At 41.2% G+C, this 284,297-nt stretch overlaps 9 protein-coding genes and 1 non-coding gene across 24 annotated transcripts; 5 read left to right on the top strand and 5 right to left on the bottom strand.

The window, feature by feature from the left end:
• Nucleotides 1–5,789: 5,789 nt before the first annotated feature.
• PHOSPHO1 (phosphoethanolamine/phosphocholine phosphatase 1) lies at nucleotides 5,790–27,240 on the top strand. 10 transcript variants are annotated; one of them, XM_063300822.1, is made up of 4 exons: nucleotides 6,213–6,590; nucleotides 18,785–18,915; nucleotides 23,273–23,372; nucleotides 25,042–27,240. In XM_063300822.1, the coding sequence occupies exons 2-4, from the start codon at nucleotides 18,872–18,874 to the stop codon at nucleotides 25,801–25,803; spliced, it is 906 nt and encodes a 301-aa protein (XP_063156892.1). In that variant the 5' UTR covers nucleotides 6,213–6,590; nucleotides 18,785–18,871; the 3' UTR covers nucleotides 25,804–27,240. The 10 variants fall into 10 exon arrangements, with proteins under 10 accessions (XP_063156895.1, XP_063156892.1, XP_063156894.1 ...); XM_063300825.1 differs by lacking the exons at nucleotides 6,213–6,590; nucleotides 18,785–18,915 and adding an exon at nucleotides 5,790–5,982; XM_063300824.1 differs by lacking the exon at nucleotides 18,785–18,915 and having other exon boundaries at nucleotides 6,217–6,590; nucleotides 23,270–23,372.
• Nucleotides 27,241–29,720: 2,480 nt separating this feature from the next.
• ABI3 (ABI family member 3) lies at nucleotides 29,721–49,583 on the bottom strand. 2 transcript variants are annotated; one of them, XM_063300821.1, is made up of 9 exons: nucleotides 49,196–49,581; nucleotides 47,096–47,263; nucleotides 42,701–42,877; nucleotides 34,688–34,773; nucleotides 32,423–32,509; nucleotides 31,886–31,950; nucleotides 31,742–31,849; nucleotides 30,867–31,001; nucleotides 29,721–30,313 (listed from the first exon to the last, which is right to left on the bottom strand). In XM_063300821.1, the coding sequence occupies exons 1-9, from the start codon at nucleotides 49,310–49,312 to the stop codon at nucleotides 30,150–30,152; spliced, it is 1,107 nt and encodes a 368-aa protein (XP_063156891.1). In that variant the 5' UTR covers nucleotides 49,313–49,581; the 3' UTR covers nucleotides 29,721–30,149. The 2 variants fall into 2 exon arrangements, with proteins under 2 accessions (XP_063156891.1, XP_063156890.1); XM_063300820.1 differs by having other exon boundaries at nucleotides 31,742–31,950; nucleotides 49,196–49,583.
• Nucleotides 49,584–54,473: 4,890 nt separating this feature from the next.
• GNGT2 (G protein subunit gamma transducin 2) lies at nucleotides 54,474–75,805 on the top strand. The gene is made up of 3 exons (XM_063302010.1): nucleotides 54,474–54,615; nucleotides 73,636–73,725; nucleotides 75,372–75,805. The coding sequence occupies exons 2-3, from the start codon at nucleotides 73,642–73,644 to the stop codon at nucleotides 75,495–75,497; spliced, it is 210 nt and encodes a 69-aa protein (XP_063158080.1). The 5' UTR covers nucleotides 54,474–54,615; nucleotides 73,636–73,641; the 3' UTR covers nucleotides 75,498–75,805.
• A 15,467-nt stretch (nucleotides 75,806–91,272) lies between these two features.
• Nucleotides 91,273–91,344, bottom strand: TRNAQ-UUG (transfer RNA glutamine (anticodon UUG)). The gene has a single exon. It is a non-coding gene; the product is annotated as a tRNA-Gln (tRNA).
• Nucleotides 91,345–98,777: 7,433 nt separating this feature from the next.
• On the top strand, nucleotides 98,778–127,667 carry B4GALNT2 (beta-1,4-N-acetyl-galactosaminyltransferase 2 (SID blood group)). Its single transcript, XM_063302009.1, has 12 exons — nucleotides 98,778–98,858; nucleotides 100,940–101,113; nucleotides 109,932–110,069; nucleotides 110,450–110,556; nucleotides 111,195–111,232; nucleotides 115,192–115,372; nucleotides 116,643–116,729; nucleotides 117,593–117,780; nucleotides 118,197–118,337; nucleotides 118,650–118,869; nucleotides 120,320–121,279; nucleotides 127,610–127,667. Exons 1-11 carry the CDS (start codon nucleotides 98,836–98,838, stop codon nucleotides 120,529–120,531), a joined length of 1,509 nt encoding a protein of 502 aa, XP_063158079.1. The 5' UTR covers nucleotides 98,778–98,835; the 3' UTR covers nucleotides 120,532–121,279; nucleotides 127,610–127,667.
• Nucleotides 127,668–144,135: 16,468 nt separating this feature from the next.
• IGF2BP1 (insulin like growth factor 2 mRNA binding protein 1) lies at nucleotides 144,136–206,260 on the bottom strand. 2 transcript variants are annotated; one of them, XM_063302007.1, is made up of 15 exons: nucleotides 206,086–206,260; nucleotides 204,492–204,552; nucleotides 165,460–165,508; nucleotides 162,181–162,232; nucleotides 161,468–161,531; nucleotides 157,665–157,946; nucleotides 156,027–156,161; nucleotides 154,551–154,673; nucleotides 153,785–153,920; nucleotides 152,566–152,688; nucleotides 151,684–151,800; nucleotides 150,507–150,581; nucleotides 149,359–149,490; nucleotides 148,235–148,348; nucleotides 144,136–144,228 (listed from the first exon to the last, which is right to left on the bottom strand). In XM_063302007.1, exons 1-15 carry the CDS (start codon nucleotides 206,258–206,260, stop codon nucleotides 144,136–144,138), a joined length of 1,731 nt encoding a protein of 576 aa, XP_063158077.1. The 2 variants fall into 2 exon arrangements, with proteins under 2 accessions (XP_063158077.1, XP_063158078.1); XM_063302008.1 differs by lacking the exons at nucleotides 156,027–156,161; nucleotides 157,665–157,946.
• Nucleotides 206,261–221,689: 15,429 nt separating this feature from the next.
• LOC134496270 (pro-glucagon-like) lies at nucleotides 221,690–230,460 on the top strand. Of its 2 annotated transcripts, none has more exons than XM_063302004.1 (6): nucleotides 221,690–221,735; nucleotides 223,549–223,638; nucleotides 224,911–225,051; nucleotides 227,210–227,341; nucleotides 229,821–229,913; nucleotides 230,334–230,460. In XM_063302004.1, exons 1-6 carry the CDS (start codon nucleotides 221,716–221,718, stop codon nucleotides 230,341–230,343), a joined length of 486 nt encoding a protein of 161 aa, XP_063158074.1. In that variant the 5' UTR covers nucleotides 221,690–221,715; the 3' UTR covers nucleotides 230,344–230,460. The 2 variants fall into 2 exon arrangements, with proteins under 2 accessions (XP_063158074.1, XP_063158075.1); XM_063302005.1 differs by lacking the exon at nucleotides 221,690–221,735 and adding an exon at nucleotides 222,573–222,625.
• A 1,931-nt stretch (nucleotides 230,461–232,391) lies between these two features.
• SNF8 (SNF8 subunit of ESCRT-II) lies at nucleotides 232,392–242,582 on the top strand. Its single transcript, XM_063300819.1, has 8 exons — nucleotides 232,392–232,544; nucleotides 234,220–234,270; nucleotides 234,680–234,818; nucleotides 235,734–235,838; nucleotides 237,334–237,406; nucleotides 238,875–239,016; nucleotides 240,324–240,398; nucleotides 241,000–242,582. The coding sequence occupies exons 1-8, from the start codon at nucleotides 232,491–232,493 to the stop codon at nucleotides 241,135–241,137; spliced, it is 777 nt and encodes a 258-aa protein (XP_063156889.1). The 5' UTR covers nucleotides 232,392–232,490; the 3' UTR covers nucleotides 241,138–242,582.
• Nucleotides 242,583–244,232: 1,650 nt separating this feature from the next.
• On the bottom strand, nucleotides 244,233–262,802 carry UBE2Z (ubiquitin conjugating enzyme E2 Z). Of its 2 annotated transcripts, none has more exons than XM_063300816.1 (7): nucleotides 262,305–262,797; nucleotides 260,231–260,303; nucleotides 257,723–257,910; nucleotides 254,066–254,177; nucleotides 251,311–251,423; nucleotides 249,515–249,605; nucleotides 244,233–246,739 (listed from the first exon to the last, which is right to left on the bottom strand). In XM_063300816.1, exons 1-7 carry the CDS (start codon nucleotides 262,646–262,648, stop codon nucleotides 246,569–246,571), a joined length of 1,092 nt encoding a protein of 363 aa, XP_063156886.1. In that variant the 5' UTR covers nucleotides 262,649–262,797; the 3' UTR covers nucleotides 244,233–246,568. The 2 variants fall into 2 exon arrangements, with proteins under 2 accessions (XP_063156886.1, XP_063156887.1); XM_063300817.1 differs by lacking the exon at nucleotides 244,233–246,739 and adding an exon at nucleotides 246,746–247,319 and having other exon boundaries at nucleotides 262,305–262,802.
• Nucleotides 262,803–265,382: 2,580 nt separating this feature from the next.
• On the bottom strand, nucleotides 265,383–275,436 carry ATP5MC1 (ATP synthase membrane subunit c locus 1). Of its 2 annotated transcripts, none has more exons than XM_063300815.1 (5): nucleotides 275,367–275,436; nucleotides 273,660–273,708; nucleotides 269,315–269,392; nucleotides 267,065–267,240; nucleotides 265,383–265,605 (listed from the first exon to the last, which is right to left on the bottom strand). In XM_063300815.1, exons 2-5 carry the CDS (start codon nucleotides 273,696–273,698, stop codon nucleotides 265,491–265,493), a joined length of 408 nt encoding a protein of 135 aa, XP_063156885.1. In that variant the 5' UTR covers nucleotides 273,699–273,708; nucleotides 275,367–275,436; the 3' UTR covers nucleotides 265,383–265,490. The 2 variants fall into 2 exon arrangements, with proteins under 2 accessions (XP_063156885.1, XP_063156884.1); XM_063300814.1 differs by having other exon boundaries at nucleotides 275,280–275,406.
• Nucleotides 275,437–284,297: the final 8,861 nt, after the last annotated feature.

Raw genomic sequence — 284,297 nt, 5'->3', positions numbered from 1 at the left:
ATATTCCAATGCCATTTCTTGATTATTTTTGAACTTCAGCTGACAAAACAGTTGCAAGTAGATGTATCATTTTTTGCTCTATGCTGGGAACAGCTGACTTTCTATACAAAAGGCTCTTTTTCTCTTTTGTTTTCTTGTAAAATGTGTAACTGAAAGCTTGCTGGGACAGAAGTAAGGTAATCTACCATTTGAATATTCTGCTGCAGGAAAATGCAAGAGTAGGGAATGGCAAATAGTCAGAAGAGATAAGATCTCTGCTTTGTTTTAGTACAGTGCCAACTCTCTTTCATCAGTTTTATGTAAATTTAAATTCTAAATTCCATGGCAGCATGTCTTCCTTTCTTGCTATCCAGAACAATATATGCTCATAAAATATAATTGCATCCTTTTCAGAAAAGCTAATTGTTATTTTTCCTCCTGAAAATTAAATTAGTATTTCTTTGCATACTTTGCTTTGTTTTTTTCAGAAGTGTATATGCACGCATGTCTGTGAGGGTTGACAGTATATTTTTATATTTTATGACTTAGTTTGTTTAATCTTGTACACAAATAATGTATCTCTTTAGAATGAAGTATAATCATGGATCATTGTGGCTCTTGATTTTGCTGTGCTTTGGCACATTGAAATCTAATTTATCAAAGGGTTTGCTTTTATCCTTCAATTGTACCATCAACCACAACTGGGCATCTTAGCATTTAAGCTGCATTTGACTTTGTCTTGAACAGATAAAAATAAGAGGAGCTGCCTGTAATTCACACCAGAAAGCCATTTAGTTTAGCATTCTGTTTCCACAGTGGCTAACCACTTGCCTGCAGGAAAGCCATATGCAAATCACTAAGGCATTAGCTCATTCGTCTTCTGCTGTACTCAAAAGCCTATTGCTTCCACAGATTAAATGTACCTCAGGACAAGTTAAAAGAACCAGTGAAGGAAAAAGTAACTACTGTAGTTCCTATTCAGAATCCCACTTTTTAGCAAAAACATCAGCAAGGAACCCTATCTAATTTGTAGACATACATGAAGATCTTTAGAGTTTTCAGACAGCAGGAGAGGCTAGAATGCAGAAGATATATTTTTTTGTATAGTGAAGCTCTTCATGCATCCATTTGTGATGCAGATGTTATCTCTCCCATTGCTATTGCAGCCCCAGGATAGTATCCATTGTCATGTGCTGTGTTAGTTTGGTGTATCACTTAGTTGTGGATCCTAAGTGACCAGTTGATGCTGAGAGATTCTGTGCTGTCTTTGGATTTGAGCTGAGATATATATTTGAAAGTCCCACCAGTTGCATGTCAATGAGCCAGCTGCTGTTAAAATCAGTACCTTAGACCCTTCTCATACTGAAGCTATAGGTAAAACACAGTTTGTGCATAATTCAAGATAAATGATTCCAACACCTATTCAAAAGCTATTGTGTAGTAGAAGGGGAGAATGAAACCAGGTAGTGGGATGCCAGTTAGAGGAATTTCAGCATTTATGAAAATAGAACAAAGGTATAATTCCAAGGCAATTACACTCTGTATTTTAGGTAGAAATCTATACTCTGGTTTACAAAATTGCATGTGTTTGCTTTCACTTTTTAATGCAAATCTGTTGATCAAAACTGGGCAGCAGTCGTTATGCATAATGCTGTTGACCTGTTCCTCACATTTTTGAATAATTGACACTGCTATAATAGCAATTTAAAAATAGGGCTGTAAAACCAAGAGCATACTTTTTGCATTCAATATCAATTTCTGTTCATGCATAATCAAGGCATAAAATTATTCTTTTCCATAGCATTGTTAAATTTGCACAGTCAATGCATTTTTTGTTTTGTGTCATTTCATACCTAATAAGCAATTATGTCATCCTTTAATATCCTTTTAATGTTTATCTTCTGAGGGGAAAAAAATGAGATGCTGCTGCTTAACACCCAAGCTATCTAGTCTGTACCTAATATTCACCTTGTGGAAATTTTATTCATGATTTTGTTGTTTAAATGTGTTCTGAAATCTTTAACTTGACACATGTCTAAAACTGAAATCTATTAAATAGTTGGATTATTTTTATTTAAAATGCCAAAATACTTATTTTAAATTTGTAGTTCAGTTTAGAATATTGACCTTTTGAAGTGCAGCTATCCAAAGCCAAAATTACATGGAGAATCTGAGAACAGTTCTTTCCAGGTTGTCCAGTGCTTCATCTACCTAATTAATAGCAATGTTAGTGTTGTGTACCAGCAAAAAGGTAACAAAAAACTCCCTGATAACTCACTGAAGTTTTAAAAATCCAATTTGTGGATTTGTTCCTTGAGCTTTTCATGTTGAATGAGATCTCAAATCCTCTGCTCAGTGCACAAATCCAAATTAAAACTTCCCTGCAGGTGGCTTGTACCCTCTGCTTGAACACATCCAGTAAAGGGAGCCCACCACCCTTCCAGATAATTGAATTCATCAGTGAGCAGTTCTGAAGGCTTTTTTCCCCCCAGTACTCATTGAAATCAGCCTTACAATCAACACAAAACCATTATTTCATATTTTCCATTCTGTGGTAGCAGAGAATATCCTGTAGAGTTGAACAGTGCTATCTCATCCTCCCTTATGTTTGCACAAGGCTAAACATTCCAAGGTCTTTTAACACCTCTTCTTAGGATTCAACCTCACTACCCATTCCTGAACCATTTCCAATTTCTCTGACTCTTTCTTAAAATGTGGTACCTCACACCAAAGTATAATTGGCCTGATTTACACATAAGGCTAAGCAATAAAGTGGTTTGCTTGTTTTTATGGTACCATATATACTTGCAGATAAGCTGAGAATTTTAGGTGCCAAAATATACCCCAGAATTGGGTTTGGCTATCCACAAGTATATATGGTAATACTTTTTTAAAGTACCCATATATCCTGTATATACTCACAGATAAGCTGACCCTCGAATTTTTAACCAAAATACCATGAAAAATGCAAGTCAGCTTATCTGCAGGTAGTCCATTTTTCATGGTACATTGGTTAAAAATTTGAGAGTCAGCTCATCCATGGATGGGCTTATATGTGAGAATATGCAGTATGCTAATTTGTGATATGGGAACAGGGTTAATTAGCTATAGTTGGTGTAATTAAAACCAGAGTTGGTATAATCATTGCAATATTGACTTAGCATGGTTTGTGAATACACATGTTTAAAATACTTGTGGTTTCCTTGCTTATTCCTGGTTAGATTTTGTCACTAATCATGTGCCTGCAAAGCAAGTGTAGGTTTTTAAAAAAAGGAATTGGCAAGCAAACTATACTTACTTTGCTGGTATTTTAGACTGATTCTGGCTAATTCAGCAAATCATGGTAAAAACTTGGTTTTTATATGTGTCCCAAAGCTTGTTCCTTTTGGGAGGCTCTCACAAATGGTTCAGTATGTGGTATCCCAGTACTTTTATTTGGTACAGCAAACTTTCCTAACCAAAGATCCATTTGAAGCATTTGTACAAAATGACATTATTGGATTCTTAACTTGTGTTGTTTTCATGTCAGGATAGTTTGATGGACATTTGGCAAATATAGGCCCAAAATGTCATTTTTCTATCCCTCTTCCAGAGAAATTATTCTAAGAACTAGAATAAAGCATCATACATAACTTGTAAGAATATGGAATGAACTCTTTAAGTTTGAAAATTTGTAGCAAGCAAGTTCGTTATAGGAATGCATAGCCACCTAAAGAAAAAGTAGAATTTCTCTTAAAGGGCAGACCTTAGGCATTCTTCAGCAGTTCAAATAATTTGTTTAAAAAAGATCTGTAACTTTTCCTCCAGGCAAAAATAGCCTTTAAGTCCACACCCTGGGCTTTAATGACCTGTTTCCCTTATCTCTCTGAAGCATGTGGCACTGAATTAGAAGGTTGTGCAAAACCAAAGCTGCTAAGCTGTCCACAGAATGCTAAGGTGGGGGCAGACTTGTTTAGCATGCCAGTTTTTACACAGAAGCCTGTAATCTAATGTTCCATATGGCAGACTTTGAAATCTATAGGTAGCCATTAGTACTGCAATGTTTCCAGCTATGGTAACCTTTTGAAGAAAAAGTCTATTTTTGTTTCCTTGATTTTCACATTTTTCTTATGGAATGGTAAACTGAAAGCTAGCTATCTAGCTTGGAACACAACGTTTTTGGGAGGTCACAGGCCTGGGTCGATATCTCAGAAGCAGACAAGGCTATGACAAAAGCTGAAGTTGATTCCATTTAATTTAAACTAATTAAGTACAGTTAATATGATGGATCCTTAGTAATTGATTTTGTCATATTAAAAATATAATTTGTGGCAACTTTTGAAAGGGCTTGGGGGCCACACCCACAACTTTAGGTTGGGTACGTATTATATATACCTACTAGCTGCTTAATTTGAAACTTAACAGTTTGAAAAGTATCAGATACTAGGAAATATATAGTAATTTCTACTGTTAAATGTTGTGATACACACACACACCCCTTCTGTAAATTACTTTTCCATTGCTTTTGAACTGTGAGGTGGAGTTGGGAGAACTAGAGTTGTTAAAACTATTCAAAGTATCTGAGGTCTTACTGAATATTGTAACCTGTAAAGTTGGAAGGAATCTGATGTGGTCTGGTGAGCTGGCATATTTCATTTGCTTGAGCTGTTCATATTGACTTGGAATTCTATAAATCAACTTGTTTGTCTCCAACCAAATCTTCGGCAAGGTGTTCATCACATATACAATTTGCTTCTGGGACGTTTGGAGTTGGATGGCAATAAAGACTTGAAGGATGAGATGGGAAAAGAAAATGGAAAATTAAGAGGGGGCAGTACAGATCCTTAATGTGAGCACAGATCCTTAAAATGACAGCTCTTGGATTAATTTTATTTATTTATTTTGTCAAATTTGTATGCCACCTGGCTCCCAACAACTCTTGGGAATTGGAGAAGAGATTGTGTCTACTTAAAGAAGTTTTAGTCCCTGATGAATTTCTAAATCATGAAATTAGCACAGCATATGATTATGGCATTTAGATTACTGAGTTGCTCAGTAGCATTTACTTTCTGTGCAGCATTGCAGGAGTCAGTCTATAGTGAGTGAATTCTCCTGCTTTGCATCATGTTCATTTCACAATTTTGTTTTTCCAGCAAAATATGCACACAGTTGAATACTTGCAGAGTGAAGGAGAAAAAGATACTTGCAGTACATCATTGCGTTTATTTTGGTGCTCCTAGGCATTCCTCTGTTTAGGACACTGAGCCTGACCATTGCTACAAATTCTCTTGCGGGGGTCTTTTTCTGCCTCACTTTCTTTGATTCTTGGCTTAAAGTGCTGAAAATTGAACCTGTGGCCTTCTGTATGCCTTAGTCTGTGATCCAACTCTGAGCTATTATTCCTTTCTCTTGTTCAGAAACTGGAAATAGTCTGATGCTTTCCAAAAATGGCTTGGTTTCTGTTCCATCAAAAGCTGGGCTCCAGCTTCAGGGTATAATTCTGCTTTCCATAGTCTGGATGAGATTTGCAAAATATTGAAACTTTCTGGACCAGTGTGAGTTTCTTGGCACCTCTTTTGGGTCCTAAGAATTCAGCCTTGTTAATGTATTTCCAAACATAACACTGTAGAGCAAGGATTAAAAACTTTATGGCCATTCCTGCGTTCTGGGCTTTTTCTTTACTTCTTCTGATTTTCTGTATTTACTACCTCTGCTATTTGGAGAAGGACGTTTAAACAGTTTCGAGTATAGAAGGAATGTAAAAGTGTAAGGGGGTGTGTGTTTTTACCTAAGGAGATAAGTAAGGCGTTGTAGGACGACTGGAAGTTTTATCAGAAGAATCTATCTACTTGTTCTCTGCTCGCGATTGGAAATAGCGGAGGTGGCTCAAGAAGTTCTTGCTTGTCCGGGTTGCTCCAAAGAGAAAAGGATGGGTCTGGGCGGGCAGGCGACCTAGTTAGAACTTACTTGGAGTCTGGCATTTTCCAGTGCGCGGCTTTTACCGTCGGAATGGCGCAAGCACAGGTTGGTTTTTGCTCTTTCTCCTTCACATGTTCGCCAGCATCCCCCTTTTTTTCCAGGCGTTAGACGTGCGCGTTATAATCGGTTTAGCTTCTTAATCGTTCTCGTGCTTAAATAAAAAGGGCGAGGAACAGCTCATCGTCCACGGGACAAACTTCGGGGCAATTTCTGTCTCCGCGGTGGTCTCGAGATGCGCGGGGGAGGGAGGGGAGCTCTAATGGATGCTCTTTCTCCGTCGCGATCTCCTCTTTTGATCTGTGACCACGAGCCGTTCCTATTGGCCGTTTCCCTTGTGACGTCGGGGGACTGCGGTTGTCCTATGTATCAAGCGCCGGGCTTAGTTTCCGTATCTTACGAGAGGCCGGAGATCGCGGGGTTTCTTCCATGCTGCAAGGAGAGGTTGAAGCCGGGAAGAGCCGGGCCTGCCTTCTCCCCGCCCGCCGGGGATGGGAACAGCTCTCCGCTAGCTTCGCTGTCAAACTGGACGGGGAAAGGGAAAAGCTGCTCCCATCGGCCGAAGTCAGAGCCATGCTGTGAGCAAAGTTGAAGTCTGAACCGAAACTCGACCCCCTCCCTCCCTTTTACAAGCGGGATCCGATCCAAAAGAACACGTGAGTCTGCCGCACATTGGAGGCGTGGGAGACTTCAAACTGGCCCAAGGGCAACGGGGACACCGTGGTCTGGATGGTCCCGAGCGCAGGTGGCTCGTGGGAAGGTGGCTTTGAGTGGCAGGAGATTGCTAGCAGTTGACAGAAGCGGAAGGGGAGAGCGAGCGTTTCTAATGCAGTTTTTTTTGGCGGCGGGGGTGGGGGTGGTCTAATCAGTAACTTAGTTCTTGAATTTTTCCCAAGATTTTTCCATCTCTTTTTCATTATGTACTGGGGGCTAAAGAATTGGCAACGAGTAGGGGAGTCAGGAGTGCGGGATTTAATGCTGAGATGAGAGGTGTCATAATGGTTTAGCCTAAACTGGTCCAGTCATGTGTTGCAACTTCATCTTTAAGTCAGGAAGGAGTTTCCCCCTTAGAGGGACCTAAAGCAATAGTGGCAATGCCCCAAGGGCTGTCTCTGGTCAATAGAGGATGCAGATGTGTGCATGTGGCATCAGTCTTGTAACAATTAATGTAGAAATGTGTGTATGCCCAGAAGACCAGCCTAGTGGTTTTCCTTCCCTTATCCCATTCCCACAGACTACTAGTCAGCTCCAATCACAATGCCCTCCCTTGATCCCCCCACCCCCCCCAAACAGTGTTTGTTCAGATGGCAGTTTTGTTTTTTCAGGAGCAGGTACACGCAGGTGAATTTTTGATAGGTAATCTCCATTTCCCCCTGGACCCTTTTTTCCCCTCCCCTTTCTTTGGTCCACCCAGGGGGGGAATTGAAAAATGTAACCTGGACTCACAATACAGTGGGAATAGTGGCTATGAGACTCCCTCTGTTTTGGCCACTCTGAAATTGGGGAAGGTAGAGCATGGTAGAAACGCAGTAATTCTGCCCTTCTAGAACTAGGCAGAGATGCATTTTTCAGTGCCTGGGTGGATGGAAGATTGCTGGAAATCCTCCATGTATTTTCCTGAGCTGCATGGAAAAAGATGCAAATGAAATTAATATGTCAAGATAAAATAGCTGCTGTTGGAGAAGGGCCAGGGCTAGCATATGACCCACTCTGAAAAAAAAAAGGCAAAAAATCTTGAAAGGCTCTAACATAGGATTTGGGACTGATCCCTCCAAGAGAGGAGTACTAGCCCATTATGGACCAATTGCTGATAACAGCAGAAGCTCAGGGTCTCTGGAGGGAGACTCCAGGGAAACTAGCTTAGAGGCTGACTGAACTGGGCAATTTCCTAGTCAACTGTTCAGGCTGGAAGAAACTTATGAAATGTTGGGATTTGGCAGGTGCTCCAAGAAACACTGAGCTGCAAGATACAGAGTATTCAAAAGAACGAAGCCTGGGCCTCCTGGGTGGAAAGGTAAGAGGCAGGTAGCCAGGATTAACAAGCACCTGTACTCACTCTTGCTACCATTCAGCACTAAGTCTGCACTGAGTTGCCAGAGGGCTTTTTTAGTTAAAAATATGTTTGCCAATCCCTACTATTTTAAGGTATGGCATGCAGCACTATTCGTTACATTTTGCAGTATACAAAGAGAAGGGTTTAGTCAAGGCTACTAGCGGTGCAAAGCTTTGAACCAAAGTGTCATGATTATCTTGTAAAATCCTATGAGTTCCATTTATTAATCTGCTCAGGGGAAAAAATGGCAATAGTGTCCCTAGAATTGGTGATTAGAGGTCCTGAGGTCATTCATAAGAATTCTAGGGGAAGAAGAAGTTTTTCAGAGGTGCATTGGAAAAGCAGATTATCTAATTTGATTATTTCATAGGCACTATTGTACATGCACTGCTGTCATTTTTTTTACAAATCAATAGGTTGTGCCTCCTGCCCCCAGTGCAAGATTCACACCATGCAAGTTAAGCCAATGTGCATATTGGTTTATTTTGTACAGTATATTCTGTTCCAGGGACAGAGCATAGAACTTTACAAGTTTTCTTAACAGCTAGAAACTAAATAGACTATTAAAATGGTCTTTTATTGGGTTAATACCAAATATACATAATGTATTTGTTTCATGCTTATATCAGATGCCATAATCATGGCTGCTATTGACAAAGACCATGTACTGCCCCAGTCCTCTACTCCCAATGTTCAGGATGACAGCTCCCATTACCCCCCGCCTGTAAACCAAGTAGCATAGTGTATGGTGTTGTTTTTTTAATCCGTTCAGTCGTGTCTGATTCTTGGAGACTTCCTGGACAAGTCCCTGCAGTTTTCTTGGCAAGGTTTTTCAGAAGTGGTTTGCCATTGCCTCCTTCCTTGGGCTGAGAGAGAGTGACTGGCCCAAGGTCACCCAGCTGGCTTTGTGCCTAAGGTGGGACAAGAACAGACAGTCTTCTGGTTTCTAACCTGGTGCCTTAACCATTACACCAAACTGGGTCTCAAGTATACAGGAGTGACTCGAAATTTCAATGTATCCAGATGGCATCAAATTGGTGGAAATTACCCTAGAGTGAGAGCTGAATCTGATGCCAGTATTGGTAAAAATGTTAACAAACAAATGATACCAGAGTAGGAAAATAAGCTTATGGAGTGCTACATTACAGCTGTCTTAAACATATAGATTTATGTGGGAGTATGTCTCTCTGATCTCAGTAGGGTTGGTTTGGTTCTGAGTAGGTACATGTGAAATTGCATTGCAGAATTATATCTTGCACTAAGCCCTTGCTTTTTCTTGGTAGAACCAAGCACACACACAGACACAGACACAGACACACACACACGCTTGCTTCACTGGGTTTCCCAATCATAAATGCACATGGACAAGATTTGTTTTCTTTGCACTTCTGCCAGATACCCACTCAGATACATACCAATATCAATCTAATACCAGTTCTTACCACCCACCTTTGCTTCTATTAATCTTTCTGGTATTTCAGCTTCTTTGTCGTAACGCTGTACACATCGGGCCTATGTTGTCAAACTCTGATACGGAAGAAGAGAAGAGCAACATTGAATTTAAAGTATCTTTGGAAATAGTGACGTGGATACCTTTAGAATATAGAGATTCGTCTTAGGCAAGTAAGCTGTTTTTCCACATGAAGGACTTGGCAATGTAAATTAAATTCAAACAAATCTTTTCATTTCTTTATGTTTTCCTTCCTTCCTTTTGGTTCTTCTGTAGGCTTCTCTCTCCCCCTTTTAATTTTTTTTCTTTGGGCCAGGTTCTCTTCCCTCTCACTCTTTTCTCTTTTTAGGGGGGCTCCCACAGATCAGTTGCTACCAGGGAAGAAATATGTTTGTTTATTAGCTAAGAAGGGATTTCAGAGTACATCAGCTCTTTCAGTGAAAAATCAACAGCGAAAACTAAATTTAGAAGCTACCAAAACACTTCCTCAAATCCCTCCGTAATGAAAATCAGTCCATTAAAAAGGAGTAAAAATCAATCCTCCTCCTATTCTCCTTATTGTACGGAAAGTAACTGGCATCCATTTGCATGTTAAAAGTAATCCTTAGGAGTTCAAACTTTATATTGCAACCTGGAGATGACATTGGTGGCACAAACGTTTGCCTGCGAATTTGGCTCTTGTTTTGTCTCACAAGGTTTTCAGAAAGATTGTGAAGGTAAGGTTTGCCAGTCACTTTATGTGCTGGGAAGCACCACAGTAGAAATGACGTTAGGTGTTAAATACGTTTTCAGTGTTTCGTTCTATAGTGACCAAAGCCAGCTTCCCATGGAGATGGTAAACCTGCATTTGGATTGTATTTCTGGCTGCAGACGAGAAACTTGCTTGCATGAATGACATCCTGTTCCATGTAAAACTAGTAGGTTTGGCTCAAGGTGAGGCTTTTCCTTGATGTGCTAGCTTTCTGTATGGAATTAGAATTTTGGCATGGGGGAAAAATAATTCATGCAGACCCTCCGTTGTTTACTTATGCACACACAGGGACACACACACACAAAGAGAAACATTTCTAATAGAGGATGCTGTTTGTTTGTTTGTTTATTTATTTTTCAGATTTTATCACCACCCATCTCCCCAGAAAAGAGGGACCCTGGGCGGTTTACAATAAAATTAACATTAAAACTGTAAGCATACAAAATACAAATACAAATTACCAAATATAAATAGAAGTTAAAAATAAGTATAAAATCCAAGTGGCACTAATATCTAATTCAGTGAGGAGGGCTCACGGCGCCAGCCACCCCCAGGAAGAACTATTCCCCTTCCCACCCTAGGCGAGGCTGCAGAGCCAGGTCTTTATGTTCTTCCAGAAGGCCAGGAGCAAAGGGGCCTGCCTCACGTCTGGGGGCAGAGTGTTCCAGAGGGTGGGCACCATTGCAGAGAAGGCCCACTTCCTGGACCCCGCCAAAGAAATTCTCTTACTGATGGGGTCCGTAGCATGCCCTCTCTGCATGATCGGGTGGGACGGGTCGATGTCATGGGGATGAGATAGTCCTTCAGGTAGCCTGGACCCATGCCATGTAGGGCTTTAAAGGTCATAACCAACACCTTGAATTGGACCCGAAAGCAAACTGGCACCCAGTGCAGTTCACGCAGCAGTGGTGTCACATGCGCCAATCTTGGGGCACCAATAATTGCCCACACAGCCACAATCTGGACCAGCTGAAGCTTCCGGATACTCTTCAAGGGTAGTCCCATGTAGAGCGCATTGCAATAGTCTATATGGGAGATGACCAGGGCATGAGTGACTGACTGGAGGGCTTCTCGATCCAAGAAAGGGCGTAGCTGGCGCACAACACGAAGTTGTGCAAAGGCCCTCCTGGTCATGGCTGCCACCTGCTCTTTGAGCAGGAGTCATGAGTCCAGGAAGACCCCCCAGATTCCTCACCAGGTCTGTCTGGGGCAATGCAACCCCATCAAGAACTAAAGATGACAATTTCATGGATACAGAGGAGCTATCAACCCACAGCCACTCCATCTTACCAGGATTCAGCTGAAGCCTGTTGTTCCCCGTCCAGACCCCCACAGCCCCTAGGCACCGAGAGAGGGCAGTCACCATATCACCTCACCCAGGATGGAGATGTATAACTGGGTATCATCAGCATATTGATGATACCTCATCCCGTGGTGACGGATGATCTCACCCAGCAGTTTCATGTAGATGTTAAAAAGGAGAGGGGAGTGTACCGATCCCTGCGGCACCCCACAAAGGAGGGGCCGTGGGGCCAATCTCTCCTCCCCTATTAACACCGACTGGGACTGGCCCTGGAGGAAGGAGGTGAACCAGCGCAACACTACGCCGCCCACCCCCAACTCCCTGAGCCGCCCCAAAAGGATACCATGGTCAATGGTATCGAAAGCCGCTGAGAGATCAAGAAGAGCCAGGATGGATGCACTGCCCCATCCCGCTCCCACCAGAGATCATCCATAAGCACGGCCAATGCCATTTCTGTCCCATATCCGGACCTGAAACCTGACTGAAAGGGGACTAGGTAATCTGTTTCATCTAGAATCCTCTGGAGTTGCAACGCCACCACCACCTCAACCACCTTCCCCAAAAAGGGAGGTGGAGACGGGACGAAAATTGTCCAACACATAGGGTCCAGTGATCATTTCTTGAGGAGGGAGTGCACCAGTGCTTCCTTAAAGGCAGCCGGGAACACCCACTATCCCAAATACTTTCCCGAAGTATTTGCTCCCATCAGATGTTTTAAAATCCTTGTTGGAGAGGTCTTTTCTTCATGGTTACAGATTTGGAATATAAGATGTGCAAGGGAAGGATAGTGGAGTGAAATCCCTTGATGATTCCAGGACAAAGGGTTAAATTCTAAGTAAGCATTTAAATCTTTAGGGACTGGATTGCTTTTTCTTGCTGGGTCTTGCCTGGAGAATAAATCAGCTGACCCAGCAGCTCTTGTTCATCTGTCTGGGGCAAAAGCTATGTATCACACTCCTGGGACAACAGCTAGTTGGAGCTCAGCGTTTGGGGGAGAGGGGATGGTGAATATGTTCTCCCTTTGTTCTGCTATTCATCTCAGCTCTAACAAGAATGGTTGGTTCATCTGATGTCTTCTGAAAGACTTCCTTAACACATTAGGTTCTTCCCCTCCCTCCCTTTGCTTTCTGGATAAGCCCAATACTGGCATGACTCAGCAGAGCTACAGAGGAGAACTCTGCTGACGTTTGTCTGTGTTTGGGCTGCAAGCTCAGTAGCTGTTTGTGGAAGGTTAAGCAGGGACACAGATGGCAGCCTGCCATTGTTTTCCTCCTCAACTCCATGTTGCCTCTTCCACAATCTCTTGGTGGGGAGGAGTTCTGCAAGTGTGTTTGGTGGTGCTCCCCACCCTTTCATGCTGTCGATAAGCGCACAGATCAGCATCTGTTCTTTTTTTTTTTTTTTTGCTTCTCTTCTTAAAATAGACAACAATGTGATGTGTGTATAGGAATTCCAAGATAGAATCAATTGGGGTAAGGGGCAGTCCTGCTATTCTGAGCTGCTTTCACCCTGCCTAAAAATTAGGATTTCCTCCCTTGCAGCTTCTTAGAACAAGCACATGGGTGCCACTTTGTATTTCCGACAAAGGTCAGGGTGGCCTGTGCCCCCATGCCGCTACACCTCTTCTCTTTACCCCAAAAGTTGAAGTTGGTCTTCAGTGTGATTTAATTACTACCCTGTGTATGATAAGGAATATAGAATTATTCTATATACTGTAGAACCATCCCATATAAAAACACAGTGAGATTCACTGTCCGATAAGTAGCATTCATTCATTCATTAGATCTATATCCTACCTTTCCTCAGGAGCTCCCCACACCCTCCTTCAACTGTGTCTCTATAACAGTAACCTGTGAAATGTTGGGCCAATCACTGTCTTCAGCCCAAAGGAACGTTGTCATCTCCCATGGATGTGTGTGGATCTTGAAGATGGGTTTTCTTGATCCTAAGACTACACAACACTATATTTGTCTGTCTGTCTGTCTGTCTGTCTGTCTATCACATTTCTGTACCGCCCATCTCACAAGCGACTCACAAATGCTTACTTTCCTGGAAAGTGCTACACAAGCAGTATCTGCTATAGGGAGCCTGTACCTTAGAGAAGCGGTTGGACTTCAACTCCTACAAGCGTCACCTTACCTGGGCAATGTTTGTGGTGATGGGAATTCATAAAAAATATTAAGGCTTCAGATCCCTGTCCTTGAAACCTAGTGATACATTGCATTGGATATTTTCCACCTCAGCATTGTAAGTTCCCTCCACTGTATTTTATAACTGCAGTGCCCATGTTTCTTTTAGCATTTTTGGTGCTTTTGTTATCACATGACATTTTAAAAGCTAATTAGGAAAGCTACCACTGAACTACTTGTGATTATCTTCCTTCTTGTTCTTTCAGAATATCCCTCAACATCTAGTGATTAGACATTAGTTTTCCATTCAAACCATTTTCTGGACTTGAGGTAGGATAACCATGACATTGTTTGTCTCTGTACTTGAGAAGCTAGGCAAGGCAGCAGGACATTGAAGTGATCACCTAGGCTAGACCTCCTCTATTGTACTGAATTATGTGAAAGCCTCAATTGCCAAAGCCATGATGGGTGGCATGAAGCCATTAGTGAATAGCTGGGACCACTGAATGAAGCAGAGCATAATACAGCGAAAAGACATGCACAGAAAAGAATATTATCTAAAATAGCATTAATAAGCACGTTAGAGAAATATAGGTTATTGATCTTACACACTTAGCCCACCCAAGCATAAAGAATTACACACTTAGACAAAGTAGGTTCAAAAGTAAGCCAAAAAAAAAGGTCTTACTCATTTGTTTGGTGCAGTTACATCCATTCAGGAAAATGATTCTTGTTCTTCTTTCTTTCCCTAAACTGAATTAGCCCTTAGCCCTTATTGCTGCTAAAGGCTGCATGCAGAAAGGGGGAACCTCCTGACTCTAGGACCCATGCATGGCGCCCAGATGGAAGGAGTAACAGCAGCATGCTTCCTTCGTAGATGGTGAAAGGAGGTAGGACCTAAGGAATGTGGGAGGGACAACAAACAGCTTCCTCTAGAAGCATATAGAGAATTGCATCCTGGAACGAACTCATCCACATGCTAATGAGGCATGCTGATTTGCTAGGACCTCCAACACCCCCTCTCAAATCAAGTCATGCATCATGCCTACACAAGATTTAACTCACTTCGTAGGCCTTGATAGACACCCTTTGTGAGTGGCTTTGTCAGGATGCTGCGATCATGCTCTCTGAGGGACAATACTCCAGATGTATTAGTCCTGTCTCCTGTCCCTCTCTAAAATCACGTAATGAATATCCATGTGCTTGGCTCGCCCTCCCATCTTCTTTGATAGAGTCTTACACAACTTTGGTTGCCCTCAAAGGCTCTTATTGGAGCAGGATCACTAACCCCCAGATCCTCAAGTAAACACTTGAGCCATTGCACCTCTGCGCATGTCTCAGCTGCTGAGACATACTTCGCTTCAGTGATTGACCATGCCAGTATAGTCTGCTTGTGGCTAGCCCAGCTCACATCCCCTCCCCCAAATAAAAACACATTCCCACTAGTGGATTTGTGATCAGTTGCATTCTCTGCCCAATTTGCATCGGTGTACCCCACTAGTTCAGGAGAATCAGTTGCTGGCAGCTTAAGCTTCAGGTCTGCAGTCCCCTTCAGGTATCTTGCCACCCACTTAATGCCTGTCCAGTCCCTTTGGGTAGGTGCACTGGTCTTTCTGCAGAGGATCCCCACTGCAGTTGAAATATCTGGCCTTGTTGTGGTTGACAGATATAACAGCTTCCCAATGGCCTCTCTGTAGCCATTGTTCTGAGGCAACAGTTCACTAGTGTCCTTTACTTTGTGAAAGTCTGTTTCCATTGGAGTTGGTACTGTGTTTGCACCTTCCAGCCTCAGGCTCTCCAATAACTCTAGAATCTTTTGCCTCTGACTGAGGAGAAAACTTCCATCGTCTTCTCTGTCAATTTGTATCCCCAAGTAGTAGCTTGCCTTCCCAAGACATTTCACCTCTATTTCCATGTTCAAATTGGATACAGTTTCATTAATGTCCCTTTGATCCTCAGAGAATTAAGCCGTCCACAAATGTCAGAATGAACATGTCTCTGCCATTCTTGTGTCATGTGTAAAGGCAGGGATCAGCTTTGCCTTGAGTGAAACCTTGCTTTATTAGCATCTGGTTTAATTTCACATTCCAGGACCTTGCTGCTTGTTTCAGCCCATAGATCCCCTTCTGAAGTCTACACACTAAATGCCTGTTCTTTGGATCAATGAACCCTTCAGGTTGTTGCATATCCAACTCCTCCTGAATTTCCCCATGCAAGAATGCTGTTTTAATATCTATATGTTCCACTTGCATGTTTCTACTTGCAGCTAGACTTAAAAGAAGTCGAATTGTTGTGTGGGTCACAACAGGTGCAAAAGTTTGGTCGTAATCTTCCCCATACTATTGTGAATAGCCCTTGGCTACCAGTCTAGCTTTGTACCTTTGGACTTCTCCCTTCTCATTCTGCTTGGCCTTAAAGACCCATTTGCAACCAATTGCCTTTTTGCCAACAGGTAACTTTGTGAGTGTCCAAGTGTTCTTGTGCTGCTTTCCTCCAACTACTTGCTTCAGCTGGTGGCAGCTCTTGCACTCCCTTCCATGATGCAGGCTCTTTCGGCAATGGCACCACACGAGGTAGGACAGTTGCTTGGCCAGAACTCTCTTGTTGGGTCACGATGAGCATCTCAGGTCTTTAACAGGACTCAGGGTTGGATTGTACTGCATCTCTTCTGTTCCTCCTGGTTCCTTATCATCTGACTCAGGCGGAGTCTCCATCTCGATCTCCTCTCTCTAGGTTTGCCTGCTTGCTGCATCTGGAAACACTGGGTAAGGTACCTTGAACAAGTCTTCATCACCTCCCCCTTCTGCAGTGCTATTGGTTAGAGGATTTTGATTTGGCTCTGTTTCATCTAAATGCACCACTCTGCAAGTATGAATTGACCCAGTCTTAGGATTTCCTCATGTGTAAAACTTATGCCTTAAATTTCTTCCAGCTATTTCTGACTCTCTTTCTGCACTTTGTATAACATTGCTTAATCTGAAAAGGAAATAATGTGATGGATACTTATGAATATATGTAGTAAACTACGTTTTTAATTCCAAGAGCTAGGTGGTGAATCAAGGACCATGTAAAACACCGATAAGTTTGGCCTCATTGAGACTGTTGTTGCCTTGTTGTTAATGGCTTTATTTTTTCCTCCCTAGTAATTTTAGATACAGTATGAGAAACAGGTTATGTTTCCCCTTCCCCTTTCCCAGCAGTGCTGATGAGGATTTTCTCAGAAAGGGATTGTTCAGTGATGATTCTCCTTGTGTTCCTGCACATTAAAGTTCCCAACCCACATGCTAGTCAGATGTTTGATGGGCTGCTAGAACCTTGCTTATCCCAGAGCCTCATCCTGCTGTGGGAGGAGTACATGAGGGGAGAGTCATTGTCACACACACCCTTCCCCAGCCCCATTGGGGCATTGGTTGGGGCATTGGCAGACATGGTAGTAGGGGAGGTGCAGGGAACAATCCATAACAAGCTACAGGAAGAAGCCTTTGAGGGATAGCTACAACTCAGTTTGCCATTTGCAGGAAATGCATTGCTGTAGGCACCCAGGCCAGCTAGGGAAAGCCCAAGAAGGAATTGGAAGGTGCCTTTTGTGCTGGATCAGCATTTTTCTTCAAGTTGTGGTGCATGGGTGGATTCAAAGAAAAGGGTAGGGTTTAAATCGCAAAGGCAAAAACTGTAACATTCAGCTATAGCAGAGGTCAGCAGTCCAGAGATCATGAGCCTGTGGATACTTCCCATGCCCACCAAGCTCTTTGTTCTACCTGTTGTCATTAAAAATAAAAGGATTTTGTTAAAATGGAAAACCAGCATAATGCCAAGCAACCATAAACGTCTGACACCATCTTTTTTTTTTCAAGAATGCCACTGAACTTTATACAAACCCTATAAACGTTCTTGGAAAACTAAAAACAGCAAGTGGCTGTGGCCCTGTGCTTGATTTGAAAGCGTGCCCAGGAGAAAGGAACAATTGCTAAGCAGTGGGAATCTGTAAGGAGCTTCTTGAGGCCTTAGAGAAGATGATGACAGGAAGAAAAATTTCTTTGGGAAAATGAGCATGGTAACTATTTTGTGGATGTGGAAGCCTCCCTGTTCTTGGCTATTTTGAGAAGACACACACAACGTGCTCTTGAGAATCCAAATGTGTCCATCCTATTGGAATTTAAATTATGTGTAGAATATAACTGAACTTAAGGATCATGTTGCCTTCTCCCAAAACCTTGGTGGACTAGATAATATAAGAGGACAGGACTTTGAGGAGGGAGGGGTCACCCACTAACGTTCTTGCTGTCATCTGGTGCTCCTTTTCTGGATATTTTTCAGCAAGAAGACAGCCACATTTTCCATAAGGAAGAGGCTGTGATGACTGCCATGCCTTTTCCGTCACAGAAAACCTGTTCCCTCCATCATTTAAGGGCATTGGTAGTTGCAGATCTCCAATAGGGAATTCTCACAAGCTCAGATAGTACTTCAGATGGGTGACATTTTTGTGCTCCAGACAGAGTGATGGCTTTGGGTGTGAGTGGTGGTAGGAAGGGAGAGATGACTTGAGTGTAGACAACAGCTGGAGGATAGAGCTGACAGGCCACAGGTTCCCCATACTTGACTTGGATGTATACAAACTAAGCAGGCATTGGTGGTACAGTGTTTCTGAGTAGAGTGTTGCTTTCTGATGGATTGAGTTCACACAGCTAATTTATGGTGCATTATATTGTATGAACCCGGTCAAGGTGATTAGTTTGTGGTTTAGCATGTGTGAATGAAGTCATTATTTGAGGGTTGCCTAAGCAATGGCAAACCACTTCGGAAAAACCTTGCCAAGAAAACTTCAGGGACTTGTCCAGGTGGTCTCTGAAAATCAGACACAATTGATCGGATAAAAAAAAAAATGACATAAACCATGGAAGGAGACCAGTACTTTATTCTGTAACAAAAAGTTGTTGTCCAGGAGTGTCTACTGGGGGAGGTGCAAAAAAGTCAAGATGGCAGCTGCAAACATGCAATGAAACCCCACCCTTTTTGTACGTGCATTGCACATGCAAAAAAGGGGCAGGGCTTCCATTGTGCAGTCATGGCCACCATCTTGACTTTTTGCTCCCTCCCCTCCCTGCAGATGCCCCTGTTGTGATGTTGTATGTTCTTGTTCCAGCTAGTAGCCAACCTTTTTCAGGATATTCCATTGCCATCACCACCACTGATCTCTAGTTATTCCTTCACCATAAGAGCCAGCCAGCATTCTGTTGCCACAACTCAGAGTATGTTCTCGCTGAACTGTTTCAGGACATACTTTCTATGTAGAGAGTGAGTTTTCTTTAAATTTTTCTTTTGTGCTTCTGCAAACCTAAGTCTGCTTATACCCTCCATTTGCTCATGAATGGTTTGCCTTAGTTACCAACACTCTGAGATATTTTTCTTTGCTCTTATGTAAGATGAGAGGCTTTGGTTCTGCTCTTTTCTGGTTTGCATAAAGCAGGAAGCTGTGAAGAAAACTGCATGTCAGAGGAAGAGGGAAGTTCTGCTATGTCAACAGCACTTGTTTCATTACTGCAGGTACCACTGGGATACCATTTAGGCGTTGAGTAGCTGGTCCTGCAGCATTCTGGCCCAGAATTCCATCATGTCCCAGCGTGACTAAGAAATAAAACCCAGAACAGTGTCTGTGCCTTGGAAGTGACAGGATTAGGCAGGTTGGAGCAAGCATGATTCCTAACAAGGAGGGAAGGGCATCCACCAGGAAACCGTGTTCATCTGTGTTACAGTAGGCCTCAAGTTGCATCCCTTTTAGACTTCTCCAGCAGAAGTGGAGAGTGGCCGTACAAAAGCACAGTTCTTGTGACAAAGGGAACATTAACAAGGGTGGTGGTGGTGAGGAGGAGGAGGTGGCCTTCATCTCCTTAACTGGGATCCAACAGGAGCTGTTCAATATTGGCCCAGTCTTGTGCTGCATCCTGCCCTGCCCCCCCCACCCCCAAATTCTCTCTCGCTTGGTAGAGTGCATTTTGCTGGGATCATAGTCATGGGTCCTGTGGCATTGTCCCCACATTGTGGTTGGCATCTGCCCAGATTCCTGCAGCCCAGATGAAATCATAGCAACTTGCTTTTTCAACATGTTGCCAAAAATCACAAAACAGTGTTGCTAACTTTAGGTGGGCCCGAAGTGCTTGTAGCTCCACATTTTTAAGGTAGAGAATGTGGCCAAGACTCTGCAATAAATCTGTTGCTGAATTCCTTGGAAAAGGAAGGGATCCAGCCCTGAACTCAGGAAGGCTGGTCCCAGTGGTCTCCACAGAGCCACATCTTTTGGCTCATTTGTGCCATTATGGGTGGGATATGGAGAAAAATTCATTGCCTTTGAGGTTTGTCTTCTCTGGGCTGGACAGCAAACGCTGAATGCAAGTGGCTGTGTGTGGTAGGTTATCCCCAGCACTAAAAATAAAACAGTTTGCAGTGCCACGTATACTGTGCTTAATTGCTGTCTCGGCATTACACACACATTCTATGTAGTGCTTGCCAACCTGGGGGCACTCTAGGACAGAGAATATCCTGTGAGAGAGAGAGGTGGGGGAAATCCCCACTGGCCTTCCTGGTGTGAGAACTTCGCCATCTGCTGGTGTTGGAATTGTGTCAGTGTGCCCCAAGAACAGATTTTAAGCCAGCAGGTATTAGAAAACTAGGCGGACTGGATACCCAGCCACTCCTGTGATCCCTTCTTACTTCACTGCAAAAAGATTTGCTACCTTAGCGCAGGCTTAGAATTTCTCTCTGCAGCGGGATTAGTTCAAGCTTTCTACCCAATCTCCTGATCAGAGGCTGCCATTTCAAATTTAATTCCTCCCTCAGATAGCCTTTTTTTCCCAAACTGAGCTAATGATCAGCACTGATGGCAGACCAACTCATGCATTTCATCGCTACCCTGTTGATTCTCCACAAGCTCAAAGTAGCGCATGGGGAGGAGGGAGTCTCTTTTTGTCTTTACTCGAACAACTAGGTGAGGTAGGCTAGGCTTAGTAAGAGTAAATGGCTCAGAGTCACTTAGGAAGGCCCAAGTGGAAAGAACACTGAACTTGGGTCTCCCCCACCTCCAGTTCACCACCATGATCACCACATTGTCCGCCCTTTAATCCAAAACGTGTGGAACGGTGTTTCTCAACCTTGGCCACTTTCAGATGTGTGAACTTCAACTCCCAGAATTCCCCAGCCAGCAAGGGAGTTGAAGTTCACACATCTGAAAGTGGCCATGGTTGAGGAACACTGTTCACATAGAATTCTGGGAGTTGAAGTCCACACACCTTAAAGTTGCTAAGGTTGAGAAACACTGGTGTGGAGAGTCTTGGGTTGCAGAAGACTATATTAGCCTTAAGCAGTGTTGAGAGGCCTCATGGTTGCAAAAGGAGGCCTCTGAAAGTGACTTACAGATTAAAAAGCTTAATGTGGCACAAAGAAGAAAAGAATAAGTACATAGGAAATAGAGTTGCTCATTGTATTTATATAAATTCATTTCCATTACATTGAAACGTACCTCATATTAAACTGTTTTTGTCCTGGCCCTGTCTACTTTTTGATATGTGCTATCAAGCATGACATTCAAGAACCAAGTATAGCCCTCAATCCCTCAAAAGTTGCACATCCCTATTCTATGCTAACCAATGTGATCTAACAATGTGAATAATACCCATTTTCTTGGTGGCCCATTGATAGAAATTTGGGCAGATTGCCCTACATATGGGGCTCTTTTCAAGTCAGCATTGCTTTGTTTTGCATATGTGCTGGAAGAGTTTGCCAAGGCTTAGAATTTCCCCAGTTTGCAATATAAACAGACAAGCTGTATGCTGGCTGGCAGTCTGAGCATTACAAAGGACAGCTAGTGGATATACAAACGTTATGAGAGTGAACAGATTATTGTGGAGGCACATTCCTTGTATTGTCCAAATGCTTCTATTCCTCATGAAGATCACAGGAACTTAGTCAGTTGAGAGCAGAATCTGACTAGGTACAGCACTGACTGGGGAATCTGCGAGACATTACCGTTTTACCATATCTAATCTTAATTTTCAAGCAACAAATAGATGCTTAAATGAATATATATGGGGCTTTAAAAAAAACCCACCAAAGTATGGGAGAACAACTTGTATCATTATTAGTACATGACTGCCTTTAATGCTTCAGGTCTTGTCCTGTTCAGATGAATCCTATAATCTCTGCAATATTCAAATGCATTCTTCAGGGACAGATTATAGGTAACTCAGCACTTATGTTCAGGTATCATTTCCCCTTTATTATAATCTTGCTCTTGTACTTTTTCTGCACATAAGAGGTCAGTAAAACACAGCAAGAAGAAATAGATCCTCCTCTTCAAATGGTATAAAGTTAGCACCTGAACAAGTCAGTAATGAATGCTGGTTTATATAATCCTAGCTGCCAAATGTTGATGTCAGTCTATGTAATTTGCAGTTCTACAGCATTTCTGGCTCTTGGAAGCATCTGAGCTTTTTTGGTGTGCAACCTGCTCTGATCCTGGACCATATGCGTTGGTGACTTTTGAATTGCAATTATGGATAAGCTTGGATGACTTGAGGCTTGTTTCAAGTTTCTGGCTGCTGTCTGTCCTCTCCTGTAAGCAAAAAGAGCCTGTGCTCCTTTCTTCCATGATGGAGAATACTTCAGAAACAAAGGGGAGGCTGGAGATTGATTGATGGATGGATGGATTGATTGGATTTGTATAGCACCAAATCCTGGAAAGTAAATGTTTGCATGGGCAGGGAACAATCCAGCCCAGGAGCCAAAAGAGAGAAGCACTTGAAGCAGGGTTTCTCAACCTTGACAAGTTTAAGTGTGTGGACTTCAACTCCCAGAATGCTGGCTGGGGAATTCTGGGAGTTGAAGTCCGCACATCTTAAAGTTGCCAAGGTTGAGAAACACTGACTTTAGGTTTACAAGCGAAGATGACAAGCAATGATGCTCTCTTCAGTGACTGTTTTAGTGACTGGCCAGCTGGCTGGAGATTGTTGCAGTTGTAGTGCATCACATCTGAAAGGGGCTAAGTTGGAGGAGGCTGCTCTAGCATCTGATGACTACCCAGGGATTGAGAGTTCATCTCTCTGTTTAAAATGTCAAAATATTTCACCAACATTTTGCTGCGATAGGGAAACCAAACTCCTGACTGCATCTGTTATAAATCTGCATTTATAAGACACAACTCAAAAGGAAAAAGAGATTTGGAGGGAGGAGAAGAAAAGGAAAACAAAAAAGGGCCAGTTCTCAGTTACAAAGGCTTTACAAATGTTTTTTTATTAGGGCTTGGCAAGGCAGTTCTTCTCCGCTCAATGAATGGGGCCAGGTTAGTCCTTGTTTTTGCTGTGTGATGATTTTCTGAGAAGGCACAGGAAGCTGCCTCCCCACAGTAACCAGGCTGATTGTGGAAGTTAAAATATTTATCTCTTCAGCTCTGTAGCTAATTGAACTGTACTAAAGAGATGTGTTTAAACAAAGGTGTACTTGGCAAGGAAGTTCTGTTGTGGAACAAATGCAATAATTATCAAAGTCGTTTGGGAAAACATTGAGGAGTTCATTTTCAATATGAGGCAGAATCTAAAGTGATCAGGACAGGCTAAACAAAGTTGGCATTCATAAAAACAGTGACCTCTGGTTTCTTCAGCAGCAAAGGGAGTGTGTACATTGGGGGATGCCTCACGTTGGAAACTAAAGTACTGAAGATGAAAAGGTGTTTCGAAGGTATCGGGCTGCGATGCTTTCTTAAGGTGAGCACTATTCTCAGGAAACTTGGGGTAGAAAAGGAGAGTCTCAGAATCATCAAATATTGACGTGCTGTGAGATCCACCCCAGTCCCAAACCCGTGCCTCTGTTAGCCTAAAGGCAGAGCTAGCCCTGCCATTTGCTTCTGGGCAGCCCTGTAAGATGCTGGAATCAGTAACTGATGCTGAAAAGCTTCTTCAAGTGGTGATGAGAGAAGGGGTGGTGATGGCCACAGTCTCTGTTGTTCAGCTTAACTACTTGCCTCTACCACTCAAAGCTCTAGGCCATACCTCTTCATTGGTTAGCCTTCATCAACCAATGTGATGGCAAGAGAAGCAGCATAGGTAAGAAAACCAAGGTAAGAGGAACATGTTTTGGAGTGGTGTGGGAGAGGCAGCCCATCTAGTGAGTCATCAGGGTTCCACCTAAGTCCCACAGAAGGTTTGTGCACTGTTGCAAATGCAAAAGCTTCTTTTAAAATCAAACTGAAACCTCAAAATCTCAGAGAACCCACATTCAATATCAGTGCAAACAACTGCCTAAAGCTGTCTGTATTCTAGCTACCTTTCCTCCAATCCTTCATGTATTCCAAAATTCCCTAGTATCATATCACTGTCCCTTCGTTAAAAGTGGCACAGGAATTTTAAGGATAGTAAATTGCCCTGCTCAGGAAAGAATGTGACCAGGATTAAAAGAAACTTAAACACTGATTCCCTGTACTGAGTAGTTAAGCCTCTTAAGGTCAAGAATTGAAGACGCATGAGGTGAAAATATTAGTCCCACTGGGTCTTAGAAGGGTCACAAAGCAGTAATAGGGCAATGATGATTAGCTGAAGTAGTTCACTTGGAGTTGCTGCAGTCTCGATTTTTAGGCTTTTATCACAATAGAGCTGGGTGACTTCATCGTAAATGTGAAAATCATTAATATTAACAGACCATAATGGCATTGGGTAGGGAGAATAAAATCTTTACATCTCCAAGGAGTTTTAAGAAGCCAAAGTCACTAGTCCTTGTAGATGCAAATACTTTAAAGTATTCTAATCCCTCAGAGACTAAAGGTTATTAAAAAGAATGCATAAGTAGCAAATTCCAGAAGTTGTCACCATTCCTTCCTTTCCCCATGAACCAAGAGCAGAAGAAAAAAAAAAAAAGGCATGTCAAAGATAGAGTTTCAGTTATTTCTAAGCTTAGTCATACACTCTTTGCTTTGGTTAGGGCCAAATAGCGGTACCATCTATTTGTGCATGAAAAGGAACTTCTGCTATGGAGGCACCTGCCTATGTACTCAGCATCTTCATCCTTTGCCTGCTGTTTCTGGCACCTCAGAACATCTGCAATTAGTTCCTGGTTCAGGTAGGAAGGGGAAGGTGCACCAAAGTTGGAACCAAAAATAAGCAGAAATCATTTTGAATACTGTTCTGCCATTAACGGAAAGACATTTAGTTCTTGTATTTGCTGGAAGTGGCATGTTAACAGCCATCTGCAGCTAGGAAGCCCTCCAGATATGTGGATGTCAATTCCTAGAATTCTCAGGAATGGCTCTGTTGGCTGGGGAATTCTGGGAGTTGGTCCACATAAGGATAGCCCTCATGGGCATGGGTTGCATTAGGAGAAGGGCAAGGAATGTATACAGTAAAGTTGGCTTTCCATTAACCAAACCTCTTTTTGTTGCAGGATGGGCCAATGGCGGCCACACAAAGCCAAAAGTACCTCCTGGTCTTTGACTTTGATGAGACCATTGTAAATGAGAATAGTGATGATTCTGTCATCCAGGCTGCTCCTGAGAAAAAACTTCCGGAGTCCATACGCCAAACCTTCCAGGAAGGTTTCTACAATGAGTACATGCAACGGGTTTTGAAATACCTGGGGGATCAAGGGGTAAAGATGACTGACTTCAAAGCAGTCTATGAAAAGATTCCCTTTTCTCCTGGCATGCAGGAGCTCCTCCAGTTTCTCTCTAAGCAACAGAACCACTTTGAGATCATCCTCATCTCTGATGCCAACATGTTCGGCATTGAATGTGCCTTGAAGGCTGCTGGGGCTTATTTCCTCTTCCGTAAAATCTTCAGTAATCCTTCTAGTTTTGACAAGAGGGGCTACTTCACCTTGGGCCCTTACCATTCACACAATTGTCCACGGTGCCCTTCCAATATGTGCAAACAGAAGATCCTGACTGAATACCTGGAAGAAAGGGCTCAGGAGGGAACCAAGTTTGAGAGAGTCTTCTATGTGGGTGATGGAGCCAATGACTTCTGCCCTTCCATGGCAATGAAGTCCAGCGATGTTGCCTTCCCAAGGAAAGGCTATCCCATGCATCAGCTCATTCAGGAGATAGAGAAAAACCAACCTGGGGCCTACCAGGCTACTGTAGTCCCTTGGAATTCCGCCATAGAGGTTTGTTCTCACCTTCAAGAAGTTCTCAAGAAAAAATGCTGAGGGAAAGAACTTGGCAGAAGCAGCAGCTCTTCTTGATTTACCTGGCCTACAGTGTAGAAAGATCTCAGTGAATTCCCTTGCACTGTCTCATGCTTGGCTTCTGCTCTGGGTTTTTTCTCCCTCTCTCATTGTGCATGTTCTGTCTCTGGATTTCCCTTCTTTTGATCTTGAGATAAGGGCTCTCTATGCAGTTTGGCAGTCCATCCCAGGAAGGGTGGATGGGTGCCTGCCATCTCGTATGTTTTGCTTGCCTGTGAAGAAAATGCTCTTGCATTTCTCAAAATTGCTTATCCACTTTGGGGATACAGAAAAGGCTTCGCTCTGCTACCAAAGCACTTAAAAGCAGTCATGGGTCCTGTCTCATTGAAGATGACAATAGATTAATCTACTGTAGATCTAAATGAGGCAGAATTATGTGTCTGCTAGGTCAGGTTTCATTTATGCTGTGATTTACTGACTCAGCCAGGTTCAGCTGAGTTCCTATACTGTTAAGCCATAAACCATGGTTCACAAACCACAATGGCTGGATTCACACACATTAAGTCAAAAACAAAGCAAGCACATTATGATTGAATGTATTGTGTAAACTAAGCCATTATCTATGTCTTTGAAAAGTATGTCCAACAGTAAAAAGAAAAAAACGCTAAAAGATAATTTAGATGTAGCATAGTTGCTGGGCAAGATGCAATCATCTAGTTTACCTCAACGTACTGTTTTCCTTAAGGGCCCACTTTATTGCTGAGATGAATGCCCTAGGCTATGCTTCCCCAACCTGGTGCTCTCCAGATGTTTGACTTCCAGAATTCTCAGCCAACATAGGCAATAACTAGGAATTTCAAGAGCTGAAGCTGGGCTGGACATTGCAGTGCCAAGTCCTTTACAGGGTGCCAGATTGGGCAGGGTGGCTTTTAGCCAAGCACTTTGTAAGGGAAAACACTCCGACTGTAGCAGCATGTTTATCTCTCCCCTAGCAGACCCTCTCGGGAAGCATTTCAGCTCCTCCAAAAGCTGCTGCTATCTAAATGAGGCAGGTTGGGGTGGCCTGTTTGGTGTATAGAATGGCCATGGACACGAGAGAACAAGCAAAGTACTCTGGGTATTTGGGATGTGTTGGAAACATGTTAGAAACAGCTGTTGCTGATGATAATCCATGTAGAGCATGGCCCTCCAGATGTTCCTCAGCTACAACTCCCCCCCCCCATCCCTTACCACTGGTCTTGTCGGCTGAGAAGGTTGCTTGGAGTTATAATTCAGCAATAACTGGATAGCCACAACTTCCCACCCCTGACTTTAGAAGTGTAGAAAGTAGGAGATTACAAGAATGAAAATATCTGCTATTAACGTATGTACGTTCCCTATTCATCCATAGTCATGCTTCCTGTAATTTCAGATCTAACTTTGGAGTTTTTTTCTCTCCATTCTATTCAAATAATGCTGCATATAGTAAAGGTAAAGGTTTCCCTTGACATTAAGTCCAGTCGTGTCCGACTCTAGGGGGCGGTGCTCATCTCCGTTTCAAAGCCGAAGAGCCGGCGTTTGTCCGTAGACACTTCTGTGGTCATGTGGCCGGCATGACTACATGGAACGCCGTTACCTGCCCGCCGAAGCGGTACCTATTAATCTACTCACATTTGCATGTTTTCGAACTGCTAGGTTGGCAGGAGCTGGGACTAGCAACGGGAGCTCACCCCGTCACGCGGGTTTGAATCGCCGACCTTCCAATTGGCAAGCTCAGCAGCTCAGCGGTTCCAATAAATTGGAGGCAGGGGGACAGAGAGAAGGGGTCTTATGGAAAAAGTAACTTGCAGACTTCCCAGCTTGTTAACAAGATGTCCAGGCTGAGTGAACCCCATGGTGCATCACAGACAACATTTTTAAAACATAAAAGATCTCACCTCTTTTATCAGCTTATCCATGCATGGCTTCCTCAAAATGATTTGGAGAGTTTGATAATATAGTCACTGCTAAATATTTCTAAATTGCACACATTTCATGTTTTGCTCAGGAAAAGGAACTGAATTGATCAATATGAGATTAGTGGCATTAAGGAGCTATGGGGACCAAGGTTAGAAAGTTAGTGCAACATTTTCATCCAGACAAACTATAGTTTACCCCACCGACACACAACAGTTATGTGCTAAACTGCAACAGTGGATGCTGAATCATAAGATACACAGATTATGCCATTTCTCTGTGCAACACTGGAGCAGGTTGCACCTGAATTTATTACTGTAGATACACCTGTATTCCTGCCAGAATAATTTCCATTTATTATAATTGAGCATTTGACTCTTCTCTCCCAAGGTGTTGTCCCCCAAATAACCAGCATGTACTTCTCCTTGGCTTGAAATGTGCTTGCCACCTCAGATTCCATAACCAAACCAGCAATCTATGTCTGTCTGCCCATCTTTTCTTTTAAAAGGTTTCTTTAAAAAAAAAAAGCCTTTGTAATCCTCCCTTGATCTGTATTCTCCGCAATGTTCCAATATTCTTTTGTGTTGTACTCCCCCTTTCTGCTTGTTCTTTTTGGAACTTAAAGCCATGGCAACTCTTTTATAAGCACACACACAAGAAAGATACCTAGCAAATATTTCAATGTTAAGTTGTCTTTTGTATACTCAGCTGACATAATTGCTTATAAAGTATATTCAGGTGTCTTGTTCATGGTTCCTGTGTTTCTAAAGTCTTGGATGTGTGAAGACTCTAGCAATGGGACGGCTTTCTCCTCTTTCTCCTACCACTGCCTCCTGTGTGAACTGCTATTTTTCTCATAAATTAGCTTCACTCTCTCCTTTGATAGAAGAATGATGGGTGGTTGTTCATCTCCGTTATCCCTCAGCTCTTTTTCCCTTGACGGGGTTTCCTCTTAAGGGAATCAAAAGGGAATTAAAAGGTGGAGAAAAGTTGGGAGTTTTGAGGGTGCACATAACCACCTATCATGGCAAGCAAGGATAGATGCTGGAGTGTCATTAAAATGGGGTGCAACATTCAGACTGAGACCACTCAGAGCTTAGTTTAGGGGGAGAGAGAAAAAATGTCTCTGTTGGCTGTCAGGTGCAGCTCTGGTTGAACTCCGCAGAGTTTGTTGAGACAGACATTCCCGAGAGCTGAATGGGAGACAGATGTATCTACGCCATGAAGCACCATCCTTGGAGAAATTAAGTTACATAATTCCAATTAGAACAAATGTGTGTTTGAAGCTCCCTCCAATAAGTCATACAGTGGGGAATCATTTTGTTACTCCTCAGTCACAAGTCAGGAAGTGCTTTATAGTAAGACAAGATCACATCCTCCTAATGTTCTACACATTTCCCAGCCTATAAAGCAACATTTCTTTAAAAAGTAGCCAATGGCAGGATGATAACATGCTGATGGTGTGACTTGGCGTGGTTGGGAGGTTTGGGGAACTATCTGAACCTTAAGAAATGTACTCAACTTCTGTCTGTCTGAACAGCAGATGACAGTGCTTGTCTGGCCTTGCCTGGGCTAAGCCAGGTTGGGCCTGCTTAATCCTTGGTTGGGAAACCACCAGCTCTAGGCTATATTGGGAAGTCAAAAGACATCCTAGAAGGCAGCAGTGGCCATCCCCTTCCATATTGCTACCAAGAAATCTGCATAGCTATATCCACAAAGTTATCAGGAGTTGTGCTCAACCCAGAGAATTTAATTTTACTTTTTATATTCTGACTGCCCCCCTCCCACTCACCGCCTTCTGAAAAACTGCAGGAAATCATGCTGTCATTTCTCAATTGTTTGCTGCTGAAATAGGTGGTATGATTTTTGGGGTGCAAATGGGGTTTCGGGGTGGGCACAGATGGGCCATCCAGTGCTGCTGCTATGGGATTAAACTGCAGAATAGCACCACCTGCTGGCATATTGAAAAAGGACAGTATACTTCAGTATACTTTACGGTATGTTTATTTTCTATACATGTAGTAGAAAGTTTGTTGCTGGATTCATTTATTTATTTGTCATACTCATCAGACATGGGCTTCTGGCGTACCAGACCCCAGCAGCCTAGGTAATCACTATTTTTGTAAGGATAGAAATTGCCACTGATGGGCTCCTTATTAGCTGCTGGGCAAGCTTTTCAGCTCTGTGGAGCACTGAGGAGGAAGAGGAACCATAAATCCTATATTTACGTTGCAGTGGATTTAGGGAAGCTTCCCTTGTACTCTTGACACCTCCCCTTCACTAGCTTGACTTTAGCCTAACTTAGTAAGTCAGGGAAGTACTGATGTCTTGGCAACTTAAATGAGGACATGCAAAGAGGAGCTCTCCATACCCTCCTCAAAGCTTTGGCTGTGTTAAAATTCTGTCTTCTTTCCTCTTCCATTCTGCCTCCTTCAGTGCAAAGGTTCAGCATAGTTCCCTGGGAACAACCCCTCTGCATCACTTGTCACTCCCTCATACCAGCCATTTGAGTACTTCCGTGTCACGTAAATAACAGCCCCTTCTGTAAATGAGAGTTCGTTCTCCTTCTGCTGAACATAAGGGTAGAGAGTCACAACTGAAAACAAAAGAAGGGAAAAATAGAGCCAGATAATGGAACTAATAAAAAGTCAATTATCTACAGCCTTAAGGTGACCCGAGGGGCGGTAGAGAGGATGTGTGGGGGGTGGGGGGTGCAATCAAGTATACACAGCTTATGCCACTGGCTGCCACAGTCAAGTTCATTGAGGCAAACAGGATAGGAGAGCATAGACTGGCTGCTATTAAAAGTGGCAGGATGGAAAAGATTGCTTATGCTAATTAATATGGAAGATAGTCCTACTCCGAAGATCTCTACCCCAAGCTTCATTGCCCTTAATAGGAGTTTTGAGGAAGCATCACTTCATTCTCAGCTGATGAGCTGAGAAGTATCTTTTAATGTCTAGATTGGGCTTTGTCCTGTGTGCTGCATAACAAACCATTACCAGCAGGGAGTAATGTGAGCATGGCAACAGAAATGCCTTCTGGGTGTTTTTGGTGTCTTGGCATTTCAATGGCAACCTCTAGGGTATGTTCAGCTCCATGCAGAGCTGAAACAGCTTTCAGCAGTTCTCACATTTTTACTAAGGTACCTTTCTCCAGAAAAGTGTCTGGGGCCCATGGCAATTTCTCTGGAGGTGGTGGAGGAGGCAGAAGGGGAGGCTTCAGCTGACCACAATTAGAGATGTCCAGGGTTGGTGGTAGAGGACAAGTTGGAAAATCAAGATCTGCGAACAAATATGGTGGCTGCTTCACAAACAAGCAAGTCAGCTGTCTCATCTGCTTGGTGTTCTGCAGTTGGGCACTTATGCCAAGCCATGGTTTGCTAAATAAACCATGAGTGATTGGGTTCACATAAGTCAATCAAACAAATCACTTTATAGCTTCGTGTAATTTATGAACCCAGTCACTATCTGCTAGCCATACAGCTAGTCCTCACTTAACAACCATTCGTTTAGTGACAGTTCAGACTTAAGACGGTGCTGAAAAAAAAAACTTATGGCCAATCTCCACACTTGCGACCATTGCAGTGTCCCTGCAGTCACGTGATCACAATTTGGGCACTTGGCAACCAGTTCACATTTATGACTGTCGCAGAGTCCTGTGGTCACGTGATCACCATTATTGACCTTCCTAGCTGGCTTCTGGCAAGCAAAATCACTGGGGAACTGTGTGACTCACTTAAAAACCATGTGTTTTGCTTAATGCCTGTGGTGATTCACTTAACAACCGCTGCAAAAAAGGTCGTAAATTTGGATCAGATTCATTTAAGACTGCTTCGCTTAGCAACCGAAATTCCAGTTCCAATTGTAGTCATTAAGTGAGGACTACCTGTACCTTTCCCAAGAACACTGGATACTGCTCACTTGCTTCCTAGCTGATGTTTTACCGATGGGTGGCATATGCCAACTTATTAATGGATTGAGATACTTTGATTTATTTTCCTAGTGGTTTGAAAAGCTCTCACCTGGCTCAGGGTAAGGCAGAGGAAGAACATCATCTGCTTGAACAGGAGGAGGTGGCAAAATATCTGTTTGAGGAGGGAGAAGAAAATCTGCTGCTGCTTGTGGTGGTGGTGGAGGAGGAGGAGGAGGAGGAGGAGGAGGAGGAGGAGGAGGAGGGTCTGGTTCAGAAGGTCCTTTCATACTTGTGCTGTTCAAAGCTTCTGGGAGGCTGCTGTGACATTTAAATAAGGAAAAGTTTCAGATGAACATTTGGGAAGCATTTAAGGACTATATTCTTGTCTACAGATCAAAGATAGATTTGTATTCATTTAATAAAGATAGAGATAATAGTTTCTGTACAGCACCTCTAAATTGTAATAAAGGTACAAGGTAGAGGTGCTATACAGAGACTATTATCTCTATCATCTACCTATCACCATAATGGGGAATTTGGGAAGTGCTCCAAAATAATGAAATGACAATTGTCATGTGTGCTGCAAAATGTTCCACATGCTTTAGAACAATTCTTTGCTTTTTTCAGTGTGGAATAACAAAAGATCTTTGACTCTACAAGTTTTCTTAAATTTCCTGTAGCACAAAATCTTATTTTTCAATTATGTGTAATCACTTGTAATAGTAATCACTTTCCCCCTGAGGTTGTTCTTTACATCTCTTTTGTGCTTGGGGGTTCTTACAAAAGGTACCTCATGGATGACAAAGATGAAGCTGATGAGAGTTGGCCTTCTGGGATGAATGGTGGCTGTATCGCTTCCAGGACCCAGTGGCTTCTTCTAAAATAAAAGAAAAAAGTCATATTTGGATTTTCCACACCTGCATCAATGCAACTCTCTTTTAAGAGTTGTATTTTAAAAGTAAGCTTTAAAGGTTATTAAAATGATAGTTTCATATATTAATACCCTAATTGTACAAATTCCAGCCCACAAAAACATTCATTTCTGACATCATCATCACATTCCATTTGACTCTTGGAGGCTGCTTTTTAAAGCATCTCTTCCCCACAAAATCCTCATTTGCAAAAAAAAAAAAATGTCTACCAGAGCTCAAAGACCTGAGAATTCTTGCATTTTGACTGAGTGGTTTGTATAACAGAAATAGATGAGTCATTTAATAACCACAGTCAATCACATCAGTGTCAGAATGAACAGCAGAGACTCTGGTGATGCCCTCTAGATCATTTTATTATCACATAAGCTTTCACGGATCAGAGCCCGCCGTTTCACATACAACCAGTCTTTCCATGGAATGCTGGATGAGAGATCCAAGGCAGTGAGGAAAACTTTAATAGATCCTGCACTGAGCATTTGACTAGATGACCTCTGAGGTCCTTTCCAACTCTATGATACTATGACATTATAGACTCTTGACTGCGTATGTGTGAATGCTCGAATGATCAGGTGCTGACAAATTCACTGTTTCTAATCTCCCCGTTATACATCTTTCCTTCCCCACCTTTAGTAATGGCTCGCTCAAATCCATGCATATGATGAAGCGGACCACGATCCTTAAAAACTTATGCAATAGCATATTGTTTAATCTTTGTGATGCAGAAACAACATCCTTCCTTTCTACTGTGCACGATGTCTGTCATCAGGATGTCATCATGGTTTCTACTGGATGCCTGTGGGTGCAGCACACCATAACTCACCAATCAGGGCTCGGGTCAAGTATATTATTTGCACAATTACATGACAATATGTATGATGTCACTTGCCCCACTCTGGTGGATGCCAGGGGTATGCATAGCAGCAAACTACAAGCTGCAGAAGGCTGTGTCTTAGAAGAAGGATTTCTTCCTGTTCCAGGCACTGAGAAGGAAAAGAAGAATGCCTCTTCTATGAAGCCACAGCCAACTGCACTTTTTATTAGGATTGTGCAAATCTTTAGGTTCATAGCCTTGTACTGAAACAATAAAGTTACATACACTATTAAAGTAAATAAAAGCTTAACTGGGCACAACGTGAGAGTTCTGTACTTAAAACCCCAAACCACTTACAACTAGTATCTGCTTAGACATCACTATTCTTAAATAAAGAATCTTCATCAACATTCTTAAATAAAGTTTTAATTGTATATAAACAACTGGTCCTCTGAGTAAATGACAGAAGAATATCATACCCACCCATCCTCATGCCTACAATCCTAGCTACCAGAAAAGGGGCTGATAAGAGAGAATATAACATCAATACTTCTAATCTTATCATTTTGAGGAGGGGCAGCAAGATCTTAAAACTGTTATTCTACTTCTGACTAATGCAACCCATTTTTTTTAATCCAAAGCATCACTTGGCCTGGTGATGCCTGTTAAACATAATTTAAATTATCTTTAAAGTAGTGCCTAATTAATTTTCAAACTACAAATTATATAGTTCTAATTGAAATAATTTATATACCCTTTGAATTGGTGGGGATACCAATGCAGCCCAGTCTTTTAAGACATAGTCTTGACTGTCCCACAGTGCAGGTGTTCACCAATAAAGAAGATAAGGCACACATTTACATTGTATTTGCACATGTTCTCATTTATGTACAAATTTTGAAGAAATCATAATTTAGACAGCAGTGCAGCTACTCATCATAGAGACTGCCCAGATGCTTATCTGCTAGAGGCATCTGCAGGCAAGGGTTGAAAATTGGTAAGATGGCGGACGGAGCAGTGGGATACAAGTTCTGCCTCTTGTCACCCACATGTTCAAAAGGGGCAGGGCTTGCATCATCTTGCTGATGTTAACATCTTGCAGATGTTGCTGGGATCTGCTGCCGGGTTGCTCACTACAAAGTTCCCTGACTGCTCTCCTTATACTGCTTTGTCTTTAAATTGGATCTGATAATTTATAGAACACATTGTCCAATAGATAATTGTCCTCTGTGGGTAGGATAGGTGGCCATAGTAGCCTTAACACAGGGGTGGTTTCTTTGCTTGGTCCTGCTGTTAATTGATACACTCTCACCCAAGATTTCCAGATGACTGCCCAGCCGAGGACTTGATTGACCGCCGGGACAGAGTCCCTGTTTTGGCCAGCTGTGTGCTTTGATCCTAAAGAGAGAGATTAGAAGTACAAGATGAAAAGTCTGCAAGAACAAGTCAATGCAGCACACAGTCATCTTCCAAAGCAACGGCTGTTTCATCACATATTTTGTGCTGTCCCTCTTTTTGCCAAGAGCTTGCCAAGGTATCCTGCATTTCAGAAACACACATAAAGAAGAATCAGAGTGTTTCGCATAGTAATGTGCCCCTGCTACTCCAAGAAGGGAGAAATTCTACAGCCAGCACTACTCAGGTGATGGGTTTCTTTGTGGCCAGTGCAAAGTTTTCAGAATTTCTAGGCCGAAAGACTGATATTGCTGAACTGCCAGGAAGCCGCTAGAAAGCTGTGGTGCCTCTGTAAGGATCTGTTAAAAGCCAGGAGGCATTTGGGATGATTAAGATGGGGCTCTTATGTTCATGGAATGTCCCCACCCCACCCCCACCAATTATCACAGAATTTCAGTGCAAGTGGGAAAGCAGCTTTCAAAACATCATTGGTAGAAGAAGGTGCAGGAGGGAGACCTTCCTCACCAATAAACCCATGAGATTTCTGAAGGAATGTTTTTGAGGGTCCAGTACTTTGCTTTGTTTATAAATATACAAGTGCAGGCTTTTCTCCAAGATACCGGATCCTCAATCTCTCCTCAAATTCTGCTTCCAAATGGTGTCACTGCTCTTCAACGCAGAAGTCTGCTCCATACATTATTTTTCTTCCAATACCTTCCATCTCATGTGCATCCACATTCATCAGCCTGTCCCCACGGGGAAATGTTCCGTTAATATGCACAAGGCAAAGAAGACCAGCCACAGGATCTCTCTGAACAGAAGCTCCCACTGAGAGTATTGCTGTTGTCAATGAATGAATGTGCCATGGTTAAGTGCCAAGTGCAGGCATGGCCTCATTCATGGGCACTACCATCACCCCTCTGTTCTGCTGCGTCCATATTGGTTTATTTACAGTGGAGCACGAATGGCCTTTTGACATTCTCTACCCAGTTCATAGGCAGAGAAATTGGATGGATGATTTCTCTGAACTTCTCTGGGGAGGGAGAAATCCTCTAATCGTTTCTTGAATTCCCCCATAGTGCTGAGATGAGGGTATGGGAAGCGTTCCTTCATGATGTCTCCCTCTAGGACAGCAAGCCAGTAGACCCAAAACCACTGGAGAGCTGATTGCACAGTAAAACAGAATGCGCATGCCCATTAAATACACCCAAGACTAACATGCTGCACTCATAAGAATTTCTCTGAATTCTCCCCCACCCCTTTGGAAAAAAAAAAACTAAAAGAAATTCCCTTTCACTGATTCAAATGAGAAATGGTAGGACAAAAACAAAAAAATTAGAACAATTTCCCTGCCCAGCAGGGCCGCAACCAGGGAGGGGCAACCTGGGCATGTGCCCCGGGTGCTGCGCTGGGGGGGGCACCAAAATGAGCGCTGGGGGGCACCAAAATGAGTGCGGGGGGGGGCGCCAAAATGGGTGTGGAATCCATGTTTGCCCCAGGTGACACAGACCCTAGTTGCAGCCCTGCTGCCCGGCACTATTTTTTTAAGGAGAAGTTTTAATATTTATTATCATTCACTGTCCCCTACTCCCTGCATCCCTGTGCCTAATAAATAGGGATGCACAAAGCTTTGAGATAATTGGATCAAATCACCCCACTGAAGTAAATTTGCAATTCTAAGCAGCTTTGAAGTGACAAATCAAATCAATTGGCTTCAGAGCACTTTGCAGACTTTTGACACACATCACAGACCCAATGGCTTTTGTACTGCTTCTGGGGTTATTACAGTCAATATGCAATTTTGCAAGTTTACTTCCATATATGGAGAATGCTGGGAGGGACAGCTGAACAGTGTGAAGCCGTCTCAGATACAGATAGCTGGCAGCAAATAAGATTTGTCACCTCATTAGACTCAATGCCACGCTTTTTTGCGGTGGTAAGCTAACATTGCTTTTGGCTTCATTTGTTTTCTCAGCTCTGAGATCCTAAGCCTGCTTTCTCTTGTATGCAATGTCCTGATCTTGACAGCACAAGTCAAAATTCAATTTGGCTCTCAGCACTTACAATATTGTCTCAAGACTGATTGTCCAGTACACACATTTAAGTCACATCTTAGGTTTAAATTTTGAATGACTAAGTATATAAAGTACATCTCAACAATGAGACAACAGGTGCCAAGCTAGCACTTAAAGGTGCTGCCCTAAATGTTTGTTGTTTTTAAGACCAAGGAGTGGCAAGCCTACAGTTCCCAGTTTTTGTGTGGCAGCCTCTTTCTCCCTGGCTGCCTATTTCTGTGGCATTTTCTCTCACTGTGCCAGCCTGCTTCAGCTGCCTCTGCTAACTTAGATCGTGGCCAGCAAGCCACGCAACCAAGTCAAGCCTATGATAAGGGCTCCTTCCTATGAGAGGCCAAGCTGTCCACCCTACGATGCCAATTCTCTTGGCATTCCACAAAACCCAGTGGCCAGAGGTAGCAAAGCTATACCAACCCACAAGGGCAAGTTGGTGATCATACTTCAGTGTTAACCAAACCTGGCACTCCAGAAAAACAATTGGAAATGTAAGAGTTTACTTTTTAAACAATCTTGAAATACTTTTATTTAGTGGAACAGTTTCTGCATTAGATCAGCACAGCTTAGGGCTTATCCAGACTGCTACTTTAGTGTTCCTTCCTCCTTTAGAGTCAGCAGAAAATTGCACTGACATCAGTTGTGTTGTCCTCATGGACAAGCTTTACTACACTTCAGTAAGGAGACTGGCCAATTTTGCTGTCTGCACCCTTTGTAAAGTGGAACAGCTTCAGGGCCATGACTGGTGAATTCCCTGTAGTCTTTTTTACTCCCAGCCAGCATCACTTACTGGTGGGAAAAAACCCACCATCCATCACTCTCCAGAACAAGTGGCAGGAAGGGTAGAGTTTGTGGGATTTCAGGTGCTTCTTCCAGAGCAGCCAGGCAATTCCCCCCTCCCTCCCCCATGTTCTCTTTTAAACTAACTTTGAAGTATTGTAGCTCCAAATGCCTTGTTGTTTCCTCTGCTTGCATTCAAGACCATTATTTACTTTTACTTCTGAAATATTCTAACCAAGCCTGCATGAGACCACAGTGAGCATGACCCTGCTCAAAAAAGTTAGCTTTGACTGGCATTGATTTCCTTAGCAAGGATCATTTTTGTTTCTCTGCATCAATTCCCTCCTGCTTCCCCTTTCACTTCTTTCCTGAGAAAATTCTTGTCATCTGACCACAGTGGATAAAACTCTGGTTCCCCCCTCTTTCTCAGGTGCATCTTCCTTCACGCTAAGTTAGAGCCCTTGCCCTTTCTTTAAGGTTTCATTAGCCTACCAAATGAACATGAACATTAATTACATTGCAAGTGAGTCTTCTATTAAACCATTCAAAGGAACAAGGGAAGTTAGTATGTGAGAAACACTGTGAGAGAAAATATGTCCAAGCTAAGTAAAGTATTGCAAATAATAAGCAAGTCCAACCCAAGGAAAAATTGCTGTCCCACTAAGTAATATCCCACCTACACCAGCTGGGGGAAAACAATCCAAGATTTTTTGTTCTGTTCAGATTAAAAATAACCCCACTGCTGGGAGGATGTTACTGAAAGGAGCCCCATTGACCTCTTTTTCACAGCAATCTCTCTTTTGGGAATGCACGTTTCATGAGTATATCAATAATTGTTTTGTGGCACAGATTCACTCCGGTGGCTGAAACCACCATCAAGCGGGCGGGGGGCACAGGAAAAGCATCTGTGGAAGTGAGTATGTGGTTCTTTCTCAGGCCAAGTCCAATGGCCATAGAGATGCAGGGTCCAGTGACTGAATGAGGGGAAGGGGCAGAAGATTGATTTCATTCATTCATTCATTCTTCATTCATTCATTCATTCGAGTTATATTACCGCCCCTCTCCCCCAATGGGATTTACCCAGCCAAGAGGAGTTGAACTGACTGTGTTATTCCCAGACTCAACAGTGAGGTACTCTAGAGTCTCCATGTGGCAAGTTTTGCTTTGGGAGAAGAAGGAATATGCCACTTCTACCCTGGAAGATCCCACGGTAACTGTAGCTTGCCTGAGGCAACATCATGTGAACATGTCCCTTAAAAACTAGTTAGCAAGAGGTCCTCAAGTTGTAGTAAGTGGGGTGAGAGGATGAGCATTTAGTCGCTTTGTGGGCAATTTGGGTGATGATGTGCTGCTCGTCTCTGCTATCTCTCAAAGCAGCCCAAGTCAAACTGTTTTTTTAAAGATTTTTTTTTATCCTGCTTTTATTTTTATACATAAGGCAGGGAACATACCTAACCTTCCTCCTCCTATTTTCCCCACAACAACCACCCTGTGAGGTGAGTTGGGCTGAGAGAGAATGACTGGCCCAAGGTCACCCAGCTGGCCTTTATGCCTAAGGTGGGACTAGAACTTATGGTTTCTAGCCTGGTACCTTCACCACTAGACCAAACTGGCCTTCAGACCTTGAGCTACAAATTCAAATCGCATCATGACCTATTTGAATCTCAGGTCTCCAGTTCAAATTGAATCAGGGCTGCTTTGCACAGGCCTGCTGGTAAATGGCATGATTTATACATGTCATAAATAAAATATCTCTTCCCTGTTTGAAAGTATACAGTGGTTTGCTAAAATGTGACTCTGCCTTTCTGAAATTGGCTCCAGTTAATGCAACTGTACAAGCACTGCTTAGCTGTGTAAATATGGCAACAGGGGTTGTCACCTGTTTGGCTTGTCATAGGTTGGCATTATCTCCTGAGCCACTGACACGCTTGCACCTGCTTTGATGGCCCTTTCCATCTTAGTGGCATGTAACTATAGTGACACAGAGATGCCTTTTTGTCAGACTGAATCGTGTCTTTCCCCAACTGCTCTGCTTGCAGCATTGAAGCTGCTTCTCAGCAAAGGCTAGCTAAAATGCCACAAGGCCCTTTCAGTGGAAGCAGACTTTCAAGTGATGACAACACTACTGGGAAATGAGAGAGCAGCGTGGGAAGAAAAAGATTGTGCCGTGCTTCCTCTCTGTTTGAAACGTCTGTCTCATCAGTTTCAGGCACGCGTGGTTTCAAGATCAGTCTCACTGCCTGGCCCCAGTTCTGAGCACAACCCCACCTTTTTCTTTAAGGTAGTTTGCAAAATGGGGAGGAAGAAAGGACAGCTTATATTTTAACTTGGGTGCCTATTTGGGCCACAACATTTGTGAGCGCTGTGTGCCTGATTTAGAATTGTACTCTTACTTGTGGGAGAAGGAAAGAGAAGAAACGTTTGAGATAGATAGAAATGTGTAGGGAGGATTAATAGCTTTTGAAGGTCAATCATACCTCACAGGGTTATTGTTGTGGGGAAAATAGGAGGAGGAAGGAATATTGGTATGTTCACCACCTTGAGTTATTTATAAAAATAATAAAGGGATAGAAAACAAACAAACAAAACAAACAAATAAATAAATATATAGTCTTCAAAATTTCATGGCTGAAATTTGCCCCCTGCTCCTTATTTCAAGAAATCATTAATTATTGATAACCCTGTATAGAAATCTTAAACAATATCAGGCTGATGCAAACTCCTATGACAATAAAACATTTAGAACCTCTTCCATACCAAGATCATCCAACAAACTTCCACCAGCACCATTAAATACCATCTATTGTATTTTGCATCCACCTTAACTCATTTCATTAATGACATCTCTACCAGGAGCGTAGAGTGCTCAGTTTCAACAGTTGGTGGGGATCCTCAAAACCCGTTTTAACCCATGGAAATTCCTGCCGGTGTAGGCAGGCCCGTAGAAAGGAATGGCCTCCTGAGAGTACAACCACTTTCCACAAAGGGGAATGTATCTAGCATTAGCAGTGCTTTGTAGTTTTCTTTATATTTGATGGAAGAGGCAGCCTGCTGCCCATGGATACCAATGCAGCTGCAGGCATATTCCTGGGTGCCTAGCAGGCTTCCTCTCTCATGACTTCATTTTATAGGAAACTAACGTTTTATTTTCCAAAACTGCTTCTGAGCTTCACAGGAGCCCCAAAGACCTTCTTCAGAAATAAAAATGGTGGGTGGCTGCAGTCAGGTGATATGTTTGGAAGTGTGTCCACCTGCCAAGATGAAAGCAAAAGATAAACTAGGGTGGTAGGGAATCTTTGGTAGGGGGAATTGGTGAGGGATCACTTCAGCAAGTTCTTCTTCTTGTAAATGGGTGTTTTTAAATTGGCCATGCCCATCAGAGCAGCCATTTTGTAAGTGGGATGTCTACCAATAGCAGCCATTTTGTGCCAGCATCCATGCCAGGATTCAAATTCTCCATGTCCCAAAAAGTTGCCTAGTGCTGTTCTAAATACTTATACTTTTCGTTATTATGCCTGGTTTTTTTTTCCTCTTGTGTTGCTTCATTGAAGGAGGAAGAGAATAATGGCTTAGTAGTTCATACATTTTTCCACAGAGGAAGTGCTTGGAGACACATTGTCTGTTGTTGACTTTCTGTATCTATGTAAGTCATCAAATCCTTGGGTGGGGAGAGAATCTCCTTCTTCTTTTCAAGAGCAAAGCCATCCATGCTGCACCACGTGGGTCAGCACACCCAAATTTATTAATAAAAAGGGCTATTTACATGATGCCTTATTTCTGCTAATGCTCAGCAGTTCTGATGCTAAATCAGGCATAGACCTGATATTCCAAGTCCTCTTCTATGTAGAACTGCCAGATGTCAACTTATTTTCTTCAATATGCTGAAAGGATTGATGGCCACATAAATGTTCTCTCCACATTTTCTGAGAGGAAACACTAAATTGGAGAATGCAATTGCGGTCTCTGTTGTGCAGGTTGGAGGGTGAGGGAAGCAGTTTGCCTCTTCAAGGTCTAGGGTTATTATTCTTCCCATTTAAAGGATTCAGAAAGTAAGGTTGACAGAAACCAATATTTTGCTAGAATATAATCCATAAAAGATTTGCATAGCAAATCAAGCTTAGCACTGGCAAATGCAGGCTTAAGGGAAAGACGGAATGACCCTCAAGTGTATATGTAAAAAAGACTGTAGAAAAATGTGTCAGGATGGGAATACGCCCAATGAGGTGCCAGAACGGAAATGGGGTCACAATCCATCCAAGACATTGTTTTTCAAACTTGGCAGCTTTAAGATGTGTGGACTTTAACTCCCAGAATTCCCCAGAATTCTGGAAGTTGAAGTCCACATTTCTAAAATTGCCAAGTTTGAAAAACACTGCTTTAAGACATAATGTGGTTTGATTACTTTGGCTTAGCATCATGTGTGAATGCAGCTGTGGACTGTAAACCATTTTATCAACAGCCCTAGTTAAATTAAATATAGCTTAGTACAGTGTATGAACTCAGCCACAGTGTCATTTTACAGTACATTCAGATTTGCCTTGGGTATAACCAGGGCAGCAACTAGGGGGGGGGCAACCGGGGCATGTGCCCCAGGCGCCGCACTGGTGGGGAGCCAAAACGAGTGCTAGGGGGGCACCAAAATGGGCACGGAATCCATGTTTGCCCTGGGTGACACAGACCCTAGTTGCGGCCCTGGGTATAACTGAATAAACCAATAATGACAATTCACAGGAAAAGCAATATCATGGTTGAAAAGAGGTGAATGACTGACACATAGAGAATTCAGTGACTTCCTCAGTAGAGATCTCCAGGTGTTCTTGTTGCTATTACTTTACAGATGCAACAGTTCTGTTCCTTTCTCATTTAAGACTTTTTCATAACACAGAAGCCTAGGGTAAGTGTGTAACTTTCAAAGCTGTTTGACTACAACTCCCATAATCCTTTGCCACTGACTACACTTGTTAGGGCCAATAGGAACTGAAGTCCTCAAATCTGGGAATCACTACTATAGGTTGCCTTCCTTTAACAGAGGAGAGGACTAAAGCATCTCTTTTTTGAATCAGAGAGTGTCCCATTCTTACCTTGACCCCATGGCCAATGTCATCCAAACTGCTGAAGTCCAGTGGTTTCCTGTAATAGGGCTGCAGGGGCTCAAGACTCTTTGGGTAGATGATCTTCTGATAGAGAGGAAATGTCTTGCACATGGTCAGCATCCCAATTTCATGCCGGGATACCTTCTCCTTATGCATTTCTACCACCTGCAGCAGAAAGACATCATGAGAAGGGAGAGCCTTGTCTGCAGGACACAGTGGGAAGCTGGGCAGGAACCATCAGCAGCTGATTTGCCAAGAGAACTAAGATGCAGCACTAATCATTGTTGCTGACTCAGCTATAAAGGGAAGAACAAAGTCCACATCATTAGATCAGCTATACTGGCTCTTCCTCTTCTAGGACGTCTTCCTCTCACAAATAGTGAACTCATTTGGCAAGTGTGGATGCAGAAGTATGCAGTATGGACTGACTAGGGAGAACCCAAGACTTGCAAAAATTCTATAATAAAATAAAATTCAGCCTCCCCCAACACCTGCCCCCCCTCCAGATTCCAGGTGATATCTGTACACTTCAACACAGGCCATAAAGCTCCATAGACGCAACATGTTGGTTGATCACAACTTTGGAGTAAACAGTAAAGACCAACATGTGAGCTATTCCATCTTTTCATTTTTAAATAATATTTTTATGGGAAAAAAGGACTGAGCCAGCAGTAGGAAAGGTTACAACTGGAGGATGACCGTATTTGATTTGCTGTGAAATTCCATGAGCAAGGCAAAATGACTTCAAAAGCAGCAGTGGAGAATGGGAACTTGCATGTGCTCGATTCCCTCCCATTCCTTTTTCCTTTTCTACTGCTAGCTCAGCCTTTACATCCTGATGTATTAATTGTATTAATGTATTAATTGTATTAAGGCTACAACTCTCAGAAGACCAGTCTGACTGACTGGGAATTTTGGGGATTGCAGTCCCATCACATTTGGAAAGTATCCCATTTGAGAAGGCTTGTCTGCATGCCGGAGGATCCATTGTTTTGTTTAAATTTCAGAGGAACACATAGAAAAAATGTTAATAATATTACAAATTATAACCAATATTGAGAGCCAGTTTGGTGTAGTGGTTAAGGCACCAGGCTAGAAACCAGGAGACCATGAGTTCTAGTCCCACTTTAGGCATGAAGCCAGCTGGGTGACCTTTGGCCAGTCACACTCTCTCAGCCCTAGGAAGCAGGCAATGGCAAACCACTTCTGAAATCTTGCCAAGAAAACTGCAGAGACTAGTCCAAGCAGTTGCCAGGAGTGAGCACTGACTTGAAGGCGCACACACACACAAAAAAAAAACAATATTAGGCAGGGGATTTGGCAAAAAAAACCCAAAGTTCTGATGCCACTGAAGAGCAGCTTTTAATAAATCACCAACTTGATGTATAACCTTTACCAGAGTAGAAGGCTGTACTTGGAGATCCCACCAAAATAATTGGAATTACTGCACTGGATAATGACAGGCTCTGTGGACTCAAAGCATGTGGGCATGTTGGAAATGACTCATGGAGACAGGTCCATTAATAAGTGATAGGCTAGTAGATGCTCAACCATTTTCAGGGCAAAAGCTCCCCTTTTGGGAGGCAAGGTAAACAAATATAGTATGTGAGCCAGCACAAAGACTGTATTTGGTTTAATTTACATTAACATTAATAAAATGTAGTTCATGGAATTACTTGACTTGCCCTGAATTTAATTATCTCCCCTCCCTTCATATTACATATTTCAGTTCCACAATAAAGTTTTGAGGGTTGCTGAGATCTCAATACTTAGGGGAGGCAGAGATTGGCCCTCTCAGTGCTAGCCAGCCATGGTGGATCCTATAGTGTTACTGCTTATAAAGGTGCTATACAAGAAGGAATATTGGCCTGTTTCTGATCCAGCAAAACATCCCTTAAGTTCCTAAGTAAGACGGTATATTCATGGTCATTTTGAGATCATGAATGTGAGTTATTGCTGTGAAAAAATTAAATGAGAGAATTCTAGTAATAACAAAACAGCACCTAAGACTGAAATCTGGCCATTATATCATGATCTGAGGCTAAATGATAATGAAATTGCATCAAATTGCAAACCAGGGAAATTGGGAAGCAGTTATTGTCCAGTGAGAACATCCCAGGTGTTGTTCTAAGTATCTCCAGGTAAGGCAAAGAGAATTGAAGCCCTCTAGACAGCGTCTCGAGTATATTCACACATTGCAATAACTATTATGCCATTTGTTTGGTTAAGGCTGTTGTGTGAACCTCACCATTGTTGTTTGGCTTATGGCTTGATGTGTTCTGCAAAATGTGATTTAAAAGCATGGTTCAGTGCAATATGTAAACCCAGTTACTTGTTGCTAGCCAATGCAAACAATACTGTGAGGGATGGACCAGGTCTCATTTGGTAGAAAGAAACTTCTCTCATCTGCTGTTTTAATTGATTTGAACCAAAGATGACTGGTTCATAGTTCCTCTCCTCCTACCAGCTTCCCCTCTTACTGAAAAAAGAAATCCTAGATGTGTTCTATCATTACACACCACATTATTTGGCCAGCACAAATGATAGTGTTGTGTGTGGTTCTGCTTGATATACCACCTGAAGTAGGAAGTAAAGCTTCAGCCTGGAAAGGAAGGAAAAGATTCCAGTCTAGGCTGAAACTCAGCCTTGATTTTTCAATATTTCACTTTTTTCTTATCTGCTGAACTGAAAGAAAATATTTTCGGCTGCCAAGACCACCATCTAGATGCACAATCCTCAGATTATGAGGATAATCTGAGAGAAACCATATAAGCCTAGAAGAGCCAAAAGCCACTGTCCTAATACTTGTATGAGCTGGAATGTATTCTACTAACCTCTTCTTTTTCCTTTTTGTCCAAGATGACCTACAGGCCCAGAAGAAAATCATACCTGATTTACGCACAATTTTTGCAGAGCAAATTTTGGGATCCTGCATTAACAAGCTCAAACTGTACAGTTTGGTCCTTGAAACTATTCTCTCCCAACACACACACACACACACACACACACACACAAATATGCACGCACCTCCCTTGGTTATATAAAAGGATAAATGTTTTGGAAATATAAAGCAAGTGAAATAGTACAGATGATTAATCCATTCCATTTATGCTTCCTGATCACATGTGTTTTATTTTATTTTGTTTTTGTTCTTACTCTTAGGAAACAGGAAAACCATCAGGCAGGTCTCCGTCTCTCCAGTAACAGGAAGAGGGATCTGATATCTGCTGGAAACAGGCATACATCTTCACATATTTTCAGTAAGAAGAGAAGGGAGAAAGAGAGAAAGGGATCCTTTGGTTCAAAAAAAATTAGAATCCAAGGATGTGTCTGCTTTGTGGGCTTAGCAGTGACTCAGAGAACAAGGAACTTCCCAGAAAAATGTGGACAATGCAGCTTCTGTTCTCCATATATTCCCCAACTTCCCATCTTTCCAGATGTAGTCATACCTCTTACGATCTCCCAGTCATCAAGGCTGAGGATGACGGGGTTGTAGTCTGACACGTTTGGAGGGACACTTTCCCCTAAGGGAAGATTTGCATTTAATCAGTTTATTTATTGGCTTCCTTAAGCCAAACCAAGTTTAGGCACTGAAGCATAAACAATATAATAGAATAGATGAAAAATAAATCCAACAGAAACCAATCCAACAATAGGAAACAAACCACTTATGCTGGGGAAATAGCCATACAATTATATGGCATACAAACAAATATCTCAAGAGGAATCACAAAATAACCTGCCCCAGGGCCTGTTGAAAACATGTTAATTTTACCATTGCCTCTCTGTTATCTGCATTACATGTGATTGAGGACCCATTGGGCATTCATACTTAACATATATACATCCATGTGTAATATGGAGTCCCCTTTTGGGGAGATGGGTGGTGATAGAAATTTGAAAAATAAAATAAAATAAAAAAGTAAGTAAAGATTCAAGCCTTCTCCTTTGCTAGGATATTTTTTGCTTGCTATCTTGGCAAGCATGTTAGGCAGGTATGTGGATGGGAAAGATGAGAACTCTGAAGATACCAGATTGAAGATACCAGACTGAATTCAGCAGATACCAGACTGGGGAATTTGGGTTTGTCTAGCAGCTTGTCAAGGCCTCCAGCTGTGATGTTTCCAACAATGCCACCAAAGATACTTACAAAAAGTGAGATGGAGGTTTACCTTGGATGCTGCAAGCTGTCTTACTAAGCTAACAGTATAGGAAGAGGTTGCAGGAGGAATCAACAGCTGCATACAAGACTTCTCATGCCATTCATAGAGGCTACCAACAGACAAGGAAAAGGTTCCAGAATATCAGAAAGAAGACCTAATCCCAAATTTATCTTCCATATGGTGTCTTCATGGTGTCTGCTGAAGCAGGTTTCTTGCTCACCTGTGCAATGGAACAAACTTTGGCTTCCACTTGTTGAAGATGAATGGTCTGCAAGTCAAATATTTTGAGGATGTTGCTGGCTAGGTTACTGATTTGATAGGTCACACTGGCTAATGACTGAACTGTGAAAGCCATGGTTTCCTCTAGGGCTTTTCGTTTGTCTTGAGCCTAAAAGTTAAGAAAGAGCAAGAAGATGAGAGATACAGTTATGCAAGAAATCAGAACAACAGAAGCATATAAAGTTGAATTCCTGCTGACTATTCCTCAAATGTGGCAGGTAACTCAAGAAGAGGGACAGAACTTTAGCTGGATGGTCCAGGCTTTAACTTACATTAGGACATGAAAAACTAGTGAAGCTTTGTCTCCAGCCTACCCCAATCCGATGTTCTTAGATGGGCTGAAATAGGGTTCCCATAACCCCAGGCTGCAGATCCATTGGTTATGTTGGATAGAAATTATGAGAGTTGTAGTCCATTTGGAAGTCATAAGGTTGGGGGAGGCTATAAACCATAATCATCATTAGGAAGTGTTCTCATTGGTGCAATACCATTCATTATTTAATGACTCCCAGTACTCAACCAACATGAATTCTCCTGTCTGATAAACATTAAATGGTTCTACTGCCTGGAGAAGAAAACAATAAGTTTTTGTCCTATTCTGTGTCATAGCACTCATGAATCTGAAGAGAGCTATTATTTCTCTTCCAACCAGTACTACAGAGTAGCTGGCTCATACCAACACTAAATTTAGAATTCTAAATACTAACCTGACTTAATAAAATACAATTCCTATGTTCATTTAACATGCTGTACATGTTTTCTGCATTATTTATATAAGTACAAATAAGGCTTACTAAGGGTTTGGGTGATCACCTGGTTCTACAATGTGTCCAACCTCCACAGAAGGGTCAAGGGGAAGGGGAGTGATGAATGATGCTGATGCTGCAATGCAAATCCCTTTCCTTTCATACCTGTGTGTGACATTGCAATGGAATATGAAAGTTGTGTGTCATGACATCACAACACCCATTGCACTATTTTGGCATCATTGTGACTAGCCGTAGATGCCTATGGGATAGAGCATGGCCTTATTGCTCTATATATTTAGTTACAACTTGGCCAAGGCATGTCTTTCTTTGTACGATCATTTCTCCGTCTGTTTGCAGAGCTCCTGGCTTCCCATGCTTCAATTAAATCTGAAGGTAAGACCTCAGGAGACAACTGCTCCCATAGACACTTGCAGTATCAATGTTACCATCATGGCTAAGAGGAAGAGTTCAGTTCTTGAGAAATGCTTGGAGAATTCCTCTTTCCCTCCTGCTCTCACATACAGTTTCTATGGCTACAAACAGGTGGAGAATTTCAAAAGATCATTTATGCTCAGCTCTACTTTATGGGTCTATAGACCACAGGAAATTCCCTTCTATCAGGCCAGACCTTTGAGCTGACCAGTTCAATATTAGCTACAACACCATTCTCCAACTTGGCATCCATTAGTTTGGGGCAGACATCCAGGAGCCATAATCTTTTAACTGTGAGAGATATGGCAATGATATTACCAGAAAGGGCAATACCAAAATCTTTATCTAATTTTGGGGTGGGGGCAGGTAAAAGCAAAATAGATAAACACACACATTTTAGTCTTTATTTTTTATTTTTTTAAAAAATAAAACATTGCATTGCTGAAATTCATGATTTGCCACAAAATTTTGGCAGGGCAACTTTGGGTTGCAATTTTGGAGACTATATCAGTTGCGGAAATAGGGCTGTAGAGTTACAATTTTCCCACCCCTGCTTTAGGTGTTTCAGTTCCTCCCTCATCTCCAGCCCCCACAATTTATACTAGCAACAGAGACCAATGGGAGCCTCAACTCTGCATTGGCCAGTTCCCACATAGACCCAATGTGTTCTTCAGCATCTCTTGCAATGCTATAGATAATACAGGTGCTACCTTGTCCATTTTCCACTGGGAACTGCCAATGTGTCCAGCAGCCTGAGAGCATAGCCCAGCTGTTGCACTGCCAAGCCAGGATACCCCACGGTTTCCCTCTGTGCTAGTCCAGGCAAGGCTGTTCTTGATTCCCCTCCTACTGCAACTCACCTGCTCATAGTTGCTGTCACAATAATCTGCCACTTTGAGGAGGTTGCTGTAGTTGTCTTGTAGAACACCCCTCGCAGAGGGCACAGAGTCCTGCATCAGCTGCTGCAACTCAGACATGTTGCCACTTAGCTTCTGCTGGATTCACCACTTCCTTCTTACAGCAGACACTGTCTCAGCAGAGGTTTCAAACAGTCTGGCTGGAAACTATTTGATACTTGATTTGGCTTCAGTGACAAAGCTGATCCCTCCCCTTTTGCTCACCAAGAGAATATCCTGCTGATGCCTGGAGATTTATTGCAAACTGTGCCCAAGAAACATGCCACTTTATCCATCTCTGGAGCGCAAACACCTCCATTCTAGCCAGACGTTTTGAAAATCTATTCCCTTAGTGAAAAGAAAAGTGATGAGAATGAACTGAGGAAATGTTTAGGGGCGGAGGCAGAACTGTTAAGAGAGGAAACCAATATTTTTAGAACGGTGCTTGTTTTACTGATTGCACAGTTGTAGGGGACAAAGTTCAGCATTACAATTTACTAGGCTTGCTTCGTTAGGGGAACTAAATGCTTTTGCTACTACAGCTCCTGAAAGTTCACCTCTGTCCATATTATTTACAATATATACTTCAAATTATCATTAACATGGGAATAATACTGAACCCAAGCTGAAGCAAACTCAGAAAGTCCATTGTTAGCTTATTTGTATTTGGAAAGGAGCTGGCAGCTCATAGCAAGTCTTCCTTCTTTGGTCCTGTCTCCCTTGATCTGGAACTTTTTGTTGTTTATTCGTTTAGTCGCTTCCGACTCTTTGTGACTTCATGGACCAGCCCACGCCAGGGCTTCCTGTCAGTCGTCAACACCCCCAGCTCCCCCAGGGACGAGTCCGTCACCTCTAGAATATCATCTATCCATCTTGCCCTTGGTCGGCCCCTCTTCCTTTTGCCTTCCACTCTCCCCAGCATCAGCATCTTCTCCAGGGTGTCCTGTCTTCTCATTATGTGGCCAAAGTACTTCAGTTTTGCCTTTAATATCATTCCCTCAAGTGAGCAGTCTGGCTTTATTTCCTGGAGTATGGACTGGTTTGATCTTCTTGCAGTCCAAGGCACTCTCAGAATCTTCCTCCAACACCACAGTTCAAAAGCATCTATCTTCCCTCTCAGCTTTCCTTATGGTCCAGCTCTCGCAGCCATATGTTACTATGGGGAACACCATTGCTTTAACTATGCAGACCTTTGTTGTCAGTGTGATGATCTGGAACTAGGACAGCACTATTCACACTCCCTTGGACATTCTCCAGTTTTCTCGTACCTTTAAGCCCTGCAGATTCTTTCAATGGCTCCTTCTAAGAGTAAGGCCCCAATATAAACATTTGATTTTGGTCTTTAGAGCCATGCAATGCAAGGCTCCATTTAACCTTTATTTTCTTATTTCCCCTATTTCCACCCTGCTTGGGTGATTATTTTGGGCTATGTCATGTACCCCCTTAATCTCTTCAGATCAAAAGGCTTTCTGGGAGATGGTCCCCAAAATGTGCAATGAATACCCTAACAACAACAATTTTTAATGTATTTAAGAAAGGTTTAAAAATACGTCAGTCAAGGTATAGTGGAAGAAGCAGACCGTGGATGAGTGATGCTGTGAAATCTGATCCTTAGCAAGGATGTTAACATGTATACTTTTACATTTTATTGTTTTATGGATTTTTATTTAATTGAATTGGTTTATTGGCAATTTTAGTAGAGTATGGGACTATATTTTTAATTGGTCTTGGTGTTCCGCTGACTGTAAATTAATTTATTTTTAATATGTTGTTATACTTTGTGATTCTATTGTGTAAAGATTTGTATGTTGTCTTTGACATTCTGCTGTTTTAATTGTCTGTTTAATTGGTTGTTATGCACATTGTTAAAAGGCAAGCTATAAATAAACATTGTTATTGTAATTATTGCTTTTCCTGTTGCTGAATGAAAGGCATCATTCTGAGAGCTTTTCTTTGAGTAGACCTGTCATCATTTACAAATGGTTGGGTAGCAGAATGTGCCTAATTCTAAGATCAATGACTAATAGGTCAAAATTCTCTTTCTACCATCACAGGTTTAGAAGGAGGGTTTTAAAAAGAGAGCACTGGATTTAAATGTAGTTAGAGTAGACTTGGATGAAAATAGATAAGTTGAATACAGATTCAGTATTCAAGTTAGACCCATTAAAGCCAATGAAACTTAAACTTAGGCACATTTAAATCCTAGTGATTTTAATGCAGAGGCATACATAGTAAGGCTTCAATTGTATGGTGTCAACTGCCATCTTACTTTTTTTTCCCTTCACCACCACCATACAGAGGCTTCTACTGTTTCAGGGGCTCTGCTTCAAGCATGAATAGCAGAGTTGTAAAGCTGGAGAATTCATAATTTGTTTTTGGCAACAAAACTCAAATTAACTTTGGCCAGAGCCATCCAGGTCTATTAATTATAGCTGCTGAGAGAAAGAGTATGTGTGAATGATTAAGAAGCATCCTTTGCAAACTGAAAGGAGAGGGAGTTATTGTTAGACTTCAAATTAGGCATTGCTATAAATATCTACTCTCCAGAAGCTCACTCCCATGTTCAATAACAGCAGAATCTTTATAGACTCAGGATGGCTAGGATCTTCATAGACTCAGGATCTTCACTGCAGACAAAAATAGGACATATAAATGCAGCAAATCTGCCTACCACAGAAGTACAGGAATATGAACAAGCACACGTATTTGGTTTTATTCCTGTATTTCTACAGTATGTGTGTGTACACACACACACACTTCAGGACACAAGTATATAAGGGCAGGATCTGCACTGCAATCTCTCTAAATGTGTGTCTTGTTCCATCATTATGGCTAGCTTGGGATGCCTATGGCTTTAAGGTTTAAACCCTAAGAGTTTTCTTTCACTCACACACACACATTTTTCAAGTCAATGGAGAGCTGGCCATTCTTTTTCTGCCTTGAGGGTCAGAGACATCTGTTCCACATTTACATAATGGTTCTGTCTCACCTGAGAATCATTTGTTCTTGCTTTACCAGCTTCAGCCCTTATACTTACTGTCCTGCTCAGATGGTTTCTGTTTCACCTTACCAGAACCATTCGGGTCAAGCTTGAAGATGAAAAGTGTGTTTGAATTGAGTGCACTGAAGGTAGCACCAAAGCAGCTTAATTACTCTGAAGAAAACATATATGTTTACTTCCTGGGTGTGTGTCAGTACATATTGTATGTGTCCTCACATATGGGAGGTGTGCAGACTTAGGTTAAACTGCCTAGGTTGCATAGAATAGTGTGACCAAGCTTGGGATAAAATTGGACTTTTGTTGTGATTGTGGCACATTGGCCAAAATGTGTCCAAACTGATTGGAAGTGTCCCTTTCATTGGTAGGAACTGCTGCATGTAGCACAGTCACAACTAATGCTGGTAATTTAACTGCACCTTCTCTATCTTATAAAAAGCATTATGTGCAGGCCTTAACTGACCAAAGTTATGATAGGGACAGAGGTCAATATCTAAGGGTCCATCTGATGATGACCACAGCACATGGAAGATTGGAATATAAGAGTAATCAATGTTAAATTGCAGGAAATAACTATAACTCCCCCTTGTGGGGGAGATGGGCAGTGATAAAAATTAGATAGATAGATAGATAGATAGATAGATAGATAGATAGATAGATAGATAGATAGATAGATAGATAAAATGAAAGAAAGATATGCTCTGTGTCTGTGAATCTGAGAGAAAGTGGAAGAACCAGATACATGAATGAAGGTGATGTGATCTGGTGGAGTGGAGTGGTTGCAGGAAGTGTAGGTGTAGGTTTAATGATGAATGAAAGGGCTAACATGTATGCTATAAAGTATTAATTGTGTAATCTAAGTGGTATGTGCATATGAAAGTAAGAAACCACAGTTTGATGATAGTTGCATATCCAGTGAATAATGATAGTAAACAACCATATATGAGTTTTAGAGTAAACTGTGTGTTATTCTAATCAATGTGATCTGGGGCAGGAGAAAAATATTCTCTTAGTTGACATGAATGGATAGGTGGGAATGAAATGAGAAAATACAGAAAACGTTATTGGGCCATTCAGGGGCTCAAGAATGAGTGAGAATTGTGACTGTTTGGTGAGTATAAAAGGGATGAAATGAATGCTGAAATGAAAGAATGCTATAAGGATAGCAATATGTCAAAGAGTGGAATAGAAATGAATGGTTAATATGTTAGTGTTCAAGGAAGGATGGATGAAAAGCATGTCTATAAGAATGCTGGGAAATTGTGAGGTTTGGAGTATAGGTGGTGGAACTGGAGAAATTTTAAAATAGTAATGTGGCTTGTTTATGGTGGCTATGTGACTTGTTTAGCATATGTGTGAAGTTTTTATGTGTCTGACAATTGGGTAATGCCTATATTCTTCCTTTAAAGAAAGACAAAGGAAGCAAGAGTGAATACAAAAGCTACAGAGGAATTAGTCTGTTAACTGTGCCTGGGAAGGTGTTTGGAAGAATTCTCATTCAAAGGGTAAGAGAGGTAACAATGAACACATTTGGGGAAATGTAATATGGCTTTACGCCAGGCAGGAGTGTGAAGGCCAGCTTTTGACTCTTCAGCAAAAATACTTGAAAGTGAGAAAGAAAATGTGTTAATTTTTATAAAGTATAAGATAAAGTTTATATGCTTGAATTATACTTTGCACAAATATGGAGTTGGTGGTTGGTTGCTGAATGCAGTAAGAGCAGCATGTGACAGAAGCTCATGTGTGAAATAAATGGTATGCTTAGCAATATTGCATGAGTGAGAGTAACACAAAGATGAGTGATGTCCTGTTGGTTGTCTATGGATAGATGTACAAAGCAGGCTTATAGTGACATTAGAAGTGTGTTAGTTGGGGACCTGAATGCACATGTACTTTTGTATGCAGCTGATGCCTGCCATGTTGTTGGTTAAGAACCCAAATAATCTGTAGCATATGTTAGACAGATGGTATGATGACATGAAGGGTATGGAGAGATATTGTAAATGGCGAGACTTCCAGTGAGCCATTATGGCAAACCGACATTCCTCTAGAATAGAGAAACACATTGTGGCTGAAAACAGCCCCCAACTTCAGGATTCAGCAGCTGAAATCTCTCTGGAGTAAAGAGAGATCACAAGATTACCCTCATGTACTCCGTACAGCTGTTTTTTTGCAAGCAGTTGGCAGGAACTGTGTTTTTGCGGTCAGCCTGCAATCAGCTAGGAGTCACGGGATTCCATCGTATTTATAGCTGCTAATGTCACCTTGATGGATTTTAAGTTTGACTGAGGCACATCTCTTAATCATTTTGGACTTAATTTTTTTTTTTTGCTGTTTTTTTTTAAATGAGAACCTTCAGACTGGCAAGTTTTATTGAAATCACTGGGTGAGTCTCCTTCAATCCTTTTTTTTTAAAGTTTAACTATAACTTTTAATATTTGTACTTTTTGGAATATACAGCAAAAGGATGATTATTGTTGGCTTTAGAAAGTTTTAAATGGATTAAAGGCTCAGATGGCCTTGATTTAAAACTTTGAAGTTAATTGAAAGGTTCCTGTCTGGTGGGAAATTTTTTTTGTTTACCCTCTGAATCTCTGAAACTGGTAAGATGAGTTTGAAGATTGGACACTAGAGGGCACCAGATGGCTACCTAAAAGAAGTGTTTGATCTCTGGGGAAGTTTTTGAACTGTGGAGTCCCTGGTGCTCTCTGAGCCTTGTTGCTTTCTTGCAGACATTTCATTGCCTAGTCTAGCAATGAAACGTCTGCAAGAAAACAACAAGGCTCAGAGAGCACCAGGGACCCCACAGTTCAAACCTGAGCTACAAATATTCGCTTCAGTTAGTTTTTGAACTATTTAACTCTATAGTAGAATCAGAAGGTGTTATTGAAGAGGAACAAGCCCCACTGAATAAAACTGAAACTGACAGGTGGATTTAAAAATTATGGCCTAGAAGAAAGAGATGGATATAATGGATTTACAAATGAAATTGGATGATGGCATAAAAATTATAAAAGATATATAAATAATAAATCAGAAGAGCAATGTGAATTATTTTTTTATACCAGATTTACAAAAAGGATTTTCTGGAGTTGCCACACTGGAATTACAAAGGGGGCTTGGCAAAGATGATGACAAGAATTTTGAGAGAAGCGACAAAGAGAGTGTGAGAAGGCAGATGTTAGAACTTTCTCTGAGGAATTTAAAGATCGTTGGGAGAAAGAAGAAAGTACTGTATATAGAATTGGTTTATCTGATCAAGGTTAAAATAGTGGGTTGCTATTTCTGGTGATGCTTAACAACTTCTTGATTACTGGATAATGATGGATTGGGACTGGATAATGATGGTTATTTCTGGTGATGTTTAATTGTTTTCTGACTGGGACTGGACTTTGATTATCTGAAGAGAAGAAATGGGGGGATCTGCTTAAGTGGAAAGGAGCCATTCAGATTGGGTGTAATAGATACAGTATAACTTGTAATTCTTATGTTATTTTTGATAACTCATACTGGACTTTTGCTGATTAACATGGTGAGATGAGCTTTTAGAGGTGGGCTTATACAGAACGGGGTGAGGTATTGAACCAAGAGGTGTGTGGTTGTATTTTAAGAGGCAGTGATAAGTTGTTAACGTTGATTATACTTGCTGGGGATGAAGGGGAAGGTCTCTTTCTCTTTTTCTTTCTTTTCCTTTTTTTCCTTTTTCTGCAGTTTTTAATTTATTTTTTCTTTTTTATGTATGTCTGTATTATGCAGTTGTATTAGTTTTATCTGTATAGTATAATCTTTAATAAAATTATTGGGGGAAAAGAGATACTGTGCATGGTGATGGTGTATAGGGTTAGCTATTTTTTTTCCTTCTCTTATTTCATGCATTTAATTTCTCTGACTTACTATATCTTATTCCCTTTCTGTGCTTTGCATAATGTTGTGTCATGAGTAAGGATGGCGAGCAGCATTTCTTGGTTTTCTGAAGACATTTCCAAACGTCTCTCCTTAAATGCTTGTTCCTCCCTCTTTCGATGGGAGTAGAGTTTGTTAGGATTGATGTCCTAACAACCAGGAAATACACTGGGACAAGGAACTGGTCTCTAATATTTATTGCTAGTACTTAACGGGAATCCTAACAAACTGAAGAAGCGTGGGAAAAACCCAGACATATAACCCCCAAGGGTTAAGGCGGTCCCGATCTGTGTCTCTTTGAATGGCTGAACAATTCATCAGTGCTACGCATGCGCTTGACAGTCTGGATGGGAGCCCCCTGCTCGCCATCCTTACTCATGACATGTTGCTTACCCTGAAAGGGAATAGCATGTAACTATATTTACACCATAAAGTTTGTGTATTCTGCTAAGATCCCAGTTTCAGCAGCTATGGCAAAGTATCACTTTCCTCTGGGAAAATCGTACCTAAAGCATAGTCTTCATGTTTGTGGTGCTGGGTATAAAATTGTATCAAAGGAGTCCATTGGCTAAATGGGGAAGCATCTGAAAAAGGATGAAACAAAATATAGGTAACAAAATGTCATGCGCTGCCTGCCTCTGAATAATACTCAGACACTGGTTCGATGGATCAGGCTCTGGTTTATTCACAGCGCAGTTACAGCGTCGGAAGAAAAAAGCTGAGAGTGACAGGAGCGCGCCGGTGCGGGGTTTAAATACCCCGCGCCGGTCAGCACCCCCTCACTCGCGGTCACGTCACCCCCCTTTGTCCAATACGTTGCCCTGCCGGTGGGTGAGGGGTTGTGAGGCCCCGCTGGCGTTCCGGGATCGCCCATCATTGGGTTTTCTATTCATCCGGTGATTGCTGTCAGCTGGGCGATCCCCGTTGTATTGGCGCTGATGGCTCGGGTGTGCTCCGTGATCCGTTTAGTTATTGTTTGTTGGCCGTTAGTCGTTGTGAGTTGATGGCTACTTATCTTGAGCCCCTTCTCCTGTTTCCTTGCTATTGTCATGTGTGCCATTGCGCTGATGACTTCAGCTCAACGGCACTCATGACATACTGCCCCCTGTCCGAATAGTGCTCCCCCCCGGTTTCCTTTTTTTTTTTTTTTCGGTGGAGCTGTCAAAACGGCACTTTTTTTTGTTTGTTTGTTTGTTTTTCAAAATTCCCGCCGGAGTAGTTGTCGCCCCTCCCTTTGCTCCTCCCTCTACCACGTGCCTTCCCAGGGTGTGTCCATGGTGCGCATGCCCGGGTCACATCCTGGCGTGCGCATGCTCCAGCCACACCCTGTTTGTTTGGCTCAGTTCGGCGAGGAGAGAGGCGTGGCTGGTCGGGTGCTTATCAGCTCCAGGTCGGGCCCTTCTTTTTTTTCATTTAAAGTGCGTCGCCTTTGTTATATCTCCTGGGCGTTGCCCCCAGGTTGCCCTGTTGACTTGCTTGCCACTCCCCCGCGGCCGGGGGGCGGGGGGAGGGTGCTGGCGAACGCTTGTCACCACCTCGTGGGCCCGGGGCGGGGGGAGTGAGTCCCGGGGGGGGGAGGTCCACCCAAGTCGCGGGCTTGGGGGGGGCCCTTTCCCTTGGGGCACGGGAGGCGGGGGGGGGCCTGCGGGGGGGGGGTTTGCAGGGGACTGCTTGCTGACCTTGGTTGTGGCTTGTCGGGGTATGCCCGGTGAAATGCTCTGGTTAGGTCAGGCGCGTTAACGTTGTGCGCTGCCACCCATTCCGGGTGGGGGAAGTGTTTCCACCTGACCAGATAGTGTAGAGTTCCTCGTTGCTTGCGGGAGTCGAGTATGTCCCTTATCTCGAAGTGGTGTTGCCCGTCGATCATCACCGGTGAGGGCTGTGGCGTGCTTGGGTGCCATCGGGAGGTGGTTGCCGGTTTCAGGAGGCTGGTGTGGAACACCGGGTGGAGTCTCCTTAGGTTGTGTGGCAGGTCCAAGCGTATTGCTACCGGGTTCACTATTTGGGTGACTCGGAACGGCCCGATGTACTTAGGCCCCAGTTTTTTCGAGGGTTGGGTTGACTTTAGGAACTTGGTGGATAGGTAGGCCATATCCCCCGCTTGGAACGTCGGTTGTTGGCGCCGGTGCTTGTCGGCCTGCTCTTTGTAGGCTGCCTGTGCATCCTTCAGCGCCGCCGTGATTATTGGCCATGATTCCGCGATCTTCCGTCCCCAGTCGCTAGCGTCCACCTGGGGTTCCGGGGGTTGAGGTAGCTCCGGTATGGGGACGAAGTCGCGCCCCGAGACTACTTCGAACGGAGTTTTCCCCATGCTCGTGTGGACGGCGTTGTTGTATGCGACTTCGGCGAACGGGAGCAGTTCAGCCCAGTCGTCTTGGTGATAGTTAGTATATGAGCGTATGAATTGCTCTAAGGTGGCATTAAGAACCTCTGTGGCTCCGTCCGTCTGGGGGTGCCAGGCCGTAGATAGGGCCTGTTGGGTCCCCGTCAGCTTTAGGAAGGCCCGCCAGAATTTGGAGGTGAACTGTGTGCCCCTGTCGGTCACCACACGTGCGGGACATCCGTGTAGCCTGTACACGTGGATGAGGAAGAGTTTGGCTAGCTGTTGTGCGGATGGGACCGACGTGCAGGGGATGAAGTGGGCCTGCTTTGAGAAGTAGTCCTTCACCACCCAAATGGCCGTTTTCTTCTGGCTGGGTGGGAGGTCCACTATAAAATCCATAGAGATTTCCTCCCATGGGCGGGAGGGTTCTGCCACCCGTTGTAATAGCCCCGCGGGTTTGCCTGGTGCCCGTTTAGCCCTAGCGCACGTTGGGCAGGACGCTACGTATGCTTTTACGTCTCGCCTGAGCGCGGGCCACCAGAATTGATGCCGTGTTAGGTGTAGGGTCTTGAGGAACCCAAAGTGTCCCGCTTGTTTGGCGTCGTGTGACCTATGCAAGATCGCCTGGCGTTGCGAGTCCGGGACGTAGATTCTGCCTTCCCCCCATGCTAGGTCCTGTGCCATCGTTACCTTGTCGGGGTTTGCCAGGAACCAGGGGTCGGTTTTGAGGGCGGCGGCGAGGTCCGTGCGCATTCCCCCTGGTAGTTGCGGTTGGCTTCTTCCGGTCGCCGGTTGTCCCGCCGTCGGCTGCGCCGTAGAGTCGAGCTGCCTCCGAGCGCCGCTTCGGGTGGTCACGGCCATCCCCAGTTGCGAGGCGGATAGGACCGTCCCAATGGTGTCTGGGGCGGGCTCTTCGTCTTGGGGCAGTCGGGAGAGGGCGTCGGCCAGGAAGTTCTTTTTGCCCGGCATGAACTTCAGCTGGAAATTAAAGCGGCTGAAGAATTGGGCCCATCGGACCTGTTTTGGGCTAAGGCGTCTGGGCGTTCGTAGGGCCTCGAGGTTCCGGTGGTCGGTCCAGACCTCGAATGGTTGGGTGGCTCCCTCGAGTAGGTGTCGCCATGTCTCTAGCGCTGATTTTACCGCGAAGGCTTCTTTCTCCCAGACGTGCCATCGCCTTTCTGTCTCGGAGAACTTCCTTGACAGGTAGGCGCATGGTTTCAGGAGTCCCGTGGGGTCTTTCTGTAGCAGGATGGCCCCCAGGGAGAAGTCTGAGGCGTCGGCTTGGACCACGAACGGCCGTTCTGGGTCCGGGTGCGTGAGGATTGGCTCCGTAGTGAACAGCGCTTTCAGCTTGTTGAATGCGGTCTGGCACGCGGGAGTCCAATTCAGCACTGTGCCCGGGTTCTTGGCGCGTCGGGTGTCCCCCACCCCTTTGGTTTTGAGGAGGTCCGTTAGGGGGAGGGCTATCTCTGCGAACCCCCGGGCGAATGACCTGTAAAAATTCGCGAATCCGAGGAAGCTCTGTATTTGGCGTCTGTTGCGGGGGCGCTCCCAGTTTAGCACCGCCTCGACTTTTGCGGGGTCCATTTCTATGCCGTCCCCGGAGATTCGGTACCCCAGGTAGTCTAGGCGCGCTTTGTGAAACTCGCACTTTGTAGGCTTGGCATAGAGCTGCGCCCTTCTGAGTTTGTCGAGGACTTGCCTGACTAGGGTCACATGTTCCTCGTGCGTTTTTGTGTAAATAAGGACGTCGTCGATGTAGACCAGGACCCCTTTGAACAGATGTTCATGCAGTACCTCATTGATGAGCTGCATGAACACCCCAGGGGCCCCCGCGAGTCCGAAGGGCAGTACTTTGTACTGGAAGGCGCCTAGGGGGCAGTTGAACGCAGTCTTCCATTCGTCCCCCTCCCTGATTCGGATGCGATAGTACGCCTCGCGAAGGTCCAGTTTGGAAAAGACTTTGCCCGTGGACAGGTGGGCGAGCATGTCCTTCACCAGGGGTAAGGGGTATTTGTTGGACAGGGAAGCCGCGTTTAGGCCCCGGTAGTCGGTGCAGAGCCGTAGGGTGCCGTCTTTCTTCTCCCGGAATAAGACGGGGGCTCCGACCGGTGAGCATGCTGGCTCTATGAATCCCCTGTCTAGGTTTTTATCGATGAACTCCCGGAGGGTTGCCATCTCCTTCGGGGTCATCGAGTAGATCTTTGGTCTAGGTAAGGGGACGTCGGGCAGTAGGTCGATCCGGCAATCCGTCTTGCGGTGGGGGGGTAGTTGGTCAGCTTCTGCCTCTCCGAAGACCTCGGAGAAGTCGGCGTATTGTTCCGGTAGGTCTGCTGTGGTAGCGGCGTTGTCTTGTGTAGTCGCCTCCGCTCGTCCTACAGTGGGGTTGGTTCTGCCCGCTGGAACTGGTGCTCGATACTCGCCGTCGCCGAATGTGAAGGTGCGGGTCTCCCAGTTGATTCGCGGGTTGTTTGTCGCGAGCCATGGCATCCCCAGGACTGCAATGGGCCGTCCGATGTGAGTGACGACGAACGATGTGCGTTCGGTGTGAGTGCCCATTTGCAGGGTGACCGGCTCGGTTTGCAGCGTGGCTGGTTTCCCTCCCGCTGTGGAGCCGTCCAGCTGGTGGAATGCCAGCGGCGTGGGGAGGGGGAAGCAGCGGAGGTCGAGTTTGGCGACTAGGTTGGGGTGGATGAGGTTTTTTGAGCACCCCGAGTCCACTAGTGCCGCGGCCGTGGTGGCTCCGTTGCCGGCAGAGAGTTTGATTGCCGCCATTATTACGGGGCTTTCGTCGTTCCGTCGAGGTGGTCCGCGCTGCTGTCCCACAGCCTGCCTCGCAACGCGTTTCAGGGCAGGCGGGGAGCTTTTCCCGCCGGCTGGTCGGGGTCTACGTTATCCTCTTCCCCCCAGTAGGCATCCCAGCCTTCCTCTGGTGTCGCTGTGGCCACGGTCATTCGGCGGTGAGGGGGCGGCCCCAGGTTGGGTGGTTTGGGGCTAATTTTCGGGGTGGGTTTAGGCGCACTGGTCGGCGGTCGGTTGGCGAAGCAATCCACCGTCTTGTGCCCTAATTTGCCACACTTCCCGCAGGGCTCCCGATTGAATTTCTTTTTTGGGTATATGGGGCCGGCCATCCCCACGTGTGGTGCGGGTACCTTTTTTCCGGCATAGTTTGTGTCTTCCGTGGTTGTCATGAGGAAGGTGCGGTGCGCGTGTTCGGCTTTCCCCGCGAGGTGGATCCACCCGTGTAGCGTTTCTGGGTCGTCGCGGTAGAGGGCCCATTGGAGAACGTCGCGATTGAGCCCCCTTTTGAACATTTCCAGCAGGGTGGTCTCGGACCAGTCGCTGACCTTCCCCGCGAGGTCTTTGAACTCCAGGGCGTAGTCAGGGACCGTGCGTGTGCCCTGTTTAAGTCTTTGGAGTGCGCTTTTCGCCCTTACTTTGGCTAGGGGGTCTTCGAAGTAGTTTTTCATCTCATTGATGAAGGCAGGGAAGGTGGCGAGGGCGGGGGAGCTGGACTCGTACAGTTGGACGTACCAGTCCGCCGCCCTGTCTTGTAGTTTGATCGCCACGGCGGCGATCTTGTCGGCCTCGGAGTCGTAGGAGTGTCCGTGCCTCCCCATGAACTCCCTGGCATTCGTTACGAAGAACGAGAGTTTCGTGGGGTTCCCATCGAAGAAGATGGGGAAGTCCTTTGGGGCCCGGGCGTTTTGCGCGGCCCTGCCTCTCGCTTCCTGGTCTGTGGTGTCGTCCGCCCGTGCCGTCTGCTGACCCTCTGCTGGTCCGTGGGGGTTCGGTGCTTCGCTCGGGGTGTGGGCCTGTGCGGGGACGTCGTTGGGTGGCGCGGGGGGCATAAGCGACTGGAGCATGGTCCGGAGTTCCGTCAGTTGAGCCCGCATGGCCGCGAGTTCAGCTCGTGCCTCCTCGTCCACAGCCCGCGCCGCCGCTGGGGCCGGTTCCGTTGGTGCGTCAGCGGGGGTGGGTTGCCGGCGGGGTTCATCCTCCCTCTGCCGCTGGTCCGCTTCCTCCGCCGTCTGCTGGGTGTCTCCATCGTCCTCCTTCGTGTTGACCGCCGTTGGGCTGTCGCTCCACGCCCATTGCTGGGGTGCGATGTGGGGCGCGGGGTCCTCCGCTGGTTTCGGAAGGCATGCTGCTCCCTCCCGCGGTCGGGTTGCCTCCGTCGCCATCTCCCCTTGGGGTTGGAGCTGAGGCTCGGGTCGGGTGGGGTGGGCATCCATGGCTCCGGGAGTCCGCGGTGCCTCTGGCCTTGGTCGGTCCTCCTCTGTCTCTTGCCGCGCGGCTCGCCCTCCTTGCCCGCGTCGCTCCAGCTTCATCTTGCTGGTCTTCTCGCCGTCTATTCCTCCCGCGGCTCATTGTCGTCCGGTGGGGCTCGGCGAGGCTGAGTTTATGACTCTCAGCTTTATGTCATGCGCTGCCTGCCTCTGAATAATACTCAGACACTGGTTCGATGGATCAGGCTCTGGTTTATTCACAGCGCAGTTACAGCGTCGGAAGAAAAAAGCTGAGAGTGACAGGAGCGCGCCGGTGCAGGGTTTAAATACCCCGCGCCGGTCAGCGCCCCCTCACTCGCGGTCACGTCACCCCCCTTTGTCCAATACGTTGCCCTGCCGGTGGGTGAGGGGTTGTGAGGCCCCGCTGGCGTGCCGGGATCGCCCATCATCGGGTTTTCTATTCATCCGGTGATTGCTGTCAGCTGGGCGATCCCCGTTGTATTGGCGCTGATGGCTCGGGTGTGCTCCGTGATCCGTTTAGTTATTGTTTGTTGGCCGTTAGTCATTGTGAGTTGATGGCTACTTATCTTGAGCCCCTTCTCCTGTTTCCTTGCTATTGTCATGTGTGCCATTGCGCTGATGACTTCAGCTCAACGGCACTCATGACACAAAATTATGTCTTCTGGTAATATTGTTATATACATCCTCACAATAAATTAACTGCTTTGTTCTTAACGCCCATTTAATTAGCATCTGTCAGATTGGAGAACATACGTTCTGTTCTAGCCAGTATCTAAAAGGTGGTGATGTCATCTGGGCAGGTCTCTAGGGCAGAGGTCCAGATCTCCATTCGGACGGAAGAGCTAGAGGTGTCTTAAAACAGCAATGGAGATTTATTGCATTTTGTAATGAAATCATACACAGCCTCGTGTGGCGCAGAGTGGCAGGCGGCAGTATTGCAACCGAAACCCTCCCCACGACCCGAGTTCGATCCCAGCAGAAGCTGGATTCTCTCTCGGGTAGCCCGCTCAGGTCAACTCAGCCTTCCATCCTTCTGAGGTCGGTAAAATGAGCACCCAGCTTGCTGGGGGAGGTGATGACTGGGGAAGGCAATGGCAAACCACCCCGCTACAGTCTGCCAAGAAAACATCGCAAAAGCGGCGTCCCCCCAAAGGGTCAGGCATGACTCGGTGCTTGCACAGGGGATCTCTCTCTCACAATGAAATCATAAACACTCCCAATTAAAAATAGGTTCCATCCCCTAACAAAAGCAGTAAGTCCAGAATCAAAAGCTGCTGAGTGTGCAGGAGATCCACACTTTCTTTGTAACATATAAGTCATGTTTCATGAAATCTGTATTATTGAACTAGCCATTGAAAATCACTGCCAGGATAAACTGAGACCGTTGCTTTGCTCAGGATCTAACAATATAGATTTGTGGTATACTGTATTCTCCTGTCATTAAGTACGGAATTAGTGCCCATGTAAAGATTTAATTTCAGTAAAAAAAGAGATACTTTGGATGTTATATTGCTGATAAAATAGAATATATAATATGGTTGGGCCAGAATATGCAGAATGCATTGTGTCTTCCTGATATCTATCCAACTGTTCACATTAAGCCACTAAGTAACTTTAGAAGACTAATGCCAGAGAGAAGCTGTGACACCAATATAACCTGAATTTGACCTTCATCAAACTAGGACACATGAATAGCACTGTCTCACTTGCTCTCTCTTTCCACCCTCCTTACACGCACACATATTTATTTTTATTATTTTATTATTCAAATTTAATTACTGCCCATCTCCCCCAAAAGAGGGACTCTGGGCGGTTTACAATAAAATCAAACTATAATCATAAACGTTAAATCTCATAAAACCAGCCAGATTACAATTATTATAAAATACAATAAATACATATAAAATCCAAGAGGGTATAAAATTCCAAGCTGGTGAGAGGGCCTCTAGGGTGCGAGCCACCCCCAAGAATGGCTATCCACTTTCCTACCCCAGGCGAGACAGCAGAACCAAGTCTTCAGGGCCTTCGGAAGGTCAGGAGTGAAGGGGCCTGCCTCACCTCCGGGGGCAAGATGTTCCAAAGGGCGGGGGCCACTGCAGAGAAGGCCCGTTTCCTGGACCTCGCCAGATGAAATTCCCTTACGGACGGGGTCTGTAGCATGCCCTCTCTGGATGATCGGGTGGGACGGGCCAATATAATAGGGATGAGATGGTCCCTCAGGTAACCTGTCCCCATGCCATGTAAGGCTTTAAAGGTGATATACACAACAGCTGGAAGCCCTGCCTCCTAAATTTAGTTATGTAGAGACATTGTATGATAATTGAATCAGTAACAGAAATGCAGTCTTCCTGGCTGAGAGGTCATTTTCTAACTATTCAATATATCCCAAGAGTCAATCCTGGCAATAGATTTGAGGCTATATAGACAATCCATGTCACACCAGATAGCAGCACTTAGCTGAGCTTGGTTAACCTAAGTAGGGTCAGACTGGGTAACTACTTGGATGGAAGATCATCACTAAATTGCAGAGCTATAGACTAAGTTGGAAAGCCAAAAAACATCCCCAAGGAAGGCAACAGTAAGTAATTTATGTATGTACTGCTATGAAGAAAACCGCAAGGAAACATCCAAGTAGTCTATAGGAATTGAGCTTGAGTTGATGGACACTTCATCCTTGGACTATACATAGAAGATACAGTGACATCACCAATTTTTCTGGAGGAAACAGGATGAATATCTAAAAAAAGTTGTGCAGAATCTCATTCAATGACCATGGAAACTTTCAGGAATCCAAACTTGCAATTTAATTTTTCACTATTTAAATGGTATGTTTGTCTATCATTCTGATGAATCTACTGATCAGCTGTTCCAAATATGCCATCTGTCTGAGCTTACTCTGGACTTTGAGGTTAATTCTGAACACCTGACCTATTCTAACATGCTAAGCCTATTATCAGATTAAGGACAGAATACAATCAGTACCTTAGCTCCTGTCTAATTACAAAGACACCTTTGAGCAGAACAGTGGAGGTGGCTGAAGATCTCATCACACCAGCTCAGGCAAATGTATATCTAAGGCACCCTGGTGGTCTGGAGAAAAAATCACATCAAAAGAGGTAGGTTTAATTTTCTTTCAGAGAAAGGGATACTTTGCAATGGAAAAACTCATTCAAACTTGTAGCAGTTTACTCTGAACATATTTATTGGATAGAAGCCTAATATATTTCAAAGGAATTTGCTTATAATTAAGTATTATTTAAGAATATATCCTTTTACTGCAAATCCATAAACTGCAATCTGCATACTGAAACATTTTTTATACACTCACATTCGGGCTGGAAAAGCAAGATCCTTTTACAGAAACTGGAAGGGAGCATGATAGTAGATTTCAGATACATACTTGTATGCACCTGCCACCCACATTATCAAGATGAGTGTGCATCAAAGGCACCAACACTTCCATCCCAACATAACACAAAAGTCAAATTGCAACTTGCATTGTCAAGGAAAAAGGTTTGCAGCGTAACACAGAACACATTAAAAATAGGCATGGCATTCCATAATGAGGAGCAGAGTGCAACCCTCTTGAATTTAGATTTTCAGTCAGTATTAGCCTATCCCATGAAATCCACTTAGTCTGGACTCAGCATGATAACAGTAATATGTCTGTTATCCAATATTTGGCTTCCTGTATTAAGGAAGACATTCCACAAAGAATTGGTGCAACACATACTGTTTTAGCACAAACACTGCCATCTGGGCAGAGCCTAGAACTACTCCAGTGATTTCCTAGATTAGGATTTGTTGAGAGGGGTTAAATCTTTATTCCTTTATATGGGATGATCACTATGTTAATGATCATCCCATATAATGAGCAGCATGAAAATGGTGAAAAGTAAATGTAAGGACCATCCTGGATTCTTTTCTCAATGTAGGGTTTTTTTCCCCTTAGTAAGAGCAGCCATAGTGATAATCTGACTTGGAATATGATTGTGAGTTGGGTGGTCCCAAAACTAGGAAACATAAATATGTATTAATCTTTGTATTTTCTCAACTGCGACTCTGGAAGTTGCAGTTGAGAAAATATAAAGATTAATAAATATGTCATTATGAGAAAGAGAAGAATTTGGACTGGGGGCACATGCAATGCCATGGGAAATGAGTCACTCCTTGTTCTCTGTAAACCATTGTATTAATGCAGACTGGATCCCCTGTATATGTTTTTCTTAGAAGAAAACTATAGACTTCATCAATAACTTCCAATTAAGTCCTGAGTTGCTTGAGAATTGTTTCAGCTGAAATGTCCATACATGATTCTTTTCACAGCCCACATCCAAGCCTTAGAGTGACAGTCCTAGATAGTAGGCAGGACCATAGGAATCATTAATAAGAGCGTAACATTTGATACTGGACCTTTTTTCAAGCAGTCCCACGTACAGTAAAGGTTCTATTCCAGGCAACAGTGCTCTTACACCAACAACTTCATTTAATTGGTCTAAAAAGCCATATTGCCTAACATTAATGTGGGCACCACAGCTTGGCAGGAAAGCTAAGATTGTATTTTATACAAACCCTAAATTGGTGAAAGAGGAGGCTGAAGGGTCATACGCTAGCAATTTTTTGACCTAGAGATGCTAGAATCTAGGGTATGGGATAGGCTTACTGGAGGTCAAGAAACTGAAATTCAAAAAGGTAACATTCTTCATATGCTTTAAAAAGTTTTGAAAAACTATGCCTCTGGGATAATTTGTCAATTATTGCTCAGTTTATCTTGCTATCAATTCCCCTTGTTATAAACTCTGTTGGCATTGCAAAAGGAACACTGGCTGATTTAGCAGGTCCAAGCAGGCTGCATTCAGTATTGGTGACCCCAGTGGTAAAATGCACTGAAGGAGAAACAGTGTTTTATGGATGCAGCACAGAGGGGGAAAGAAAGTTGCAACTGATTCTTAGCAGGAGAGATAAAAAGAGTGTAAATGGTTCCCTATGGCATCTACCTGCCAGACTGAAGTTCAATTCAATACCCATCTTTCACCTCTTGGAGTTCGATTCTGCCCATGTTTTTTAGGTTGCATAGTTCAAGAGATGTTTTCCATGTTGACTTATCTGATCAGAAACCCTTTCCTCATAACTCACAAGACCTCTGTTGCTCCCTGGAGCCAAAACTTGGAATATTTGGTCAGCTGCCAGGGCATAATTCTGGGACATATGAAGATACTAAATTTAGCCATGGATTACTATTGCTGCCAAGGAAGCTGAATGTGCCTACCAACAGAGACGGGGTAACCAGATATTGTTTTGTACAGAGACCCTCAATGACATGGAGCTGAACCTGCACTGCAAAGGATTCTGGGAAGTGTTGTGATATCCCAGTATAGTCTACTAGTTGTTGTAATGATAAGGGAAAGAGGATTATGCATACTGCGCTGAAATCTTCTGAAGATGGAATGAAATAAACACATTAATCAGAGGCAAGCTTAGTAATGCTTAGGAAATCAGTGGAACAAATTAATCATGCCTAACATTCCCACTGATTTCAGGGAGCTCCTCTAAGCATAATTAGCTCTAGATCAGTTCCTAATAACTAATTCCCAGTGTGGAAACCCCATTCCCTGGAACAGTTTGAAAGCCAATGCTCTAAGATAATTTCTAATGCAAAAGCTCTAATGCACATTCTAGCAACTACCATCCTATTAACCTCCTGGAAATCTTACAGAGGCTGTAAGTGACAGGATGGTTTTAATAACCATCCTGTATCCCAGCACAACATTTCTAGCTATATATCATTCTCGAAGAGAATATTTATAGCTCAGTGTTGAACTGTGGAGTCCTTGGTGCTCTCTGAGTCTTGTTTTCTTGCAGACGTTTCATTGCCAGACTAGGCAACATCTTCAGTGCCACATTGAAGATGTTGCCTAGTCTGGCAATGAAATGTCTGCAAGAAAACAACAAGGCTCAGAGAGCACCAAGGACTCCACAATACATCACTCTTTTGGTTTCATTTTTTGAGAATAAAATGAAATGCATTTTTCAAAATTTGGATTGGCTAGTGCTAAAGTACATAACAAGCTTTTTAGATCTGATGATTCATCACTATATCCACAGAATTGGCAAAAGTCTTTATACTTCCAGAACCATTATTTTTTTAAGCCCTCCAACCTCTCTTGGGATCAGGCCTGACCTTCCTCTATGAAATGACATGTTTTAGACCATGTACACCATCAGGACTCAGCGATGGGTATACCTGCCCATGTGATCCCCAGAATCCTTCCCAGTTAACACCATACTGTAATTTTAGTGTGACAGAAGCGAAAGGGATTAAATATTAAATATATTAAATAATTAAATAATTAAATATATAAACTGAGGAGTATTGAGAGAGGGGGCGGGGAGAGAAAGGAAGGGATGAAAGTGAGAAGTGGTTTCCAAACAGCAAGCAAGATGTTTTAAAGTATTGTCCCTGATTGGGAGGGCAATACCATTTCAATGGTACTTCAGGTGGCCAAAGTCTTGTAAAGACCATATTTTTAAAACTTCAGTATGAACCACCATTTTCTCACCATACAATTATAAGCTGTACTGAGTTCAGCCAAAATCTAGAAAACCAAGAATTCACCCCTGGCTGTGCATTCACAAAGCATCTCAGAAAAACGGAAGGAGCTGAAAGAATCAAAAACTCCTATTCTGTACTTGCAATGATTTGGGACAAAAAATGAGACAAACAGGATCCCAAAGTCTAACCTCATTTTGTTTAATGACCTTGAAGAAGCCACTAAAATGATTTACCCTCATTGTTGTCCACAGTCTCCAAAATACAGATAAGGCTTACCTTCTGCCCAGAGGGCTGTAGAGGCTTAATTCATTAGCAAAATAAGTCGCTTTGGATCTCAAGATGGAAAAAGCCTAGCAAAGGGCAACTGCTCACCTCCTGCCCCCAAAGAGCAACAAGGTTAGAAAAATGTTATTCATGATTCATTCTGCAAAAATAGGTCAATGTCCCTTGGGGTAAAAATATACCTGCGTGTATATCTGCGTATTCCCATTCCTCTGCCCAAGAATGTAAGAAATAATACCATTTTCATCCCAACTGATATAAGGCACCTTTCCCCAACCTGGAACTCTCCAGATTTATTGGACTATGACCACTATTTTTATTTCTAGCTACCACAGGCAATTATCATGCTGGTTGGCTGACCACTGGTATTTAACATATCTTGAATGTACTAGATTGGTGACAATAGAAACAAAGAATTGTCTTCCTAATGTCTGCCCACAAAAAAGACTGAGTATTTCCCCAAAGTTAAGGAGCTAAAATCTCTTTCAAGTCAAGCTCAACTCTCTGGCTTAATGGACAAACACATTTTTAAACAGTATTGAACTTACTTGCTGTTGTCTTCTTCCAGAAAGTTTTTCTACTTTTCAGTAGAGTGGTGGGATTTCATGGTGGCCTTCCCTGCAGGTACTAACCAGTCACAGACTTGTGTTAAACTAGCAGATTGCTTTTCTTTTTTATAAACTTTATTAACATTCTACACATAAACATTAAAAAAATACAAAAACATATACAAAAATATAAACCTGCAAATACAAAATTAAACATCTAATTTAAAAAATAAATAGTCCACTTCTGCCCTTCACTTTTCTCACAGATCCGTTAACCATTTCTTATTCTTTTATATCGTTGTAATTATTATTTAAATTTTCCATGATCTCACCTTATTTAATCTATAAAACCCTTTATCATCAAGCTATTTTTCTCTATTTTTATAATATAATCTGTAAACAGACTCCAGTCTTTAATAAAAGCTTCTGTAACTTTAAATATCCAATCTTCAACATTTGGAGCTTCTTTATTTTTCCATTTCACAAATTGCTTTGCAGTATCTCCCTGTTTCAGAATAGGATGATTTAATGATTTAAGCAGCCAGTAACAAAGGAAAGGGACGCGGTGGTGCTACGAGTTAAACTGCTGAGCTGCTGAGCTTGCTGATCAGAAGGTCGGCAGTTTGAATCTGCGTGACGGGGTGAGCTCCCCTTGCTAGTCCCAGCTCCTGCCAACCTAGCAGTTCGAAAACATGCAAATGTGAATAGATTAATAGGTACTGCTTCGGCGGGCAGGTAACGGCATTCTGTTTAGTCATGCCGGCCACATGACCACGGAAGTGTCTTCGGACAAACGCCGGCTCTTCGGCTTTGAAACGGAGATGAGCACCGCCCCCTAGAGTTGGACACGACTGGACTTAATGTCAAGGGAAACCTTTACCTTTACTTAACAAATGAAAGGGATTCTTTATCTAGCTTGGAGTTCTGGATCGTCATGGAAAGGCAACTGCAAAAGGGTTAATTGGCTTAGAGGCTGAAGTTGTTTCTGAAAATAAGAGCTGATAAAATAGCATCAACCACTTTTGATCAGAGCTTTTAGCCTGGGGCTGCACCAATTCTGCCTTGGAGCTCAATGCTTTTTCCATCTGCTCTAATCCCTCTATTTGGACATTTGCACAGAAACTTAGACTTTCACCATATCCCCACTCCCCCGAGCAAAAGTTGTGAAGGCTCCTTACAAATCTGGGGTATGTTGTAAAAACAGGTTTCTGCATTCATTTCTTGTGATTCTTTCATACATAGACATTACAAGTACTTGGGGTGGGGGCCTTGATCATGTGGGAGAAATTGCACCTATACTTAGACTGCTAACTCCTACCCAAGAGATGTCCCTATATAGAGCACTTGTGTTTAACATCACAACCAGTTTTAAACACCATGGCTCAGCCTCAAAATACACGGAAAGCCTTTCGGTGTCCATAAACTGACCTCTATGTGAGTTGTCTGACTCTTGAGTTATAAACAGCTTGCTCTGTTCAGAGAGTTTCCTGTTTTGTTTTGTGTTTCAGTAAAAGACAGTCCCCCTCCTCCTCCATGAATTGGGGTAAGCAGAAAGTTGGCAAGTTTGTGGATAACACCAACATATTTGCTTAACTGTCTGCTTATTTATCTCCTCACTTATCATCCTCTGGGGAAGAAATTGTCAGCCCTTCAATGTAGACCAGACCAGAAAACCAGAGTTATGAATGCTAATATTACTTTTATTATAAGGTTACTGTTACAGAATCTTGCAAGTCTAAATATGCTTCTCCCCACCCTCCCTTTTTCTTCTTGAGAACTAGGGAGGGCCATGTCCGAGTTGCTTTCTCAAATTACATTTCTGCTTGGACTCCGATTTCTTTTATCTGACCATTGTCTGGGTTGCAGCTCTTCCTCCTGTTCCTCAAGGTTATTCCTTCTTCCCATCACAGAAATTCATCTTAAAACCGCCCAGAGTCCCCTTTCAGGAGAGATGGGCGGTGATAGAAATTTGAAAAATAAATAAATAAATCTTTAAAACTATAGTTTGCTGAGTAGAAAAACTGGTAGACAAGTTTGGGATAAACAAAAACAAGGGCTGTGGTGAAGTATGGTCCATGGAAGATCAAGAGGACTCCCACAGGAGCCTCCAAAGACTGTGGTGCTGAAATTTGGCAGCACAGTTTTTCATTTTTATTTTTTTTCAGCTCAGCAATAAAAGAGTTACTGTATGTGAATCATCTGACACACCAATATATTTCCTTTACTGAAAAAAAGAAAGGCAATTAATGAAAAAATGCTAAAAATCCCGACTCTTTCATCGACCCTACCACGTTATTATCACATGCCTCTGCTACCCTCAGAGGCTGCAAAACTGCATTTTGAAAAGTGTGATGACTGGCCACAAAACAGCTGCCTGTCCAGGTTAATCAGGGTAGCAGCATGTCATGGTGACAGACTTTGAATAAGCCTCTTAACTATAGAACTGATTTAACTCAGATTTTTCTTAACAAGATTGAAAAGTCCTCACTGTCAAGATTGCACCATGGCCTTGAAACAAACACACAAACCCAGCAGAGTCCTGAGCTGAGGGCCAAATTATATCAGATATTAATTAGATGCAAGTTACCAAGTTTTTAACAGTGCAATAAACCACTATGGACCTTTTTTCACCTTTGCTGTCTTAGGCAGGATACAGTAGCTTTGTTGCCTCTTTGTCATCTTCTAGTCCTGGTTATGGTGTTTCTCCTCTTCCTCTTCCCCCTTGGTATTGCCAGGCAGGGCTCCAAGTGGGATTGGAATTGGAATTGGATTGGAATTCACTGTGCATCAATTCAGTTTTTTTCTCCTTAATAGGATTTTTTTAGAGGTTAAAAAAAAAAAGATTGAGGAAGTAGCAGGAAAACACCACAGGTTTACAACTGGGAGCAGTCATAGTTTGGACCTTCTCAAATAATTACATGAAAACAGCTGGCTATTTAAGAACAAAAGCCGTGTCTAATCCAAGACTAGTGGATTAGACAGTTCCACCATTTTGTACTCTTAGGGGATTTTTGATCATATGAAAAATGAAGTGGCGGAAAACACAGGACAGTTACAAGCGGAACACTGCAATCTCTGAACCTCTGAATGAACCAGGAAACTGCATAATGGACGTCTCTTCTGGAATTACCCCTGGACTCTCAGTGTTTGTTTCTGAGGGTCAGTAGCTCATGATTCCTTGTGCAAGGACTGGGTCTTGGGGTTGATGTCCCTTGTCCCTGAAGGATCATCCAGAAAGTTAGCAAATGATAAAGCTAGAGGCAAACAAGCTCAGCATCAGTAGACAGAAGAGGGCATGCCTACAGTCAATCATTTTATTATTTTTTGCTTTAAAAATGTATTATTCTTTACCGCAGAAAATTGTGTTTCTTCCCATAGCAGACACATGGGAATCCAAGGGAAGTTGAAGTAAGAGATCAACTAGGTTCACACCTATTTAACTGTGATGGACTGAATAAGCCATAATGGGCTGTGTTCGTAGCTGATTGACAGATGTGCTTTCTGTTCGTGCCTAGAGGGCTAATATGGATTGGCATTTGTATTGCAGGGCAAAATGGCTCAGGATATGACTGAGAAAGAGCTAAGGAAAATGGAATTAGATCAACTGAAGAAGGAAGTGAAGACTGAAAGACAAATGGTAATGAGTTTCAGATGTACCTCTAATAAAAAAGTCAGTGCTTCTGCATCAACAGCACTCCAGATGTGTTGGTCTCCATACCTTTGTGTTATGCTGGCTAAAAAGTTATATGGAGTGATGTGTTGATTTTCTCTTGTCCAGCCAGTTGGTGCCAGTGTAGTCAATCTCTGAAACACAGAACATTAAATTCTCAGGGGGAAAGAAAATAATAAAATAAAATAAATAAAATAAAATAAAATAAAATATAAAGGGCACAGATCACTTGGTGACTTGACAAGGCACACTGAAATAATTAACAGTGATGCAAGAATACCATGCAGTGTTGTAGTTTCCCTGTGTTAAAACTATATCTTCCCAGTGCATTGTATCAGATATTATTTATAATTCCAATAATTTTTCATCCAAATAACTATGCTAAATTTTCATGTTTAAAACACAAAATTACATTAGGGCAATGTAAAACAAATGGAGTCCCCAGCAGTTTTAGTCACTGGGCACTTCTAGAATGTTGGTAGCAAGTTGCATGGCATCAGGTATCCTGGATTGGCTAGGACAGTCAAGTTGTGGGGAGAGGAACCAGCTCATCTGAATCAGGCTAGGATGCAGGCTTGATATATGCTTTTCAAGAGTAGGTATTGTAGAATGTATAAGAGAGAGCACAGCATTCCTGAGGAGCACACATGTAAGAAGGATCTCTCTTGTCACTTCTGGTGATGAAACTGTCAAGTGTGAGTGGCCAGGATACCTCCATCTCCGTGGAGGGGTTGGGGCTGCAACTGAACCTCCCCATCTTCTAAAGGCCTACAGGAAGCCATCCTGTGACGCAGTGGGGAAAATACCATTATCACAGAGCAGACAAATTGGTATTTGAATAGAATTCATGTTGCCCCAAGATTTCCAAGGTTTCCCTACCAAGTACTTTGAAGAAGTGAGACTTGATAAATTATGGGTTCAGCTATCCAAACAGCAAGGTTAAGTTATTGGGCAAACATAATGTCCAGTTCTTTCTTATTTTGCAAAATTTGTGTTAGTCATCCCACAGCCCAGTTATTAAAAATGCAGTCTTTGTTAAAAGCTACTTAGGGGGATCAACAGAAGGACATGCTATAAGCAGCCTATGTAGAATATGCAGGAATTAAAAACTTAATAGATTCAGAAATACATCTGTATTGAATGGTCACTGATCACTGATCTAATCCAGATTCAAGTCTGCCACATAAGAAACTTAAGGACAGAAAAAAAAATGCTTCTTAAGCGGGTGGGAAGACTAGTCACTGAAAAGTTTTGGTCTCAAAGAAGATTGTTCCCATAGTGCCAAATGCAGCTTTAGACTCCATTACTAAAATCTTCTTTTGGGCATGAGAAACAGAATGAGGGATAGTTAAAAAGAAGAAAAATAAATTACTCAGAAATTAGTCATTTTGAGTGTACAAAAAACTGAAAGCAGTTAAGGTGGTACATTTGAGCCCTTGTTTAGAATCACAACATGGGAGAAAGAATGAAAGAAAGCCTTGCAAAACTATTGTTGCTCATTCACTTGTAGGAGGGGTCCCCATTAATTTCCTAGGACTATCATACTATTTGGATGCTCTATGTTAGGATTCAAAAGTTCATGAAATGAAATACTACATCTTTTCTTCACGTAGGTCTCCAAGACAGCAAAAGAACTCAGAGATTATATAGAATCTATGGCTGCAGAAGATCCTCTCTTAAAAGGTATCCCAGAAGACAAGAACCCATTCAAGGAGAAGGGAGGTTGTACAATAAGCTGACCCCAGCCCCACCAAGAGAAGATCTTTGTTGCTCTCCTTATGTACTACTAGGACTGTATGAATTACGTTTATCCATATACAATCAGTCTAAATCAGGATTGGGGAACCTACGGGCCTCCAAATATTACTGAAGCACAATTTCCAGCAGCTCTATGCAATATGATCAGTGATGAAAGATGCTGGGGGGCTGACATTCAGCAATATCAGAAGGGCCACAGGTTCCCCATCCTTAGATATTTTCTGCAGGATGGAATTTAACCATGCCACAGAAAAAAGGAAGTGGATCAAGTTCACGACCAAGATACATATAGAGAAAGAGGACTTCTATTTTAGGACTTAAGTCTGTATTTTGCAGGTAGTCTTTATAATTATATATTTCCTGAAGAAGCCTGAGCAAGGATGGACTAGATGAACTCCAAAATACATTACTATTCTATGTTCCATGATTTAAATGTTGCTTTTTTAAAAAGTAGGTTTCTGAGTTTAATGATTTTGGATGTTTCCTTCTTTTGGGAAAAAATGATGCAGGCTTCATATAGAAAAGGAATAGAAAAAAGAGATTTGTATTAGAGATTTCTTTCTCCTTCCATCCTGCCAAGTGGCTGCCTGGAAGGGAACAGGTTGCACTACCTGGAAGGCTTTAGAAATTTGATGTAGGACTGAAAGTTGTTCACTTTCATTTTACAGTTTTTTAGAAAGTTACATTTGTGACTGAACATAGCTTTCCCATTTGCACCAACTGATTAAGCAATATCTTATTATCAGATGTCTAAACCAGTGTCTCTCAAGCAATGCAACTTTAAGATTGCAGACTTCAGCTTCTGGAATTCTCAGCCAACATGGAGTTGGGGAATTCTGGGAGTTGAAGTCTGCATATCTGAAAGTTGCCGGGGTTGAGAAACACTGGTCTAAACAACAGACTTAATTAACGTGTATTTCATTCTTCACATGCGAGGTCTTACCACAAAGCAAGAAAATCAGCTTCTCCACAACAGAAACACAATATAAGAAAGGAAGTTATGGTGAAAAATAAGGGAATGATTCTTGGCCTTCTTTAGTTACCATAACTAGCTACCTCTCAAAATACACTGGGAACTACATCACATGTTCTTAAGACTCAGCTATTCATATCTGTGTAGCAAAATCTCAATTCCTGTGTTTACTACAGAAAATTACCTTTGAGAAGAGGCTGTTTGAAAAGACAAGACAGCAGATGGAAACCCTGTGCAATTCTCCAAGCTGAGCTCTGCCATGTTCCTACCAAGTTAACCCTTCATCCCATTGTTACTTTTAGTTCCCAGCTAATCCCAGATAGATGCTCATCTTCTCTGCCTGATTGAGGCAAAAGAACTGCAACTGCAGGGCATTTAGAAAAGTAGAGATGATAGGTGATATTGATAGAAAAAAAGAAAGATAGAAAGACAGACAGACAGATCCAAGCTCTGTACTATTATCAAGGGCAGTTCTTGGGTTATGTTTTTGTAAAGCAGTGCATTTTTTCCGATCACGCAACATCACTACATCTTGTACAATAAATGTTTAGTTCCAGAGCTGGCTTTTGTGAATTGTATTATGAAGTACAGATATGACTCTCTAATAGTTTTAAATAAAAAATGCAGATTTCTTTTCATACAGCACTGAAATAGCCTGCTTAATGTTATTCATCTGGTGGAAGCTCAAGCAAGCATTATAGGAGACATGCATTTGAGGTGTGAACTGGGCAAGGAGGGAGGGGAATTCTAAGCTGAGTATACCAGGTTTGGGAAGAAAATCATGGTGCCACTCACTTTCCAAGGTCACTTATTTCACCTCAGAAGTAAAATGGCTAAGTAAATGTACTTAATTCCATATTTTAAAGTTGGTTTGACCAGCTGGGCCCTAATCCATAAAATGCAATCCCAAACACAGCTTGTAACAATTGTGAGCCCCAGAGAAGCACTTCATGGGTGTGGAAGAGTCAGTGCCAGGCAACACGCATTTCTTCTTCCACTCAGTTTGCCCCAAGTTAATGATTTACAGTATTTACAATATGTACACAAAGAGATTATAAGCAGCTCCCTAATGATTTACACCATGACAGCAGCTCCAAGTTACAGACCTGCAATTAGGCAAGATGTGGCAGCTCCCTCAGGAAGCAGATACTGGTATGAGGAAGTCAGGCAGCCCGTGAGAAAAAAGGATGTTTTTTCTTCACATACTTCAATTGTGTGGTCACAGCTGCCATCTTGACGTTTTTGACCCATGGTTGCCTCTGAGGGAAGGCAATTGTTTTATTTCCCAAGGTCATTCCTCCTCCTTGTAGGACAGAGTGTCCACCTCATAAACAAGCCTACTACCCCTTTACCAGTGTTAAAATAAGATTTGAGAAAGTCATCTTCTGTGTAGAGAACCCAAAGGAGATCTTTCTCCTTTGACAGCCACATATTTTGGATCAGCTTTGAGGCTGCAAAAGATTTAGTCCATGTCAGCCCTTCAAAGTGGGCCAGGTGAAGAAAGAGACTCCACAGGAATGAGAAAGTCATCTTCTGTGTAGAGAACCCAAAGGAGATCTTTCTCCTTTGACAGCCACATATTTTGGATCAGCTTTGAGGCTGCAAAAGATTTAGTCCATGTCAGCCCTTCAAAGTGGGCCAGGTGAAGAAAGAGACTCCACAGGAATGCTACTTTATTGTTATATTAATAGAATATTTAAAAACCTGTCCAAATCCTTCCCTGCCCCCTTTTAAGGACAATGTAGTCAACGGGTGGCTATTCTGAGTCTCTTGCTCACCCTTTCTACTTTCCCAGGGCTGAGTAACCGCTTCAGCACTTCTACTTCCTTTTTGAGGCTAGAGTTAAATTCAGTGGTATGCTGGAGCCGTCTCACGCTGGCTTGTGAAAGCAAATTGTTAAAGTTTCTGCAATTTTGCGATGAGAGCACAGCTGAGCCTCTACACCAGTGTTTTTCAAACTTGGCAACCTTAAGCTTTGTGGACTTCAACTCCAAGAATGATGGGGAAATCTGGGAGTTGAAGTCCACACTTCTTAAAGTTGCCAAGTTTGAAAAACACTGCCCTACACCTAGCGCACCCATCAGCTGTTCTGCAGCATGCCAGCAGCACACCACTGGCTAAAGTCCTCTAAATACCTCAGGGTGGACCAATTTGTGAATGGACAAACCGCAAAACAGATCTCAGTAATCTCTCTTAGCTTTTGAATGCCCCCCCCCCCCACAAATATATGCCACCCAGAGTCTTTGGGAGTCAGGAGGCATATAAATTTAATTTAATTTTTTATTATTATTATTAATTCTAGACTTCCCCTCTACAGAAAGTGGTTGTTTCATTCAGAACTGCTCTAGTTCTGGGTATAAAATACTACACACAAAATGGAATGTCTGCTGCTGTAATGTTAGGATTGTGTAACTGGGTCTGTGTAACTTGGCCTCTATCACTGCTGAGCTATGCACAAGGTAAAGGGTAAAGGTTTCCCTTGACATTAAGTCCAGTCGTGTTCGACTCTAGGGGGCGGTGCTCATCTCTCTTTCAAAGCCGAAGAGCCGGCGTTTGTCCGAAGACACTTCCGTGGTCATGTGGCCGGCATGACTAAACAGAACGCTGTTACCTGCCTGCCGAAGCGGTACCTATTAATCTACTCACATTTGCATGTTTTCGAACTGCTAGGTTGGCAGGAGCTGGGACTAGCAACAGGAGCTCACCCCGTCACACGGATTCGAACTGCTGACCTTCTGATCGACAAGCTCAGCAGCTCAGTGGTTTAACCCGCAGTGCTACCGCGTCCCCCCGAGCTATGCAGAAACTTGACATTTAATCTCCAAGACAGAGCAACATGGCACCAGTTCATGGCATCCATTTTCACCTTTGTCTCAGGATTAGTACAAAGGTTTTCTCAAAATCCCAACCAACCAAGAACGGTAGCCATTGATTTCTTGATTGGAGAGTGGGGGGCAGCCCTCTAGTTCTGAAAAATGACAGACCTGATTACAGATAGTCCTCACTTACCAACTGCCTTGGACAGTGACCATTCACAGTTATGACAGTGATGGAAAAGTAACTTTGCAACCAATGTCCACATTTACGACCTTCACAGCATCTCTCTCTCAGTCCTGTATTCACCATTACAGTCAGTTACTATAAAAATGAAATGGAATGACTATGTTGTTATTAGGCAGTTGTAAGGTGAAGTTATAGGAGGGATCTGAACCGGAATATTTTTGCTCTGATAGGATAGAAGAACAAACTTTGGGTACACTCTTCTTGTTTATTCTGGATAGTCTGTAAATAAGTAAGAAAATATATAATTGTTTTAACAAAAACTGAGCATAAGCATTATATTCCCATTTTTTCATTAACAGTGTTTTTTAAAAAATAAAAACTGGATAGTTCAATAAAATCAGCACCATTCAATAATGGTGCTGCATTCTTCATTTGTGTCTTTCCTTTATTCAGATTCTGGGGAAAAAAAAGACGAGATTTCCAACTTTTCATTCCCACCTTGTTTCTCAATTTAGAATGAATTACTCCAAAGAAACAAAACACTCTTTCCATATCAGTAAAAGAATCTATTGCCATTAAAAGTGGGTTTACTGTCTGAGTTATCCCTGAACCGAAGTGTTTAAGTGACTTCCAACAGCTCATTGGTGTGACTTGTTTCAAAACTTCTTCAGAAAACATAAACTACTTCAGTGGCTCATGCTTTGCCCAGAAATCTAATATAATTGGAATTATAGAAGAATAACTGCAGGATGCCCATGTCATATTCAACTCCTTTTTCTCTGCAATTAAGGACAAACCCTAATATTGAGTATTGGGAATGTTAGCTAGAAAGTGAGTTAGAGACAGTGCTTGTTCCATTCAATTTTTAATAGTTCCTGTGTTGTTGTTTATTTGTTTAGTCGCTTCCGACTCTTCGTGACTTCATGGACCAGCCCACGCCAGAGCTTCCTGTCAGTCGTTAACATCCCCAGCTCCCCCAGGGACGAATCCGTCACCCCTAGAATATCATCCATCCACCTTGCCCTTGGTCGGCCCCTCTTCCTTTTGCCCTCCACTCTCCCTAGCATCAGCATCTTCTCCAGGGTGTCCTGTCTTCTCATTATGTGGCCAAAGTACTTCAGTTTTGCCTTTAATATCATTCCCTCAAGTGAGCAGTCTGGCTTTATTTCCTGGAGGATGGACTGGTTTGATCTTCTTGCAGTCCAAGGCACTCTCAGAATTTTCCTCCAACACCACAGTTCAAAAGCATCGATCTTCCTTCGTTCAGCCTTCCTTATGGTCCAGCTCTCGCAGCCATAAGTTACTACGGGGAACACCATTGCTTTAACTATGCGGGCCTTTGTTGTCAGTGTGATGTCTCTGCTCTTAACTATTTTATCGAGATTTGTCATTGCTCTTTTCCCAAGGATTAAGGGTCTTCTGATTTCCTGATTGCAGTCAGCATCTGCAGTAATTTTCGCACCTAGAAATACAAAGTCTTTCACTGCTTCTACATTTTCTCCCTCTATTTGCCAGTTATCAATCAAGCTGGTTGCCATAATCTTGGTTTTTTTGAGGTTTAGCTGCAAACCAGCTTTTGCACTTTCTTCTTTCACCTTCATCATAAGGCTCCTCAGTTCCTCTTCGCTTTCACCATCAAAGTGGAATCATTTGCATATCTGAGATTGTTAATGTTTCTTCCAGAGATTTTAACTCCAGCCTTGGATTCCTCAAGCCCAGCTTGTCGCATGATGTGTTTTGCATACAAGTTGAATAGGTAGGGTGAGAGTATACAGCCCTGCCGTACTCCTTTCCCAATCTTAAACCAGTCCGTTGTTCCGTGGTCTGTTCTTACTGTTGCTACTTGGTCGTTATACAGATTCTTCAGGAGGCAGGCAAGATGACTTGGTATCCCCATACCACTAAGAACTTGCCACAATTTGTTATGGTTCACACAGTCAAAGGCTTTAGAATAGTCAATAAAACAGAAATAGATGTTTTTCTGAAACTCCCTGGCTTTTTCCATTATCCAGCGGGTATTGGCAATTTGGTCCCTAGTTCCTCTGCCTTTTCTAAAGCCAGCTTGTACATCTGGCAATTCTCGCTCCATGAATTGAAGTCTACCTTGCAGGATCTTGAGCATTACCTTACTGGCATGTGAAATGAGTGCCACTGTTCGATTGTTTGAACATTCTTTAGTGTTTCCCTTTTTTGGTATGGGGATATAAGCTGATTTTTTCCAGTCTGATGGCCATTCTTGTGTTTTCCAAATTTGCTGGCATATAGCATGTATTACCTTGACAGCATCATCTTGCAAGATTTTGAACAGTTCAGCTGGGATGCCATCGTCTCCTACTGCCTTGTTATTAGCAATGCTTCTTACGGCCCATTCAACCTTACTCTTCAGGATGTCTGGCTCTAGCTCACTGACCACACCGTCGAAGCTATCCCCGATATTGTTATCCTTCCTATACAGGTCTTCTGTATATTCTTGCCACCTTTTCTTGATCTCTTCTTCTTCTGTTAGGTCCTTGCCATCTTTGTTTTTGATCATACCCATTTTTGTCTGGAATTTACCCCCGATGTTTCTAATTTTCTGGAAGAGGTCTCTTGTCCTTCCTATTCTATTGTCTTCTTCCACTTCCACGCATTGCTTGTTTAAAAATAATTTCTTATCTCTTCTGGCTAACCTCTGGAATTTTGCATTTAATTGGGCATATCTCCCCCTATCACTGTTGCCTTTTGCTTTCCTTCTTTCTTGGGCTACTTCTAGTGTCTCAGCAGACAGCCATTTTACCTTCTTGGTTTTCTCTTTCTTTGGGATGTATTTTGTTGCCGCCTCCTGAACAATGTTGCAAACTTCTGTCCATAGTTCTTCCGGGACCCTATCTACTAAGTCCAGTCCCTTAAATCTATTCTTCACCTCCACTGCATATTCCTTAGGAATATTAGTGAGCTCATATCTAGCTGATCTGTGGGTCTTCCCTAATCTTTTTAGTCTGATCCTAAATTGTGCAATAAGAAGTTCGTGATCTGAACTACAGTCAGCTCCAGGTCTTGTTTTTACCGACTGTATAGATGTCCACCACCTTTGGCTGCAAAGGATGTAGTCAGTCTGATTTCAGTGTTGTCCATCTGGTGAAGTTCATGTATAAAGCTGTCTCTTAGGTTGTTGGAAGAGAGTGTTTGTTATGCAGAGTGAGTTGTCTTGGCAAAATTCTATCAGCCTATGTCCTGCTTCATTTTGTTCTCCCAGGCCATGCTTACCTGTAATTCCAGGTGTCATTTAACTGCCCACCTTAGCATTCCAGTCTCCCGTGATGAAAATAATATCTCTTTTAGGCGTGTTGTCCAGTAGGTGCTGCAGATCCTCATATACCTGCTGTACTTCAGCTTCTTCAGCATCTGTGGTTGGGGTGTATATTTGGATCACCGTGATGTTAGATGGCTTGCCCTGAATTCGAATTGAGATCATTCTATCATTTTTTGGATTGTATCCAAGCACTGCTTTAGCCACTTTACTATTAATTATGAAGGCTACTCCATTTCTTCTGTGATCCTCTTGTCCACAGTAGTAGATTTGGTGGTCATTTGATGTGAAGTGGCCCATTCCAGTCCATTTCAGTTCACTGACGCCCAAAATGTCTATCTTTAATCTTGACATCTCACCAATAATCACATCCAATTTGCCCTGGCTCATAGATCTTACATTCCAGGTTCCAATGGTTTGTTGATCCTTAGAACATCGGATTCGCCGTTCACCACCAGCACCGTCGGCCGCTAGCCGTCCTTTCGGCTTTGAGCTAGCTGCGTCATCACGTCTGGGGCTAGTTGAACTCATCCTCTGTTCCTCCCCAGTAGCATTTTGACCATCTTCTGACCTGGGGGTCTCATCTTCCGATGGTATACCGACATATCTCTGGTTGTGCTGATCCATTTAGTTTTCACGGCAAGAATACTGGGGTGGGTTGCCATTACCTTCCCCAGGGATCGCATTTAGTCTGACCTCTCTGTCATGACCTTCCTGTCTTGAGTGGCCCTTCACGGTTTAGCTCATGGCATCATTGAGGTGCTCAAGCTCCAGCACCACGACAAGGTAACGATCCTTTGCTGAAGGATAGTGCCTGTAGTTACCACCTATTTCTCAATAGTAAGCTATTGTTCAAGGTTAGTTTTATTCAAGCTTCAGAAGCATCAGAAATGAAAGTTATTTCTCTAAACTTCATTCAAAGTTGTAGAAATAGACTTTAGGATAGTTAGAAAATGAACCATGCAGCGCTTCTCTTTAGTCCCATATTGAGAACTTCATCCATGACGCTACTATTTTTTCCCCCAAATTTGTCCAGAAATTGTCATCAGAAGCCAGTTCTTCCACAAATATGTTCCTTTGGATATCTTGTGGGAAAATTACCTTGCTTTCTCTTGCTTTCTTCAGAATAGCTGCTGCAAAGTCGTGATTTCAAAAATACTTTGCGATGCTATTACATTAGTCCTTGTTGTTGGATCGATGAAATCCTTTTTCCAGGAGGTGCATTAAATAAGCACTGCTATTTGTTTCAGGAACTTTTTCTTCTTTTTTTGTCCTCCTCATTAGATACATTTACAGCAATATCCATGACAAAGCTACATACAAGACAATTCAGATTATTTTGAGAGCTTGTTGTAGCTTTTTTTGCTACCACTTGTAAAGGTTGACACATGTGCATTTTCCTGATTGTTTCAGTAAGAAAGGAAGTCCTTTCTTCTGTTAATACAGAAGTATATATGGCTGATTCATTGTGGATGCTGCTCCATCGATCAAGCCTCAGGGTAACGATTTCCCCCTCAATATGAGCTGCACACTTCTCATACATTTTGTCTAACAATTTCCCAGTAGTATCTTTTTGTTGGGTGGAGGGCCTCCTGATCAAAGAGACTGAACCAAGTCAATAATATGTACATTCTCACCTATACAGAAAGGGATCTGTTGCATAAACTGAGCACTCTCTTCATTGACTGCTTCTTCTGTAATCTGTTGGTTTTAATCTATGATTGCTGGCGGAGGAATATCCGTGTGTTGTATGTTTCCCATGGGAGATACAGTCTTTCTGACATATGCAATTAAGCTAAAAATAAAACCCATTGCTACCTCTCAGGAAACTGAAAGGGTAAACCTAAGTGAACAGCCACCTGAATCCTGTAGTTGGAGGACTGATCCATCTAAACTAGTGTTTTTCAAACTTGGCAACTTTAAGATGTGTGGACTTCAACTCCCAGAATTCCCCAGCCATCATGCTCGGAGTTGAAGTCCACACATCTTAAAGTTGCCAAGTTTGAAAAACACAGATCTAAACAAAAGATGACAATGCAGTTCACGTACCTATAGCTGCACATGACTGCACACACTGATCACGTGGAACAGTACATATATTTGCCTGTTTGCTTTTAATTAACAGCATCCAAGTTCCTTCCAAGTGGGGAAGGTAATGGCAACCCACCTCAGTATTCTTGCCGTGAAAACTAAATGGATCAGTACAACCAGAGATATGTCGGTATACCATCGGAAGATGAGACCCCCAGGTCAGAAGATGGTCAAAATGCTACTGGGGAGGAACAGAGGATGAGCTCAACTAGCCCCAGACGTGATGACGCAGCTAGCTCAAAGCCGGAAGGACGGCTAGCGGCCGACGGTGCTGGTGGTGAACGGCGAATCCGAGGTTCTAAGGCTCAACACACCATCGGAACCTGGAATGTAAGATCTATGAGCCAGGGCAAATTGGATGTGGTTATTGGTGAGATGTCAAGATTAAAGATAGACATTCTGGGCATCAGTGAACTGAAATGGACTGGAATGGGCCACTTCACATCAAATGACCACCAGATCTACTACTGCGGACAAGAGGACCACAGAAGAAATGGAGTAGCCTTCATAATTAATAGTAAAGTGGCTAAAGCAGTGCTTGGATACAACCCAAAAAATGACAGAATGATCTCAATTCGAATTCAGGGCAAGCCATCTAACATCACAGTGATCCAAATATACGCCCCAACCACAAATGCTGAAGAAGCTGAAGTAGAGCAGTTCTATGAGGATCTGCAGCACCTACTGGACAACACGCCTAAAAGAGATGTTATTTTCATCACAGGAGACTGGAATGCTAAGGTGGGCAGTCAAATGACACCTCGAATTACAGGTAAGTATGGCCTGGGAGAACAAAACGAAGCAGGACACAGGCTGATAGAATTTTGCCAAGACAATTCACTCTGCATAACAAACACTCTCTTCCAACAACCTAAGAGACGGCTTTATACATGGACTTCACCAGATGGACAACACCGAAATCAGATTGATTACATCCTTTGCAGCCAAAGGTGGCGGACATCTGTACAGTCGGTAAAAACAAGGCCTGGAGCTGACTGTAGTTCAGATCACGAACTTCTTCTTGCACAATTTAGGATCAGACTAAAGAGATTAGGGAAGACCCACAGATCAGCTAGATATGAGCTCACTAATATTCCTAAGGAATATGCAGTGGAGGTGAAGAATAGATTTAAGGGACTGGACTTAGTAGATAGGGTCCCGGAAGAACTCTGGACAGAAGTTGGCAGCATTGTTCAGGAGGCGGCAACAAAATACATCCCAAAGAAAGAGAAAACCAAGAAGGCAAAATGGCTGTCTGCTGAGACACTAGAAGTAGCCCAAGAAAGAAGGAAAGCAAAAGGCAACAGTGATAGGGGGAGATATGCCCAATTAAATGCAAAATTCCAGAGGTTAGCCAGAAGAGATAAGGAATTATTTTTAAACAAGCAATGCGCGGAAGTGGAAGAAGACAATAGAATAGGAAGGACAAGAGACCTCTTCCAGAAAATTAGAAACATTGGAGGTAAATTCCAGGCAAAAATGGGTATGATCAAAAACAAAGATGGCAAGGACCTAACAGAAGAAGAAGAGATCAAGAAAAGGTGGCAAGAATATACAGAAAACCTGTATAGGAAGGATAACAATATCGGGGATAGCTTTGACGGTGTGGTCGGTGAGCTAGAGCCAGACATCCTGAAGAGTGAGGTTGAGTGGGCCTTAAGAAGCATTGCTAATAACAAGGCAACAGGAGACGACGGCATCCCAGCTGAACTGTTCAAAATCTTGCAAGATGATGCTGTCAAGGTAATGCATGCTATATGCCAGCAAATTTGGAAAACACAAGAATGGCCATCAGACTGGAAAAAATCAACTTATATCCCCATACCAAAAAAGGGAAACACTAAAGAATGTTCAAACTATCGAACAGTGGCACTCATTTCACATGCCAGTAAGGTAATGCTCAAGATCCTGCAAGGTAGACTTCAGCAGTTCATGGAGCGAGAATTGCCAGATGTACAAGCTGGGTTTAGAAAAGGCAGAGGAACTAGAGACCAAATTGCCAATATCCGCTGGATAATGGAAAAAGCCAGGGAGTTTCAGAAAAACATCTATTTCTGTTTTATTGACTATTCTAAAGCCTTTGACTGTGTGGACCATAACAAATTGTGGCAAGTTCTTAGTGGTATGGGGATACCAAGTCATCTTGTATGCCTCCTGAAGAATCTGTATAACGACCAAGTAGCAACAGTAAGAACAGACCACGGAACAACAGACTGGTTTAAGATTGGGAAAGGAGTACGGCAGGGCTGTATACTCTCACCCTACCTATTCAACTTGTATGCAGAACACATCATGCAACAAGCTGGCCTTGAGGAATCCAAGGCTGGAGTTAAAATCTCTGGAAGAAACATTAACAATCTCAGATATGCAGATGATACCACCTTGATGGCTGAAAGCGAAGAGGAACTGAGGAGCCTTATGATGAAGGTGAAAGAAGAAAGTGCAAAAGCTGGTTTGCAGCTAAACCTCAAAAAAACCAAGATTATGGCAACCAGCTTGATTGATAACTGGCAAATAGAGGGAGAAAATGTAGAAGCAGTGAAAGACTTTGTATTCCTAGGTGCAAAGATTACTGCAGATGCTGACTGCAGTCAGGAAATCAGAAGACGCTTAATCCTTGGAAGAAGAGCAATGACAAATCTCGATAAAATAGTTAAGAGCAGAGACATCACACTGACAACAAAGGCCCGCATAGTTAAAGCAATGGTGTTCCCTGTAGTAACATATGGCTGCGAGAGCTGGACCATAAGGAAGGCTGAGAGAAGGAAGATCGATGCTTTTGAACTGTGGTGTTGGAGGAAAATTCTGAGAGTGCCTTGGACTGCAAGAAGATCCAACCAGTCCATCCTCCAGGAAATAAAGCCAGACTGCTCACTTGAGGGAATGATATTAAAGGCAAAACTGAAATACTTTGGCCACATAATGAGAAGACAGGACACCCTGGAGAAGATGCTGATGGTAGGGAGAGTGGAAGGCAAAAGGAAGAGGGGCCGACCAAGGGCAAGATGGATGGATGATATTCTAGAGGTGACGGACTCGTCCCTGGGGGAGCTGGGGGTGTTGACGACCGACAGGAAGCTCTGGCGTGGGCTGGTCCATGAAGTCATGAAGAGTCGGAAGCGACTAAACGAATAAACAACAACAACAAAGTACCACAGGGTAATAATTTGTCCCTTTGAAAAAGAGTTGAAGAAGCCACCTGAGAAGCCCATCCATACAAAAGTGATGACCAGAAAAAGCAACCCTTAAGAAAAAATCCTTCACATTCAGACATGCTCCACTCAGAATTTCAGAATTGGAGCTGCATTTTTCTGTTCCATTGTTTGCATTCTGTATCCTTGCCTGTCTTACCTACAGGTAGTCCTTGTTTATCAACCATTGTTTAGTGACAGTTCAGTAACGGTGCTGAAATAAACGAGTTATGACCAGTTCGCATTTATGACCATCACAGCATCCTGCGGTCAAGTGATCAGGTCAGATTTGCTTAATGACTGCTTCGCTTAGCAACTGAAATTCCGGTCCCAATTGTGGTTGTTAAGCGAGGACTACCTGTATAAGAATGGGGACGCAGTGGCGCTGCGGGTTAAACCGCTGAGCTGTCGATCGGAAGGTCGGCGGTTCGAAACCGCGTGGCGGGGTGAGCTCCCGTTGCTAGTCCCAGCTCCTGCTCACCTAGCAGTTCGAAAACATGCAAATGTGAGTAGATCAATAGGTACCGCTTCGGCGGGAAGGTAACAGCGTTCCATGTCGTCATGCTGGCCACATGACCCGGAAGTGTCTATGGACAACGCTGGCTCCAAGGCTTAGAAACGGAGATGAGCACCGCCCCCTAGAGTCGGACACGACTGGACTTTACGTCAAGGGAAACCTTTACCTTTACCTACCTGTATAAGAAGTGTTGTATAGACTCTTTTTAATAACCTGGTGTCATGATTAGGCTTGTTTTATATGCTTCAAGGCCAGAAACCTATTCTTTCAAATCATCATGTGGCAGAAATATTTTCCCAGTTTTTTTCTTTCGGTTTTTAATTCAGACTTCTTCTTGCCAGATCTCAGATTCTCTATTCAATGAACTTCATTCTTTAAACTTTTAGACAGAGATCTGCTATAGTATGTCTGATGGAGTGGTGATTTTAGGGTTAATTTGAAGAAGGCAGCGAAAACGCCACGTTTGACCTGCACTTGTTGCTGGGAAAGGTAAAGATACTGTGGATTAGGTGCCAGTGTGTGTCATTTCCCTACTGAAGGCTACTTGTTTATAAAGCCAGCTGCAATAAGGAGGGAGGGAGGAGCTGCAGGTACAACAGGAATAGATAGATAACAATGGAAATCAGTAGATAACTGAATTATACTTGTTCTGCCAAGTGTCCAAGCAGTGAGCAGGTGCTCAAACAATTGGTTCTTTTAGATCCAGAGACAAAGCACACCAGTGGATAAGGAAATGTTAAGCTTTATAATAAACTTAAGCAAATGAAGTTAAACAGAAACACAGCTGAAACCAGAAGTACAATTTAGGCAGATTAAACAAAAGTATAAAAAGCATAGCATAAAGAAAGAAATAATAACATACCCAAGCAAGTTGATACCCAATCCCTTTTATGTTGCCAGGAGCCTCCTGACCAAGGCAACAGGGACCGGGGTGGTAATTGTTCTACAGCACCCACCGCACTGGATCTGTACAGAATCTCCCAAAATTTAAAACAATTCCAGGACTTTTTATCAGTCTGGCCCTCAAACCTTGTGACCATGTTTCCATGGCTGCAGGCTATGAGACCTGACCTTGACTGGCCGTTTCTCAGGCCAAAAACACCTGTCTACAAGAAGTTTTACAGATTTACAAAAACAATGGGGGTGGGGTTTCTCTTATCTCTCCCCTCCCACTTCACACTTTTGGAGTGCTGTTGGAGGAGTGGGCTTGTGTTTACAAAAAACAATATTGTGGTTTTATTTCCCCCCTCCTCGTGCCAAGCAGAAATAAAAACAAGCCAATTAAACATCAGCATAACTCAACAGAAACTCTAATCTTTGTGTGAGGGAGAAAATCAACATATGTCACTTAACTCCTCAAAATAACAGTGGTCTTCTGCATTGCCACTACAATACTTCTCCTCAGCAACACAAAAGCATCCACCTTTTGGAAGTGTTTTCCCCATCCAAGGGTGTGAACAATCATGTACCTTTGTTCTGTATGTATATAAAAGGTGTGTTGATTTGCAAGCTCAACACACTTGTGGAACTAAAGTCATGGGTGCCCTTTCTTCTGCAGGATAAAGCTATAAGAGAGATTCCTGCCTTGTGCGTTAATTGGCAAAGCATGCCAGGTTTTAAAGAACTCAGGAGTTCCTGGGCCAACATGTCCACTTACCTCTCATATCATCTCTGTATTAGCATTAAGAGGTAACCAGCCATTGGCAACTAGAACACAATGTAATTAAAAGGTATCTTCACATTAATATCTTTGAGCTAGGTTCATTTTTTATGAAACACTAAGTTTAAACTGATTTAAATAAAAACATGATTAACATTTAAAAAATGTGTTATTTACCCTGATTCTTATTTTTCCATCTTCCAGTTAATACCCAGCAGTGTACAAAATTTATATATTGTTGTTGTTGTTTGTCTCTTTGGTAAACCAAACCTGATGTTTAAAGGGCCACAAAGCAGATGCTGTCAAACAAAGGTGGCCAGAGTGAGGGGAGTGGAGAATAAAATCCCACAGCATGATTTCTGCATTTAATTTCTGCATTTAAGAGCTACCTAAAAAGGTGATTTCAGCAATCACGTACTTGTGTAACTACCTCCCAACCTGTTGAATTTTGCTGTTCTGCACCAATCCTGATATTGCTGCAGAAAGCCACCGTCTTAAATGAAATTTAAAGTAAAAAAAACAAAAACTGCATCTGGATTCCACGGTTCAGTTACATCGGGTAAAAGAGTGCGGGAGATTAGGCTGGCTTTCTTAATGCATCACCAAAGGTAAGATAATGAGACGGCAGGAGACAAAAAGATTAGAAAATTTAGATCAAAAGACCCGCGTTTAAAAAAGATGGAAAGCAGGAAGGACAGACTTAAGTCCCGTGCATTTTTTTATATCGCTGTTGAAGCGCAAATTGCGCTTTCCCGTTTTAGCCAATAGTTGAACCACAGCGGGAGGCATTCTGTCGGCGCTGACCAACGAGACAGGGAAGATTCTTTTTTTGGCAGCTCCTCCATTCCCCCTTTCACGTAGTCACTAAAGCAAAAGACGCACGCATGCGCAATAGCCACTTCTGCTGGTCGCCAGCACTAAACGCACCCTCCTTGCTGCTGTTCTGGCCGTCGTGGCTTTTTGCTGCCCAAAGGCTTCTCGGAAGAGTCTCTCAAATTTATTAGGAATTCAGTAAAGCAAAAATGTCCCACGAGGTCCCACCGAGATTTGAACTCGGATCGCTGGATTCAAAGTCCAGAGTGCTAACCATTACACCATGGGACCTGCTACTTTGTAAAGGAAGCACGAGGCTTTCTGGGACCCTGTTAACAGGCACGTTCTCTTAGCACATTGCATGTTTAGGTGCAATCTACCGAGCAACCAAATGCGAACGAGCTGCGATACCACCAGGACGGAACAGAAGCACCTTTCTTGCGCGCAGAGCTGCGATATTAGCTGCTCGGCTGCTTAGACCACAGCTCCCAGAATCCCCGGCGCACGCGCTGGCTCGACGCGCGAAGCGTGAAGGAGGGCGCCGACTGGACGAAAAGCGGGGCCGGGCGGGGGGAGAAAGCCCTCCTCTCAGTCCACGGAAGGAGGGCACGTTTCTGGGGAAGCCATTCGCGCCACGGTGGGGCCGAGCAGGCTTAAACTACGGGATGGGAGCGTGGCCTGCCCACAGAGACTCAGAAAGAGCCTCGCTTAACGATTGTCAGCTAAGCCCGAGGATCAGCGCAGGACCTGGCGAAGACGTTGTGGTGTTTGATATCCCGACTCGAAAACACTTGCTTTTCGGAAGCCCCATCCCGTTCTTCTCCCGTGTAGCCTCGTTGGAAGGGCGCTGCCGAACCTCCTTCCCCTGGACCCGAATAAGCATCCTCAAACGCTTTCAGCTGGAGGTTTCCGAATAATCAAATCAAATCAGTTTATTAGTCATAAGGCCAGATACAGTAAAAGAGCCAATGGTAGGTTACATACATGCATACATACATGTATAAAACAAAAACGATGAGTATAAGATCTAATGATGAATAAGAACAAGTATAATAAAATAAAAAATTGTGTTACAAAAAGTGATAAATAAGAATTCAAACTTAGTTAATGGTGCAGCATATTGTACAGACGGTAGCACAAAACCAGACAAGTTGGGAGGATATTTTTGACTTCTTGTCAGAAACAACAGTAAGTAGAAATCCCACTCCCTGCTGTGAGATTTCTTCAAGATCAGACAAATGAAGGCTTGTCTAGAATCCTCATATAGGGAGCAGCATAGTAGCATGTGGCTTAGAGTTTCTACTGAGCCATCACCACATGGAGATAACCAGAGAGACATAGAAGTACCCCTGAAATGTCCAAGAGGTTTCCCAAGAAGTAGACCTATGACTGAGGCCATACATGTTGCAACAGGGTTGTCCAATGAGGTGGTGTGGGACTACACTTCCCATAATCCCCATTGTTCATGCTGGGGCTGCTGGAAATGGAGGACACCAGCTGCTTTTGGAGGACACCAGTTTGGAGCAGCCAGTTAATTTGTAAAGTGCAGGTAAACCTTTCTGTTGGAGCTTTTGGGCAGAAAATGGTATTAATATTCTAGAGACGCTTATTTTTAATCAGTCTTTCAAAACATTTGATGTGTTGCAAGTAGAATTTGGGTTACTTGAAAGAACAGAATAGCAGTATGTTGAACTAAAATATTTTTTACTTCATAATACGGAGCATGTGCTAGCAGCTTCTGAAACACCTAAATTATTTGTAGTATAGGAAAGTGTTCTGGAAGATTCCAAACCTAGTTTGTTTATAGTCACTGGGAGAGCATTTTTAAGATAAATACTAATAATGAATATTAAGAGTTGGAATGTCCTAATTTAATAAATCAATAGTCCCACACTTTAAAGAATGATAAATATATCTTAGAGTGCAATTCATTTATCCAAAGATTATTTGGATAAAAGATGGGAGTTCTGCAGAAAAAAAATTCTTTTAATACTCTAACAAATCTAAACAGTAAAACTCTAGTATCTGGAGCATCCACTACATCAAATCAAAGAAATACTCAACTGAATATTACTTCCAGTTGGTTTGATGCAGACTGGGTCCAAGCTAAGAAAAAATTAAGAGCTCTATATTTAGCATACAGAAAGTCTAATTTACAACAGCATCCTTTAAGATATTATGAGTTGAAGAAAAATTATAAGATAGTAATATGTCAGAAGAAACAGAAAACAGAGAGAGATTCCTGGTCATTATTAATAAATGCTTCTCTGTACAAAGACTCCAAAACTTTTTGGAAATTAATTTCCAGGGCTTTTACTGCTCCCTCAGTCCCAGATTGCTGTTTACCATCCAAGACCTGGGGAAAATATTTTAAATCAATGTTTATGGAGCAGGGGCAATCTGTGGCAAATACAGCAAACAACACTAGATTAAAGTTAATTACCCTTCCACAGTGGGAACCAGTGTCAGAGGCAGTGATTATTGATTTTATATCAGAAGTAAAATCTGGCAAGGCTCTTGGCCAGGACAATATACCTATCAAACTCCTTAAACAAAATCTAGATTGGTGGGGCCTTTTATTAGCAGCCCAATTCACTGCAATAGATAGTTCTGGTTTAATCCCCTCAGGATAGATTAGGGCTATAATTAGGGACCGTTTCATCCCCATTACATCGGCCCGCCCCACCCGATCATCGAGAGAGGGCATGTTGTGGACCCCATCCATAAGAGAATTTCATCTGGAGGGGTCCAGGAAATGGGCCTTCTCTGTAGTGGCCCCTGCCCTCTGGAATATCTTGCCCCTGGAGGTGAGGCAGACCCCCTCACTCCTGACCTTCCAGAAGGCCCTGAAGACCTGGTTCTGCCATCTCGCCTGGGGCGGGAAACTGAATAACCATTCTTGGGGGTGGTTCTCACCCTAGAGGCCCTCCCACCAGTCTGGATTTTATACCTTTCTTGGATTCTATTTATTTACTGTATTTTATAATAACTGTTTTTATGAGATTTTAATGTTTATATTTCGTGCTTGATTTTATTGTAAACCACCCTGAGTCCCTCTTTTGGGGAAGATGGGCAGTGGCTAAATGTGATTGATTGATTGATTGATAAATAAATAAATAAATAAAATTCCCCTATACAAGAAGGGAGATACAGAAAACCCTGTCAGTTATAGGCCAGTTTGCTACCAGTCCTGAGAAAACTTTATGCAAGACATTTAAATGGAAAATTAACTTCTTACCTTGAGGAACATTTTGTTTTAACAAATGCTCAGGCTGCTTTTAGAAAAGGCAGGTTGACAATTGATTAATGTTTCCATTAGCCTATTTAGCAAGAAAATATTCTATTTTCCTGAAAGGTAAACTTTCTGTTGCTTTTATAGATTTTAAAGCGACTTTTGACTCTGTTAACAGAACTAAGGTAAAGTAAAGGTTTCCCTTGACGTAAAGTCCAGTCGAATCCAACTCTAGGGGGCGGTGCTCATCTCCGTTTCTAAGCCTTGGAGCCGGCGTTGTCATAGACACTTCCGGGTCATGTGGCCAGCATGACTCACAGAACGCCGTTACCTTCCCGCCGAAGCGGTACCTATTGATCTACTCACATTTGCATGTTTTCGAACTGCTAGGTGAGCAGGAGCTGGGACGAGCAACGGGAGCTCACCCCGCTGCGCGGTTTCGAACCACCGACCTTCCGATCGGCAGCTCAGCGGTTTAACCCGCAGCGCCAACTTTAGGCTAAATTAGAGAATTTGGATTTGTGCTTTGTTATATGCAGATGATGCTGTTCACCTTTCAGGTATGTGAAAGGCAAACAGCATCATCCACATATAACAAAGCACAAAGACCTACTTGAAGCACTAATTAAGTATTAACAAGAAAATCAATTACAAATTAACTATGATAAAACTAAAATTTTGGTTTTTGGAAAATAAATTAAAAAGCATGTCTGGAAAATTCAAGATCATATAATAACACAAGTATGGAATTTTAGTTATTTGGGCATTTTATTTAACCATGCTCTAACCTGGCAACATCACTGTAAGACATTACTTCTGAAAGCAAAATTTACTATGAGGGCCTTGCATCAATATCTTTCTCAAAAGGAGGAAGATTTGTTCCTGCAGCAATAAAAGTTTTTAATGCCAAAATTGCATCTCAAATTTTATATTGAGCTCCAGTTTGGATTGCATCTGCTGATAATAACATAGCACAACTGCAGGTGAAATTTTAAAGATTTCTTTTAAGTGTCACAGGCTGTGTTCCAACTTCTGTTATTCTCTTGGAAACTGGGTAATGCCCTTTGATAACAAAGACTTGATTAAGCATTATTAAGCTTTGGTTGCAAATATATGTTTTTAAAAACAAGGTAGCATTGCTTCAGGAAATCCCAAAGTAATCTTTTATAATCCCAAATTAATATTCACTTTGATTGTAATCTTTTATAGATATTTCATCTGGCAGGGTCCAGGAAGTGAGCCTTCTCTGTGGTGGCCCCCACTCTCCGGAATATCTTGCCCCAGGAGGTGAGGCAGGCCCCTTCACTCCTGACCTTACGGAAGGCCCTGAAGATGGTTTTGCCATCTTGCCTGGGGCGGGAAAGTGAATAACCATTCTTGGGGATGGCTCGCACCCTAGAGTCCCTCCTGTTAATATGTTTTCTACTACAGATTAAAGTTACTATGGTAACTAATCATTTTGGCTGGGTGAAGAGGTTGAATTTAATTGTCCCCTTTTCGGATGTTAATTTTTGCACCTGGGGGGAAGAACTTGCCTGGACTTGTTTTAGTTTTCAGTTTCCTTTCTGTGTAGGCATGTAGAGAGTTAAGCAGCTCTCAATGAGAGCCTTTAAATATGTTTGTTTTCTGTAAATAAAATTATTTTTATAGAAATGCCTGGTGTGTGACTTTTCTGATCTCTCCTGGGCCAAATGCTTTCCTAGCAATCTGTTAAAACCTCCCACCAGCCTGGATTTTACATCTCTCTTGGATTTTATTTATTTATTGTGTTTTATCATAATTGTTTTGTGTGATTTTAATGTTTATGTTTTATGTGGGATTTTAGTGTAAACCGCCCAGAGTCCCTCTTTTGGGGGAGATGGGCGGGCGGTGGCTAAATTTGAGTAATAAATAAATGTGGTTTAAACAGGTGACTCGAAGATTAGTCATATTGGCATTGATCCTGATTATTTATTCTCTAGGATTATGTCATCAGCAATTCATTGTGTCAAGCAAAGACTATGGCATAATTCAGTACAGGAATTAATGGCTAAAGCCAAAGTATCATGTCTACTTTTCACCCGTAACCTCTGGAATTAACTACAGGTATATTTTTCAACTCCCCAAATATTTGAATTGCTTATCTTTAAGTAAATACAGAATAGCCTTTTCAAAAGCCAGATTAAATGTATTGCCATCAAACATGCTATCTGGTAGGTAAAGGTTTCCCTTGACATTAAGTCCAGTCGTGTTCGACTCTAGGGGGCGGTGCTCATCTCCGTTTCAAAGCCGAAGAGCCGGCGTTTGTCCGAAGACACTTCCGTGGTCATGTGGCCGGCATGACTACATGGAACGCCATTACCTGCCCGCCGAAGCGGTACCTATTAATCTACTCATATTTGCATGTTTTCGAACTGCTAGGTTGGCAGGAGTGCTATCTGGTAGATTTCAAAAAAATTACCATCTCTCAAAGATTTTGTCCTTGAAATGGTACTGATCCTGAGACTGTGGTTCACATTTTATTGAATTGTAAATTTCACAAGAGTCTTCCAACTTTACTCGGTGGATGTTTAATAGGTGTCAACTTTTTATGCCAGAAATGTAATCTAGTTAAGAATAATTTGACACATATTATTTAGATCCGTGCTACATTGTCCCATTTCAGCATAATAGTCACATTATTGTTAATCTGAGTTTGGGTAGGGAAATAAGGTTTAAAGATATTAATGTATTATTGAATTAGGTATCAAAAACTTATATCCCCATACCAAAAAAGGGGAACACTAAAGAATGTTCAAACTATCGAACAGTGGCACTCATTTCACATGCCAGTAAGGTAATGCTCAAGGTCCTGCAAGGTAGACTTCAATTCATGGAGCGAGAATTGCCAGATGTACAAGCTGGCTTTAGAAAAGGCAGAGGAACTAGGGACCAAATTGCCAATATCCGCTGGATAATGGAAAAAGCCAGGGAGTTTCAGAAAAACATCTATTTCTGTTTTATTGACTATTCTAAAGCCTTTGACTGTGTGGACCATAACAAATTGTGGCAAGTTCTTAGTGGTATGGGGATACCAAGTCATCTTGTATGCCTCCTGAAGAATCTGTATAACGACCAAGTAGCAACAGTAAGAACAGACCACGGAACAACGGACTGGTTTAAGATTGGGAAAGGAGTACGGCAGGGCTGTATACTCTCACCCTACCTATTCAACTTGTATGCAAAACACATCATGCGACAAGCTGGGCTTGAGGAATCCAAGGCTGGAGTTAAAATCTCTGGAAGAAACATTAACAATCTCAGATATGCAGATGATACCACTTTGATGGCTGAAAGTGAAGAGGAACTGAGGAGCCTTATGATGAAGGTGAAAGAAGAAAGTGCAAAAGCTGGCTTGCAGCTAAACCTCAAAAAAAACAAGATTATGGCAACCAGCTGATTGATAACTGGCAAATGGAGAAAATGTAGAAGCAGTGAAAGACTTTGTATTCCTAGGTGCAAAGATTACTGCAGATGCTGACTGCAGTCAGGAAATCAGAAGACGCTTAATCCTTGGGAGAAGAGCAATGACAAATCTCAATAAAATAGTTAAGAGCAGAGACATCACACTGACAACAAAGGCCCGCATAGTTAAAGCAATGATGTTCCCCGTAGTAACATATGGCTGCAAGAGCTGGACCATAAGGAAGGCTGAGCGAAGGAAGATTGATGCTTTTGAACTGTAGTGTTGGAGGAAAATTCTGAGAGTGCCTTGGACTGCAAGAAGATCAAACCAGTCCATCTTCCAGGAAATAAAGCCAGACTGCTCACTTGCAGGAATGATATTAAAGGCAAAACTGAAGTACTTTGGCCACATAATGAGAAGACAGGACACCCTGGAGAAGATGCTGATGGTAGGGAGAGTGGAAGGCAAAAGGAAGAGGGGCCGACCAAGGGCAAGGTGGATGGATGATATTCTAGAGGTGACGGACTTGTCCCCGGGGGAGCTGGGGGTGTTGACGACCGACAGGAAGCTCTGGCGTGGGCTGGTCCATGAAGTCATGAAGAGTCGGAAGCAACTAAACAAATAACAATCAAAAATTTAGAATTTATCAATTTATGAAGAGTTTTGTATTTATTAAGCATGAAGTTTAGCTTTGCTGGAACAATTCTGCAACTCTGGACTTAAAATCCTGGATTGATTTTGTGTTCAAGATTTGTGTTCACTCTGTGCCTTTGAATTGGCCTCCTGCCTGCCTGCCTGCCTGCCTGCCTTCTATAAACATTGTTTTATGTATTGGGAATGTTCTTTTTTTTCTTCTCTATTTATATATGAAAGCAATAAACTAAAGAAGCATAAAAAGATGTTTAATTGTAAGCACTTTATAATTTATGAACCTGTTCATGAGTCTGATGGTGTTTTACGATAGGCAATCATTACAGTTGTTGATTGCTATGTTATCGTGGGGTGTGGCACTGTTTTTTCTTCAACATAAAGTGCAAGGATGAATTTTTAACTGTACCTGTAGAAGGAGTAGAGACATACTTGCTAATAACACAACTGCCTTTGACCAGCTGCAAGTTTTCTAAGAATGAAAATCCGAAACTTATGGAGGTGAGTAGGTCTTCAAATATTTATGCTAGTGCCTAGAATCCAGTATAATAAAGTCAGAGGCAGAAAAGCAGAAAAAATGTTCAGTCCTGCTTGGCAGCTAAATTTTAATTGTCATGATATGACAGAAGAAATTCAAGTGTGCTGAAGAGTGGAAAAATTATGATCAGAGAAAAAGGGCTCCATTGCAGCATGTTCTAATAGAAGAATGAACCTTTTCCATCAGTGTATAAACCTGAGCAGATTCTTTGCAACTGATGGGGCTGTTGACAGCTGTTCTTGCAAAGTGCTACGTCCTCTTACTCAAAGCATTGAAATTTGATTGCTCCTATAGCTAAAAAAGCAGGGACTGAAGTGATATGGGATATATAAAATTGAGGAGCTGAAATTCTAGAGAATTGAAAAATTAAGAACAAATCATAATCACACATTTTTTTGCCTGAAGACTGATTTGTGATTTATTAAAAAGCTATTTCTTTATGCTTCCTTTTTTTCCCCCCTGCACTTTTGGCTTTGTTCCCACCTTTTCCTCTTTTTCTTTATTCTATATATTAGTTTCTGTTAGTTTTTATCTTTGTAAAAAGAAGTAGCTTCCGATTTTCTTTACAGAAGTTATAAGTATAAATATAAGTTTACCTCTTACACTATGGTTACATCATGATTTTCATTTTTTTCACTAAGCAAGTCATAATTTTTGATGCTCTTTTAATGTGTTAAGATTTGCAATGAAGAGAGCAATGAAATTCTAGATCACTAAATAAAACCTGCTGGTTGTGGCTTTCTGTGCTAGTTTCTCTCCAAAATACTTTGGAAACTGCTTTCAACCCTATAACTTTATGTCACCATGCATGTTAAAACAACAACAAAAACTTCCATTGCTGGTTGAGGGTGAAGAAACCAAATAGCTAGTTTTGTCTCCTCAGAATATTTCTCCATATAACCAGAAATGCATATTTGTTATATGTGTATAAGTATTCTGGGTCTAGAGAGGATGTTCTTATGTATGTGTGCAAATGAAATAATATGTGAAGTAATGATTTGCCTTGCTATGATAAGAGCCACCCTGAGAATGAAAATGATGGCAATTTATCTTACGAAGTTACATACATACATACTATCCCTCACTCTATTTCTTTTCAGACTAAGCAACATTAGGCAAAGTGAAGACAAGGAATAAAAATGGTTAACCAAAAAATGAAAGGCATGAGAGAAAAAGAAAAGGAAATATAGCTAAATCTAATTTACACCAAAATCAGTCACTATATTTCTCTGTATTTTCTATCCTTATGTATCAATTTTCACTTCCACCAGGTGAAATACATTGCCTTTCGTTCTTGTACATTGCTCTTACACAATGCCTTTTGTACTTCCGTACTTTTCTTTCATTTACTCAAGGTACTTCTGTAATGGCCTCTCAACGTGCTCCCATATTTGTCAGTCACTTTTGTATTCAATCCACATTCATTCACCACCCATTCATTCTTGAATTCATATTTTCTTGTTTTACCATGCACACTTCTTCAGTAACCCATTCCCACTGCATTCAACTTACTTCTGTGTTTCTCCTGACATCCCCAAATGGGACTTCCATATAAGAAGTGGACAGAAGCACATTCTAATACAAACTCATTTTCACTTCTTTCGACAAATGTTCAATCCCCTCAACAGACCACATACTATCCATTTTCACAGAAGTTCAACATGTAATTTCACTTCTGTTTTGTAAACTTGAGCTACATATTGGATTAAGTTGCTTTCCATATTGGATTATAATTTTCAAAGTACCCTTTTTTACTTCTTCTTGCTTTGCAAACGTTTTCAGGAAAAGCAGATAGTATGTTACAAGACTGCATGATCTTATTCTCGGTTAACAAGGGCTTCACTTTACTACAAAGTTGACAGAGGCATTGGATAAATCTGAGTTGAATTGTTAGTTACCCTGATTCATTCCCAGGAGTCAGTTTTGCTTTCCCTTATATCCCACACAATGACAAATACTTTTACCTTTTGCAAGAAATTGTGGCTTGATTATAGATAAGTGGTGAATTGGTTTGGAAACTGATTTTTTTTTTGTTTTTCTGTAGATCGAAGTATTTATACACAATCATAGTTTGTGTGATTATGGCATCATTCACTTTCACGCTGATAGGAAAGCTAACCAAAGCCAAAACAAAGTGGGAATCTCAAGAGGTACTATCTCTTCTTAAACTTCTGCCAGAAGAAGAATACAAATCCATGTTCCTATTTGATGGAATGTGGTAAGTTTTCTAAGCACCATGCTGCTTCTTTAGGACCATGTAAGATTGCAAGGGGGTGTGACAGGGGTAATTTCAATCCATTTCTCTTCTGAATCTTCCTTTCTGTTAAAATATTGATGATAGCTGTAAGAACAAACTAGAGTGTTAGCGAGGAGCAATATGAAACATGATTATGAGATAAGAATTTTAATTATGATTGGCAATCGTATATATACACACTCTCATATGTGCTTAGAAATAGAAAATTATGTTGGTTATGAGGAAATAGAGTTTTTTCAGTAGAAATCAAGCAGCTCAATCTAATTAGGAAGTTTGGCTATAGACCTGGGTGCATGTATGTCAGAGGACAAACAGTCCTCATTCTACTGATATTAGTGAAGTGGTGAAAATGTCTCCTACATGCCAGTGAAGAGGTAGTCCGTGGCAGTATGACAGTGAGTAGTATTTCTGCGCACTGTAAGTAATGATTAAGGAGAAATCCCATCCAGAGAAGTGCTATGTAAATGTGATGGCTTAACCAAAAGTGCATCTAGGGAAGGCTACACAAGCTTTTCTGGTATAGGTTGCACTCAGAATAAGGCCTAAAAGGCCATTGGACATTCATCCAATTTATAGGTAGAGAAATTGGGTAGGCAGTTTCTTCAAATTTCTTCAGGAGAAGGAGAAATTCTACCATGATTTGCCAAGGACAGGTCTGCTCCTTAGCAATGACTGCTAGTGAACCCCAAGGTAGATACCTTCTTTTCTAAAGCTAATGCTCTTTCATCAAATTGAATGGGAACTGGGGGGTGGGGAAAACAAAAGAATTTCTCTTTCTGGTGTTGTGCAAACTTTTGCTTACCTTTGTTATGCCTTCCATAATGAATGACATATTTAGGAGAATGACAGTACTTTCCTGCATGATTTTTGTTTTTTGTTTTAATCCAAAAAGATTTAATCCTGATTGTTATTCCCTTGGAACTTGAACTCAGATGCACAAGGAAATACAAGAGCATGTTCTGGTTAGAATGGGAAGCTTTCTGGCTCTCCATGAACATTTTTGTTTTTTTGCCAAAATACATAAATTTGGATTAATGTAACAGATTCCAGTATAGTTTTATTCATTGTGAGGAAGTTGGCCATGATAGCTTCAGCAAACAAGGAAGTTGGATTTATAACAGTATGTTCTTTTTTAATAAGAATTTTATTAAGTTTAAAGCAAAGATAAAAACTACAAAAAAAGAAAAAAACTACAAAAAGAAAAAAAAGAAAAAAAACTAAGAAGTGTGAAACACAAGAAGAAAAGAATTTTAAAGATTACATAAAGAGTTAACTTCTGACTTTTAACAGCAAGAATATACAGCAATTTCCATAATCAAACCCTTACTCCAAAATCACATTATTTCTATAAATAATTCCATTAGCATATTATGAAAATCACTAAATACAATTGTTCTCTCCCCTTATATTTTAAAAAAATATATATATATAAACCTCTTAATCAACATCCTCCCCAAAAGACAACATTTACTTAATTATTTCCTTCCTACCACTATTCTATACATTTCTGTCTAGTATAATATAAATTAAACTAAAAAAACATATAAATTGTCTACTTTTATAATTAATAATACTATAACAATCTTAGCCCTATTAACCCTAAAGCCAAACAATTATTATTATACCTTATAAATCTTTACAAATCATTAAGAAGGAATAAAAACAAGCAAACTTTAAAAGCAATCCAATTAATCTTAATCCAAATCATTAAAATAGAATAGAATCATACAAGCCTTAAAAGCAGTAAAAAAAAAATCTTAAATCTTTACCCCACTTCAAAATATACCAGAGAATTTACATATTTCCATAATACACACAAGGCACTTTTCATACAGAAATCAAACAGCCCAATTGCCCCCCTTAGAAACTCAGACTTCTCAGCAGAAAACCTCCCACAGAGTAAAGTCTCTTCTTTCCTATAACATTCCACCAGAAAAACACTTCCATTTGTGATTTGCGATTCGGTCTGTCCTTTTAACTCCTTCAGCACCAGAATCTAGTCATCCGGCACAACAAAAGCTTCAGTTTCCCTGTCAGTAGAAACATCTCCATCTTTACTAGAATCAACTTTTTCCACAACCTCCTCAGCCAGACGAAACATTTTAAAGCTGATATTTTCTACAGTGTCCTGAATATCTTGCATAATAGCTTGACAGGAATCAGATAAAATCTGTTTGATCTAACAACGAAGCTCTGAGAATGTCTGCTTAAGATCCTCCATGTTACAGGCCATAGATTATGGTGCCCCCTAGATACTTAACTGGTGAAAGTTAGAGTTAATAGAAAATTTCCAGCAATGTTTGCAAAAGTGAAAGTGAAAAGGGGCAACTTCCCAGAGAAAGTAGCAACAGAAAGCTGATGATTGAAAACAACAGATTCAACATGTAGAGAAAAATCAAATTCTTCAAATTTGATATAAAAATAATAGGGATGCACTTACTTATTCTCAGTCCTCCTTAATATTTAAATGGGGAAACAAGCCAAAACTTTGAAAGATTTTTAAAAATTAATCCAAGAAATAATGATAAGCACCAAGAGAGAACACTTCTCCTTGCTGTAGAGGTACATAAACTTAAAAAATATAAATTGGGTGATTTAGAAATGGGTGGTTTGACTCAGTGTCCCTTTAAGTCTACAGCACAGTTTGGACATCCCAGCCTTCCGGCGTCTCTTACCAGATTAACGCTGATGCTGTTCATGATACTCTGGCTGTGAGGCACCTTTTTTAATGTTTCCTTAAAGGTTTATGATGCATTAAATGGCTTCTTCTCACTGAATGCCCCTCTTTTTTGTATTGCCCACAAAATCCCAAGGCGTGGAGATACATTCAAGATTAAAAATAGAATTGTATATATGTTTTCCACTGATGCAAGTTCCATTGAGTGTGGGGATGGCTACTCTGGCCCTTCTACACACAGAATCTCTTTTAGTTACTGCAGGATAAAATCACTCAGATCTGATCCAAGTTGGACTCCAAGCATGAGGCACAGTCTGAGGAGATGCCAAGGGAATGTACTAACCCAGTTATCTGGGAACAGTTTGATACTGTTGGACCTGAGGAACTGGACTGTCAATGCCACCACTTGTCATCTAGACCTATGTCCCTTCTGGCTGGTGAAGGCAGCCCAGGAGGTGACATGTGGTTGGGCCCAGGCGATGGTTAATACATTCTTGGGAGAGGGAGTGTTCCCAGCTTCCTTTAAGGAGATGCTGGTGCACCACCTCCTCAAGAAACCATCCCTGGACCCTACCGTTCTGGACAATTTTTGTCCTGTCTCCCACCTCCCCTTTTTGGGGAAGTTGGTTGAGAAAGTGGTGGTGTTGCAGCTCCAGAGGATGCTGGAGAAAATGGATTATCTAGATCCTTTTCAGTCAGGTTTCAGGCCCAGATATGGGACAGAAAGAGCATTGGTTGCACTTATGGATGATCTCTGGCAGGAGCGGGATGGTGGCAGTGCATCCATCCTCGCTGTTCTTGACCTCTCAGCGGCTTTTGATACCATCGACCATGGTATCCTTTTGGGGCGGCTCAGGGAGTTGGGGGTGGGCAGCGTGGTCCTGCACTGATTCACCTCCTTCCTCCAGGGCTGGTCCCAGTTGGTGGTGATTGGGAGCAAGAGGTCCAACCCTTGACCTCTCCTTTGTGAAGTGCCACAGGGTTCGGTTCTCTCTCTGCTCCCTTCAACATCTACATGAAACCACTGGGTGAGATCATCTATCACCATGGGATGAGGTATCATCAATATTCTGATGTGTGTGTGCCAGCTATGCGGGCCTTCTCTGCAGTGGCACCTGCCCTTTGGAACATTCTGCCACTGGAGATCAGGCTAGCTCCATCCCTTTTGACCTTCCGGAAGTCCCTGAAGACCTGGCTCTGTAGCCATGCCTGGGGTGGGGAGGGGGATAGTCATTCTTGGAGATGGCTGGCACCTTAGATTGCTCCCCCTGTATTTATGATCATTTGTAGCCATCTGGTTTTTCCTTTTTCCTTTTCCTTTTTATATTATATGATGTTTTATTATGATTGTTTTAATTTTTAATGGACTAATTTATTGTAAACCGCTCAGAATCTCTCTGTGGGGGGATGGGCAGTAGTATAAATTTGAGAAATAAATAAATAAATAGTTGCATTTGGTTACAACTAGGATATGCATTCATATGTTTCCAAAAACGAGAGGCCAAGTGAAGATCTAGATCAGGGGCATCTGCCAGGAGAAGAGTATCAAAAAAGTAATGCTAGTTGTGATTAAAGCTCTGCTTCTTTTATTTGCATGCCACATGCACATAAAAATTAGTAGAGTTTCAATTGCACAGCCACAGCCACAACCCCAACTTGACTTTTACTATGCCCCTGTGGACACCCCTGAACTGGTTGCATACGTGTTCATTTATATTTGCGTATCCATATATAGAAGCTCGCTGCCCGGTCACCAGTCTTCACCTTGGCATTGTCTCCACTCTTTGGAGACACTTCAGCTCACCATTTTCCCCACCCGGAAGTGCCTATTTCTTGTTCTCCTCATCTACATTCTTTGCAGTTTTCCCTTGCATGCCTTTTTTTCCTTATCCACAGCCTTTTCCATTTCATCATTCAGCAAACATCCTTTTTCATTTTTCCCATTAGGGTACAGTGAAAAATAATTCACACTGAAAACTGCATTTCAGTTCTTGTTGTACACAATCCTATAGAAATATTCATATTCTGGTAGGTTTATGTGGTGGATTTCAGTAAGACTGCTGGTTCTCAGGAAGGAAGGAGCACATTCCAAGAAGAGGGACAAGATAAGAGGAAACATAGTCCAGGAGGCAACTGTGGGAAAACTAAGAGGTTCAGAATAGCCCCACTCTAGAGCTTTCCCAGGTTATTTTCCCCTAGGTTAGGTAGAGTTGCTTTAGTCTGGCAAGATTCTGTCTATATGGCGTTAGCAAATAAAGAACTGAAGTTTAGCTGGACTGATTCTTTGCTGTTCTTGGGCTGGGCCTGACAGTTTAACCCAGCTGTTTGGAGAACTAATTGCAAAATAAGGATAACTCTTTTCCTGAACATACGTTGCATTATTTACTAGTATAATTAACATCCTGAGAATGATTCTGATGTATTTACTAGTACAATTATTTTTAAAATCCCACAATAACCAAAAGACACATTCATTTAAGTCATATGTACTCTATCTTTAAAAACAAAATGTTCCTTGAGATGACTTATACATTCACAATCTGTCAGCCAGAGTAAAAAGAAAATGATGTCACACCTAAAGGAAATCATGAATCATATTAAAAAATCAAAATTGCACCAAAGTAGTTTAACAAACTAATATTCAAAAACTAAACCCACTGGTTTTAAAACTACCCTTCCTGTGCATTTTCACAAAAAAGTAAGAACCAATAAAAGTTAATATATGTCCATAGGCAAGTTGGGGTAAGAATAAGAATGAAAAATGTAAACCTGAATTGTGTACTTTTGGTTTTTTAACAAAACAGAGACAGCTGTTAGCTCATTCAGACTTTCTCTTCCACTAGGAGGAAAGTAATATATGAACTGGGTATTACTTCCGCCTTGGAAAGTCAGGTGAACTCACAGCTGTCTCCGTTTTGTAAAGCAATTCTTAAATGGTAAATTTCTTCTTTGAATATTAATCCAACCTATAGTTTTGAAAAGCTCCCGTATTAAGAGCCTATAAGGAACCAAAAGTCTGCTATAGTATCCCAACTAAATAGGGGACACTAGATCTTCAGGTATGAGTAAGGTTCCTCTAAATTGGCATTCTACAGAAATCCTATCTTAGAGCATCTAACAATTCCCTAATAAATACAAATAATAAATGATAGTATTCTTAATTGATTTTTAGATGAACAATTTTTCAGATAGAACCAGGCATACCATATCTGGACTGCAAAAATCTATAGCTACTGGGGGGCAGAAGAGGGTTAAGTTTTCAGTATTCCAAATGACATGATTGTGTAAAGATGTCATGATGTTGATACACATACAAAAATTACCTGAACCTTTTTTGGAAATCATTTTCTTGGCCTTCCTCTGTTTAACAGTAACTGTATAAGACTATGACTAGTATCACACTTTGTCAAAGTTTGTGGGCAGGGGAACTTGTGGGCAGTTTGGCCTGGGGGGTAGAGGAAGCTAGCTGCTGAAATTTTTAAATTTTCAGGATAATAATCTGAATGCTGGATTTTTATTTTCATTTTTGCCTTTTTCTCTTCGATAATTCCCATTAAGTGATTGGGATAAAGACCTCATGAAAAGACCTTTTCATTCATATGAACAGTTGTGCACCTTCTTTACCTTATTAAAGTGTTCCTTATTCTTCTTCCTGTAAAGAGTGGGCTAATCTATCCTCTCACTTTTTCATACAGTTACAGGTGGGGAGGTCAATAAAACGTTTGTTTGTTTGTTTGTTTGTTTATTGCAGTTCTTTGTAGGGTGTCTACTGAGCAGCTCTGGGCAGATTACAAATTGCATTTAAAACATCTGTAAAATAAAATCAGCCACTGCCTTCCAAACAAAAACCTCAAGCCCTGCAGAAGAGGAGGGTTTTCTCTTGTTTCCCGAGGGATAAAAGCTAATCTGATTCAGTCAAAGTCAAGGAGCTGCCATTGAGATTTCTTTTTCAGTTACTAAGTTTTTATTAGTGAACAGCAACAAACCCCAGATTTTTTGTTGTATATTTAAAAAACAAACTGCATACATTAGGTAAAGGTAAAGGTTTCCCTTGACGTAAAGTCCAGTCGTGTCCGACTCTAGGGGGCGGTGCTCATCTCCGTTTCAAAGCCGAAGAGCCGGCGTTTGTCTGTAGACACTTCCGTGGTCATGTGGCCGGCATGACTACACGGAATGCCGTTACCTTCCCGCCGAAGCGGTACCTATTGATCTACTCACATTTGCATGTTTTCGAACTGCTAGGTGAGCAGGAGCCGGGACTAGCAATGGGAGCTCACCCCGCCACACGGTTTCGAACCGCCGACCTTCCAATCAGCAGCTCAGCGGTTTAACCCGAAACTGAACATAAAGGGAGAAAAAAGAAACTAGAGAAAAGGGGGAAAATCCACATACTATCAATATAAGATTAATTCAATCCTTAAATATATTAAATCTAGATCATATAGAAACATAGTTTCTAGACCATATGGAAACAGCTCCATCTACTTATTTTTAGAATATAAACACATTTCAAAACTCTATAACAAATCTCTCAAATCCATTTGTTAACGTAAAAGTATTCCCTTTGCTGAGCCCCCAAATAAAACCAAATGTCAGGGTCAGTCTCGCTTCGCAATAAGGCACAGACTCACTTAATAGGTATTAAGGATTTCCGCTTTATTGGAATGGTGGCTGACAGAACGAAAAACGGGAATGGAGGTGCGGTGGTGAGGCGCCCTGTTTATACCCTCTTGCGGGGTCCCGTGCTCCTCCACCCTTCATTGTCCCCAGTCCCTCTTGATGGGCTCCTTGATGGCTGTGTGGGCGTTTTCCCGGTGTCTTTCCTTGCCCTCTTGGTTCCGGTGTGTCCTCCAGGGCACCAGGTGCGGCTTATCGCTGCTTATCTGAAGCTCTTCTTTTCAGCTCTATATGAGTCCATGGGCGTGGGTGCTTTGGGTGCTTGTTTTAAGCACTGTTTTAATTATCTCCTTCCTCTTTTCCTTAATGATCATGATCCACGTTGTGAGGCTCTTTGTGCCTTGCAACGGGTTCATGACACCAAAGCTCTTCACAAAATGTCTAATTCCAATTCAACATCACGCTTCAGCTAGATTTTTGCAGCCCAGATATAGCAAGCCTAATAGAACCACTTAACAAACAGTTGGACGCTATCATGTAGATAAATTCAAACAACCAGTTTAGGGCTGAAAAGCCTTTGGATCCTTTTTACTGGCACTTCCTCTTTATGAATATTTTGGGATGTGTTTTTATGAATGCAATGTGTTCGTTATTTTTTTACTTTTAAGTACTGTTATACAGATAATTATTTTATTTATTAATTGATATTATATCATCCAACTTATCTCCAGCTTGCTTAGTCTATAGCCCAGGTGTTAAGCGTTAATGGGCATCTTTAAAAGCCCATTTCTCCATTATTCTGGTACTTTCCAAATCAGACTAAGAATCTTTGAAATAGTGGGCAACATTGCATAATACACTGCCAGCAGATGGCTTCCATATTGCATGTTTGGCCAAAAATCTTCTCTAATGTTATCTCTCTCTATGCTCCATCAAATCCCTTATTTGTACATTGAACTCAAGCATTTCTCCACTGTGCTTTCAGATATCCTTTTCTTTTCCCAGTTTTCTTCAAACTAAAGCTATGCCTGCATATTTATTTTTCAATAATTCGGACATTCATTCTTTTTCTATTCCCCCGGCCCCACTTTTAAGTCTTTTAAGTGGCTCCATTTTTACAATTAACATCCAGGGGGTGTTGATTTTGAGGTTGATTTTTATGACCTGCAGCTCTTTCTGTCCCTACCCATATCAAAAATAAAAATAGTTAGTTTAAGCAAGGTTTATTGGATGGATGATAGATAGATAATGAGGGAGGGAGGGAGGGAGAGAGGGAGAGATTGGCTTGAGGATTTCATGCAGCAGTATTTTACCCAAAGAAAACCATGAAAGTTGGGGAGGAGGGGGGTGGTTAGAAGTATGGCCAAATGCTTCAATATTCAACATGACCAAAATCACTTTATATATTGTTGCATAATTTCAGGCAAAAGTTCAACTGTATCTTTGATAAATGGTTCAAAACATTCTTTTCTTCCTTTCCCCAAGGCTAGGTCCAAAGAATCACTGTAAGTGTTCCCAAAGCAGTAAACTGACTGTCTATCAACTGGAAAACTATATAGATAAGGATAAACTTGAATCCATTAGACAAAGACGTGAGAAGGAATTCAAACATTATCAGAGAAGGTAACCAAGTGTTGTAAATGGAGACTCATATAATACAACAGTGACTCATAGGTCAGAGTTTTCTTGATGGATTTTCTTCTGATTCCTAACACAAAAGGGATTTGCACATTTCAGTTAATGCTTGAGACAGATAGGTATTTATGGCTGGGTTTCAGTGTTTCTCAAGATATTGAGCCTGTTGGCTTGTTGTACCCAACTGAAACAATCTGACCTGAAATACTTCAAGTCATATATTTCAATGTAACCTACTTCAAGACAAAATCTAAGAAATCTAGTAAATTTAACTCATATAAATGTGAGCTCTAGCACAAGTCCCTTCCTCCTAACTGTTTCTGCTGGCTTTTGAAGATTCTTCCCCTTTTTTATTTACTTTGGCTTAGGCATCCTTCTGAGAGAAAAGAGGTACTTATTGCTCAACCAAACATTCCTTTAAGCTATCCGATTCAAGGAGCTGAGGTGATGCCCTTGCACACCATTGTAATTCCAGGTATGTCAAAAGCAAGAGGTAAAGTGGAAATTCAATACTGAGCTGAGTTTACTGCCTAAAGGTTTTAGTAGGCAAACATCTCTACTTCATTGGCTGAACTTACTTTTCCGCCAGAGACAGAGACTTGTTAAAAGGCTGGATGATCTGTACTGTACATGTATTTGACTTTTCTGCAAAGAAAAGTAGACATATGCTGTAAAAATGGGACCAAAAATCTAGCTGAAAGAGTGAAACAAGAAAATGTGGTCTTCTGTGACAAAAGTCTGCATTGACCTACCAGTCTCTATCTTGCGGAGTATTCTTGCCAATAAAAACGCATCCTAAGAAATATGGGCAAAGTGTGGATCATGTGGGCTTGAGTTGTTTCATAGTTTCTTGACTGTGATCATAACCTGCCCCCAATTTTGCTCCCAAAAGCATCCGTCTTGAAAGTATGTAGCAATCAAGATGATCAGGTGTGTATTATGGTGTAACCTTCTAGCCCTTTCTGCTGGTGTGGCTCCAGAAGGTTCCAGTGGTGGGAAGTGTGATTCTTATCTCAAATGGTATCAATCAAGGTGTGTTAAAGTACATTATTTGGCCTTTTATTTATCATTTGCTAGGTAAAAGGTTTTGTTCCTGTTTTTTTCTTTTTTAAGGGCTGGGTTTCCATGGAGCAAGTAAAGAAACTCTAAAGGTAATGTGATTTTGTCAGGTTTTGCAGCATGCAGTGTCATTCTGAGCTTCCAGAAAAGAGAAGTAGGCAGCATTTTGGTGTGGGTATGTGCCTATGACTCAATTTTGACTCCTGGTGACTGCCTGGACAAGTCCTTGCAGTTTTCTTGGCAGGTTTTTCAGAATGGTTTGCCACTTTCTTCTTCCTAGGGCTGAGAGAGAGTGACTGGCCCAAGGTCACCCAGCTTTGTGCCTAAGGTGGGACTAGAACTTGCTGTCTCCCGGTTTCTAGCCCAGTGCCTTAACCACTACACCAAACTGGCTCTTGCAATGCTTTAAATTCAATTAAAAGCCCCAATTCTCAGGTTTTGATATCTGGTGCTGTTGGTGTAATTTCACAGGAGAAGTAGGCAGCCATGGCTTCCCAAACATTGGTGTCTGAGGAAAAAACATTGCTTCTGAAAAATACATCTTACCTTAAATGCATTTTCTCTTCTTCATTTCAATGGCACTTGCTCAGGAGAAAATGCCAGATAGGTAGCATATCTTCCAACTTTGCCCTGGTTTCTGCTCTGCCCTCTCATATGACTGCTTGACTTTGATCTCATACAAGGTAAAGGTAAAGGTTTCCCTTGACGTAAAGTCCAGTCGAGTCCGACTCTAGGGGGCGGTGCTCATCTCCGTTTCAAAGCCTTGGAGCCGGCGTTGTCCATAGGACACTTCCGGGTCATGTGGCCAGCACGACTCACGGAACGCCGTTACCTTCCCGCCGAAGCGGTACCTATTGATCTACTCACATTTGCATGTTTTCGAACTGCTAGGTGAGCAGGAGCTGGGATTAACAATGGGAGCTCACCCCGCTGCGCGGTTTCGAACCACCGACCTTCCGATCGACAGCTCAGCAGTTTAACCCGCTACTGCGTCCCTCTGATCTCATACAAACTGGTTGTTTAATGGCTCAGAACAGCTGGTTTGATCTTTCCTTTATGGCAGCTAATGACTAGATCAGAAATATTTTGAGAGTGATGGTATGTTTGGAAAATAAAATCCTTTGAAAAAGTACACCCCTTCTATTCCTCCCAGCTAAGGAAAATGGGATATGGAAATGACCTTCCGCTGCATGGGTGTCCAATAGATGTGGATTTCAATTCTCAGAATTCCCCAGCCAGCATGGCAATTGCTGAGGATCCTTGGAGTTCGTCTACACATCTGGAGGGCCCAGGGCAGAGAAAGCTGATGCAAGTGCTCTCCATGTGTGAAAAAACATTTCCAGGGGGAGGAGAAGAAAACAAAACAGCTATGCTCCTTGAAGCATAGATGCACAAGGTCTGGGTCCCTTTGTGAGATTTGTGAAATAGTAGAATGGCCCCTGACAGGCTCCCCTACTAGGACTAGGCAGTAAACCTCAGACCTCTGCACCCTTAATGGCTTAGCTCAATTCCTTGGCTGGACTCTGCAGAAAATTTGCAAATATAGCTCAGCTGGAAAATAATTTTCATTGCAGACAAGAATGTAGTCATACAAAACAAACGAAGGCCGTCTACTTGTGAGAAGGTGCAAATGACTCTTAATACAGGTAGTCCTCGGTTAACAACAATAACTGGGATGGGAATTTCCATCGCTAAGCGATGCAGTTGTAAAGTGTGATGTCACATGACTGTGCCACCTGGCGACATCATTTCTGGTAATCCCTGGTAACAATTGTTAAGCAAGGACTGTGCGGGTTGTTAAGTGAGGACCTCACATGATTACGACTTCCAACTTCCTGCTGGCTTCCCCATTGACTTGCTTGTGGGAAGCTGGCAGGGAAGGCCACAAATCATGATCACATGACCGCAGGATGCTACAATGGTCAGAAGTCTGGACCAGTTGCTGAGCACCCACATTCCAATCACATGATATGGGGGCACTGCAATGGCTGGTACTTCAAGGACCGGTCATAACTACGACATGTTCAGTGCTCTCTCAAGTTCAAAGAGTTGCTGAACGAGTGGTCATCAAATGAGGGCCATCTGTACCTCTGTTTCTCTTCTTCCTTCAAAGAAGTAAAGTGAGTAGCAGTACTTCTGAAATTATTCCTCACTTGAGGAAAGGGATGGTGTATGAATACATCCTTATGCCCAAATCTTACTTTCTCACCTTGCCCCACAGAAGGAATAACTCTGCAAGCATTTACATTTAGCTGTGAGACATTTATTCATTTATTCATTCATTCATTTTCCATCCCACCTTTATTATTTTTATAAATAACTCAAGGCGGGGAATATACCTAATCCTCCTGCATCCTCCTATTTTCCCCACAACAACAACCCTGTGAGGTGGGTTGGGCTGAGGGAGAGTGACTGGCCCAAGGTCACCCAGCCAGCCTTCATGCCTAAGGCAGGACTAGAACTCTCAGGCTCCTGGTTTCTAGCCCGTTGCCTTAACCACTAGACCAAACTGGCTAAGCAAGCCTTAAGTAAGTAAGTAAGTAAGTAAGTAAGTAAGTAAGTAAGTAAGTAAGACTTAACTAAGTCTTCCACCCATCTGGTTCACACAAAGCAACATGGCAAAAGATCAGGACGAGTCTGTAGCACCTTTTTCCCCAACTTACACATTTTATTAGAAGGCATAAGCTTTTGTGAGCTGCAGCCCCCTTTGCTGGATGCACTCTCTGCATCTGATCTGATCTCACAAAAGCTTATAATAAAAAGTGTTAGCCAGAAAAGGTGCTATCAAAACTCCTGATTTTAAGCCCTTGTAAAAAAGGAAGGTCTTTAGCAGGAGGATGTTGAGCACTGAGCACTCAAGAAACACATCCTGCAAAGGCAGTATTTATTTTTCCATTCAGGTCCAGATGTACTATTACATTACAATGTCAATATGCAAACAGTTGATTCTGGGTTTCATGAAGCAGTAGTTAATTGTTTAATATGTGTTCTGCCAGGAAGGAAGACCAGAGTTTGTGAAAATATCTGCCTTGGGTGCAAAAATAATGTCACAAGCATTTCCCAATTTATTTAATTGCCTTGCAAAACCAGATTATTGTGTCAAATGGGAATTGGGCCAACTGTCCACGAAACCAAGATACATGTACAGTATCTGCAGGCAGCAAATTCTGAGATAGAACGGTAGATGTCACACAATAACTATGGCATCATGTGACCAAGAAAAGAAAGCCTCTGCCTTGGGGGCAATGCCGTCTGCCTTATGGTCTCCCTCCATAGTATTCATCCCTGTACCAGACTACTTTGCGTTGTATGTGTAATGCAATTTTAGTGCATTTTGAATATTTTAGATACGACTTTTAATTTGAATTTACATACATCAGGTTTTATGTAATCCAGGAGCCATCTGTGTCTAAGCAACAAGTAGAATAAATTCTTCCAAGCAAGCACATACATGCAAACATGTTTAATTTTATACAGGTTGCACAGTTCTGAGTACATTATAGAAAACTGTAGAGTATGTGTAACCATTTCTAAAACTCTTGAGCTGTGTATACTTTCACAAACATTGCCTTCATGCTTTCACTGCAGTTGTTCAAATGTAATCAAATAATCACTTAAAATTCCATCAATATGCTAACAGTACACTAACATTACAGAGAAAGATTCAATAACTCTTGCATGGGTGTTGAATTACTTCCTTGCATAAACCATTAAATATTTGCTTTGTAATATTTCCAGAAAGCACATTTGACGCTGTAGTTCTGGGAAGCACTACTTTGACTAGGCCAAAAATTAGTATGTGGGACCAAGAAAAACATATATTTCCTTTATATTTAAATTCTTAATCTAAAGAGTCAATGAATAATGTATCCCCCCCAAAAAAAAATCACCAAGGGAAGTTAACTGCCATGAATAACTTTTCATTTCTTTCATGGTCCTGATTTCAGGCCCACCAATGTTGGCAAAGGTTTGTGGTTGATCTGATATAGCTGGAAGAGGAAAATATTTGTTCTTAACATGTTTTTTTTTCTGAAAAAAAAAATCCCTGCAGGTGATTCTACAGGCATCCTTTGGTAATCTGAACACTCTTGCTGATGTTTCTGAAGAGGTGGTACAAGGACGAGGGACAAAAGAGCTCATCATCACTACTTCCCACCTGAAGCTTTTGAATCACATCCTGGAACATGCCACATACACCAGTACAAAATACATACTAGATGCAATGGATATGGGTAGGTTGGAACATGTCCTGCTGGACAAACCCTCCAATTTCAGTGGGGCTTCACTTTTGACTTGACTTGCCCTAGACTTGAAGGAGACAGCATCGTGACTTCTAGAGGACAGTGACTTTTCGTAACTGGGGAGAGAACACCATTCTTGTTCAGAAAGGACATTTGTGACTGAGGAATACAGCACGTGGTCTGCATAGCACTAAAATCAGGAAAAGATTGATTTGGCTTAGCAGTTGTGCCCATGTTTTAATTACAAAAGATTCCAGGTTCAGTTCCAGGCATTTCTTAAATGAACTGACTAGAAGAGCTACTCCACTGCCAGTCAGAATGGATGCTACTCTGGTCTTATATAAAGTACCTTCCTATAAAGGTACATACAGTTTTGTGGCCCTACATACATCCACATGTCATTCATCGTTTGATATAAAAAAGCCTAACAAGACAAGGGTTGGGAGAGTCCCTACCTACCTACATACCTACTTAACCTTTGAGCAGCCCTTCTTGTTCTGAGGCAGAATCTCTTTTCCATGCTTATTCCCAGTTTCCTGGCCTGATGCACTTTAATGCAGTAGGTCCCATCTTGTTATGGATAACTTCTTATTTTGACTATTTTGAGGCCTGTCACATAAATGTGTTACACTAATGAGCAGGATGAATGTCTGAAATAAATAAAACATTAAGTGACACAAAGGAGATTGGAGAATCTGCTCTACAACTCCTTAATGGAAAGCAAAAAGAACAAAATAACAAAATTGGTCTAAATTGCTTGGGTCCATGAACTGTAAAGGACTGCCTTCAGCTGTATCATTCGTTTTTTATTGGAGACCTTTTGTCTTGTATTCTCCCTTTTATGAGATCTGATCAAAGCAGATGGTGATTACTGATAAAGCTCTTTCTCTCTGTCATCCCTAAAGTGGTGGGACAGTATGGCTTGTGCCATTGCTGTTTTTTAAGCACCACAGGAAGTCCATTTCGATTGTTTGCATGTATGTACATGCATGTGTGTGGGAGAGATTAATGTTGTATTGCTTTTATTAATTTGTGGTAAGATGCATGAAGAACAGGATATAAAGTTAGGCAGGGAATTTTGTTCCTCCAGATGTCAAACTCCCATCAGCTCTTACCAGGACTACCAATATTGGAAGATAATGGGAGTGGTTCTCCTTCTCACTTGTAAAATAGGGATTGTGAGGAAAAGATGGCAGATGTTCCAAAAAATAGCCATAAAATTGACAACCAACTAACCATCTGTCTTTCGATTGTTTCCCAGTGAACTTTACAATAGGAACTTACCTTGTTAGATTTCCTGTGACCATTCGACAACTACACCTTCCTAAGCTGTTTGACCCAGGGGCAGGTGAGTTCTGAGCACATACATGCACAAATGACATCAACATGGCAACTAGATTCATAATTTGCTTTCTTGTGGAAGGCATAATCAAGAATAAATAAATACACAGTAGATGCTACTTCAGATACGAAGTTTTGATGAAAAGAATACTCTAAGTTGTCCTTGGAAATATTTTTCCCATGAATGAGATTTAATAGAATACTCTAAGGCTACGTTTGGGCAATTGTTTGAGGCTTTATGATCTTATTTCCTAACTCTACTACATGTCCTCTTGCTTATTCTTACATATCTGACAGCTTATTTCTGTACAGTATGTCTTATTCTTTACCTCTGTGGCTTCATTCTTGTATGCTTCTACATTTTACTCCTTCACCCTTTTCTTTTCTAGGTAACTCTTGATGTCCACACCCGCTGGCAATTAGTGGGCTTTAGTCTCCCTTGGCCACTCTCTAGCTGTGGAAAGACGATGGTTCTGGGCTGTTGGCCCCAGCCCCAAACTCCTCCAGCCATTCCTGTCTCAGCTGATATGGCTGGTGGAGCTAGTTTTTCCTACGGGGAGCTGCTGGGCTTCTGTTTCTCCCACCCTAAAAGCTCAAAAGTTGATGAGAGGAGAAGGAGGGTTTGCACTAGCCACTATGAGGTTCTCTTTCCATGGTCTTTACGCCCAAGTTGGGGATCTCTCGCTTAATATCAGCTAACAACTCAGGAAAATAAAACAAGTTGTAGCAGTAGAATCAATTGTAAGCCAGGGTTCTTGGTTCAAGAATAGTCTTAGAATAGTCTTGATCAGTTACCTGAATTGTGTCACAAAGTTATCCATAGGCTTGATTAGATATTTTCACTTTTACTTTCTCTATTTTGTGTCTCAGATAACAGCATTAGAAATATGGTAACCATCACAATAAAAGCATTTTTACGCTACCACAAGCTGCGGATCCTCCTGAAAAGCGTAAAACAGTACTATCCGGATATAACAATAATTGTGGCAGATGACAGTGAGCATCCAGAGAAGATTGAAGAGGAGAATGTTCAGCATTTCATTATGCCCTTTGGAAAGGTACCACACGGTTATGTGGGGCTTTTTCTTTTAGGACTTCCAAAGAGGGGGGGGGGTTCCATAAAGTAAGTAACAGCTGGGTCTTCTCCTAACTATGTTGCAGAAAGCTTGATGTCTCATGGTACAAGCTGAACTTTATGCCTATCAGTTATGAATTGACACCTCACACAACCAGTTTTCAGTTAACTGAACTAACCAGAACTGGGGCTGGAGAGAGGGGGAGTACAGGCAGAAAGAACTTGGTAAATTGGGGCTATTAACCGTTGCTTTCATTGCATATCTCTTCATGCCTGTTTCATACCTAACCTTTCTCATTCATTTTCCCTTATATTTTCAACTGGCTCTTTTGCTTCTCAGTATTTGCATTAATTCTTAATCTCCATTTTCTGACACTCTTTTCTGGATTTTTGAATCAGGGCTGGTTTGCAGGGAGGAACCTTGCAATCTCACAAGTCACAACCAAATACTATCTTTGGCTGGATGACGACTTCATCTTCACTGAAAAAACAAAGATTGAGAAACTTGTGGACGTGTTGGAGAACAGCAACCTGGATGTGGTAGGACATTCGTGTCATTCCTTCTCTTATTCCTCTACTCTGTTGGTACAATACAAGCCATTTTCCTTACTTTGCAGCTGTCCATTCCAGGGGATGGTGAGGTGTGATTGGCAAAGTATTAAAGAATTTGCCAGTATTGAACTTATCACTGAAATATCCCCCGCTGAAATTCCAAGGAAACCCAGACTTTGCCTAGAAATGAAGCTTTAAGGCATTTCTATTCTTTTTATCTTTAAGAACGTATATGCCAAGGGCAGCGATATAATGATCAGCAAGACTGAATAGTCTAAAAGGAACTTATGTGATTTACAGGTTGGAGGCAGTGTGGCTGGAAATGAATTTAAGTTTAAGATCTTCTATGAGGAAGGAGAAGATAGCAGCTGTTTGCACCTCAGAAGTGGCTTCTACCACCGCTTGGAAGGCTTCCCCAACTGTGTGGTGACTAGCGGTGTAGTCAATTTCTTCCTGAGTCATACAGAAAAAAGCAGGCGTGTTGGGTTTGATCCTAAGCTGCAGAGGGTGGCTCACTTAGGTAGGCGCAAATTCTTTCCCTCCATTCTAATTCTGTTTGCAGCCAAGATCCTTTTCAGAAGCAGATATACCATATGGCCCTCCAGGGTGTGTTCACATACCCTGCTCACAGAAAGCTCAGACTATAATATTCCAGGGTTCGGGAAGGGTGCTTCAGACATCGCACAAGCCTAGTATCTTTCGGCTATTCATCAAGGCATCCCACTTGTTTCAGGCTTCTCCTCCTGAGAAGGAGATGCTGCTGCTTTAAATAATTTCATTAATTTTAGTGAGTTGACTCCTTATAATGTAATGGCTTCTTTTGTAATGACAGCAGCAGCGTTTGTTTAAGTGAGATCCAAAGCATTTCTTCCAAATCATTTCCTAAGTGTGTACCTTGCTACAGATTTCATTCCTGCCTTATTCTTACTGAAATGAAGAAAAAGTACAACACCACGAAAAGCATTTTAATAGATATTAATATTTAATAGGTCTTAAAATATATGATTAAGTAGGTCAGGAAAAAAACCAAAATAACTCTGATTTGGCTTTTGCATCTCTTAAATTACGATCTTGTTTTAACAATATTCATGAGTAGGTACTTATTCATATGTTTGAAAATCTATTCACAAATTTAGTCAAAACAAATGGTAAATTAAGGGACACAACTATTTACCTCTCACACTTAGGATTTATTCTGAATCTTTGGCTTTTTTCATATCAACTGGTTCTGAGCTCCACAATTCCAGAAAATCGGATTCCCAGAAAAAAAGGAGAGGTTACCATACCAATGAGAGAGCCAGTTTGGTGTGGTGGTTAAGGCACTGAGCTAGAAACCGGGAGACTGTGAGTTCTAGTCCCACCTTAGGCACAAAGCCAGCTGGGTGACCCTGGGCCAGTCATTCCCTCTCAGCCCTAGGAAAGAGGCAATGGCAAACCACTTCTGAAAAACCTTGCCAAGAAAACTGTAGGTATTCCAGGCAGTCTCCGAGAATTGGACATGATTGAACAGATTAAAAAAACGTACCAACAGTTTGCTAATCCTTGTTCATTTATTTTTTATAACTGTGTGGTGAGGCTCTTGGAATTTACCCATACACAGTTACCTTTGTCTCCATGCAAAAAAGCTTTGTATTTGTATAGAGGGCTTATATGTAAACATGAAGGTCATGCCAGCCCTGCCCCCATACCACTGAAAAGGGAGCCTCAGCATCAGCTCTGGAGTAGGAACTCCCTATAGTTGCGAATGCCTGTGCAATTGTGATTGAAAAGGAGGAGCATTCATGCAAAAATAGCTTTTCCTTTTCCAACATCTGTGCCCAGCACACAGGTGTTTTGGGTGGATTCCACTTTCTTCTCAACACCTTCCATACATGTGGAACACATACTTAAATAAGAGTTCTTGCATCAATTTTTTTTCTTAAATACTTTCTATGACTGACCAATGGGTTTCTCTCTCTTAATCTCTCCAGAATATTTTATGGATGGACTGGGAAGCTTGCGGGTTGGCTCCTGCAGTGATGTTATCGTTGGTCACCAATCACACCAAACTTCCACCAACGTACAAGAAGCTAATGTTGAAAGAATGTACCATAGATTCCGGGTTCCCACTGAGAAAGAAGTTAAGTTTAAACTGGGTTTACATTACTTCAAGAACAGAATGAAGTGCTATACCAAGGGGTGATTGCCTCTTCCAGCTCTACACTCTGAATAGTTTTGGACTGGACTCAGCAGCTTTAATTATTTTGTTTTAGGAGCTGTTCCCTCTTGTTGACAATTCCATGCTTTACAGATGTTCTAAACTCAGAAAATGAAAGTCTGCTTTACAATGCATTTTGTGGATCTTCTATATTATGGAAGTTCTAACAGAAGAATTCTCCCTTGCCCCAGCTCCTTATATGTTTAACTCAACAAATATGCAGATTATTGTGACAAAAAGGGAGGCCAATGTCTATTTGCTTCTGGAAAAGGAACTGTGATAACCCAGTGTGACCTGTGACAAAGTCTTGCAGTATGAACTGCTCTTGTTCAAGATTTTCTATTTCCTCTACCTTCTGGTCTTCTTCCCCAACCACCTGTTAGCCTTTCATGCCCTATTTTTAAATAGTTCTTCAAATCTTGGGAGTTCCTCCAATCTGCAGGTGCCTCATTTGTACATGGAAAATTAAGATTGCTTCTGTCCTTTTCTTTTAAGATGAATACATGTAGGAATTTAGGAATTTCTTAGGCAATTATTGTTTACCTGTGAATACACATTTTAACACTGTAGTACAGCACAGTCCAGTCCAGTTGTACATGCCACCACTTGTCTTCTAGAGCCTTGCCCAATTTTGCTTGCAATTTCTAGCCAGAGAGCTATCAGAGATGCCTTATTTAATGTCTTAAATGCCTCTCAGGAAAAGGACAGAATTCCTCAATGTTTACAGGATGCAGTTGTGAGCTGGGGGTTAAAAGTAAAATAAAAGGTGTCTCGATTTCATGAGGAACAAGGATGAAAAATTTGACCTTTAAAACATTTTGCATATGCACCATAAGGGAACAGGGAAGTGACAGCTTATCTATTGTAAAATTGGTGGTGGGGCAAGGTAATGTGCCTAAAACAAAGGGGAAGTTGACCTCCGGATCCTGAGCTGGAGGGAGGGGGGTGAAAGATATGGATGTCAAATACAGTCATTAGGACAAGAATTTGTAGTCAATGGTGTATAAACCGCTGGCTGGCGCCGGCAGAGATATGTTTGCATTAGAATGAGACCCTGAAACAAGTAGGTGATAAGAGTTGCAGGAACATCCTGCTAACATATGAATATGGCAATTAGGTCATAAAATGTTTTGGAATAGATAGAAAGATTGTGAGCTGAGCCCTCGTATGAGGGGGAGGAGAGCTAGGGTATAAAGGTTTTATGTTAACTTTGTTCTTGGTTCCTTCTTGCACGGAGGGACCCGCCTTTGCAAACGCGTTACAATAAACTCTTTTCTCTGCATCATCGAACCTTGTGAATTGGAATTCTTTTGGGAGGTTTTTCCCGCTGACAATTTGGCGAGCCAGCTGGGAGCCTGAGGTGCTGCCGGTCCGGAGGGGTTCCTGTAAAAGGGTAAGTGGCCACCGCTTCCCGTTGTTGAAGCGTCCCTGTTCGAGACCCCTCGGGACCGTCTACCCGGGTTCCTATACAGAGCGACGGTCCAGAGAAAAGAGGTGAAGCCCGACTGTTGGAGCAGCGGGCGGAGAAGACCAACCGGTTGGAGGGCCAACTGATTGAGGATCAGTTGAGGATTGTCCAGTCGTAGGCTCTGACGAGAGCTGGAATAGGTGAGTTGTAAGGCTTGCAGGAGGACATAACTGACCAAGGGATTTGTTTTTGGTGTGGGTGGTTAAACAGTCGCAGTTCCTGCAGGTAGCTGTGAGAGTCCGGTGCCTCAGGTCGGCTGTAGTGCTCCAATGGGGACGGGTGTAGAAGGAGTCAGACTTTTAAAAAATAGCCAGCGTCTGCTGGGAGTCTGATAAGATCTTGCCGTGAAAGAGAGGGCTTAAAAATTCGCATCCAGCGCGGGCTGGAGTCCTCGGGGCAAGATCAGTGAAAACGGTCAGTTATGGGGAATACGCAGAGCAAACTACCTAGGAGACTGGAGGCTGGCAATGGAGGAGCATCCAGCAAGCGGCCAGATCCGGATATGCCCCTAGGACAGGTTATAAACCAGTGGAATATGCCTTGGCTGAGGAAATACACAAAGGAATTGGAGAAAATAAGGATGATGAAGTTGTGCACAAAGCAGTGGCCAAAATACCCCTTGGTCGATCCTGAACGCCCCTATTTTTGGGATCCAAATGGGATGTCTGATGGGTATTGGATCACTCAGTTGAAAAATTATGTGGAAGGACGTGGTCTAACGGACCATGTGCCTTATGTAGAAGTCTGGTAACATGTGTCTTGGGAAGGGCCAGACCCGCCCACAGGCATTTTTGTAAGCAGGAGGGCAGGATCATGGTAGCAACAATAAGGGAGGTTATGGAACAAAGGGAACACCGCAGGACGCCGCCACTCAGAGATGAGGAAAGTATAGGTGTGGAAATGGCGGGGAAGAAGAGAACTGGTAGAAATCAATCCTGGGAGTCCTTCAGGACTGTCAGAATTTGTATGAGTATGTGAAAATGTTTTCTGTTTGTAGGTCTTTGTGTATTGGTATGTATATTTGTTGAGGGAAATGGTGCAGAGTGTGTGTGTGCTCATGTGTGTGTGTGTGGCATGGGCATCTGTCCTGAGCTGAGGAGAGAAAGTCTGAAGAGGGAATGAAGGGAGAGAAAAGCTATGTGAGCTTGTCCCTCAAGGAGTTAAACGTGAGTCTGTCCCTTTAAGGAACTGAACTCCTCCACAGTAAAAGGGGGAATGCTTCAGGTTTTTGGAAATCCATAACCCTGGCCAGGCTGCGGGTCTTCCAAATTTTTGGCTGTGCAATCTCTTCTGTTATTTGCTGTGAATGGAGGGACATGGGATTTGATTGTATCATGTGTTCAGTGCTGTGAGTAGGTGACCAATTTAATTTGTGTGGAAGGGAATTGGGTAAAAGTGAATTAAATAAAGTGAAGGAGAAATAAGAATGAACTTGTGATGTTGAGAGGACTTGAGAGAAAGAATGCCTATGGGGTGGTACACAATTTTGGAAAAATATGGTTAGAGAGGGGACTAAAGGGAAAGAAGTTTTTCCCTGTAATAACACCACAATTAAGTACCGGAGAAAAATGGTTTGTTGATGGATCTAGTAAAGTAGAAGAGGGAAAGAGGAGGTCGGGTTTTGAAATTGTTGAAGGGAATGGGGAAGTGATAGAGAAGGGAGCTTTGCCTCCGAGTTGGTCGGCACAGCGATGTGAACTCTATGCCCTGGCCAAAGCTTTTGAATTGGCTGAGGGAATAGAAATCACCATCTGGACTGATTCGAAGTATGCGTGGGGAGTAGTTCATACTTTTGGGAAAATCTGGCAAGAAAGGGGTCTTATAAAAGCTGATGGGAAACAGGTGGAGCATGTCCAGCAGGTGGAACAAACTTTGGAGATGCTGATGCGACCCCATAAAATTGCCGTAGTTTATATACCAGCTCATCAGAGAGGCCATAGCTCAGAGGTGGTGGGAAATCGGTGGGCAGATAAATGGGCGAAGGAGGCCGCTGGCCAATTGGAATTACAAATGGTGGTGGTGCCAATTTTGGACCCTCCAGAGAGCCCAATCTGGAAACCCACTGAGCAAGGAAAGAAAAGGTTAAAAGAGGAAGGTTGCAGAGAGACAGAGAAAGGATGGCAAACGGAAGGAGGGGGAGAAGTAGTATCTTCCGAGGCTATGAGGGGAATTCTGGAATAAGTGCATGAAGGAGGGCATTGGGGAACCGATGCTTTGGTAGATGCAGTGAAAGGAAAGTTTTGGTGCTTAACTATGTGAACCATAACCCATAGTGTGTGTTGGAAATGCTTAATTTGCTTAAAAGTCAACAAAAAGGCAACAAGAAAGAAGAAGGGGGGTGCTGGCAGAGCCCATAAATGAGCAGGGTGTTTGCAGGGCAACCCCAGGAGGAGAGAGAAAAGAAAGAAAAAGAAAGATGAAATGCCTCATTTTTAGCTCAAGGTTTGCGGCCCCAAAGAGGGGGAGGAAAAGGGAGTTCTCGGAAGATTGCGGAGGTATTCCATGGAATGGAGGGCTCGGGAAACAGACAGGCATGGAAAGGACCTGGAGAGACGCAGGCTCTCTGGGGAGAGGAGTTGAGTTAAATCACAATAGGGCAGTTGAGTGTGGATTGTCTCCAATAGGTATGGGAGCGGCTAGATTCATCTTGATGGGAGCTATCGCCCTTTTAATAAAGCATTCCTTTCTCCTGGATGAGAGGCAAGGAGGAAGAGCTTCTGTGTTCCTGCAGGGCTGTGATGGATTGCATGTGGCAACAGCCTGTTGAGGCATTGGTGTGCGGTTTTCTTTTTGAGAGCATTTGTTTGTCTGAATGTGTGCGTACATATAAGGTTGAGAAACTGTTTTGAGTTGTGAAAAGAGAGTTGAGAGATTGTGTGTGTCTATTCCTTAGGAGGCTGCAGGTTCTGGCCATGCCTGCATCCACCATTTTATTCTGGTTTTGTGTTTGTGTGTTGTGATTTGGGTAATTTGAATGCATATGATGGGGAAGTTGAAAGGTTTTTGTCAATCCTTTCCCACTTTTTTTAATTGTTTGAGGTGTACGTGTGTTTCATTATTTGCCCAGTCTCACCCAAACTCCCCCCCTTCAGTCTGCCTCTTGCCTGCTTGTTGCAAGCTTGAGGATCCAAATGAGGGGACAGAAGGGTGACAAAGGGGAGGGGCAATGCTTTTACAGAGGATCCTTCACTCCCCCATCTTTTTAGGATTTTTCCTTTTACAATACCTTTACACACACCGGGGGCAATCTTTTAAGTTTCAGAGATGTCTCTTTCCTTCTCATTTCCAAGAAGGAAATGATTACTCCTCTTGTGAAAAGGAGGGGAATGTGGGCAGTTTCAGAGAGGCAATGACTCAGAGAAAGGGGGGGCACCCCTTTGCTCTCACAGCTCCACTCTGCTCTGCCCCTGGCACTCCAGTTTTAGAAAAGTGTGTGTGTTTTATAAATTTTATATGGATTAAATTTTAATCACTCCTCAACATAGCACATGATGATAAAAACAGGAGAGGGAAAAAAAATTTTTTTGGACAATATATGGGTTTAGTAGAGCCTCCATGGACTGGTATGATCTATCTGAATTTTTGTTTTTGTTTTTGTTTTGACAATTTTGGTTATGGAAACAGTCCAAACACTAGATGGGCTCTTATGTCAATGCTTTCTTTTTGTTGTTGCTGTTTTACAAGTTTTGATTTTAAGAAAGTTATTGGGAAATTAAATATTGGCAAGTGAAGTATATAATATGGTTTTATTAGAAAAGAGAAATGAAGTTGTTAAAATTAGAGGTTTGGCTCTAAAAGTCTTGACACAATTTTGGGGGTTTTGAAAAAGACTTGTTGTTTAAGCAATTGGGTCAGGTGGTGAAGAGCTGGCCAATCTATTTACTTATTTAGGGTAGTATTTTGCTAGGGCAGAAAAATTAGTTTTATCCAAAGTAGTGCTTAAGTATATCCAAAACTACACCTACCAATCTAGTCACATGGGACAAATGCTTCAGAGATTTGTGTGTCCAGAATATTTATTGTCCTGGAATCTTGTTGAAAGCCAAACAGGTGTGTGTGAGAGATATGTGGTATGCCAAAAGGACAACCCAAAGACCAACCAGGTTCAACTCCAGGGGAACCTCCAAAGGGGGGTGGCCCAGGGGTGAACTGTTACTTAGAATGGGTGAAAGGCTTCCTTTATAGGCTAAAAGGACACTTGGAGAGGCTAGGACCAAAGGCAGGATCAACATGGACACAAGCCTTTTTAGTGACAATACTAAGTCTCTGGATTGCTCCTAAGAACAGACTAGCAGTCAGTCCATTTGAGATGGGTGACTCTATCTTGGAATTCTTAGTGGAGAAGTAGGAGACATGCATGCCATGGGGAAGAAATTTGTCTGCAGCATTTGAAACAGTTATCTGCGCAAGTCTTGTCCTTGTCTCCCTATCTACAGGAACACAGAGCCCTACTGTTGGAACAAGCAGGCATCCTTTTAAGTCTGGAAATCAAGTTAAACCAGATGGAGGGGAGTCGGCAACTGAGTTGGGAAAAACCCTAAGGAAGACACTGGTGTTGCCAAATACTGCTGGACACTGGACTGTGCAGAAAAAGAAAAATGCGCCTGAACTTTTGTCTAATACCTTGTAGTTTTGATGACCATAAGGGTCCCTGAACCTGGAAAAGAGAGTCACAGGGTTCAAGGGAAGCTTTGAAGATGTACTCAATTTAGAACAATAGGGAATTTATATTTTCATATAAGAACCTGGGAAAAGATGATGATTGGAGCTGGTTATGGAGTTGGTTACCAGGGTTTGGGTGGATAAAACCGCTTTTGCTTATAGTTGTAATCATAGTTTGTTTTTGCATTTTAATCTGCTGTTGTATTCAATGTGCACCATTATGTCTTTACAATCTAACGAATTGTATAACAGAATGTTGTGATTTTGATAAAGAGGCTAAAATGATGTTATCTGAAATCGAGACAAGGTGGGCGGAAAGAAGAAGGGGGGATTGTGAGCTGGGGGTTAAAAGTAAAATAAAAGGTGTCTCGATTTCATGAGGAACAAGGATGAAAAATTTGACCTTTAAAACATTTTGCATATGCACCAGAAGGGAACAGGGAAGTGACAGCTTATCTATTGTAAAATTGGTGGTGGGGCAAGGTAATGTGCCTAAAACAAAGGGGAAGTTGACCTCCGGACCCTGAGCTGGAGGGAGGGGGGTGAAAGATATGGATGTCAAATACAATCATTAGGACAAGAATTTGTAGTCAATGGTGTATAAACTGCTGGCTGGCGCCGGCAGAGATATGTTTGCATTAGAATGAGACTCTGAAACAAGTAGGTGATAAGAGTTGCAGGAACATCCTGCTAACATATGAATATGGCAATTAGGTCATAAAATGTTTTGGAATAGATAGAAAGATTATGAGCTGAGCCCTCAAATGAGGGGAAGGACAGCTAGGGTATAAAGGTTTTATGTTAACTTTGTTCTTGGTTCCTTCTTGCACGGAGGAACCCGCCTTTGCAAACGCGTTACAATAAACTCTTTTCTCTGCATCATCGAACCTTGTGAATTGGAATTCTTTTGGGAGGTTTTTCCCGCTGACAGAGTTATTAGACTGCTTCTACAGAGCTCTGCATTGAATCTCCTGGAGAATAGCAATTTAATCTTTTTGTACATCATTGTGCATTTATAAAACTCTTTCTTACTCAGTTGTTGTTGTTTATTCATTCAGTCGCTTCCAACTTTGTGACTTCATGGACCAGCCCACGCCAGAGCTTCCTGTCGGTCGTCAACACCCCCAGCTCCCCCAGGGACGAGTCCGTCACCTCTAGAATATCATCCATCCACCTTGCCCTTGGTCGGCCCCTCTTCCTTTTGCCCTCCACTCTCCCTAGCATCAGCATCTTCTCCAGGGTGTCCTGTCTTCTCATTATGTGGCCAAAGTATTTCAGTTTTGCCTTTAATATCATTCCCTCAAGTGAGCAGTCTGGCTTTATTTCCTGGAGGATGGACTGGTTTGATCTTCTGGCAGTCCAAGGCACTCTCAGAATTTTCCTCCAACACCACAGTTCCAAAGCATCGATCTTCCTTCTCTCAGCCTTCCTTATGGTCCAGCTCTCGCAGCCATATGTTACTACGGGGAACACCATTGCTTTGACTATGCGGGCCTTTGTTGTCAATGTGATGTCTCTGCTCTTAACTATTTTATCGAGATTTGTCATTGCTCTTCTCCCAAGGATTAAGCGTCTTCTGAATACCACTAAGAAGTTGCCACAATTTGTTATGGTCCACACAGTCAAAGGCTTTAGAATAGTCAATAAAACAGAACTAGTTGTTTTTCTGAAACTCCCTGGCTTTTTCCATTATCCAGTGGATATTGGTTATTTGGTCCCTAGTTCTTCTGCCTTTTCTAAACCCAGCTTGTACATCTGGCAATTCTTGCTCTGTGAATTGCTGGAGTCTACCTTGCAGGATCTTGAGCATTATTCTTTCTCAGTACTGGACTGTAATCTTCATCATCCCCAAATTGCTCTAGGCTAAGGATGGGTAACCTGCACCATTCTGGATGTCCTTTATTATGGGCCATATTAAGGCATCTGGGAGTTGTAGTTTAGCAGTAGCTGGAATGCCACACCTTGCTTATCCCCATGCGAAGGAAATTTTTATAATTATAAGCATTTGCTTACTCTCATTTAAGAATTTCTTGGGCTTTTCACTAGCTACTTCCCTTGGAACAAGGAATTTATGCAATTCTCCAGCCTCTATAGCTTGTTCCATTTGCAAACTTCTGGTAGCCATTATTGCCCTCAAATCTGACTTCCTTTCTTGAAACTTTCCCTGTACTCTAGAGCCAAGCTTCAGCAAACACTTTCTAACAATGATCTTAGAAAATATTGTCCTTACACAGCCTTTTTTTTCTGATACATCTTCAGCTCTTGGAAAAAGGAATAAATCACGGAGATCTGTGATAAATGCTGGGTCCAAATAACCTGCCATTACAAGTACTGTATGTACCAAGAACATTATTTCCAATAGTTGAACTCTCTGGGCTCCACCCATGAATGTACAGAATATTCTTGCCTATTACAGTTGTCTTTATTTTTTATGATAATTGAATTTTTTAAAAAACAGGCTCTTATCCAACTCTGTCACCCACCAACCCAGATTCTGCAAATATAGCTGCAATAAGCATCAGGAATCTTAAGAGAAAGTTGGCAGCCAGTCTTCTTGTCTGTTCCTGAAAAGACTGCTGCTCCATATTCATAATAGCTCTGGCTTTTGGATTGCACTAAACTGAGCATGGAGTAGCAACATGTAGAAACACTTCATTTCTCCAGGGATGTGTGTGTGGATATCTGCTTCTATGTGCAAATATACATGTAGCACTAAGACAATGAAATCATAGGCCAGCCTTCCCCAGCTTACTGCCCTCCAGAGCACCAAATGTCAACTCCCATCAAACTGATAGCAGGGTCTTCTGACCTGGCCACCTCCAACTGTGTTAGCATTGGAATCCCACGCTTTATGAATAACACACTAGCTTTGGATTATGTGAAAAATACAACACAGTTGGGGGGAACCAAATTGGGAAAAGCAGACAATAAGTTCACTAAGCATTCCAATCATCAAGAAAAAGAATCAGGACCAGGGGATCAAGGGTATTTGTACGTGTGTGTTTTTTAAAAAGCCACCTTCAAACTACTGTTCTCATTGCTGTGTTGCTCCACTGTAAACAAGATGAATCTACAATCCATCTATCTGTAAGTTCTTTGCATTCTTTCCTGGTCCACCAATCCAATTGGATTTGGAGATGAGTGTGTGTGCCCACTATGATTATTACAAGAACTGTGGAGATTTGGTATAAGCCTTTTCTTTCTTTTGTTAAAGAGAAGGGTCTTGCCCAACTGCTCAACTAGAAATGATAGGATGGATTTGGATGCTGGAAATCTTGCAGCTGTTGAAAAACAAATCTGAGGGTTGGTGTGACATAACAGCCAAAGAGAATTGAACTACAAATCAGAAAGTCTCTATTCTGAATTTCATCTTCAATCATCTTCATGGTGTCCTCAGCAAGCCAATCTCTTTTACCTTCAGTTTTGCAACATCACTTATTCACCAATATGTATTTTAATAATACTGACTTTCATCACTAACATGTTGAAAGGATTACTCATGGAAAACACAGTGAAATGGATTTTTTCCTCCTTTTTATTTTAAAAAAATGAAACAGTGGAGTAAAGCAGTTTGTGGCAGTAATCAAGCTGGAAGAAAAATGGAGCCAGTGTCCATCCATAATCGCAACTTTGGATCTGAGCCAACTAACCTGCCTCATGCAAAAGACAAGGGGTCAAAGAACAGAGATCATAAAGGAAAAATCAAGAGGAGAAAGATAAAAAAAATACAGTTGACCAAGAGAGGAAAACAATTACTCAAGAGTACAATTTTCAGGGCCTGAACTCATAACAGTTTCAATGGCTTAGAACATAAGGTCTGACACATTTCTCAAAATTATTACACAGAGCAGAATTTCCTTTCCAAATTCACACAAGTTGTTTTTGCATAAAAGTGATTTGTCCGGCAAGTTTGTAACAATGGATTATTGTAACAGAAGATAGAGTTGATCTAGAGTAACAAAAGTTTTAAGCCAAGCGGATGATGTATTTTTTCCCTCATTAGCCACAAATAGCTTTTAAAAGATTACAGAAATTCATGGGAATATGTCTGTTGCAACAACCATCAAGGAAACTCTACTGAACCTCCATCTTCTGAGGCAGTGAACCAGATGGTGATGGCAAGCAATGAGGATTGGCAAATTACTTGACATAACTTGCTGTGAGCTACCCAAAGCCACCAGTTTCTCTTGTCACTTGAAACAAAATGCTGGCTTCGAGTAATAGCAGCCTTGGTCGCTCACCCAATAAAACAACCCTTATGATTCCTTCTATCATGTACATTATTTTGATAAGCTGCCAATAAAACTACTTATTTTTTACAAAAATGCAACAAGGTTGTCCAGCATCATTGAAGGAAGGTATAAAAGAGTTACAAAAGACCACACACTTGTGTGTCTAAGGCACAATTTCAATTAAACACTGATAGTTGTGTAAGCTGGTCAGCACTTATGCTAAGAACGTTGAAAGAAAATGGTACGTATGAGTTCTGATATGAATTATTAGGAAAAAGGAAGAAATATGGTGTGTGTATATAGATATATATTTAAAAAGTCATTAAAGGAGGGAAAGAATGGCTGAGGTGTTGGGGTTCTTACAAACTAACAAACACTTCAAAAATCAAGGTTGATCATCTTGTAGTGGTGGTAATGCAGCCTCAGTGGAACCCAAGCAATTCTTCCTAGTTCTGTGTCACTAGCTTGTAGGCATGAGTTGTTTTTGCAGTGCTCTCAATAAGCAAACTGCTTTCCAGTCTTTGTCTTCGTCAAACCAATTCAACAAGGTAAGAGAGATCTTTTAGACCCACTTTATAGACTGGAAACACTAAGGCTTGAGAGTCAGGATTTCAGATCCAACAAACACAAAATCTGCAGTATCAGGTTCTCACAGATCAATGGTCTGCAATACCAGGCATGTTCACAGTTGTCCTGCTTGGTTGCAGGAGAACTGTGTTGTTTTGTTGTGAGCTCCACATGCATCAGCCATATTTGGGCAGTTTTTGGCTGCTTCCATTGCTCACTGGATTAGGGCCAGCAGCTTGTCCATTGATTCCATGGCAGGAACCCCAATGCGGGCACCTACTGAGCTGCACTGGAGTGTGTTGGCTCTGTTAGGCACATGGCCAGCACACTATCTCCTTACCAGCAGTGCAGAAACCTACCTCTTGCCCATAATTTCACAGCCCTCTACACTTTACCAAGACTGCTTCAGAATGCAAAGAGAGCCCATACGTTTTATTAAAAAAAAAAACACTTTAAGCAGAACAATTTTTTTTTTTGAGGGGGGACATTTTTCTCCCTACACTACACAGCATGTTGCATTATCACTACCTATTTATTTATTTATTTATTTAAATCTATAGGTGCTAAGAGGTAGATAAAACAAACATGAATTGGTTATATTCATATCATATGCATGTATATATGGTCATCATGCCCCTAGGCTGACATGAAGTGCAGCTCCACAGGCACTTAACAGGGTGCCAGTGAGAGGTTGGGAAGACTGACTTATGACTTAGTGGTGCCCACCCTGAACTGAACCAGAAGACATCATCTCTGTGTCATCACTGACGTGTAATGCATGGAATGGCTGTGATTAGTAAGAAAGTGAAGGGCATGGCTTGAATTCCTATTGCTGAAGAATAACTCTGTACCAGGCAGTGTTAAAAAACAGAAGTGAGTTTCTACGTATGGTAGAACTCTTCTTTAAGCGTAGCTTTTCAAGTAGAAATTAGAAGCGGAGTTGATTCCAAACAGCTTGAGCTGGGTCCAACCTTTGCTTTGTATAGAGCAGAACTATTGAAATCAGCGGTGCTTACACTGAACCTAACTTAAGTCCCATCAGTTTCAGCAGACCTACTAAGTCTGGATCCAACTCCCTGGTTCATGCTGCAAGGATTAAATTTGTGTAGATGTCACAGAGATTTTAATTATACTTCCTTTGGGAAATCAGTATCCAAAACACATCCTGGAGTATTTGGCCATTACATTACCCTCGGAAGGCAAGTAACAGCTAAAGCAAAACAGATTTTTCATTAATAAACGCCTATAGTCTTTTAAGCTTCATGTAGGGACAAGGTTTTTTTCCCCTTCTTCTTCTTAGAAGGAAATTTAATGTTTGCTGACCTCTACCGATCAGAAATTTTATTAAATATAGTTAATTAAACACTAAAAAAAAATTGAGCTGAAAGTTCTTTAATTTCACGGGAAGGACGTCCTTTTCTTTTTTTCTTTTTCAACTGAACAATCAGGAAGGCCTGCTTCAGTCAGGGAGTGGGGGATATTCTCCATTCAACACACTCCCTTTAGGTAGTGCTTACTTAACGATCACAGCCACTCCATATTATAAATGTCACCACAGGGAATGGGCAAAATTGCCAAACATACAATATCAACTTTTACAGGTAAGCCAACACTACTGCCTCAGAAGGACAATGCTTTTTTAAGAAACAAGCAAGCAATGCCTAAAGCGGTTGCCCTGTTGTGCCTGTACACCAAACCACCAAGTTGGAGAGGTATTTTATCTTTGAAAAAGTCAAAATTTAAAAATAAGATCCTGTAATAAAGCATCAGGACTCAAACAGATGTTAAATTAAGTGTGGGGATGGGGTGCGTTTAGAGAGAGGGGTTAGTTTTTGGAAAGTTGTGCAAAAAGATAGCAATTTATAGCCTGCAAAGGAGTACAAATATAGTCACTTCATAGGCCAGGCATTATAAATTACTAGCTTTGTGTATAGTTCACACACACACTTTGGCTGTGTGTGCACGATGCACTAAGACATAATGTGACTTGTTTTTATATAGTATGATGTGTGAAACCAGGCATTGTGGTTTGTAAACTATGATTTATGGCTTAGTATTATCTAAGAAATAAAATGCATAGCTTGCACAACAAACCAGCATTAAGTATATCACAAACCCCAGCAACTGATAAGCTATTGCTGAGTAAAAACTATTTGTAGCCATCCCTGGTTTTCATACTGCATGACCTCTCCTATTTATCCCATGGCCATGCTAATTCAGAAGTGTAGCAGCCATGAAATAATACCTGGATCTATCATCTGTACAGATGGAAATGCTTAATTTTTATGGATCTTCCTGTTTGGGAACAATCTTAGGAAACTCCAATTTGCCCAATTCCCTTGGTCACTAAGAGTTTTTCACATACAACTTGTTTGTGTCTCCAGGATTTGGGCCTGGGTGGAAAACAATGCACCAGCACTGTCCCCAAGTCTCTTTCAAGTTCCTTAAAATTTCAATCTAATGTCCCTGGCTGTTTTGGGACAGCTGCAAATCAGAAGTATTTCCCTGTTAGCTCCAGGTTTGGGGAGCACAACCCTACTGATGGTCTCCCTAAATAAGATTTGCAAGAAGATGCAAAAGGGTCAAAATTAGGAATAAGGCCCCATCCAACACAAGCGCTACCGAATAAGACTTTTTGTAGCTCTTATAAATTACAATGAGGCTTGCAAAGAAAAACATTCCTCTGAACATAATACTTTCAGCACCACATACGACCACAGAATTCGACAAGAAATTTTGCAGAATTTCTTTAGAAAACCTATAGATCCAAACTTTTTAGATCAAACTTTTTATCCGATTTATTAGTATTATCCTACTCCATCGGGTATGTCAGTCAGCAATTGACTGATCCGTTCTCAAATTCTTATTGAAGTATGTCAATATTGGAGAAGTAGCTGCCTTTGAACATATAATGGCATGAAGAGCTACAGTTGTCTGGCACGGAGTAGTAAGAAGATTGAGGAAAATCTTAGAATTTAAATCTGAGCACTAATTTATCTGAGTTGAAATTTCAGATGATACCTCATCTCTAGGAACATTGAGCAACACTGGAACCTTCTAAATAAAATAGAGACAGTGCTTGCTATTAATGGCATATAACAATTTGACTACTCTACTGAGTCCAGCTAAGCTGGGGAAAATGTAGAATTAATATTCTAAAAACTGGATGCATAGAGTATTACTGTACTGGAATGGGAATGAGAAAGATAGAACCTCAGTGGTCAAGCATACACCCTGCATACAAAAAATCCCTCATTCAATTTAGGCATCTCTGAAGAGGGTCAGACAAGAACCTTGTCCAAAACCATGGAGCTGCTGTCAACAACCAAAAGGCATCAAGATCATCCCTAAAGGCAGAACTAAAATGAAGGATCAGACAGGCAGCAAAGGAAAAGTGAAGTCCTTACCCACTACACAACTATCATTATATTCTTCCTTGTGTATCCTCAAAAAACTAAAAATTGCAATGGAGTCTTTTATATTTCATTATTTTTCTTTTTGGAAGCCATGCATAAGTATACTTGGTATCCATGTCTTAAAAAAAAATCTCATGTCATTTCCCATACCGGCTTAGATGAGACTTCCTCCAAACTGACTGATCCAGTTTCCTCTTTGTCACTTTGGATATAGTTCCCAAGATTTTAGTTTTAATTGTAAAGCAACTAATTGTGAAGATTTTTGAGCATGCTAGTCTTTTGGGAAAATCTAACTCTGGAATAACTTGAGAAATTTTCAGAAGGTATAATTTAACACTCACTCACATATGTTGGACCTTGGATTCCGAAAAACAGCATCTATTTAAAGATATTCTGGATTTGGTTCCAAGCCAACCAAAGTGAACTACAATCAAAACATGGTTTCCAAACACAGTTACTCTTGCTATATTTAACACTGCAAGTTTGGAAAATTTAAATTTCTAAGCCTCTTGAGACAGCATATGTAATACATGATCTTAAAACATGCATATAGAAGGTCCAATAATAGGGGGTCATTCGTGTCACACAGCTGTCTTACCTGCCCTCACAACCCCTTAAAGCTTATCCTCCTGAGACTTTCTGCTTTTCCACTGTCTTGTTCCTCCTTTCTCCTTCAACTATAGTAAGCCTTTTGAGGAAAAAAATTCCGTTATGTGAAATCCTGGGGAGCGAGTCCTCATTAGTTTATTGCAGAAAATACAGCAACTTGAAGTGGTTTTTGAAAGGCTCTTTCTACATTGTCACATGCTAGCTTCTTAGTGGCTAATGTGATTTAATGTTTCCAGACAGGAGGTTAGGATGAAGCAGGCATAGACCAAGGCACAAATCAGCAATGTGATCCATAACGGGACACTGGGTACACAGCAATGCCTTAAAATAGTTTTCCCCAACCTGTTGCTCCCCAGAAATGTGGAACTTCAATCTCTACAATCCCCAGCCAACAGATACGTTGCCTGAGGGATTATGGGTGGTAGTCCAACACATCTGAGGAAAACAGGAGGCAGAAGGCTGCCATAGATGATCACAGCAGTAAGTTCAATCAAACCCAACTCACAAGGTTGTCTTTCTATACTTTTCTGGTGGACAGGAAAGCTGAAACCCATCCCACTGTCCAGATTAAGATCACAGAGATAGCCAAGGTACTGATATAACTAAGATCTGTTTTCTCTCTTTTTAAGGATTCCATTTTATTGGCTTGTCAAGTAACCTTTTACAAAAAGAAGACTTGTTACAGATTTTCTCTGAGCCACTTTCAGACTACATGGTAGTTAGGGGAAAAGGCAGTCTTCCAAATCATCATTCTTTAACACTAAAACTTAAAAAGAAATCCTTGTTTTTTTCAGATGTCACCTGCAGTCTTTCTTCGCTTACCATTCTTTGATGTAAAGCTACAAGTATGTACATATATCTACATACTTCCGGATGAGTAAATTCCCATCATCCCTCACCAACATGGACATATACATATGGTGAAGTGAGAGAGAGTGGGGGAGTTTAAGGCCAACATTTGTCTCTGTTACTATATACCTGATCTTTTTTGGACGCTCAAAATGTGGAAGCAATGGCAGAGAATAGCAGCAAGCTGAGGTGCCGAGGGAGAAGCTGTAAGTGCATCCACACCGACAGTAAAAGCCAAACCCTGAGTTTCTAATCTCGTCTGAAGCCTCATGAGCAGAACATTAGAGGGCTTCTGCATCCAGTAGAATCTGATAGTTAGATGGCATTAACACAAGAGTTCAAAGGAGATCCAATTCAAAATGAGGAACGGCTGCAAAACTCACAATTCAGTGGCAAAGGGGCCAAACCACTATCACAGTGTGGCAGGTTCAAACTTTAATGCCTGCGCATTTTTAAAAAAACAGAAAACCTTTGTATCATACTCGACCACTGCATCATCATTTCCACTTCATAGCTGAGTAAGAACAAACGCACCCTCTATAGTACAAAAGCTCCAGTCTCCTATTCAAGGCAATGGAAATCCTCTTAGACATTAATAGGATTCATGCAATGCCCTACAGCTTGAACCCTGAAGCAAGGCTGTTAAAACTGCCTACTCTTTAAATGAACGTTATGCTCATTTGGATAAAGAAAGCTGCCTTCACCCCAAACATTTCTTATAGCTGGAATTTTAAAAAAGAAAACACAGCAATATTTAGATTCTAAGAGCACCAGGGGAGAGAAGGGAATCTGTTTTCCCACCCACCCCATTCCTTTCAAAGAATGCAGTTTGAACAGAATATCAAAAATTGCTTGCCGCTGGGGAGAAAAAAAACCCTCCACCTTATTTGCTATGGCTGATGTCTGAACTGTAATAATTTTAAAAACCCTGATCTATGCAAGTCTGTATTAAAAGCAAGAGAAGTCAAAGATCTTCAAGAAAGGAAATCTACATTTTCCCCTACCTCCTTGCCTGTGGGGACAAGAGCATTAGAGGTAGTGTTCTTTTTACCCCACCCTTAGTTCATTTCCTAATAGACAGAATTTTGCAACTGTCTTTATGAAAGGTGAGCAAAGTTCTGATAGGAACACCAATGTTTTCCAGCCAGGGAAGCAGGGGCAAAGGCATTGGGGTTTTCAATTCACCCCAACCTCCAATCTCTACAGGAAAATGATAAGTGACTTTTTAAAACAAAAAACAAAAACAGTTTACCTGATCTCTCAAGAACCCAGTTTGCATTTGGGTGAAGAGCTTCTGGGTTAGAATAGTTCTAAGATGGTCTTTTGTGAATCCATTTACAACCACTGTTTTTTAAAATTACATTTAGAGAGCGTTGTCCATTCCAAGTGCAATGGAATAGTAAAACAAATTCAACTTTTAAACCTGCCCAGCTCCATTTAGGGTTGCATTTTCTCCTCAAGAAGAATGTACAAAAAGCCACCACAAAATTTGGCTCCCATTTCTTTTCTTTTTCTAAAAAAAAATAATGGTCTGCTTTTCCTCAGTAAAACTGAGGTAATCTTCGTAGGGTATTTCACAGTGACATAGCGGAAAAGACGGTCAAGTAAATGCAAACACAAGAATGTATCTCGACCAAGTAGTCAGAATATTTTTGTAACTTTTCATTAAAAAATCTCATCTGCAGCCTTCCAGTCCTGAGCACACTTCATTTAGTTTCAACACAGTGAAGGTGAGTTTATGCAAAGAATCCTGTCCCATATATGTTTCTAGTGATCCTATCACAAATTTCCTTGTAGAAATGTACTTTAGTCCAATGATATTTGAGATATTAGTATCTTTCTGCTGTGGAGATGCAATGGACCAACTACTTTCATGAGATTTGTCTGCTTTTTGTTCTCATAATGCCATTTTCTGTGCAAACAGCACTTGAGCAACACTAAGTGATGAAAATATGCAAAAGAAACCCCAGCTTTAATAAACCAAATAATTAGCCAAAGAGAAAATCAACAGGTCTGCATTCCAACCGCCACAGAATGATATCATCTATGTTAATCAAAGAAACTCACCCTACTTTTCAAATTAAGCATATTTAGGTAGAATTAGCCAATTTATACCCTCAAGATGGCAGTATTACTTTTTCTTTTAGATTGCTGCTGCTTCTCACAAAAATGCTAACAACCTGGACAGTGAAATTGAAATATACAGGTTTTAACTTTGCCACATTCTTGAGGGGACAGAATTTATAATTTGAATTTTAGATTAAGTAAAATTAAGCTGCAAATTTGAGAGTGGGAGAAATCTGCTGTCTTTTCCGCTATATCTGAAGTCTCTGCAGTTCTCCATAGAGAGCTTGTAACATTTCCGACCTGCATAATAACTTCTGGCTCATTAGAAATTAGGAAACGTAACTTCTCTTTTCATTAAAAAAATAAAATATTCAAGACTATCAGCTTTTATATAAAATATCAGCAAGCCCAAAAAACAAAACAATTGTTGAGGTAACTTCATACCTTGAGGTAGCTTTTCCCCCCATTTTTCTCTCATTTCTCTTTTTCTTATTTTTTTTCTCCTTTCCCTTAAAACACAAAGCAATGCCTGACATTTCTGTACATGCCTGTTCTTGCAAGGTTTCAAAAAAGGAAAGCAGCTGCTTCAGTGTAAACAGCAAGATCCATGCAGCCAATTCAGCTTAAATTCGAAGATGTCATTCGAGCAACAGGCACATGGAATGACACTGGAACTGGATTTGCCAGTTGTCACAAACAGCCCAGTCTCAAAGACCTTGGTTAAACCTGGACGATCAATGAGTCAACTTAGAACAAATGTCTTGTCTCCGCTAAGATATAAATATATCAAGGCAAGGAGGGATAATTTGTCCCATATTGTTACTTATTTCCGTTTTAAAGAAATTGCAAAATTAGAATGCAAACATGATTGCATTCTATGTCAATACACCTGCAATCAAATGAATTAATGTTCACAACTTCCATGCCTTGAATCTCTGCTAAATGTCGTTTCAATAGAATTTTCAAGAGAGCCTAAGACCCAGAAATCCATGTAAAACAGAATGCCCATATTCAAAACAATAGGGCTTTTGCAGCCTTTGAATGATATTAAAACCATCAACTTGGTTTTTCCATCAATGTGGCAAAGCTATACAATTTGTTGCTTGTCCAGAGTATATAATGACCGCTCTGGACTTTCCATGTCCACCTATCAAACTACCTTGAGGTAGATAAGGACGCAAGAGAAGATTTTTCATTGTGTGGACTGATTCAAATTGATTGTATCTTAGTGCTGGATGTAAGGATTCAAGGCTCTGTGGGTGAAAATAACTTATCCTAAGAGGAACAGTTCAATTAACCAGGTAGATGCCTAAGTTGATGCAGAGACAAAACTTCGTTCTAGGCTCAGGCTGCCAGGTGAGCAGTTCCTGCTCTCCACAATTTCTAAAAAACCCATTGTATATATTTTACACATTTTCTTTCTTTTTAAACTTTGCATAAGAGTGACTGGGATCAGTAACCATATTACATTCTTCTGATGTCTATATTTGGTATCGCCTCCTAAAGACAAATCAATATTTTTGTGGCAGAAAAAAGCATAGGTATTTCAAAATCAGGGGGTTGTTAACTATTATTTTCATCACACCTATTTTTTTTTTCAAAAAAAAAAAAATCACTTTTGATTTCATTTTCATGCCCATTTTTTTCCTTCCTCCAACCCCAAAAAGAAACAGGGATTGCTTTATACATACTTGCTATTTCTTTTGGTTCCTACTAGAGTTAATTAGTTCTTTTCCTGGGGATTATCTGACACATTGGCTTGTCTTCTACAGAGGTAAACTGGCAATAATTTTAACCTAGGGATTTAGTCCTTTCCAGTGCAATCCAGTACATACTTGGAATTCAATGCCCAAGGTGTAAGATTGTGCTGTTAAATGCATATGTCACCCACTTTAATCTCATTGTTAAGATCAACAAAGTAATCATTTGCTACAATTCAGAGAAGATGTTCTGTGTATCTTCACTCATTCAAGTATGGGGAAGTCTGCTCCCTAGAGCAGAAGAGGTCACCCAGAAACAGCTCCAACAGTGCCTGCATTAAAGGCACTGTTCGTAAATGGGCCACAGTCCGTCAGTGCACCAACCTGTGAGCCTTTTGTTATTCTCTGGATCCAGACAGGCACTACTTCTTCTCTTTTTTGGTATGACAAAGCACTGAGGTTCCTATAAAGGTAGGATGACATATTAAAAGGGACATTTTCTGATGCTATTCAAACTCTGAGGAGGTTTAGCAAGCGATGTCCTCTGCCTCCAATTTTCCCCAGCAGTGTAACACTGCGATATGAGAAGCTTCTGAAATGGACAGGAGCCCTGACCATTCTGGGAAAAAAGATGACCTGGGGTCCTAAGTCCTAAGGTCCTTTGATCATGAAATCTATACAGCAAGTGGCCTTGAGGTATATCTTCATTTTTGTAACTAATGTATTGTTCCCCACTTCCCCAGAAGTGTGTTTTAAAAGCCAGGTACACATTATGCACCCAAAACAGTTGTGCACATACTGCATTTTTACCCTCCACTGATTTTGAAAAAACGAACAGAAAACAAAAACAAAAAGCAATTACTACATGGACAGAGGCAGCCTTGGAAACTGGCAATCAGGAAGAGAATAAGGCTTTTTCAAAGTGACAGCTATGTGGTCAATACTTTTGAGGGTGAAATCCTCCAGGAATGGCAGGCCTGTTTTGCCACCTTATCGACAGCTGCCTTTCAGCAGTTGTCATGAGATGGCCACAAGCTTTCCCAAACATCGTAGCTACAGGTCATATGCTAGAGATCAGACAGAAGCAACTGCAGTTTCTGTTCAGTAGAAGGCAAGGGCAGATTGCTTTAGCATTGGGGAACAGCTGAGCTGAAGGCAATCTATGTTATTTACACCACAAACCTTTACACTGCAGTCCACAATCCATTGCTTCATAGCACTGACTTTGAAATTCATAGCAGCTTTCCCCAGTCTTGTGCCTTCCAAATCTGTTTGGCTTCGACCCTCAGAATTCCCCAACCAACAAAATACCTTGTTACGAAGTATTGGAGCTCAAATTGAATGCATCTGGAGAACAAAAGATTGGGGAAAACTGCACGTCTTCCAAAATCTATTATATATGCCAAGTCATATTTATTTTAACAGAATTTAAGTGTGTAACTTCATCTGAAAATAGTCAGTGTGCCAACCACAGGCAGAAGCAGAAACCCTGATATGTTGACTTCTGGTGAAATAGGGGTAGGATGTGCGTATGTGTCTGTTTGGAATAGGGGTTTTGCTGTGGTTAGACTGCCATGTCAAAACGTGTACATACAAGATTAGGAGAGAGGGTACTGGACACTAAGCCATTTTTCTACAAAACTTAAAAGTAAAAACCACTTTACCCATTAAGTTAAAAACAGTTTAAAAAAACCAGTAAAACTCTTGTGTAGCCTGTGCTTCATGAATAAAATTTGATTTGAATTTTAAAAAAATGAAATGAGGGAAGAGATTAGATTGGGAAATTCTCAATCATATAAAACCAAAATCAAAACCAAACATTTTTTAACTGGATTATGAGAAATTTCCACCATGGGAAGGTGTTTCTCTGGGTTCAATTTATATTTTGAAAAAATTGCATTGGAAATAATTTGAATCTGGTGACTTAACAGTTAATGAGAATTAAAATTCTATGGTCACTTGCCACAATTTTTGTCTTCTGTTGACCAACTAATTCCACCAGAATTGTTCATTAAGAATTTCCATCTTAGGTGGATTAAAGCATATTCCCCACTGATTGATTTTCTAATTATTTCAATACTTTCTCTGGCTTAACAAATTAAAATATTTAGAAGGGATGGGGGAAGGGGAGAGGGACAGGAAGAGAGACAGACAGACTGATGTGCTATTTATTTTCTTAATTAAGGATAAACCTGGCTCAATTCAGATATCATACAAACTTATATTTATAATAAAACCTTACACTTGTTAACCAAGAAGTTCCTCCGTTAAATAAAATTAACTTTCCAGGAAGAGGTTATAGAACTGCATGCTAAGAAAGCTTAATTATGGTTTAATGTGATGTCTGCACTGACAAATCATGCTTTGTTATTTGCCAAGTATTCAAAATCAGAAACCCAGGCTTGAAATCAATTTGCAAGGACAATTTGAGGTGATTTCTCAGTTAATAAAAGCCAGTTTGAAACCATGGCATCATAGAAAAGAAAGTACTAACTATGGAAAGCAGATAAACAGCTTTAAATTAGGTTGTGTTTGGACAACACAAGAACCCACTGGTAATTTAAGAATGATTTATTGAATGAGCCAAATTTCATGCTTGCTTTGCACAAAATTCTTAAATTATTGATTAATCACAATTTGGATGAGTTTACAGAATACATTGAGTCACAGTGTTTTAGCCTAGCTTAGCATGTTGTATGAATCCAACCCATGAATTACCTACATATTTGGAAGATCAAATCATGGCTTGAGTTCTAAACTGTGGAGACCCACAATCCATGATTGATATAAATATCTGAATTGAGCCAGTGCACAGTTCTAGGAGAGAGTACCAAAAAGACAAAATTGTTTCCTTATTTTCTCTCCCCGTCTCTATACATTTTTAGGACAATTGGAACACAACAGCCAATTTAAAGAATATAATCTTTCCCCGTGTGTTGATAATTTCCAAGGAAGCGGGAAAAACTATATCTTATTGATATGCAGAATGAATTCTAGACTTTCAAAACATTCTTAAAGTGACAGGAAGCCTCTCAGGGTTATACGTGTATCAAGGGAGATACTATATTCTAAATGTATAATTGAATGACCTTTCTCTAAAGCAGAGATGGTCCAGTGAGGACATGCAGGTCCAGAGTCAGCCTTCAGGCTCCAGTCTTTTCTCCCAAACACTGGATGGAACATGAAAATCACCCAATCAAATTCTTGAGCTCATTCTCCCACAGTGGCAATGCAGCCCAAGTGTTTTGTCCAGAGGGGGAACCTAGGTTAGAACAATGGACAGCTCCACTGGAAATAGGACTATGGAAAAAGGATATGTCTGACATCTGACTTTCGTAATCATCAGAACATAGTATCAAACAGAAGCCAGTTATCTGGAAAATATCAGTTTGGGGAGGCTGTTGTAAAGAATCTGGTTCCATTCTCTGCCCTTCTCTTGCCAAGTGCAAACAATAATTCATGTTAGGGAGAGGGCTGCCCAAATAAATCCTAAAACTATTTGGGGGGGTGGGAGGAAGCATTATGTTGTTGTTGTTTTAATTTTCTGGTAAAGCATGACATATTTCCATGTGTGAGCATTCTTGCTTCCTTAGCCAAACTCATGCTCATACATAGCCAATTTCTGTCGGTGGAGAAGTTTGATTAGGAACTTTCTTTTATTAGCTGAACCAAGTGTCCCCTTCCCCCACCCCCCAAAAAAGAGAGACACTGTGTGAGAGTATCTCTGTGTGAGAGTGCACATCTGTACGGGTACAGACAAGTGTATGCATACACTCTTGCATGAACAGTATGCCTAGGGAGCCATTCAAACTGTTTTTGGCTCATGATACAGTAAGACACCCATCTCCAAAAAATTACTAAGACCTGCCTACGGTAAACTGAATCCCAGCCACTCTTAGGGTTCTGAAACAGCTCATCATTCTTTCTGCTTGGCTTTGTTTCATCCATTGTCATCGTGGTTCATCCATCTGTCCATCTCTCTCTCTCTCTCCTCTCACACACCCAGGTAAAGTAACTTCCTATTTCCTTCGTGCTTGTGTCTGGCTGTTCTGTCCCTTTTGATGCTGTTGTTTCACCTGAGCAAGGATATCACGTATTTTGCGTTGAGCCATCTGGTAAAAAAGAGAGTGTTGGTGGGGAGGGGGAGGAAGATAAAGACAGGTAAGACAAATCACACCTCTGCTCCTGACTCTAGGAATTATGGCAATTACATTTCAACAATTCTAGAGGAAGATACTAGGTTGCAGATGGGTGGCTTGTTGAGCCAAACCAAGATCAGAAAACATGATTTGACACTGTGTCAATAAACTAAGAATTCAGTTAATTACAAGTTCCTCCTTGTTCTTCATAATTGCTTTTCATAATCAAAAGCAATTATAAACCAGATGCTTCTAAATCAGTGTTTTTCAAACTTGGCAACTTTAAGGTATGTGGACTTCAACTCTCAGAATTCTCCAGCCAGCATGGGAGTTGAATTCCACACATCTCAAAGTTGCCAAGTTTGAAAAACACTGTTCTAAATCATTTCCATTCCATGTGGTGGAAGAGAGTGCTTAAGGAGAACAGAACTGACCCTCACAGACCTGGCCCCTGGCCACCCAAATATTAGCTGGCTGCAATTTACTCTTTAGCACCCAGTGGTGTCAGCTATTTGTGGAGTTACAAGACGCCATCTACTGGTGGAGGTCAGTTACTCTGGGCAAACTGTACGGGAATATCAGGGAAGCTAACACCTGTTAAGTAACTAATAGAATTTAAGATTCCTATTTCCTGAAAGAAAAACGAAAGGTAGTTGGGGTGGGGACTTACTAGGAATGAAAAACACTGGCAACCTCCCCCAAAGGCCTTAGTGGGAGACAGTATCATAGGGGAGGGGGAACATGAAAGTGAGTACCTCCTACAGTTGTCAACGGTTCTCTTATTTACAGTTATTAGAAAGACTTAAAGTAGACAAAAGAATTTATGGTTTTGGACATTCTAAGACTGAGTTTGAAATAGAATTGTATACCAATGCTGAACATGCAATTGCTAAAATGCATAAACTTGTATTGAAATTTGAAACAGAAGAACAAGTGAAAGAATGTATGATAAAGTGGGCTAAAATTTTGGTTATAATATACAGATGGAACAATGGGAAAGTATGTGGCTGAAAGGATTGAAATTTACACTGTTATAATTTGAAAGAGAACTTTTATAAAATGATGTACCATTGGTATATGTCACCAGAGAAATTGTCTAGAATGTATAAAGGCACTTCAAATTTATGTTGGAAACGTGAACAAGAAGAAGGGACATTTTATTGTGTTTGGTGGTTGTGTAGAAAAACTAGAAAATTCTGGATTCAAATACTTACACTGATTCAGGGGATTTTAAAGATTAATATACAATTGAGACCAGAGGTTTTTCTTTTGGAATTGAGGGACAAATGGTTGGAAAAAAGTCATGGAACTTTGTTTTTGTACATGATAACTGCAGCGAGATTATTGTATGCACAAAGATGGAAAGATTCGGTACTATCCACAATGTAGGAATGGTTGGTGAAGATGATGGAACTTGCTGAGATGGCTAAATTGACTTCTCTGATCAGAGAAAAGACAGTATCTACGCTTACTGCTGACTGGAAATCCCTTATGGACTTTTTTCATAAAACAGAAAAAAATGAACTTACGATTTATGGTTTTGATGATTAGGCAGGATAGACTATAGAAAGAAGAGTTATGTTGTAACCATAGAATAAGAGATAAATTTATTTTGTACTTATAACTGCTGTAAAGAAGATTGGAAGCTACTTCTTTGTATCTTTTTTCCTTTCCTTTCCTTTCATTTCCTTTCTTTTCTATTTTTCTTTTTCTTTTCCTTTCTTGCACTTCTAGCTCTCTCTTTGATTCCTTTCTTTTTCTTACTTTATATTAGTTTGTATTAGTATTTATCTTCCTTTTTAAAAATCTTTAATAATATCTATTTATCTGTCTATCTTAAAAAAAAAGAGTACCTCCTGACTGCCAAACTAAAGAGGAGGGGAGATGGTTATTGTATAGCTGTATTAATATTTTTGCTTGGCATAAACTGTTACTGGTTTTCCATTCTGTAACCTAAAGATATGAATATGCATAACCTTATGCATAAGGTTATGGGGAGGCATGGGGTGAGATGGGGTGGGCCAGGGAGCAGGCTATTAGAAGAGTATAGATAGGAAATAGTGGATGGCTGTTTCTTGCTCTGCCTCACTACCCCATCACCAAATCTTTGAAGGTTGCTGTGCTGGCTTTCTCTCTTGCCTTGAGATGCTGTTTGTCGGTGTTAGTTGCCGTCGAGTCGTTTACGACTCATGGCGACCCTATGCATAACGGAACGAAATGCTGTTTGGTCTTGCGCCATATGCCTGACTGTTCCAATGTTTGCATTCATTGTTGCGGCAATTGTGAGATGCTGTTACTCAATGCCAAATCAAGTTGAAGAAGGGGAGACTAACCTCATTTACATCAGTGAGATTAGAGGCAATGGCAATGGCAAACCACTTCTGAAAAACCTGCCAAGAATATTGCAAGGACTTGTCCAGGCAGCCTCTGAGAATTGGACGTGACTGAATGGATTTAAAAAAAAACAACTCAATCCAATTTGGGGGACAAGACAGAATGGAACGGATCCAGCCACTGATGCTTTGAGAATCCACCTCTCTTATGGATGAACCACTTTTCTTGTGAGATTTGAATCGGTTATGGCCAAGTCCCCTTGAAAGGGCAAGTAAGTCATTCAGCTGGTCTGCCCTTGGAAACTAATGGAGTCAGAGAGATTCTCAAATCTTTTAGAGGATGTTCCAGAAGGAATTGCACATAATCCTGTTCAGGTGGAACAATGAAATGAGAAGGGACATTGAAACCAGAGTGCCATCTCTGGTTACAAAGAGACTAGAACACCCCTTGATTTACTGATTAACTTTGAGTAATGAACTGAATGGGTAGACAGCTAGAGCATAGAAGGTCTTCAACAATCACTGCATCTTTGTTGAACTGCCTAAAGGAATCTGTTGAGTTTAGAGGATGCCATTGGGTTAGTGTTTGTGGGATCAGATGGCCCCCAGTGGCAAGCAGGACCTATCCTAATTTCTGCTGATGTGCCAACTAAAGCCCTACTTGGGCTAGGGTAGCCTAGTTGCAGTGATCTATGTCTTATTAGTCTCATAACTGGATTACGGCATTGTACACTATGTGAAATTGCTTTTAAAGATCGTCCAGAAGCTGTGAATAATCAAGAGCTAAGCCAGGTGGTTAAATGGGACCGCATAATGCAGATCCTGAAATGCTTCACAGGTTGCCTGGGAGCCATCAGGACAAATACCAAGTATCAACATTTATCTATAACGCTCTAAAAGTTCTTTAGAACCCAAGAACTTAAAAGGCTTTCTCAGTTGCAACATCTCAATTATTGAACTCTTTCTTATGGGAAGTACAGCTGCCCCCCCACCACAAAAAGACTTCTTTTAAACAATAACTGAAGATGTACATCTTCACCTGGGCTTTCGAAAAAAACAACACCTTCATGACTGGACTTTGTTACATATTGCCTATTACACCATTTTTCTTTTTCAAAATGAATTTTGTTTTCATTTGTATATTTATAGTTTTTAAGGATTGTTGGCTTGTTTAAGTTTATTTTATTGCTCTTTTCTCAACCACATTGGGCTTCTCCAGGGAGAAGATACTATAGAAATAAGATCAAATAAAATAATGTTAAACCATGGCTTAGCAAAGAGGCAGCTGGGGGCTCTACTGTTTTAAACTTATTTTGGGGCAGCCAGTAGCTGAAGGGAGCATGGTGGTGCTGCACTGACATCATCAGACACATGGGATGAGATCTGGGGCCTTTTTTTGGTATTCTCTGCCCTGTCAGTTTGATATATTAAACCTATCTGAGGCTTAACAGATCTATTTACTGTTTATTTTTGAAACGCAATGTAATGTTGAAGGAGCAAGGAGCTCTGGTGTCGTGCCAAAAGGGGCTGAGAAATTGAATGCCACCTGCAAGCTGCCTGCGTCTGGCCTAGCATTAACTATGAACCGAGCCCATCTCAGTATACACAATTTTTAAAAATGCACAGTGGTTTGTATTAGCTGCTACCTGGCTAGCATAGAAATGTCCGATGATTTTGACAATGACTTGCTCATTCTCATCAGGGGTTTGATCCCGGGGAACAACTACCTCAGCTGCTGTCAGGTTCTGCAGTTCATTGACCTACAGATAGGACAAAAAGTAAAACAATTTGACTGCATTTAAATTCTAATCGCCTAACATTGAAAGGAGCGAATTCCCTTGCAAATACCATATTCTGTGGTCAGGTCCCATTTTATTAGGACACACAAATGAGAAATTCCAGCTTGCTGGTACTCAGGTATTCAGTAATTTAAAGAGAATTATTCAGCATTTCGAAATTTAAATATGTGCCACTCCCTTCAGAGTTCTTGCTTTTATATACTCTAAAACTGGGTCCACACCTTGCAATAAGCTTTGTTTAAAAAAAAAACTATGGTTCAACAAATAAGGCACAGTTGGCTAAGTTATCACAATACCTCAAGTTAAAACCAGCAAATTACATTATGACTTAACACCAATTATGGAGTGAATCTTAAGCATATATAAATCTAGAAGACTAATTTTATACAGTTCATTTATATCTGAAAACTAGTTCAGATATAATCATGATTTATACTGATCATAATTAAGATTTCAAACAATGAGTTACATTTCAGGCATCCAAACTCTAATTTGTGAGATTTCTCTTTCATTTACCCCAAGAATTTTCAAATAATATTCCAAATAGCAACCCATGAAGGCAGAGCAACATCTCACACAGTATTTTGCTTACTCAGTTGTAACAACAAACCAGTTTGCTCAACTGTGGCTGGCAATTCTCCCTCCAACCTGATTTCAGATCTTGGTTTATTGACCACTTACACACTGCTCTTTACCAGAAGCTAATTGAAGAATCACAGAAAATTTCACAATCACAATTTAGCCTGATGTTAATGTTTAAATCTCCTCAGAACTTTCCGCAGGTGCAAATGTGAAGCGTGCCTCAAATTTTAACTGTGCTTCAGTGATCAGACATTTGGGAAACAGGTATGTAATTGTATCATATTAAGCCTGCATTATTTAATGTCCCATCTTGGGCCACAGCTGAAGCAACCAACCTCACAGCAGCTTTTTTCCCCAAGATGATTTTTGCTGCCCAACCCTGCACTCACTGTTTTGCCCCCTTTGCCAATGACTCTTCCTGCTGCTGAGGCAGGGACTCGGATGTGCGTCTCAAGTTTCACTTCTTCTTTGGGCCCAAAAAAGTTTTCCTCTTTCAGCTTTCCATAAATTCGTCCTTGAGCCTGAAAGAAATCAAGCCACCAAAGAGTGATTAAAGAGCTAGTTCATTTCCTTCTGAAATTATAACATTTTTTAGCTTCACCCAATCCTGGAAGAGTAGTATTAATTATACCTTAAAATAAGTACATTTCAAAATAGCCCATCCTTCCTACTGTTCACTCTCTTTGTCAAAACTTAGATTGTAAGCTAATGTGTGTGCCTTCAAGTCACTGCTGACTCCTGGACTAGTCCCTGCAGTTTTCTTGGCAAGGTTTTTCAGAAGAGGTTTGCCATTGCCTCCTTCCTAGGGCTGAGAGAAAGTGACTGCCCCAAGGTAACCCAGCTGGCTTTGTGCTTAAGGCAGAACTAGAACTCACGGTCTCCTGGTTTCTAGCCTGGTGCCTTAACCACTACACAAAACTGGATCTCTAGTAATGATAATAGTGATATTTAAATAATAAACATAATTAAATGGGACAGCAGAACACAGCCAAAGTTAACAGCTGTGCACAAACTCAATATTCTTGAAATTACTGTATTATTTTCCCATTTCTGTCACATTAAACATTAACACTTGGCAGCAACTTTTGAAAGGGCTCTGAGGGCTGCATGGGGTCCTGGAGTAGCAGGCTATCGGTCTGTTTTCTGTACAGGTAGTCCTTGTTTAGTGATCACAATTGGGACTGGCAACTCGGTTGTTCAGCGAATCACTAAGTGAAACTGCAACTGTGCTTATGATCTTTCTTCAGCTTTCCTTTGTTTTACAGACCTGCGAAGGTCGTAAATGCAAGGACTGGTCACAAAGTTATTTTTTCATCACCATCATAACTGTGATTGTTAAATGAGGCAGTCGCTAAATGACGACTACCTGTACAGCTTTGGGCATGGGTTTGTTTTTGTTAAGATTTCTTTCTATGATGCTTTCATTCTCGGAGCAATGCTAAAGAGTTACATTTTAGAAAGAAAGAAACCCATTTCTATAATGATGTGTAAGCGCCTATAAATATAATTCATGGCTGACAAAATGGAAGAAAGAAACCTTAAACTGGGCTTCTGGTGGTCCAGTGATTATCACCATGCGCACTTTGGAATCTGGCGTCTCTGGAGGAGCAATCTAGAGAAGACAAAAAGAGGCAGTGAAATGAAGTACTAATCTGTCTACACAACAATATCCAAGCTGAGCAGGGAGATGGATCTAATCATGAAAGCAATCATTATGTTATGATTTATTTTAAAAATGGTGATGTCCTTCCAAAAAGGTTTTCCCAGATTTTCTTACAAATAGGTTAAGGTATGGAAAAAGAAATGCACTATGAATTTTGCCTAGGCAGTCAGAGAAGCACTACCAGACTGGCGCTAGGCTATGTACTAAAGAAGGTGGCGGAAAAGAAGGAATTTGCAGAGAACCCTTTTAAAGCAAAAAGGCAATCTGGTGACCTCCGCTTATTTTGGAGTTCTCATCAACCCTTGCCTTTGGTCAAGACCCAACACAGGACCTCTTATGAATTGAAATCCAAAGCATCTGGAAGATACCAGGTTGACTTTTCAATTAAAAATTTCTTTAAATCTCTTTAAACAACAGATCCATGCCATGGTTTCCAGGCAGCCACACAAACATCTCTTTATACTTTGATGAGATAAACTTGTTTGAGGGGTCAGTATTAATTACTTGGACAGATACAGGAATTATTATTATATATTATTATTTTGTATTATTCCAGGGAATTATCCTTTACCAGATCTTGCAAGAGATGAAAACAGACAGCACTGACACATCACACTAACATATGGTGTGTTGATTAAATTATGATCACTTATGCTAAGCCATAAACCATCATTTTTACATCCTTATGGTTGGGTTCACACAACACATTAAGCCAAAACCAAACAAACCACATGCAAGACTGAAAATCCATTCTGCAAAGGCCATACAAAAAGCTTAGTTGTATCAAGGCCTAGATTTAAGTCTAATTCATTGAGCTGCTCCCTAATGAAGTGAATGGAGGGTTGCATAAAACCCCATGGTGCTCTTTATAGGTTGTAATTCAATTGGTAGGACAGTCGCAGGACAGCCTAATTTGTGAACTATACTGTTTTACTGATGACATTGATTAACCTCCATAAACTGGTGCCATTTAAAACACTAATGTCTAACTTCCACAGCAATACTCAGTAGCAGGGATTAAAGCACTGAAACAACAGAGAGGTATGGGCACCTTGATTGAGGCACTTGCAAATCTGGAGAGCTGTTTGATATGCTGTCCCTTCTTGCCAATGATCGCACCTACAGCCTGGGCAGGGATGAAAACATGCACAGTCTCTTGCTCAGGAGGCTGCCAAGAGAGTATTTTTATAGACACCAATCAGTATCAGAGAAACTGGACATCCTCAATTGACATTCTGATAGGCTAAAAACAGGTTTCTACTACCATACATTATGGCTGAAGTACCATGACATCATTACATGTTTAGTGCAAATTTAGTGCAGGTAAGAGAAATGGTATGTGAATTTGGCTGGAGATGAAATAAGACTGAAGACAAGAAGCAACAAATTAGGATGTGTGGCTATAGAACAGGGTTTCTCAACCAGGGTTCCGCAGTACCCTAGGGTTCCATGAGAGGTCACTAGGAATTCCCCGGGAGATCACAATTTATTTAAAAAATTATTTCAAATTCGGGCAACTTCACATTAAAGAGGTAAGTTTCATTCTTTATTTTTAGTTTAACAACACTGTTAATGCATCTATACAGGCCTACACATGAAACGAATACAATAATTTTGTAACTTCTGGCCTACATTTGAGCCTGAATATGCAGGGGTTCCCTGAGGCCTGAAAAAATATTTCAAGGGTTCTTCCTTCTATTGAGCACAAACCTCAATAGAAAAAAGATCCTCAACTCTGTTCTAAGGATGCATTACATGCATTTTGCTGAACGCCACTGAACTTAGTGGGAATCAAAGAAACGTGCAGCTTAGGAGGAGTTATACAAACATGATTCCACTGAGATAAACTCTCTTTTTTTCTGTGTAATTTAAATGAATGACTTGCACAGTTCCATGCACAAGTTGCTCGTACAAAAACAGAGCTCAGCGTTACCAAAAAAGAATTGTACGGAGCTGCTCCAGAGACACTACTTGGAGGAGGTGGCACAGCGTTGGAAGAGGCAGGAAAGAGACCAACAGCAGCTAGGTTGAGACCAGGTATCAAGTGTGACTGTAGCTAAAATAAAAACAGAGAAAATAAGACAAAGAGGAGGAGGATGGGATGTCTGATTTTTTCACTGGGACTTAACTGTTAACTCTGAAATGCTTACGGCAAAGATCACCTTACTTTTCTTTAAGTGCTCGCACTTATATTATGCTTGAATGCTCTCGCCCTGAGATAGATGCTTCTATTTTTCTACACCATTCTCAAGATGTGCCAGAATTGCTTTAGAATTTACTTGGATATTTTTGAATATGCTTTATTATTAGTTTCATTCATTTAATTTATTAAATTGTTAGGGCCGCCCACTCCAGAAGACGGCTTACAAAAATTAAAAAAAAAACCCAATTAAAACAGCTAGAACCCATATACGGTAAACAGGCAGCCTGGATGAAATCAACTAGAATAAACAACAAATACGACAGCCCCCACCTCCCCAATATATAGCAAACACATTAACCTCAGGCCTGGGAACAGAGCCAGCTCTTATGAGGGATGCTGTTCCAGAGGGTGGGGGCCACAACAAGAAGGCACACCTCCTTGGTCCCACAAGATGGCAGCATTTAATTGAAGGGATCTGGAGCACACTCACTCTGCTCAAATATACCAGGTGGAGAGAGGTGGTTCCTCAAGTCACCAGGCCCCATGCCATGAAGGGCTATGTTGTTATTCTCTGCTATACCTCTCCCCATTATTTTGTAGCCTCTTTTGCCTGTGAACCTTTCCAGTCTGAAAATACTCCAGAACAGGTATTTCTTCTTGATGTCTTCTGTGGAATTTATGACTGGGAAGCCAGGGAGTCTACAGAGCAGGGTGAGGTGACTGTGCAATGAAGGAGAGGGAACTCACACGCTTTGCAAGTTATGTGCACCTTCCCCCAATAATTTCACCAGCATTTTCTCCTACTCTGATTGGATTCAGTCCCACAACATTCTCCATTCCTGACTATAGCTTTTGAAGTAGATTGTCTCAGAACAAATCACATTAATGATGTCAGGGTCTTTTGATGGTAAATTATTCAATATAGCCAGCCTGGTCTCGCTACATATACGGTACGATAAGAACATCTGAATCTTAGGGAAGGAAACAAAGTAGGTACAAACACACTTACACTCATGGCCGCAACATCATTCTCATAGGCCTCCCTCACTTTCTTCATAATTTCTTGCTCTGCTCTGCAGCAGTTCTCAATGGAGCCTTTCACAGTGATAGTCCTTTCAGGGTTGTATAATGTCAAGTCCTGAAGGCTGAGTGGGAACATCAAAATAAAGTAAGTGGTTCTGTCACAAACCTTTACCTGTCAGAACCTCACAGACTCTGTTACGGCATTCAATTCAACCAGTTTATAAAAGGAAGTGTCCCAGAAACCTTCTTTGGCACATAATTCTAGCAATATTCATTGTAAGAGTAAGTAGCCCTGTTGCATGCTCTGGCATTATTTTACAGGGAAAGGCAGGAATCGCAGGAACTCCCTACCTATCAGGCAAAAATTTTATATATAATGGCTACAGGCTAGGAGACAAAATCCCAGAATTTGCTCCTCCCTAATATTGAGTAGGTAAAGGAGCTTTCTCTGCTCCCATAATCCTACCCAATTCTGTTTCAGCCTTTTGCCTGCCACATCAACTGGTAATGGATTCAGGGGCCAAGGCACCCATTCAGAAGTTTCTCATCTGTATGTCAGCCACTTATTTTTGCAGAAATAGAAGACTACTTGTCAAAAAACTGACAAACGGGATCTGGGGATACATATTTAGGATTGTATAATATGCACACAAACACGGACGGTTTATATGTATCCTCTTCATCAGAACAGGAGAGCTTAAACAGTTGAGAACTCCACGGAAAGAAGGGTAGGAAAGAACCAAAAGACTTACGAGGAGATGGTGATCTTTGTCTCTGTGTCCTGTTCAACTTTCTTCAGGTTGCGTCCCTCCTTGCCAATCAGTCGTCCCACAAAGTTGTTGTGGGCTAGGATTTTCAGAGGTACTTCATCAGCACTTGAGTATGGAAAACGAATTAAGTGAATTAAAACTCAGTGGCAGATCATTTGCAGAGTACACAGAAAGCCCCTGCTTCAAATCCTTGCCTTTCCAATAAGGAGATAAAGATTATATGAAACTGTGGAGAACCATGGCCAGGTAGTTGGTGCCAATAAAACTGGGCTAGATGGACCTACAGGTAGTCTTCATTTAATGACCGCTTTGTACAGCAACCGTTTGCAGCTATGATAGTGATGAAAAAGTAACTTTGCGACCAATGCCTGCATTTACAACCTTCACAGGTCTGTAAAGCAAAGGAAAACTCAAGTAATATCATAAGAACAGTCATGGTTTCACTTAGCAACCACTTCGCTTAATGACCGAGTTCCCAGTCCCAATTGTGGTCACTAAATGAGGACTACCAGTATTTCCTAAGAGACATGTATTGGCCTGCTACTTCTGGTCTTATGCCTCAGTTTATTATATTGAGAGAAACAGGACCTCCCAGCTGTTGCAAGGTCAGATCGCAGCTGGAATCTGCCTTTGGAACAGATATTGGAGGAAGAGCCTTACAAAGCAAAGCTAGCAACGGGAATTGCAGGTCCTCCATTTCACAAAGCTGCCTGACAACATACTCTTGTCCTTCCATTTACAACTGCTCTTCCCCGCTGTCTTTTTCAACCTCTGTTAACAAGAGCAACATCAACAGCAGTAATAACAATACCATCTCAACTGATAAAAAGCTACTAAAGTTCAAGATGTTCTCAGTTCGGTTTCATCTTACATGAATTCAACAGGTAACATTAGGCAAAATGCTCTCATTCAGCCTCAGAACTGTTCAGTTCTACTACCTATCTTTCATGGCTGCCATAAAGATTACTTTTTTATTTATTTATTTTTCAAATTTTGTCACCACCCATCTCCCTCTAAAGAGGGACTCTGGGCGATTTACAATAAATAATACATCATACTTACACCACAGCCTGAACACTGCAACATTTTATCCAAATGTCATACATGATTAAGTAAATTTCTGTATTATTCTTAATTCACATAGTTTCTTCTGAGTTTCAAAACTGGACTGTTCCTTAGGAAGAAAGGCTGCAAGATACATGCAGGCATGTGTCTTAGAAAAGCCAATGTATCATTTAAGATCCTCCTCCTAGACAGTAGCCATGAAATCCAACTGACTTGTGGAAGAAAAAAACTGGTAGCAGCCAGGGGCAAAACATAAACTGGCTACAAAATCTTCAACTTTCAACCCTTGACCTTTCACTGGAAAGGATCTCATGCAGCAGTACTAGAAAAATACTCTGGGTAGCCTTTCTAAAATGCCCTGTCAATCTTGGCACTAACAATGGCCCATCTTACGTCTTGGTGTCTTTTGCCTCCTTCTGCATGATTTCCAGGATCATCTTGCAAGCAGCAGAGCAGCCTTCTGGGGTTGAATGGATGCTTATTGCTTTCTCTGCCGCCCCAGCGTTTTCCTTCCGGTGCACATCAATTCTACAGTGAATTTAAAGAGGAGTGAGAAATTACTGAATTTGAACACATGAATAATAGCATATGTCTAAGGAATCAGAAACCCAGTAAAAGGTCAGGACATGCTTCAAAACCTTGGCTTCCTCATCTTTACAAATTATCTGCAATGCCTGGTATCTCTCACTTATCCCCATTTTGGCTGCATGTATATTTTAATTTCATTCACTGTTCTTCTAGATAGCCCAATAAATACAGGCCACTGAGTAATCTACAAAGCAATGAAAGCATCTTATTAAAAGGGTAAAACAGTGTAAGACCAGAATAAAAATATTTAGCAATTACAGCCATCATCATCGTAATAAAAATAGCATGAAAATCACAATAACAGATTTTGAAAATGCCTAATTTGGTGATGGAAATATAAATGTAAGTGCTAGGAGAACATACATGGGGAGGACATTATGAAATTCATAAAGTCTATGTAACAGCTAGACTTCTTAGGCACAGTGGTCATCTCTGGATGCATTACCGAACTACAGGAAGAATGTTGATGCTTGCGCATTCCCGTCTATCCCCAGCATAGCTATGGTAAAATTAGAAGCTTCCTCTTTCAATAATCCATAGTTTAGTATGTCACAAAAGCATCTAATTTCAAAGAAGCCATACTGAAGTTCAATCACAGTAAGCTGCACTGATCTAATTATTTGCACTGAATTCTGCTTTAACCTACACATCCACTGTGAAGCAAATTTTAGCAACAGAAATTGCGGATAACTCCCAATTCATTCTCATAGGAGAACAAGAACAAAGGTTGAGAGCAGAATAATACAGTAGCAAAACTTTCCTCAATCTGGTGCCCTTCCAATCTACTGGAAGTCCAAACTGAAAAATTTCCACTTAGAATTGGAAGACAGAGGCAGAGGAATACTGGGTTTGAGTTTTGGACTCTATAATTCTTGCTTCAAATCCTTGCTGAGTTATCATGGTCACTATGCAGCCCAGCTATATCATAGGGTTGTTATGGGGATACTGCAGAAACAGGGGAGAGAGAACAATGTACATTCCTTGAAATAAGAGCAGGAGAAATACGAATTTTTATGTTCAAGGATAGTGCCCAAGATTCAGATCCTTGCTTATTTATTTCTGAGTTGGGTTGTCATGGATGTGTGTGTTTGTTTTCTAGCTGCTTCCCTGTGATTTTAATTAGTGTTTTGCATTAGCACTAATGCACACTCAGAGAACAAAACGCGATGTATAAAGTTATGTTGTGCATGAATTAAAAAAAAGGAATGGATGAGTGGAAAAGTATAGTGAATGATACTGATGCAAAACTAGATTTTGCTGCATTTCCTTTTATTTTCTTTTAAAAGCAGATAATGAAATCTTTGGCTATGTCTTATTAAATGCTTCTACTAAGTAGAACAGTGTTTTTCCCCAGCATGGCTGGCTGGGGAATTCTGGGAGTTGAAGTCCACACATCTTAAAGTTGCCAAGATTGAGAAACACTGAAGTAGAACAATGCCTTACTTGGATTGCGTCTGCTTGGTTATGTTGCGGATGGTGGCACCTTCTTTGCCAATAATGGCTCCCACATACTGAGTAGGAACAAGAAGCCGAAGGGGGATATCCACTGGTTGCTGCTTCACTGGAGCTCCTGAAGCCACAGGAGACCCTTGCCTTGGGGCACCCCGAGTCCCAAAGCCACCTCGACGTCCATTCTCTGCACCCTGCCCAGTCTGTTCGTCAGGTATGTAGGAGACCTTCAGTGCATGGTTTTCCAGCTGGTGTCCATTAAGTTTCATGATGGCTCTGGAGGAGAAAAAGAGAGTAATAACATGGATGGGGAATAAACCCATTAAATATCTTAGCTATATCTCATATATCAGTTCTGAAGCCAGCTTTAAGAAGCCAACAATCAGGTAGCACAAACAGCCCCATCCACCTCAAGTTGGTCTCAGGAAGCTACAGGCCATGCCAAAGTTTGCAAAAGGACACAAAGGATCTTTAGAAAAAATCACTTAACAGGTTGTTTTCACCATTCTCACCTGATAGCATATGAGCTTACATATGAAAAAACAGAAGCTTGCAAAATTTAATGATTTCACTCATTGTCAGCCTTCCCAGGTAGACTAGACAGGAAACATGACCAGATGAGCTAATTGTACTTTATTGTAAGGCTACATTAACAGAATCTTTCAAGTCTGTACGTATAATTCTCCCGCCATCTCCTTTACAGCCTGAGAAGTTAGGTAGGGTCCCTTCTGAGCCTCTTTCTCCACCCATTATGCAGCTGTGGGCTATGCCCTCTCTTATTTGACCGTTACCTAGGCAGCATCTCTTCACCCCATCTCCCAAGGTCTTTCTCACATACCATTACACTCATTTAGGAAAGCAATGGGCATTTTGCTGCCAACCTTTGATATGCATTATGGGAAATAAGTAAGTGTGGAGTCACATCAAGACCAATCATTTCCAAAGAACTCAAGGATATTGGCCAACAAAGCTGTCTTGGAACTACAGTATAGTAGGTGAACTAAACCTTTTCCTAAAATGATAAACTGAAAGCCAACTCCCCTATCTCACAACCAATGCTACTTCATCCTTTCCAGTGCAATCTTTTTTTTCCTGTCTGCCGATTTATTTTGTCAAAGGAAAGCAAAAGTGTAACATGTGGAAAATTCTTTCAGTTCACTACTAATTCAAAATAGGAAAATCTTTCTATTATTATTATTATTATTATTATTATGCCACCCAAGCCTGGGTGATTATATGACTTCTATATAACGGCACTTTTAAGGTTCCTTCATGCACTTTTTCTGTTAGTTCTACCCTTATGATGTCACATTCTTTATACTGTGGTGTGTACCTGACTAACACGTTTGGAAAAGTAAATATCGTGCAGGTACCAAAGTGGGCAAAATGCCTTTCTCCAGGTGGACCTAAACAAGGCAGGCACACTCTGGAAACCTCTTTCTCTGCCATGTCCTCATGCCTCCATCTTGTCTCCAGCCCATAATTGAGGCAGCTTAGCCATCCTTAACTGTTCTGATGTTATGTAATGTTTTCCCCCTTAAGCCAGCAACACACCTGGTAATTTTACCTTGGCTATAACCAAACATACTTTACCAGTCCTGTCACAGTCAGGGCACCCCAGGAGATGGATCAGCCCAACACTTACTGGCCACTTTATACTGGTGCAGACATACTCCATTCCCTGTGACCCTGTCCTCCTGGCCATTTTGGTTTGGGCAGGAGGAGTATGTGACTTTTTGAAAGATTGTTTGAAAGATTCCTTTGAAATATTCCTCCTGGGCTCCTCTGCTTTACCTGCTAGGTCTCTATATGAATCCCCAAATATAAGCTGATCAACAGGGATGGTGGGAGTGGGGCTGTGTTGTAACATGGGAGAGAAAAGAGAGCTGGCTTCTTCTCTGCTGCTTCGTGGCACGTCCCCCGCCAGAACCCAATAGTTGTTATTTGAACAACACACACTTTCCAGAAAAGTGTTAAACCTGTATTTGAATGGAGCCCTATGAATACTTGACAAACACTGTGGGGTGGCAGGCAGTAAAGCAGGGCTCTCCACCTTCAGAAGGGGCATTGAGTAATGACAGATGGCTAAGTGTGTGCTCATCGGGGCCTAGGGAAGCATGGGTCTAATTCTTTAAACCTGCCTCCCTTTGCAGTAGACTATGGAAAGAAGGAAATTATGATGTAATCTTAGAGAAAGAAAGAGCAAAGTATAAATGTATTTATAACCACTGTTAAGAACCACTTCTTTATAATCTTTTCTTTTCCTTCCCTTCTATCTATCTATCTATCTATCTATCTATCTATCTATCTATCTATCTATCTATCTATCATATTTTTATCACCACCCATCTCCCTCATACGGGGGACTCTGGGTAGTTCACAATAAAACAGTTTAAAATTTGATAAAATCATAATAATATAATAAATAAATAAATAAATATAAAATGTAATGAGATCGAAGTAATGGGAGATCTAATACCACCTTTTCCTATTTTCTTCATCTTTCACTATTTTTTCTTTATTTTATTTCTTTTTTAAAATTTGTATTGTTTTTATCTTGTTAAAAATTTCTTCAATAAAAATTATACATATAAAAAATAAAGTTGTCTCCCTTTGCCTGTACGTGTTGAGACAGGATGTGCATAGGGCAGCCTTCTGCACATAGAAAATGAGGATACTGTCCCCCAGCCGCAAGCCAGAGCAGAGGCAGTTGGGACTGGCAACTGAAGCAGCAAAAATTTTGCTGGATTAATTTTCTGCTGGCTCCAGACTGGGTAGAGCCTGTTAAATGGGGAAGAGCCCAAAGACATTAAGGCTTGTGTATGGTTTTCACAATGGCCTGCAGTTCATAAAGCCAACTATAGATGGAGGTATTAACATTAACTATAACCCAGCATGGGACAACCTGATCTGCAACCAAGCATCCCATGTACAGTTGCCACTCTGTTGCTTTAAACTCTTTATCTGAAACCTAGATTTAAAATTCGACTGCCAAGTTCCATGAATTCTACACGTTGCCCCCACATCATGGAGCACTGAAAAAGGAGAGCAAACCATTCTGTATAGGAAACATTTCATTTTAGATGGCTAAGACATAATCTGCCACAGGATGTGCCAGAGATCACCTCCCAACTGGGTTTGTTGTTTTCTTTCATCTCCATTAATTAATCATACAAGCAATACTTTTAGTTACAGCAGCATTCCTAAATCCACTTACTAGAGAAGAAGCTTTGCCTGACTATTTGGAAGTGCCTTTTTCTGCAAGAACTCCTGGACTGCTCCAGAAAGAAGAGAGATGGTGGTAATGATAATGATAATAATGATGGTAATAATAGTAATAATAATAATACACAAGGTTTAACCTAGGATTGCAAGAACTTCCTCCTCTTCCAATTGAGGAATGGAACAATATATGTAGACAAAAATAAGTGGTACCTAACAATACACCTTGATAGTGAGCATCTATTTGTTCTCCTTTAAAAAAAATATTCTCCTAGAATATTTCAGCCCCAGGAAGAGACATATGTGACTCAGATAATCTTTCCCTGACCATGTCCAAGATCCAGAGAAACATTGATCAAGGATATTTTACACACAAGTGATAAAGACTAAATTAGGTGGGACATAGATTCTTAGGTAAATAAATCATAAATATGGTGCAGATCTAACAACATGCGAGAAGCAGCTAATATAAATACCTTTCTGCAAGCTTGGGGTTCAGTATTCTGTGCATGATTCTAAGCACAAACAATGCCAAACCAGAAGCACCTACACCCAATAAAACATTTTTCACTTACTGTCTTGTCTGTTCCCGGTTAGAATAGGTGACATTAACAACTGCTGTCTCGCTGTCCGTATTCACTGGCAAAAAAAGAAAATATATCTGTTTAGCTAAAATGCACCTTATGGCTTAAATAGCTTAGAATTAACAGCTAAATCTCCACCTCTCTGAGAATACTAAATACAAGGAATATGACTTGTTTATTTTTGGTTTAGTGGGATGTGTGAACCTCACTCATTATAGCTTAAGTTTATGAGAAAACCAGGCCATTACATTGTTTATCACATCATGATCTAGAAATCCTTATTTTAGCTTTATATTTTGGATTGGATCCATGCCTTCTCTACTAATTTTACCCAATGACTTGTACTGCCTGAATGTCCAGGCATTGTTCTTCATTCATTTTAAATGCATCTTAAGTTATATCAAATGCATGTAGGAATGTATTTGCTGAGAGGAAAAAGTAAACACATTTTTACAGAGATTTTTAAAAATACTAATAGCAACTAAGAAAATGGGGTGGAATATATTATAAGCAAACATGATGGATCAGAATCGACAAAGACAGTCCTAAGGGTATTTCCTCAGAAGCAGGTCTCATTGAGTTCAGTGAAACTACTTTGGGGTAAACAAATTTAGGATTACAGACTAAGCTAGCCATTCCCACTTCAGTCTGTGGCACTAAGACAGACACAAATATATTTTCTAAACCTTCTCATGGAAACTTACCTTGTTCACAGTTTTCCACAGTACCATATTGAGCTAGCAAACCATCCAAGACCTATTAAGATAAAAAACAAACCTATTCAGTTAAAAACATACACAGACCCAGATCCAGAAAGGAGAGGTTAAGTCATGCTTAAAATTGTACAAAGCAACACAAAACTTAAGAGGAAATCTCTGCCCATCCCCCCAAAAATGTAACAAAGAACCAACAATGAAGACAGCCAAGGCTTTCAACTGGCAATGCAAATCCAAATAACGTCTGTCTCTATCTATCTATCTATCTATCTATCTATCTATATATCTATCTATCTATCTATCTATTTTCCATCCCTTTATTATTTTTACAAATAACTCACAGAGGTGAACATACTTAATACTCCTTCCTCCTCCTCTTTTCCCCACAACAACCACCCTGTGAGGTGAGTTGGGTTGAGAGAGAGTGACTGGCCCAAGGTCACCCAGCCGGCTTTCGTGCCTAAGGCAGGACTAGAACTCCCAGGCTCCTGGTTTCTAGCCCGTTGCCTTAACTATATAGTATAATATGTCCAGGCCTTTCAGCATTTGCCTTCACCAAGAAAAAAAAACCCAAAATGTCTTGTTCTTGTAACACTTGGGCAGGTGAACACACTTTTAATGTTGAAGCAGGTTTGGTATATTATAAACTCTATTTATTCATGATAAAAACTCAGTTCATTGCAGCAACTGATTCTCACGTTACATCACAAGCTTTGTTTGAAGTTTGTTCTGATGAAGGAAAAAGGCAAAGTTCACACTGAAATAACTGACATGTTTCTGCAACTAACTATGCTTGGTGGAAGCCTGGAGAGTGAGCGCACTATTTTAGGCTGATTCCTATCACAATAAACAAAGTTTTAGATTATGAGATACTGGCCATTTCATATTCTAGGCAACTTTTTCAGGCCAAAGGTTGCACTTGGTCTTTGAATGACATCCCAGAAGCTGTCCTGCAAAGATTACATGGAGTCAAGAATTAATTATAATTTAATTTAAAATCAATTTAATGCATGAAAGAGAGTAAAACTTCAATTTATTGTCCCTCAGAGCAACAGACTTTGGATTTATTTATCTCACTTTACAAACTTTATATAAAGACATAATTACACACATAAAAGAAGTCTTTGTCTAATGATGTCACTGCAGGTCAGGTACTTTCTGATTTAACAGACAGTCAGGAACAGCACACATTCCCTTTCCCCATTTGGACTGTTAAATCAAGGTTTCCTATAAATTTGATTATCGCCATATAAATATATATTTAATAATTTCAATCTTCTGGCTTCCGGGCAAGGTTTGGCAAACTGAAGACGGGTCTGTAAAAGTAGAACTGACGACTGCAGCAAAGACCAAGGAAGTGGTGAGTAGATTCCTTGGAATCTCTCCAGATAAGGAGAGGATGGGAGATTGCCCACATCGCTCTGGATGGCCACTCCTCACAAGAAGACCACAGGACAATGGTTATCCATCAGTTTGAGCATCGGGAGACAATGGGATTAACCATCTTGCTTGCAACCACAGTGGAGACTTTTAAAGGGGATTAAAGTTTTTAGATAGAGGAAAAATTTACAAACCTGAAAAATGTTGCAAAATGTTCTAACAATGAAAATACTGAAGGAAACTTTTGAAGAATGGAATCAGAAAATAGTAGGCACAATATCAGCAATGTCAGTAATGGTGTCTGCTTCAATGGATAGACTATGTCCAAAAGATGTTATTGAAGACATGACAGCTGTAGACCAAATTTTAGCTGACAAGATAGAGATAGTATTGAAAGTGGATTTACAACTGGCAGGCCAAGATAATGACTTAGAAAAGGATGTTTCACTGGATCTACAAAAGAAATTGGCTGAGGCTTTTAAATTTAAAAGGGAAATACAAAGGACAAACCAAGAGAGTGACATGGATAATTTTTTCCTACTTAATTTACAAATGAGGCTTGTTAGAATCTTGAAGGACTCTGTGCAATGGGACAAAGAAGAAATGAAGAGAAATCAAATCCTACAACAAAAGTTGAATGAAGTAAGGATGAAGACTGTTAGAAGTAAAAGGAAGGACTATAAAGTTGGTTTACTTGATCAAAGTTTAAACAAGATACATTGTTACCTCTGGCAACCCTTTATGGACTTTCTGCTGATACCAGGACTGAAAAGATGATGTTTTATTTATTTGTGCATAGATAAGAGATGGGATATGGGATGAAGAGATAAATGTTTGTAATCTTAGAGGGCAGTGAAGATTCACTAAATTCGTTTATACTTGTTGTGAGGAAGATTGGAAGTTACTTCTTTATATATTTCTTTTCTCTTCCATTATTATCTTATTTTTCTCTTTCTTTCATTATATTCTTCTTATTTTTCTCTTTCTTCTTCTTCTTCTTCTTCTTTATTATTATTTATTAATCAAATTTATCACCACCCATCTCCCAAAAGGGACTCTGGGTGGTTTACAATAAAACATAAATAAAAATATAAAACTGTAAACACTATAATACATAATACAATAAATATAATAAAAACCTCGATGGCTGGAAGTTCTTTTATGATTTGCAGGCAGAGCAGGGTCCTTCTAAGAAACTAAAACAACTTCTTTTTTCTTGCACTTTTTACTCCTTTCTATCTTCTTTTCTTGCTTTGAATTTAGTTTGTATTAAATTTTACTATTATAATCAAAATACTTAATAAAATTATATATATTATAATTTTATTCCTCTGTCATAAGTTACAATACATGAACAACTTTTGGAGAAGCTTGCAAAGCTATACCCAAGTTTGGAGGAAGGGTCTTACATCATCCTGGAGCCTCAGATTAACCCATAAATTCTAGGCCCTTGGCTATTTTAAACAGAGGCATATCAGCTGCAGTGAATGAAATCGTTAGCAGTGTTTCTTATTTTAGGCTGAGGAAATTGGGGTAGGGGACACTTATGCAACAGAAAAGAAGGAGTAGCAGCAAAAAACAAACAAACAAATATACAGTAATTTTGATTATTAGGCAACACAATTTGGGAATTATTATTAGATTTATATTCTGCCTGTGTTTTGTACAACTCAACAAAACTGGGAAATTTTGCTAAAAGTAGTAGTTTTTTTCTTGCTCTGTCCTAGCAGATGTCTTAGCAGAAGGAAAGATGGGAAACAGGAGATTTTCTTAAAACTTTGTCAAAACCACACATCTCAAAAGATTCCAAAGCTCTTTTATTTTCAACAAAAACCATTCCTGGCTGGGATGCTGAGACCACATACTCTTCCATACCATCCGACTTACCTCCCATCGAAGCTGGGGGGGGATGTTTCTTATCTGAATTTTGCGGCTCCTAATTTTTTTTAAAAAAAGAGGAAGAAAATTATTTAAATTAACAGCATATTCTATCTTGAAACTATCTTTTATGTACAATAATATAGCTACAGTATACAATACCTGGCTTGCAAAAATCCAGGTGATCATTACATTTTATTATAAATACACGTTACTAAACGAATACAACATAAAGACTTCAACATTACAAAAATAAACCAGAAAAGAGAAACAAAGGGAGAAGAGAAAAGCCAAACTGTCATTAATGTTTGTACTCTCCTCAATTATATGTTTAAGTATATTAAATATATTAGATATAAATATAAAATTATACACACACACACACATATATGTATATATTCTATACAGATGACCCCTAGATGTCAGCAAAGAATACAGAAAAGTCTAGCCCTCTGCTGCCATCTAATAGTTGCCTGGATGTCTGCAGTCCAACTCTGGTAGCTCAGTAAAAGAAACCTATTTACAAGTAGCAGAAATGTTTCGTATTCAAGATAGTAAATAGGTTTACACAGAAAAAGAAAATGCCTTAGAAATTCTCATGGAGTATTATCTTAGCGCTATGCTGCCCCTGACAAAAAGTGTGGGAAAGCAGCTTTCCCTACACTGCAAGTTCCCCTGGAGAAAATCACCAGAACATTTTGGTGACCATTTCAGAGGCAAACAGTTTGTACTGATATAAAAGAGGAAGTAAGTTCTGATAGCTCATAACTGCGCTTCATTGAATTAAATTAAGCATTTAGTATTTTGCTAAGGAAAATATTTATTGAGCTCTTTCCTATAAAACTTGGTAAAGTTCCTTTTGGCCACATCCAACCAACTGAGCCTCGATGCACTTCTCTGGTGATACACGTGAATTTCACTGAGTGGCTCTCCAAGCCTGATATTTTATTTTATTTAGCAAATTTATATAGCCGCCCATCTCACAAATGTGACTGTGGGCAGGGTACAACAAAGACAGTTAAAAACAAATACAAACTATTTTTAAAAAAACCTATTAATCATAAATGGAACCAAGACCGTGGGAGAATGGACAACATCCTAAACACAATACGAACATCTTGCAGGCTCCCTGTTCCCCATGGGATCCCCAAGGTTTTCATTTTCTACAATACATCCTTCTCCCATTCGCAACAGCAACCCTTTTCTGCCCATCATGTTATCTTAAAAAGTAGGGCCCCACAAGGAATTGCAGGGCCGAGAAATAAAAGGGTATACAGTAATGAAATAAAAGTACTTTTGTAAATCTACTTCCTCTCTACTGTTCCTTGCTTGCCATACCCAACTTTCTATCATTCATTTTCTTCTTCTCCTTGGCAAAATGAGAACACTTCTTTCTTCAACACAAAGGCTGAACATAAAGAAGGGTTGGATTGGAGGAAGAGTTAGAAGGCAAGAGGATTAGGCCTTTACTACATCCAAAAAGTGATGATAATCCGTAAGACACTGGGCTTCCAATTTCCTAAGGAGAACCTTTCCATATCATTTAATATAATTCTTAAGCCAGAAAATGGTTTGAAAGTAGTGGGTAAATTTGAGGAAGGATGCAGGAGTCCCTCCCATTATTTTTCTGCATCAGAAAAGCTCTCCTATTGTCCTATCATTCAGGAACCACGCTGAGACGAGGAATAAGTCTCTAGTGTTTTATTACTGCTACGTTAGACAGAAAATCCTAACAAACTGAAGAAGCGTGAGAAAACCCATACAGATAAACCCCAAAAGTCAAGGCGGGTCTGTTCTGTGTCTCTTTGAATGACTGCTCAACTCCTCACTACTACGCATGCATTTTCCCCCCTGGATAGGGGCCCCGTCCTGCTCACCATCAGTGCTCATGACACCTATCACCCAAAAAAAGAAAACCCCACTCCAAATTTGATGTTTTGAGTGTCTGCTTGCACAAACTCAGGGCCTAAGTAGCTATACGGGTAATCCTCAACTTATGACTATTTGTTTAGCGACCATATGAAGTTACAACAATGCTGAAAAAAGTTACTTATGATCTGTCCTTACACTTAAGACCATCGCCATGTCCCTACGGTCACATAATCAAAATTTGGGCTCTTGGCAACCGGCATGTATTTATGACAGTTGCAGTGTCCTGGAGTCACATGATCACCATTTGCGACCTTCCCAGCTGGCTTCCAACAAGCAAAGTCAGTGGGGAACTATGTGATTTGCTTCATTAGTGTGTGATTCGCTTAACGACCGCCACAAAAAAGGTCATAAAATTGGGTGCAGTCATGTGATGCCTCGCTTAATGAGCACACCACTTAATGATGAATTTTCCGGTCCCAAATGTGATTGTAAGTCAAGGGCTACCCATACCTAGCAGGGAGCAATGAGTTATGTCTCTCTATTTTTATTCATCATAGATGTTTGTCTAGTTTGGTCTAGTGGTTAAGGCAACGGGCCAGAAACCAGGAGTCTGTGAGTCCTAGTCCCACTTTAGGCATGAAAGCCAATTGGGTGACCCTAAGCCAGTCACTCTCTCTTAGTCCAACTCACCTCACAGGGTTGTTGTTGTGGGGAAAATAGGAGGAGGAAGGAGTATTAGGTATGTTTGCCGCCTTGAATTATTTATAAAAATAATAAAGGCGGGATAGAAAATAAACAAACAAACAAACAAACAAATAAAATGGTGCTGAGGTGGGGGGAAGAATTCTTATTTAGCTCACATTCTGTGGGACAGAAAGGCTTGGGCTTGCCTTTCTGCTGCGGGAGGGGGTCAGTGCAGCACAGCGCAGCACATCATGCCAAGGTTAAACCTATCATTCTGCTAAAAATTGATTTTACTTAATTTTTTATTTAACATATTATTTCTTCATTTTTGTGCCGGTTGCTTGAATTCCGGTGAACTGAGATTCTACTGTACTGTAGGGTGGTTTTGAGAAATGCCTGTTTGCCTGTAAGTTAACCATGTCAATATGGCCAAGCAAAGGCAGGAAGTATCAAGAATACCAGCCTGAGATCAATCGTTTAAAATGCAGATTGGAAACAAAAATTAATCTGGTGGACCTAAAGAATAAAACTGGGCTCCTGGTGTTAACACTAAAATTCCAAGACTATTGCCTGCAAAAGATCACAGAAACAAGGTAGGAAAAGCATGCAGAGCATAAGTCCTGGAATCCTTTCCAAACCTTTTTGCTCTGGGTCATGAGATAGAAAGGAAGAAGGTGCGGCTTAGAATGGAGGAATCAACAACTTTTTAAGCCACTGTCCAGTTGCCTCTCCCAAAAAGATGCATTAGGACACTCAACTTGGCTGGCTGGAGAATTCTGGGAATTGAAGTCCACACATCTTAAAGTTCCAAAGGTTGAGAATGAAGCCAGCTCCAGAACTGATCTAATTGTATTTCCTTCTTGAGACCCGTTGGGGAAACAGGAAGGCTTTGTTTTCAATGCAGTCAAGGACTTCCCCAATTTATCCAAAACCTCCCCCCCCCCCCGGCTTTCCCCTTCCACTGAAGAGCAACAAGAACAGAGGAATTATGTTGGCAGAGATTTCTTACAGGACAATAAAAAGCAGCACACCTCTCTTCTGCCCAACACCTTCCATCTCTGGAATTTTATTTTCCCCCTACTCTGCATCCATCATATTTATATTGTTTTAATTATAACTTCCCAATAATTGCATTTCCCCACCCCTAAATAAATTTTTAAAATAGCATCTATTCCTTGCTTGTTTTCATTTTTTCTTATATAACTGGTAAGCTCAGATGGGTCCCCAATTTTTTAATGCAGGCATTTTAGTGCAGACCTTTTAGCTTCAAGGTCTTGTAAACAATATTCTTAAAAAGCAACTAAGGTAGAAGCAGCCACCAAGTACTGTACTCATCTCATCAGAATCAACTAGGAATGGCCTCTGAATCTGAATGCTCACCCTAATATTATTGTGCAATGTGCATTATTTGACATTCCGCCCCCCCCCATATTGGCCAAAGGCCAAGTAAAAACAGCCTCTAGCAACCATAACCCCACTGGCCTGGCTTTCCTAGGTTCTTGCCCTTTACCACATCCTGTAGGAAAATCCAAGACATTATATCCAATCTCCTAATGCTTCTTGTCTTCAGGACCAGATTCCTGTCTCCTCTCTTGACTCTCCAGAGCATTCTGAAAATCCCATCTGTCGGAAGGAGATGGGGCAAACAAAATTACACTTGGAGAGCGTCAGCTTGAATCTCAGGGGGTTAATAAATAACAGAGAGAATCTCTATAAAGAGCCTAAGGGTTGTCTATAAAACATGTTTTAACGGCTGGGGAAGACTGAAGCCAAGATGTAGTAAGGGGGGAAAAAGAATAATGTCAACAGAGGATTGTAATAAGTCCTCAAATGCAAAGGGAATAGGCTGCTACTCTTTTCCTGATTTTGCTCTTCCTAATGCCTACTTCTCAAAATAGAAACTGGTGGAATTTTCAGTGCCAAAATAATTCATTGCTGTGTAACAGCTGCCACACACAACTACAGGTGGAACATGTCCATTCCATCAGACTTCCAGGAGGTCCCTAAATTCACTAAACAGCTGCAATTTAGGAGTGGTGAAATGCAAATACTGTAACAGATCCATGGCCATATGTATCATTCTCTACCTGCTGTGACTATATTTCAAGACAAATCTATATTTTATCTATTAGCTCCTGCCAGATTCTGTAATTTATGCAGCTAACCCTGACCCACTCACACAAAATATGGGAAATCTAGTTTTATTTGCATGCCCAATTTATATGCAATATGTAGTAATAATTCACATAATTTCTTCCCATTCTGACTAGTTCTCTTTGAGTTCTTTTCATGGTATATAGTTCCTTGACATAAGGCATTATAAAAGAGATAGAGCAAGAGTTGGGCACTCAAACAATTTTGGAATTCCACAATGACTGGATATTTGGTCAAGAGCAATAAAATACCATCAAGATGGCATCTTACAGATGATATAAAGGCTTCTTGACACAGCCATTAAGTATTTCCTAAAGGTTAGGTACCAACTTGATGCCACGCATCAGTATCGAATTGTGAGACCTAAGCAACAATATGCCATAACACTTTCCATGAAGCAATTAATAACAACTGACAAAACAAATGATAAAACGTATCTAAAAGGAGAGAACTGGACAAGAATACCCACTGGTGTTTCACGAGTTTGAAGATTTCAAACCTAAAATACCATCCACTGGGTGAAAATCACTGCATTTTATTTGTACTTTTAAAAGGAATTGGTGATGATGCTAGAGTAGCCCATCCCAACTCATGTTCTGTGCATGCCAGATACAAACGATGGGCATTACAGTCCAACACATTTGGAAAGTGCCAATTGATGAAAGCAATGGAAAACAACTGCTGTGATCTAGAGTAGCCTATTGTACAATACGCAGTCCACCTTTTCACAGAAACTGCCTTATTCCCAGTCAGACTACCAGCCTATCTGGCAGTATCTATATTGCTGGCAATATCAGCCCAAAATTTCAGAAAGCAGTCTTTTTCAGCTCTACATGAAAATGCCAAGGATTAAACCTGGAATCTTTCACATACAGAGCAAGTATTTTGCCATTGAGCTATGGTATTCTCCAATGTATCCAATAATGCAACTGGGCAATACTTTGTAAACTAGAAGGGTTTCTGAACTAATTGTCTAAGAAGAGGGAAAAAAATACTGTAAAAACTATTCTCCCTTAAATTACGTTGCTGTAAAAGTTAGAAACGTAATTCCTAGGCTATATTCTACGTTCTTATTCTATGTCTCCTACCCAAGATACCATTCTGCATCAAGTCTCAATTGGTGGATGTTGAGGTTCTACTAAAAAACAAAATTATGCCTGCAGGATTGAACTCTGTCCTGAAATAACAGATGTACAACATCTTTCCTCCACTGTAATCCACAGGCATATTCCATCTGCCATTTCTAAAGCACATGGAAGCTGAGCAACGGTGCATTCTCCACAAAAAACAGAGGCACAGACAATTACAGAGTTAACAGGCTCTGCACTCACACAAAACATCACTTTCCACCCTTATTTCATGAACAGAAGTATTGGGATCAGATTAAAACATTTAAATTTGTGGTGGTGCCTGCCCTCTGGAACAGCATCCCCCCCAAAAGATTCATGTGGCTCCCACATTATTGGTGGTCCAGAAGTCTTTAAAACTTGGCTGTTCTCCCGGATGTTTGGGTATGGTGATTGAGAAGCTCCTGCTTGCGTTTTTAGTGGCATACGTAGTAAAGTTGTCCAGAGGTACATAATCTTTTTCTTTTTTTATTGTTTTCTACTCTTTTTAAAGTGTAAGCAACCCAGAGTTGTCCTGGAGTCAGGCAGTCTCTAAATTTAATTAATTAATAATAAGTGTCAATCTAATGACAGCATTTTTAAAATCAATTAACAGCCTTTCAATGAATTAAGGATTGCCTTATACATCTAAAATATTGCTCTAAGAACATACCCTGAAGGCAGGATGAAGGCATCCATTAGGGGATCTTTTTAGTAGTACCATCTGAAACACCCTTCCCAGAGTATGGATCTATGGCCTTTTAGGTATTATTAGACTGCAACACCAGCATGGTAAAAAAATTTGCATTGTGGGGCCACATTTCCCCAGCCCTATGCTATTTTCTTCTTGATCTTGGCTTTTGACAGTAATGCAAGTTTTGTAAATTATTGATGTTTTTTATCCTGTTATTGTTGTGGAGTTTATTGAGGGAAGTGTTACCTCCCTCTCTCTCTTGCGAGTTGAGTTGTTCTTTTCTTTTTCTTTTTGGATTTAGTTTTGCTGTTTAAAGTTAAAGATAAAGCTATTTTGGTGTTATCATCATCCACTTCAGCTCCATCTTTGGTGGTCCAAAACTGGGTAAGAACATAAAAAAGAGTTGTCTGAATCGGAATAAGAGCTTATATATAGGCCAGCTAGGATGCCAATGAGAGCCAGTTTGTGTAGTGGTTAAGGCATCAGACTAGGAACTGGGAGACAGTGAGTTCTAGTCCTGCCTTGGGCACACAGCCAGCTGGGTGACCTTGGGCCAGTCACTCTCTCTCAGCCCCAGAAAGGAGGCAGTGGGAAACTACTTCTCAAAAACCTTGCCAAGAAAACTGCAGGGACTTGTCCAGGCAGTCTCTGAGTATCAGACACAATTAAATGGATTTAAAAAAAAAGGATGCCTATGGAACACCCCATAAGGCATACTGTAGAACATAACCATCATGTGTTATCTATATATATCCCACTGTAATTTTGAAGATTCTTTAATGAAAAGGTAGTATCTTCAAAGTATGCCTGAAGGACACACCTTAGCAAACATATGGTAAGAGTGCTTATTCTTATTTCAACATGTGTGTTCTCTATCACTGTCTGTCAGGATCCCTTGCCACAAAATACCTCCATCAGTAGTACAAAAATTAACTGCAAAGAAGAGAGGCTTTATGAAGAATGGGTCCTTGCTGAGGAAGGGTCCTCCAAAGGAAGACATAGTGCCACCACTGACCTTATTTAGACATCAGGCAGAAACATTTTAACTGATCTAGGCATTTCTAACAGTTATTTGTTTTGTGCAGTGGAATACTGTATTCTCGCTGCCCAGAGTCACTTCTTGTGAGATGGTGCCATAGACATTTGATTGACAGATAGACAGATGACAGATAGATAAAATGTCAACACAACACTAAGCTAGGTATTTAAATCTACAGTCTGTCTTGCTAAATAGGTGATTATAGCCTATTTCTCATCACAAGTGAAGCCACAGTAAGTTATTTTGCAAATCCCACCAAACCAAACACAAAATAACCATGTTACAGCGTGAGTATAACACAGGAACTAGGTGTTGTGTTTAACAGATGTTACTTCCATCTAAATATGGAAAGAACTACAAATTTCACTGAACAAATTACAGCCTTTTAAATTTTTATCTGCTACCTTGGGGGGGCGGGGGGCGGCACTTGTGTTATGCTGCAGATTGCCATGAAAGGTAGCCCAATGAAGACGATATAAAATATTTAGATAAATAAGTACATAGGATAAAATCTACACTTGCGAGTAAGAACACTACTTATCATACCCATGACCAAGGTTCAAATACCACCCAGAACAAGGTTAAAACACATTGCTGCTGCAGAGGATGCAAGATGTATTTTTTTTAAAAAAAACTTGCTGTAATTTATATCCAGAGAGTATCTTTAATTTTACTTCAGTGTGATTAAAATGGAAAGCATTGGTAGCTTCACTCTGAAATATAGAAATTTCACTGGCTTCAAAGAACAAATGAGGAAAAAAAGCCTCATGTTTTAGGTTTGGGGTGGGCTTTTTTTTTTGTTTGTTACGACCCAGAAAATTTGGCAGAGGAAGAAAAGAAGCATCTACCTTGAAACTGGGAGGACATATTTTGATAATTAATGAAAATACTTAGTTGATTAAAAGAGCTCCAACAAAATTGGAACACCCTATATGGGCAGTTACATTCTGTTATATGTAGAGTATAATTCGAAAACCTTTTTCAGAAAAGGTTTGCACAGCGTATCCACTCTCCCTGCCCCCCCCACCCCCAACACACACACTTTTTCTGTAGATGTCTGGCAGAACTGGCTGGGGTAGGAATTGGTTAGACACATGTTTTCCTCTATCAACTTAAATCCCTCTGACCCCTTCCTATAGTACTGCATTCCTTGAATTCCAGACTTCTTAAACAATGGCTCCTCCATTCATTTGGGGACATGGAACAGCATTCAAGCAAGAGATTTCATTACAATTTCCATCCCCCACCATAAAATAGGGGGGAGAAGGAAAAATGGGACAGAGTTTTCCTTCCAGTGAAAAACACATTACTGTTCCCTTTTCACTTCCCATGTTATACCACAAGTCCTATCAGAGTTATCTAGCATAACTAAGATGCATTATAGTATTTTTTTAAAAAAATCACCTTTGTTCTCAAAGGTTTGGAGTGAATCCTCATAAATGCAAACACTATCAAATGAAAATTATCAATTCAGAAAGACCTTTTTTCATCTTCAAAATAAGATATCCACTTGGAAATTACCAACCATTCTATGTGTTGATTGGACTTTGCAAAATACCAAAGGAATCATTCATTATTCTTTACTATCTTTATTATTATATACTTCCTAAGCAGAAAAAAAGTTTCAAGTCTTGAAACAGCATCTCATTATCTCATGAAATTGAGTTTATTTCAGAGAAATGAGCGAGTCATAAGACTTTTAATCAATCTAGTAGTTTTCTGGTTTGGCTCATTATATACATTTCCAAGCATTTTTTTCTTTTCTTTTAATGTTTTAATTTGTTAATGCTTAATTCAGACCATATGTTTTGTTAATATTTGAGTCACATCAGAGGAAGAATTTCATATTTTTCTTTCACTTTTATTATGTTCATGTAACTTTTTTTTTAAATAATAGGGAAAAATACTTGCAGCAAGCAACTTGAAGCAGCACAACCAATTATATGTACTAGAATTTAAATCACATCGTAACAATAATATTAGTGGGGATTCAGATTGCCAGCAGCAGTTAGATCCCATTGAAGTCAATATGGAAAGTTCAGCATGACTTATTTACTTCAACAGGGACTAAGACTGATGAGCACAGTCTAGCCTACAGCAACATGCTGTAAGCCAAGCAGAACTTGCTGTATAGCATCTGCCTTCGGTGAAGAAAGGATGGGGCTGATAAGCAAATGCCCTAATCCACTCCAAGCTCTTTAACCGCATCTCCTCCCAAACTTTTAGTGCAGTTCTAAACACCATGGCACTAAAACCAGCACTAAGCCCCTGCTGTAACTTTAATTATCTGAATCAAATCCAAAAACAGGTTTCAGTTGGAGCTGAATGAACAAACCATCAAATGTCAGTAGTTTGACTTCTGCGCTTCCTTCTATCCAGGTAGATATGCCATTGTTTGTTTGTTTATTTGATTTCTATAGCCGCCCATCTCAGCAAGTGACTCTGGGCGGCTTACAACAATAAAACTATAAAACAATTAAAACAATTACAATTAAAACAGTTAAAATATAAAATAAATACAAAATAAATATACATGGCTGCCAAGTAAGCAATGTATGGATGTTAATACAGCCAAGAGATGGGACCATCCGCACGCTCAAGGCCCCAGGCCCGGGCACAAAGCCAGGTCTTCACGGCCTTACGAAAGGCCAACAGGGTCGGGGACATCCTAATTTCTGAAGGGAGGATGTTCCAGAGGGCAGGTGCTACGGAAGAGAAGGCACGCCTTCTAGTTCCCGCCAACCGACACTCCCTGGTTGACGGGACCCGCAGCATACCCAACCTACTAGATTGAATTGGATGGGCAGAAACAACTGGGAGAAGGCGGTCCCTTAGGTAACCCGGCCCCAAGCCATGAAGGGCTTTAAAGGTTGACAACCAGCACCTTGAATTGCACCCAGAAGCACACCGGCAACCAATGCAGCTCCCATAGCAGTGGTGTTACATGTGTTGAGTACCCAATACCATTTACTATCCATGCAGCTGCATTCTGCACCAGTTGAAGCTTCTGAATGCTCTTCAAGGGCAGCCCCATGTAGAGCGCATTACAGTAGTCCATTTATGTAGCCAAAATGGCCCCCTATACTCACAGGTGGGAGATATCAGCAGGCTTAGGTGAAACCCAGTTGGCAGACGTCCAAAACATGTCTAGGGGAAAACTCCACTGATGAGAATTCCCCAAATGTTCAATGGCCACAGAATGCTTTGAGAACTGAAGGAAATATGGAAATATGCAGGGAGAAAGGAAAGGCATGACTTACTAAGGAGAATACTAGATAGAAGCTCTTCAGAATGCAACCTTTTGTTGCAGATCACACTTCTCACTACTAAAGACGAATTTTAAAAAAGAGTAACAGAAACATGTAGAAAGGTTGAGTTAAGGAAATGAATTTCAGCAGCTTTTGAAAGGAAGCAGGAAACAAGAACAAAGGAGAGGTTCTGTACAGTGGTATATAGCATGCAGACAGACTGATGTTCAGCTTCCTCAAATCTCAGCTTTTCTTTTTAAAAATATGCACAATTGCTCAATGTGTATTATTTTTACAGCTTGAAGAATTCATTCTTATGTGGAAACTGGACTGGTTTGAATCAGAAACAGGTTAGCACAATAATTACAGGCAACTGACCTTACATTTATGGCCTTGTGTGTCCTGTGATTTTTCGAACTGAATTATGTAGCTGGATGCATAGGATTTTGGAATTTCTCTCCCATTCCCACAAATACAAGCCTGAGAGCCATTGCTCAGTGGTAGAGCATATGCTTTGCATGGAAAAAGACCTTCCAGGTAGGGTTGAAGAGACTGTCACTATACAAAGAACACTGAACTAGAGAAATGCAATCTGGTTCAGCAGGAGGCAGTATCCCGTGTTCCTAAGTTTGGTCATGTTTAATAAAGAAAATATAGGTAGAACCTCCATGATCTAAACAGCAGTTAGCTGAACCTCTCTTTGTTTCTCTTGCACAAAGAACAGCAGGAATGAGATCCTGGTAGAGATACAATGGTAGGTTTTATCTCTGATTTTTAAAAAAGCTATAAGAAGCTGATGACCCCTCAATATGGTTAGAAAAAAAATTCCTGACACCAAGCTAATACCTGGCTACCAAGCTTGGTAGCAGGTATTAGCTTGGTATCAGGAATTTTATGCAGGTGAGCAATTAGGATTGGAGAGCAGAAATGGAGCAACTAGGATGGAAGAGCAGAACTAGTCCTTGTTTAATGACCAGAATTGAAACCAGAATTTTGATTGCTAAGCAGTCATTCAGCGAATCTGACCTGCTTTTACAACCTTTTTGTGGGAGTCATTAAGCAAATCACCATGGGCATTAAGTGAACCATGTGGTTGTTAAGCAAATCATGAGGTTCCCCCTGATTTTGCTTGCCAGAAACCATCCAGGAAGGTCGAAAATGGTGATCATGTGACCATGGGACACTGTGACAGTCATAAATGCAAACCGGCTGCAAAGGGCCCAAATCATGATAACAAGATCATGGGGATGTGGAGACGGTCATGAGTATGAGGACTGGTTGTAAGTCGTTTTCAGCACCACTGTAAGTCCAAACCATCGCTAAATGAATGGTTGTTAAGCAAGAACTTCCTGCATTTCATTTCTCCTCTTTGCTTAGTACCAACCTCAAAAACGCTGGAGGAGAAGAGCATTCTTCACCAGGTCCAGTTCTAGCCCAGTAAGCTAGATTAGAGATCTGTCTAAACCAGGCCAGGGCTTCAGGGTTGTTGTTCTCAAATGATTCATAAACTAAGGATGGGATGGGATAAAAGTAGACATGGGGAAATACATCTGGAGGGCACTAGATTCGGAAGGGACATGCAGAATATGCAGCAGGCAGGCAAACCTCAAGGCAGCTTGCCAGCTCTATGTGCCAAAGTTGTCTCACATGACTGCTTCAGAGCCTTATCTCTCCAAACATTTTTACATATATTTGCTTGCAAGCTTCATAAAGACCAGGTTCAGGATGAGAAAAACCAGTCCTCCCACCTTGCATGATTTGTCAGATGGATGTTTTGGAGCAGAGAATATTGAGTTTTGAAAATACATTATATCACAAAAGGAACATAATGTGCTTTTTTTTCCTGTCATCTTTTGTGCAAGGAAAACTGAGAAGCCTAAAATGAGAACAATTCACTTATCTGGTGCTGAATGCCTCCAAGAGAAATCATCATAAACAAGTGTCTAGATCAATCTCACTCACTCACTCACAGTTTTATCTTACTCTTAAAATATACAGGAGCTAGATTCCCATCTGTCACATATAGCCAAATGACACTCAGCAAAGAAAAGTAATAAACAAACAAACAAAAGCCAGCACATACACATTGCACTTGAGCTTCAGGAAAAGGGAAAAGATTGTTTTGCTTAACAGAAAATTTAGCACAGAAATAGTGCATCCCCAGCATGAAAAATGCAAGATAAAGTTGATTTTACTGAGTATCTGAATTGGCAAATTATTTCCTAAAAAAAGAAAGGTAGTGAGAATAAAAGAAAGAACAAAAGGAGTGGAAAACTCAGTTGGGGGAATATTCAGGATGAAAGTCAATTAGTTGTTACTTCTGGCCTTTATGGACTTTCCGCTGACACCAGGACTGAAAAGATGATGTTTTATGGATTTGTTTATAGGTAAGAGATGGGATATGGGATGAAGAGATATATGTTTGTAACCTTAGAGGAGGTGAAGAGTCACTAAATTTGTTTATACTTGTGATGAAGATTGGAAGTCACTTCTTTACATATTTCTTTTCTCTTTATTATATTCTTGCTTTTCTTTCTTCTTTTTTTTCTTGCACTTTACTCCTTTCTATTCTCTTTTCTTTCTTTAAGTTTCGTTTGTATTTGATTTTACTATTATAATCAAAATTCTTAATAAAAATTATACATACAAAGAGGGTGAAAGTCAATTTGCTGCAGGAAAAGGAGCTTAAAAGACATTTCAGAGCAACAAGCTTGAAGAGGAAGAAGCAGTTTACAGTCATCTAAAATCTGAAATTAGTCGTTTGAAATCTACACTTTGGTCTTCTGCGATGCACAAAATCTTGTTCTATGCCAACCATTTGCTCCTGACTTCACCATCCTGTTCCTATTGAGTGCCTCAAAATTAGTTTCTTCTTCCTCCCCCCCACCCCGCCCAGTGAAACTTATATTTGAATTATGCCAGCTGGACGTAGGATAGGATTGCAGCTGAATTCCTTATGCTGGCTCCAGTCCAGGTTATGACAGTCTTAGGCTGGTATAACTTTAGCATATTATGCCAGCGTTTAGGGGGAAGGGAGGAAAAAGAATAGGAGCTAGTGTGGGAGGAGCTGAGATGTGGCCCTTTAGTTGAAATCCTATGTTTTTTCCAGGCTTTGGGTTTGGTCCTGCTTCCTCTAGCAACCTAAACAGAATGTGCATTGGGTTTGCACTCTCCCAGTATTTAGGAAGATAGTAAAAATGCATCTCTTTCACCAAGCCTTTAATTGCTAAATATATAAATGGCTGATTTTAATTTAATTGTTAAATATATATATGGCTGATTTTTATTTTGGTTTTGTTACGTTCTATAATTATTTTATCATTGTACACTACCTCAACTGTTGGAGTAAATGGAAGGGTGGGCTAAAAACTCAGTACCATAAATACAAGCAGTCCTCACTTAATTACCATTCATTTAATGGCAGTTCAGACTTACAACGGTGCTGAAAAAACTGACAACTGGTGCTCACATGACTGTCACAGCATCCCCGTGGTCATGTGATCACGATTTGGGCACTTGGCGACCAGTTCACATTTATGACCATCGCAGCATCCCATGGTCACACGATCGTAATTTTCAACTTTCCCAGCTGGCTTCTGGCAAGCAAAATCAATAGGGAACCACATGGTTCACTTAACGACCATGGTGATTTGCTTAATGGTGCCCCAAGGTTGGCACATGTAACACCTTTGCTACACGAGCTGCACTGGCTCCCAGTTTGCTTCTGGGTCCAATTCAAGGTGTTGGTTACCACCTTTAAAGCCCTACACGGTATGGGTCCCGGTTACCTGAGGGACTGTCTCATCCCCATTACATCAACCCATCCCACCCAGTCATGCAGAGAGGGCGTGTTACGGACCCCATCTGTAAAAGAATTACAGGAAGTGAGCCTTCTCTGCAATAGCTCCCGCCCTCTGGAACATTATCCCCCCCCCAGAGGTGAGACAGGCCCCCTCGCTCCTGGACTTCCGTAAAAAATTAAAAACCTGGTTCTGTCAGCATGCTTGGAGCAGGAAGGGGAACAGTCTTTCTTGGGGATGGTTAGCACCCTAGAAAGGCCCTTTATACTCACAGGTTGAGATACAATCTTAGTCATCTGGATTTTATTACATTTTATATTTTTACTGTTTATTTTTATTCATATTTATTGTATTTAATGGCACTGAATTTTAAACTTTGTTTTTGTTGTAAACCGCCCAGAGTCCCCCCTTTGGGGGGAGATAGGTTGTGATAAAATTTGATAAATAAAATAAATAAATAAATGACCACTGCAAAAAAAGGTTGTAAAATTGGGTCAGATTCGCCTAATGACTGCTTCACTCAGGAACTGAAATTCCAGTCTCAATTGTGGTTATTAAGCAAGGACTACCTGTACATTTGTTTGTTTTGTTTGTTCCTCTTTACATTCAGGAATCTGCAGCCTTTGGACGGCTCTGAGGCCACACATGCTGCCTCTAGACATTTAAATGGGGATGGGGCAAGGGCCATTCTTAGGTTGGAATTTCCTGGTTTTTCCTGAGCTTGGAGAAGGATTGTGGATTTGCAATATATTCTATCAACAGAATACATTTTTCAAGGTGTATCACTACAGCCCATGACAGAAGATATTATTTTACAGGAATACTATACAATCAAGGCTAACAAAAGGGAATGGCAGATGAATAATTTTATTCTCTCTTTTCAAGATTCATAGCTTCTTATACAGAATTGGAATATCTTGCAGAGGGCTGAGAATACACTGCAACTTTTTTGCCCCTCCCATTTTTATCATTTGATGGTCATAGCAACATACAGGTAGTCCTTGACTTACGACCACCATTGGGATTGGAATTTCCATTGCAAGTCATTTGAGGTCATAAGCTGAGTCACCACATCACTGGACCCCAATTTTATTACCATTTTTATGGTGGTCGTTAAGCAAATCATGGGTAGTTAAGCAAATCCAGCTTCCCCAATGGGAGTTTTTTGCTGGAAAACAGCAAAAAAGTCGCAAAATGTGATCACGTGACTGCAGGATGCTGCAACTGGTCATAAATGTGAGCCAGTTGCCAAGTGCCGGAAATGCGATCATGTCACTGTCGGGGGGGGAGGGGTGCGACATTTTGCGACGCTCAGAAGTGCTTTACAGGCCATGAAGCACTCATTCCGAAGCCGTCATAACTTCAGACCATTATTAAACAAATGGTCATAAGTCGAGGTATAAGCTCAAGGACCTATTGGCAAAGATGAGGATAGAAAGAAATTATCCTAGATCCCACAAGTTCAACCCTTTCCAGTGGCAAGGCTTACTTGCCTGAGTGAACTTTTTTCTGTTGATTCTAAGCAAATCTTACTGAAGTCATAATGTATTTCCCTTTGTCTGGACCAATAAAGAATAGGAAACCTAGTGAAAACACAGCTTGCAATTCCTTTTCATTCTACATCTATTAGATCCACACATATTGCATATGCTTTCCAATTCCATTTGCATATCATAAATGATGCTTCCATTTGCACTTAACAGAAAGTATTTACAAGGGCATCCAGCAAGCACATGCGTACTTTTTATTCACATATGCTTTTTATCAAGATTCATGTAAAAGAAAACCATTGTTGAAATCTTGAGTACAGGTGCTCCTTGCTTAGCAGCCACAACTGGAGCCAGCAATTCCATTGCTAAGCGACATGGTCGCTAAGCAAAACATCATGTGACTGTGACGGACTTACGACCTCACTTCTACTGCGGTCATGAAGCAAATCACCCATGGTCATTAAGTGAGACATCACTAGGCTGACATGTCCCGTTTTGAACAGGACAGTCCCATTTTTTTAACATTTCCAGACCGTCCCATCGTTTTAATATAAATGTCCATTTTGTCCCTTTTTCTTAAAAACCGTACTTAAAAATTTGAAAGTTCCCATGAACCTGTCAGAATGCAGTCTGACTTTGAGTGGAAGGAGGGGGAGCTCGACCAGGATCAGCTGATAGGCGGTGATCAAAGGGCGAGCCAATTGGCTCCTGCCTTGAAATGGCGGGAAGAAAAGAATGTAAAAGCACAGCCAGAGGAGGAACGGCTTGTCAGGGACAACCGTTCACTAGACTCTCCAGCCCAGCCTTGCCTCTCGCAAATGAAGGAATCCGAAGATTCCTCGCCCGAGAAAACCGGAGAAGTTCCTGCCTGGCGATCCAGCCCATCGCCCAGCCCTGCCCTGTTTTGCCATCCCAATGTCCTGTTTTTAACCCCGTCCCGTTTTGCCATCCCAATGTCCCGTTTTTGTCTTAAGGAAATATGGTCAGCCTAGACATAACATGACTGTGACTTCTGATTCTACTGCCACCTTCTCCATTGACTCTGCTTCTCACAAGCCCAGTTGTTAAGCACACAATTGGCAATCACGTGACTGTGGGATGCTGCAACATTCGTAAATGCCCACTGGTCACAAAGTGCCTGAATGTCAATCACGGGACCGTGGGAGCACTGCGCAAGTCATATATGTGAGGACTGGTTGTAAAGTTACTTTTCCAGTGTCCTCGTAACTTTGTCTGAATGTCCATCACGTGACCATGGGAGTACTGCACAAGTCATAAATCTGAGGACTGGTTGTAAATTTACTTTTCCAGTGTCCTCGTAACTTCAAATAGTTGCTAAATGAGGAGGTCAGTAAGCGAGGTCTACCTCTACATTGCAGTGTGATTGTCCTGTTCAGACTATGAGGCGGCCAGACAGAATTATTATCAAAACTCTTTATTTAAAACAACTATTTACATTAGTAAAGTCCTGGTGAATAAATAAGGCTAGCAATTCCAATCAAGACCACCCAGGCAATGACGGGTGAACAGGCACGGCTGCAGGATCAGACTGTGGCAGAACAGCAAGGCAGAATTCAGCTAACTCTCTGATCGAAGCTGTCAGGCTTGGTGAAGCTAGAGTGCGTGGCAAGGCAGAAGCTGGCAGCAAGGTTCTGTGAGCTGGCATGCAGGTAGGACCAGACTGACACATGGAAGCTAGGCAAGACTGAACTGGAACCTCTGGGCAAGGCTTGGCTCTGGAGGTTAAGCTGGGCTGGACTGGATATTCTAGGCAAGGCTGAGAACTGGAAGCAAGGCTACATTGGACTGGAGATCCCAGGCAAGGCTGATAGCTGGAAGCCAGGCTGGACTGGACTGGAGATCCCAGGCAAGTCTGAGAGCTGGAAGCCAGGCTGGATGCACACCTGGATTGCTTCAAAATGCGGCGACAAGGTCCAGAGCTAAACCCGAGGCTGTGCTCAGCAGGGATGGCAAGAAGAGGATCGACTGGAGCAGCCTGTGCTGCAGGCAATTCTGCGGAGGTAGAAGATGCTGGCACTGGTTCCACTTTGGCTACAGGCAAGGCATCTGATGCAGGTAAGGACTCTTCCGCAATGGCTGTGAGCTCAAAGGATCGGTTGTCTCCAACAGCTTGCTCTTCGTGTGTCTGCCTTTTATGCTGATCCTTTCCGCACCTTTTCTCTCCAGCAGCCAATCAAGCTGCTTTCTGATTCACATGCTTCTCAGCTCTCCTGTCTCACGTGCCAATTGGAGAGTTCAAATCCCCCACCAGAGTTTGTCCAATCTGTGTTTGCAAATTCTCCCGCTCTGCTGAGTCACTTCCTGGTTCTGCTTCTTCAACCCTCTCCTGATTAGTTTTGTTTTCCCCTTCTGACTCTGGATAAGTTTCATTTTTGGAGTCAGAAGCCGGCTGAAACCTCACAGTGGTTGAAAACAAGACATAAATACTGTGAATTGATGTGGAGTTGTGAAGAGGTAAGAAATTAAGCAAAAATTACAATCTGGAGTAAGAAAGAAAAAGATGAGGCATGAGAACACAAGTAATGCTTGAGTATACTGCCAATTGAAAGAAGCCAAATGAAAAAAAGGTGTCTAGGTTAAAAACCAATTTATCTGGAAAATTCTTTCCCACACTCATATATCCTAGACACCTCTGAAATGTGAGCTAATCTTATCTTCTAAGCCTATTGCCATGGAAAATTAAATAACTGTCACTATTTGTTTACTAATTTATTAAATTTATATTTGGGCAACAATTTGAGAAGGGACAATGGCATATACTAAAAAAGCATTATTTTGCCTCACTAAGCAATAGTGAAACAATCTCCAGAGAAGCTCTGCCTACCAGATGTTGTTGAAGTACAATTCCTAGCACCCTTTCTCTTCAGTCATGCTAGCTGGGGCTGCTGAAAGTTACACTTGAGCAGCAACATCTGGAGGGCTACTATGTTCCCATCTTACAAACTTCAGGGTAATACAGGTAGTCCTTGTTTAACAACCACTCGTTCAGTGACCAATCAAAGTTACGATGGTGCTGAATAAGGAGACTTATGACCAGTCCTCATAGTTGCGGCTGTCACAGCATCCTCGTGGTCACATGATCATGATTCAGGTGCTTGGCAACCAGCCTGCAATTACGACAGTCGCAGCGTTCTGTGGTCACATGATCGCCATTTGCGATCTTTACTGCCAGCTTCCAATAAGCAGAAAAAATGGGAAAGTTGGCAGGAGGTAGCAAATGGCAACCATGTGACGTTGCACTTAATGACCATGTGGGATTCACTTAGCAACAGGAACTGCTGTTGTAAGTCAATGTGGTCACATAACATTGTGCTTTACAACTGCATCACTTGGTGACAGAGTTGCTGCTCCCAATTACTGTCGTTAAGCGAGGCCTACCTGTATAGCAGAAAGCCCTCCAAATGAAGCCACCTTATTGGTTATGTGGGTTATACATGAGGAAGTTAAGAGGAAGGTAAATTGAAAACCTCAGATAGTAACATCTAGGGTAAAAAGATTGTACTTGTACTTCAATGAGAGGAAAAGCAATAATGCACATTTTCAGAGGCATTCCTTATTTCGCATGTGATGAAAATATGTCCCAGAGCTTTGATCCACATGGCTGTCGGTAAAAGGCTTATAATGATCTGGTAAAGACTATAATAAATACAGCTCTCTGACCTGGATACGTACGAGCCTAATGATTTAGAGCAACCAGATGTTGCTTAACTACAGATCCCAGCTGCCCCAGCTAGTACAGCCAAAGGTACTCAGGAGCTGTAGTTCAGCAACGTGTGAAAGACTATGGGGTCTCCACCCATGCTTTAAAGTATAGCCCATCCAAGACATGCTCTCCACCCAGGTCCCAGCTAGTGTAGCCACTAACACAGACAACATTCCAACTTACCTGGTATAAGATTCAGTTTGTTTAATCCCATGAAATCCTTTATTGATCTCAGGCACTGATCCAGAACCTCCACTCCCCCATCTCCCCACTCCTGAGATCAGAAGGAAAGAGAAACCCTCAGGTGTATCATACTAATGATATCCAGAATCATCAAGTTGCAAGAGGTCATTTAGGTCACTAAACCCAGTCCCTGCTGAATGCAGGAATCCAAGATAAAGTACAGCCCTATAAACGGCTGTTTAGCCTCTGCCTAACACGTTCAGCAAAAAGAGGTAAGTGCTTCCACTATCAAGCTGCTCTTACTTTTAGGAAGCATTTCCTAACATTCAATCTGCCTTCCTGTAGTCTGAGGTCATTATTTTGAGTCTTACACTCTGGAACAGTGGAGAAAGGCTGTGATCTTCTTCTGTATGACATCCTTTCATGTATCTGAAGAGTGATATATCCCCCCTCTGCCTTTTCAAGACTGTTCCCAGCTCCTTCCATCTCTTTTCAAAGAATCTATGTCCTAGTCTCTATGTCATCCTTCTCAGAACCTGTTCCAGTTCTTGTGAATCTTTCATAATGTATAGTGCCCTGCATGATACAGGTAGCCCTCGACTTACAACCATTTGTTTAGCGACTGTTCAAAGTTACAGTGGTGCTGAAAAAAAGTGATTTATGATCAGTCCTCACTCTTACGACCATTGCAGCATCACTGCAGTCACATAATCAAAATTCGGTCACTTGGCAACTAGCATGTATTTATGATGGTTACAGCATCCTGGGGTCACGTGATCAACAGTTGCAACCTTCCCAGTTGGCTTCTGACAAGCAAAATCAATAGGGAACTGTGTGATTCACTTAATGACCATGTGATTAGCTTAATGACTGCAGTGATTTACTTAATGACCGCCACAAAAATGTGAAATCGGGTGTGGTCACATGATGTCTCACTCAATGACCGCATTGCTTAACAATGAATTTTCCAGTCCTTATTGTTTTGTAAGTCAAGGACTACCTGTATCAGAGGTGAGTTCTAGCCAATGCAGAATTAAGTGGAACTATTTTTCCCATGACTTGGAAACCATATTTCTGTTTACACAGTTGAACATGACATTTGTCTTTTTTGCAGCCAAATCCCACTGCTGATTCATATTCAATTTGCACTCAATTACTATTCCACAAGTGCTAATTGTTTCCCTTTTAAGTTTTGTTTCTTAGATGAACACCTTTGCATTTATATCTGTTAAATTTCTTTTATTTTCAGCTCATTTCTAACTTACCAATATTGTTTTGAATTTTATTTCTGTTTTCTTGGTTATCAGTTGTCCCAATTGTGCATCATCTGCAAAGTTGATAAACATTCCCTCCACTTCTGATTGCAAGTCATTAATAAAAAAGTTGAAGTGCACAGGGCTCAAGATTGAACCTTTTTTTTAATGTATTAGATTTATGTACAGTATAAGGTTAACACTTCAATCCTAAAGGACAGTAGGTGCAACAGCTATCCCTAATGTCTATATTTATCTTATTCCACCTTAATTTTCTGTTTGGGGAGATACCATTCAGTTGATAAGTGTTTTAAAAGAAAAGCATCACTGAATATTAGGGAATCTGAAAAAAAGTAATACTCTGTACAACTCCCATATAGTCCATCTCATCCAGGATCCCTAATTGTAACATAGCTCAAGTTTAACATAAAGGGAGATTAGTTAGTGACTATGAACAGTAGGCGGGCATAATTCAGAAGCAGCGAGTCAGCTACCATCCGCGTTGAGAGGAAAGAATAGCGTGCACCAGCTGCCAAGTTCATTTGACTGGAGACCCTCACACATGGAAAAGAGCAAGAATTCCAGCAACCTGTTGCTATATTAGCCCTGCCAGGTTTGAAAACTCCTCCTAGACATCAAGGGCAGCATTAAGAAACCAGGCTAGCAACATACAACCTAGCATGTCATGGTATCAAAGGCTGCGATCTTACGAGAAGCCATGGAGCTGAACAGACTTGGCAAGGGTCTGGGAAAAGCCAGCTGCAGCTGAAAAATGGGCACGTGCCAGGCTGCAAATCCAATCCAGGCACTGAACACCATGATCCCTCACTTTTATTATTCTCATTCCCCAGTGGATAAAGCCAAGTTTCTCAAGCGCAAAGCAAAGGCCAGCAGCTGCACGGAGAACCACTGTGGGGGCCTCACTGGCCCTTTCTGGCCAGGGGAACTTTTGCATAAGCTTTGACTGCCCCTGCGATTTCCACTCCCAAGTTGACAGAAAGGGAGGTTTCCTATGCATCAAGCTGTGCAGGGTGAAGGGCTCCTGTTAGCACTCCAACAAGCCATGCCTTTTTTTGGAATTCCTCATTCCATACCCTCACTCCAAAAGTCAGCCAGCATCTTGTGACCACTGCACATGTTCAAGGCACATTCAGAACTTTGGGGAGAGATGCCCCTTACTCTCTCCTTCAAAGATGGTCAGTACTTCTTTAACCCTTCCTCTAACCACTCTTTCACGTCCTGCTGGTGCTATTTAGGCAACCAACAGAACAGCACTCAGCAAATGAGTTCACTATTAGCATATCCAAGCAGCCAATTCTTCTCAGAATCGCCACATGTTGCTATCATGTCCTGCTTCCCCCATCACTGACCATGCTGGCTGCAGATGCTGGGAATGGCAGATCACCAACACCTAAAACAGTGTTTCTCAACCTTGGCAACTTCAAGATGTGTGGGAATGCAGGCTGGGGAATTCTGGGAGTTGAAGTCCACACATCTTGACATTGCCAAGGTTGAGAAATGCTGATTTAGAAAGCTACGGATTTCCCATCAATGATGTGTATGACACCTTCTAATGGCACTGAGGACCACCCAAATTTATCGTTCGGGCAATCCTTCCAAAGAGGAATTTTGTTTATTTATTTTTGTGTGATTTATGAGGGAGACTACTGGGTTACCTTGCACAGTTGGTTGGTTGCTAAGAGAACAAACTGCTGGACTAGATGGGCCAGTAATCCGATCCAGCAGGGCACTGCTTATGTTCTTATGCAATTTAGAGGCCATCAAACTCCCTAACACTTTGGTGGGTTACAACAGTAAAAGCAATGAACAATACAATTTAAAAAAAGCACCCATGTGTCCAGAATAAATTCTAATCAGACAGAATCCTCTAAGGCCTGGGGGAACAGCCAGGTTTTCAAAGACTTCTCAATCATCATCAGGATGGGGGCGATAAGGATCTTGGGGAGTGGGGGGAGGTGCTGTTCCAGAGGGCAGATGCCACAACAGAGAAGGCATGTTTCTAGAACAGAAAGTGCTGGAGTGTACCTACATTGCCTGATGGTGCCAGATGGGCAGAAACTATCAGAGATAGGTAATTTAGCCCCTAAATCAGCCTATCTCAACCTTTTGACCCTTCCGACTCTTGCCTCTTTTTGTGAAACGCGTATCTTTGTGCTTCATCTGATACCCTCATTCTGTCAAAAAAGGAAAGCAAATTTCATCCATCATTTGTGACTATTCATGTCCATCTATTTGTGAGTCCAATCATTTATTTACTAAATAACTTACAAAAGGGAATAACCTGCCTTCCCACTTTGCTACACTTATTAATTGGATGAATTTCTCCAAGTTCTTTTCTTCTGTCAGAAGGGTTGCCACCATTTAGCACAGCCTTTCTCAACTTTTTGATCCTGGAGGAACCCTTGAAATATTTTTCAGGCCTCGGGGAACCCCTGCACATTCAAGCTCCAATATAGGCCAGAAGTTACAAAACGATTATATTCATTCATGTGTAGGCCTGTACATATGCATCAACACTGTCCTTAAACAAAAAATAATGAATGAAACTTACCTCTTTAATGTGAAGTTGCCCGAATTTGAAATAATTTTTTAAGTAAATCATTATCTCCCAGGGAACCCCTAGTGATCTCTCATGGAATCTTAGGGTTCCACGGAACCCTGGTTGAGAAACCCTGCCCTAAATGAATAGGTAGAAGTGTTAATTTGCTATTTTAGGAAGCTTGTCAAACTCTGAGGGTCTCCAGCAATAGGGCAAAGGCAATGCCCACTATTATAAATTTTATTTTGCCAACTGTGATGATGGAGGCAGCCGAAGTTCGATAACCTAGCCACTATTTTCTGAATCATCAGAAATTCAGCCACACCACTGACTAGGCAGCTAGGAAGAAGGGAAATGGCAGCCACTTCACAAAAGAGAGGAAAGAAAAGGGGTCACACTCAAAACAGAACCTACCCTTTCATCATCCCCATGAAAATGTAGTAAATATGACATAAAAGTGGACAAGCATCTGAGACCATTCCTTTCTTAAAAGAAACAGAAGGGTTAATAATTGCAGTTGATTTCATGCAGAATGCGGATGCATGCAAGCACCTGTGGATTTCAGTACTCAATCAGAGATTTGACTTGTGGGAGGGGCAGTACAAAAGCTTCTTTGGGTTGAAGCAGAGCATCCTGTTTAAAAATGTGTGGTTAGCTAATTCTTGTTAGCTGGCTAAAAAATGGCCAAACCTCTTTCACTAGAGACTTTGGGGTTAGTGTGCAATGACTGTCTCTATGATATTTTCCAAATCCTCCAGATGAGCTGGGATTGCAAATTCTGGAATTCCCTTAGCCAACACTTGCCAGTTGTATTAGTTCCGGAGACTGTACATTATGTATCGCAGTGTTTCTCAGCCTCAGCAACTCTTAAGCTGTATGGACCTCAACTCCCAGAATCCCCCAGCCAGCATACACCTTAAAGTTGCCGAGGTTGAGAAACACTGCTCTATGGTATGGGGGCTTTGTGCTGCAATAGGGATTCAAAAGATTTGCAGGTTGGCTTTCACCTCATTCTTAGCAATATTATAGCTGTGCATTCTGCAAGAAACTGTTGAGATATCCAAGAAATACAAACAAAGGAATGCTCTAACCCGTTTTGGAACAATCATTCCCAACAATCATGCCCATGCTCTCTAGATATTTTGAGCTATAATTTCCATTACTTGTGTTGACTGCTGCTCATGGGAGTTGCAGTCCAAAGCATGTAGAGGAACCAGAAGCTGTTATACAAGCAGAGGTGGGTGGGCAAGAGATGGTAGCAGAACAACAAACCGGTCTAATATCATCACTACAAATTTAAACACATCTGCTCCCAAAGGTGAAAAGCATAATTGAAAGATTACTGCCCTGATGCTAGTCCCAGTACTCTTTTGCAGTACAATGACTCTGTAGAAAAAATCATAAAACGTTTTTCTAGGAGAATGGACAGAAACTGACTGTGCTGTGCCAACTTTGACTCTAAATTCCAGAGGAACAGTCATGTTAATAGGTAGCAGCAAAGAGAATATGTTTTTGTAGTTTATCAAAATATTAATTAACTACTCTTCCTGAAGTGATTCGAAAGGTCAATTCTTGGGACTCATCCACAATATACATTTGACTGCACTGAGTGCAAGTCCACTGGCATACACAGCTTCCCCCAGGGGCCCTGTGAATCGTAACAGCTCAGTGGGCTTAAGAGGGGATTTAAAACATGCAGGCAGTTAGTTGCCTGGGAACAACTAGAGACATGCCTGCAGTTACACTATTTAGTTCATACTGGATGCTGAGGGGTTTATATCAGATGGATGGTAGCCTTTTCAAGGGTTGGAAATGGCAATCAAGTCAGTGTGATAAAGCTGCAACAGGATGCATTTTAGGAATCTGATGTGCTATCTATGAATGGGGGTCCCCAAATTCCCTTGGCTCCACTAAATTATCCCTATTCACTCCAGTCAATGTGACGGTGCTTGCTCATTTCCTGAGTCCGGAAAAAAGAAAAGGATTTCATCAATGAAGGAGACCACAGTTGATCTTATATTCCACTTGGGATGAATTCAGAATTGTAGCACTATTCTCACCCAGGAGCAGAATCCTTTTCACCAAGAATTTTGGATGGCCATTAAGACTAAACCAAAATTCATAGGTCACACTCAGCATTAGATGGGACAACTATCATACTCCAAACTATTATGCTACAATTCCCATTATCCCCAGCCAACACACTGATCTTGGTGATGGGAGCTGCAGGAAAGACTATTAGATACAGAAAGCCAGAGAGGCAGCTCAGAGCAGCCTGTCCCAATTTGACACCCTGTAGTGGTGCTAGATTACAATCCCCATCATCTCAGGCCCACGGGCTGGACTTTCTGCATTCAAACAATATATTTAAAATAGATCTTCTCAACAAGGATACAAGTAGGACCAAAACATGTTCCATACATATTATTATGCATGAACATGGGTATGTCAGCATGCAGTACAGAAAACCCATACATATTCATTTATTTCTCTACATGGATTGCATTCACTGAACTGTCATTTCCATACAACTCTGCAGAAGGCAGGGTTCCTGACATCCTGTTTCTTCATTCTTTATTTATACCACCTTTGCAGACAAAAAACTCCCCGTTTGTTTCTTGCTCCTACCACCAAATTGGGTTATCCAGGCCTGCTATGCCCACCTTGTTACAAAGAGGTGCTTGAAACCACTGGGGCAGCCAGTAAAACAATTCATTCATTCCTGATTATGCTGTGCCTCTCAAGTGGCACCTGCAATAAAGTCAATGACCCATCTCCTGAAAGAGCAAAAGGGCTCTTGGGGAAACCTCCTCCCCACTAATAGTTAAAAGAAAAACAACAACAAACCCTGGGCTTTCCTTGAATTTGTCTTCCTCTATGAAGTAAAAGAATCTACGAATTCAGAACAAGTGGAACCTGCACAGAATACTGTACCCTATTCAAAACTCCAGCTACTCCATCCATGCCCACCCACTGTGGCTTTCTGTTCTTCCCCACCTCCCAAGAGTCAGTCAGTATCCCATGGCTGTGGAACATGCTCAATGCCTCTGGAGAGGGAGTCCCCCCCACTGAGATGTTGTTTTCTCAGAAGTGCTATAGTTGGACAAAATTTGTGGTTGCCCCAAGCCTGTTGATACCTTTCTGTTATGCAGAAGTGCAGCTGTTCTGGCTACTAGAACAGCTAGTAGAGTGAGCAGAAGGAGATAGATCAGGGCTTATTGGCAGTTCTCTGAGTGAGCTGCAGAAGATCAGTAAGGATTTTAATCTCCAATATTATTTAACAATAGCAAGGAATAAAAGACTAATAGTTGTTTATTCGTTTAGTCGCTTCCGACTCTTCGTGACTTCATGGACCAGCCCACGCCAGAGCTTCCTGTTGGTCGTCAACAACCCCAGCTCCCCCAGGGATGAGTCCGTCACTTCTAGAATATCATCCGTCCATCTTGCCCTTGGTCGGCCCCTCTTCCTTTTGCCCTCCACTCTCCCTAGCATCAGCATCTTCTCCAGGGTGTCCTGTCTTCTCATTATGTGGCCAAAGTATTTCAGTTTTGCCTTTAATATCATTCCTGCAAGTGAACAGTCTGGCTTTATTTCCTGGAGGATGGACTGGTTTGATCTTCTGGCAGTCCAAGGCACTCTCAGAATTTTCCTCCCACACCACAGTTCAAAAGCATCAATCTTCCTTCTCTCAGCCTTCCTTATGGTCCAGCTCACGCAGCCATATGTTACTACAGGGAACACCATTGCTTTAACTATGCGGACCTTTGTTGTCAGTGTGATGTCTCTGCTCTTAACTATTTTATCGAGATTGGCCATTGCTCTTCTCCCAAGGATTAAGCGTCTTCTGATTTCCTGACTGCAGTCAGCATCTGCAGTAATCTTCACACCTAGAAATACAAAGTCTTTCACTGCTTCTACATTTTCTCCCTCTATTTGCCAGTTATCAATCAAAAAAGACTAATACAGAGTGCTAAAATAGAAATGCTTGGTAATAATTGAGCCTAGACTTTTATATGAAAGGACTGAGTTGAAATGACTGGTTGCATGTCAACCAGTCCCATAGGTTTTTTTAAAAATTATTATTATTTATTTTAAGTTTTTTAAAATCCCACCTTTATTATTTTTATACATAACTTGAGGCAAGGAACATACCTATTACTCCTTCCTCCTCCTCTTTTCCCCACAACAACAACTCTGTGAGGTGGGTTGGGCTGAGAGAGAGTGACTGGCCCAAGGTCACCCAGCCGGCTTTCATGCCTAAGGCGGGACTAGAACTCTGGGTCTCCTGGTTTCTAGCCTGGTGCCTTAACCACTAGACCAAACTGGCTCTCCTCCTGTTATTATAAACTGTCTATAATTTATGCACTGGAAGGATCAAATCATGAAGTGCTTTCATTAATTACATATCGAGGATGCTTACTTTCCAGCAAGTCTATTCTTCAAGCCATTGCCAAGCATAATATATCTATGGGCTAGAAAGAATGGCCATTTCTAGCAACCTGAAATTTGGCTTTAGCCATTATTAACTGTTTCACATTATTAAAGTTCAGATGCTGCATTCAATCACTGTTCTTCAAAGAAACCACTTTTTTAAAACTAAATTTTCTTTAAATTATTTACAAAATTTGAATGTGTGCCCATCTTTAACACATAACTCTGGGCAATTAACAAAACAAGTTCACAAGAAAAAATATATAAAACCCCATAAACAAAAGAAAAAGTATAGTTAAAATAATTGTATATAAAAACGCCGGCGCTGCACAATGAACTCACAATATAAACACACACATACTGAGCCCCTCTAACATCCTGGCCCTAATGCCTGGGGGGAAAGCTATGTCTACAGCCTTCCAGAACGCCAAGAGGGTCAGGGCCCTCCGGATCTCAGGGGAGAGGCTGTTCCATTTGGCAGACGCTGCAACAGAGAAGAGACATTTACTCAGTCCTACAAAAGGACACTGTTTCATACAGAGGACCTGGAGCATGCCCACCCTGTCATATCTGGTGGGATAGGGAGAGACCCTCAGATATAAGTAGTTTCACAAGTAATCTGGCCCTCTGCCGTGCAAGGCTTTAAAGGTGATCACCAGCACCTTGAATTGCGCTGCACAACTGTGGAGTCCCAGGGGCAAACCCTGATAGTACAAACCAGTGTGTACTGCTGCATTCTGAACCAGTTAGACTTTCTGACTGTTTTTCAAGGGCAGCCCCATGTAGAGCACTTTGCAGTAATGCAATCAGGAAGTGACTAAGACAAGAGTGACTGTGAGCACAATCTCCCCATCCAGGAATGGATGCAACTGGCATACTAGATGGATCTGCACATGGCTTTGGATCTTTACATTTTCTCAGCACTCTAATTATACCATACAGAGGCTGGGAGGATTCCATTCTTTCTAATATTTATTTAATAAGGACTTGACTGATTACAAAAAGCTGAGCAGAGGTGGCCATGGTTAATACTTGGATGGCAGACCCAAGAAATCTCAGGCTATAGGCTAGCCTGAGAAAGCAGCTCAGACACTGGCAGTGGCAAACCGTTTTCATATGCTTGCAACAAAACAAGATGAGTATGTTCATGAAGCCTCCAGGAGTCAAGCTCAACTCATAAGAGAACTGATTACTTTCTAAAAATTGTGGTTCAGTAACACCAGTAGCATCAGTGCTGGTGAGCGACCCAACTCTCTTTGTTGAGTGCACATTTTTCAAGAGTTCTAGCACGTTACTTTCTAGGCAAATTGAAAATAAGTCTTTTGTAAGTTTCTTCGCAGTAAAAGCTGCATTCACATTAAATGAAAAATCCTGCTGTTAGTAAGACAGGATATTCATGTAAGATTGCACTGCACGCCATGACTTTGCCATTTCACTTTGCACACGAGGTAAAATAACTCAGGATTTACCAGTACTACATGACTTCCCAAAACATGTAAGCATAGAAGTACCTTTAAGACCACCATTTCATGCTAAATCACATAAGATCGCATATTTAAGTGCTGAATCCTGGTTTATTAAGCCAAAATTGGGACTTAAAGACCTAGAACACTTGGTACTGAATATAAACCTCTGGTTACAGAAAAATATTTTTATTTACATCTTTTTAATCACCAAGAAGGGGCTTTATTTTGTTTCTCAATTATATGTTTGAACATTTATTTTTAAACAAATATAGTATGCTGATTAATAAAATATCTACCTCTCATTCTCCTAGCAAAATCTGATTTTGTTATGACATGTAGAAAAAGGAATAAAGAGATACATTTATTTAGATATAACTTTTAAGTCAAGTTTTGAAAGACCGTTCCACAATACCTAAAATATGATAGTAGCCTATTTTAGGCTCATCATCCGGATAAGCCCCAGAGCTGAAATAAAATCTTCTAGGCCCAAGTCCAAGACCTCATCCACTGGGCTGGACTGTAGAACAGCAACTGTCAAATTATTTACTAGCCTAAATCTCTTAATTGCAATAATATGAAAAAGAAAATCCATGTCTGACTGATCGCCCACGGTTGGGATCAGAAAGTAATCCCCCCTTCTGTTTCCTGGAAAACAGTTAAGACTGGGTAATGACCAACTGAGACTTGTGCATCTTCCTCGATTATCCAGAGCCACTTCTGCGACTGACACATTTCTATGCCACATCTGCCCTCATACTAGAGGTCAGTACAATCTGAAGTCTATGAAGTAGGGGAGGGGAGGATTACCAGTTGAAAGATTATGCCCTTGGACCTAGAATAAAACTATGTGGGGAGTGGGTGCATGTAGTTTGTGCATGTGTCAGGCTTCTTCCAGATCTAAACCTTTGATTATTGAAGACAACACATGTATAGAATTAAGCCCATATGCAATCTTAAAAAAGAAAAGAAAACCAAAGAATGATTCTAGATTCCATGGCATTTCTAGAATATGGGTTCAAGGCAAATTATGGTGGAAGAATAAAATATTTCTCTTTTTTTTCTCTTTTTTTAAAGGTATTTCTGCTTTCTGCAGGAAGGTGGGAAATGACTATGGTTATACAAAGAAGATATCAGTTTCCTCTATATACATGAATCTATCGAACTGCCTTCTACCAGCCCTGTGAATAAGACAGCTCTCCCCAAGTTACTAGTTAACCAGTATAAAAAAAAAAAGTTACTGAGTTATAAAGGGCTGGAATTGCCATAGTACTTTGCAAAGAAAGGGAATTATCTTCTTCAAAGGCCCACGTTGAAACCTGATAACATGCAGACTTTAATACCCTAGTCATAATCATTTAACAGCAACAAGGAATATTACTACATATTACAGAATTCTAATTTCACTGTTCCATGGGGCTGAGGATTACTGATAAGATCTTTAACCACAAGAGTTAGGAACCCAGGGAGAGCGTGACCTTGGTGTAGTGGTCAAGGTACCAGGCTAGAAACCAGGAGTCGCTGAGTTCTAGTCCTGCCTTAGGCACAAAGCCAGCTGGTTGACCTTGGGCTAGTCATTCTCTCTCAGCCCTAGGAAGGAGGCAAGGGCAAACCACTTCCAAAATCTTGCCAAGAAAACTGCAGGGATTGGTCCAGGCAGTCATTAGGAGTCAAGAGTGACTCGAAAGCAATCAATCAAATGATAGGAACCTAAACTATGGAGCATTTTACTCTACCAGCCACCCTTTTTGGAATGGGAAGATCCTGGCCTCTTCTCTACCGTGCTACCTTTGTGGAGAGCCCTTGAGTGGTACTTTACCTTCCAAATCAACAGAATCAGGCAATATAAGGGTACAATCAGGTTTTGTTCGATCCTATAAATCTGCTGGCTCTTGTGTATTGAAGGGGCATAACTCAGTGATAGAAAATCTGCTCATCTTACTGAAAATCTCTGGTTCAGATCTCAGTAACCTCAGATAGGGCCAAAAATCTCTGTTCTGAAATCTTGGACAGCTGTTGTCAGTCAGAGTTGGCAATCCTGTGCTAAATGCACCAATGGTCTTACTCAGTTTAGGCAGCTATTCCTATGTACTTAATCTGTCCCTGAGGCTTTGTTGGAGGATCTCTTAAGACTGTCTATGCAGTGCTGACTGCATAGCCATGTTTCTTTGCCAGCTGTGGCCCTTTTAGCAGACAGATATGGGATTTTTCGTCCACTTTTTTTCTTGTTCTGTTTTCTTTTCAAAGCTTTTGTCTTGTTTCCCTTTTCTGAATTATTTTTCCTGCACATTTGCCTCTCTAGCTAATTCCACCTCCATCTAGCTAATTTTGTTTCGTTCTTCATCCTGTCTTGTAAATAACCAATTATTTTGCTTGAGAGCAAGGAGGTACATCCTACATTTTGTTTTCTCGTGGAGTAAGAAAATATGTGGATAAAAGATTTCAATCCTTTACAATTCAACCCGTTTTCTCTGGCATATTCTATGCCTAGATTCAATCTCTCTGAAAGTCTACCTAAATCTTAGATGCAAGGAAAAAATACAAAAGGCACAATATACAATGCTTGAAATATCCCCCTTTTTGGTTAACTTATGTAATAAAGGTATGCTCAGAACTACCACAGACATTCATAAAAGCACATAACACACGTAGCACTAAGCTTTTTTATGAAAAAGTCTCTATAAACCTGAGAATATCTCAGGCACACACACACTTTCCCCTCTTTCTTTCTTTCTTTCTTTCTTTCTTTCTTTCTTTCTTTCTTTCTTTCTTTCTTTCTTTCTTTCTTTCTTTCTTTCTTTCTTCCAACCAACCAACCAACCAACCAACCAACCAACCAACCAACCAACCAACCAACCAACATTGTTTTCAACTTGTACAATTCAGGAATCATAATTTAAAAAGGATCTAGTCCACTGTATGCAAATTCCTGTTTTCTTGATTTAACTAATGAGGAATTTGTCTTCAATTTTCATTTCTGGCACATATGTAATAACCAAGTGGAAATTGTAGAAACTGAAATTAGATCAATTAAGTTCTTCAACTGGTCATACACGAATGGGAAGAATATGATCCCCAAATATAATTCAAACTCACAGTGTCTTATCCATATAACACAAAGTTGTAATTTAGGAAATGCTATTTTTTAAAAAAAATACACATTTCAAGGATAATATGCTCTGGTGTCAAAAACTTTCAAAGGGGTAGCAATATGTGCTACAGCAAGAAGAACAAAGAATCTATTTTAAGATGCTACAAGATTCTTCACTATTACTGTTTGAAACATGCCTATATTGTGGATACCAGCACCAAAGGTTTTAAGCACCTGGGAAGTTTAAGGTCTGCACCTCTTTATATAATATATATGCATCGATTGAGAACTGTATGTAGCTGTCATGGTTGCAATTAGATCAGAGTGGCAATCACTTCAAATGAATTACTCTAGTGACAAAAGCTGTGGCCTTGAATATTATCAAAAGATTAAAAAAAAATGTAAAGCAGCCTACATGCTAGAAAACACATGCTGAATTTTTCCTATTTTGCTATGTGTAGGCTTTTGGAATTCAGAGTCATTCTACATCTTCAGGAAATTGATTATAGTTACTTTCCTATTGAAAATTATTAACCCAAGTAATTCCCTTCAGTAAGACCTACACATTTCAGTGGGGCTTACTATAGGCTAGCCAGGTATACATGCTCAGTACTCCAGAATTCAAAGTGCTTTATGTGCTATATCTACTTACAGTTCTTACACAATTTTGTATGGTAAAACAATATACAGTAATCACCTCTGATATTACAATGGGAAGACAGTTTGTCTAAGTCTATCATGATACCAGCAGGATTTGAGGTAAAGAATTCTTTATCCATAGCTCATATCACTTAGCCATTATACACACCAATTCTCACTTTAGATCTTTTCTGAAGTTCAAGCTCTCATAATTTGCCTACAAGGTTGATCAGCATTATTATTTCACTAATGGGGAACGGCAAATAGGAAACAAAGTATTGCCCCAAACTGCAATTTCACAGGAATCCAACTTGCAATTTCTCAAGACAGTCTGTATCCCAGGAATTATATACTGTACATTCATTTAATTCTCCAACCCAGGCCTGGCAATGCTATAAGCTGGTCAATGGATTTCAGCACAAGGTGGGATCTGAAAAAATGTATTTTAATTCAACAAGTCTTTAATAATTGCATAGGCAATTTGATCACACACATATATTCTTAATATATCTGAATAGCTTAACATCCTTTACTGGACCACTATCCCTTAGATGAACTTATTTATTTTGTTAAATTTATATCCCATTTTCCTTCAGGAATTCAAGGCAGTGCACATACCATTCTTTCTTTCAATTTTTCTCCATAACAACCCTGTGAACTAGGTTGGGCTGGGACAGAATAAATGGCCCAAAGTCACACAACCTCTACCTTTTCTCACATTGCAATCCTTTTATGGGATTTGGTATTAGCCATAACTGAACGTTTCCTCAAACTGAAAGCCATTTATACAAGATTTCCTAAAACTGGAAAGTTATATATTTTCTCTTATGCTTGGATTTATAGTTAAGCTGAATTTATAGTTTTCGTTTTTCTTCTGTAAACTAAGTAGAGATTGCTACAATAAAAAACCTGCTTCTGAGAAGTGAAAAATTAACTCAATTCCCATTTTTCTTTGCAAACTTAAAAGGTTTTTTTATTAGTGAAAAAATTATCCTTTTTTAACCAGATGAAACATGTTACAGCTTCCTACTTCCTCCCCTTGATGCTCTAGAACAATAAGAACTAAACAAGATTGCAACTTCATGTGCAGTTATCTTCTGAGTAAGCATGCACAGGATTGCATTGCAAATGTCTATACAATTTAACTCAATCTTCTGATTAGAGATATACCTCTGTTCATAGGCAAAAGCAGAGTGGGCAGCATCTGAGGGATCAGGGCTACAACACTCTAAAGGAAGCCAACCAATGATGCTGTGAAATCACCAGACAGGACATGATGAAACCTTTTTGAACTTCTTTTGGTTTTGGGGAAGCTTTAAAGGTAGATATGGGAGCAGACCTCTCAAAGGCAAACTGCTCTCATTCCCCATTAACCTCTCTCAGGCCAAAATCGCACAATCAGATTTAAACTATTTTGCCAATCAATCGCTCCAACACAAACCTGGGGTGCCTGGGTGCTGTAAGCAGCCTACAAGTTGTCCATCCTTGACCTTAATGGAATAAGGATGGAATCTGTGAAGTTTCTTTTATGTGGATCTGCTATGTCACATTTACAAAAGCCTAAAGCTGGAGATTATCAGAGAATATTCAGCAACGACATAACATATATGAAACTTGCATTATCCTAAACAGAGTCTTGATGTTAAAGCCTGGGTATAAATTTCTATGCCAGGAACTCCTGTTTGATCAGACTCCCTCACACCTACTTTTCCATGTTGGTTGCATATCAGAGTAGGATTATTTTGAGAGTTCATTTTTAATGTTATTTCTGTGAACAGCAATGGGAACCCAGCATTCAGCTGTCCCTCAAATTCCTGGGCTTGAAACCAATTCATAGTCCATATATGCAAAGTCCATATATAATTTTTACTTTCACCATCTCTATTGCTTGCTTCTATTTATAGTTTATTTTTGCATCCTAGCCTAGTTCATAAACTGGGCTTATTTGTTGCCTATACAAAAGCTAACAGTACCTTACAGGTAAATCCACCAAAGGTTACTACATACAGCAAACCAGAATCATCGTAGAATAATATATTTAACATATTTACGTAAACACTTTTAGCATGAAGATATTTCACCTTTTGTTGAGGCTGCTATTATAGTTGTTGCAAACAAGCATAATCTTAATCTTCTTACTGAAAAACAGTGACCATAAATTAAAGCAAAGAAAATTATGTAAATTCTTCCTTTAAGCTTTATGTTGCAAATCTGCACACATTTGCCAAGGAATATTGAATTGAATGGGATAATCTGAACAAATCCATAAAGGACAGCTTTATTTGTTGTACAGACAACAGATACTACCAACTTCAACTGAAGCAATACAGGATTACACAACCATCCATTAAAATATTTCACCCATTTTTTTTACAGAATCTTGAATATTCATATTCATTCTTAAGATGCTCTACTTGAACTAATTCAGAGATTCTCAACTGGTTAGGCATAGCAGTCCAGATAGGACTTTAAAAAAAAACTTACCATAAATGAGCCATATGAGTAACAGAATACTGTACAGTTCAATATATAAATGTCCTTCTTAGACAAAATGGTCTTTTTAGCTCTATCATGATGGGACCTAGGCTCTTTGAAAAGTCTGAAAGCCACAGGGCTACTTCATTTTTATAAGTTATTACTAACTTATATAAAATTTTATCCCAGTTCAACAGAAAGTATCAGCATATAAACAAACAATCCCCCCCTCCATGATTTATTTTAAAAATCCTTGTTTGGGAAATAAGATTTAAAACCATACCTGTTTCTAACTTGCCTAAAAAACATCATACACTCCTGAAGCAATTTCTTTTATTTCAGTTCCTAAAGTTTTATTCTGTTTAGGGTAGTTACTTCCAATCCTCTTATTTGGAATGTTTGCTTGATGGATTCACTTCATTTCCCCTCCTCTTGTTTTTTTACCCATTCCTATTTGCCCTTCTCCCCCCCTCCCCAATTCCATCCACTTCAATCTTTTCAGACTGAGACAACCCCGCCCCTAACCTCCAAACATTTCTTAACATTCTTGAGTTCTTAAAACATCACTGAGGTTGTTTTAATTAACTCTTTCCTTCACCAACAGAATTTTGCTGTCTTTTTAAAGAGACAAAATTGCAAATTTCCCCCAACTTTTTTTCTCCTTCAATAAATTTTCATCTGAAAGCACTCCTGCCAAACATACACAGTCTTCTTTTTCTAAACCTATACATACTCAGTTGCAAATTAGGGCACACTTTCTTGGAAGAAAAAGTTCTTTTGAACCAATGGAACTTTTAAAAATTTAAGATTGAGTATAATTATTATGACCTAAAAATTATTTCTAATATGCAAAACATCTACCTCCAAAGCATTTGTAAGCTAATTGTGCTGGATGTATGACCTCAGACTTGGTTTCTTTTGATGGCATAAATTTTAAAAATGAGTAAAATCAAATTGTTTAACAAATACTTTCCAAGAACCAATTCAATAAAATGAACAAACATATTTGAAATCACTTCCAATATTGTTGAATAAAATTTTTTTAAGATATGTATAAACACTTTTTTTTACAATATTTGCATCTGATTTAATAAGTATTTAAGCTAAGCAAAACTATCCTCCTCAGACAACGTGAAATTCTTGGCATTTTCTAATTCAACCTTCTCCAGCCAGCACTTTCTGGACATATTGAACTAAAACTCCCAGAACTCTCTGCCAGCACAAACCATGACAGAAGGGAATTCTGGGGACTACAGTTCAATGCATCTAGAAGCAGTATGAACAAGGTTCAAGAATATTAATCATGTTTTTTTTCAATGAAATAAGCAGAGTGTGATTTATTTTATTCTGATAATTGAAAAAGATCCACAGGGCTATTCCTAGAGTTTTCTTTATTTAAAATACAATCTTTATAGATTTTGATAAGTGGAGGAAAACATATCTCACTAGCCACATTATTATTGAGATTATTCTAATCACGTTTAATTAACTAGTTCCTATTCTGGTTATCATTCCAAACAGGAAAATCAAGTCCCAAGACAGGTTGAAAAACACACTCACACACACTTGAAACTAAACAATTCTAAGGAGTCACATTCTATTTATATATTTCTACAAGAAATAAATGTAAATTCTCTTGGGAGAAATTATTATAGTAACTTCATTACAATATTTGAGCAATATTTTTGGAAGATTTTAAACTCTTGAAGATAACCATTATAACTACTGAGAAGGATTTTTTTCAGTTACATGGAGGTGACAGTATCCTAACTAAAATTAGTCTGGGAAATTATTTGATTTCTTTGAAAAATTATCTCTTTCAGATTTACAAGCGTTGAACACAATTCACTAGACACACAATTCTCCAATTGATTAATTTACATACGTTGGTTGATGTTAGCATTATGTAAGAATCAAAAGTTAATCATCTCTCAGAATCATCTATAATCTATACAATGATTTTTTTTTTAAAAAAGCAGCACTAATGAGTAAAAGTTCCTTTTCTTCCTCTTCCTCCAGCTACCAATTCCCGCCCCCCAATATTTCTTCTGCTTTTTTCATTGTAGAATTGGCTTCCTAAATATATTTCTCTTAGATGGCCTTTAACACCATAGGTACTCTATATATTAAGCTACAAAGACTGTTTACAAACATTATTGTCCATTCATTATACAGAATCCATGCTACTGTTACAATAAATTAATCAAATAGATTTTGAGACTCTTCCAATGTTTCAGAAAAACTGATTTCTTGAGTCTTCCAGCAATACGTTTTATATGAGGTTTAAAAGTCCAAGAAGCATATGAATCAGGGTACAAGAGCAGGAAATTGTGATGTCAATCATGCACAAAAAGAATCTTTTGAACTATATGAACAGGCAACTACCCTTTTCCCCCCAGCCTAAAAAAAGCATCACAATTTCTAATATAAAAATACATTATGAATTTTATGTTCCCTTTCCAGGGTTTATATGACCAAGGAGTAATTGCAACTTTTTTCTAAAGGAAGAAGCTGTTTGCTATAACATAGTGAAAGCTGCCAAAATAAAACTAGACAAGTAATATGATGAACAAAAGATCAGAAATGTATTAAATGCAGTAACACTACATAAAAATATACGTATCACAAAAATGCAAAGTATTCACAGAAACAAGTAGAAAGCCAGTATATTTTTTTCATATCTGAAAAATAAGCCAGTAAATTCCCAATTTGCTCAGTTTTAACAAGAAAAAAAATTTAAAACCAAAAAAGTTGGTCTTTAAAAAAAAAAGATCACCCAGGGAAGTCTTGTCATGTTAAGATTGTTTTAATAAATAACATTGCAATTGAAGCCACAGAACTTTATACTTTCAGTGCTTAATGAAGGGCAATAATATCTATCTGTATTTAATTGTTTTTTTAATGAATCCAAAGTAACTTGGGATGAAAAGAAATAAACAAGCAGATCACCAGAGGCGTTTTAAAGTGTGTTTGTTTTTCAAATAGTTTTGTTCTGGAGTGGAAAATAAAAATGTAAATACAGTCTTCTTGCAATTTAGCTTTCTTTGAACCAGTTTGGCATTTTTTTAACATATTTTATCTTCCCTGTTACATTTCAACATGGATAAGTTCAAAGAAAATAAACAACTGGATTACCTTTGCTTTTTAGGGACTGAGTGTTCAATCTCGAGTTGTTTCCCATGCAACTCCACTTTGCCTAAAAACACAAGTGTGCTTTTTTTAAAAAAAATGTGCACTGTAAAAGGAAAGGTGGACACCAGACCTCATGTACAACTCAACGTCCACTCCTCCCCCCCTACTCTTCATGCTTTAATTCAACTGGGGGGCGTGGGATTCAGGTGCATTTTACCATAAAAACTCCTACCTGACATTTTTACCCTTCCTACTCTTAATTAAAACATTAAAATGGATTTCGAATGGAGAATATACAGTGAAAGAAACCAAATAAGGTTTTTCCAAGGGCCACACTTTAACTCATTCTCATATACACATTCCATGATCTGGTTTACCAAGGAAAGGAAAAAGCAGGAATGGTAAGGCCTATTCTGATGGTTTGTTCCAGCCCAACTTGCTTGGCTTTCAAGAGAATTCATACCATCTTTTAATTTTTTAAAAAAAAAGATAAATGAAAACAGTATTCAGCTGAGAAGAAAGTGAGATTAAAAAGGCACAGAATTCTGATGTGGTCTTTTAAATAGCGAGCAAAATATCTGGTCTCAGCAAAAGTCAACATTAGGTTTGCTCTGCTAGTTCTCTCTGCTTCTCTTGTCTCAATCTCTAAACAGCATGGCGACCTTCAGGCTAATACACCCATCACATGCCCCAGGAAACCCCTGTTTAAATCAAAATGGCCAAAGTCCAACACCTCCCCTCTTTTTCCCCACTACCCTCTTCCCACCCCTGAAGTACCACACACACTCAACGGGCAAAAATACAGCACTGGGTTGCTTGATAAATCCCAAATGGCACTGAAAGAAGAACAACTGAGTGGGGCAGCGTTGATCCCAGAGAAGATATTAAAGTGATGGAGGGTTTTATTTGTTAAGAGATTACTAATTTGGAGGGGAGAAATAAAGGGGGGGCCTTCCTGAAGGGGGAGAAAAAAGCCATCTCACCCACTCCCCTGCATGCAGCCACATGGAATATTAATTCAAGGTTCGCCAAATGAGATTTTGTTTAAAGGAAAGGCCTGTTTTATGCAATGTGGTAGTAGAAGAAGAAGAATAGGGGTACTCCATTAAGTGAGGAGGACATTTTGGCTGGATAATAAAAACAAGAGCCCTCTAGAAAGCCAATGGAAGTTGATAGGAAATTCGAGGCCCAACAAGTTAAAGACACTCGCCACCTAGTTCACTACTCGAGGAGAAAAGTGGGAGGGGGAAATCGAAGGGGTGCCCCCCTCCCAGCGGTTGAGGGGGAAAATACGAAACGAAAGTAACTTTCATTGATGACTACAGAGAGGTAAAGAAAGAAAGGGCGGAAGCGCGAGTACGAGCAAAGTGTGGCTGCCTGGTCGCATCTTTGTACACGTTTTACGAGTCTTTGCACACACAAAAAAGAACCGGCCCGCTAACAGTTGGGGTCCTGGGTAACAATGTGCATTTTATAAAATTATGCGGGTTTGCTTCCTTTTTGCAAAGCAATTGTTTATTCCAAAACCTCACGGCTGGGAAAGGGAAAAAAGAGATGAAAAAGAGAGAGCGAGGGAGCGATAAATCCATTGGCTTACCAGAAAAAGTTTCGATGGCTTTCATAGCCCATTGCTCATCTGGGCAGTCGACAAAGGCGTAGCCAGATTTCACCAAGAACTGGCCAGAGAAGGATATTTTGTGGTCGTTGAAGACTTTCTCCAGATCCGCCGGAGTCACGTTCTCGTTGAGGTTTCCGATATACAGCTTGTTCATGGCTGATGCGTTTTGCACAAAATGTTGGGTAGGTCCAAAACAGGAGTGAGTCACGGGAGGTGGGAGGGAAAGAAGAAAATAACTCACATATACCGGGTGGGGAAAAGGGGGGACGACTAGGCCTTCCGAAACTTTTAACAATTGCTTTATATTTTTAAAAGTTTCTTATTCTATGTTGGGGGCCTAGCAAGTAGGAAAAACCGGCTATTTGGGCTGTGGGAAGGAAAGGGGGAGGGGGATAATCTAAGAGGAAAGAGGGGGTTCCCTGTTTTGCAGAATCAATGGGGCTGGTTGATTTGGATGCAAGTTCGTATGGCGGGCTTGGGAAAATGGCTCTTTTTTTTCCAGTGGCCCCCCAACTCCTTTTGAGTCGCAACTCATGTGTGTCACACACGCACACCGAGAGAAAGAAGCAAAGGACGTCTACGAGTGTGAGGCAGGACTTGGCGCCGCCCCTAAATAAAATCGACCTGGAAAAATGAGTGAAAATGTTTGCAAGAGGAAGCCACGTGGTGGAGCCAAAAAAGGGGCGGGGCACCCTCTCGACACAGAATACTCCTGTTCCGAGGCATGGTATCTTTTCTCGAAATTGCTGAGTTTTTTATTTACGGTTTCAGTCGGCTCTCCTCCTGCGAAAGCTTTCCGCTTTTTCCAACTGAGCGCATTTCTTCTGCGAAGCCCAGCTGTAGGACGCCAACTCCTTGTTTCCCCTCCCTGCCGAGAGGACCGCAGCCCAGCCCCCAATCGCCGTCCCCCTCCTCCTGTTTTCCTGGCCTGCTCTCCCACTCCTCCCCCCGCAGCTTCTTTGAATGAGATTTTCTGGGTGTAAAACTTAATCGAAGTGAGTTTTTCTTCCCTAGAAAGGAAAGACCGCGGACTGGGGGTGGAGGAAGAAGGTGACTCTGGGGGCGTGGGCGCGCACCAGATCTGGACTTTCAGTCGCTGTTTTTCAGGCTTGGGATCACGTTAGGGAGAAGAGATTAAAAGGTGTCAGGGCTGGCCAAATGCAGTCGTGGGAATGGGTGGCGCGGGACGGAGGGGTACGTGAAGGTGGACCTCCATCAACGTGAATTGGGAGACGTGAATCTTCAAAACTCAAGAATACCTGAACTGGCGGTGTGAGTATGAGAAAAGCAGGGCATGAGTACCGAAAACGCATTCACTTCCAGACTGATCTTTCTTTAGGCGTGTCACCACCTTAATGCTGACCAGAAGGAAAGGCAGAAGAGCATTTCCACTTTTGCTACGGGTAGTTGCCAATGCGTATATGCAGTTTTTGCGCGAAAGCAAACAAGAAGAGATGGAGTCTGGAAGTTATTTCCGCACCGGTACGCCACGGTGCTTCTTTGCAACCACAACGGCGATTTCTTAAAAACCGTCTTTTCCACAGTCAAGGGCGGCTTGGCTAGGGGACCCCTTTCGCCTCAAATGCCGAAGCTTAAAAGGGGAGGAGAGATGGATTCTTGCTCTCCCACTCCAATCACCGGAATGGATGAAAAAACGCTAGACTTGCCGTACGCCTGCCTTGTTCCCTTCCGACTGGCTCAGCCTTACCACCGTCTTCCTATTTTTCTGCACCTTAAATTTGGGGGTGGGGGGTGGTTGATAGGTTGGTTTCTTGCTTCATCAACTCTCTAGTCCCCCGCCTAACAATAAAAATACTTTAAAAGGAAGGGGGGAGGACAGGAAAGGAGGGGCACGGGGCTTGCGGGGTAGGCGCGCAGACCCTTGGTTCACCGAATGGATATTAGTGAGGAGCTCTTAAAATTAATTATATATTGCTCCACCAACCAAAAGGGCGGCGACGGGAAGCCGCTTCCGCTTAACCCTTGTCTCGCGCGAGGCAACATGTGCACCCTGTCTCCCCCACCCCACCCCCTTGAAGCGCCCATCCATGTGCCTTCTTCGCGGGAGGAAGCGAGGCCAGTTATTGAAAGACGCGCTTTGGTTGGCACAGAAAGGGGCGGGCTGCTGACACCCGCTTTATTGATCCGGGAGACGGAGGAAAAAAATGTCTCGCGCACCGAAAAACATTTCCCTTTTACAGTCCAGTTGTGTAGCACGCCTGTCCAGAAGCGTCCCATTTTGTGCAATATTCCAAGTGCTTTTGAAGACCTCCGCTTAGCGCTGCGGTACAACAACTGACGAAAAAAGTCCCGTGAATTCATTAGGGCTTTCTTCTTCCTAGGCAGGTATAAAAATCGCGCGGCAAACCTTTCACGCTCCACTTTGGCGAGCCGAAGGAAGCCGACAAGATCCGGGCAGAACAAGGACGCTTTTCTGAATAGGGAGCAGGGGACAAAGGGGAAGATGGTGGATGCAACCCTCTCAGCCGCCTACCCCACCCCCAGCCTCACTTTTAATGCTCTTCCATCTTCCCAAGGAGGAGGGGGGTGGAATGAAAGGGTTAGTCACGGCAATAGCTAAGTTGCCTCTGAAGAGGCGCCAACTGTCCCTCAGCAACGTGGGTCCCTGCCATTATCAAGCAGAGATGGAAATCTTTAAAGCATGCCAATCACAACCCACCAATCCAGAGACTGGCAGGGGGAGGGGCGGGGAAGGGAAATGGCAAGCGGGGGATGGGGAGCTTGCATCGTCGGAATGTCGCTGGCCCTTTAAATGGCTGCCGTGCGAGCGTCAGCGTGGATGCCCCCTTCCAAAAACCGGCTAGAGTAAAACTATTTCATTTGGATTCTTGATTTGCACAGGAGTTATCAATGGGAGACCTTGAGTCCTGGTCATTACCGCATTAGGTTGCTGGAGTTTTTTGTTTTTGTTTTTAAGCAAAACATGACTTTAACCAAAAATCCCATTACAACTATGGACGGTGAAAGGTGGGCAGGAGAGATCGATTTTCCTAATTGAGCTGGAAATCTGATCTACAGAGAACAGCAGTCCTGAAATTCCGTTCTGCTTTTAGAAATAAGAAGTAGGGCTCCTAAAATGGTAGCGATCAGGGGCTTTGATCTTTTTAAGCCTTCCGGAGGGATTGGATAGATAAAATTCGTAGTAATGGGGATCTAGACAAGGATAATCTCTAAACGTTACTTTTTTTTTCTTGTGTTGAGATCTACAAATGAATTCGAACTTTTTAGCAAATGTGATTGTAACTTACCTCCTTTGATTAGTTAAAAAAATCAGATTTTACAATTCTTATGCTTTTTTTATTAGAAGTTATTGTTTGATTCATAGATGTTTTTCTGTCAAGTAATACTGGTAAACTGAATTATAACAATTTAGCAATTCCCCTAAAAATTATATCCTAAATTTCACTTGAGAAATATCAAATCATGCAAAAACTAACAAGAGTTTGAAGGAATATTTAAAGCTAACAACTTTCTAAAAAAAAGCCTGTAAATAGTTTAAAATTATTTTTAATTGCAGACATAAACAGTTTTCTCTGACACATTGTTTCTTCCCTTGAGGTGCAGTTGCTTGCAATTAAGAGAAGTTTTATCTGCATGCCTTTTCCTCTTTTGAACTGAATAATGAAGGTGTCCTGAGTAGCTTTTGTGAAACAGACATTATTGGTTTTTTTAGGACACCAGATTTTAAACTTCTTCATGCAAATATGGTACACACATTGTAAAAGTTCATAATTCCAAAAACTTATTTATAGATGTTGATGTTGGATTTAACTTTTTCCCAATGTAATTGTTCTTACTTTTAAAAATGTGTGCCCACTCTATGTGCCTTATAAACATGACAATTCTTTTATTATGAAGTTAGCAAACAATCTTAAATTTATTTTTTTGTTTTGTTTTCATATGTAGTCCTCTGTGACTGGCTGTGTGTGTGTGTGAGAGAGAGAGAGAGAGAAACCAACTTGGAATATTACTTATGCCACAACACAGTCATTGCAAAGAGAACTGACAAGAATTTAACATTTGATTATTACATTTTATCAAGATTAGATTCGCCTTTCTCTTTTCTCTTCCTTTTTTCCTTTCTCAGAATTAAAGTATTGCCTCTAATCAAAGCAGAATTAACTTCTCTGTTGTCTTCATTTTTCCCCTTTTGTATCATATTTGCTTTATATGATATTACCATATTCAGAGCATCTTAAGACAATTGATACTCCATTTGAATACGAATTCTTTAAGTTGAAAACTCCAAATGTTTTTTCTATTGAAATGATCAATTTATCTCATTTTCCTCTAATGGTTAATAGCCCAGTGTAATTTATATTTATTCTTAAAATAATCATTTTTATTCTCTCTAATCTTTAAGTACTGATAAGATCTTACATAAGCAATATAAAGGTGTAAGTTTGGTAAAAATAATAAACTTTTAAAAACTTAAAAAAATTATTTTCTTCTTCACAGTCACAATAAGCCATTAGTAGTGTATGATAAATTTTCAACAAAACTTAAGTATAAAAATCGATTATTTCTTGTATACTTGAGTCACTTTTAATGTATTTTATTGCACAACACTGAAATTGATAAAACATTCAAATTTAGTTAGTTTCTTTAAGCTGAAAACTCAATACATACTAAACCAACTACCAGTTTCATAAACTTCTGTATTTAAATATAAGAGTACAGCCCTAAGAATGTTTATATGTAAATATATTACCCAGGAAGATATAATGTATCAGCAATTTGATAAGTTATTTTCCGATAATGTATGCTGAAAAATTAGGAATAAGATGTACATTACATCAAAACATCCACAGCTTAAAACAAGATAAGTTCTAACATAAACTTTAAGTTTGATAATGAACTGCGTATCAGTACTTCAGATGTAAAACAAATAGGTATTTTAATCAGGAAAAGAATCATTTTCACCCTAAAGAGTTTTGTATTTATTATGAAGGTAAAGGAGTTAAAGTTTGGGAATTCATGAATTCCCTTACTTCATTCTGGATATTTGAGATTCTTACATCTTTGATTCCAAAACATATTTATTTCAATTCAACAAGATTTATTTCCAGGTAATCATTCTCAGTCTGAAATTTAAAGCCAGCTCTTTATGAGTTTTTGGTTTTTCCCCCTTCCCATGAAAATTAATAAAATTTAAATCTATATTTTTCTGAACACAGAATATATAATTAGTAAGATTTAGAAAGAATAAAAAGCTGCATTTTTAAAAAAAACTAACATTTAAGCTGCTTCTGATTTTTAGTTAATCCAAATATGTTCCCCATTTGAAGTGGAGCCAATAACAAGGTAAGGTTCAATAACATGGACAAAGATATAAGGAGAAGCCTTTTCCCCACTTAGCCCCACCACCACCTTTGATATTTATATCACTTTCTAGTCTCCATTTTTGCTCATAGTCACAACCTGTTTTTGCATTGTATCCGTTGCTGAGCATATGTTTTCAAAATAACCAGTTTCTTTGCTTAAAAATATTTGGAGGAAGATTAATCAAGATATGTCATTCTGTTTGAAAGCGTTCCATATTGAAGTTAGAGAACATGGTTTTAGAAAGCACTTTCTCCTTTTAAAACTAAGCCTTAAAAATGCCTTCTACAATCTTAACCTGCTCCAGATATGTTAGACTACAAATCACATCAACGCTAGCCCACAGACTACACATTGGCAAGTACTAGGTTGCCCTAGCAAACCAATCATCAATTGGTGGGCGAGGTGCAACCCATGCATTTCATGTGCGGATCTACTATCAGCATTTTCTTTTTGCTGCAGTGAGACATGGGTTAAAAATATTTAATAAGCCATAACTGGTTGGGTTTATACAACATGCTAAGCCAGAAACCATGGTTAAGAGACTCCAGTAATGAAATTCATAAACATGCAAGACAAAATTAACCCAAACTTATGGCTTAGCACTATTTTATTTTATTTAAAAGGTCTGTATCCTACTTCAATCTGTTGATTGTTGTGAATCAAGACAGAAAGACAATGATGAACAGAAATTGTATCACCTTGTGCAAAAAGACAAGCTTCAAACAGAGATACTAGTACTGTACTAGTTCAAACAGAGATACTCTACTAGTTCAAATGCTAGTAGAGGCAATTTCATTAAGTACAGAACAGCTTTTCGTTTTTCTGTCTGGTAACATGGCATTGCTTGAAATACCTTCTTTTATACACAGCAGTTAATACGGCACATCTTTAGAGGGATTAGATTCCATCTAATCATCCTGGAGATAAAGTTTGACATACCTAAGAAACAATTTAAATGGGAAGTCATGCTGTGGATTAGGACTGAAGTAGTTTGGTGAAGATACTCTCACAAAATTTTCTTCTTTTATTTTGGAAATGAAACTTGAAATAAAGCTATCAAACTTTTTGGTCTTCATGTCTCATGCCTAAAGAGAAAGAGGTTATGAACCTCTCTCTCATAAACTTTGCAAATCCATGGTCATATATTCACCCTTCGTATGTGCAAAAAAAAATTCAGTGGTGCCATCTTCCTGCTTTTATCTTCTCCACTGACATTACCAATATAGTTGGCCAAAGCAGGATACTAGTCCATAGTGTACCTTTCACCCTGAAAGGCAGATTCCCAACATCAATAACCCTGTGTACCTGCCATAGAGTTGTTATCCAACACAATAAATCTATACAAAAATGGCTCAGTTTGAGGAAGCTCCTGAGTTGAAAATAAGGGGTTTTGGCAGGAAGGGGGTTATGTATCATAATTACCAATCTAAAACCCACACAGACAATCACTGTTCCTTTGGGCATTTTGGGATCTTCTCACAAGCAAAATACAATGTAAGAATATGCTGAAGGGAAAAATCTGCCTTCTCTACATTGGGGGCCTTACATCATTTTCCTTAGAACTACTGACCCACCTCTCAGCTGCAAAGGAGGCTTCCAATTTGCTCCAACTGTTTAATAGGTAGCCTGCATGTCCCATTCTATGCATTGTTTGGTAAGTTTATACCCATGTTTTACAAGCGGCTTTCATCTGAGGGAAGAGGAGAGAGGCTGAGCCTGACAGCTCCCCAAAGTGCCCCCCTTTTGCTCTCCCTCTTCCTCCCTCACCTAGCACAATCAGAAATGATGTGGGGGGGACATATGAATGAGTGAGAAGTCACACAAATGCAACAGCAAACTCAGTTGTAAATGCCTGTGGGTTCATCAGCCCCTTCCTTCTCTTGTGCTTGTCCTCATTAATGTCACTGCCACCTGCCTGGTGCAAAGCCCCGTAGCTCCATGCCACAGAGAAGGATTGTCACAAGGCAACTTTCCTGAAGAGGTAGGGATTGTTGTTGTTGTTGTTGTTATTTCATATTTGCTGACTATCAAACCCCAGTGGTGCTTTTATAGTATTTTTAAGCAAGTTATGTAAAAAAAACCAACCCAAATTCTATGATTGAATGGAAAAATACCTGCACATTGAGCGTTGACCAGGAATGTACATGTCATATAACTGAATATACAGACGCACAACCTATAAATGTCTGCCATACAAATACATGTACAAACTTGCAACTCCGTATAAAAACATGATAAATGTACTGTATTTGAGGTGCAAGGGCTTGTGAGTACATATTTGAATTATTACTTGCATCTCAAATGTGTCTCTCTGTCTTGTTTTTATATTATTATTGCACATACTTGGAAATGTGAAAGAAGCAACACAACGTGTACTAGTATGAATACATTTCACATGTTTCTATGTTACATAACTCTTGCAGGCTCTCAACAGAAATTGCCTCTCCAGAGCTGCTATTTTGGTGTAATGGTTTCGTGTAGTGGTTGAGGCAGTGTGGTATAGTGGTCAAGGCAGTTCAAAAGAAGCCCTCCCTCACTAAAACTCAGAGGCATTGCCAAGAATGTTTGTAGAGACCAAGGCAAGGAGAGTAAGAATTAAATCAGTGTTTTTCAAACTTGGCAACTTTAAGATGGGTGGACTTCAACTCCCGGAATTCCCCAGCCAGCATGCTGGGAGTAAAGTCCACCCATCTTAAAGTTGCCAAGTGTAAAAAACACTGCTCTAAATGGCTGGCTGGGGAATTCTGGGAGTTGAAGTCCACCCATCTTAAAGTTGCCAGGTTTGAAAAGCAGTGAGTTAAAGTGTCTGCTCTCTTCATTCCATTCATCATTTTACAAAGCTTTACACTATTATCCCCCACCAAAATTGCCATTTGCTAAACTAAAATGTGCCACATCCTTTAGTCAGCCTTCCCAACCTGGAGCCCTAATACATTGGGACTGCAACTTTCAGAATTTTCAGCCAATCTCCTATTTGGGAGAGGTTAGGGAGGACCTAACCCAAATAGGAAGGGAAAACACTAAAGAATGCTCAAACTATCGAACAGTGGCACTTATTTCACATGCCAGTAAGGTACAGTAATGCTCAAGATCCTGCAAGGTAGACTTCAGCAATTCATGGAGCGAGAATTGCCAAATGTACAAGCTGGCTTTAGAAAAGGCAGAGGAACTAGGGACCAAATTGCCAATATCTGCTGGATAATGGAAAAAGCCAGGGAGTTTCAGAAAAACATCTATTTCCGTTTTATTGACTATTCTAAAGCCTTTGACTGTGTGGACCACAATAAATTGTGGCAAGTTCTTAGTGGTATGGGGATACCAAGTCATCTTGTCAGCCTCCTGAGGAATCTGTATAACAACCAAGTAGCACCGGTAAGAACAGTCCACAGAACAATGGACTGGTTTAAGGTTGGGAAAAGAGTATGAGAGGGCTGTATACTCTCACCCTACCTATTCAACTTGTATGCAGAACACATCATGAGACAAGCTGGGCTTGAGGAATCCAAGGCTGGGGTTAAGATCGCTGGAAGAAACATTAACAACCTCAGATATGCAGATGACACCACTTTGATGGCTGAAAGCGAGGAGGAACTGAGGAGCCTTATGATGAAGGTGAAAGAAGAAAGTGCAAAAGCTGGCTTGCAGCTAAACCTCAAAAAAACCAAGATTATGGCAACCAGCTTGATTGGTAATTGGCAAATAGAGGTAGAAAACGTAGAGGCAGTGACAGACTTTGTATTTCTAGGCGCAAAGACTGCTGCAGACACTGACTGCAGCCAGGAAATCAGAAGACGTTTAGTCCTTGGGAGGAGAGCAATGACAAATCTCGATAAAATAGTTAAGAGCAGAGACATCACATTGACAACAAAGGTCCACATAGTTAAAGCAATGGTGTTCCCCGTAGTAACATATGGCTGCAAGAGCTGGACCATAAGGAAGGCTGAGAGAAGGAAGATTGATGCTTTTGAACTGTGGTGTTAGAGGAAAATTCTGAGAGTGCCTTGGACTGCAAGAAGATCAAACCAGTCCATCCTCCAGGAAATAAAGCCAGACTGCTCCCTTGAGGGAATGATATTAAAGGCAAAACTGAAGTACTTTGGCCACATAATGAGGACACCCTGGAGAAGATGCTGATGCTAGGGAGAGTGGAGGGCAAAAGGAAGAGGGGCCGACCAAGGGCAAGATGGATGGATGATATTCTAGAGGTGACGGACTTGTCCCTGGGGGAGCTGTGGGTGGCGATGACTGACAGGAAGCTCTGGCGTGGGCTGATCCATGAAGTCACAAAGAGTCGGAAGCGACTTAACGAATAAACAACAAGGTAGACCACTTTAACCCTTCTTCATACAGAAGGTGTTTCAAACACTTGCTATTTCCAACTATACATTTTCTGACCCTTTCTCAGTACCACAAATATTATTTATGGTTCAGAACAATCAGAAGGATACACAATAGTCTAAATGTAGATGCACCACAGACTGATGTAAAAACATTACTGTACAGCAGTGCCTTTCTTTATAGTTTCTTTCTTAACATTTGCCACAACACACTTGAATTGATGCTTTCACTAAGTAATCCACATTCCCAAATTTCTTGCTCTCCTGGGCCTTTTAGACTCCATCACTGTTTGTTTACGGGTACATGCATACATGTTCGAGGGTTCGTGTGCACATGTATATAATAAGCTGAAGTCAATCCACTGTGGGAAGAGTGCCTCTTTGTTGGTGATTGTGGACCGTAATCTACCATGCTGGCCCAGTGCAGGTTGGCAGATACATGCTTTTGACTTCCCTGGCTAGGGCTGAGAGAAAGGGGCTGGCCCAAAGTCCCTCAGCCACCTATTTATATGTCCATGCATTGATAATAGTCATAAATTGCTGGGTGCAGGTTTTTCTGAGGTCCACATAAGACAGTTGAAGATTTGAAAGGAAAAAATAATTAAAAGCAAAACCTAATGGTCAAACAGCTGGAAAGATTTCCAGTGAAGACTGAGAATATGCATTGGGAATGGAATTCCAGTTGATTCAATTCTAACTGAGGACGCAAAGAGAAAACCAAAGGGGTGGGGTGGGGTGGAGCAACTGTAATCTTGAACAGCAGCATCCCAAGCTACAAAAATATGTTACAGATCCCATTTCTTTATATTAAATCTCATTTGCCATGTTATTGTCCATATTGGAATTCTTTATTTTGACTAACCTAAGTAAATTATCCTTAGAATTTTAACTGTAAAGTTGGTTACTTCACTATTCATACATTACCCTTCCGTATACCACTCCAGTGCCTATTCCTTTGATTTGAAAAGTAAAATAAAATTCCACCAACACTTTCTGCCTTCTTTATGTTCTTTAATCATTTCCTAATCCTTTTAAAGAGAGCCAGTTTGGTGTAGTGGTTAAGGCACCAGGCTAGAAACCAGGAGACTGTGATTTCTAGTCCTGCCTTAGGCACAAAGCCAGCTGGGTGACTTTGGGTCAGTCACTCTCTCTCAGCCCTAGGAAGGAGGCAGTAGCAAACCACTTCCAAAATCTTGAAAACTGCAGGGACTAGTCCAGGCAGTCACTAGGAGTCAACAATGACTTGAAGGCACAAAAAACAAAAATCCTTTTAAACAACCACTACAGTAGTGTGTATCATGTCACTTTCTTCAAAATGTAAGCCAACTTTACAGTGTTTGCCTTGCCTTAACTCATTCTGTAGAGCAGTGTTTCTCAACCTTGACAACTTTAAGATGTGTGGACTTCAACTTCCAGAATTCCCTGGCCAGCCATGCCAGGGAATTCTGGGAGTTGAAGTCCACACATCTTAAAGTTGCCAAGGTTGAGAAACTCTGCTGTAGAGTGTGGTCTTGAATTTCTATTTCAACATCCTGTCCTCTTGGTTCCCCTAGCTATACAAAAGGCAAAGGAGGGAGGCAGGGACCTGTGGAGATAGGCTGAGAGCAGAAAATACTCCAGTAGGCTTAATGGACCTAGAGAAGTTGAAGCTCCACCCACTCCACCACCCCACCTGGAAATGGGAATATTGGGTTGAAAATGGTCAACCGGCCCCCTCTGGTGGCATTAGCAGGTTAACATCCTGTCCCTTGCAATTTTGGGAGGCTAAAAGAGAGAGAGAGAGAGAACAGCCCTACTGTTTGGCAGATGAAAACTCCAATATTCTCATCACCCACAGTCTGCAAGAAGAAGAATCAATTAAATGATTCAGAGAAAGATTTAATATCAGAGAGTAGCAGTACTCAGCAGCTATTTTAAGAGACAGAAAAAGGAGCTCAAGTTACAGTTATGAACACATTTTAATATGTAAGTATTAATTTTGTGAAAGAGGCCATTTATTATGCCATGATATAGCTATATTCCCATCCCAGCAATTACCCAGTTCCTAGATTATAAACTGTATTCATGTGTGAATACCCATAATTTGATTCCACCTTACATAATATCCCATAGAATCATAGGTCTGCAGAAAAATAGGGGCCGATTTTGGATCAGTAATGGGATGGAGCAGGATTTTGCATACTCTTCTATTTCAGTATTCCTTACAAATAGAACATCAGCTCAACAAGCAAAACCAAGCTAAGTTTTTTACCTTGATGTGTAAGTTTTCTATTTATATATTGTCCCATGATATTGTCACTGAGTGAGGAACCAACCCAAGGTATTGCCATGAAGGTCTGCATTGCAATGGAAGGATTTGAAGTGCCCTTGATTCAGTGAAAGTTCAGGTAGTCTTCACTTAATAACTGCAACTGGGACTGGCAACTCTGTTGCTAAGCGATACAGTTGTTAAGTGAAACATCACATGACTATGCTGGACATACCAAGTCAATTCCACTGCAGTTGTTAAATGAATCACCCATGGTCATTAAGCATGACATCACATGACTGTGACTTGCGACTTACTGCTGACTTTCCCATTGACTTTGCTTAGCAGAAGCCAGCTGTGAAGGTCGCAAACGCAACCATGTGGCTGTGGGACGCTGTGACTGTCATAAATGTGCACTGGTTGCCAAGTGCCCGAATCACAATCATGTGACCGAAGGGGTGCAGCGACAGCCATAAGTTTGAGGACCAGTCATAAATCTACTTTTTCAGCACCATTGTAAGTTTGAATGGTCACTGAACAAGGCAGTTGGTAAGCAAGGACTATGTGTATAGCTTTTCCCCCTGTTCCCAGGCAAGTAAAATATTTGTAGGGTAATCAACCTGTTCAACATTTCTCTCCACCAAAGCCACAAATAGAAGGAAATAGCAATAACTGATATTTAAAATGGTGCAAAAACCAAGCATTTCACAGTTGCCAGCATGGTGGTTCTTCTTCCAAATACTATATATAAAACATGTGATATGATATTTTTAGAGCAGTGCTGCGTTTTCCAAAGTAAATTCCTCCTGCTGCTCCAATAAGCTGATAGGAAGAAAAGGGAAGCAATTGCTTCTAACAGCAGGTCTGTGATATTGCAAGATATTTATTTCATGCTATTTACTCTCCATCTCATAGAAGCACTTAATGAAGGAGAAACAAATGTGCAAGTAGCACTTTGTGGGAACATGATATGATATCTCGTTTGCCTTGGAGTGCAGGGCCTGGAACGCACAGGCCATAAAACCATTCGGCTAAACAGTTCCCGCTAATTGATTACCAATCCTGCTTACAATGCTTAGATTGGCTATCTGGACTTATACTGTGGCATCATTCCAGCATCATTCCAGATCCACACCTCTTGCTGCACAGGGTGACCATCTATCTTTTGCAGTTTTCTGATTGAAGACTGTCAGAGGCACCTCTGTTTAAAAGGTTGCTCCAGTACAAACCCAACAACTAGTACTAGGGAACAAAGTACAGGGATGGCACTTGGTCACAGACTTGTGATTTGGGAAGGAAAAAGAATAGAGTAGCAAGGACCACACATTACAGAGGATGGTTCTCTTTTTTAAAACCATCCTCTGTTTCAGGAAGAACAATGTTTTTTTGTCCAGGAGCTTCTGTCAGACTTCTCTTGGCAGATGTTCCAGAATGCCAAAGCTACAGTAAAGCCATTACAAAAGTATTTCAGGAACTGCAGTGTGTTAAATGCAAGCCTTATTTATAGTAAGGTCTAGGTTCAGATTCTTGTGCCTGTTTCTGCTGCCTATGTGGTGGAAGGGACTAGAAGCCACTCTCTTTTGTGAGGAAGGGATGGTTTCCACTTGTGTAATTGCATGCGAGAAAGACCTTGGGAGACTGAGTGAAGAGGCACTGCCAAGGGAACGGTCAGATAAGAGACAGAATAGCCTGAGGCTAGATAGTTAGTGGGCAGAGCAAGAGGCTCAGAAGAGACCCTCCCTGGTTTCTTGGGTGCTAAAGTAGATGGGGGAGAGGGAAGAATTGTACTTTGATACTTGCAAGATTGATATCAGCCTCACGGGGTAAACCAGATAGGAATCACAACCAGATGAGCTAATTCTACTTTATTGTAAAGCTACGTTGACAGAATCTTGCAAGTATCTCACACACACACCCATCTCCTTTACCACCTGAGAACCCAGGGAGGTTCTATTCTGAGCCACTTGCCCCTCCCACTATCTACTGCAGGCTATGCTTTCTCTTATCTGACCATTCCCTTGGCAGGGTCTCTTCGCCTTATCTCCCAAGGTCTTTCCCATATACCATTACAACTTGTCTCTTGTTTGGGTAATGGACAGATCTGGTAACAGGCTGTTTATTTGTGACCTAGTGAGAACTGGCTCTCGTATCTGCATCCTTTTATCAAAAAATAGAAAGGCCAGGGAAGCTATGGCAATGATGTCATCAGAAACATGTTGCTGGATTTCTAATTTTTAAAAACAATAAAATAAGTGTATTTAACTTATCAGAACCTTCATGCATTGTTCTTTATTTTCACACATACACATAAAATGGCAACACCAAATTCTGGCACTTTGCTGTCAGATTTCAGTGACACCATCCAGGAGTGAATGTGACACATGGACTCCATATTGCAAGGATTTCAAGAAGAATTAATAGGGGCTTAGGAAGTGGTCAAGTTTAATGTTAGCACCTAGATTAGTGAAATGCACTTCTGTAAAGTAAAGAAAACTGTGACCAATGGCCCATGTGCCTGCCAGCAGAAATTTTGGGGGCAATCAAGTATCTTCAAGGAAAGGGCTGTACTCTCTACAGTCTTCTGCAGGGACAACTTAGTTTTCCAGTAACAGTTGTCAGCCTAGATGATTTCTCCATGTGGAACAGAGCTGTATCCTATTGTTCTTCATGAACTAATAAAATAGCTTGGGGCAATTTTCCAGAGGACAAATGATGCCATCAGTTGGAGGGGCATAGGCAAAGTCAAATCCCAAACCCCAGTCCCTCTCTTTTAGCCACCACTGTACCTGTTGGCCCAACTACCTATGCTATTGCCAACTTCTCTTTTGGAATATGCCTCCCTCTCCCACTGCTGCCTCTTTTATTTTTATTTATTTTATTTATTTTTATTTTATCAAATTTATACACTGCCCATCTCACTATGCAAGTGACTCTGGGTGGCTCTTCTCCTCCTTCCATCTCTTTACTGTTGCCTATTTATATGAGGAAGCAAGGAATGTAAATTTAACATTTAAAAATAAGGGGGAGGGATCATTTAATTGGTAAAAAATTAATATAAAGCACAGGGTTATTATTTAGTTGCTGTGAAAATGCTATGTTGTAGAAAATAAAATAAAATGGCAAGAATTGTCATTAGGGATTCACAATCAGTTTTCCAACTTTGTATGCATCCATAATACTGAAAACATGGTTCCAACAGACCCCTTGATACCCTACTTGTATTCCCTGCTGCTGGGTCAATGGCTGAACCATCTGTCATTTTGTCAGCTGGAAAGATAGCAGGCTAAAGTAAAAGAAGAGAAGCAGCTGAAATGCAGGATTGTCTCAGCCAGGACGAAGTATACTGGCATGAACCGTTAGGGACTGCTAATTAACCAAGGAGTGGTTGTGGGGAAATCTGGATGCTTAATGGCTTTAATTATAGAAAATGCACCGGATCTTCATTTTAGCAACACAGCAAAAGTTTAATTGCCAGGAATACAAACATAATTTAAAAGGGCATTTTCATGCTCCAAAGGTCAGTGAACCTAAGAGTAGCTGGCCTAAATTGCTTTTAATCTAGTTTGATTAGGTTCAGAGCTTCCTGTGTTGTTCCTACGGAAATGGTTTGCTTTGTCATACCCTTGGGTATATAAGGAATCCTCGGGGTTGTTGCTGGATGCCAGATCCTGTCTACTTATGCAAAGCAGCTTGGCCAGGTAAGGTTCTCAAATTTCATTCGGCTGTCAGAGGACCAGATTCCACACCAACACATATCACTGTTGCTTGATGGCCCTTTGGAAAGTGGAAGAAAGAGATTTGAAGTAGAGAGGTGGCAGTGGTGGTGAAGGTGATAGAGGTGGGTTGCTTAATTGTTTTCCAGATTGATATGGCCCCACTTCAAATTCCGCCCCCCGCCCATGGCTTTTCCATAACACCTTCAGATCCTCCGTTTGATACTGAAGACCGAGGTCTCCTTAGATATAGTTTATGGCGTAGCATTAGCTACCAGCAGCAGCTTCAGAATCTACTCAAAGGGAAGAACCTTTCACCTTCAGACTTTCAGCTCTGGCTAGAAGGGCTGATAGTTGAAGCTTAGGATCACTTTCTAGAAGATTGGGTAACTACATGAACTTTAGAGCTGGACATAAATGGCCTTTCAAATTCTTTACTAAAGTTGTGGTCAGAGAAACCAAGTGAACAATGTATCCACTTTTCCCCCGGGAAGGGAGGGAATTCTCCAACCCTTTCTCAAGACAGGACTCAACAGTGGCAGTACTGTGGTCCCTAGAAAAAGTCCAGTGAGAAGATTCTTTCACGATGGCTTCCGTTGAGATATAAAAGAAGGGTGAGGAGGGTGAGGCGCCTGCAGACCCCTGGTCAGATTGTCTCATGAAAGAAAAGATATTCATACACACCTCTCACCCAAATGATAACTAAATAGGAGTAAAGAACAGCACATGCTACCCATGACAATGTATTCAGAATTCGGGGTTTTTTTTACATCTAAAGCAAATTTTCTTTCCTTAAATTGAAATAGCACTTGAATAAGAAAAACGTGCAGCAGTATTTCTCAGCCTGACAGCAGTTACAACAGTCTTTCCACAGGGTAGGTATATCCTAGGTCAGTGTTTCCCAAGCTTGGCCACTTTAAGATGTGTGGACTTCAGTTCCCAGAATTCCCTAGCCAGCATGGCTGTCTGGGGAATTCTGGGAGTTGAAATCCACACATCTTAAAGTGGTCAAGGTTGAGAAACACTGCCCTAGGTAGAGGTGTCCTTAAACAGGAATTTAGCTTAGCAGCCCCTAGCCTCACTCAGTAGAATGAGCAGGTGGGTTCCAAAAGACAGAGGGCTGGCTTACTACCATTTAAAGTCAGCAAAATAATCATCCCTAGTGGAATGATTATACAGTGAGATAAAACAACAGCCCACAGCCACTTCATAACTAATGTACCTGGAACAACACTATATCCCACAATTTCACTACCTTTTCCGTCTTTGAAAGTATTTTCCTCCTGTCAGATTGAATGAGAATGGTTTTTTAAAAAGTGCTGAAGTTTTTGGTATAACTGATGGTGGCAGTTGCTATCTCCACAGAACACAGAAGACAATGATATTTGTACCAGAATCTTATTTTTAATATTAGCAAGGGAGTAGAATCCTTTACTTCATCTGAAATTCATCACTGGATGGGCTGGACTTCAGCTGCCAAATTCTTAGCCAGGGTTGGCTGAGATTTATAAAAGTTGAAATTAACACATCTGGACGGCACCAGGCTATAGAAGGCTGGTTCAGAAGAACAGTCAGGAATTCAGGAGGCATAGCCAAGGGGCCCTAGCATCTGTGGCACCTGCCTCTCTCTGTCTATTATTAGCACAGGCAATTGTACATTCTTCCCGTAAGATTGCACTATAATTCTGTATGCAACTTCTTGCAAATTATACATTGGAAAATCTGTAGTAGAAATAATCCCTTCAGGCTCTAGTTCAGAGAAATTTCTTCTTCTGTTTCCTATGCTTTTAAATTGCAGAACTCCAGCTGTGAACATGGTAGCCTTCAAGGTTCTCTCCCTCCTTCTGGTCTCTCTCAGTTTTGTGCTGATGGAAGAAAATGGCATCAGGTAAATACACAAATAGGGATACTTTTATAATTCATTTTTTGCCAGTTCCATTAGGAACTTACCTGTGCATCAACAGTGAACAACCAAACTGGATTTCACTTTTCTACCCATGTTGTAATGCAGTTCTTGGTTATTCAAATATATTTCCATACTGCATGTGTGAAACACATTTCAAAACGGCTGTGTTCACCCAACACATTTAACCAAGGCATTTAAAGATCTAGCAGTTCCGTCTGTATAACATACTAAGCTTGATTGATTTTAACCTTGGTTAGTTTTTTAAATGGGTTGCCTTGATCTGCAATCACAGCCCTTTTGATTCATGATTCAGTGTATTGTGTGTGCAGGCTATCTCAGTAACTGGGTTAAGTCTGTTGTGCAAAGACAGCCACTGTGGATTTTGAGAGAAAATATTTTTAAAAATACATAACTGCAGAAATGGGGTAGAGCAGATGTGCAGGTGACATGGACCAGAAATGGACTGGTTTACACAAGTTTACAAGTGAATCAATTAAGCACGAGAATTAATAACATAGGCTGACATTATGTTTTGCCCATGCTTTGCCATTCATTTGTGACAAACCAACGATTTATCCTTATTTTAGACTACAATGTCTCAGCAGTTCCCTGCAACAATGAATTAGTTTTGTGGGAAATGACTGCACGAATGAACTTTAAAAAATTGGGATTTGGCATACATTATTTCTCTGTGCTTTAGAATACAGAGGTTTGTTTGGGACTATAGCAAATCTGCAAATTGTTTCTTGTCACACTGAAACTTTGAGTGAAAGGATACTTAAATTAAAAGGAGACAATAATAATAATAATAATAATAATAATAATAATAATAATAATAATAATAATATATTAAATTTGTATGCTGACTCTTAACAACTCTGGGCAGAGACCAAGTATTGGTCTCAGATGTTAAAGCTGAATTCAGATGATCTTCCAAATGATAATTTGAAGAGTTAAGAATGGCTTTCCCTTTTTGCACTTCCCCTGCATGCCATACAAATATGGCAAACCATGGCTGAAACAATAAATGATTAGAAGACTTATCTCCCCAAATGCAAAGGAGGAACTGATTTCTCACGGTGCATACTTGATGATTAGGTTCTTTCACTGTGCTAAGCATAAAGTGTCTGGTTTTAGCTTACCATACAGGACAAACCCAGCAAACTGTGGTTTATTCAAGAAACCATAGTCATGCAGACCGTATCTTGATGCAATGTGCAAACCCAGCCCATGTGTTTTCCTCTGTATCCTTAGGGAAAATCTAAGGAACTCCATGTTTCTGCAAAGGCGGTATTCTGAGGGAACTTTAGCAAGTGATTACAGCCAAACTTTGGACAACATGCTGAAGAAGAACTTTGTGGAATGGCTCTTGAAGAGTAGGGAGAACAAGATTGAGTAAGTCAGTATCACATATTATTTCCATTCATCCAGGATTCCAAGGAGTATATTAGTCCACCTGTAGCTTGAAAGGCCGAGTGGGCCAGTGAGAAAAGGAAATTCATTTAAGAAGCTCATGATTGTTTTTCTACTTCACAGCAGTGTTTAAAATGGGCCAATTTAATATATAACATTGGAGAAACGAATTTAAGAGGGAAAAGACTCACTTCAGCTAAAATGTATGTTCAGTATCAGTCTTCCCCAAGTTGGTGCTGCAACCAAGTAGAATTCTTCACCCATTATGGTCATTGAAGTCCTCACATGTCTAGATGTTGGCATGAAAGGTTTAAAAAAATCCTTGATTTGTAAACTAAAAATTAACAAAAGTCTACAGTGTGTTTCATGCGTACAATACGGTTTTCTTTTGTAAAAAAATATCCAGTATGTTTCAGCAACACAGAGTAGGAGTAGGACTATAAAGTATCTGCAACTTCACTTCTTTGGATGGTGACTATAAATTCACAAAATTAAATATGTCATTTTCAATTAAAATTATAAATGACCAAAGTCTTATGTAAATCTGTAAAAGAATATATCAGATCCTAGGGCTCAAATTATGAAAATTTCACAAACTTTGACCATCTTGTTAGATTTGGGTCTTTTTTCCCCCCTTGCATTTCTGGGGTGCATTATGGTATCCATTGCTCTGGCCTGGAATAAATAAAATCACTCATGCAGCAAAGCCATTTTAAACTCTAATTCATATAATGAATTAGACTTAATAATATTATGGTGGGGTCTCAAAACGCAGTTTGCTGGCCTTACAATTGTCTCCTCTTGTTAGGGTCCTGAACTTCTTACCCCAGATTCTTATCTGGATAGTACCATTGTTGATGACCTGTACTGTATGTGCACATTTATCTTAACTCATTTTATGAGTACACCAAAAAGTAATTGCTAGTATGAAGTGTTCCAGATTACCTTTTAATGCAATTGCTAGAAATGATACATCTATAGAAAGAAAAATGAAATGAATAGGTGAGAGGTGACCTTGGCACTAGCTCAGATTTTATGGAATTCTCAACTGAATTTCAGTGGTTAGGAAAGTCCTTCAAGGTAAACCAAGCTCTAGTTATGATTAAGTGTAGTAACCTCACAAAATATCGTCACCCAATACTATACTGGACATATTTTAAAGAGAGAAAGAATTCACACATTTTTAGTGTGGCTTCATGGGCAGGCACGAGTTCACATTTCTGCTGAGGTCATTATGGTTCTTAAATGGAATAACCTCTTTGGATGCTACGTGAGCTTCCAGAAGTAAGGGGGAACATAATGTGATAAAATCAGAAGGATAGCAATAAAGAGAGATGGGTTTTTCAGAACTGAAGTTTTTTTTTATCGTATGATATAGCAGTTCAGTGTTCATGCTGCTTTCCAGCAGCCAGATGTGTAGACTGTTTAGCTGTGACAAGTCATGTTGCCTGGGGTACAGCACAAGGAGGCTAGTCTACATTGCACCGAGTTGGGCTGAGAGAGCGCGACTGGCCCAAAGTCACCCAGCTGGCTTTCATGTCTAAGGCAGGACTAGAACTCACAGACACCTAGTTTCTAGCCCAGAACCTTAACCACTGGACGAAACTGGCTCTCTAGAACTGAAGTGATATAACCAGAATAGGTAAAATATAGCCTATGGACCAGTTGCAGCCCAAGGTTTCAATGCTTCCAGAAATACTGAGATCTGCTGAACAGTGATGGTACAATTTTTTTTGCTGCTTTTTAACTGAAAATAAAGTAAAATAGGTATCCTAATCCACAAGTAGCCTTAACACATTTCTTAACCTTTAAAGACACTCTTAAATCACCACAAATGATAACAAAAATTTCACTGTACCCATCCTTGAAGTGATATGATCTTACCCCCGCTCATCTATAATCATCTGTCCCTGTTCTAGACTGAGAGCAACTAGTGAATATAATAGAGGATTGGATTAAATGCAGAAAAACGCAGGGTTCAGATCTCTGCTCAGCCCTGAAACGTCCTACATGTCCTTGCAGGACTATTGTGGGAGAATATGTATGCTGCCTTTAGCTCTTGGATGAAAGTGGGATATAAATTGGAATGATACTCCTTAGAATTCCCAAGTTAAACCTCTTATGCCTCTCTGCACCCTAGGAACAACCTTAAACCATCCAAGAGAGAAGCTGATGCCCCAATGTCAGATGCTAGGAATCAAGGCAATGAAGCTGGATTTCAGGAAGCAAAGGGCTATGTTGGATGGCTTTTGCAAAACATAGGAAAGCAGCGGTGAGAAAAGTTAACCACTGAAGATTTGATTTTATCACAGGAGAAACATTTGCATTAGAAGAAAAACCAGCCTCCTCCACCACATTCCCTACAATTTTGAATTACAATTACTGTAATCCCCAACCTGCATTAGGAAAGATAGAAATTGATTGTGGGAAATCTATGACTGCAATAACACAATGTATTTTAACCACTTCACCACAATGGCTCTCAAAACCATGGTCTACAAACCACAGTGGATGAGATCATACCAGATGCTAAGCCCCACTAAAGAAATCACCTCATGGTTTAATGCATGGGTATTAACTCCAACAAGCCAACTTCACTACCAACAACGAACTGTGGGAATTAGTCCCAAAGAACTATAAGACACAAGGCTGTCTGTTCCTGACTTTGTGTGTGGTGTGAATCAGACAGAAGTATTACAAGGCTGTTTCAGACAAAACCCCTGTATTCTTAATATGCTCATGAAAAATCTGCCTGAATTATTACTATTGCCAATATTCCAAGTTAGCAGAATATGGCAGGTGCAGTATTGTTCCTGTGAATCTAGAGCAAAATAATACCTGCAAAAAAAAATCACACAATCGTTTGAGAAAGCTATCTCCCAAGCTTTCATTGGTTCATCCAGTTTTTATAGCATATGTGGTATTTTTAACAGTTAGTTTTACTTTTTCTTCTATTTTCTAAATTTCCAGGAAATTCCAAATTTTAATTTGAGGCTACAGGGAAACATTAGTTTCAGATTAAAGTTTTCCTGGCTTCTCCCATTCTCCCTGAGATTTAAAACAGCTGATGTCCGGGGAGGGATGGGAGGTATCTGCCTTTGGGTGCAGGACAGATGACATTTCTCCCTCCTGTCCCTCCTCCTTGAGTGTCCTCCACCTGTGTGACAAGCAAAGCCGCTACATTCACAGCATCTGATGGAGTGAGCTGCAGGTCATGAAAACTTATGCCTTCTAATAAAATGCATTATTCACAGAAGATGCCACCAGATTCCTCCTGATTTTTTACATTCAAAATGTAAAAAATCCTTTAAGAATGAGCTTGGTTCTAGTCTGATCTCTTTCCCATACACTTTCATTTTTGAACAACGGTTCAGCTAGGCAAAAGAAAAGTCAGGAAAGTCAGAAAATAAAATGTCAGAAAAGTGACATATGCAACACATATTTTGTATATTTACTGAGACAATTTATCTGGAGATAAACTCCACTCTTCCTGTATACAGAGGGAGTGTAAAATACACCTTTTAATTTAGGCTCAGGTTTTTCTCCTGTCTTTTGTGTTACAGATTGTTTACGTTTGATGTTTGTAGCTTATTGATTATAAGTTGGTGTCAACTCTTAGTGATTGCATAGATAGATTTTCTTCAGGAATGTTGTAATTATTGTATTTATTATCCTTTAATTCACTTATTCACATTGTGTATTTTATTTCTGAGCACTTTTCTGTGTGGAATGATGAGATATAAATAATAATAAAATACTACAGTAAATTAAATAATGTAAATAATGAAGTGTTTCAATAGTTGTGTTAAGAATATAGATCCCACAATTGATCTGGCAGTCACTATGGCAGAATGATGGCCATTTTGAACATTTCCCCCCCCCAAATAAATGCCAGTCTGCTTTTATCCACCCCTGTTCTTATTCCAAACATCTTCTAAAGGCTGGAGGCAGAAATTGCTGTCAAGAATAAAATTCTTATGAAATGCCCTGATGAGCTCTGCATACCAAAAGGCCCTCCATATTCCCAGGTGCTGGTCTAATATTTTTAGTTGCCTAGGCAGCTAGGCATTTTGGATTTTAATCAAAGTGAATATTTGTAGCTCAGGGTTGAACTGTGGAGTCCTTGGTGCTCTCTGAGCCTTGTTGTTTTCTTGCAGACGTTTCATTGCCAAACTAGGCAACATCTTCAGTGCAAAGAGGGAGTGGGCCTTACTCTCAGTTTATATACCGTGGCTTGCCCTGCTTGTGTTGGCAGGGGTGTTGTTTTCTCCCTGGGAGTTCTTTGATTGGGCTGTTTTCTACAATAGAAAAGCCAAAAGACCAGTACACTCCCTTGCTAGCAATCAACACCAAGATATGCAAAAATCAACACTAGGATTAACACCTGATGAACCATCAAACAGCACAATACACCCTAATCAAGGAACTATTAACTCAGGCAATCAACCAAGCAGCAAACAACAGCCCAATCAAAGAACTCCCAAGGAGAGAACAACACCCCTGCCAACACAAGCAGAGCAAGCCATGGTATATAAACTGAGAGCAAGGCCCACTCCCTCTTTGCACTGAAGATGTTGCCTAGTCTGGCAATGAAACGTCTGCAAGAAAACAACAAGGCTCAGAGAGCACCAAGGACTCCACATTTTGGATTTTTTTCCCTCTCACTCCATCCAGCAAATTAGCAACTCTTTCATTGTTTTCATTTGTTCGTTTGTCTTGGTCCCTGAGATTCCATAGTCTTTCTCTTGTAGGCTTCCTTTGCCAATGGATTCCAATGAGTGGAAGAACATTGAGGGGCAAGAATTTCTGGTGTGGCTGATTTTTGCTGACCCCTGTAGGGTAATGTGAGTGAATCACCCTTTTGTTCCCATCCTCCTTGTTCTGAAGACCAGGAACACTTCAGCTCTACATAAAAGCTACATGGTAGTTTTCATGGGTCTTGCATTGAAAGATGAGTATCCTGTCTACTGAGATGTCTACAGTCAAAATATGTGTGACAGGAACTGTCAGGTGTTACTCACTGGTGCTAATCAGTAATCATACATTTATTGCTTCAGAGGTGCTGGGGATGCTGTTTACTGTAGTTATTTGCAGAAACTTCATTCAACCCATTTTTTTGAAACTATTCAAAGGGGCACATTGTTTGGGATTTATGGGATACAGATGAAAATGGTTGCACTGATCATACACTGTCTTCTTTTACTCACATAATCAGGCTATTACCAAGCTAGATTTTTCACCATTCTCATTTCTATTTTTTTCAGGACTCAGTAGCTTCCTAGAGGAAGAAGTTGGATCTACTTTTCTTTTCTCAACTTGTGCTTTCTATTTTGTACCCTTTATTAATGAGTTTGTCAATGCTGACGCTGACAATAAACCATTTATTCACAAGCCAAGAAATGGTTTACCTTGTTATTACTGGTCATCAATAGTTGTCATCATTCCCAGCCAGCATGCTCATGGGGGTTGTAGTCTGACACAACTAAAGAGCATCTGGTTGGAAAAAGTCAGTTTACATGTTTTGCTAATCTATTTATTAATTGGTGAGCTATTACAGGCAATAGATGAAATCCTGCAAGGAGATTCATATTCCATTCCTAATGCAGTCATTATACTCTCCCAAGTGATTTGGGGCTTCTAACTTTCATCTCAGACACAGGTTCAGATTTAGACAACTGACCTGAGGTTATGGACAATTAAGAGTCAGATCCTTGGTTAGCCTGATAAACAAAAACAATATGGTAGAGAAATAGAGTATCTTGGAAAGTGACGAATGCAGAGAAATGTGCAAATAAGCAACAAAAACCTCTATCATTCTCTGGACATTGCAGTGAGGAGAAGTTGCACTTCTGCATCTCCAAATAAACAGAATACATTTCAGAATATTGTGAAGGCAGATTAGTATAAATAGGCATCCTTTTCTTCCTCAAATAAAGCGGCAGAGCTCTGTTTTTGTCTCCTTTCCCTTGCTGGAAGCTTGATGGTGTCAAGGATAGGATGAGGAAGCTGGTGTCAAAGATAGGATGAGTCAAGATTAGGATGAGGAATATGAAAGGAACACAAAACAAAGGGCAGATAGAGAGGGCAAATGCAGAGAAAGAGGTGGCTTCAGTGGGGGCTGGCCTGTCACCAGAAGGAATGGAGCATGCTCACAACAGTCTGGAGCATCCGGAGCACACCTCCAAGCACATTCACAACAGGGCAGTGACAGCTGACTGCCTTATAGATAATGAGGGACAAAATATTACAGATTTCACACATCTTGAAGATGTGGTGGGATAGTTTACACAAGGGGAAAAAGATCATTTATTAGCCATAGTTAATAAGAGGGTCAAGGCAGGAAAGTGATGTTGCCAAGAAATAATTAGGCCATGGTTAAGTGCAAGGGGATTGTACAAGCCTATAAGCTTTGAGATGAGGTACGTTCAACAGTATCCTTCCCCAGATTGACACTCTCCAAATGTACTGGATGATGACTCTCAAAAGTCACAACACAGAGAAGTTTGGGTCTTAAGGTCCCCAAACATCTGGAGAGCTCTAAATTCAAGAAGACTCTTAAGTGTCACCGTGGTTGTGTCTCACAGTGTGCTACACTATGGTTAAATGGACTATATTTTATTCAATTATCCCAATTGCTTGGGTTCACAAAATATAGAACCATAAACCAACCACTCTAGTTGGATTCACAGAACACACTGAACCATAAATTAGCCAACCACACTTTAACCTCTCACATGCTGGAAAAACTAACCCTTTCTCAAAACTATCTAAGGCTACATTTGCACCCCACTTCTTTATTTGTTGAAGTTGCATGCCGTGTGAATGTAAAGTCCAGGTACTTCTAAGACTGAACCTGGGAGAAAAAAAACGCTTTCCTTTGCCAGCAAGCAGTGGTGTAATTTTGACATCTGAGCATTTATTACAGTATTATCGTTGCTATTTTCGAACTTTAACAGGTCGAGCCGAAAGCGTTCCAGCTCTTTATAGTCTTGCGCGTCCTTCCCCGGCTGACGTCCACCAGGACTGTTATAATCCCAACACGGACGGCTGTGCATCATGGGGGTTGTAGCCCAATGCCTCTTAACAGCATAAGGTGGGGGGAGGCTGACTGAAGATGTCACGAGAGCATTGGCGAAGATTTCTCTCTTTATTCTCCGTTCCCTTTTAGGAGTTCAGTGTCAGCCAAATAAAGTAGGAGAAACCTTTCCACTTTTAAGTCAAACAGCTTATTTGTCAGAGCGGTGACGGAGGTGAAGAAAATAATCAGTCCCAAACGTACATCCTGTTTGTCGCACGCCGATGACGTATTGAAGAGGGGCGGGGTTGCTAATATGGTCGCTTACAACCTGCTCTGCGTTCCTCCGTAAACCAATTTAGGTTCAAAGGCTATTTTCTCCTCCCCTCCCCACCCCCGTGCAAAGATGCACCGCCGGGGCGTGGGGGCCGGCGCCATCGCCAAAAAAAAGTTGGCAGAGGTGAGGTCCTTTCCTTCAATTGAGTTTCCTTTCCCTCCACTTAACAGTAGTTCCGCTTTCTTTCTCCCGCTCTTAACCAGCCTTTCCAGAGGAGAAGGAGTTCATATCTTTGCGAAAAGTGCTGGGAGTTTTCTGGTGGGCCTTTCTGCCTCTGGGAAGGGCCTGTTTTTATATAGTACATCGAAGTGGTGAGGAGGACGGGGTGGGGTTTGAAGGGGATTAGAGAATGGCGATGGGGAGATACTTTGCACATGCCCAGAGGTATATTCCTCTGCAGTAATGATTGTGCTAGAAATTAACTCGTATAATTTCTTCTTCAGGCTAGTGCTTGCAGCTAATTTAAATCAGCTTCCTTCCTGTTCCAGAAAGCTAGTCCACCTCGTGTTGTTTCTTACCTTATCCCTGACAATGCTTACATCCTTTTTTCCTCTGCTAATTATCCATACCTTGGAAGGACTGATACTTAGCTTTGCCTTGCAGAAGGGAAAGAGGCACTGCTTAATTCCTAAATTGAGAGGTGACAGGCTTTTCTAGCCATTCATCTGTTTTTTTTCCTAATCTCTCAATATTTTGTGGTACATCCCAAAATACTATATTAAGTATTATCTGGCTGGATTTGCCAGAGTGAAGACTGCCTTGAGTAGAGGCCAACTCCTGATGACTTCATGGACATGTCCTTGGCAGTGTTATGGATGTGGTTTGCCTTAGTCTTCTTCCAGGATGTTTTTTAACTCCCCAATGTAACCTATAGCCTTGACATTTCCTGGTGGTCTCCCATCTATATTCTAATCAGGTCTATCCTTGTTAGGTTTTTGAGATCAGCCAAGGTTGGCTAGATGCTGCCACTGGCTGGAGTGGGAGGCCCTGGTGAGGGTAACTCATACACTTTATGTGGGGCTGCCTTTGAAAACCACTTGGAAACTGCAGTTGGGGCAAAATGCAGCAACCTGGTTGTCAGTTGAAAGCTGCTGCAGGCATATTACACCTGTGTTATGAGCCCTGCATTGGCTTCAGATACTTTCCAGTGCAATTAAACGTGCTGCTTTTATCCTGGTTTTTAAATGTTTCATATAGCTTGACTCCCAGGTACCCAGCTCTGTCAAAAGGAATTGGCCTGTCCAGCATGGTCCTTACAGGAACAACTATAAATTGTCCCTCACTTGGGTGGTGGTGGGGTGAAAGGACTGATCTTACAGTCTCTAGTTGCTTAGCAAACTAACCTCTTGTGGACAAGTCACTCTCAGTGTCTGTGTTTGCACAGCATACTAAACCACAGACTGTTTGTCTACAGACAACAGTGACTGTGCCAAAATTAATCTACAATGAATCGTAGCATGTTGTGTGAAACAAATTATCATGTTACACCAGAATGTGGATTGTTTGCCCTGGCTTAGCATATTACATGAACATAGCCACTGTGTGTTTTTAACCATGGTTATGGTTTAGTATGTTATGCAAACATAGCATAACATACTATGGCCTCATATAAATATCTATGAAAAAGGATGTTCTTATCTGATTAAAAGAAGATTAAGACTTCAGCATCAAAATATGTCATGGAAAAAAATCTAAGTGGTCATTAATAATTGACACTGACTTAATAGCACATAATCATAATATGACTAAAAATAGTCAGCAATAATATTACAAACTAATGACTTCTTTTTCTTTGTAGGCCAAATATAAGGAACGTGGGACAGTTTTGGCTGAAGACCAGTTAGCCCAGGTGAGATGAGAAAATGCCTACATTTGTTTTTGGAATTGGAAGGATATCTGTGTAGCTCTAATCCCAGGCTGTAACTCTGAGCGTCTGTGCAAAATGTGTATGTAGCTTATGGAACTCAGTAACACAGAAATGATCAGGAGTATCAGCAGCTTGGAGAATGGTAATATTTTCAGACTTACAAACTTCCTATAAACTCTGGTCACTCTCGCTAGATTGGATATTGGGATATATAATCCATTGAATTAAAGCAATATTTTGAAAACTTGTATTAATCGTTGCTTTGCAGAAGTCACTTCCCATTGTTATGCAATATGTTGTCTTGTGTGGAAGCCTCAAGGTTATAAGAGAGTGGTAGTATTTCAAACCAGCTAATTTGTTTCTCTTTTGTGTTTTCCAAATACATTTACAGATGTCTAAGCAGCTGGACATGTTTAAAACTAACCTAGAAGAGTTTGCTAGTAAGCACAAACAAGAAATCCGTAAAAATCCTGAGTTCAGAGTCCAGTTCCAGGATATGTGTGCAACGATCGGTGTTGACCCACTAGCCTGTAAGAAATGGGGAAGGAGTGGAAATCGTTGGTGGGGGAACTGTGGCCCTCCAGTTGATGTTGACTTGCAGCACCCAGCATTTCTCACGATTAGCCTCAGTAGCTGGAGGTATTGGGAATTAAGCAGTATCTGGTCTCCTCTGTGCTTTAAGTATAAAAGTGTTCTGTGCTGAGTGTTATTTACAGCCAATAAGAGTAAGTTTAGTATCAAGAGATGGTCATGGAGTTTTATCAGCAGATGGGAAATCAGTCTAGAATAGCAGCCTTGTAAATCAGTCCACAAGTATGACTAATCTTCAGGTTCCCCCCCCCAAATCATCGTGCTAACGTTTAAAGGCCTTAGAGGAGTGGGAAATTATGTGGAAATGCTGGATTATGAAGATAGTAAAATGACTTCCTACCAAGGAGACTGACAAAGTAGGGATGCAGCTAAACAAAGAAACCAGGTAGATGGCAGAATGAAGAAGATGGTGTTTATTCCAGTGTTTCTTAACCTCAGCGACTTTAAGGTGTGTGGGGTTCAACTCTGGGATGGGGAATTCTGGGAGTTGAAGTCCACACATCTCAGGTTGGTGAAGTTGAGAAACGCTGGTTTATTCCATCCTTCATCAGCTATTCACATACACGGAATTACTTGTCCCCATAGACAGCAAGGTGAGCTGTGCCATATCTGCCCGCTCTAGCAGGTAACGTCCAGATGTGAATAAGAGAGGAAAAGGATCAGCCTCAGGCAGCAAACACCTTTCCATGGCCTCAGGGAAGGCAGTCATCATCTCCCTTTTGAGGACTAGGAGACTTTAGGGGTTTTTCCCCCTTTAAATAGTAAGTTTCAACATGGGGTCGCTGAGAAAATGCATAGCTCAGTTTGCTCCTAATGTATTAATGCCCATCTTTTGTTCTTTCTTTTTTCTGCAGCTGGTAAAGGATTCTGGTCAGAAATGTTGGGGGTCGGAGATTTTTACTATGAGCTAGGCGTCCAAATTATTGAAGTCTGCTTGGCTCTCAAGCACAGAAATGGAGGTGACTGTTCAGTAATTCACATGCAGGTTCCAACTTTCTGCTGCTGAATTTCAGTGGTAAAATGCCCTACATGGAGGAGGCCTTCTGCTCCCATTCCCACCCATCTCAATGTTAAGAGAATGGTCAACCCTCATATTCTCATCTCACACACACCCTTAAAATTCAACTGAAAGTTCATTCTGCCCCACCTGGTCTGGCGATGTCACTTCCCTTCCAGTGATGTTACCTTCAAGCCTTGGAAAGTTGGGTTTCTAAATTACAATCCCTAAACCCGCCTTCATTGTCCACCTCTGCAGTAATACATCCCTGTGATTATCACGGCCTCCAAACTTTCTGGATACACTAACGCAGTCTTCCAGAAATATTAACAGTTCAGTCTTATGCATTACTACTCAGAAGTAAATTCCATTAATTTAAGTATGTACAACCAAATATAAAATCCTCACCACTTTTGCTACCAAGTAATCTATTTTTAACTTTAGGGGCACTTATTTTGAGAGAGTATCCTTAGATCTTTACTGCATATCTTCCATGCAGAAGCCTATTTCACACATTCTGCTAAGTCAAGGATGGGTAGACTGCATGCAGCCCAGCAACTCTTTTAAATACCCCCAAAATTTGTAGCTCCCGATTTGCAGGATTAAGAGATAACTCCCATTTCTCTCCCCAAACTGATGAGAATTTTGACTGTGCCTGCTTTAATGGCATCATAACTCTTTTAGAGGTCATTTTTTAAAAAACTGAGGCCTGGTCATAAGAAAGATGACTATCCTGCTGTAAATTATGATTTATTTTAACCACAATTTGCTGAATAAACCAGAGTGGATGGTTTTATTCGTAAGGCTGTTGTAGTCAAAACCAAACTGGTTTCACACAGCATATTAAGCCAAAACCAAACAAACTGTATTATGGCCTAGTGTGATATGGGGACTCTGTAAATGTTTTTCTTCATGTGTAAGTTGCATTGCCAGCACATCTGAAGGTGCCTGGTTAGAGAGAGCTGGTATAGTTAAATGACCTGATTTATTTTGTTTTATATTTTACTGTATTCTGCTTGGCCTTTGGCTAAGATCAAGGGTAGTATCTGTTCTTCAAAATACGAAATGAATGGGATTCCAGTTAAGCATAGTACTGTACAATATGCACTGCAAATCCAACTACGTTCAGTGGAACTTACACCTTGGTAAATGTCTTTGGGATGACAGTCTTGACAGTGAAATCCTATATATGCCTATTAGGAAATGAGCCTCATTCAGTTAGTGGGATTTATACAGAGATTCTATATATACCAGCCTTTTTTAACCTAGTCCCCACAGATATATTGAGACTACAACTCTTTGAAGTTCAGACCAATACGAGGCTGTAGTCCTGACATGCACAGAGGGCAGCAACTTGGGGAAAATTGGTTTATGCAGTTACAATCTTAATTTACAAAATCTTTGGTGGGGTACAACTTTCCTATGCAATTTGCCTCCTGTTTTCTTATTCCCACTAGGATTAATAATATTGGATGAACTCCATCAACAAGTGCTCAAAGGAAGAGGAAAATTTGCTCAAGATGTTAGCCAGTAAGCATTGCATTCATGACTGTAGTTTCTAGGAGAAAAAAGTATAATGTTAACAGTTAATGAAAGAAATTATGCAGATCAAATGATCATGGTTAACATTATTTGTTGAAGCCACAGAATTTTCACTGAGTGGGCAAGTTGTTCTTGTTGAGCTAAAGTTCCAATATATTGTGTAAAAGCTAATACTCTACTGTACTAGACAGACAGACAGTCTGGTAAGAATGCTGTATATCAGTGTTTTGCAAACTTGGCAGCTTTAAGATGTGTGGACTTCAGAATGCTGGCTGGGGAACTCTGGGAGTTGAAGTCCACACATCTTAAAGTTGCCAAGTTTGCAAAGCACTGCTGTAAATGCTAAAGCTTTATAGACTTATTGTTTATACATTCCCTTGAACCAAGCATTTTGATCCAAGCTTTTCCTCAGAGGTAGACTTTCTCACCTGATAATCTTTTCTCAGTTCATAGAGACATGCAAAGCATTAGTGTGTAGAGTGTATCAAGTTAGCATGTGTCAAGTTACGATATTCATAAAATAATGAATCTACAATACAGTGGTTGAAGGGTAATTTGTTTGCATTTTGAAATAGTTCAGATTTAGCTGCAGAATTGTCACTGCCATCTGTAATTAGATTGAAATGCAATTTCCAACACCCCTTACTGGTGGCCACTGCCTGCAAGCAAAAGTTGGACTTTAGCAATTTTGGGGGGAAGCCACAAGTTTCCATTCCTCCTCCAGAATAATGATGCATGTTTTTTTCTGGGCCATTGACTAGTGTGCTGAGGGCTGTACTCCAAAAGGGGTAGGTATGGTGAGGGCAAAAACTAGGCTTGATTTCAGTGAAATTAAAATTAAGTATAATTAATCTGGTTTCTCTCCAATTATATATTTTCTTCTTTGGTCACATTAAAAATTACTATTTGATAACAAGTTTTGGGGGTGTCTGGCTGGCACACATCTCTGGCCTAAGAGGATGGAGTAGGGCCCCATGTCAGAAAAACACAGATTAGACCTAAAGTATCTCACTGCAAATGTTATTTTGCCACTGTTTGGATTTATTTATATAGCCGCCCATCTCACAAACAAGCGACTCTGGGTGGCATACAAAGAGCTAAAAACAATAAATAAATACAGTAAAAATATTAAAAACCAAGAATTAAAAAAAAAGAATAAAAGATGAAGTGGTGTTAAAGATAAGGAAGCCACCTCACTAGTTCACCTGTTCCCTAGGTGAACTGAGTACCGACATTGGCTTCCTAACATCTCTACAGCCACAAGGGCTAGAAATCTGTCCGTGTATATAAGCTTTGACACAAATACTGTTTCTGTTGGGAATTCAGTTCTGCATTTCCCAGTGCAACTTTCTATGTATTTTGAGTGTGTGATTTTGAAGAATTGGAACATATTGCCCTGGGCGTCATTGAAAATTTCTGGTATCTGTGCCTTATTTTTCCTCTCCTGACTCCACAGAGATGACCTTATCCGAGCAATTAAGAAACTGAAAGTTTTAGGAAATGGCTTTGGGATTCTTCCTGTTGGTGGGACATACCTGATCCAGTCTGTGCCAGCTGAACTAAATATGGACCACACCGTTGTCATACAGCTTGCTGAGGTGCCTGTGCCAGAAAAGAATGAATGAATGGAGTCATGAATATGGAGATTTATTTTGATTTAGCCAGACTTGGAAAGTTTTTAAAGTTTAACATAAAAGCAAACAAGTGTTTCTGCATGTTGAGTGGGAGATTTGAATTGGGACTACAGCAGAGGAGATATATTCGGGGATTGTGTGACATGGTTTGGGGAGAGAATGACTAATCCTCCCTTCTTTGCATGCTACAGTCCCAATCTGAACTGGGGCCCCCTATGCTTACTTTTAAGTAAAATTAAGGAAGTAGTTGGGCAACATATTTATGGCAGCTGAAAGATGAATGCATTTAATGATAAGTTTTCATGGATCACAGTTCAGTTCATCTGACATATATATTATGCTCATTTCACAGAACTAAACTCTATGCACATCACACTGAAGCCACAGTTGCAGTCAATAAGCCAACAGCAAACTATCATTTCAAACTAGTTTATTACCCAAAACAAGCCATAGTTTATTCAGATCCCTATTCACACATTATGCGAAGCGAAAAACAAATATACTATGTTTCATATTAGCGCAGCATGTGAACGGAGCTGCACAGTTCAGTCTTAGTTGTTCTTTCCCCGGGGGAGTTACAGTTCTGTGAATTGGGCTGAAGAATCTTGAGTAAATGCTATTTTGCACAAAACTATTTTACCTCATAATTAGGAGAAAAACAAGTAAGGAAATCTTTTCTGAAATCAATTTTTAATCAGAGATTTTAGGATCTTATTTGAGTATTTGGGCATGCAAAGCACATGCTCTGCCTTTAGTGCATCTTCCTCCAAACAGCAGGCAATAAATGTATTTTACAGGTAGTCCTTGCTTAACAACCACAATTGGGACCAAAATTTCAGTTGCTAAGTGAAGTCATTAACCAAATCCAACCTAATTTTACAACCTTTTTGCAGCAGTCGTTAAGTGAATCACCTCAGGCGTTAGGCAAGCCATATGGTTAAGTGAGTCACATGGTTTCCCATTGATTTAGCTTGCCAGAAACTGGCCAGGAAGGTTGGAAATAGCAATCACGTGACGCTGTGACAGTCATAAATGCAAACTGGTTGCCAAGCACCCAAATTGTGATCATGTGACCAGGGGGACACTGCAATGGTCATACGTGTGGGGACTGGTTGTAAGTCGGCTTGTTCAGCACTGTTGTAAGTCTGAACTGTCACTAAACAGATGGTTGTTAAGCGAGGATTACCTGTACTCTCTTCGTGTTTTCTATACATTCTCCTTCTGCCTTGGCAAATTCACTGAAATCCTGTTTTTTCCATTCTTAATTTCAGAAAAAGGGGTATGTGACTATCAGTGAAATCAAGTCAAGTTTAAAGTGGGAGATGGAACGAGCCAAGCAAGTGCTGGTATGTCAGTAATTTGGACATATACAAAAGAACTGCCTGAATGTGGTACTTTAAAACTCAGTTTTTAAAAAATTGGAAATACTGTTCTATCCAGAGGGTGATAATATTTACAGGACCCACATACAGCATCTGCTTTATTTATACATACATACATACATACATACATACCACCATCACACTATATTCAGTGATATTTGTTCTTGAAATCTTTGTTTCCAGGCAAGACTTTCAAAGCTATGAGATTCTGGGCAGTATCACTGAAATATTAGGGGAAGAGGCATTAAGATTTCAACCATTTTTGAAAAAAAAAGTCTGTACCATTGCTTGAGATGATACATGGCATCAAAGAAGGCTGCTGAGCTTTGTATTGTAGCAGGGTGTCTGTAATTATACCATTGTGAAGTCCTCCCTATTTCACATTTCATTCAGTCTGTTCTTCTCCCCTTCTTCCCTAACTATGAGCCAGTATTCCATGGCCACTGAACATGCTCAGTCCCTATTGGACTGTTTGGTGCCATCATTCACCTACTTTTCATTGTTGTTACTGGGTATTTCTTTGTTCTTTCTTCTTCCCCAACAAATATATTGTGGCTTTTTACAGGATCATTTGCTGAAGGAAGGGATGGCCTGGCTTGATACACAAGCTCCAGCAGAGCCTCAGTATTGGCTACCTGCCCTCTTCACAGAATTGTATTCTCAGGAAATCACACCAGAAGAAGCAAAGGAAGCTTTACCTTGACAATATCAAAGATGAATAATAACTGAACACTGAATCAGGTCTATTACTAGTTGTTAACATGGTAACATTGAGCAGTAGTTAATACCTTGGATCTTAAAAGTATAAGAAAAAAATTTATGAGAAAATATCTGCTGTACTAACGTTTAATTTTAGCAGGCAGTTTGATACTGAATGTGGATTTCTGCCAAATGTGATTTCATTAGCAAGTTTCTGGTTCTTGTAAATGGGGATGAGAGGGCAGGAGGGAGTCTTTCCAAGGTGTGGCTTTTTGTTTCAGTTACCCTAAATGTTTAGGATGAGGACTGATGTCAGATGCTAAAACTGTATGATTCCGTTTCAGTCCCTTATCCCAAGATTGTTGAGTAGTATATTGACTGAATTATGTACATACTGAATTCCCTTCACTTGTAAAGGGTTCCATGTAAGTCTGTTTCTGTATGGTGAAATAGCTGAACATCTTAATTGCTATTGGACTTTGGGTAAGGGACCAAGCAATTATTATTTCGAACTTAGGTAACCCTGGGGATTTCCACAATTTCATTTTTTTTCCTTAAAAAGGAAGGGTATTTGGGAAGATAGGGTTTAGAAAGTTATGGGTAATGCTTAGTCCACTTTCAGCCCTTCAGGCAGTCAGGGTTCCTCTGACCTGAGATACTGTGTGAAAATATACCTTCACAACCGTAACCATGTTGTGCCTTAGCATGTTGAAATCTGTAATCAGTAAATATACCTTTCCATATTTGTGCAGTGCACATATAAATTTGAAATTCATAAACCTGTGTCTTAAACTTCATGTTGTGCATATAAAACTTTATTGACCACTTGAACAACTATCATCTGCATTGAAGTCTTACTAATTTCCATAAACAATAAGCTTATGCTCTGAGGACAATTTGTGGATAAAAAAACCAGGCAGGAAAAGACCTAATGCTCATGATCCAAAAGTAACACAGAGACTGGTAGAAGTGTTTCTGCAGCTAGATTCACAGACCATGCTATGTGGAAGAAGAAACTACTTCCTCTGACATCCTAAGAATCATCTTACGACTTCATGCAAAACACAAGGAACAGTTTATTAGGGATAATTGGTGTGCAGAAACGGCCTGATGCCCCATCTAGTGGGTGTTGAGGTCATAAACAGATTAAGAGGCAGCTGTTAACCCAGAAGTTGGAAGCAACAGTCTTGCCCATGACTTGGTACAAAAAAAGTACTGGACAAAATCATATACTGTAGTACGGGAACTCAATCTAAGGCATGTTTTGCTTCAGGGATTTTTAGAGTTTTTCAACCCATTAGTCAAAAAGAAAATTTCCCAGAATTCCTTATCAAGAGGCAAAGTACTATTGATAGAACATTGGCAATAAAATGAAAAGTAAACTGTTTATTTTGAATGCAAAATTAACATTTCCAATGGACAAAAAATAAAATCTGAATTTCACATTTATTTGGAAGGTTAATTTTTTAACCAAGCAGATCAGTGCTTTGGGCATTTTTCTTCTTGATACACAAAAATGTAGAAAAAGCCATTTTTTTCTCATGGCACATGTTCTTTTGAAATACTCAGAACTTTTATTTTTCAGGTTGGAATGTTTGGTTTCCAGAGGTCTTCATAATTTTGTAGGGCTCAGATTACCTGATACTTTCTTACATTCAACACACTATTCATTTGCTTGTCTTTCTTGCTAGTCTATAAAAAACCAAAGTTGATAAAGGTCTGGTCATTTTTTTTTCTTTCTTGTGGCTGAGCTTAACTTGTGCCATAAGCAGCAGCAGCAACACCAACAGCACTGGAATGTTTAGCTTTTCCTGTTTTCACCTTTTTCAGTGCCCTCTGCAATTACACCAGTTTGTAACTAGTGATCAATATCTGGAAAAATATTTATTAGGCCTAATTTTAAAAAAACGTATCTAGGATGAGTGTTGATGGCATGGATTTCTTCCATTGTGATTGCCTGACTGAAGCCACTTAAACACCCATCTTCCTGTTGCCTGTCTTTGCAAACACAGTTCTGTATGTTTACCCTGGAGGACATTCCACTCCAAAGTGATTTCAGGCACACAAGCACTGCAGCCAAACAGTGTAATCCTAAATTTCTTTACTAATTCTCGTAGAGATCAATGGGGCTTACTCCGAAGGGGGTGTGCATACAGGATGCCCCATTGAATATTAAACAGACCTCGTGGGGACACACGCATACACAGATGCAAATACTGTCTATAATGTGGAACGAGGAGGAGGAGGAAGGGAGTCACCATGATCCTCTTGCAGAATTAGAAATGTTTTTTGGAATTTGGGGGAAGGCAGGAAGTCAGAGGTTATGTGTTCACACACACGGGAAAGGCACTTCTTGCGCAGAGTGCTTGCAAATGCTAGTGACATACAACCAGCGTCACGATGAGAGTGGACGGCAGAACATTAAGAGGGTTTTTTCCCCTCTCCTTTGTGGAACCTATTGAAGTCCTTAGGAACCCTATTATGAAAAACCTATTTTATTTAACAAGCCAAAACCAATTTTGTAATGTGAACCAATTTTGCAATTTGCATAGGAAATCATTGTGGCTCAGTGTATTCCTGGGCACCTTTTTCTGGATTGGAAGCTACACACCAAAAAAGGTGCTTCCTATTCATGCATTTTTAAATTTAGTTCACGTGGTTATTATCCAGGCCTGTATTTATTTCCTCCTTTGGTCACACAATCTTTGGAAGGCTTTGGGGGATGGCTACATCCAAGGGGCTCAGAGGGCACATGCTGCCCTGAGACACCTGTTATGTGCATCTAGTATGCATATTTTTTACGCCACCTGGATTTTGCAAATGAGGGACCAAAAGGAGTTTTTCTAGAATGTTGATTAGGATTATTCTCTACCTCCATCACATTTGGAAGAACAGAGTTTAGAACTGTTTCAAGATCTTAGGCTGGAGCTGAACTATCTAGGCTTGCAGTAGGAAATTCCAGCATTGCAAAGCAGGTAATGATCCTGGAGAAATGAGATATATTACGTATCTTTAGATAGCTATTCTTTCGGTCTTTGTAACATTGAGGGTGGATAGTAACTGTTTTACCTTTCAGATATGACACAGATGAACTTCAGATCCTGCCAAAACAAACTTTATTGCACCAAAAAAACCCTTATTTACAACTGTATATAAACAAGGTTTCTTTATTTGAAGACCCTTGTGCATTTGTTTCTTGTTTTCCTTAAGCTTGTTAGGCCTAAAATTATGTCACTAACGTTTGTCTAGATCAGTCATCTAGGATTGTCACTTCTTGAAATGGAAACATTCAGAAGACAGATGATCATGGGCAGCTACAAAATCAGATTCCTTTTTTTTTCTTACACCCACATGCGAGCCACATGAAAAATAAGGCATTTTTCATGTTTTGTTTTAAAGAAATGTATGCAATGGTTCAACAGCCAACATGCGTCTGGAGTTAAGATCCCTTGAAATCATAGTGCTCTAACCAGAAGCACTTCTAGCCCTAGTGAATCTTGCATGGGGAAACCCAAATTTATTCAGTTGGCACAGAGTGCGTAAGGCCTAAGTCTCACTGATTCCAGCAGGACTTAAAAAATTAACTGTGCACTTACATCCCTTTGATTTTTGGGGAGATGGGAAGAGAACAAGTAAATCTGACTTTTGTGGGATTGTACCTAATGAGATTAAATGAACATGATACAATTCGCTCCGCCTCTTGAGGCCTTCCCTTCACAAGGAGTCTACATGTAAACTTGTATTGCAATTTTTTTTTTTCAGATTCCACCAGCTATCCATGTCCCTTGGAGAGTCTCTTTTGGGGGAGAGGGAAAACAGAGAAACAATTCCACCCTGTTCTCAAATTAGATGTAATCAGTTTTTCCAACATCCAAAGCTGCAGGATACTTTGAGCAGCAGAATGCCCTCTCTTATATCCCAAAGGAAGTACAAGAACAGCTGGAAAGAAAATCACTGCCTATGGGCATACCGGATCTTTAAAGAAAGAGGTGGGATGGATAGAGGGTACCAGCAGGGATCCATTTATATTACTAGGCTGAAGGCTGAATGCAAACTTTCCTACCAGGATAGCTCCCTGCTTCAGATTACCATGTGCATCAATAATCAGGAACTTTCTTCCAGTTTTCAAAAGGCTTAAAGCAGTTTCTAAAAGTGCTAAGTCTCCTGGATCTTCTCTAGAAAGAGTTAAACTTTCCACACTTAAAAAAAAATCTTCAGTAGGCTGGAACCTTTTTTATACCATAGATACAATCTGGAAGAAGGGATTTATGGCAGATTTTATAGACTCATCTACTACCGTGCAACTCCATATTTCAGTTTCAACAAGCTCTTACTAAAATAAGACCCAATCCTTTGACAGGATAGTTCAACAATTTACTTCCCAGGCTTAACAGTCTAATAGACACGGACCACGTTTCTTCCTTCTCTGTCACCAAACTCCTAGCTATGTTCTCCCCGCCTCCCCAAAAAAGCATGGAAGCCAGAGCTACTTCAGATAAGCATGCTAATTTGTTTGTGCTGCTGCACTTATTTGTACTTCTCTTCTGCAATCATTACTTCTCCTAAACTATAATGCCTAACCCACCCCTGAAATTATATCCATCTTACCAAGGGAGAGAAAGATTCTTTCTCCTTTAGAGCCACAAAAGATGGTCAGTGAAACGAGGTAAAGTTTACTTTGGAAAGCTGAAGGTTGACTTGCACAGTAGGCTGAAAACATTAATTCTTTTCCTGGGTTGCATTTTACTCCTTTCCTGCTTGAACTCCAGGTGAAAGTCAGGAAAACAAGAATTTAGTAAAGCTGTGGAAACTTGTTTGTTTAAAAAAAAAAACCCAAAACAAAGCCCAGTTCCAGCAGAAATTCTTCCTCTTTGGTCTGTCTAGGACAGGCAATACCAACCCGACTGGGAAGCTACAATGCACCAGATCTGAAGAAATAGGACGTGATGTACAAATGGTCAAAAAGTGCTTTAACAGACTCAATTGCTGGGAGCCCATCAAGGTGTAGAAACAAGCTGGGAGGGAGGTGCTAGGAATATGCAGTACATTTATGAAACAAGGACAAAGGAACAAGGAGCCATGCTTTATCTCATGCTCTTTGAGAACTGGGGGAAAGGGGGACATAAACCTGCCTACCACAGGTTTTTCCAAAATGCCTTTTTTGTGTATCATTTACTCAGAGGTTTCCAGCAGAGGGAAAGGTCATTTCCAAAATGCAGCCTCTCACAAGCCCAGTTCAGTTTTAGCATCAAATCCTCTTTTAACAGGATGTACCAGAGCACTTGATGGAGATAACAAAAGGCTGTTTCTCCACTTGTGTGCTCACTCTGGAACATAAACCAGTTCTTAGGTCTCTCTGGGGTCCTCCACAGCACCTGGAGTTGGAAGATCCCACCCCCACGTTTTGGATTCCCAAGTGATCAGATGGGAAGCATCTAAATCTTAATGCTCCCTTGAGTGTCTGTTTCTGTTTCAGAAGAGCTGCTTTCTGAGTCTATGTCTGGATTCTCCTGCTGGTGCTTCTCCTGCACCTTCAGGCGGATTCCCTGCAAACGTGCTAGAAGGGACTGGTAGTCAAAGTGTCCTCGCTTCTCCCCAAAGGGGTCCTGGAAGGGAAAAAATGCAAATAAGGTAGATCTTGGTCACTGGCAGATCAGTCAGTCAGAAAGGAATTTGGACATCCATCAAGTTAACTATTCCAGCAATAAAATAACTCTTCCCCATCCACTCTAAATTATATTAACAAAAGAAGAGAGCCTGGAGGAGCTGGAGAGATACCATGTATGTAAATTCTGTGAGCAATATGCAGTTCTGGTACTAAAAACTAAATGATGGGTTGAGAATTTTTTCATTCTAATGTTACATCTTCTGCTTTGAGCTCCAATTTAGGGGCCAGATCTGGTTCCTCAGGTGCTTTGGCATCTTGATATCATATCCTTGCTCCTACAGTAGACTATTGCTGACATCCTCTGTTTATTCATGCAGCACTATCTTCTGCATTGACAATTACAATTTGTTCTGGACAAAGTGGAGAGCCGGTTTTGGCCATGCTGCCCTGCACCGAGTATCTTCAACCATCTTCTGCCTTGGCCCAAGAAAGGGCAGCTCTCCAACTGAAACCCCTGCAGATTTGGCTCTTTCTAAATTGGGTTGCTTGGTACTGTCTCCTTCTGAAGCAACTTTTTACTGCAAAGGAGAGGAAGGGAGGGAAGGAAGAGATCTGGGAACAGAGCTTTTGGGAGAGGAAAAAGTGCTAATCAAACTATGATTTACTGAATTAATTTGCATAACACACTGAACCATACAATAACCACATTAACTTAGTTCAAACAACATACTGAGCTGCCATCTAGCCAACCACACTGTAGCCTAGCATGTTGTGTATTCCCAGCCTGCCTGTACACACACCTGATGTAAAACCTCAATGGCATCATGTAAACACAAATGCAGCTTCTCTTAAGCACACTGAAACTTTGACTATATATCCAGCATGCATTTTAAGGTGCTGTTATGGTCTAGAAACAGAATTCAGCAAAAAAAACTCTTGCACTATAAATTTCAGAGGAGCTTGCATAGGAGAACTTTTAGCTGGACCACGGCCAGTGGCTAAAGCCACTAACAAACTTGTCAGTATGAAAAATGTGGAAGCCTTCATTAACATCAATATATTACAAATCGTCAGTCTACATTTAGGATCTTGTATTGATAAAAGGTGGTCAGTACAAAGAACAGTGAGTGTAAAGCCTGCGTTGGCTCTTCTGTGAGGGAACCAGGCATCTCTAAACAAACTTTTCACTAACCCCAGAAAAACACAGTGACCAGATTCTTTTAGGACTGGGGTTGAGCAACCTTCTTGGTGGGCACTGGTTCACATTTTACATGGGGGTGGGGAGCAAAAGCAATGGCCCAAAGTAGGCAGGGTCATGTCATGTATATGGGAAGGCCAAGGTCTTTTAGGTTTTTTTCTGATGTTTTTTAGGAGGTGGGGTTTTTCCTTTTTTTTTTTTGAAAGGATTGTACAGAGGTAAGCTAATTTTCAGGCAAACGCTACACTTTTGTGTTTCCTCTTCAAAATGGCTGGAAAATGAACCCCTAATTTTCAGCAATCATGCCACTGTAATTTAGCAATTCAGCCCCAGGACCCACAAGAAGGAATTTGGTCCCCCACATAGGCTTAGACCACAGGAAGTTCTCTTGTGCTTTGAAATTAACTTGTATTTGTAGAACAGGCAACTTTTACAGACTCTGCTTTGCAGAAATCCTGAATTTTAAAATAACGTAAGGCCAAATTGTGCCAGTCAAATACAGATGGGGGAATTACATGCTTAAATACTATGCAATTTGCTCAATATATAAAAACCCCACTAAACACACAGAATGTTAGCATAGCAGAGATAAAGTTACTCTAGACCCCTTCTCCATTACCTACTGACTTTCTTTGTCTAGAGATATACATTTTTTAATCTAAGGAAACATTCAAGCTAAAGCAGCATAATCCAGAAACAGATGATCATCAAGCAAGTTTGCTGATTGCATGCTTCAGCTCTTGTATCCCAAATTGGTGGCAGATGTTGAAGTTCTGACATTCAAAAAAAAGCAAACACTTATTTGGTCCCTTCTACTTTTCTGCCTGGAGGCAGGACATGAACACAGTTGTACCTCAGGTTTTGTGAGGTTGTCAAATGTTTTGAGAGGTTATCACAAAATTGTCAAATGTTTTGTGAGGTTATGACAATAACCTTTTGAGGCCTTTCCATCTGCCTTCACAGTTTTGGGGTGACATTTCAGAGGAACACATTGTGTTCTTGGGGGCTGCCCTTGCTTCTGGTACACCATGCTAATATAGGCTAGCAAAGGCATGTTTATTCAGACAATGAAAGTTATGGAGTTAGTTTTCATTTGGTGAAGGTTCTTATTGCTTACTTATGCATGGGGGAAGATTAATAAATTGTAGAGGTTTACCTTTTATTACTTTATTAGTATTTTATTTTTACCCCCTAGTACATTTGGTGGGTGAAGTGATAGGATTTACATTTAATAAGAATATGAAATAAAAGAATGAAGACCCCACAACCTAAAGAGATACAAATCTTTAAGCCCATGTTGTCCAACAAGTCAAGACGGATTCAAATTGCCATCCTTCCATTACCTCGTGGCCACTTCCTGCTTGCACTAATATACTAGCTGCTCACTCCTCTAACTTCTCTGAACACTTTGAAGGTTTCCAACTCAAGTTTTCATATTCCTGTTCAGAAAAAATTCTGCTGAATGAAAACGTTTTTTTCTCAGATGAGAAGATGAGAAATTAATCCCTGATTATTGCTATTGTTTTAACAAGTCTGTCCATGACAGTCAACATGTATACATCATCTCGTCCTTACCTGCATGGACTGTCCCTGGAGGTGAAGCCTCTCTTTGCACACCCCCTCATAAAAATCATAATATTCCATGAAGGACTTCTCCATAACTCCACTAGCAGAAAAGAAACAACAAAGTGTGAGACCACCCAGCAATAATGCCATGTTTTTTCAAATCAAGGAGCTAATGCCTGGTTTTAAGAACTGTATTTTTTTTAAACACACCGACACAAAACAATAGCTCTGTTCAACTCGTGCACCCTCATTATACACAATATTCCAAACTTCTTTAGTACAAAGGCAGACCAGCCTTTCATTTATGTTTATTACATAAAACTAAATATCCATATAGACCACACTATTTTCTTCTCTAAGAGTAAAAAATGATAAGGATCATTTTTTCATATACGAAGATCATTTCTTTCAAAAGATATCTCTTCAGCATCTATTTGTAGCTGTGTTTGTACAAATAAAAAGGTAGAATTCTGAGAACCTTGCTTTATCATTCAAAGCAAGTGCATTGCTACATGGTCCCCTATTACTCCAAGTTGACTTGAAGAAAAAAAACCTCATAGTGTTATGTCTTCCTATGTTGCTTCTTCAATATGCAAAAATCTAAAGCCATTTACTATTTTGTGCTTGTTTGGGGAGAAACAAATCAGGAGCTGATTTAGACATGTCAAGAGCTAGGTTCGAAGGACCATATGAGCAATAAAATAGGAATGAATGCATCTCCGGCTTGATTTGTGCTAATACTACTTTTATTTTGTTTTGACACAATGTGCTAATTCCATAATCAAGAGAAGAGTCTCTTACTTTAAATTAGCCTAACACACTGGAGCATTTTGCTTTAGTTGCATTAATTGGTTATCCCTGAAATCAACTTGCACCAACATTTCTCAAACTGGCAAGCTCCAGATATATTGCAACTCTTAGAATTCCCAGCCAGCATGGCTACTCTGAGTACATCTGGATAGTGCTAGTTGGAAAAGACCAACATTCCCTCTGTTTGAATTCTGAACAAGGCTATATCATCAGTGAGGGATCACAAATGTATTTCATATATAAATTCCTTAATATTTTGTTTTATAAATTGTTCTAAGTCTTTGGGGATAGAAACACAATGAAGATAATAAAGTGAAGCTACTGGTGCAGCCATTAGGAAACCAAAAAGGAACATAATAATGATTTTACTGCATCTGTATTACAAGATTGGAGTGTGGGGGAAGAAATGAACAGCTTGGCTAAAGGCCTAAGACAGTGAAGGAGAGATCTGAGCATGGCCTTTCTAATTTCTGTGCCACAGGACATCTGAACTGTTTAACTCTTGTGAAAAGGAAAAAAAACACTACCCATTGAAAAGTCAGACTCAAGAGATGGGATTTCTTTGGTCCCTACCAAACTTTTTGCCTATATCCAATCCTTTGTCCCATCTTGTCCAAAAAGAAAAAAAGAAAAAATTGCCACATCGAAATACTGCAATCTCATTACTTACCTAAGCCAGACTTCCTCAGTCTTGTACAATATGTTGAGCTAGAGCACCCATCATCCTTAGCCAGCATTCAACATAACTGGAAGGTACAAGGCTCGAGAAGCCATGTTATAAAACTGCAAAGTTCTTCTAGGGTGGCACGCAGAATCTGCCAGACTATTAACTAAGCAGCTATAAAAGGAGTGCAGATTGAACACTCAAATGGTGAATTTTACATTGCCAGTTTTCCCAGAAATGGGCAAAGCCTAGCGGAGAAATATATCTAGTTTTTCAATGGGGTACAGGAAGTGAATCTGCAAGTTAAACCACAATGCCTCTCCACACATACCGTAAAGGCTCTGGACAAGGGCATTTCCCTTCCAGCATGTCACACACAGCAATGCGGATAGTCTCATGTCGAATGCACTCATTGTAATTTTTACTGTCTCCTGGATGCCTTTCCTACAAAAGAACAACTGATGAGTACCTCTCTGCTTAAGATATACAAACAAACAAAAAAATAATTGTTTACAACATACCTCACCACCTATATAGTCCAACTATAATTAAAATAATTCAGCTAAAACCAAAGTAAAAATTGAATACAATAAAATCAAGATATATTTACAATCACCATAAAATAATATACAATCTTACATAATGTAAAAGCTCAGACCTATAACTTATTATCAGGCTTCACACATAGACCTACAACAGGATGACTCTATCTTCTAATTTTATTAACTGCCAGTCTCAACATCTATTCACAATTGCTTGCACCAATCAGTCTAGATTATTAAATAGATATGTTTTCAAGTATATCTTAAATGCATCCAAAAATTAGTGGGACCAAAACAGGAAAAGAACAGAATTCCATAGTCAGTGACCCACACAAAGGAGATAGAGCAATATAAGAAGAAGCTAGAGAAAGGAACCGCTGATCATATTGTATATTTAGCAGCATGCCAAGATAGGAGCTGGGACAGGTAATCTGAACAGCTAGCTACAGGGCCTTAAACATTTGCACCAAAAGCTTAAATGGGGTTCCAACCCTAAGAGGGAACTAGTCTAAGACTTGATGAAAAAATAGGGGGAAAATGAGGGAGATCCAGACAATGTGTCCTGCAAAATTTTGGATGGGAGGGAGGGAGGGAGGGAAGGAAGGAAGGCCCATCCACAGACACTTGCAGTAGTCCAGCCAAGAAACCCCAAGGCCTGAACCATGTCAATGGGTAGGCAGGAATGGCCAGGTTAAAAGGATATTCAATAAATGAAGATGGCAGGCCTGTACAGTTGCTGTTCTAAACAGATAAAGTGCATCTTCTAACAAGGCTCTGAGGTTACTGGCCACCAACGCTGGAGCCAGTGCAGAAAGCACAGCCTACAGAAAAGATAAGCAATGTGTCTGCAATTATATCCCTTGCCCTGTATCAAGTAAGATTATTTTAATTTAAAAAAAAAAGAGCACATGATATGCTGGAAAAACAAAGCACCAGATTTTAATGGCATCCTCCTTCCAAGAATACTTCTGGGCCCCATAGGCATCCTTAAAAAATAAAAACAGCAGATAGCTGTAACACAGTCCTTTGTTTGGAAATGTGCCCCTTTGTCCAGAAAAAAAAAGGATAAAAGTAAGCTAGGATGGTGGAGAGTATGCAACTTCACCAGTTCCTCCTGGTGAATGGGTATTTCATAGCACGTCATTCTCACCATGGTGACCACTTTGTAAATACAGAAGCCCCCCAACTCCTCTGACAGTTTATGGGAATACCCAATAATATGTTCTCAAAATTGGAAACACCAGTTCTCAAAACTCCAAATATATTCACCAATTGAAAAAGCTTGTATGATCCTGGTCTGTTACATACATAATGTTAGAAAAAAAGGGATTCAGATTATCTCTAGTCAAACTAATCAAACTGCAGAAACCAGTCAGCCACTTCATTCAATCAGTAATCATACGCATAGACACTGATAAATATATACATGAATCTACAAGATGCACTTTAAATCAGAGATATAACCTACAGATGGACAACAGAGTTACAGAACATGGCCTTTGCCTCTTGCCAACAGCCTTGCTTCTTCGGCACAGCAGTAAGTCTTAGGTAAAAGTTCCCATTTGTGCTACTGGGATCTTTTTCCTTAAGACTAACTGCGATAGTGAGAGGAGGATTTGCCAGGACTGGTGCTTGGAAAGAGTAGCCTTTCTTTTCTTACATGCTGTCAGTCACTGAACACTTACCCCCTCCACACAGTATTTTAAAAAATTGCTCTCATATGCACAAATGTGACTTTTTAAAACTAATCCGTGCTGCTGTGTAGGACTGGCCTAAAGAAGATCATTGATGGCTGAGAGAAAATGCCCCACTCACTGCTAACTCCAATCCAGCCCAAAATTGATAAGGGACCTTTCTGAGGGAATATGGTCCTTGCGTTAAAAAAGTTCCTCATCCTTTGCTACCATATGAAGGCTATAACAGCTACAGAGCTCTTTAATAATTCTTTATTTCTGTCCTAACATAACGGGCTTTTAACATAAATGGGAAGCAGATATGTATGTGGAAATCACATTACCCTTTGGGATTGGAACGCCTGTTTAGAAGGATATCTAGGCACTCAGTAGGTCCCACTGCTTTGCCAGATTTCTTTACATTTTTCCAATCCAATGGAACATTTGAGAAAAATCAGGTAAAAGGGCTCAGGACTCCTGTCTGTAAGCAGGATAACTCTCTGAAATCAAAAGACAATGGGCCCATTCTTTTGTGTTGGAGGAAAAGCTGGCAAAGGAGAGTTTGAAAATGGAATTGAGGCATAGAGAAAAAAAATGCAGGAAACAGTTCCCCAATGCACCCCTATCATAGATATAGTTCAGCAGTGGATTGCAATGTTGAGGATTCCTCCGTTCTGAAACCCACTCCACCCTCCTTCTTGGTCATGTAACCCAGAGTGGAGCTGTTGTAAAGAGAATGGAAAAAATATTGTAGAAGCCACGCTCTGCACGCTGTCGCTCACTTCTTTAAATCTGCATGTTACACCAATCTTTTCAACACCCAATGGGAGGAAGTCCCACAAGCCACACAATCCAAAATCAGGGTCCTTACCTGTTCAAAGCCAGGTTCATTGTGATAGGGATTCTCAGTCATTAAAGACTGTATAGATATAAGCACCGAAGAAATGCTTTGCGCAGGACTCCAGGCTGGACCAGTCCACGTGCTGCCAGATAGCAAGAAACAGGAGCTCATTAACAAATGGGCAAGCAAAAAATCATTTCTTAATGAACACAGATGGATTTCAGCATATTTTGATGTAGCTTGTCATATTCATGAATCCAGTTAAATAAAAAAGGTGTATCTAATGGGAACAGCCCTTGGGATTCAAGGGCAAAAAAGGTGCTTCAGAGCATTCAGGGACACATAGGTAATACCTGTCTGCAAGTCTTTAAATGGTTGTGCCTTTTCCTGGGATCATGTGGCCACCGCAGAAGACACCTACAAGATGCTAGGAAAAGATGCAGCTTTATTATAAAGAGTTCCAGATGAGTGCTATGTGAATGCTCCAAGAGGTTTAAGCACCTTTTTCTGCTTGAATCGAAAGCACTGTATCTAGGCCCATAAAATGGTAAGTCAAACTGAAGAGTTATTGCCAAGACTTGGAAACAAAGAAGAAAAATGTTACATTATGAGGTGTCTAGCAGTATGAAGAAGAAAAATGTGAATGTTATAAAGATCAATATTCACTGTCCAGTAATAAACTCACATTCAGCTCTGGGAAAGTCTTTTCTGGTTAGGGCTACATTGCCTCAGGTTACTATGCTGATTATTGCAGGCCTATAAGTAAGTTATCCAAAAGCAGCAGCAGGTAAGACCTTAACATGCATTATGCCTCTTTTCTCTGACTCTTCTGAGCCGTAGGGGAAAGGCGCCTTACCAGCGATCTGAACTAACTGCAGAAATCTTCTGAAACTAGGCCTAGGGCCATATGCAATCCTAGGACTGCAGGTTATCCCCCCTCTGTAGAGATTGGACTGGATCTGCAATCTCACAAAAGCCCCACAGCATACGCAAGTGCTCAGAGCAGGCATAGAATTCAGCATCTTAAAAACTGTTAGCTAGGATGCTTTAGTTCCTATGATAGTACAGAAGTTGGCTGGGGCACCAAAGAAAATACCCAGTGGTCAGCACAGAAGACTCCGATGTCCCACTTAGCTCCTTTGCTTTCTGTACTGGCACCGCGGAAGACTGGTGAGGAGTTAGTGGCATGGGCTCCTTTCCCCCTTTGCACATATAAGAAATAGCTGTGCTGAAAGGGTTATTAAGCAGCAGAGGCAATTTGTGTGGGTACTGCTCATTCCTCCACATGTGTACTTAGCAGAAATTACTTAGCAAGCTTTGTGGATTGCAGAATTATATTGTCAATCACTCCTGCCTGCCTCTTGTCCGTATTCTTACTTATCACCATTAAGATAAAGAGGACAACATCAGTTCCCTAATCTAACACCTGTCAAGGGGAGAGGGAACAATAGCTGCTAAGAACGTCATTCTCATAAACAAAGCGTTACTTATCTGGGGTCCCAAGGTATTCCCCAGACGAGTCATCCAACCATCCCCAGGTGTTGTCTGTTAGAGACCCTGTCTTCCCTAAAAATATCCTTGGCAGAAGTTCCACTATCTAAAGTTATGAACAAGTCCCTGATAAGATGTGCCACCAAGCCATCTCAAGGTGTTATTGTTTACATCCCCCCTCTTTTAAGAAAAGTATAAAAAAGTGCCAAAAGCCCCCAGACAGGGTGGGAAGTCAGATTTGGAGGGCCCCTAGTCCTTGCTGGAAACTATTTTCTGCATCAACCTCCTGTCAAAAGCCATTGCAGCTGAAATGTAAGTGTATAGGGTTTATTAAAGGGGAACATGGAGGACCAGGTAGCAGTCCCAGACAGGCAGTAGTGTTAAAGGTGGCCAATGCGACCATGCTTTTAGAGAAGCAGCCCACAACTCCCTGTGGGGCAGGCTTGATCCATCTGGACACCACAGTAATTGAAGCCTTGCAGCCCAGGTGGAACTCTGAACTCCTCTGTTTTTTTCAGTCTAGACCAAGACCAAAATTCAAGACTAATTTCACCATGGTGATAAACATTGGCTCTAGGTACAGAATAATTGTATCTCACTGGATGATACGGAGCTCCTTCTTAGTAAAGACATCTGTTTCTAACATTCCTTTGGCTGAAGTTACAGCCATTAGGAATGCTGCTTTTCACATTAGATGTTCTATGGCACGAGGACTAGATCCGAACTCCAGATAGGATTTGGAGTCCTAACTGAAGATTTGTGAATTGTAGCTACACTGTAGTAGAGACCTCCTCCCAAGGAAAAAGGTTCTACATTCTATTTAACATAAAAAGAACAGCAGTTAACAACAAAAAGCTTACAAATGTACCTGTGCTTATGGGTTAATAAATACTCTACAGAAAGTAATTACAGGTAGTCCTTATTTAGTGACCATTTGAAGTTACAATGGCACTGAGTGAGGAGACTTACGACCAGTCCTTGTAGTTGCAGCCATCGCAGCATCCCTGCGGTCACGTGATCATGATTTGGCGCTTGGCAACCAGTTTGCAATTACGTCACAGCATCCTGCGGTAGCATGATTGCCATTTGCAAACTTTGCTGCCAACTTCTCACAAGCAAAGTCAATGGGGAACCTGGCAGGAGATCACAAATGGTGATCACGTGACGTCACACCTCACAAGTGATGTGGGATTTGCCTAACGACATCAACTGGAACTGCCATCGTAAGTCAGCATGGTCACGTGACATTGTGCTTTATGACTGTGTTGCTTAGCAATGGCGTTCCTAGTCCCGATTACTGTCATTAACTGAGGATTACCTGTAGTTAGCTTTGGAACATTCAAACCCTTCCTCTCCAGATATACCTTGCTAGTTTGAATCTGATAAAGGCTTAGTCTCGCTAGAAGGGGTCACAAACTTAATGGTTGGAAGAGCCACCACTTTTGATTCCTGATCTAATTTTGTCAAGGACATTGACTACATCTATATTCTATATAGACTATATCTATCTTCAACTAGTTTGTCTTCTTTTTCTTAAAAAAAAAAGAAAAAGAAAAAACAGCATTGAGCACCCATAAGAACTATAATACAAAGAAGAGGCTTCTTCAGGCCTTCTCTTCTATGGCCCCACACAACCCCAAGTAACTGGGAACAAACAGGATGGTGTACAGGAGCAATCCTGCAAAGGAATGGCTTTGTGGTTTCAAAAAATACAATGTGTGTGCACCCTTTCTCTATATATACTGTATATACACCAAACATATACACACACTCTCACATTCATACAGAAGAGTTACACAGTATTCATTGCTGAGTTGAAAAAAAAGGGTAACCTAGAAAATTAAAAGCACCACCACTGGCCACGGGCACAGCTGTCTCTGTCATAGCACTGGGGGCTCTTCTTTTAACGTCCAAAGCTGATCAAAGGCTGTAGAGAGAAAGTATGGGAATTCAATTGCCCCAAGCTGGCCTCTATATTAGAAGACAGTAAGCAGCAGCTTGTGGCCATACATGGCTTACAGTTATGTGGCTGGTTTTGCCCCACTGTGCTCTAGAACTCATGCTTTCCCTCTGCCCTCTTCTGCTGAAAAACACACATCCACACATGGTCCTTGCGAAAAGAACTGCACATAAGCCTTCCCAAAGAACCCACCTGGGCTTCCCCCGGAAAAGAGCGTGAGCTGAGCTGCTCCTTACCCTAGAATACTGAGGCAGACCTTCCCATTTCGGTAGAAGTTAGGGTTAAACCTCACTGTATTATTCCCAGTTGTCATCAGTTTGACCCGTGGCGGATGGATGGGATAATCTGGAGGACAGCGAAACAGGAACAAGAAGAAACCCCCTTCGTAAGGCGTGTCAAAGGGGCCTGTGATCAACGCATGAATCTGCAAGAGAAAAGCCCAGGCTTGCGCAAACACTTCTGACTGGAGGCATCAGTGGCAGCACCTGCCCCAATGCCAATGGCTGCTGACACAAGTCAGGGGAAGCAGAGAAGGCTTTCTGCAAGTGATTAGAGAAAACTCAAACACTTCTTAAACCAGTGTTTCTCAGCCTTGGCAACTTGAAGATGTGTGGACTTCAACTCCCAGAATTCCCCAGCCAGCCATGGCTGGCTGGGGAATTCTGGGAGTTGAAGTCCACACATCTTCAAGTTGCCAAGGCTGAGAAAACACTGTCTTAAACAGTTAAAGCCTCAGACTTCATTCCTACTTACTGAGTTGAAGCAGTAAAAATTATTACTGCTTTGCAATGCAGTGGAGAACTCCATAATAGCTTCCCCAGTTTTATTTTTCTTAATTAAACTGAACAGGTACTTTTGACCTTTAAAGCCCTAAAAGGATTGGGAACATGTGAAGGATCCCCCTCTTCATTGTGCACTTGTGTGACTTTTAAGATCAGTCACAGAGATTCTGCTTGTAGGCCCCTATCAGCTGGCAGGAACAAGGCATAATGGCCTTCAGGTCTAACTCTACATTTGCAAAATTCCCACCAAGTCGAGATAATTTTTATTCTTTCTATCTTTGCTTTTAAGTGGAATTCAAAAACTTTTTATTTCACCTGTCCTTCTTTCCCCAACAGCCCATCAGCTGCAACTGCCCTATGTGGTGGAGTAAATCTATTGTGGAAAGGATAGCATCATCTTGCAACAAGAGAAGAAATAAAATGGCCATTCCAAGTTGCACTGGAAGCCTTTCTGAATAAAACATGGGGCAATAGATTTTTAAAGGAAATAAACATTTACTTAAGATTCCAAATTTGCCTGAAAATCTGAATGCTTACTAAATGTCATAAACCCATTGAGGGGGGGCTCAGTGAGAATTTCAATTTCCAAGAGAGCCTTCGGGCTATACATCAACCTTGCACTGACACACTATTCATCTGAAAGATCAATTATTATAACTGACTGGTGAAGTGATCATTATTTGACTTTAGCTGTATACTGTATATATTAAGAATATCATTGTGTGAATGACAACTTTAAAAAACTATACTGTTAGCAAAGGCTGGACTGAGGCTTGCTGCCTGCCCTTAGTCCCACAGGATTTGGGGGGAAACCCAGAGATGCAGCAACATTTTTCTTACTAGCCATCTGTTATAACTGCAAGAATGTCCAGACAAGAATACTGCCACCAGTGCGGAAAGTCAATGTCCAATGCTCAAAACAATGGATTGTAACAACTTTTTAATTCTCATTCAACCACAATCTTGTTAGGAGATATAGGCTCATTAAACACTGTTAGCCAAATCTCTTTCATAGGGCAGTTTTGAGGGGAAAAATGGATGGGAGATTATGCACCCTGAAGAGCTTTTGGAGTGAAAGGCAGAATAAAATTGCAATAAATCAATGCTATTGGCTCACATTTACCTTTACCTGTTTTATTTTATGTATTTATTATTCTAAATTAATCAGATTCACGGACTATTTTCTTTGCAGTTCTAATGGCATGCTTAGAATACTTGATAAAAGTTTGATCAGTCAAATGGCTTAACCTGGCTAACCCACGGCTAAAACAAGGAGAACTAGGTAAACAGACCCAAATATATACATAGTACATGAATAACATACAACTTGTAGAGTTGTGGAATTCATTTTTTCTCATCTGTAAGGGACTGAGATCAAAAGAGGTCTCTGTAGAGTTTGGCATATTCATGCATTTATGACCATGCCTCAGCCTTCTTTCATAAATGCACAGTAACTGAAAAACCAAGGCCACAGGACTAAGGATGACTAAGGATCTTTAGGCAACAATCAATAGCAAAGAAAAGATTAGCCCAGTTCTATTTTTATGTAAACACCTTTTAACAATTTATCTCCTCCTTATCATCAATTTCCCAACCCACTTCTCTCTTTTAGACTGCAAGCCTAAAAGGCAGAACCTGTGCCTTCTGTTTTACACAGCAATCCACAGAACATAAAAATATTAGGAATAGTAATCTAATGGTATGTACTGCTTTCTTTAATAACATCACTCTCTTTGATTTTTCTCATTTCAACCAATTTCTCAATATAAACACAACATGAGCTGGGCAGTACTGAAAAGTTACCTAAGGTGAAGAAACTTATACTTTAAGTACTCAATTTATCTTTGCTTTTTATAGCAGCTTTTCCAATACTGTGTCATTATATTATTAAGTACTTCCTTCTAAAACTGTTAGGAAAACCTTTTGCCAGAACTACAGAGGAGACATTTGGATACCACCTACCTTGGTCATATCGTGAGGGTCAGGTACGACAAACATTCCAGGAGGTGGTTCCTTATAGATTGACATAATATCCCTGGGAAAGACAACACACACACACGAAAACAACAATCAATCCAATCCATTTCTGTAGTTTGCATCCCATTAAGTTTCCTCTTAAACTATTGACAAATCACCTTGCTTAAAAAACACAAAAAGAAACCAACAAACAAAAAATGTCCAAAGCCTGCCCTAAACAGTGCCCAAAATAAATACCCTTGACCCTAAATTTAAGAATAATCTATAATGTAAGGTAAAGGTTTCCTCCGGTCACACAGTACCTCATGTTAATCAGTATACTATTTCTGCTTATTTATAACCTATTGCTCACATCTCTTCTTATATCTTGTACACTTATGGATAACCCCAATGAGGAAAGAGAAACCTTCCACAGGAAAAGGTGGGGGGAACACGAGGAATCTAACAGGAAGGGATTTATCACTGCCCACACCTGTCCATAAAGAACTGTTCCCTCATATCTTGCCATTCAGTCTGACAGTATACATTTATCAACAAAAAAATTCTGTGCTGAACAGGCTGTTTTGAAAGTTGCTGCCCACCAACTTACTTGTTGCTATGTTCTTCTCACTGAAGGATGAAATAAAATGAAAGGTGAGCAAAGTCCTGCACTCCCTAAATGTATAAAATGTATCAACAGTGCATTAAAATGCCAATGGTTTTGGCTGAAAGTAACACTTCCCTGGCATGAAAGCACCCTGCACTCCCTGGAGGCATTCAGTCACACTTCTGAGAACTACTGTAAGGCTCCTGCGAGTTGGCTTTCATTTTGATGCTCTTGTATCTGTCCCAACAATAAAGCTTTTGTTGCTGGGGTTAGATAAAACTGGGATCAACCACTGCTGAAGTACTTGGGTTTAATTATGGGAATAACCCCAAACTCTCCCTTATAGCTAGTCCTCACTTTTCTGCTTTAAGGCAAAGTCAGCGTGTGTTTGAATTATATGAGGACACACAACACTACCTAGTAAACTTTGCTTAGTAGTATTTCTGCTTTTCAGAATTTCCCCTGCAAGTCTCACCTTGTTGCCCAGACAGGAAATGGGCAAAGATTCAACTTGTGGCCTTATTTGTGCTAAACAATGTGTCAGCCAGTACCTGGGCAAATAGCAGAAGGGCTTTCCCTTCTGCTGTGCTTTTTGACATGATCTAAGAAAATTAATTAAAAGAAAACTACAGGCTTAAAAAATCCTTGTTCACCTGCACCTTTCACCTACACCTGGGTATGTATGTTGGGTGTCTTTTAAACAGATAAATCTGTTTTCTGTTAAGAGTTCTGAAACATCTGAATAAGAACAGAAAAAAAAGATAAAAGAACACAAAAGAAATAAACTGGAGGCTAGAATCCAGATATATCTCTGCCACCAATTCAACATATGCCCTTGGGCAATAACCTCCACAATAAAATAATGCTGATTGCCTGCCTTTTAAGGCTGTTGATGCAAGACAAAATGCATACACAAAAGACTACAAAAGGATATGCAATCAAAGAAAGATATAGTACTGCTTTGAACTCTCCTTCCCTGGACAGCTATACATACACAGAACATGTTTTTGGAGACTACTCATTACTACAAATTTAATTGAAGTTGTAAATATGTTAAATACCAATTGGCTTCCAAATAAGGGAAGTGGAGGGAAATCATAAGAAGGCTTTTGTAATCAGAAGATTATTACATTTGTATTTAACACATGTTTAGAGACCTCTATTTTTACAAGAAAATGCAGGAATGAAACAGATGAAGCTGCCCCAACACTGCAATCTATCATCAGTAGGAATATAAAATAATGCTTCATATAGGACTGAACTGTGGAAGCCTGACCGCACCTCATCCCGAAATACAAGGGACAGAGCGAAATGCTTGGGTGGGGAAACGGAACTAAGCACTCTGCACATGTTCAGAAACACCGCGCCCTTTCTTAATCATTCACGCTTTGCCCAGGTACTGGCTAAATTCTTCAATGGAAAGACGGGATTGCTAACATCTACTTCCTTCTTCCACTTTCCGGAGCTCCTTACCGTTTGATGCGGAGCAGGCAGGCAGCGCTCGGCCTCTCTCCGTCCCAGTCGCCACTAGTCGTGGGGTCCCAAAAGGCCGAATGTGAAAGGAGCACTCCGGCGGCGGCGGCAGCGGCGGCGGCAGCAGGGGGAATTCCGGGCACCGAGGCTCCCGCAGACCCGACTCCAGATCCCGCTCCAGATCCGCCTCCTGCCGAACCCAACCCCGCCACCGCCCACAGCTCGGCTGGCAGGAAGACGCCCGTGCCTCCGCCACCAGCTCCGGATCCCGGCCCTCCGCCTGTCGGGGCCGCCAGCACCGCGGCCGAAGCTGCCTCCTCAGCAGCCGGACTCTCCGCCATCATCGCCAACAGTCCCGGCTACGCTTCCGGGACCTCCGACACCATCGACAGAGGCGGGCAGAGCGGATCACGATGCACCACCCACTATCGAGAGCGGGACACATCAACCAGTGAGATAGAGAGTCCCAGAGCGCCCTATGTTGTTGGTTCCTTCAGTCGCAGCCAGCGGAACATTGATTGCATAGACTTCTAGAGCATTGTCCTCACTTCCGGTTCCGAGTAGTAAGTTCTTTCTATCCGGCGTGAGTGAAAGTTCTTAAGAAAACTACTGGAAAGGGAAAGCGTCTGCCACCTGCGTATGGTGTTATTGGCAAAAACACAAAACCAATTTTCTACTGTTTTCTTCCGGGATGTCTTTCTGACTCCTCAGTCTAGCTGACAGCATGGGATTTTCTCGTGGTCATCTGTCCAAGTATTAAACAGATCTGACCCTGCTTAGCTTTATTCAGAGAAGTTCGGGTAGGAAAACAATTTTTTAAAAAGCCTTCTGTGTCAGCGCATGGAGAAATCTCTGTTACCCTAAAAAACCATATTACAGCGACAAATAAGAATCGTCTCCCAGCCAACATTCTTTTTAATCTTAACGGAGCTTATGTTCGTAGCACTACTACCGAAGAAGTTTGAACTGACGTATCTTTAAAAATTAGATGCCAGGTAGAAATTAAACAAGTAAAGCATTTGATTGGCAACGCAGCGTGTGATTTTTAAATGCACCCCATTTTTAAAAGATTATGAGAAAAAAAAAACCACTTAAATAATTTCTTTTGCACGACTTTGAATAGATCGTATGTGGCAAAGTGGAACCTCCAAGATTATCAACTTTATCACGTATTCGATGTTAACTTCGATTTCCACTCTCTTGATCTGCACATGGAGGAGTCTATGGCATCGTGAACCAAATTTGAAGGGAAAAAAAACCCTGCATCCCTTTGCATATTTTTTCCCTTCTGCAGCCATGCTAGAACACCGCCCCGGAGCCGCCAAAATATCTACAATATTATACTTTTTTTTTTCGGGAGGGAGCGCTAAATATCTTTTCAAAGAAATTGCTTATCAATAAAAGTCTATCCTACGAAACTTGATGCAACGAATTCCCACCTGCCTGGAAGAATTCTTTCAACATTATTCCCGGAAATTCCCTTTACTGAGCGTAGACACCGCCCCTTCGGCTTCTTGCTTACGGTTTGCTCAGATGTGCGCAACATAAGCTCCGCCCCTCATGCTTCTCTGGAAGTGGGTTCCGCGCCTTAGACTTCCTTGAAGAGTCGTGCAGTAGTCTCCGCGCCACTGACGTCTATCTTTGCAGAACTATTGCTCTTTGATTCTGGCCTCCGCGAAAACACCGCTGAGTGGAGGCTGTTGCGATTAAGTCCGTTTTAGAAGGCATTACTTACGGTTAATCAGTCTCCACGCCTCATATCAAGGCAAGGTACTTTGAGAAATCTCTGGAAGTCAGAGTCCTGTCGTTTGTCAAGCTGAGACTAATCCTCAAAAAATACACCCTTCTCTTTGTCCAAGATCACCCTAGTTATTACTCCATTTAATAGCATGCTTGGTGTATATATCCCAAATTCGAGTCAAAACAAGATGGCTGATAACACAAAAGGAACATTAACGTACTAACTTTTAAGATTTGTAAACATAAGGCAAAACAAATGTATAGAGTTTGTTTCCTGCTTCTGCACCCTTGCTTTTACTGTGTATTTTGTTTGATGAAGAGTTCTGCGGTATTCAATGTTCTGCAACCCTTTGTTTGCACTTGTCTTGGTTGGAGCTGATAAAAGTTTTGCCCCATTAGAACCAAATAGCAAATACCAGATGGAAAAGAAACAGATATGTAAGGTTTGAACTTTCATAAACTTCAATTAAATTAAATTTGTTGGTTGGAAGAAATAATCCACTGCTCTAGAAGAGAAGTGGATCTGAAAAGTTTATCTGGTGATGGAGTCTGCAAATGTTGACTGGCACTTGATCTAAGGCAAAACTGTATTGCAACTTTGTTGCCTTTTTTTTTTAATCTGTTCAATCTTGTCCAATTCTCACAGACTGCCTGGACAAGTCCATGCAGTTTTCTTGGCAACGTTTTTCAGAGGTGGTATACCATGGCCTCCTTCCTAGGGCTGAGAGAATGACTGGCCCAAGGTCACACAGCTGGCTTTGTGCCTAAGGTGGGACTAGAACTCATGGTCTCCCGGTTTCTAGCTTGGGGCCTTCACCACCACACCAAACTGGCTCTGCAGACCTCATTACATACAGTGGATATAAAAAGTCTACACACCCATTAGTTTTTTTTTATTTTTTCACCCTAAAAGATTTGTTTTTCAATTGAATTGTACTGCTTATATGTTGTATTAAAGTTGGAAAAAATTCTTAAGTGATTTATCTTGGTCTGATTTTTTTACATCTCAAAAACCTGGCATTTTAACAGGGGTGTGTAGACTTTTTATATCCACTGTACCTTTTAATACCAATTTGTATAGACCCCCTTTTATTATGACATGAGCTTTTGTGGACTAAAATCCATTGTTAGATGCCTGAAAGATGCTTGAAATATCCTGAGATTTTCATACATTGGCAGAACAGTAATTAATGAGGTGAGGAGAAACTAGGATGAAGAAGGTTCAATATATTGTTTTAGTGGGACATTTAGTGGGATAGATTTCTATTCTAATTATCCATCAAGCATAAATCTAACATTTGAAGCAAAAAGAAAGAATGATGAAAGACAAAAAACAAAAAAACTTGAATTGTATTTATTTAAAGTTTGTTTAGATTTCTAACACCCCAGTGAGGGAAGCAGGCTTAAGCTGAGAGGACAGCGACTGCAGGGTGGTTCCAAAGCTTTTTACATGGCAAACAAGATGAGGAATGCCACCATCAAACAGAAGAGCCCCATGGCTTCCGAAAGGGCAAAACCGAGGATAGCGTAAGAAAACAGCTGCTGCTTGAGGGATGGGTTCCTGTAGGGGGAAAACAAAATAAAAGCCTGTAACACAAATTCCTATTAAATTCTCCAGAATAAAATGTTACACAATGTTTCCCAATCCATTATGGACACTGAGAAGGGTTAAGCAGCACAGATTATAGGTACTTGACTATAACACATTTAAAATGTTAGGAATGTTTGCACAGTTCTGCTCCTATCTAAATGAAGGCTATATATCCATGGAAACCTTCTTCTGTTTTGCCAGCAGCAAATAACATATTTGAGCTTTTCTCTTGGTGTCCTTGTCCCTCGAGTGAATGGAAGGGAGATATGGGAAGCTGGAATTATTCTTCTTAGAACAAGGACCACTTAAACTGAAAGACTTGGATATGATCTTGATATCCACATTAGTTAAAAACTCAGTAAAAGATGTTCTTACATTGCAAAACACTTTATCCTTTTCTTTTAAAAAGACATGCTTTTTGGTTCAAAGGTATATGAACACATGTATGTACAATATTCCCCCTCCCCCACTAAAATATCTGCATCTCGATAGCACAAGTAGCAACTCAGAGAAAGGTGCACTTAAGTGCTATACAGACTGCAAAAACAGCAGTAGAACAGAAAGTTAATTGTTTTGTGAAAGAAGAGACAATGCCCCAGATCACCAAAGCACTTGTTTAAGACATGGTATGCCTTGCATGTTTTGGAACTGTTTTTATGATTTCCTGAAAAGTGCTTCTCTTAATCAGTGGACACATCATAGCACCAGCTTCATCTCTCCTGCAATTCGATGGCCTGAGCCAGAGAAGAGCTTTCACCTTAGTCTGATGCAATGCCTTCCTTTCAGCACTGCTGGAAGGGATACAAGAAGGTATCACCACCATTACAAGTATACCCCTATGAGTCAGGACAGGTAGAATCTGTTGAGCATGCCCTCTTCTATTCTCAATTTTACAGGGAGCCTCGCACAGTCCTAATTAATCTACTTCTGAATAGTATTTCAGGATTTACTATCCAACAGTATGCACAGTTCCGGCTATCTGAAACCAACCCTGAGACAACACATAATGTACTCAGGTTCTGTGTGGCTGTAAAATTTAGTTTTTTACCTTTACCTTTTTTTTTTTAGTTTTACTGCTTTATACTTACTCAGTGTTACTTATTTTATGACCGGATGGCAACTAACAACAACAACAACTCTCATCTTTAGGCCTACTCTTATATTTGTTTTGTGCTGGTTACTGACCTCAAAAAAGATTGATATGACATAATCAATGGATCTGGGAATGTTATTTGTATAGCCCATCAGCAGGACATTTAAAAACAAAATTCCATTCAGAATCCATTACTCTCTTCTTCAGTCTTCCCTAGCTAAACTTTCTAGTATCTCTTAACTGTCACAAAGTTTGCTTCTTAGAAGATGGGTTTATTTGTGGATGGTCATAAAACAGATTCTAATACATATAAATAGTTTTTCCACATTAGTTTACCTGGCATAACCAATGATTAAGCTGCCAAACACTGTTCCAATCCCAGCTCCTGAGCCAGCTACTCCCACTGTAGCAGCACCAGCACCAATGAACTTAGCAGCTGTATCAATATCATGGGAGACAGCACTGGTTTGGAATTCCCGATGAGCCAGCTGACGAGTGGAAAAGCCAAAAGGCTGTGAAATGAGCAAATAATTAGCATAGTTTGAGCCAAACACCTGAAAGTTCCATAGCAAAAACAAGTAATCCAGCTGTAACCTAATAATGTCTTAGGACATACCCAGGACAGATGTGAGGGGTAAGGAAACAACAGCAAGGTTAATGGCTTGCCAAACTTTTAGCCAAAGGTGGAAGAAATGTAACCTTCAGGGCCTAACTCCCATCAGCCCCAGCAAACACAGCTAACGGTAAGTGCTGATAGAACTTGGTGTTCAACAGCATCTGGAGAACTAAAGGCTCTTCATACAGGTAGTTCTTGACTTATGACCATTCATTCAGCGACTGCTCAAAGTTACGGCAGCGCTGAACAAAGGGATTTACAACCCGTGCCTGAAGTTATGGCCATTGCAGCACAACCCCATGGTCATGTCAAAATTCGGGTGCTTGGCAGCCTGTCTGCACTTACCAGCACAGGGGCACTTCAACTCCCCCTACTCGCCTATCTCTCCCCACCTGTGCCCTTTTGGCCCCCTACTGCCCTGCACTCTGCTGCCCCAGCTGACCTTTGCCACTGATGAGGCATGCCTGGCCTGGCTGGGGCTTGCCTTCGCACTGCAAAAAGGAAAAAAGCAAAAAGTCCTGCCCCAGAACCGTGGCACACCAAAAAGCCCGGGGCAGGGCTTTTTGCTTTTTTTCTTCTCGCAGCACAAATGGCAAGCCCCAGCCTGGCCCAGGCCAAGCACGCCTCACCTCATCAGCAACAGGAGCAAGAAGGCAGCTAAGGGCAGCTAAGGCAGCCGAGCACAGGGCTGCAGTGTGGTCAGAGTGCAGGGTGGTGAGGACGACTGCAGCTGGGACTGGGCTGGGGTGGCTGCAGCTTCCTGGGTTGTGGCAAGAGCTGCAGAGCTGTGCGGTTCTGTGGCTGCTTGCTGTCCTGCTAGGCAGGGTGCAGGGTGGCCAAAAGGACAGAGATGGTGGGGAAGATAAGTGGGTGGGGGGAATTGGAGACAATCCCTTACCTTACTGAGGCTCGGGGCTGGAAGGGACCAAACCCAGAATGGCTTGGATTGGGCTGGGTCCTCGGCTAATGACCAGTAAAATTTGCTTAAGAACAGCAACGGGGATTGCTGCCGCTAAGCAATGTGGTCATGTGACATCTCACTTTACAACTGCATCGCTTAGCAGCTAAAATTCCGGTCCCAATTGTGATTATAAGTCGAGGACTACCTGTAGTTCCTAAGTACTGGAGGTCCATAATAATACAACACAGAAAGTCAAATGGGAGTTACTGCTGGATCACAGAGTAGAACAAAAACAAAGGTTAAATTTCCCTACTGAAAGTCTTAGAAAATCCTGACCTCATCTGTGCCTGTTTAAAGATGACAGCCACCAATAAACTACAGACATGCAGATTCTGAAAGCCTCAGTACTATACAGATACACTTATACTGTTTGTACCTATAAGAAATCCTAATCATGCCATCTTTAAGATTAAGAGGAAACTCCCAAAAAAGCAACTGAACAAGAATAGGACTATAGACTTGGTTGGAGTCAGGCAGCATCAAAATTGAATGAATAAATATTAAATGGTCCTTGAAAGTTGAAATTCATGTACCATCTAATTCAAAGTAATTTTTACACTGATAGTGAGAGGTAAAGAAAGACCAGCTGAGAAGATGGCAATTAGGACACCTTTTCAATTTTCAATGCTGTAACTGCTGAAAAAGCTGGGGGAAAAGAATCATAATATCAGGATGGGCACCTTCTTCCTTCCCATATTTGTCTTCACCTATGCTTTGGTATATGAGCCATTGCAAAAGAATTCTTTCCAGTACTACTTTAGTAACATTAAACACTCCTGATCATATGGAAAAAGTAGTTTCCTATAGTGAAGTTTCCCCCCTTCTGCGGAAGCCAACACTGATGTGCATAAGTTGTGGAATATATAGATACAGTTCTTCTCATGCTCCCAGTTTGTAAAAATACTATAAGAAGAGGCCTGTGATATCCTATAGATCCAAGGGTCAAATAGTCCATTTCTGTATTTTCAGAATATTATGTATAATACTAAGAATTGTTGTTTATACGTACCTGCAGTGTCTGAATCTCTGGCCTGCTCAGTAAAGATAGGGAAGCTGGCCTAGTTAGAATTCGAGAACAACAGCGGAGCTAGAGAGAAAAACACTTCAGTTTATATCCAACTATACAAGAATCTATACAGTAGTCTGAGCTGTCTATTAAACCTACAATAACTTTTCAGGATTGTTCGATCTTCTTCCAAATCCATCTATTTAAAATTCTTTACATTACATATATAGCTCGAAATGCTTGCAAAACGTATTATCTGACTGTCCTTACTGTATATGCAGAGAAGGCTGCATGTGACCCACATAAAACTAAACCTGGTAACCTAATCTATATATTTTCTTACTAAAAAGTATTATGTGAAAGATGTAATTGACCAAAGACATGGTATGTGGCACAGTCAATATCTAAGGCCCACCTGTGGATGAACAAAGCATATGAAAGAGTGTCACTTAAAATGTAAGAAGAATAAGTAGTAAAGGGAATGAAATGAAATAAAAATAGGCATATTGTAATCTGTGAAACTAAGAGAAAAAGAAAAGATGGAGTAATTCTGAATGAAGATGGCCTAATCTAATGGAATAGTTGATGAATGCATGCAGGAAAACAGAATACATTTAATTATGAATGAAAAGTACTAAAACATAGGTCAGAAAGTACTGTATGAATTGGTGTCATTATTTTTAATGCCCCATTTTTAATATATACAGTAGAATCTTGGTTAACCGGAACTCAAGCAACCGGCACTCTCAAGCAACTGGCAAAAAAATGAAATAATACATTAAATAAAAATTTAAATAAAATCAATTTTTAGTGGAAAGATAAGTTCAAACTTGGTGCACTGCGCCGTGCCACACCAATCCCTTTCTAGCAGAAAGGTAAGTTTAAACTTACCTTTCTGTTAGAAAGGGATCGGCGCAGCGCACCAAGGTAACTTTAAACTTGACACACCACACCACACCACCCCAATCCAATCCCTTTCTAGCTAGAAAGAGATTGGGGCAGCTAGGCGCGGCACACCAAGTTTAAACTTACTTTGGCGCACCGCGCCGATCCCTTTCTAGCAGAAAGGTACGTTTAAACTTACCTTTCTGCTAGAAAGGGATTGGGGTGGCTAGGTGCGCCAAGTTTAAAGTTATCTTTCTGCTAGAAAGGGATCGGCCAATCCCTTTCTAGCAGAAAGGTATGTTTAAACTTGGCGCGCCTATTTTTAATAGTAACCCTCAAGCAACTGGAAACTACATTTATCCGGCATCTACCAATCCCCATGGGTGCCGGTTAACCAAGATTCTACTGTATAACTCAAGGTGGTTAACATACCAAATAGTCCTGCTTCCTATTTTTTCCCCACAACAACAACCTGTGAGGTGGGTTGGGCTGAGAGAGAGCGACTGGCCCAAAGTCACCCAGCCAGCTGTCATGCCTAAGGCAGGCCTAGAAATCAGTCTCCTGATTTCTGGGCGAGCACCTTAACCGTTACACCAAACTGGCTCTCTAGATCATCTAGGTTGTTGCGAGTAGGAATCCATACACTGGTGATAGCTGCACATTATACTGCAATGGATAGTAATAATGAAAGAATCAGAGAAAATTTTGGGAAAAAAATGTGCTACATTCCAAATGAATGTGATCCAGGGAAAAAGTCATTCTGGATGAAATTTGTTATTTCTGTGACATGAATGGATGAAACAAAATGAGAGAGTACAGCAAAAAGTGACTGTGTCATACAAAAACCCAAGGATGAAAGAGGATAGTGACTATAAGTACCTTGAAAAAAGGTCTGTTTGTTTCCGATACATGTATGTCAGGAGAAGCATAAAAGTAAACAGAATGCAGTACAAATGGGGGAATGGAAAAAGAAAGAGGTAAGTTTAATGAACAAAATGCAATGTATGAAGTGGTGTATAGATATGATGGTTTGCAAAGTTAGAAAGATATGGATAGGCATAATGAATGGTATTAGTGTCTTCTCTTATTTCATGTCTTTCATTTCTTTGACTTACTATTTCTAAATCTTTCTTTGTGCTTTCATTATTTCGGCTACCACAAAACGGAACAGTGCATGTACATGCTCCCTATTACAAAATGCAAAACTTAAAACTTCAAATGTTTATATTAGATAGTTGTTTTACAAGCCTATGTGGTTAGAAATAATAAATTTCCATCCATAAATACAGAAAAACTTGATTCTCCCAAATGAAACATACTAAGAGTATCCCATATTTTAGCACATTATAATCTCTGATAACTGAAAACTGCAGGTTAATATTAAGAAACATCACTGAGCACAATGCAAACCACTTGGCACAAATATATTAAATTTTGCAAACCATTAATGTTTATAATCTTGCATTTTGTATAATTTGTAGACCACCATGAAGAAATGTTTCCAGAGTAGTTTCTAGATAAACATCAGCACCTAGAATTACTGCATTTACCAATACAGAATTATTTTTAACTCCAACTTATATCTGGATGATAAATTACTTTGTCTACCTTCATCCAGGCAGTATTTATAAATAGTTTATAAATAGTTCTAAAACAGGGATGGACAATATGCAGACTTTCAAATGATGCTAGACTATAAATGCCATCATCCTTCACTAATAGCTATACCAGCTCAGCTGATGGATATTGGAATTCAACAGATCAAGCCACACATTGTCTATTCCTATTTTAAATACAGAAATAAAACCAACTTTAAACAAACTGCAAATTAAACTGATAGAACAAGCTAGGCTAAATATTTCCTTTATAAATATACTGGGATTCTATATTCATTATTATTTTTAAGAACTCTTTATCATAAGAATTGCCCAGATAATTATTTTAGACCATCATCATCTCAGGTCCCAAAAGAATACATTCATGCAAAGCAGGGGAGGCTGAATTCATTGGACATGTTTTCTTACCCTATGAGTTTTATTCATGTTTTCAAACAAGATTAAATCAGCCCTTATTTAAAAAAAAAACTGATTAGGTCACCTTGATCAATTTTATATAAATTATCTACCAGCAGACAGAGTCACCAAAGTAACATAAACAGTTGAAAAGTTCTGCTTTTGGGCAAAAGGATTCATTAGAATACTGAATCCTCATCAGGTGGGGGTGATTTATAAGAAGGGTTAAGGTTTAGTTATGAGTATTAAGGTCATTAAGCAAAGTGGTCACTAAGTGAAACCACAACTGAGCTTATGATTTTGCTTCAGCTTTTCTTTGCTTTACAGACCTGCAAAGCTCGTAAATGCGAGGCCTGGTCACAAAGTTACTTTTTCATCACCATTGTAACTGTGAACGGTCACTAAACAAGGACTACCTGTAATCCAGTCACTCCTGAACACATCATTCACCAAAACCTCAATTACCTTACTTTTATTGCTTGTATCTTTAGTTATATTCTAGTCTAGGACCATAATAAAGTACTTTACTATTTTAACTGTAGGAAAATGGCAAATATTGTACATACAGTATATACAATATATTGTATACATAGTATATACAGTAGCTGTATATTTTCACTTCAAAACATAGTTTAGTCAATAATAAATAACCTAGGAATTTTTAATACCCAGGGCACATATTTTAGAACAGACATAATTAAGCACTCAATTGCCTTTTCCTCCTACCAAGTACACATCACTTCAATCAGGCAAGGGCACTTTGTTCTTTCTTTTCTAAATTATAAGATAATTGGTCAGTCATAAGAGATGTAGAAAACAGTTCGTTTAAACAATCTGGCTCCGGAACAGTTTGTTCTTTTCCTTGTACTTCTAATCCAGGAATTCCAGGAATAATTTGTGCATTTTTGGAAATGGGCTATTCAAGAAGAGGAAGTAAATTGTAGTACTCCAAATCCATGCTGCTTCCAAACTTGTCTGGAATCAGAAACCATTTCCTATACTACACTAACTACTTCCGTAAATGCAGAAACCACCTTTGAAACACTGATTGGCCCTTTCTGAAGGAAAGCTGAGACATTCCAAGATGGAAAATTATCAGGATGGTCCACAGCCTGATTGTTCTAGGAAGGTCCATTTTGCACATATCTATCAGTTACTAATAAGTGACAGAGACATGTGTACCAGATGAACAAATAAAATGGGAGATGTTTGTTTGCAATTTTTATTTGGAATTATTTGGAAGACTATTTTAATAAATTCTTCAGGATCAAGGATCAATTCATAATACGCCAAAATTCATTGTGAAGCCTTGAAAAAGTCATTCAGCTTTCTCTGTAATGTAGAAGTGTTAATAATAGATCTTGCAGATTAGCTGGATTAAATAATTTAAGAGATGTTTATTTTGTTTATTACTTTTCCTTTAAGGCAGGTACAAGGCAAACATTCCTTACCAGAGCTGGTGAAGCCAAAAGAGCTACTGGAGTCTGCATTCTGATTATCCTGAATGAAGGAAAAAAGCTGCAGTCAGGTACACATACCTTAAAAAATCACTGAGTAAAAAAACCAACCCTCCATTGTATAGCAAAATATTGCCATTCCAAAGGAGCAATTTTTTGTTCTTTTATCTGTTGTCTTTCCATATCCAATACAGTTTTAATAAAGTATAAATCCCAAATTAAATTCAGGGTAAATTTAAAAGAAACAATACAGGTAGTCTTCATTTAGCAACCACAATTGGGATTGGCAACTTGGTCATTAAATGAAGCAGCTGCTAAGTGAAACTGCGACTGTGCTTACTTCAGCTTTCCTTTGCTTTACAGACCTGCAAAGGTCATAAATGTGAGGATTGGTTGTCAAGTTACTTTTTCATCACTGTTGTAACTACAAGCGGTCACTAAATGAGGATTACCTGTATTAACAAAAAATCCTATTAAAAAGTAAGGAAGTACCAGACGTGACAGCTAAATTGTGTCACACTGACTCCCCGATACAGTTACCATATAAAAAAATTATCAGAAGAGCAGATTAATATCATAGCTATATTAACTTGACAGAAAATTACTTTTTTTCCTTCTTTTTTTTTTTTACAGAAGTCATAGACTCTGTTAATGATAGGAAAAATATTAATACATCACTAATAGCATGCCAATAAAACTTTTTACATACCTCAATTGAGGTATGTAAAAAATTTAGACATACCATTCATTCCTCTCTTCCCACTTAAACTCCCATTCTTTACTTGTTTTGCCAGTTTCTCAAAATGGTACAGCATAATATACACAGCCTTTAGAGAAGCCTTTCTCAACTCTTTGACCCTGGAGGAACCCTTGAAATAGTTTTCAGGCCTTGGGGAACCCCTGCACATTCAGGCTCTAATATAGGCCAGAAGCTGCAAAATTATTATATTTGTTTCACGTGTACACCTGTATATATGCATTAACAGTGTTCTTAAACTAAAGATAAAGAATGAAACTTACCTCTTTAATGTGAAGTTGCCCAAATTTGAAATAATTTTTTAAAATAAATTGTGATCTCCCAGGGAACCCCTAGCGACCTCTCGCAGACCTAGGGTTCCAAAGAACCCTGGTTGAGAAACCCTGCTTTGGAGAGTCACAGTAGAGCCACTCATTTGATTGTTCTCACCTACATCAGCCAAATATATATTTATTAAGAAGCCAATTTCACTGTGTCCAATGGAATTTACCCTCTGTTAGCATCAGGATTACACACTGAAACGACGGGTTGTAGCCTAACTCTTTTAGTGACCTCAGGAACCACAAGGTGCCTCATGTCGGGAATTCTCTAAGGATCGTCAGAGAGGAGAGATTTTAAGGCAAGGTAACATTGGTTGGTCAGAAATAAGAAGCTGTTGTGAAAAAAAAATGCAAATACCAGCTGGGGGCCTTCGTCCTATTTGACTTCCTCCATGCAGCCGTCTCTCTACATCACTATCACTACTTTCCAACGGTCTCTACCTTCAAGCACCCCGGCTTCCTGCACGGCTCCCCACCTCCCCCAGGTGCAGCCCCTACTGCCGCCTGCGCCGCCCCTCGAGGCGCCGCGCTGCTCACCTTCTAGAGCAAAGAAAGACTCCACCGAACCCTCAAAGTCGCGGCTCTTCCAACCAGCACAGCCAAGCCCCGCCCGCCCTCGCTCACCTTGCCAATGTACCACCGCGTCCTCCGCTCCTATTGGTTGACGCGACGCAAGGAACGCTGCCCGGTGGCTGACGGGACACAACCTTCTTCGCTGCTCGCGATTGGGCTGCACCCCGCGCGCTCCTATTTTCACTCAGTGAGAATTGGGTAGCTCCAAAAGCCTCCGTGTTCGCCCATTGGCTAGCTCCCCCACGTCTCGGAGGCGGGTCCGTAAGGAGGCGTTAGAGGAAGGAAGACGGAAGGGGTGGGTCACGTGTTCACCCTGGGAAGGTTGGAGGTTACGGTGTCGTGTGGGGCTGTGGGACGTGGTGAGTCATGTACGGGAAACGGACTTTCCACGCTTTGTGGTGTACGAGAAACTCCGTGTACGAAACAGCCACCCTCTTCTGTGTCACTTTTGTTGGCTGTGCGGTTGCTGTGATAAGTTTTGGTTTCTATCACGTGTAGTCTTAAAACGTTTGCTCAGGATTTGATTTCGCCGCTGCTTTTCTATCGAGGGCCGGCCTTCCCCAATCTGGTGCTTTTCGGATTCTTCCTATCTCGGCCTTCCATAGATTATAGTCTGCAAAGATTATAGTCTGCAAAATCTGGAGGTCTGAGGGGTGGCTGAGTGTGAAAAAATGTTAGGACAAAAAAAAAAGCTATATGACTTCGTTACTTGTGGTTTTGTATCTCATTATCAGCCCATTCTCAAAAATTGTTAGATGTTACAACTGTCAAGAGATCATAGCATTGGAAGGTGCCATAAACTCTGAAGAACCTTTATACTTACAATTACATCCTTAGCAATGTAAGTGTGTATTTCAGGAATGTTTAATGTCAGTATTGGTCGAAATAACATGTTGGCTTTTAATTTCTTTATTAGTTTTATGTAGTCTATTAACCAATAATCCACTATCAGCTGATCAATGACAGTTTATTACTAAAGTGAAGATTTTATCCTGTTGAGCCATGGTTTGTTTAACCAAAGTTTGTTGAATAAACCAAATTGTTTGGGTTCACATTTAACTAAAAAAATCATGGTTCATAAATTACAGGGCTGGGATTGTCCGACACACTAAGCAAAAAATCAGCGTATGTTGCCTAAATCTTATCCAACACACTGAACAATGAACTTATCATAGTGGCTGGGTTTGAGACACAGGCTAGCCAACCACGTTTCATCCTGTCTAATGTGCATAGCCAGCAAATAGCAGCATGAACTAAGCCTCTGTGTTTTCAAACAGAAGATTGACTGAAGCTTGAACGTTGGTTCAGCTCAGGGACTAGATAGAGATAGCGGACAAAGCAGTTAATTAGACAATTTTATACATGTTTATTAGAACTGAATGGGATTTAGTTCTAGGTGGAGTCCTTGGTGCTCTCTGAGCCTTGTTGTTTTCTTGCAGACATTTCATTGCCAGACTAGGCAACATCTTCAGTGCAAAGAGGGAGTGGGCCTTGCTCTCAGTTTATATACTGTGGCTTGCCCTGCTTTTGTTGGTGGGGGTGTTGTTCTCTCCTTGGGAGTTCTTTGATTGGGCTGTTGTTTGCTGCTTGGTTGATTGCCTGTTAATAGTTCCTTGATTAGGGCATATTGTGCTGTTTGATGGTTCATCTGGTGTTCTATTTTCTCTTTAGTTTCAACTGGGAAACTGTGAGCATCCCAAACCAGGCCAAATCCAAAAACGCCAGAGAATTCCTGGAAGCCTGGCACTCAGACAAAGCAGCCATCAACAGACACATAGAGGTAAACAACACGTACCATTCAAAAGAGACAATAGAAAAGCCAAAAGACCAGTACACTCCCTTGCCAGCAATTGACACCCAGATATGCAAAAATCAACACTAGGATTAACACCACAAAGGGTCCCTTTGACCAGAGCATGAGGTCATCCTTTACCAGTATGTATTGATGACAGTGCCCAGCCATTCTGCTGATTCTAAATAAATGGATTTTACACAGAAATGTATTACAATAATTAAAATATTTTCTGAGTTTGGACCACATGCTAATCCAAAATGTGATTTATCCATTTTGGGATTACTGTGTGTAATGATTGCCTTATCCCAACGAAGTCAGTCTCACCAGGGATTAGTGAATAAAACTGATTTATTGAAAGGATAGTATGCAAATACAAAGAAAGCTGAGAATAAGCAAAAGCGCGCCAAATACAAACTAAAAACCCTCGCCTCCAAGCCGATCCCGCCCCCCACCCCAACATCGCAACCACCCCCTCCCAGCATTGGCAAGCGTCACACATCTGCCTGGGAAAGTAACCTTGAATACATGTCATAACCCAAACACACATTCCTTCAGGGCAGTACAGAGATAACACCCTGGCAGGGCTGAAATTCCCCACCCCGCAGATGATAGACACGGATCAGAAACATGACATGCGAAACGTTACGATGTATGCAAACCATTGGAACGATGAACATGACATATCGCCCCCCTTAAAGAAACGAAACGAAATCACGGAGCAGGTTTATCGGGATAAGCAGCGTGGAAATGGGCAACCAGAATAGGGGAGTGAACATCGTGGGCAGCAACCCACTCAGAATGGGGGAAATGCTTCCAGCGAACCAGGTATCGTAAGACGACATCGTCGGGAATCCAGAATTTCTCTGACTTCAAAGTGTTGCTGACCATCAAGCAGGAAGAGGAGGTTGTGGATGCCAGTGGGCTGATTCGTTGAAAGACTTAAGGAGGCTGCAATGAAACACAGGGTGCAAGCGTTGCAGGCAAATCCAATTTAAAAGTAACAGGATTAATTTGAGCAACAATAGGAAAAGGACCAATAAATTTAGGTGCCAACTTTTTTGAAGGTTGTGTTGACTTGATGAATTTGGTGGAAAGATATACCTTATCACCCACTTGGAAAGGTGGTGAGGTGGACCGTTTGGAATCTGCATGCCGTTTATAAGTGGCTTGGGCATCAGTAAGCGCCTGTTGTATTGCACGCCAGGCGTGCAGCCCAATCAGCAGGTGAGGAGGTGGGGGGATGCTGGCTGAGGCAGTTCTGGGATCGGGACAAAGTCACGGCCGAAAACGGTATGGAATGGCACCTGGCCAGTGCTTTGATGAACGGCATTGTTGTAGGCAACTTCAGCAAATGGTAGGAGGTCAACCCAATCATCTTGCTGATAATTGACAAAAGCACGCAAATATTGTTCAAGTGTAGAATTGACCGCCTCCGTATTTCCGTCAGTCTCCGGGTGCGACGCAGTTGACAATGCCTGGTTAGTACCCAGTAATTTCATAAATTCCCGCCAAAACTTGGACGTGAATTGTGTGCCCCTGTCCGTCACCAAGCGGGCGGGGCATCCGTGAATTTTGTACACGTGTACAATGAAGAGGCGGGCCAGCTGTTGCGCAGATGGGATGGAGGTACGTGGGATGAAATGGGCTTGTTTAGAGAAAAAATCTTTTACCACCCAAATGACAGTTTTCCTCTGGCTAGGAGGTAAATCAACGATGAAGTCCATAGAGATCTCCTCCCAGGGGCGGGAAGGATTAGCCACCGGTTGTAACAAGCCCTGGGGCTTTCCCACTTTTCGTTTAGAAGCAGCACATACTGGGCAGGAACTGACGTATTCTTTGATGTCGCGCCTGAGCGTTGGCCACCAGAACTGGCACCTAACCAGATGAAGGGTCTTCCCAAACCCAAAATGCCCAGCCACTCTGTCATCATGGGATCATGACAGAATGGTTTTGCGTAACGCCTCAGGCACATAGAGACGATCATGCTTCCATGCAAAAGCCTGTTTAAAAGTGACCTCATTGAGGTTTGCTTGCAACCAAGTGTCAGTTTTCAGCTCGGAAAGAAACTGTTCTTGCAAGTCTGAGGGAACAGGCAAGCAAGGTGAAACTGAAGCGTCTGTTCGCTGCGCTCAAGTTTGGCTGCGAGTCACAGCTGCCAGACTCATTTGGGGCTCTGTCCAGAGAGTTCCCACTACATCTGGCACCGTACTGGCATCCTGAGGCTGGCGCGAAAGTGCGTCAGGAAGTTGGTTTTCCCAGGTATAAATTTCAGTTTAAAGTCAAAACGACTAAAGAATTGAGCCCACCTAATTTGTTTGGGGCTCAGTTTACGAGACGCAGTCAGTGCCTCCAGGTTTTTATGATCAGTCCAAACCTCAAAAGGGTGGGTAGCCCCCTCCAATAAGTGACGCCAGCTTTCCAAAGCAGCTTTAACAGCAAAAGCCTCTTTCTCCCAAACGTGCCATCTCCTTTCTGTCTCTGAAAATTTACGGGAGAGGTAGGCACATGGCTTTAACTGTCCGAGATTGTCCTTTTGCATTAACAGAGCTCCAATTGAGAAATCAGAAGCGTCCACCTGTACCACAAATGGTTTGTCAGGATCAGGATGCTGCAGAATGGGTTCGGACGTAAACAGTTGTTTAAGGGTCTCAAAAGCCCTCTGGCATGCGGGTGTCCATTTTAGCAGCGCTCCCGGATTTTTCACCCTCCGTGTATCTCCCAAACCTTTAGTTTTGAGCAACTCAGTGAGGGGTAGCGCTATTTCCGCGAACCCCTGGATGAAGGGCCGATAGAAATTCACGAATCCAAGGAGACTTTGTAGCTGCCTACGCGTGCGTGGCGGCTCCCATGCCAAAATGGCTTCAATTTTAGCAGGATCCATTTCAATTCCCTTATCGGAAATCCTATAGCCCAGATAATCAATTTGCGATTTATGAAATGCACATTTAGACAGTTTAGCATACAATTCCGCCTTTCTCAGTTTGCTCAGTACTTGTCTGACTAGATATACATGTTCTTCCATCGTTTCAGTATATATTAAAACATCATCTAAATACACCAACACCCCTTTAAATAGGTGGTCATGCAAGACCTCATTGATCAGTTGCATAAAAACTCCTGGCGCTCCCGCCAATCCAAATGGTAGCACTTTATATTGAAAAGCACCCAAAGGACAATTAAACGCAGTTTTCCATTCATCCCCCTCCCGTATGCGAATACGGAAATACGCCTCCCTCAAGTCCAGCTTAGAGAATGTTTTCCCCTTTGCCAGATGTGTTAGCATATCTTTTATCAGGGGCAAAGGATATTTATTTAATATCGATACTGCATTGAGCCCACGGAAATCTGTACACAAAGTGCCATCCTTCTTTGGTCGAAACAGTACAGGTGCGCCTACTGGAGAGCTGGCTGGTTCAATGAAACCCCTAGCTAGATTTTTGTCAATGAACTCTCGTAGTGTTGCCAGCTCCTTCTGGGTCATAGAATAAATTTTAGGACTAGGCAATTTCACATTAGGAACAAATTCTATGGCACAGTCAGTTTTGCGATGAGGCGGCAGCCGGTCCGCCTCTTTTTCACCAAACACATCTGCAAAGTCCTGGTATTGCTTCGGCAGCCCTTCCAGCGGCTCGACTTGCAGAGAAGTGGTTGCTGCCCGTCCCACCTCGTTGTCGTCTAGCTGGTCTTTAGCAGGGGCTTTATAAAATCCATCTGTGAACGTCACCGTTCGATGCACTCAGTTTATGGAGGGATTTTGCCGTACAAACCAGGGCATCCCTAAGATGACCAAAGGTCCCCCTACCGGTGCCACAATAAACGGTAATTTTTCCCAATGGCTGCCCATTTGCAATGCAACCATCCTGGTAGAGTGGGTAACTGGTTTCCCCCCTGCCATGGTCCTGTCCAACTGGGTAAAGATCATCGGCCGCTTTAAAGGGAACATGGGTAACCCCAACGCAGTAGCCACATTGGGGTGCATCAAGGACCGTGAACACCCCGAATCAATCATGGCCCACAGTTCTATAGTTCGGGTGCTGGACCCCAACTTCACCCTAACAGTCAGGGTAGGGAAATCCCCACTCACCGAAACATGGTCGCGCTCATCTTCTTCTTCTTCCACCTGCCCCACGGCGCCCTTCAAAGCAGGTGGCTGGCGTTTCCCGCCGGCTCCTCGGTCTCCTGTCCCCTCTCTTCTCCAAAGAAGGGGATGCCTTCAGGTTCCACCTCGGCCAGGATGGCTTTCATCTTCCTTGGTAGGGATGGCGATTTCCCAGCCGGTTTAGCTGGGCGATCCTCGGCTCGTCTTTTTGGGCATGCCGCCGCTCGGTGCCCTTCCTTCCCGCAGCGCAGACATTGCCCCTTAGCAAAGCGACACTCCCTCTCCTCTTCCCACAAACGCTGGCTGGGTCGTCCTGAAGAGATCAGAGCGCGGGCGCTTTTGATTGTTTTGCCTTGCTTTACCGCCTTGCGATGTGCGAAGGTTTCCAGAGCGTTTTCAGCACTGCCCGCTAGTTGAATCCACCCATACAAAGTCTTTGGGTCATCACGCCCCAGAGCCCACCGAAGGACCTCAGTTTCTAGCCCATCTTTAAACAGCTCTACTAGGGTAGACTGGGACCAATCCTCAACTTTTCCGGCCAGTTCTTTGAATTCTAACGCGTAGTCTGCCACTGAAAGCGACCCTTGGGCAAGATTCTTCAGAGCCTGTTTCGCCCTTTCTTGTGCCAGGGGGTCCTCAAAGTGTTGTTTTAATGCCCACAGGAACTCCTCGAAGTCTTCTAGCTCTGGAGCCTCTGCTTGACACAGCTGGACGTACCAATCCGCCGCCCTCCCCTTCAGCCTATTTGCAATGGCATTTATTTTACCCCTCTCGGAGCGGAAGCTCTGCTCCCAGTCCTCCATGTAGCTATTAGCATTGGTAATGAAGAAAGACAGCTTCGTAGGGTCGCCATCAAACTTCACCGGAAAGGGGGGGGGGGTCTCGCCGCCTCCAGATGTTCGGCTTTTCCAGTAACGTCTAGGGTCCTCCTCCCTTTCGCTGACTGTCGGAACCGCGTCCGACCTCTCCCCCGCGGAGATGGGGGTGGTGACTCAGGGTTGGCGCTCTGATCCCTAGCACCCTTTCGTCTTCCCTCAGCCGACCCCAACTTCCTACGGCTTTCCTTTAGCATCACCGCCAAAGACTCCAACTTCTCCTCTAAAGCCTTCATTCGCGTGGGGGTGACCAATTCTTCGGCCGCACCGGTTACCACTACCACTGTGGGTGACAATGGAGGTCCTGGTTTCTGGACCTCTTGGGCGTCCCCCACAGCGGAGTCCTCGTCCTCGTCCCCCGTTCTATATTCGGCCCCTGACGTGCCCGTCGTTTCCGACATTACCACCTGCTCGCCAGGTTGTAGACCCAGCTGTTCTCGGCGTGCCGCCCTCTCCGCGCCACCCTCACTGCCGTGGTGTCCGGCTCCTCTTCAATCCACTCGGCTTCTCGTAGTACAGACATCGCTAGCGCTCCCCGTCACAGGTAACCTGGCTAGGGGCTAGCGGGGTAAATTTTTTGATGATTCTCAGCTTTATGTAATGATTGCCTTATCCCAACGAAGTCAGTCTCACCAGGGATTAGTGAATAAAACTGATTTATTGAAAGGATAGTATGCAAATATGAAGAAAGCTGAGAATAAGCAAAAGTGCGCCAAATACAAACTAAAAACCCTCGCCTCCAAGCCGATCCCGCCCCCCACCCCAACATCGCAACCACCCCCTCCCAGCATTGGCAAGCGTCACACATCTGCCTGGGAAAGTAACCTTGAATACATGTCATAACCCAAACACACATTCCTTCAGGGCAGTACAGAGATAACACCCTGGCAGGGCTGAAATTCCCCACCCCGCAGATGATAGACATGGATCAGAAACATGACATGGGAAACGTTACGATGTATGCAAACCATTGGAATGATGAACATGACACTGTGTCAATCCAGCAAGTGTGGTTTTTAAACCATGTTTTATTTATTCATCAAATTTGTCACTGTCCATCTCCCACCAGAGGGACTCTGGGCAGTTTACAACAAAATAATCAATAAAACAATAGATATACACTATAACTACAACATATAAAAATACACTATATAAAATGCAATTACAAATAACCAGTAAATATAAATAAAAATAAATTCCAGATGGCAATGATCTAATTCAGTCCTTGCACGGGACAAGCACTTTAGAGCACTAGCCATCCCCAGTCATGACTATTCCCCTCCCCGCCCCAAGCCAGGTGGCAGAGCCAGGTCTTCAGATTCCTCCGGAAGGTCAGGAGCAATGGGGCTAACCTCACCTGTGGGGGAAGGATGTTCCAGAGGACGGGAGCTACTGCAGAGAAGGCCCACTTCCTGGACCCCACCAGATGGAGTTCTCTTACTGATAGGGTCCACAACATGCCCTCTCTGCCTGACCAGGTGAGACGGGTTGATGTAACAGGGAAGAGGCAGTCCCTCAGGTACCCTGGCCCTATACTATGTAGGGCTTTAAAGGTGATAACCAACACTTTGAACTGGACCCAGAAGCAAACTGGTACTCAATGCAGCTCACATAATAGAGGTGTTATATGTACCCTTCTAGGGGTGTCAAAAATAGCCTGCTGAGCTGCATTCTGGACCAGCTGTAGCTTCCAGATATTCTTCAAGGTAGCCCCATGTAGAGCGCATTGCAATAGTCAATATGGGGGATAACAGGGACATGAGTGACTGTTCAAAGGTCTATGGTCTAGCATGTTATGTGAGGCTAGCAAGCTGTGGTTTATTGTACACTATATTTAAGCTGACCATGTGCCTATGCTGTCATTATCACTTAAAATCTGTAGGGAGATTTATCCTTGTTCACTGAGGCAGTACAGACAGACCCTCATGCTTAAGGCACAGGATTAGAGCAGAGTACACAACTTTCTGAGCTGTGGAACTTTGAGTGGTGTGCTGAAGGTTGTACTCGCAAACCTTGATTTTATTTCATTTACATTATATATTTTTAATTTTCTATCCCACCTTTATTATTTTTATAAATAAGGCAGTGAACATACCTAATACTCCTTCCTCCTCCTGTTTTCCCCACAACCACCCTGTGAGGTGAGTTGAGCTGAGAGAGAGTGACTGGCCCAAGGTCACCCAGCTGGCTTTCATGCCTAAGGCAGGACTAGA

The sequence above is a fragment of the Candoia aspera genome, chromosome 4 (genome assembly GCF_035149785.1).
Source record: "Candoia aspera isolate rCanAsp1 chromosome 4, rCanAsp1.hap2, whole genome shotgun sequence".
Lineage (NCBI taxonomy): Eukaryota > Metazoa > Chordata > Lepidosauria > Squamata > Boidae > Candoia > Candoia aspera.
The sequence above is the reverse complement of the archived record's forward strand: the minus strand, read 5'-3'. Positions and strand labels throughout refer to the sequence as shown.

What these genes read in the sequence shown, in the direction of transcription:
- GNGT2 (XM_063302010.1), top strand. Translation starts at nt 73,642, where the DNA reads ATGGCTCAGGATATGACTGAGAAAGAGCTAAGGAAAATGGAATTAGAT. An exon ending in TGAAGACTGAAAGACAAATG is followed by an intron (nt 73,726 to 75,371) that starts GTAATGAGTTTC and finishes TTCTTCACGTAG; the next exon opens with GTCTCCAAGACAGCAAAAGA.
- SNF8 (XM_063300819.1), top strand. Translation starts at nt 232,491, where the DNA reads ATGCACCGCCGGGGCGTGGGGGCCGGCGCCATCGCCAAAAAAAAGTTG. An exon ending in TCTCAAGCACAGAAATGGAG is followed by an intron (nt 235,839 to 237,333) that starts GTGACTGTTCAG and finishes TATTCCCACTAG; the next exon opens with GATTAATAATATTGGATGAA. An exon ending in AACGAGCCAAGCAAGTGCTG is followed by an intron (nt 240,399 to 240,999) that starts GTATGTCAGTAA and finishes GGCTTTTTACAG; the next exon opens with GATCATTTGCTGAAGGAAGG.
- B4GALNT2 (XM_063302009.1), top strand. Translation starts at nt 98,836, where the DNA reads ATGAAAATCCGAAACTTATGGAG. An exon ending in GCACACCATTGTAATTCCAG is followed by an intron (nt 110,557 to 111,194) that starts GTATGTCAAAAG and finishes TTCTTTTTTAAG; the next exon opens with GGCTGGGTTTCCATGGAGCA. An exon ending in ACTAGATGCAATGGATATGG is followed by an intron (nt 115,373 to 116,642) that starts GTAGGTTGGAAC and finishes ATTGTTTCCCAG; the next exon opens with TGAACTTTACAATAGGAACT.
- UBE2Z (XM_063300816.1), bottom strand. Translation starts at nt 262,648, where the DNA reads ATGATGGCGGAGAGTCCGGCTGCTGAGGAGGCAGCTTCGGCCGCGGTG. An exon ending in TGCCTGCTCCGCATCAAACG is followed by an intron (nt 260,304 to 262,304) that starts GTAAGGAGCTCC and finishes TGTCTTTCCCAG; the next exon opens with GGATATTATGTCAATCTATA. An exon ending in CCTTGTCCAGAGCCTTTACG is followed by an intron (nt 249,606 to 251,310) that starts GTATGTGTGGAG and finishes CTTTTCTGCTAG; the next exon opens with TGGAGTTATGGAGAAGTCCT.
- IGF2BP1 (XM_063302007.1), bottom strand. Translation starts at nt 206,260, where the DNA reads ATGAACAAGCTGTATATCGGAAACCTCAACGAGAACGTGACTCCGGCG. An exon ending in ATGATGTTGCGGCCATGAGT is followed by an intron (nt 152,689 to 153,784) that starts GTAAGTGTGTTT and finishes TTTTTATTTTAG; the next exon opens with CTACAGTCACACTTGATACC. An exon ending in CACCAGAAGCCCAGTTTAAG is followed by an intron (nt 149,491 to 150,506) that starts GTTTCTTTCTTC and finishes GATTTCTTTCAG; the next exon opens with GCTCAAGGACGAATTTATGG.
- PHOSPHO1 (XM_063300822.1), top strand. Translation starts at nt 18,872, where the DNA reads ATGTTCTCGCTGAACTGTTTCAGGACATACTTTCTATGTAGAGA. An exon ending in ACATACTTTCTATGTAGAGA is followed by an intron (nt 18,916 to 23,272) that starts GTGAGTTTTCTT and finishes TTTCTTCAGCAG; the next exon opens with CAAAGGGAGTGTGTACATTG. An exon ending in GGCTGCGATGCTTTCTTAAG is followed by an intron (nt 23,373 to 25,041) that starts GTGAGCACTATT and finishes TTTTTGTTGCAG; the next exon opens with GATGGGCCAATGGCGGCCAC.
- LOC134496270 (XM_063302004.1), top strand. Translation starts at nt 221,716, where the DNA reads ATGCAAAGCAGCTTGGCCAG. An exon ending in ATGGAAGAAAATGGCATCAG is followed by an intron (nt 223,639 to 224,910) that starts GTAAATACACAA and finishes CTGTATCCTTAG; the next exon opens with GGAAAATCTAAGGAACTCCA. An exon ending in CAAAACATAGGAAAGCAGCG is followed by an intron (nt 227,342 to 229,820) that starts GTGAGAAAAGTT and finishes TTTCTCTTGTAG; the next exon opens with GCTTCCTTTGCCAATGGATT.
- ABI3 (XM_063300820.1), bottom strand. Translation starts at nt 49,312, where the DNA reads ATGTCTGAGTTGCAGCAGCTGATGCAGGACTCTGTGCCCTCTGCGAGG. An exon ending in TCATCTTTGTCATCCATGAG is followed by an intron (nt 31,951 to 32,422) that starts GTACCTTTTGTA and finishes TAAATGTCACAG; the next exon opens with CAGCCTCCCAGAAGCTTTGA. An exon ending in TCTGCCTTACCCTGAGCCAG is followed by an intron (nt 31,002 to 31,741) that starts GTGAGAGCTTTT and finishes ATTTGTTCGCAG; the next exon opens with ATCTTGATTTTCCAACTTGT.
- ATP5MC1 (XM_063300815.1), bottom strand. Translation starts at nt 273,698, where the DNA reads ATGCAGACTCCAGTAGCTCTTTTGGCTTCACCAGCTCTG. An exon ending in TTTTGGCTTCACCAGCTCTG is followed by an intron (nt 269,393 to 273,659) that starts GTAAGGAATGTT and finishes TTTTCTCTCTAG; the next exon opens with CTCCGCTGTTGTTCTCGAAT. An exon ending in TTAATCATTGGTTATGCCAG is followed by an intron (nt 265,606 to 267,064) that starts GTAAACTAATGT and finishes TTCCCCCTACAG; the next exon opens with GAACCCATCCCTCAAGCAGC.